The 288,358-nt window shown below is 42.2% G+C and overlaps 1 protein-coding gene across 1 annotated transcript; it reads right to left on the reverse strand.

Annotated features, from left to right (window-relative positions):
• Nucleotides 1-15,461: 15,461 nt before the first annotated feature.
• Nucleotides 15,462-152,740, reverse strand: KLF7 (KLF transcription factor 7). Its single transcript, XM_075829877.1, has 4 exons — nt 152,153-152,740; nt 65,336-65,942; nt 33,402-33,525; nt 15,462-24,588 (listed from the first exon to the last, which is right to left on the reverse strand). The coding sequence occupies exons 1-4, from the start codon at nt 152,252-152,254 to the stop codon at nt 24,537-24,539; spliced, it is 885 nt and encodes a 294-aa protein (XP_075685992.1). The 5' UTR covers nt 152,255-152,740; the 3' UTR covers nt 15,462-24,536.
• Between the last annotated feature and the right edge of the window lie 135,618 nt (nt 152,741-288,358).

Below are 288,358 nucleotides of genomic sequence, written 5' to 3' on the forward strand. Positions count from 1 at the left end.
CATTATTATCCCGGCACCCACTGCCACCAGGAAGGGTCAGGTGTGATCCAGTACCCGATCATCTGTAATGATGGTCGGGCACTGGTGCAGCCGCACGCTGGTATTATTAGGCTGGGAAAGGCCAAACACAGTGACCCTTCCCACCCTGGTAATGCTAGCCTGCTGCTGCTATGTTGTATCTGGCTGGTTATGAAAAATGGGGGAAGCCCACATCGTTCTTTCCAATCATTATTATTATTTTTTTTAAATGACGTGGTTTTATGTTAAGATGCTTAGATACAGGGCTCCAGCAGACAGTAATCTTATATAGTATAAGATTACTGTCTGCTGGGGCCCTGTATCTAAGCCTACCACGTGGTAGGCTTAGATAAAGGATCACACATTGACCATGTATCTAAGCTTACCATGTTGTTGGCTTAGATACAGGGCCCAGCAGACAGGATCACACATGGGCCATGTATCTAAGCCTACCATGTGGTTGGCTTACATACAGGGCCCAGCAAGCAGGATCACACAATGTGTGATCCTGTCTCATGGGCCCTGTATCTAAGCCTACCACACAGTAGGCTTAAATGGGTTGTCCAGTCCCTAAACATTGATGGCCTATCCTCAGGATAGGCCATCACTGGCTGTTGGGTCGGAGTCCAACTCACGGGACCCCCGCCAATCAGCTGTTTTGAAGCTGGTGCAGCACTTGTATGAGCACTGCTTCCCCTTCATTTCCCTTACTTGCTCACACTGTGAGCAAGTGACCGGAACAAAGGGGAAGTAGCGTTCGTACGAGCGCAGCGGCCCCTTCAAAACAGCTGATTGGCGGGGGTCCCGGAAGTTGTACCCCGACCTATCAGCTCTAGCAGACAGTGATATTAAACTTACCCTCCTCTTCGGCTGCAACGGAGGCCCTGGCTCCATCCAGCGTCAGGATGTTGTGCGCAGTGCACAGCATTGTGATGTCATGCATTGCGCACAGCGTTGTGATGTCAATACCTCCGCTGCGCTCCAGAACGAGGAGGGTAATTATTGTCAGTTACTATAGTAACAGGGGCCCGTGTAGTTTATTACATAGGCCCCAGTTACTATAGTAACTTTTTATAGATGAGGTGCGTGGGGCCGCGGGCCCTCCTGGCTTTGGACCTGGTCGCAATTGCGACCGCTGCTACCCCTAAAGTTATGCTATGACTGACAGGGAGTGGGCATTAGTCTTGGAATGCTATTTATATGTCATTTAAATCAAGCAATGGGTTTGGTAATCCTGACTCAAGGTAAGCCTATAGGAGCCATTCTTACCAATGTTCAATATATATTCCGTAGACAAAACACGTTTATTCGTTATCTGTGGCATTTTGTATGGTGAGAAAACAAATCGTATAGTAGTCAATGCACAGTCATAATGAGCGTAAAATATTTAAAGATTAAAAGGAGTAGCAAAATGTTATTCAAGCAAGGAAAGTCTACTGAAATTGCTAAATAATGGGGGTGAGCAAACAAGGTGGTCCCAGTTTCTACTCTATTCTCTCTAGTGAGTCGGTCCTGAAAAGCAGATCTTGCTGTGGATACAGGCCCTACTATATAAGTTTTTATAGAGTGCATATATGAGCATAGAATAGGTAAATAGCAGTCTCTATTAAGTTTCCATAACCATGGATACACTTCACGAAAACTAACAACAGAACAATTATTTTACGCAAAAGAGCAACAGGGGGCACAATAACAAGTATGTAACAGCAACATCTAGACACAGGAGCATTTTTTTATTATTATTCCAATAGAAAAAAACAATTATGTTTAGCAGTATCTAATATTAAAATGTAACATTTAATTGTGAGACAATCCCTTTAACCTATCAGTATGTTTTGTGGAAGGACGGAAAGCAGAATACCTGGCGGAAAACCCACACAAGCACAGGGAGAACATACAAGTTCCATGCAGATGTTATCCTTGATTGTATTTGAGCCCAGGACCCCAGTGCGGCAAGCAAAAGTGCTAACCTCTGACCACAGAGCTTTAATAGGCTGTTTTGGGGTCATAACAAACTTAAACAGATGTCAGTTGACTGGACTGTTCTGGCCCGCAGGGGCGTAGCTAAAGGCTCATGGGCCCTGGTGCAAGAATTCAGCTTGGGCCCCCCTACCCCTCCCCAACACTACCAGACTCCTGCACAGACTCCTATGCCCAGCTGCCTTGCCCGACAGACCCCATGAATGCCCCACAGTATAATGCTCCCCATAGCTGACCCCACAGTATAATGAAACCACCACACAGTATAATGCCCCCCATAGCTGCCCACACTGTATAATGCCCCCATAGCTGACCCCACAGTATAATGCCCCCATAGCTGCCCCCCGCAGTCTAATGCGCCCCATAGCTGTACCACAGTATATTGCCACCCATAGCTGCCACATACAGTATAATGCCCCCATACAGTATAATGCCCCCATAGCTGACCCATACACTATATTGCCCCATACAGTATAATGCCCCCCATAGCTGACCCATACAGTATAATGCCCCGATAGAGTATAATGCCCCCATAGCTGCCCCATACAGTATAATGCCCACCCATAGCTGCCCCATACAGTATAATGCCGCCATAGCTGCCCCATACAGTATAATGCCCCATACAGTATAATGCCCCCCACAGCTGCCCAATACAGTATAATGCGCCCATAGCTGCCCATACAGTATAATGCCCCCCAGAGTTGCCCCATACAGTATAATGCCCCCATACTGTATAATGCTCTCCATAGCTGCCACTTACAGTATAATGCCCCCATAGCTGCTTAACACAGAATAATGCCCCACACAGTATAATGCCCCCCTTAGCTGTCCCATACCCAGTATAATGTCCCCCATACAGTATAATGCCCCCTCACAGCTACCATAAGAGTCCCCCTCCCATACCCAGTATAATGCTCCCATATGTATGTACCTAATAAAAAAATAATAACATAATTACTTACCTATCCCCATTCACACGATGGGTGGAGGATGCTTCTCCTCCTCTGCACTGTGCTTTGAGTGACTCGGCGCAGACAGGCGCAATGATGTAACTACATCGTGCCTGCCTGTGCCGAGCCTCTTGCTCCAGCATTGAAGCCAACGGAATGTGCGTCCTGCGGAGGCATATTCAGTTGAAAGCGGGACCCGCGCGGTCAGCGCTGTGTGGCAACAGGGGCCCTGAGGACACTTCCCACCCCTGGTATACATCATCCTCAGGACTTGTATGTTACACCCTCCCCCCCCCCCCCCCCCCAGAGATTATAAACCAAAAAAAAGAGAAACATCAGACATTAAATTCCCTGGAAAACTTTTTCCTGCAGCAAGAAAAACAAAGCATAGTTAACACTTTTATAGAGAGCTCAACTTGTATTTTGGCTTTAGCTGACCATAGGACTGCAAGAAGATAATTGAGTCCTTTACTGTTACAATATGTTTTCAAATTGCAAATAAAATAAAATACTGCCTTTGAACAACCCATTACCAAACATTCAATTATGTTCTACTTACTGAGCATTCAAAAGTAGAAAATAAATCCTGCTGCTAAAATGGATTTTCAGTTAAGTTACTGAAAGTCGTTCTAAATTATTTTTCCACGTATAATGCATCTTACTATAACGCGGAAGACTAAGTTGTATATAATGAAACTATTTAAGTATATAGCATTTCTGTGGGATATTTACACACTAGGTTACTGCCAGCTGGGAGAAAGGAGAAAATGTACGCTCCTTATCTGTTTCCACCCACATGCTGCTCTTCCTGTTCATTCTTCCTGACCAGCTGTCCAAGAAAGGCAGGAACTGGAGGTCCTGAGTCAGGAGAAAAAGAGGTATGTAAACATTCCCCTCTCTGAGGACTAGCAAAGAAAATACAAACTCTACAGGAAGAAAGAAGGGCTTGATGTATATTGAAACTTTCAACACGGAAAAGGCAGCCAGAACATCTGCTAACAGGTTCCAGGCTTTACATTTAAAACCATCATATCATGTTAGTCTATAAGTCACAATCTCACAAGGTATCCTGGGATTTTTTTTTCTGTATAAATAAAGCATGAAAGAAATTTATTTTAACAGAGAAGCCAGAAAGTTACATCACGGTTGGTTGAATGGGCTTTATTTATTCTCCTCGATTCACCTGAAGGTCCATCCTGTCCCTCAGCATTTTGTCTCAATATAATTTGAAGAATGTACCACACGAAGTGTCCATGTTCACTGCATGGCTTGTATAGACCCCCAATTCCGTATTACAGACCATTAGACACACAGGGCACCGTATTTTACCCTAGAAGCAATAATTATAGGGGTGAATACCTCTATATTAAAGCATACTTTAGAACTTGCCACATATAAAATCGGAGACATAGCGTTGGCCCATAGAAGTCTTGGAGTGCCATACCACAGAGGGATCCGAGATCAGAGGGATCTGTAATACGGTATTGTGTATGAGCATCTAGTAGCGTTATATTCTCTCAGATTGTGGCAAGACTGAATAGCTATATATAATGGAAACCCTCTGTGACAATGAGTGTCAGTGACAATGGACTTCATAGTAATTCATATATGCATAACTGTAAATGATACCTCAAGGATGGAAATGTGTAATTTGCCATATTTAGAAACATAAGCACAGTGTTACATTTTTTTAATTTTACGTATATGTGATTTTTTTTAAGGTGTTACATCCCGGCAACTTAAAAAATATCACGCAATAATATTATCAATGTTCCCAAACCTTATGTGAAAAAGCAGATATCCAGAATTATTACATTTTCCATTTTAGCTTTAAACTTTGGAAACCAGTGACATTTGAAGCACTTTCCAAGACAGAATTTAATCAAAGCACATCATTATGAATATTTAAATACAATAAAACTACACCGGGCAACATTCTTGGAAATGATTTAAATTGATCACATCATTCCAGGAATATGAGCATCTTAATGTGAGAGATGCTATTATGTGTAATAATAACGATAAATATAAATCTGCCAGGTTTGGCAATAATATTTTTCAATAAGTAAGTTTACAGCAGCATTATAAGATAAAACACTTTTGGTTCTGCATAATTTTATAGGAAAACCCAATAAGTACAAATACTTAATAATGTCTTTCAAGACAAAAGCAAAACATAGTAGAAAATATAATTTTTCTCATGCTGAATAATGTAAAATGCGTTTGCACTGACTGTATATTAGGCTTCGTTCACATCTGCATCGGGGCTCCGTTCATGGGTTCCGTTGGAGCTTTCCGTCAGGGGAACCCATGAACGGAAACCATTTCCGTTGCAAATGATTTCTGTTTGTCACCGTTGTGTAAGGGTTCCGTCGTTTTGACAGAATGAATAGCGCAGTCGACTACGGTATTGATTCTGTCAAAACAGCAGAACCCTTACACAGCGGTGACAAACAGAAACCATTTCCAACGGATCTGTCACCATTGAAATCAATGGTGATGCAAACGGAAATCTATGGTTTCCGTTTGTTTCGTTTTGGTTTCCGTTCATGGGTTCCCCTGACGGAAAGCTCAAACAGAACCCATGAACGGAGCCCCGACGCAGATGTGAACGAATTCTAATATACAGTCAGTGCAAACCTATTTTACATTATTCAGCATTAGGGAAAATTGTGAAAAACAACAAAATGTAGCTAAAAATTGCAAAAATTAGCATTTTTAGCAATTTAAATCCATCTGCTTTGTAAGACAGCTAGTAATACCACACAAAATAGTTGCTAATTAACATCCCCCATATGTCTACTTTGGATTGGCATCGGTTTTTTTTAACATCCTTTTATTTTTCTAGGACGTTATATTATTAATTTAGAAGAATTTTTCACATTTTCAATAAAATTTCAAAAGGCTATTTTTTCAGGGACCAGTTGAGTTGTGAAGTGGCTTTAAGGGACCCATACTTTGCAAACCCCCATAAATCACCCCATTTTAAAAACCACCCCTTAAAGTATTCAAAATAATATGTAGAAAGTCTCTTAACCCTTTAGGTGTTTCACAGGAATTAAAGCAGTGTAGAGGTGAAATTTACAAATTCCATTTTTTTTTTTGCAGAAATTAATTTGTAATAAAAAAAATTCTGTAACACAGAAAATTTTACCAGAGAAATACAACAAACAATGTAATACCCTAGTTTGCTAATGGACTGAAGCACCGGCCTTAGAAGCAATGGAGCACCTAGTGGATATTGGGGCCTTCTTTTTATTAGATTATATTTTAGGCACCATGTCAGGTTTAAAGATATCGTGGTACCAAAAAAAAAAGGAAACACCCCAAAAAATACCCCATTTTGGAAACTACACACCACAGGGAATTTATCTTTTGTATGTAGTGAGCATATTGACCCCACAGGTGTTTCATAGATTTTATTAGAATTGGGCTGTGAAAATGAAAAATATTTTTTTCTCCAATAAAACATAGAATTTTTTCATTTCCACAAGGACTAAAGGAGAAAAAGCACACCTAGATTTGTAAAACAATTTCTCCAGCGTACAGCAATACCCCAAATGTAGTCATAAATGGCTGTTTGGACAGACGGCAGGGTTTAGAAGGGAAGAAGCACCATTTGGAGCTCATATTTGACAGGAATGGTTTGCAGATGTCATGTCAGAATTTCAAAGCACCTGAGGGGCTCGGACAGTGGAAACCCCCCACAAGTGTCCCCATTTGGGAAACTACAACCCTCAAGGAAATTATCTAGGAGTACAGTGGCCATTTTGACCACAAAGGTTTTTTGCAGAAATTATTGTAACTAGGCCGTGAAAATAAAAATATAATTTTTTCCAATAAAATGTAGGTTTAACTAATTTATTTTTCATTTCCACAAGAACTAAAAGAGAAATAGCACCCCAACATTTGCAAAACAATTTCGTCCGAGTACGGCAATACCCCATATGTGGTCATAAACGGTTGTTTGGACACATGGCAGGGCTCATAAGGGAAGGAGCGCCATTTGACTTTTGGAGCTTAAATTTAGCTGGAATGGTTTGCAGAGGCCATGGTGCATTTGCAAAGCCCCTGATGGGCCAAAACACTGCAAACCCCACACAAGTGACCCCCTTTGGGAAATTACACCCCTAAAGGAAATTATCTAGGGGTATAGAGAGCATTTTGACCCCCACAGGTTTTTTGCAGAAATTATTGGATGTAGGACCTGAAAATAAAAATAAAATTATTTTTTCCAATAAAATGTAGGTTTAACTAATTTTCACAAGAACTAAAGGAGAAAAAGCACCTTAAAGCGTAGCTAAATGTTCGACAAACTTCTGACATGTCAAAGTGACATGTCAAAAGTTTGTATTGGTGGGGGTCCCAGCACGGAGAACCCCACCAATCGCTAGAATGAAGCAGCTGAAGCACTCGTGTGAGTTCTCAGCTGCTTCGTGTCTGTTCGGCTTTTTCCGGAAATAAATGTATTGGTGTACGGACTCAATAGAAAGACTATGAGCCCGTATAAATCGGCTTTCCGGAAAAAGCCGAACAGAAACTAAGCAGCTGAGCGCTCACACGAATGCTTCAGCTGCTTTGTTCTAGCGATTGGGGGGGTCTCCGTGCTCGGACCCCCACCAATACAAACTTCTGACATGTCACTTTGACATGTCAGAAGTTTGTCAAACATTTAGCTACACTTTAACATTTGTAAAACAATTTCTCCCGAGTACAGCATTACCCCATATGCGGTCATAAACTGCAGTTTGGACACCCGGTAGGGCTCAGAATTGAAGGAGCGCCATTTGGCTTTTGAAATAGTTTCTGGGCACCATGTCACATTTTCTCACCCCCTGTACTTCTAGTACAGTGAAAACACCCCAAAAGTGACTCCATTTGGGAAACTACACCACTTGAGGAATCATCTAGGGCATGGGTGGAGAACGTCCAGCCCGCAGACCGTATGAGGCCCGTGGGAGTATTTGGTCCGGCCTGACCTCACTCACTGTCAGCCGTGAGTCCGCCCTACTCACTCACATTTAGGAGCAGGAGAAGGGCGGACGGGGCCAAGTATGGTGATGGCAGCGGCGGTGTGAGTGAGGTCGGTGCGTGCCGGCCCAAGAGTGGATAAGTCCGGTCACCTGACCTGAGTCAGTGACGTGAGGTCAGGTGACTGGACTGTGCCAGCCCAAGAGCCATCACATTAGGGGTGAGTTAATTAAATGTTTGACCAAATATAGCAGGCTTATTTTTAAGTTGATCATTTTGTATGCCCCGCGAATGATGTGATAAATTTCCAAATGGCCCTTGGCAGAAATTTGACCCCAAATATTTTTTACTGAATTAATTAGAATTAAGCCATGAAACTGAAAAATTTTATATTTTTCCAATAAGATGTAGTTTTAGATCTGCATTATTCATTTTCAGAAGGAATAAAGAAGAAAAAGCACCCCAACATTTGTAAAGCAATGTCTCCCGAGCATGGTAATACCCCATATGTGATTGTAAACAGCTGTTTGGACATATGGGAGGTTTCGGAAGAAAAGGAGTGGTATTTGACTTTTGGAGTGTAGATTTGGCTGGAATGGTATGTGGACGCCATGTCGTATTTTCAAAACCCCTGATGTACAAAAAAAATAAAGTGACCCCATTATAGAAACTACACCCCTAAAGGCATTTATCAAGGGGTGTAGTGAGAATTTAGACCCCACATGTGTTTTTAAGATATGAATATGCAGTGGATGATGCAAAGTGAAAATTAAATTAAATCTTTTCACTGATATGCCATTTTATCGCTCAATATGTTGTGCCCAGCTTGTGCCACTGGAGAATCTTACCCTATAAGTGTTAAGCGGGTTCTCCCGCTGTTTGAGCACACTATAGGGCTTAGAAGGAAAGGAGTGCCATTTGGACCGTGGATTTTGCTTGGTAGTAGTTTTGTTTGGAGTTTTACTGGTATTTAAGTTTATAATGTGGGGGCACATGTAATCTGGGCAGAGTATATCAGGGCATAATAGGAGGGTATAATAATGAGGTAAATAATACAACTATCCATAGATGTGTGTTACGCTGTGAAGCAAACTGATATGCTCAGGCCAGTGTCGCACTGATAAACGGTATTCTTTCTTATCCCCCTTTTGTAATACTCTGCACCTTTTAGGGACTTTTCCTCCTTTGTAGTTTGGGAAATTTTGCTGAGAAAGTGTTGCCCTGGTACCAGCACACTCGCTTCCAGCAGATGTGCCATGTCCCTTCCCTTCCTAGTTCCTAAATGCGCCATATGGGATTTTTTTTTTTTGCAGGACAGGCTGTCGTTTTCATTGGTACTATTTTGGGGTAAATGTAACTTTTTGATCACTTTTTATTCAATTTTTTTGTGAGGAGATGGGACCTAAAAACAGAGATTCTGGCGTTGTTTTTCATATTTTTTTTATGGTGTTCACCATGCGGGATAAATGACATAATAGTTTTATAGTTTGGGTCGTTACGGACGTGGCAATTCCAATTATGTATAGTTTTTTTTTACTTTTTTTGTTTTTTTCCAATCATAAAAGACTTATTATGGGACAAAAGACAATTTTGGGTTTTTTAACTTGAAACTTATTTTTTTATTAACTATATTTTTTTGGCCCACTTGGGGACTTAAAGGCCTGTAAGATTGATCGCTATTCTAATACACTGCACTACATACCTAGTGCAGTGTATTAGAGCTGTCAGTTACACACTGACTGCAAGTCTATGAGGACCCGCTGGGGGCAGATCCTCATAGGCTTCTGTACAAGGCATACACAGAGGCCATTCTTAGGCCTCTGGTTGCCATACCAAACCATCGACATCCCAGCAATCACGTCACTGGGGTGCCGGTGGCTAAAAACCCCTCAGATGCTGCGATCTCTATTGAGCGCAGCATCTGAGGGGTTAATCGGCCAGATCGGAGACTAGCACCATTACAGCATAGTGTCAGCGGTAAGATATGGCGGACACCTGGCTGTGATGGTGCGGGCTCAGCTTCTGAGCCCGTAGTATCACCATGACGTAATAGTACAGCGGTTTGCGGGAACCCCTTCCCGACAGCGGATGTCGGGAAGGGGTTAAAGGATATACACACAAGTTCATAACTTAAATGTGATTGTTATTAGCTGGATTTTGCATGTCAGAAACAAGCAGGACCCGCTTTTAGCCGCTTTTAGCTGTACTGACGGAATTGGCTTAGACAGAACGATACAATTTCTATGTATACAGGATACATAAAAGGTGTATCTTAAAAAGTAAAAAAAAAAAAAATGATAAGTGTTTTTAAAAGTTGCATAAAAACACTAAATACAATCATGTAATTAAAAAAAAACTGCTTACAAAGGTGTACATATCCTTAATAGGCTAATGCCACTTGAAACCTGAAAGACCTACCGTCGTAAGCCCCATGCACACAATTGTATTTTTGTCCACCCGTAAATACTGGTGTAAATACGGGTCCTTGGTCACACGTATTCGACCCGTATTGCACCCGTATTTACTGGCACGTTTTCGCTGCAAAATTACACTGCAGTAATCGGAAGCCCTTCTCTCTATCAGTGCAGGATAGAGAGAAGGGACAGCCCTTTCCGTAATGAAAGTAAAATAAATTCATACTCACCCGGCCGTTGTCTTGGTGACGCGTCCCTCTCTTGACATCCAGTCCGACCTTCCTGGATGACGCGCAGTGATTGGCCTGTGATTGGCTGCAGCGGTCACATGGGCTGTAACGTTATCCCAGGAGGCCGGACTTGGGGAAGAAGCAGGGAGTTCTGGGTAAGTATGAACGTCTTTTTTTTTTTTACAGCTTTATTTATATTGGGATTGGCAGTCACTGTCCCTGGTGCTGAAAGAGTTACTGCTGATCGTTTAAAGAGGCTCTGTCACCAGATTTTGCAACCCCTATCTGCTATTGCAGCAGATAGGCGCTGCAATGTAGATTACAGTAACGTTTTTATTTAAAAAAAACGAGCATTTTTGGCCAAGTTATGGCCATTTTTGTATTTATGCAAATGAGGCTTGCAAAAGTACAACTGGGCGTGTTGAAAAGTAAAAGTACAAATGGGCGTGTATTATGTGCGTACATCGGGGCGTTTTTAATACTTTTACTAGCTGGCCGTTCTGACGAGAAGTATCATCCACTTCTCTTCAGAACGCCCAGCTTCTGGCAGTGCAGACACAGCCGTGTTCTCGAGAGATCACGCTGTGACGTCACTTCCCCAGGTCCTGCATCGTGTCAGACGAGCGAGGACACATCGGCACCAGAGGCTACAGATGATTCTGCAGCAGCATCGGCGTTTGCAGGTAAGTCGATGTAGCTACTTACCTGCAAATGCTGATGCTGCTGCAGAATCAACTGTAGCCTCTGGTGCCGACACGATGCAGGACCTGTGAGTGACGTCACAGATCTGCACTGCCAGAAGCTGGGCGTTCTGAAGAGAAGTGGATGATACTTCTCATCAGAGCGCCCAGCTAGTAAAAGTAGTAAACACGCCCCGATGTACGCACATAATACACGCCCAGTTGTACTTTTACTTTTCAACACGCCCAGTTGTACTTTTGCAAGCCTCATTTGCATAAATACGAAAATGGTCATAACTTGGCCAAAAATGCTCGTTTTTAAAAAATAAAAACGTTACTGTAATCTACATTGCAGCGCCTATCTGCTGCAATAGCAGATAGGGGTTGCAAAATCTGGTGACAGAGCCTCTTTAACTCTTTCAGCATCCTGGAGAGTGACTATACACAGACGTCGCCTAGCAACGCTCCCATAATTACAGGTGCACACACATAGTCACCCGTAATTACGAGAGCCCCATAGACTTCTATGGCCCTGCCCGTGGCGTAATTACGGCCTGAAATAGGACATGTTCTATATTTTTCAACGGCACGTGCACCTTCCCGTAAGCATACGGGGAGGTACCCGTGGCCAATAGAAGTCTATGGGCCCGTAATTACAGCCCGTGATTACGGGCGTTATTACATTCGTGTGCATGGGGCCTAAATCTTCATGTCATACAGCTGAGATATGGGCAGTTGTTTGGTGGTTTGTTGTTTTACTGGAAATGTGGTAGTGACTTATCTTCCTTTTCTTGACAAAAAAAATATTTATTTAAATCTGCAGAACTTTTGTTATTTTGTAATTCAAGAAAAAATAAATCACTAGTGACTACCAACTGTCTAGTAAGAAGAACTATACAATTCTCCATGTCTTCGCTTACTGTGAGTATAATAAGGGGGGATTGTGATACTAGTGTAAACTTACTGTAAGTGATATCTGCCTTTTTAGGGTTTCGTAGGAGTTAGGGTATGTTCACACGGCTTATTTACGGACGTTTTACGCCTTGAATTACGTCCGAAAATGCGCCTCGATAGCGTTGGCAAACATCTGCCCATTGAAAGCAATGGGCTGACGTTTGTCTGTTCGCACGAGGCGTATATTTACGCGTCGCTGTCAAAAGACGGCTCGTAAATAGACGCCCACGCCAAAGAAGTGTCATGTCACTTCTTCAGACGTAAATGGAGCCGTTTTCCATGAACTCCATGGAAAAATAGCTCCAGTTACGTCCGTAATGGACGCGGCGTTCAAGCGCCTGCACATGCCGTTACGGCTGAAATGACGGGGCTGTTTTCTCCTGGAAACAGCCCCGTAAGTTCGGCCGTTACGGACGCTGCCGTGTGAACATACCCTTAGGCTTTAGGGGTTCATATTACATTAACAAATAGCTATTACTACGGAACCATATACCAGTATTTAGCGGTGAGTAAGAATAAAAAAATATATATAGGTTCCAATTTTAAACAACAATTTTAATAGTTCCATTCAAATAAAAAAAATCATAGGAGTGGAGTCGGATGATCTCAATATATATGGCAAAAATAAGCAATTTTTTATTGCAATTACACCAGAAAACTGGTGTAATTGCATTCATAAATCACCCCCAAGGTGATTATACAATCACACACATGTAGATACAAGATGTTTGCTAGAATTGGTAAATACTACTGTATATCAACATAGAAAAGTTGCTAAGTAGGTGCTATATAAGTAGGTCTAGGGCCAAAAAGGGACTACTTGCACCAGAACAGATATTAGTAGGACTACAGTAATTTACTTCTTATGAATGGATAACACAATGTGATAATGTTATAGTTTGTGAGTCATATTTTGTGAGTCTACCTCACAGAAACATCTTTCTGCTTGAAGTCATTGCAATAAGGTTTTATTGGCAAAGGTACCACATTTTGGGCAGAGTCAAGGAGTTGTACATGCCCTTAAGGCCTTATTTACACAAACGCTGTTCAGTGTGGCATCTGTATATGGTGCGCGGCTGCGTGATTTTCGCGCAGCCGGCATCATTATGATACTCAGTTTTTATATTACGAAACAGTAAAGAAGGAGGGGCTTTTATGTTTCCCTTCACTTCACTTCTTTAAGAAATGTAACGCGAATCACGCGCGTCACCCGGAAGTGCTTCCATGTGCCGCACGCGATTTGCACTCACCCATTGACTTCGATGGGTGCGCGCTGCGCAAAACACTGGCAAGTATAGGACATCTCGTGAGTTTTATGCAGCGGACATACGCTGTGTGAAAATCACGACCTGTCAGAACGGCCCCATTGAATTACATAAGTCCGTGCGACGCGCGTGATTTCCATGCGCGTAGCAAGGACGTAATACACGCTTGTGTGAATCAGGCCTAAGTTTTACTTAAAGGGATTGTCAAAGATAAGAAAAAAAAGGTCTATTTTTTTTCCAGGAACTGCCCCACGACTGTCCATAGGTTGGGCCTGATAATGCAGTTCAGTCTCATTTAGGCTCTGTTCATATCACACCAGATCTCTGTGTTTGGCGTTTCCAGCGTGTACGCTTAACATATCCATAGGGTCTCATTCAATCAATGTGTCCTATTGGTATATACCGGGCCGGTATGTCTTAGCATATGTTGTTTTTTGATGTACGGAATAGCGTAATAGACTACACATTTCAATGTGGAGGCATACAGTAGAAATACGTATACTTTGTGGTATACATTTTTCTACTATGTCCGATGGGCGACGTACGCTACTGTATGCCTATACACTTGGACTTTTCCGTCAGTGGTTTATGGCAGGAAATACTCCAGATGTATACCTCCGTCAGAAAGCACAAATGTGATGTGAACAGAGCCTTTCTTGAACACAAAGTACAGATGAGCGCGCTGCTGGAGTAGAAAATCAGACACAAACAAATGGTATAGTTTATTTTATAATTTAATATACTACACATTTTGATACCGGACTGGTATCTTCATCAGGCCACTCTCGAAACACGTAGCCTATTAAGTTATGAAGTAAACTATCACAACTATACCATTTGGGGGCGGAGGATTTTCCACTCCAGCAGCACCCATACCTTTTACAAGCACCTATCCAGCGGTGGTAACAAGCCTCACTAGTTGCTCTTTATGAGAGTAGTAGAAGCTGGATCCCAAATTTAACCTATGCCATCTACAGAGTTGTGCCTGCCTGCTGTAAAACCAATTACAATCATTCAAGCGTATCTACACTATGAGGTGCCGTATTTCATTTCTTTTATCTTAGAATTTCTACTTGAACACAAACACAGTTCATGGACACACATGGCACTATTTCTGGGGAAAAAGCAGATCCTTTTCCTTGAAACTGGACAGCCCATTTCATCATTCTGGAGATCCCCGTTGTCCTCTTGTAGGCCGCAGATGAAGCCTGTACTGGCCACGACAACATAAAAAGCACGCAGGACTGTCATGAGCCACTCCTGACATTGCATAAGTAAAACTCCAATTATTTCAAGAAGTACTACTTTTGAAGAGGTTTCTATGTTCACTTTTTAGTCCCTATCTTGTGTAAATGACATTTTAATTTTTTGTCAAGCCTTTGTATTAACCAAAAATGGTTGAACATGAAATTTGTGCCACTATTATAATTCTAAGGCCCAGTTCACACAGAGTTTTGTGACGCGGTTCGGAATCAGCGGAAAACGCTTCGGAAACAGCGGCAAATAAACGGCCGAAAACTTCCCCCCATTGATTTCAATGGGAGACGAAGGCGTTTTCTTCCACGGTGGTTTTTAGCCGCTCGTGGTAAAGAAAGCGACATGCTCATTCTTGCCGCAGTTCCGCCTTTGACCTCCCATTGAAATCAATGAGATTCGGAGAAAGCGTTTGTCGCTGCGTTTTTTTGCCGGCGGCGTTCAATGACCGCGGGCGAAAAATGCTGCGACAATCGCGGCAAGAATTTGCAGGCAGGTCAAAATCTGCCTCAAAATTCCTGAAGGATTTTCTGATACCTTAACCTTCATTATCAATATCTGTTGCACTGATTTTGAGCTGTTTATGTAACAGAAGGTTAAAATGATGCACAAGAGACATTTAATCATTTCCAGGCCAAACACATTCTACTGTTTATTACACATATTACATTCTTAAATAAAAATGCGTCACATAACATTTTTGCATAGATATCTTACAATATACCAATTTAAAAAAGAATTATGAAACAGACCAGTAACAAAAATAAATTTTTTCTTCATTAATAATTTTGTAACATTAACATACCACCATCATATAATACAAATAATATTTTATTTAAATCTTAAGACTTTTTGTACAGCAAAAAAAAGACAAAGTAATATTATTTATATATAAAAAAAGACAAAAAATAAAAAGGTAACAAAACCAATAAAAACACAAAAAATCATAATGGGAGAACGGAGAGCTATAAATTGGGTATTTCTGAGATATAGGAGAAATACCATAAAGGCCTGAGAGAATATAATTGAGGGTCTCTCCATAAGCACTTGTTCAACACACCTGGCCAAAATAAGACTGAAAATAAAAATCCTAAAATTATAGTGCAAAATTAAATTCCTTCAAGCAATTTTCTCAAGTTTGAAAAGCATTCAGAATTTTCTCATAGTTGCATTTTTCTATTTTAGCACAAACGTGCTTTTAAAATGTGCAATCCAAATTAGCAATACATCTCGGCAATGTAGCATCAAGGACCAGATTGCAGAAGCTATGCTGAGCCTTAAGGCAATTTATGGTCCACTTATCTAAATGGACAATAATTTGTCATATGTAAAATGATCGTCTGTGTACCAATAATTTCACAGGCCATTACATTACTTCTCTAGGTTTTTAGATTCAGTAACAAGCTTTTTGCATACACTTACTTGCCCAATCAACAATACTAAATGCAAAGCTATATCATATGGAGTGACAGCATTTGTCAATATGTCAAAATTGATGAATCTGTTCCTCTACTGCAAATATTTTGGTCCTGAATCAGTAATTTCAATGTGGATCAATCGCGAGCTGTGATACATTTTAGCAAACCAATAGACTTCAAATACAGATCACATGTTTTTTTGTCAACTAAACTGCAATGAAATATTTTAAGCATTTTTTTCTATTAAACTATAGTCAAAGGTGTACATACCATAGAGGCAGACCATGCGGCTGACATGGGGCCCATGGAGAGAGGGGGCTCAGTACTTTATATCCCTTTTGCTATTGAGTTGGGAGAACCTGTGTAGGACTCCCCTCTTCCGAGGAGTTGAATTGATAGCAAACAAGGGGTAGGGGAACTGGCCCAAGGGTCATGGAAAACCTGGAGGGGAAGAGAAACACCCTCTGTACTGGGTGTCAAAACTGTGCACAATGATATGGGGCATATTTTAATGTATGCTATGGGGCCCCCTGTCTTCTATGGTCACCCATGAACAAGGTCTGTAAATAAAACATGGTCTTTGATAGGTAACTAAGCAGTATCGCCAGCTATACAAATACAGCACAGTATACAAGGCTATTCTCACGTTATAAAATGGCATTTGCGAGTTTTGCACTGTTCCTTATTTCTCAGGAATAAACAATCCACTGAATTATATCACTTCTAAAATAGTTTTACATATTATTGTAAAAAAAGATGTCAGCTTTTAAAAGTGAATAAAAGAAACTCCTCAGAGTGTATACAGGACATTAAAGGAATACAAAAAACTGTTTTATGTGATACCATATTCCTCTCAAAGACACCATGGCAGAACAATGTTAGATTTTACAATAAATAAAACATAAATTGGGTGCCACGGTATAAGCAGATATTATAAACTAAAACTACTCACAAAACATCAGGTGTCACTATTAAAATGGTTCTAAGTAGCAACAGTAGTTACAGAAGAACAGTATAGTCAGTTGTATAGATAAAACAGTATATTCAAAAATTCTGAATGTTCTTCAAATATTTGCGCACACAAAACAGGCCTGAAAGGGAGTGATAAAAGGAGTCATAATGTGTTAACGTTCCAGTGCCATAAGATCTGCCAATGCATTGCATCGCTGGTCCTTCTCTTATGTTAGGGGATTAAAAAAACAACGCTTCAGGCTTCTAAATGTTCTATCTAACTACACAACTCCACTCTTGGGATTTGAAAATAAGGCAGCAGAAATATTACCTACTCACTGAATATCTGCTTACCAAGAGTTACCAATAGGTGAGTTTATAAAGCAAGCAATCACTCTTCCCTTTCATTCATGCGAGGAAGGCAGAGGAAGGATGTCTACCTTCTCAGCTTCTCTGGTCTCAATACAAGATTGAAAAAAGTGCAACATTTATGGAATACTACACTAGGCTTCTTGATAAAGTGATCATTTTAGGGTACACTTCAGAGGGATAAGAAAAATGAGCTAAGTCCCAGCAAGCAAATGGTAACCCCCCCCCCCATAAAAAAAAACAACCCAAAAAAACGCCCAAAACATTAACTAACAGGGAATGTGAAGTGTATTAAAACAAGATCAGTCAGATCTTATCCTTCTACCGATTTTAGGACTTTGTCAGCTGCTCTAAACCACAGCTACTTAGAATATACGGAATAGATATAACTAGGCTTCCTGAAGCTTTCCCTCGGTTCTTGTGAAGCACTCATAGGGATAAAACATATTATAAGGAATTACCAAATTCTAATTTTTTTAAATATATACCTTGTTCTACAACCATAGCCAAAATAAAAAACATGGTGGTCATAAAACAAGAAATGCATAATTCATTACTATGTTTAGTCACTAGATAGTAGTCAACTCTTGTAAAGTACACCGCTATCAATATCGTCTACATAATATGAACACTGAATTAGCAGAATAAACTCACACGCTTATAGAGGATTCTTAACTGCAGACACATCACAAACCAAGGAGTCCCCTTTTATATTGATTATTCTTCCAAGAACAAACCACATCATAAGGCATTTCCAATCATTTAAGAAAAACAATACAATGGGTTTGTTGTAAAAACACGCTACTTTCATGTTTGTAATTTACTTAATATTGGCAATCTACGCTGTATATAAGGTCTGAGAAACCAAAACGTATCTCCCCAGGACTGCCTTTGGCACATACCCAAATAAAAATTGAGCAACTATAGCAAAAGATACAATAAAGATTTACAATTAAAGTTGAATTACCATCTAAGAAGTTCTGACAAAGTTGACCTAAATGAATGGTTCAATAAACATTACTTTATATTCGTGTTGTTTTGCCATATATGATTTTACCAACTACAGTAGTTGCCAAATTTTCGCCTGGTCTTCAATCCCTAATTCAGCCAGGTAACTCGTGCTGTGAATTTATGCTGGCATGCAGAATAATGTGGTTTTGTAGATATGCTTGTGTGGCTGGTAGGATTACCTGCTTCCATAAAGGATGGTCACGACCGTTGGGAATGAAAACACGTCTGTTCTAATTCTCTATAACTATCACTGTAGGAAATGCATCATTAGCGCCTATTTTTATACTTCAGGCTTAATGGGAGAGATTTATTAAGACTGGCGTCTCATTTTCCTTTTTCCTCAAAAGCCATAACTTTTTTATTTTTTCGTCGATATAGCCATATAAGGGTTGGTATTTTGGGCAACGAGTTTTAGTTTCTCATGGCACCATTTAACGTACCACATAATGTACTGGGAAACTGAAAAAATATATATTTGTGGATTGAAATGGGCAAATAATAGCGATTATTCCATTTTTGGGGAGGTTTTGATTTAGGGCAGCCATCAGGCGGTAAAGACTACATTTTCACTTTGTTGTATGGGTTGATACAATTACGGAGATACCAAATGTATATTTTTTTTATGTTTTACCACATTTAGGGTATATTCCTACGTTATAAAGAAGTGGCTGAAAATTACGGAGCTGTTTCAAGGGAAAACAGTTTTTGATTTCAAGCGTTTTTTGAAGATGAAAATGAAGCTTTTTTCATTTGAAGCTTCTTTTTTTAAGCATTTTCAGTGTCAGGGCATGTCCACACACTGAATCGAAAACGGCTGATTATGACAGAGCTGTTTTCAAGGCTGTTTTTGAAGCTGAAATTTTTTTTTGAGGCGTTCTTTGGAGCTTTTTTCCTATTGACACAATAAAAAACAGCTCCAAAAATGGCTCAAGAAGTGACATGCTCCTTCTTTTTACATGGAGTTTTTTTTACACTGTTTTTAAAACAGCGGCGGAAAAAAACGCCCCGTCTGAGCTAAACACCGTTTTTCCCATTGATTACATTGAGGAAGTGTTTGTTAGGGTATGTGCACACGAGAAGTGGCTTTTACGTCTGAAAAGACAGACTGTTTTCAGGAGAAAACAGCTGCGTCGTTTCAGACGTAAAAGCTCCTCCTCGCATTATGCGAGGCGTCTTTGACGCTCGTAAATCTTGAGCTGCTCTTCATTGACTTCAATGAAGAACGGCTCAAATTACGTTGCAAAGAAGTGTCCTGCACTTCTTTGCCGAGGCAGGCAATTTACGCGTCGTTGTTTAACAGCTGTCAAACGACGGCGCGTAAATGACAGGTCGTCGGCACAGTACGTCGGCAAACCCATTCAAATGAATGGGCAGATGTTTGCTGACGTACTGTAACCCTATTTTCAGACGTAAAACGAGGCATAATACGCCTCGTTTACATCTGAAAATAGGTCGTGTGAACCCAGCCTTAACGTTTCAGTAGTGTTTTTCCAGGCGTATTTCGAGGTGTTTATATTGTGTGTGAACATACCCTTACTGCTTCATTGATAAATTCAATACATATTCTTCAAATATGGCTGAAAATTAATGTAGCAGCTAAATTATTGGGGTCATTCCAATTATTTTGAGATATTTAAAAAGATCATGGATTTCAAACAAAAAAATAAGAATATTGTATGTGTTAAAAAAAAAAGGCTACACAGATGAGAAGAGAATCAGATATCCCACGCTTCATGAAACATTTCCCATGGATACTATTTCACATTCAAGGGATGAAGCTTTTTGCAATCTGCTGCAGAAATCCATGAAGCAGCCAAGAAAACACATAATAAATATTAAAGATGATATTGAGGTGTTTGAACTATGTAATAATGAACCAATCGTTCTGTTCAAATTCATTTCACTCTAGCTATAACGTAATTCATGAAGCCCAACACAGTATAAACTAGGCGTAGTCAAAAAGGCCTTGATGTACTGACACAGTCATTTCCAATATAGCTCACAGATAGCGTATCATTGTGACATGACAGAACTGTCTATAAAATTTAAGTAAATCAAAAGCTGAGACTTTTGTTACAGAATGCCTAACAGTGATAGCAAGGATAGTACTCTCTAGGTAAGAGACAAAATATAGGTAATTAATGAGGATCTTAAAAAAAAGCTTCCATGTTTTTCTCATTAACAATTTAATTAAAAATATTTATTAGTGAAATACACCAATTTTAGGCTGTAGCTCCAAAAATTCAATTCACTAGAGGGGACTCTGTTATGTACGGTCTAGGAAAATACAACTCAGAAGACAGAATTATGCTTAACTGTGGGAAAACAAGTTCAACATTTGTCCATACCATTGGGAAAAAAAAACCTCCCCCAAATTACCTGTATATAATGGGAACCCTTGGAGTAATTAATCTAGTTTTCAAGCATTGATGGAAAACTGGAAAATAAGAAAACACAATGAAGGAGTTGAAACTATTACATGATAGAAAAAAAAAGGTCTGCTTTTTTTCCTCACAAACTGGACCATTCTTTTCTATGTGTCCAGTTTAGCAGCTAAGTGCCATTCACATGAAGAGGAACGAGCTGCAATACCAGATACAGCCAATGGACAATAGTAGCACCCTATCTGGGGAAAAAAACAGACCTTTTGTCTAAATCAAGACAATCCCTTTAAAATAACAAGACTATCTATAATAGGAAAATGCAAATATCCCTTCTTGACCACAGATAAATACAGACAGCAGTAACTTAGGGCCTGTTTACATCACCGTTGCCCTTCTGTTGAGGGGTTCCGTCGGGTTAACCCCTCAATGGAAAGGCAAACGGAAACCTCAGCTTCCATTTCCCTCACCATTGATATCAATAGTGACGGAAACCTATTTAACGGTTTCCCTCTGTCACCGTTGTGACAGGGTTCAGTTGTTCGACTGCGCTATTGATTCCGTCAAAACTACGGAACTACTTGAGGGAAATGGAAGCTGAGTTTTCCGTTTGCCGTTCCGAAACCTCCGACGGAACCCCTCAGCGGAAAGCGAAGGTGATGTGAACACAGCCTTACATGTTTTTTTACAGGATTCTGCTACGATGTATGCAGCGATTGTGTTGAATTTAAACATTATATGCCAGAATTCATAATGACTAAACTAACTTGAAGTTTTAAACTGTCGTTTCAAATTGGTAAACATATATGGCAAAATAACAGTTAGAAGCTGTCCACACATACGGTAATTTTGTATGGTGAACTAGTAAGACCAATTAGAGCATAGAATGGCATCAAACTGGGGTATCATCAGTTTATATGACTGCACTATTACCTAGATGTCAGTTGTCTTAGTAAACATAGAAATGTATTTCTAAAATATCTGATGGCCTAAAGCAGTTGAAGTGCTACATCGAATTTGCACATTCTGCCGTTACTAACATTGAACAAAGAATCCTCAACAATTTTGTGTTATAAAAACCTACTCAAACATTGGGGTCAATACTGATCTGTATAATCTTACCCTGAAAAAGAGCTTGATACAGTGCTAAATAAGACCCCAAAACAATTTGTAGTAATGTCATTAAAGGATAAATTAGTTCCACATTCCTAAAATTTGCATACCCAAAGGTATACTGAGCTGGTGGGAAGTGTTTTCAACGGAGTGAGTTATTTCCCCTACTTTACATGCTCCTCAGTCAACCATCTGTGTTACAAATATGTACAATGAAGGTGCCTCCTGAAATGCACTATACAGTAATAATGTAATGTTTTATGTTACACTGTGTGTGTCAATGTTCCTTGGTTTTTACTACAACATTAAAAATCCATCAGAATGGTCACAACATTAAAATATGTATATCTAGTATGCAGAAGCAGAGGACTACAAGGATTGTCGACAAGCAGTGCTTCAGGTATAGTAAGTATTTTTGATTTTTAAATCTTTGGAATCAAACTTTTTTATTCTCTTTCTTCCTCCATCAGATTCTTAGTACACCTATAATGTTCTTATGTTTTGGTCTCAAGTCATATTAACCATCCTACCCCTTTTCTAAAACCAATGAAATAATAAAAACTCATATGTATTTGTGGGCGAAAGGATTATTTTTATGCAGGGTCCACATCTCATTTTTAAGAGAAGTTTAAAAATTCTTTAGAAACCAGAGGGGTTGATCAACGGAAATTCTCGACCCACTGGCATCTTTAGGTTCAAGCCTTAAGTGCCATGGATAATCTTTCATTTATTAATCTATTCCTTTCGGTTTTAAGATTGAGATATTTAAGGTGTTTTTCTATTGATTTTTTTGAAGTTTTTTTATATATTTTGCTTTTTATTTTTTATTTTTTTTTAGTTATTTTTTTTCTTTAACAGTCAAGGAGTCAAAACAAGTTAAAAAGATGCCAGCCGGCTGGGGTAAAAGAGCTGCGTTTATGTGGACAAATTGGGACCAAATGTGCAATTTTACTAGCTGCTTAGGGGTGGTCCCAGAATATACAAAATATACAACCTGTTCCCCACCACACCTACTTGAATTGACCACTCGATATGGTTTGATTGGCAGTCTTTGGAGCAAAGACCAGTGACAACTGACTTGAGTAGTATGTACTTAGATACTTTGTTGACTATGCACTTATGGGCATAGTTTAAGGTTTCTATGACTTTTAAAAACAAAAGGTCATAACAGACCTGCACTCGAATATTTGAAATAACCCTGTGGAAAAATGACCAATAACCTGGCTAAATGCAATCAATATTTACCCTTTTGAACACACTCAATTATAGTTGAGTGTCCAATCAATGACCTCCGTAAACAAGAATGTGTCTGTTTTATGAGTCAGTAGGGCAAAATCAACTTGCTTAAAGTGTCCTCCATTACCCAATCTTGTATGATTTAATATATTTGGCTTTTCGTTGTTGACACACAAAAGGTAATATTCAGTACAAAAATGCAGCTGCTCTGGAAATAACATCAAGTTTCTAACTAGTTATATTGTTAGGAGAAGAAGTCAATGATCAAGCACAAAGTTTGGAAAGTTCAATGGGAGAAGGCTTGCCGCTCATTAGATGATAGGAGCCAAGTCTAGTTCGCTGGTCCAATTCAAGCTAAAAGTGTCCAGATGGGGATTCAAAAGTTTACCAAGATATTTGTCCATGTAGCGCATATAATAAAAGCTTACGAAAAAGCTTCTCAAACAAAAAGCAATAGAGAAATCTCAACTGAAAAATTAATAATGGAAAGGTTGTTTAACCTTGGAAGTGCGCACACTGGTGGTGGGGTGCTCCAATGCAACAGCTAAGCTCCATTTTTAGTCAATATCAGCGGCTTATACAAGTTCCTAGTGCATAAAATGTGCTACAGCCAACAGAAGTAAAAATAAATAGTTGGGAATTCTATGAGTGCTCCTCCATCCATATGTCCTTCTGAAAAATAGATTTAAGAATCGCATAAATGGTTTAGTTGTTCAAACCCCACCAGTCCAGTGCCAGTAAGGCCTATGGCAATGAGCTAAAATGATTTTAAAAGCTCTATAATGAGGCCAAACCAGTAGAGAACACTTAGAATAGGATCCAAGTAGGTCTAGAACTTTTCCTTATCAGGAGTCTTCAGATATGAACCAAAAGGCTCGAATTTGGTTTCCTAGATCGAAATCCATTTTTCGTTTTCTCTTAATTTACATACAATAAGAAAAATAATATTAGTGCTACAACAATGCAACTCGAAGGTGGCTTCTTAGCAGCTTCTGAGTTTCAATCAGCTGAGTTCATCAGAGCCCCTTAAGATGACTGTTCTCCTGCTCTTCATTTTCACAGCGAGGCTTCAAAGCACATGGTACGCAGTTGTTTCCAAATCATCCAACTCCCCACTACTGTGCACCTCTTTCAATCAGGCTGGGGGTAAGGCATAACAGACAGACAAATATATTGGAGCATGTGACTGTGCATGAAGATCTGATATGGATACTTGTGTACAGGGTTTTACATGTAAAAATGTTCTCTATGTCCTGCCAATTCCATGGACAAAATGACAAATGTCCACTGCAACCCTTGGTCCTCCCAAGGCAGAAGAGCCATTACTGCTTCAAAATGTCCTTAGACATGCCTCTTCATATGCAGAGCAAGGTGGTCAGACCTGGAAAAGCACCTGGAAAAGAGCAGATTATTAACATATTTATTAAGGACATCTCTGCATAAACATATGCCCATCCATTTAGCATCATTCTCTACATTACATTACAAAAGTGCAACCATCTACATTCACATTAACCACAATATCTCTTTTGCAGTATTGCTGTTTTCATTCAAAAATAGAATGTTAAAAAATGTCAAGACAAGCATTTTGTGAACTTTTCAGACATGATACAATAGAAATCTTACTTTGCGACATTGATATTTTTGGGCTAAGCAGCAGACATTAAAAAGTCGTAAACAGTCAGTCCGGTAACATTGCAAATATGTTGTCATTGCCCAAGACATAATAAATAATAATAAAATATTAATTCAAAATCTGTCAGTCAATCATATTCATTTCTTGAGTATTCATAAGGGTTTGACGTGTGCTGAGTCCCACCATCTTCATTTCAGTCAACAGCCTCACTCAAACACTCTTCTCTCTACCTCAGAACCCGTTGAGAAAGCTTAAGGCGAAACGCGTGTCAGTGTCCTGAGGTGGTGGTCTTTGGTGGTGCAATGGTACTTATAATATGGGTCAGTAGTATACTTTAGGCATAGTTTTGGATTGTTTGTGACTTATGTATCTATTAAGTTACGCTAATTGACTTTTTCTGCTGTTTATTTAATAGTGTAAAGGATCTGCCAGGCACAGCTTCGGGGTTAACTCCCATAATTAATCAGTCAGCACCTGAATCTACATCCCTGAGACTGACTCCAGCTTCCACCACTCAGGCTGGCAGGCTTAGGAGTGGGAGAGCCTATCGCAACCTGGCCAGACTCAGCTAGCTCCCGCCCTTGGTCTATTTAAGCCTGCCCTTCCTGTCCCTCGGTGCTTGTGATTCTTTTCGTGTGGTTTCCTGGCCCAGCTACAGCTCCTTCTATTTTGATCCTGCTCCATACAGACCCTGGCTTACTGACTACTCTTCTGCTCTTCGTTTGGTACCTCGCACACTCCTGGCTTGACTCGGCTCGTTCACCACTCTGGTTGCTCACGGTGTTGCTGTGGGCAACTGCCCCTTTCCCTTGCTTGTATTCCCTTGTATGTTCGTCGTGTTTGTCGTGCACTTACTGAGCGCAGGGACCGCCGCCCAGTTGTACCCCGTCGCCTAGGGCGGGTCGTTGCAAGTAGGCAGGGACAAAGTGGCGGGTAGACTAGGGCTCACTTGTCCGTTTCCCTACCCCCCGTCATTACAATAGCCTGTATTAATGTGTTTGCGGATGTGATATTTTTTGTGCCCTATACTGGGTTTGAGTCTCAGCCCATATATTGTCCCAATTGGGAGCACTGGTACTTTATTGGTTTCCTATTCTTACAGCATATAAATTTGTGATGTGATTGCACCTTATATCTATATACTTGATACTGTACTTGTGACCACCACCTCAGTCTGTTTTATGTGATTTCAATTGATTTGATGAGAAAGCTATTAATATATATTTTGCTATTTGATCTAATAAAGATATATTGTATCAATGTTTTGGCTTACTGCAAAGGATTGAGGTATATATTTATAGGTGTTGATTCTATGTGATATACCACTTTTTTCACTAAGAGGGATATCAGTGTTTTGGATAGGTCTCAAACAGGCCGCCCCCCTGGTGCTGTTTAATTGCAGGGAGTGTTATGGGGGTTAAAGGATTTACAGAAGGCCTGGAACTTATACCATATGTGCTTTTTAGCAGATGTGGTGAGCTGCACTGAAGCAACTCAAGGGAATATTTTGGGAGCTTATGTGCAAATATTGCACTAATGCAATGTAAAACTTATTGATTGAAATTATATGTGGACCTAACATTAATAGTAATAATATTTAACTGTGTGTTTTACTTCTCCAACCAAGCGCACAGACAATATTAATCAGCCATGTATGAACGTGTCATCGCTAATAATTGGTCCAGTGATGTAAACAAAATATAAATAATTAGGCCCATCACGTTGACCATCACTAGACTATAATGGTATCCATTTAACATATAAGTCATGAAAAGCTATTGAAAAGCCCATGACCTATACGTTAAACATATACCTCTGATGTATGCCATATGTCAGCCATAGACTCTCATGTTGAAAAAAGCATACTGCACGGTATACGTTTTTACGTGATCCCTTGGATGGAAAAGCGTAGACTACTTCGCTACTCCATCCACCCGAAAAAAAAAAGGTACACTGACGTATACCAGCTCAACGTAGGCCAAAACGGCTCACTTTTGGCCCTATGAACATATTTAGCGTGTATGTCAATAGATTTCCCGAAGTAAACGCTACATGTAGGGCCAGAACGTAGTGTCCACAGAGCCTTACATTCACTTAATATCTGAAACTCTCCTCTTTTTTTAAAAAGGAGCCATGCTAAAAAAGAAAATCATTCATAGGACACTTTTAGATTGATATTTATAACCTTTAAGTTGCGGTAATGGACTCCTCTGCAGGGATGTTACGGAGTACCTCCAAGACGGCTTTAAATAAATGTTTATATTATATAAAATTTAATGTGTAAAAATATAGTCCCCAAATGGAGATCTGATAAACCGTGTTTACCGGGACCGAACTGATGTTGTTCAGTAACTCCTTAGAACAATCTTAAACTTTAAAAGGTACATAAGGCCTTCATCCAGCTTTATGAAAGCTCCATGAATGTTTCATTATGTATTTACCTTTCCTCTCCCCCCACCCCAGAGCCTTCTGCTCCTTCAGAACCATCTGTTGAGGATCCATTAGTCTCAGTCTGAAAGCTTCCATATCCTTAATGTCCTCCCAGATAGACTGAGTTCCTCAGGCATTGCTTTAAGGCCTCTGGGTTTTCTTTTTCCTCTCCCAACTAATGCACTTTATTTCATTAGGACAACAATTAACAGGGTGTCGACTTTTATGTCAGCTGGACAATGCTGACAATACAGAGTATGTGCTTAGAATTTCAACGCTGCTCACTACAGTTCTTAGCTGCAGCCGACACAAGTCTATACAGTATTATGCCGTTTAAACTATTAAGCATTTACAAAATTAATCAAAAACCAATGTGGATATAAATGATTACATTTTTCGAGGATGTTTAAAATGTGAATTTCTCCATATTATCAGCGTAGTAGCAACACAACTCATTTTTTAAAATTCTGACTCTTAAGAAACCTAAAGGACAATGAGCCTTCTCTGTGTGTAAGTAGAATGTTTCAAGTAAATAATTGGTCTGGCAGGGAATAAAACTTTTTAACCAAACTGTTGTATTGTTGCTATTTCAGACATTTTCATCCATTTGATTTACTTCCCTTTATTTTATGAAAAAACATCTTTTTTTAAAGCTGGAAAAAATCTAAATGACAGCAGGTCAAGAAGAGAATGAAATGTATTCAACTTTGCCCTTTTATAATGTATTTGACCTATAAGAAATGTTTAACCAAAGCTGGAGCATTCCGTATAGAAGTTAAGCCGTGATGTGCTCACTGTGTGAAAGATTTCTGCACAAGGGATCCACACGTAGGGGTAATTTAGTAAGCAATCTATGCCAGTTTTTGGGCTTTAACCGCTACTTTAAAAAAAAAAAAAAAAGGGAGGGGATTAGCAGAAGGAGAAGGCCACACGCGGGCCAACACGTTTACTATAATTAAAGGGGTTTTCCACGTTCTGACAACAGATGACCTATCCACTGGATAGGTCATCAGTACATGATCGGTGCATGTCCAACACCAGACCCTGCACCGATCCGCCACTCCGGTTGCCTCCGTGCACTGGATGTTTGGAATGGTATGCAGTAGTTGGAGCCGGAAGCAGATGGCGCCGACCACTGCATAGCGGCCATTCGGTAGAACTGCAGCTCGGCCGCTATTCTTTGACCGGAGCCATCTGCTTCCGGAAATATCGTCCGGTGCCCAGACAACTGATGACCACTGACGATCAGATAGGTCATCAGTATATGATCAGTGCAGGTGTCGGGCACGCACCTATCATATACTGATGACCTATTTGGAGGATAGGTCATCAGTTGTCAGAAAGTGGAAAACCCCTTTAACACCAGAAGCTGGCGTAAATTACAGTGGAAATCTACACAAGCTTGCAGTTGGTGTAGATTTATTTTTCTGGCACACGAACAGCTAAAGATGCAACAAATTTATTAAGAGGTGTGTATCTTACTCAAGCGTCGTTCATTCTTAGACTGGAATATGAAAATGCCAGTCTAAGTAAATCTCCCTCGTAATGTCTTCTAGTACTAGACACACGCAAGACGGTTTTGTACTGCAGAACCGTACTGCATTTCATGTGCCTTAGTGCACTATACATGAGGCCTGAGGATGAAGTGGACATTTCGATAAATACATTTACGAATATATTATGAGGGAGAAAGCAGAGTTAAAACTGAGGTCTTCCTCTGTCCTTCATGTTCTTCCTTCTCATCTGCATTATGTATACATAGTATATAATTTTAGGCAGCTTTTCTGAGCATTCATCTGAGGCTAGCTTACTCTCAACTTAAGGGTACGAACACACAGGACGGATACGCTGCGTAAAAGTACACAGTGTATTCAACCTGGAAGCCGCAGGGAATTCGCCCGATAAACCGCACCAAATTGTGGTACCATGTCTGCTGCAGAAATACTACAGTAATATATATATTTTTTTATAGTTACCACCCACGCGTTGTCATGGCCACGCATGTCTCTCTTATGAGTGTAGCCCGGACTCCTGGGAGGACAAACTTCTGACAAGTTATAGTGACATCTCAGAAGTTTTGATTGGTGGGGGTCATAGCACTGAGACCCCTCCAATCGCTCAAACGAAGTGGCAGAGGCGCTCACCCGCTTCGTGTCTGTTCGGCTTTTTCCCGAAATCAAAGTATCGTAGTACGGACTCAATAGAAAGTTTATGAGCCCGTACTCCGATACATCGGATTTCCAGAGAAAGCTGAACAGACACGAAGCGGGTGAGTGCTCACACGAGCATTTCTGCCGCTTCGTTTGAGCAATTGGTGAGGGTTTCAGTGCTCGGACCCCCCACCAATGAGAACTTCTGACATGTCACTATGACATGTCAGAAGTTTGTCAAACGTTTAATTACACTTTAACTGCTTAACTGGCTACTCAAAAGAATAGTTTGATCACAACTAGAACCCTGTTTGTTTTAGCTGCTGCAAAGGATGTGATACAGGGTTCAGACACCCTGGTAAAGAGCCAAAGGCTGAAAATGAAACCAGCAGAAACATTTATTTGAATGGGTCGCTGCATCTGTCACTTATGTCGCAGAAGGATGCTTATCCATATCAACGTGTCTCATTTGAAAGGCAAGAAAAAATTTAAAAGGAAAAGGAAAACTGCAATCTCAGATGAAGGGGGAGCTACATTTTTTGGAATTCAGACAGCGGGCACTATCCAGGTCAAACTGCAGCAGCTTAACACTAAAGATTATAGTAGGGTTGGTAAGACTCCCTCCTATAAGTGCATCCTGGTGCCATGTCTTCCCTGGGAAAACAACGCACATTCATTAGACCAGGTCACCTTCTTACATTTCTCCATAGTCCAGTTCTGATACTAACATTGTAGGCGCTATAGGCATTGTACAGGGGTTAGCATGGGCTTTCTAACCGGTCTGTGGTTACACAGCCCCAAACGCAGCAAGCTGTGATGCATTGTGTGTTTCTGACACTTTTCTATTATAGCCAGCATTACGTTTTTCAGCAATTTGTGCTGCAGTAGCTCTTCTGTGGGATTGAACCAGATGGGCTAGCCTTTACTCCCCACAAGCATCAATGAGTCTTGGGTGCACATGACCCTGTGGCCTCTTCATCGGTTGTCCTTTCTTATACAATTTTTGGTAGGTATTAACCACTTCATACCAGGAACACCCAAAAGACCTGCCATTTTAAAGGTGCTCTGACCCAGTCGTCAAGCTATCACAATTTGGCCCGTGCCCAAGTCCCTCAGATTCGTTACACTTGCTCATATTTCTTGCTTCGAACACATAAACTTCAAGGACTGACTGTTCACTTGCTGCCTAATATATCCCTAATATTGACAGGTGCAATTTTAACAGGATAATCAATACCATTCACTTTATACACACACACACACACACACACACACACACACACACACACACACACACACACACACACACACACTGGATTTAAAACATATAACAGCAGAATCAACCGTTGCAGAAAATAATATGCAAAGCCTAATATATAGTGTGCACATAGATGGTACAGTGCATGCACCCACATCACATACTGATATATTTTTTGCAGGGCTTTTGCTTATCTGCATCATTTGCTGAATTTTAAACATCATTTTGTGGCTGGTACAATTTATTTTGGCACACACCGGTAAATAAATATAGGCTACAATGAAATATGTAGGCAGGGAAATAAAGTAGTTCAGCATAAAAGGCTGCAAGAGCATACTATGTTCTGTGTAATAACTGAGTAGTAAGTTCTCATAGTCAATGTGGTAAATGTGAATCTAAAAAAGTAAAAAAAAAAAAAATCTGTCATACACAAAAGGATGACATAAAAATGATCACCATAATTCACAATAATGCTAATTATTTCATGATGTCAATCACCGAATCAAGGTATATGTAATAGAGGGTCTGTAATTTATTCAGAAGTGTGTCACTTAAGAATATGATGACACAGGAGGGGAGGCCAAGTCGTTGGAAGGCAGGATGTTCATGAAAACACATTTCCTTGCAATCAAAGGCAAAAACGGTCTTCCTGTTTCCTGACCTGTTATTTGGCCAGTAGCTAAATATATAACGGTGATTCTATTACAGACATTTCCTTGTCTTTTCTTCTAATGCTGCTCCAGGGTTCTTTGGCCTGATAACTCATCTTCCTAAGCCCTTTTCTAATACGATTAAAAGCACATCTTTATTCAATAACGTTGACAATAGCCTGACCGAGGCTTCGCCTAGCCTGCTAGGCCTCAAATATCCAGCTTTCATAAGATGATAATGTCAGGGCTGTCACTTGTAATTATTATAGCACTCTATTCCTTTCACCTTTCCTCTTCATATCCCCACACAAGAATACTTCTACCTTCTGGAAGATTTCTTGCCATTTAGATACTTCATAGGGAAGCAGGCATTTTACGTCGGTGATTGAGCTTAAAAATGTCTGTTAGTGCCATCTAAAGGAGTTTTACATAATATAAACCATGTATAATGACTAATGTTAAATGAAAATCTATAGTGTCAGTACTGATAGATGGAAGCTTTGTTGTAAAGAATATTAAATAATATTCCATGGTAACAAAGGTAAATCAGGTACAGGCATCGATGGGTGTAAGTAAAAAGGAACTCCTGTTCCAATTTTATCGATGTAACAAAAATAAAATGAACTATATAGAAATAGTAGTATAGTTGAGCAGAGTACAGAGATGAGAGATGGGTAAAGGATCAGAATGAACCCCGTTAAATGGTGCCTACGCGTTTCTGACACGTCTTGTGTCCTTATTCTGCTCAACTATACTACTATTTTTATATAGTTCATTTTATTTTTATTATATCAATAAAATTGGAACAGGAGTTCCTTTTTACTTACACTCAGCGCTGGATTTTGGCTCTACTTTTTTCCCTGTTGTTCGACCGCTGGCCGTGAGGGAATCCGGGCGCTGTCTGTTCTCGGACCCAACCTATGGTGAGCTGGAGGATTACCTCCCCCCTCTTCCCTACTTGTAATTTTTGTACAGGCATCGATGGTATTGGTTACAGTGTGCCTTTCACTACAGTGATATATTGATATAATACGGAGTCTAGCTACCTGCATATTTTCCTCATATACTAGATACCAAGAAATGTTTTGCCTTTAGAATAAATAGCATCAGGGACTACGTGGGCTCTGTCTCCTAGGCTCCCATATTAACGTATGGAGGCTTCTGTCACAAAGCCTTTCCTTTATCCATGGAAATAAGAGCCTCACAATGAGTCTGCTGTGAAGGTAGATAAGGCCTGAATTACTGTATATCTACTTATCACTTTAGCAGGAGTAAGGCCTAGTTCACACAGAGTTTTTTTGCAGTCAGAAAATTCTGCCTGGAAAAATAATTTCAGTTTATTTTGCACCACACGCATTTTTTGCCACAATTTTTTGAGGCGTTTTTATAAAGGAAAAAAACCACAAGTGTCTTTTGCTGAAGAAACGTGTCAAAAAACGCAGAGGCCGTTCGCGGCGGTTTATTCCGTCTCCCATTGATTTCAATCGGGTTTTTGAGGTGGAAAACGCATCAAGATAGGTCATGTTGCTTTTTTTTTACCGCAGTCGTTTTTTTCCGCTTGCGGGAAAAAAACACCTCCATCTCCCATTGAAATCAATGGGAGTTTTTTTCGTCCGTTTTTTTGGCACGGTTTTCGAAGTGGTTTCTGCGTCAAAAAGCGCGCCAAAAAACTCTGTGTGAACAGGGCCGTACAGTTTTATATGCACCAGAACCCTCCACATAATACCACACGCCACTATACATACGTATATGATGATGTACTGTTAGATATGAGCTACGATGCTATAAAAATAAAGTATTTATCCAAGAAGAAAGCTCCATCCAGATGATTGTGATTAAATAATTCTGCAATCCATGTTCCAATCATTGATAAGACACTGTGCAGTCTTTAGATTAGTATATACAAAGCATATAGTTATGAGTTACCAATGTCATTTACATTTTACACTTTTCCTAAGCAATCCCTAATATCACATGATTAACAATTAATGCAGCTGTTATATTCGACAAAGTCAATATTCAGAAGAATATTAGTGTCAACATTTTCAATGCCGTTTACAGTATCACAGCCTTATACCTTACCTGTCACAGTGGTTGCATTTAAATGGCTTTGCCCCTGTGTGTTTCCTGTAGTGCCTTGTAAGTTCATCACTCCGGGCAAAACGCCATTCACACCCTTCCCAGGAGCACTTATATGGCTTTTCACCTAAAAGACAGAACACACATATATATATTAGAAATGTAACATATGGTGTAAAGGACCCTGATTGTCAACAGTAATTTTGCACACACTTACAATATCTAGAAGGAAACAGGAAAACATAGTAGAAATTAATAAGAACAATAATCCACCAAGCATAATAAATAGTTGATGTCGACCTGGTATTGAAAACAGGGCTACCAAGAGAACAGAGGCTTTATCGGGTACAATGAAAGAGAATATTTTTCAAACACTCCCTGGTGACCAACAGGAAGCTGGCAAGTTTATTATAGTGCTTGAGGCCATATTTTGGGTCACCTTTGCATGGTTAATAGCTTCCAATGGTAGATTAACCAGCCTGAAAGAGAATTTTGTGTACTTATGGGGGAAGAAAATGTGACAAGTGCCAATTATTGTAGGTACTGACTTTTTTGTGTTATGCGCATCTTCCCTCTGAGCGCCACTTATATTTTATGTCCAGAAGAAGAGAACATTTTTGGTGATTTTTTTCAATGTGATGGAAATGCTTGTATGTAATTAGACATTTATGGGTGAACAAGTATTAATAGGCAGTCAGTGCACCATTACCGTAACAAGCGACACAAATTTTTGCCAACTTCAAGAACAGATCATTAGGCAGAGAAAGCTGATCTGTTCTGGATGTAGCAAACCATAGTCCAAGCTGCCTCAACAAGAACATTTTTAATTGTTAGTGTTTCCTGAAATTGCACTGGTTCTGTAATCCTTTTCTTGGTAATTAGTTTATTTTCGAAGCCAAAGTAAGGTTTTCCAGTTATCGCCTCCCAGTTCATAATAACACAGAAGACTATAAAAATCACCTTTTTTAACGCTAAATTTTTAGAAGCCGCTTGCTAGCTTCACACAATTGCAGTGACTTCTGCAAACATGCTAAATAAAAGAGAAAAAAAGTACGATTTAAAGTAACTTTAGATTATTTGCCAGGTTCAACACCATTATCTTTTCATTAGCAATTCTGAGCTTCAAACTTCTACTCCGCTACTGTATATCAATTCTCTGATGTCTCCTTCATTGCCTCAAAATCCCCCCACTCAATTTATCTATACATATTAAAAGGGTTTTCCCACTATTGGAAGTGATAGCATGTTACTAGGCTATGCCTTTACAGTCTTCTATTTGCTGTGCAGAAGAACTACTAAAGGTACCCTTAAGTTTTGGGTTCTCAGAGGTTGAAGCCACAATGATCCGTATGTTATAGCCTATCGTAGTCTTATCATTAACTATTTTAAACCGCCATTAATTCCAGGGTGCAGTACATAGTAAATACAGAAGGGTTTAGATATATAACACAAGACAATAAAAACAACATGTACAATAAAGATGGGTTTGCAGGGTAACAGACTGTTACAGAAGTAGTGAATGCCCTGTCTGCAAAAGCTTAGATTATACGAGGGAAGGGGAAGGAGACAGAAGCTGAATTAGAAAGCAGGGTAAAAGTTGTTCATCTGGTAGTGTAGCGGTGGCAAGGTTAATACAGGTTGTAAACTTTTGTAAAGATGGCGTTTTTCAGGTTGCTTTTGAGGGTTTGGATGGTGGGAGAGAGTCTGGTGTGTTGGGGAAGTGAGTTCCAGAATATGGGTGATGGACGAGAGAAATCTTGAAGGCAATGACGTGAGGAGCAGACAAAAGGAGAGCAGTCTTGTGAGGCCCAGAGAGATTTTGTGTGGTGAGGTATCGGGAGATTAGGGCAGAGATATATGGAGGAGATATGTTGTGGACTGTCTTCTATGTCATGGTTAGTGTTTTGAAATGAATTCGCTGAGCAATGGGTAGCCAGTAAAGGCACTGGCAGAGGTTGGAGGAAGTAGAGGTAGAGCAGAGAGATATCAGGCCAGAGAGGTAAATTTGCATTGTGTCAGCATAAAAGTAGTATTGGAAGTGATAGGATTTTATTAAATGTCCTAGGCCATGGGTATAGAAGGGGAATAGAAAGGGTACCAAGACAGAGTCTTGAGGAGCACCAACAGAGAGAGGGCAGGGTTTGCGAGTGGGATACACTATCTATATGGTTGGTGAGGCACCCTTAGGTTCTCACATTAAAAACACATACTGAGTGGTAAACATTTTTTTTTACAGGATCCCTCAGGATGTGATAACGTAGTCTACTACCCTATTCCATCCTTAAAATATAGGTATATTGACACCATCTTGATGGAGGCCAAAAGGACACTTTTGGTCTCCGTTAGGCTAATGGAGCCTTATGGACACGTTTAGCGTGTATGTTGGGAGTTTTTCTGACATACACGCTAAACATAGGGCCAAAACGTTATGTGAACTATGTCTTAATGCAAGAAAAGGTAAAGGTGGACACATCTGTATGTCACATTAAGTGAGGATAAGTAGGGAGGGACACAAGATTTGGGAATGATCTTAAACATTTTTTTGCTAGGTGTATGGGGACGGGGGATATAAAAGAGCTTCAGGAGGAGCAATAATTGTGATAGTAAAAATGAACATTTTAGGCTTCGTTCACATCTGCGCTTGGGCTCCATTCCGACGTGCCGTCTGAGCATTCCGTCAGAACGGAGCTCTGACAGACCATAGGTTTCCGTTTCTATCACCATTGATTTCAATGGTCACGGATCCTGTGCCAATGGTTTCCGTTTGTCTCCGTTGTGCAAGGGTTCCGTTGTTTTCATGGAATCAATAGCGTAGTCGACTACGCTATTGATTCAGTCAAAACGACGGAAATCTTGCACAACCGAGACAAATGGAAACCATTGGCACTGGATCTGTCACCATTGAAATAAATGGTTTAAACCAATGGTGATGTCAGGGCTCCGTTCCGACTGAAATCTCAAACGGAACGTTGGTACGGAGCCCTAGCGCAGATGTGAATGAAGCCTTAGCTGTAGTCATGTGGTAGTCAAGTTGAATTTGTTAGAAAGAGAATTGGGAAGAGAGTGAATTTAGTCTACAGCCATAACATTCTTACAACGTAATACGCCTTTATAGCAGTTGACATCTTGAAGACTTGGAATCCTTAAACAATACTATGTTATCACTAATGGTCTACGTGGAGACCAGTCAAAACAACAGTCTTTCATCTCGCGGGTGGTTGTAGATCTGCCTACTTTACATTAGTCTGTGTTTACTTCACAAGATCTCAATGACAAATTGTAATTGCCATATTTCTATCTTTACTTTATTCAATGAACAAAACTGAAATAAAACCCCTAATAAATGGCATTAGGAGCATCAGGCTTTATCTCCAGGACTAACTTTTTATCTTATATAGCACCCAAAAAATGGTACCTAATTTACCTTTTGTTGAAACTTCCCAGTCTTCCTCATCAAATAATGGCCCCCAACAAGGACAGCAGTTTCACCAAAGTCACAGAGAGAATTACATGGCTTTTGTTCTTCTGTAAATCCCAATAGTAAATAGTGGCAGTAAACATGTGAGCGACTACCTACTACTCTCAGCAGCTATTGAAACCTGTGCACTATTTTTTAGGGTCTTGAATGCCAAGAATTGTGAGTGGATGTACATCGATCTTCACAGCAGTACATTTTGTTGACCAGCCTATGGGCCACTTTTCTGCTAATGGAGAGTCTAGATGATTTCTGGAAGATCCTTTAATCAAAGCAATTGCTTGTAATTGTATTTAGGACACCAATACTTCAAGCTTTATAGCTGCTTATGCTGTATTGTGTCTAATGTCATGTTCAAATAATCCACAAAATTCAAGACTAATTCCTTCTCCATTTTTCTAGTAATTTATAATCAATCTTTACATATTACCAAATAAATAATTCTAGGTGATAGCTGTAATAAAACACAAGTTGTGGCATTGCTGGAAGAGTTGAACAGGTATGCCTGTTATAGTTACTTGCATTTAGCTTGTGGCCTCTTAGGCTGGGTTCACACGAGCATGTTACGTCCGTAATGGACGGAACGTATTTCGGCCGCAAGTCCCGGACCGAACACAGTGCAGGGTGCCGGGCTCCTAGCATCATAGTTATGTACGATGCTAGGAGTCCCTGCCTCGCTGCAGGACAACTGTCCCATACTTTAATCATGTTTTCAGTACGGGACAGTAGTTCCACGGAGAGGCAGGGACTCCTAGCATCGTACATAACTATGATGCTAGGAGCCCGGCTCCCTGCACTGTGTTCGGTGCCGGGACTTGCGGCCGAAATACGTTCCGTCCATTACGGACGTAACATGGTCGTGTGAACCCAGCCTAAAAAGCACAATATCTGAGACGTGATGCACTATATTTTGTAAAAAGTATATATCAGCCATATTTTGAAGCTTTCTCTCTTATTCGGAGATTACATGCTTTGCTATGTTAAAATCAGCATTAAAAGAAAACGTCTTTCAATGTCCAAATTTAGTTGGTTTTTCATCATACAACAAAAATAGTAATTTCAGAAGAATGCTTATAAACTGAACGCTGTATCTCTGACTCCGTAAAAGGAATTATTTCTGCTAGGTAGTCATCATCTAGAAATATACTAGGGGTTTGATAAATTCTTCTCATTGTTATCCACCATTTATAAAGTAGCATCTGTCTTCTGGTAGACAGTGAGTCATTGCCCTGCCTGGGGCTGGAGTAGAAAGGTTAGAATCCAATCCTTCCAGTATTACTTAAAACTAAATGTGGAGGTGACCTATTAAACCCAGTCAAATGGGATTTTCGACCCTCAGAAGATTAGAGGTTGTTTTTGCCAATCAAGGTAGCTCACATGAACTTCTTTGGATTTTTTTTATAAAGCACAAGGCATTAAGGTGAAGTCGTGCACTCAATGCAATGAAATTAAAGCCGTTTATCAAGTAACATTTTGCAGTCTTCTTTCATATAGATCACTATTGGACTTTTGCTCCACTGCTGTAAGTAACCTACATTTTGTTCTAACTGTATTCATGAGTTATCGTTAAAGCATATCTTCACCTCTGAACACCCGTACAGATTTCTATATAGGGATCATCTACATAAAAGGTTGTGCAACTGTATATACTTTGCTTGTAAAGCTGGCCATAGACATAAGTAAGATAGTTGGTTCAGTTGACAGCTATCTTTCCTGATTCCCCCCAAAACATGACTGTTCGGTTTGAGCGAAGGTACATGTTATATCCATGGAGGAAGAAATGTATGTGATAGTCAGACACTTCTAAAATCGCTTATCTCAAGGACAACAATAGGACCAGATGGGGTGAAATCTAACCAGCCTGATCCTTGTTTATGGCAATGGAAGGCATTAGAACACTGTTGGAGAATTGTTGGCCTGCTCAAATGTGAAAATGAGATTTAAAAATGGATTGTCGTAGGACTAGGTTAGGAAACGGAATGCATCAGCTAGCATTTTATTTCTTACTGGACTAAACTTCAAATTGTTAGAATATCTATAGAACATATAAGTGGCTCCTTGAAATGACCTGCTATAACCACAGATCTGCTGGTACTGTATGTATAGTACACTTTTAGTTAATTTCACTATTTCTCTGTCTCATTGGATTTATTCTTTCTTGTTCCATGGTAGCATTTTGTCAGACATCTTTATTAATTTCCTTCTTTCTGTATTACCAAAAAATACACACACTTGGCCTGGGGACCAGCAACAATTTTCTTCTCTTACGTCTAAAAGTCCTGGGGGCATGTATCAATAAGCACCATCTAACATAGTGAGTGACTCTGCTGGAGATCTGAATGTGTCACCCGCTGTCTGCGGTGTCTGTTGCCAAGCAACAACCCAAATGTGTTCGACCCTTTGCTGTAAAAGTAGCTTCAACATTAGAGGGCATAAGGGACTCCTTACAGTGATAAAGTCTGTTCTTCATTTCCATGCAAAAATTTGATTATTTTTTTTTTTTTTAACCTAGGTTACAGTTGATCTCATATCACTAGGATGCCATAGAGATCTTGGGTGCCTTTGGCTTTCTTCCCATGAATACCTCAGACATAAATTGCCAGATCATCTGTATAAATAAATACTCCACCTGCTGTATTCTGAAATACATAGCAAAGGGAGAATGAATTTATAAAGAAGTCAGGGTGGATAACAACACTACTGCAGGTGTTGATGTTTTCATGCAATAAGGGAAGATCTACCCTTCGGTGAGTAAAGTAAGGGTGTATATTCAATATGACCCTTTAATTGAAATACTAAAAGGCAGGACGGAGGCCAGGTAACCACATTCTGAAGATAGGTGCAGGTCCAAGAGCTGGAAACTGCATCTATCAGACATTTATCTTATATCTTGTAGATATGCCATGAATGTCTAAAGTGGGAATAACCCTTTAATTTTACTAATTCACATTTTATATATATATATATATATATATATATATATATATATATTTATTTATTTATTTATTTTATTTATTAGCTGTGAGAAATTTAATCATAGCAACAGAATATGCATTGGAAAAATCCGCCTCCCAATTCTCTTCTGCATTTTGAAACCATACATAGGTCTTGTGCTTTAAAAGCATACTTAACCCTGAGGAATCTCAAATGTTGGTATTTTCTTTTTTTGTCCTTTATGCTTTAAGAGGTAACAGCTTTTTTTTTTTAACAAGACAGCTGATGGAGATGGACCTTGAATGTGAAATAGATTTCAAGCAGCAAAGACAGGGATTCTATCCCAGGCTATTCCCAGTAGGCAACAATATAACAACCACAAGAGGAGTTCCAAACAATGTGTATCATCATTTTTCATTTATATAAAGCCAAACTATTAGACAGTGCAGTCCATTCAGGAAATGTAGATCCAAAGTTAGAAAATGTACATATTATAAGAGTGAGCTTTTAATTCAATGAGAATATACAGTATCATGTTGAAAATAAAAGATAGTTATATAATAAGAAAAATACATTAACCAGTTCAGGACCGGGCTATTTTGAGCCTTCAGGACCAGACACCGTTTAGCCCTTTTTAGCACGTGTTAGTTAAATGGCTCTAACTTTTTTATTTGTTTGGCTAACGACGTGATTTTTGCGATGTTTTTTCCGTAGACAATGCAGGTTTCTTTTTTTATAGTTTTTTTACACATCCTTTTTGCTATTTTAGAATTTTTATTCATAAAGTTTGAAAATAATAGTAAAAAAATAAGCTTTTTTAAGTTTCAGCTATTTTTTTTGGTAATAACATACTTTTACCCTAAAATAGACCTTTTATTTGTGATCGTCATTGTCTACTGTAAATTTTTATATATTACATGTCTATATTAGGGTAATTGGATCAGCGCTAGCGTTACAACAATGATTGGCGGGGGGAACGTCTTTTTTTTGCGTGGGTATTTTATGTGTATTTATTATTAAAACATTTTTGAACTTTACTTTACTATTTTTTTATTACTATGGTCTGTCCCTCAAAGGTCAAAAAAGACCTTTGGGGAACTTTATATATTTTTTTTCTTTCTTTTACACCATGCTTTTCCCCTGTAACTGGGGCTGAATAGCAGCCCCAGTTACAGGGGAAATCAGCCCTCTCATAGTGACGATTGTCACTAATAGGGCTGTGCTGGGTCTAGTAAGACCCAGCAGCAGTCTGTCAGTAACGGCATCCGGCGATCATGTGACCAGTCACATGAACACCGGGAGGAATAGAGACAGCGGCGTGGCCGCTGCCTCTATTCCTATATACAGCATTCATTGAGCGCTGTGTAAAAGAGATCGGAGAAGATAGAAGCAACGAAAGCTGCTTCTATCTTCTCCTCAGCGTCCCCGGCAGTCACTGACAGCCGGAGACCCGACATTCAGCTGCCCGATCGCTCGGGCAACAAGTTAAAACCTGACTCGTAAAAAGTCTATGGCTTGGGTTTTAAGGACCCTGACTGCTTGCCGTAAAAACACAGCCAGCGGTCGGGAACCAGTTAAGTTCCTAAAGTATGTTCACATGTCCTGGTAGAAAAAAAAATAACGCTGGCTCATCAGTCCCTTTTTAAAATGAAATCACCTCAGCTGTTCAAGTCCTGCTTCTGAAAACTCAATCAGTTGATATCACCAGAGAGATATTTGCAGCTGCCACTACAGGAGAAATTTAGAGTTAAATTTTGCCCATACAAATGAATTGGTGACCATAAAATAAAATATATGGCCAGGCCAAGTCAACCAATATGGGAGCCATTCTTTTTTTTTTAAAGTTCTACGTTCTGGCTGATAGACGAGAGGATCTGAGCAGTGAACCCCTTTTATGATGTCCACATTCCCTAAAAGGTAGGGGTTGTCTTATTAATAAAAACCTTTTTTAAATATATTTAATAGACCTAATAAACTCATGGAGACATTATATATATATGTAACAGCCAAACTCTGCTGCAAAGGTGAGGTTGTGGAAGACAGTGTCATGTCACAGGTACACCATGGCAAGACTGAGCACAGCAAAAAGACACAATGTAGTTACGCTACATCTGCAAGGTCTTTCCTAGGCAAAGATTTTAAAGCAGACTTGGGTTTCAAGATGTACTGTTCAAGCTCTTTTGCAGCACAAAAAAAACAGGCAACGTTGAGAACCGTAGAAGCATTGCGGCCAACAAAACTTACTGCAGCAGATCAAAGACACATCATGCTTACTTCCTTTCGAAATCGGAAGATGTCCAGCAGTACCATCAGCTCAGAACTGGCATAAACCAGTGGGACCCGGGTAACCCAACTACTGTTCGGAGAAGTCTAGCCAGAAGTGGTCTTCATTAAAGAATTGCGCCCAAAAAGTCACACCTTCAATGTGGAAACTAGGCCAAGCGATTCAACGATTCATGAATGTATTGGAACTGGGGTGCAGAAAAATGGCAGCAGGTGTTCTGAACTGAGGAGTCAAAATTCTAAATATTTGTCTGTAACAGGAGGCAGTCTGTTCGCTAAAGGGCTGGAGAGCGGTACAATAATGAGTGTCTGCAGGCAACAGTGAAGCATGGGGGAGGTTCCTTGCAAGTTTGGAGCTGCATTTCAGCAAATGGAGTTGGGGATTTGGGCAGGATTAATTGTGTCTTCAATGCGGAGAAATACAGGCAGATACTTATCCATCATTCAATACCATCAGGGAGGCCTTTGATTGGCTTCAAATTTATTCTGCAGCAGGAAAACGACCCCAAACTTACAGCCAATGTCATTAAGAACTATCTTCATCGTAAAGAAGAACAAGGAGCCCTGGAAGTGATAATATGGCCACCACAGAGCCCTGATTTCAACATCATAGAATCTGTCTGGGATTATATGAAGAGACAGAAGGATTTGAGGAAGCTTACATCCACAGAAGATCTCTGGTTAGTTCTTCAAGATGAACCTCCCTGACGAGTTTCTCCAAAAAACTGTGTGCAAGTCTACCTAAAAGAAGTGATGCTGTTTTGAAAGCAAAGGGTGCTCACAACAAATATTTAATTTATTTAGATTTCTGTTCATTTACTTTGTATTTTGTTAATTGATAAAAAAAACTATCAATACTTCTATTTTTGGAAGCATTCATACTTTGCAGTATTTTTCCACAACTGCCTAAAATTTTTGCACAGTACTGTACATGCACAATTTACACATACTTTCTTACGCCAACATACCTATTTATTATAACACAGATTACGCCACAGATTCATAGAGTACCAAATACATGATCGGGGGCAAAATCTGCATGGAGTTTGTATGTTGTCCCCAAGCTTACATGTGCTTCATTAGGTTACAATAGTTTCCACAATTATACCTAACAAATTGACTATTAAAGTATTTTCCCGTGAGGACAACCCTTATTTATATGCTCTATTAGGGCTTATGGACATCATAGAGGAGGGTCCATCTCTCATGACACCCCTCTATGAGTTAGAGTGGAAAGCACTAGCTCTCATTCTGGCAGGATCGGGCATCTGAATGGCCACCATGTAGAACAAATTTTGATGCCAGGGGTCTCAGGAGCAGTCTTTTGAGGAGTATTCCCATCTCCTTAATCATACCTAAAATGGCAATGGCAGCTAACCAAAATTACTAATTACCTTTATTTTCCTAGATTCTAAATTTCTCAAGATATTTGTCCTTCTCAACACTGGGTCCTCCACTTTGTGTGTTGCCTGTTGTCTAGGGTTACTGCCATCGTTGTGGCCCTGCAGTGGTTGCCGCGCTTACGCTTACTTCTCACATGGAGTAGAGCATAATACCGTGCGGGTACATTCCAGCCAGCGGTGGGGTGACATCAGCACATCGGCACTAGCCCTGTCAATCAAGGTGCCGAAAACCGCCCCACCACTGAGAGCAGGGAACGCAGAAGTGCCAGGAGAAGGTAACGTTCCTATATAGGGTGTCTTTTTATGGGAATTCAATTACGGGAACTGGAAGCTCTTTTTTGTGAAATAGAAACGTTAAAATAAGAACAAAACTAAAAGTTATGTACAAGACTTGTAGTTACAATGTGTGTCGTTTATCGTGTTCACGAGTAAATGGTAAACAAATACAACTTTGCCTGACAGAGCAAGAAATGTTGATTGCTGTATTAATCCTGCTAGTGTTAAGGGATTGACTGGAAGTGAATTAGGAAAGTCTTTCCTTCATCAGAAGGATTAATTTCATATCCCACAGATGCTCATTAAGTATTCTGATTAGTCTAAAGGGCAAATTATGAGAGATAATGTAAAAATGGCTGCTGGATTTATACCATACTATAAGCCCTGAAGTTGTGTACTTGAAGAGTGGAGTGTCAGATAATTCTATTCTTTTAAGTCTCCACTGCAAAGTTTGGTTGTCCATGAGTTGTAGTAAACTACGGCTTGCGTGCAAAATGTTTTCATATGTGGTCGATATAATATTTTTGCAGTCACTGCAAGTAGCCTGCAAATTTTTCCCTCATAGGGAAAAATTTAGGCTGCGGTAATGCCATGATTTTACTGCAGCTCATAGGCAACCAAATGTCACTGTGGAGCCCTAGTCTTTTATAGTTCTATAGAATAACTTCATATGGGTTGTCACGGATAAAAATAAACTAGTGAAGAAAAAGTGGAACAGTTGCCCATGTCAATCAATCAAATCAATCAATCAATCAATCAATCAATCAATCAATCAAATCAATCCCGGTCTTTTATTTTTATTAAACAAATTAAAACTTCCAATAAAGCTAGATTATGATAGGTACTATAGGAAACAGCTCTTTCTATTTATCTGCATTAGTTTTTATACATTAAATCTACAGTGTTGTTATCATGGTTTTAACTACAGGTGATTATTGCATATTATATGTTTGTAAATAGGAAAGCTTTCAATCACTGGGTGTAGGGTGGGGAAGAAGGACTCACGGGCTTTCCCTTTGAGTCCTGGCAGTATTTAAACAGCTTTTTACATGAAAACACTTAAAGAGAACCTTTCACCTCCCCATACATGTGCAGCTGAGTGCAGCATGTAATGGGGAGGGCTGCACAAACCCTGGGGCACTTTACATTTTTTTTCTACCTCCCTCCTTTATTTAGATATTGGTGCCGTTATATTTGGCGCCCGATATTTAAATAACCCCCTGAATTGTCAACGGGGCGTGTGCTGGCAAGGGGCCATTACTATGGCTGTGACACTGTCCAATCAGATATGGACAGTTACAGCAAGAGCGAGGAGTGAGAGTGTGCGCACGCGCGCAAACGCTCTCATTCTTCAGCTTTCAAGATCAGTCTTCTGCCGAACTGGCAAGGGGGCGTGTCACTGCTACGGAATTTTTCCCCTAATGAGGCAATTCTCATCTGATTAAAGCCTCATGCACATGAACGTAAAAACGCCCGAAATTACGAGCCGTAATCACGGCCCATAATTACGGGCCCATAGACTTCTATTGGCCACGGGTACCTTCCCGTATGCTTACGGGAAGGTGCCCGTGCCGTTGAAAAATATGGAACATGTCCTATTTCAGGCCATAATAACGGCTTGGGCAGGCCCATAGAAGTCTATGGGGCTCCCGTAATTACACGTGGCTACGTGTGTGCACCCGTAATTACGGGAGCGTTGCTAGGCGACGTCAGGGGATAGTCACTGTCCTGGGTGCTGAAAGGGTTAACAGATCGGCACTGACTCTGTCAGCATCCGGGACAGTGACTACCGCTGGAGTTAATAGTATTAAAAGCTAACTTACCTGCTTCTTCCTCCAGTCCGGCCTCTCGGGATGACGTTTCATCCCATGTGACCTCTGCAGCCAATCACAGGTTGTATTGGTCACTTGGACTGCCGCGTCATCCAGGGAGGTCGGACTGGATGTCAAAAGAGGGACGCGTCACCAAGACAACGGTACGTATGAACTTCTTTTACTTTCAATCGCTGCAGAAACTCTGCCCGAAAAGGCTGCCCCTTCTCTCTTTTCAGCACTGATAGAGAGAAGGGGCTGCCGATTAGTGCAGAGAAAACAGGTCCGTAAATACGGGTGGAATACTGGTGACAAAGGACCCGTATTTACGCCAGTATTTACAGGAGGAAGAAAACACGTTCATGTGCATGAGGCCTTAGGGTATGTGCACACGTAGTGTTTTCAGGCATATTATGGGGCGTTTACGCCTTGAAAAACACCTGAAAAAACGGAAGCAGAACGCCTACAAACATCTGCCCATTGATTTCAATGGGAAATACAGCGGTTTGTTCCGACGGGGCATTTTTTTTACGCCTCATTTTGCGTAAAAAGACGCCTGCGAAAAAGTGCATGTCACTTCTTGAGCCGTTTTTGGAGCAGTTTTTCATTGACTCCTAGAAAAACAGCTCCAAAAACGGCCGTAAAAAACACAGCAAAAAACGCGTGTTGCTAAAAAAACTTCTGAAAATCAGGAGCTGTTTTCCCTGGAAAACAGCTCCGGATTTTCAGACGTTTTTTATTTTGTGTGTGCACATATCCTTATTTTTTTCTGATGTTTCCCAGTACATTATATGGTACAATAAATGCTGCCATTAAAAACTACAATTCGTCCCACAGAAAAAAAAAAAAAAGACCTCATATAGCTGTATTGACTGAAAAATAAAAAAAGTTATGGCATTTGGAAGGCGGGGAGGAAAACACGAAAATTAAAAACCAAAAAACGCCTGCGGTGCTAAGGGGTCAAGAGCTTTACGCCAGTTCTCAGGTGTGAAAAAAAATCACAAATTATGCACAATAATATGCAACTTTTTGCCATTTTCCACTGAATAAGTCACTTAAAAAAATAAGTGGGGCTCGGTAATTCATGCCAAAGCACAGCTGCCGTAGATTTCAGTTTGTAGTGTACTGGCAGATGAAAATACAACAAATTTAATAATAGGTGTGCTTGAGAAAGTCCCAGTTGTATGGGGCAAAAACATCGCAAAAGGCCCCATGCTCACGACCATAGTTTTCATCAAATTGCAGATCCATTCATTTCTATTGGTTACGTACACCTTTCAGTATATTTACGTATGTGTGTCCGTGCCGTAGTAATGATCCGCAAAATATAGCATATGTCCTATTTTCAGGTGGATCCGGAGCCGTCCGTAATTGCAGAAGCATTGCTATACAACGCCAGGGGATTCCCCAAGATTCCTCCCTGGTCTTTTTTGCGGATCAGTAAATACCTATGCACTAAGAACTATAATTACGGATACCGTCCTGTATTTGTGGATGACTTGCAGATGACTACGGATCCGTACTTGCGGACAGTAAAAACCCTTAGGGTATGTTCACACGGCGGGGGTCCGTAACGGCTGAAATTTCAGCCGTACCGGCATGTGCAGGCGCTTGAACGCCGCGTCAATTACGGCCGTAATTAGCGCTGCTATTCATTGGAGTCAATGAATAGCGGCTCCAATTACGGCCAAAGAAGTGACAGGTCACTTCTTCTACGCGGGCGTCTATTTACGCGCCGTCATTTGACAGCGGCGCGTAAATATACGCCTCGTGTGAACAGACAAACGTCTGCCCATTGCTTTCAATGGGCAGATGTTTGTCAGCGCTATTGAGGCGCTATTTTCGGGCGTAATTCGGGGCAAAAACGCCCGATTTACGTCCGTAAATAGGCCGTGTGAACATACCCTTACGTTCGCGTGCATGAGGCCTAAATCTGTATGCAAAAGTTTGTCAGGAAGAAATAATAGTTTTGATCTAAGAAGATGCTGTTGTCCACTCTGTAAGCCGTTTTAATAAATTTGTTGCATCTTATTCATGCAGGCTTTAGATTAATACTGGCATTTAAAACGCCAGCCTTAGCAAATCTGCCCTTTGTGTTTCAATATCTCACAATTATCAAGTTATCTGCTTGCTACCAGTGAATGAAACCATTTTTGTTCACATTGAGACTGAAAAGTTGTCCTTAGCTAGTTCTACTTCTACACAGCCTTAGGGCTTATTCAGACGAACGGGACATACGTCCGTGCAACGCGCGTGATTTTCACGCGCGTCGCTCGGACCTATATTAGTCTATGGGGCCGTGTAGACAGTTGCGTGATTTTCACGCAGCGTGAGTCCGCTGCGAAAAACTCACGACATGTCCATTCTTTGTGCGTATTTCGCGCATCACGCACAAAGAACGGGGACGCGCGAGATTCGCACAACAGCTGTAAAACTATGAATGTAAACAGAAAAGCACCACGTGCTTTTCTGTTTACATACATCCAAACGGAGCATCATAATGATGGCGGCTGCGCGAAAATCACGCAACTGCGCATCAGACGAGGCTGACACACGGAGCTGTTAAGTGCCTTTTGCGCACGCAAAACGTCACGTTTTTTGCGTGCGCAAAACGCACAGGCTCGTGTGATTCCAGCCTTAGTTTGTTACAATGTATCAATGTAGATAAAAACAACCACTGTGGTCACTGTGGCACTATGTGGCCGCTTTTGTACTATGTGGGCACTATCTACAGTGGCACTGTGGCACTATCTACAGGGACATTGCAGCACTATCTACATGGGCACTGTTGTGTTTTCAGGAGGTTGGTACAAAAAAAAAACTGACAAATGAAATCCATCCTTTTTTTTAACGGCCATGAAAAACGTATGGCAAACGGATGATAAACAGCCATTAAAAACAAACAGATGGACTGGAAATGGATGAAAATTGACAACATGTAATGGCTTTTAAGCTTAAAAGAGTAGAATTATGTTCAGGAATCATAAAAGGGGGTGCAATATAAAAGGATATTGTAATACTGTATAGCATGTTTCTTACTTATTTAATCCACTTTTTTTTTTAGTAGATTATAAATATAGAGAAATAAAAATGTCATTTTTCAACTAATGAAAGCTCAAAGAGGTACAGTAGGTAACAAAGCATTTAGGGTTATTTCAGTCAATGTTACAAAACTGGGAGCCTGGAAGCAATATTCAGAGGAAAGCAGAACTAAATTGTTAATCCATTTTGCATGATCGTATTATGTAATGCAGAAGACATGGAACTATCCATTTGGATGTGTCATCTATAATGTGCATTAGTCTTTTTAAAAAATTGTTGTTTTTTTTGTTGTTGCAATGTATAATAGGTTCAGTTCTCTCCTGGACCATTTAAGATGTCAAATTTGGCTTGCTATAGGCCCAGAAGAAAGAAAACAATGTAAAGTAGATGTAAATGACCTTCAAGTATGGCATCTGTGATCATACAATTTTAGCAATAAGAACATTTAGTACTTGGGACCTTATAGGTAGGTATAAAAGGCTTTAAAGGGTTTTTTTCCACGAGGGACATTTATGACACACCCACAGGATATGTCAGATAGAGGCGGGTCTCACCTCAGGGACCCGCACCTATCTCTAGAAAGGGGCCCCTAAACCCGTTCTACCTCTTTGTGTTCCGGCTGACATCCGACCATGAAGGAGAAAACAGCGTAGCTCGTTGAGCTACGCTGTTTTTGTAACTCCCATAGTAGTGAATGGAAGTTACGGAAGCAGCGTAGCATGAGAGCTACGCTGTTTCCATGACTACCATTCAGTTATATGGGGCTTACGCAAACAACGTAGCTCAGCGAGCTACGCTGTTTTCTCCTTCATGGTCAGATGTCAGTCGGAACACAAAGAGGTAGAACGGGTTTAGGGGTCCCGTTCTAGATATAGGTGCGGGTCCCTGAGGTGAGACCCGCCTCTATCTGACATATCCTGTGGATGTGTCATAAATGTCCCTCGTGGGAAAACCCCTTCAAGTTCTTACAGCAGGAACAGCCATGCAAGTATGGCAAAGAATTGCACATGGCAATACAGAAAAGCGAAGGTGGAAACCTATTGGGCCAGAATCACACACACAGTTGTGATGCAGTTTTTGGTGTAGGGTTTTTGCAGGCAGAAAAATCTGCCTTAAAATTCCATCTGGAATTTAGAGGTAGATTTTGACCTGCCTGCATGCCGTTTGCCGTGTTTTTCGGCCGTGTCTATTGAGCGCCACGGGCAAAAAACGCACCGAAAAATGCTTTCTCTGCCTCCCATTGAAACGTCCGAAGAAAGGGCATGTCGCTTCTTTATCCTGCGAGCACTTTTTTCAGTGTGAACAGGGCCTTAGGTGCAGTTTTTCGAGCCAAACACAGGAGTGGACACCAAGGAAAAGAAGATGCATTGGTCTTTTCTATATACCTTTTCTTCCTTTCGGATCCACTTCTGCCTTTGGCTCAAAAAAATGCATCAAAAACTGCATCAAAACCCTGTGTGTGATTTTACCCTAAGGCTATGTTTACACGCTCATGTAAAAACGGCTGTAACATATGGAGCTGTTTTCAAGGGAAAACAGCCTCCGATTTTCAGCCATTTTTAGGCTATGTTCACACAGAGTTTTTTTGCAAGAGGAAAATTCCTCCTGCAAAAACTGCTCCAGACGGTTTTTGCACAGTGGTTTGACAAAAAACTCGTCAAAACACTCGTCGAGGCGTTTTTTTCCTCTTTCTGACTAATTGAAATGTGGTTTTGGAGGCGGAAACCGTCAAAAGGTGGGTCATGACGCTTCTTTTTACCGCGACGCGTTTTTTTTACTCACAGTAAAAAAACTCGTCCAACTCCCATTGAAATCAATGGGAGGCATTTTCGGGCGGTTTTTGAGGAGTTTTGCGGCGCGGTTTCCACGTAAAAAAACTCGTAAAAAAACTCTGTGTGAACAGGGCCTTAAAGTATTAAACATATTTTGATGAATTTTTTTGAGCCGTTTTTGGAGCTGTTTTTCTATTGACACAATGACTTTGACATACACTTCTTTTTCAAACAGCCGCGTAAAAAAACGCCCCGCCTGAACGAAACGCTGTTTTTCAATGGGCAGATGTTTGGAGGCGTTCAGCTTCCGTTTTTTCAGGTGTTTTTCGAGGCGTTTACTCCGGAAAAATGCCAGAAAACACTGCGTGTGAACATACCCTTACTATCTCAAACATACATGGCTTAAAACTAGACCAGACAGGCAGATGATGTGCCAAATTTATCATTGTGGTGCATGGTGTATAATAAATGCAGCCCATCCTGACATGTTATACACTTTCTCTTCCTTACACCACCTCTTGTTTTGCTTACTTTAGACCAATAGTTTGCACACAAATTTTGGTGCTATTTTGGTGCGTTATAAGCCATGTTCTCTTTTCCTAGAGACTTTCAAAACTGTTGATTGGGGTGCAAAACTAGTTTAAAACACACAATAAATCTGGTGCAAGGCATATGCGTCAATTTTTTGGTGCAAATTGAGGCAGAATTCAGACGCATTTAGCTTAGAAAATCTTCCCCATAGCACAAGTATTTAATTTTAGTATATATATAGAATAGTATAAAAAGGTGGTCCTTCATCCTGTCATCAACTACTTTTTTTGTTACAATCCGGATGAGGCAGCGGTGTTAATAATGTTTAAAGGGAAATTCCAAAATTACTAGAGCAATGCTGCTTTTTATTTGACTCCTTATGTTTAAGATAACAGAGGTGTCAGGTTTTAACCTACTTTTATCCAAATCTACTATACTGTATCAGGAATATCAGAATATAATATTCTGTCCTCACCAATCATTATTATAGCTGGTTACAGTAATACAGATTACCTCCTGCAGAGGAACAGATATATCCACATACAGGATACAACAGTGTAAGTTGCACTCTGCTCCCCAGGAAGACATGGCTGTTTACTGTAGACCAGGGGCGGATTGTGCATAGGCTCTACCTGGAGAAATCCTGGTAGGCAGTCGGGTCCAGGACCGTTTTTTCTTTTCAAAATTAGGGGGTGGCATTATAAGTGTTTAAACAATGAATCCGCCGCTGCAAGCTTACCCTCGTTGGTTAGGCACTGCAGGGTCACGGCAGGAGTGACCGGTCCCGGGGAGAGGCGGTAATCAACGCCAGCGATGCAGGTGAATGGAGAAGTGGTAGGGCCACCATGGTGGGGGAGGAAGCATGTGCGTTGCAAGCAGGGGCAGGCTGGAGCACGCTGAGAAGGTAGTGGGCGGCTGATCACGGCCAGGACAGCAAGGAAAGAAGCACTGCAGCCAGAGTCTAAAAAAAGGTGCAGAAGGCTGGCAATACAACAGGGCATAGGGCCTACCGAGGAAGCCAGGCTGAGTGCAGAGGCCTGCTCTAATCAGCCTGGCATAATGTAGAGCGCTATATGTGGCAGTCAAGTGTTTCCCCTACTCTACTCCTTTGCCACTTTTGGTAAAATGTCCCAAGAGTTGTCTGTAAATATTGGGGGGTTCTGTAAACGAGGGTGGGGATCTGGGGTCTGTAAACAGGGAGTCTTAGGTATGTATAAAGGGGAGTTTGATCTGTGATTTGTATACGGGGGTTTGTAAACAGGCGAGTTCTAGCCTGGGGTCTCTATACAGGAAGGTTCTGGTATAAAGGACTGGGGTCTGCATAAACGGCTTGGCTTGGGGTCTATATCTTTATTAGCAGGTCTGGTGTGTGTGTTCTGTATTAGTTTAGGATCTGGAAAGAAGTTCAAATGTATTATTTGAGATTCAAATTCAGTAGTTTGGGGGTGTTTTCAAAATGAATGGCCAGGGAATATGGGAAAAAATATGCAGAACCCCTTGCTTTCCAGTTTTGGAGTTTCCCGGATGTCCCTTCTCAAAAGTTAGCTGTTATGCGTATTTCACTGAATGCCTATATAGTGGGAAACGTTAGAGGTCAGCCACATCTTCTCGATTCTAAAGATCAGTAGGGGACCCTTAGGTTTGAATCCTACTGATCCTAGCGATATGCCATAACTTTATATATTGGGAATAACTCTTTAATTATTATCTGTCATGTTTCCAATGTTCCTCCTTTGACATCATATTGTAGCTTGCTGCTCTATTCTATCCAGTAAAAACCTGACAGACCCATTATAAGACAATGGGATCCATTACTATAAAGGCTCCACCTACCATTGTATTTTTGCATTGGCCCCAGCTACCACCAATGTGGCTAAGGCTAACGGTTTCCTGACCCCGCCTACTTGTATTGGCCCCGCCTGTTGCCAAATTGGACCCACCTAGTACATGAGGCCACTTTTACATTTTCTTCCAACTTTAAGTTTAATTCACCCCTGCTGTAGGCACACGAGCAAGAAATTGTTAGAAATTAGTTAGAAATGTGATTGTATGCATTGGGTCACTCAGTGTAGTACCTTTTTATAGTCTGCAGATGTCATAGTTGCAGTTGGAGATTGCACATCTGGTATTTTCATTTGTACAAATAGTCATCCAGTTAGGCCTCATGCACACGAACGTGTTTTTGAGGCTGCAATTCACACGCAAATCTGCAGGTGAATTGCGGACCCATTCATTTCTATGGGCCCATGCACACGACCGGGACCGGACCGTAAGAAGATAGGCCACATTTGCGATCTGGGCTTATTGAAATCAATGTGTGCACGGTCTATGAATTGCGGGCGGCCCGTGGATGACACTCCGTGGCCGTCCGTGACGCAATCACAGGCCGTGCACATGGCTACAGTCATGTGCATGAGACCTTATAGTTTGATACAGACCAATGATAAGTTTTTTTAAATTCTAGACTTTGACATTGATAATGATGTTTCAGCATGTTGGGAAAACACTCAAGATGAGGTATCGGCTACTAAAAAAAAATAAAAAAAATTGAAGACAAATAAGGACACAGAACTTTAAATTCAACACCAGAAAAAAGCGCAAGGAATCTTGCAATATTACACCTTATGCGAGGGAAGCTGAAAGCAGTGAGCAATAGCGGAGGAGGTGAGAACACTTTTCACACTTGTCTTACAGATCCTGAAATACCTCAGGTTACATAAACATTCACACAAAGTGGAGAATATCATATTTAATCTGAGCCATGTACACACTGGAAATAAAGAAAAGCATTTACTTACAAAGAGTCAAACCGAGTCATGATGTTTTACACAATGAAGCCTTGAACTTCCGAGTAACTTTATCAATGTTTCATCACTTAAAGTGTAGCTAAACGTTTGACAAACTTCTGACGTGATAGTGACATGTCAGAAGTTCGGATTGGTGGGGGTCCGAGCACGGACACCTCCACCAATATCTAGAACGAAGCAGCTGAAGTTCTCGTGTGAGCGCTCAGCTGCTTCGTTTCTGTTCGGCTTTTTCCGTAAAGCCGATGTATCGGAGTACGGGCTCATAGACTTTCTATTGAGTTCGTACACCGATACATTCATTTCCGGAAAAAGCCGAACAGAAATGAAGCAGCTGAGCGCTCACACGAGAACTTCAGCTGCTTCGTTCTAGCGATTGATGGGGGTCTCAGTGCTCGGACCCCCACCAATCCAAACTTCTGACATGTCACTATGACATGTCAGAAGTTTGTCGAACGTTTAGCTACACTTTAAGCCCTATTCATATCCCGTTTATGGCCTTCATTTAACATATATGCTGGGAAAAGTTCTGTCACCCATAGGGTCCCACTGTAAAAAACGTATACCGCGCAGTAAATATATTTTTTACTGTATACTACTGTATGGAATAGCGTAGTCTACTACGTTAGAATTTTTTTTTTACTGACGTAAACCAACCAAAAGTGCGCTCTTTTTGCCTCCATTGAGCTAATGTAACCCTATGATCATGTTTAGCGTTTATGTCGGGAGCTTTCGGGCGTACATGCTAAACGTGCAGTACATCACAAACATGATGTGAAAAGGGTCTTAACTTTTACTGATCCTGAATTACTGTCCACAGTTGTGCAGATTTAAATTCTGAAACACAGAGATTACATTGGTGATTTGCATTCTGGGAAGTGGCGTATTAGATATTTTTACTTGGCACTGTACAGTAAAAAAAATGACCATAAATCCTCAGTTACACTATAGGGTTGAGTTTGTCAGCAAACTTGTTGACTGTTTCCAAAATGGTGAATGTTGCTATGGACTTTAAGGGTATGTTTACATGTGGTGTTTTCAATGCGCTTTCATAATATTTTTTGTAAATGAGAGGAAAATATTTTTCTATTACAAAAACAACAATAAAAAACACAGTTAACAGCTAAAATGCATCAAAAACGCCCCATGTAAACATCATGTGAATGCATACGGAATACAGGCTGCAACTCAGAATCAGTACAAGACAAGCACTGCAACAAAGCTAATCTCCCTATATACTGTAAATGTTATAGTCCAAAGGTGAACATGCACATTAAACTCTTATGCCCGTTGCACACGACCGATTGCCACTCGGGCCCATTTTCACGGCATCCGAGTGGCACCCGATAGTTTTCATGGACCCATACACTTTAGCGAGTGCATCGGGTCCGTGAAAACGGACCCCACATTTCGTTCTGTGGAACGATAGGACATGCCCTATCTTTCCACCGATCACTGACGGGACCCGGTCAGAACACACGGTCGTGTGCATGAGGCATTAACTGATTTGTAAGTACACATACCAATAAATATATTTAGGAAATTGTATAATAAACATCTAAAAAAAAAAACAGACCACATAAAATGTACGGTAATTACTATTATACTATAATAAAACGCCAAATACATCTGCCAGAACATTTTGATCCCTTATCCATCCACTGTAAGTCATGTTCTTCACAGAAGGAGATATAGATGACAACAGACGGGAGAACGCTTAGACCATGTTCACACACACAGAAAATTTGTTATTCTGCTGTGGATTTGACCATAGATTTTGCAATGCAGTATGCACTATGTGATTATTTGATTTCTGCATTTCTTTTCTCTGACATGTCTGTTTATAAAGCTGCAAGTTCGGAGCCAAGTGGGTGTTCTCTGTGAATCATGCCCCAGCTCTATCCTACTTCCTACTCAGCGTTCGGTGTCTCTTTCCCCTTTCATCTCCCACACTGACATGACTGTGATTTCTGGGAGAAAATGCAACCCGGAAGTTTCTAAAGGTATATATAACATGCTATGTGTGAATAATACTAACTTGACCAGAGTTGACTGCCTCTACAGTGCTCAGAAGTAGGTTAGCATGAAGCAGGGGAGTAATACATGGCTGCAGAATCAGACTCCACATAGGCCCACATTTATGAAAAGTGGCCTCACTTTAGCCAATGTCTAGGGCTACATGGCGACTTTGTCCGTAACATTGGTCGCATATCCGAAGATCTATAGTATGTGCAGTAATGTAAGTGAATGTTGTCTCAGGCTTCTGTTTAAGACTGGCGTATGAAATGCTAGTCTAAGTGAATATCCCCCATTTTTATTTTATTTTTCATTTTCAGCTATATCCTTGACCAAATTGAAGAGAAGAAAGAAAAATGTAGCAGCACTTTTTAAATCCGTTTTATCCCAATACAATAGCACAGCCGGCTAAATACAGACTAAAGAGAGACACCACTTGTTTACACTAAATAACACGAAAAATACATCTTCCTATTACAAGAAAATAGACAATTTCATGTTTGCCTTTTACAAGAACCGGGAATATTGTTCAGTGTTGACAGGTTTTTGACAACAGTAAAAATACATAAATAAACCGTATATTTTGTGTCCCTTTTTATATTTCATTAGATGCTTTATATTAACAAAAAAAATTACTTCATTTTAAACAGCCAGGTTTTGTAAACCCTGTAGTTGCAGGCAGCCAGTTTTTTTCACATGGCCCTAGAAATGCGGATGGCTGCACCATTTTTTTTCTCATCAGTGTCAATGGACGACTACAGCACAAAATGTCATCAGTCAACGTCTTCTTTGCAGTTGGATTATCAATTGGTTTCTATATACATAGGGAGGAAAAAATATATGCGTGACAGATCTTTCCTCCCCCAGAAACGTTAGACCCTGTTCACACTAGCCACAAAGCTTATATTTATAGCCGAGCCAAGATCGCTGTGACAGATCCGTTTTCAGAAAGATAAAGTAAGGACACTGATGGACTGCGTTGACTATGATAGAGTCAGTCGGGGGGGGGGGGGGGGGGGTTCCAGTGGCAAAACTAGTGCTGCAGACCACGCTATAGAAGAAATATCGGACAGAACCCCCAAATGGAAGTGTGAACAGAGCATTGATCTAAACTATTTTTTGGGGAGGGGCTGGGAGGGGGATTTGTACTGGTTTTATGCAACAAATGTCCAACAAAATAAAAAGAACAGATCCCCCCCCCCCCCACAAAAAACACTTTGATCATCATTTTTTTTTTTACTATATTACTTTATTAATATTTTCTTTGCTGTAGAATCTGAGAACTGCAGCTATAACATAATTGATCTACATTAATAATAATATAAAAAAAAACTGCATCCATCTTTTAACAAAGTCACAAAGCTAATCCGGGAAAGACAGGCTTGTGATGAGCTCAAGGCCAGAAAGGTTTTTTTTTTTTAGGCTGATTCAGGGGGGCCGCAGGTGGCAGACATTGTGTAGAATTTACACTTGTGCTCCATTAATTGCTGACATATCCTTCTCACTCCATCTCTCCCGCCCTCCCCCTCCTGCCTCCAGGGATAACAGCCGAGATGCAGGCTCAGACTGGTACCCGGCAGAAACACAAACCACCCGGCCAGCCAATTAGCTGTCAGGATGTAGAGCGAGCACGAGAAGAGATGCAGTAGTCTAGCAACAGAAGAAACAGCTGAGTAGCAAGCTAGGGTTCTAACAGGCCGGCCAATCACCAGACTGCATCTACGGCTGAGGGGTTACTTAGCAACAGTCACCATCATGGCGCCCCCTCCTCCTCCTCCTCGGCCCCAACACCTTTCTCTAGCTCTCTGTATAGCTCTAATTATAGTTTATTCACCTCGTCTTGTTGTTATTAAAGTCTCTCGAGGGTAAAGGGAAACCTAAATGTACAAATTAACCCTATCACTATTTCATGGAAAATATTGCAAACAAATCAATTAAATCCTGTGCGTCTGGAAACAAAACACGTATTGTACGTATAACGCACCACAACGCATTCATTACAGTCACATGGCAACAAATGTCTTCGGGCACATGTCACGTGAATATGTTTACTGCACACAGAAGCAGCAGAGATGAGTTTACCATTTAACGCAGCCCAATGTGCTTCAGGCTCAGACTGGTCATCTGCCTTAGGCCCAGTTCACATGGCGTTTTTTTTGGCGCGCTAAATTTTGCGCTTCTGAATCGGTGAGAGGCGGGGGGAAAAAAGCACTGTTCGCTTGGAGCGGTTGTTTTAAACATTTCTTGACCAAAAACCACGTTTTTTTTCCCCACTTTTTTCCACTTGCTAAACAAATAAAAAAAACGCAGCAAAAACTGCATCAAAAACCGCTTGCATTTCAAGAACTGCCTCAGAAATCCATAAGGAATTTTCAGGCAATTTTTTTCTGCTTGACAAAAAAAAACCACCATGTGCACATACCCTTACTGGGCAGATTTACGGTGGGCCGACACTGTGGGCAGGCCAGTGGGCTACCCGCTAGGGGCGGCTTTAGCTCCACACAGGCGTCTTGTGAGTAGTACCAGTTAAGCCAATGTACGCTTGTCCCTGTCTCTATGATGAGGTGTTTCTATGGTCCACATTTATTTTCTCCTTATGTTGACAATATCTCATAATGTACAAATGATATCAATGACAAATCAGCTCTGCTACATATGTAACAATCTAATAAAAATGAATGTATTCATGATACGTAAGGCACACAACGTTCCACACATGTGATCCGGCTCTGCCAAATCGAATTAGCCATTTTTAACCATCCATTTTAACTTGCCGATCCTGGGAACTCTTTCTGGTATGTGCCTGCATAATGCTTACCATTCTCCGTCTAAACCAGGGATCTTATAGTCCAGGAGCATCAGGTTCAACATGGATTAGGATCAATATAATATTTATAATGTACGGCTCCACTTTTAGTGGAGTCACTGCGAAGTAACCTTGTCCCTACACCACTTATTTAATGTTGGAACTTGTGCTTTATTTCCCAGAAGACAAAGTGAGACCATCCCAAGTATCAACAGTGAACTGTGGATTTGTGGACTGATTCAGCCTTCCGGTTTGTGGACTGATTCAGCCTTCCGGTTTGTGGACTGATTCAGCCTCCCGGTTTGTGGACTGATTGTTTAGAAACACCACAATCCCTTTTTTTGTTAAATATTTCCCGTTATGATAAGCTAAACATATAAACATAGAGTGTCCTATTCCAGGGACCCCCAGCGATCAGCTGCAATCTGTCGGGGAATTCCCCTGTAGCGCCACCACAGGGCACATGAAGCATTACACAGTTCCCATTGAAATGCTATGTAATGCACACACAAACTGCTTCCTCCAGAGCAGAAGGAGCTCTTTTGTAGTTGTTCTTTTCGCTAGCTAATGGATGAATTCATTCAAAGTTCCCTTAAAAAGGTATCGAAAATAGTTTTCTTTACACCCGACAATCTCTATAAAGAGACCTCCTGACATATCTACTTTAGTTAATACTTGTATTCCACATTAAAAAAAAGTTCTGTAATAACTTTTGTTAGAACTCTGCATTGTGCCATTCCTCTGTTACTCCTCTCGGAAATGTATAAATAAATTTACATCGGATTGGATATCGTCAGACTTTGTAGGAACATGCCTTATTGACTAGGTGAATGGTAACGCCCTGCTCTCAATTTATTCATGCATTTCCAGGAGGAATAATAGAGGAACAGCACAGAGCAGAGTTCTAAGAAAAGGTAGATCCTCTTTTGTTTCTCGGTCATTATAAACCATCTATTTTTTGGCAGATTTTCCGGAGGATACATAACACTCTCACCGATTAAGCAGACCGTGGAAGGGCAGGATGACTGCATTGTGTTTACTGTAAATGCAGAGCATTTTCTTTGAAGAAGCCTTACAATTCTGCAACATTAATGCCCATTTTATGTACTGTTAAATATATATCTGTGGCTGCTCTGAAGATTTTATGATTTTCTAAAGATAATCCTTACTAATTGGCTTAAACTGTCAGCTGAAAAAAACAACACAGGAGAAGAGGAAAGAATCAATTTCTGGCTCATGTTCAATTTCCAAATGTATCTGCTGTCTGATCTTTCCATTTCTGCATTTTGTCAATGCCCTTCTGTGATCTCTTCATTGCATTACTTGCCTGCCCATTCTTGCTATGGTAACCGTCCTTATTTAGCATGGGTAAAGCAGAGTACCCATAATAAACAGACTGCTGACCAAACAGTTCGGGTATGTTCACACAGCAAACAAAAAACAGCTGTACAATATGGAGCTGTTTTCAAGGGAAAACAGCTCCTGATTTTCAGCCGGGTTTTATGCATCAAGCGGTTTTTGATGCGTTATTTACGGTCGATTTTGGAGCTGTTTTTCTATTGTGACAATGAAAAACAGCTCCAAAAACGGATCAGGAAGTGACATGCACTTCTTTTTACAGGCCGTTTTTTTACACGCCGTTTTTACAAATGGCCACGTAAAAAAACGCCCCGGTGGAACGAAACGCTGTTTTTCCAACTGAAATTTGGAGGCGTTCAGCCTCCGTATTTTTAGCCATTTTTCGGGGAGTTTACAACCCGAAAAACGGGTGAAAATAAACCTTTTGAACATACCCTGATGTAAAGTACCTCATATTACCAGGAGTAATGCTTATTACCAGGTATAATGCCTCTCTCACACAGTGCGGCTTTTGATGTATATTTTTTTAACCAAAACAAGGAGTGGGGAAAAAAAAAAGAGGCCAAGGATATGTTTATGTGCCCCCCCACCCCCCCCCTTTAGATCCACGCCTGGGCTTGGCTATCGAAAACGGAACTATACTGCCCTGTATGGTCCTGGCATGGTAGCACTGACACATTCACTGTAAGGGTATGTTCACACAGCCTATTTTCGGCCGTTTTTCTGTCGGGCCGTTTTTGGAGCCGTTTTCCATAGACTCTATTGAAAAAAGCTCCAAAAACGGCCGTACAAAACACAGCGAAAATCGCGAGTGGCGCAAAAAATGTCTGAAAATCAGGAGTTGTTTTCTCTTGAAAACAGCTCCGTATTGTGAGACGTTTTTGACTCTGCGTGTGAACATACCCTTAGGCCCCTTCCTCAAAGGGCTTTTGTACAGCGCTTTAAAGAGGACCTGTCCCCTCTCCTAATATGTCTATTTTAGTAAATAGTTGTATTCCCCATGAAATAACAATTCTGGAACATATTTTCTTAGAACTCTGCATTGTGCTGTTCCTCTAATATTCCTCCTAGAAATGTATAAATTAATTAACAACTAGTTGTTACCGTTCCTCTTGTCAAAAGGGTGCGTCCTTAGGGCAAGGCCCCACATGGCGGAATTGCTCTGGAATTCCGCTGCGGACACTCCGCAGCGTTAATCCGCAGCGGACCCGTTTCTCCATTGCCTTCCACTGCTTTTTAGTAGTGTTCGTTTAGACGATGTGGAAAATTCCGCGGCGGAGCATAGGCTGCGGAGCGGAATTTGGTGTCCGCAGCATACATTAATCTAATGCAAGGGACTGCAAGCAAGAAATGTTCAGAAACAAGCACCGCAATTTATTTCTGCCTCCCATTGATTTCAATGGGAGATCAGAGGCAGAACCCGCATGAAGAAAGAGTATGCCGCATTTTTTTCCCTCGGACAGCCAAAAGCCGCCCCGGAAAAAAAAAAGCGCCTTTGCCTCCAATTGAAATCAATGTGGGGCGATTTGGCTCTGATTCTGACATGGTTGCTGTGTCAAAATCAGCGCCCAAAAAAACGGTGTACACACTGACCATTAAAGGGAATCAGTCAGCAGTTTTGAGGACTCAACAGGCATATATGTGAGGGGGAGGACATTGCAAACATACTTTTTGCCTCGGTCATGCATCTTGCAGAAATCGATGTTTAATAAACCCCAGCGACGCGGTTGCAAGTGCCACTAAGGCAGGCCCCTGATGTGGAATGTGTCCCTGTTTTCTCCTCACTGCCAGCCCGCCCCTCTGTTCTGAGACAAAAGGTACGTTTACAATGCCATCCCCTCCCCTGTAGCGCTCTATTAGCAGTTTTGAAGCCTCAAAACTGCTGACAGATTCTCATTAAAGAAAAAGAGGATGGCCAAAAATAAGATAGACAGATAGATAGATAGATAGATAGATAGATAGATAGATAGATAGATAGATAGATAGATAGATAGATAGATAGATAGATAGATAGATAGATAGATAGATAGATAGATATGAGATAGATAGATAGATAGATAGATAGATAGATAGATAGATAGATAGATAGATAGATAGATAGATAGATAGATAGATAGATAGATAGAGAGAGAGAGAGAGAGAAAGAGAGAGAGAGAGATAGATAGATAGATGAATCTTGAACATGCCATTAAAGGGGTATTACAGCTTTCGGGAACCCTGACGATCAGCTATTTTGAAGGGGCTCGTACGAAATGGAAGTAGCGGCGATTTACAGGTATTGCAGCCTTTTCTCCCATTGAAGTGAATGGGAGAAAAGACTGGAATACATGTGAATCGCCACTAAATGCGTGTCGACGACTCACAGTGAGCAAGAAGAAATTAAGGGGAAGCAGAAGCCCGTACGAGTGCTGTTGCCCTTTCAAAACAGCTGATTGGTGGGTGTCCCGAAAGTCGGACCCTGACCCAACAGCTATTGATAGCCTATCCTGAGGATAGGCCATCAATTTTTAGTGGCTGGAAAACCCCTTTAATGCCCAGTTCACAGAGTTGTTTTTTACCACTTCGAAACCAGCGGGAAAAAAACGTCCGAAACCACCTCCCATTGATTTTCACAGCCTCAAAATTTCTGAAGGAATTTGTGAACAGGGCCTAAGAAGTGTGAAAACCCAAACAAGAAGCCTGGACATTTTGAAGAACCACTATTCATATGGTCATGATAAGTTGAAATGAAATTTGCAGCAAATAATGATCATATTTATCTGTGCCAGGCAAATGTGAAGACATACATACACACTTTAGAATAGACCATGTTGATGCCGTGAGCCAAACACAGGAGATGCATAAGTCTTTCCTTTATTCTTTCCCTTCATTTTGTATCCACTTGTGGCTTTGGCTAAAAAAACAGCAACAAAAACTGCATGTGTGATTTTAGCCTAACTGCGCCAAGTCCCATGGCTCCACTGCAGGAGAAGTTGCAAAATAGTAGTCATGCTCCTGTCCCCCTGTATGTATCAAAAATGTCTCAGAGCAAAAGTGTGCTTTTTGCCCATAGTATTGCCCATAGTTGATATGGGCAACAATTTAAGTTTTTATCTGAAACCGTTTTGAAACACAAGGCTCAAAAATGTCATAAAGTTGTCTGTGTGTCGAAAAAGGGGTTGTCCGGTTTCGGCAAATTGATGTGTTGTTTTTTTTTGTATACTTAAGCTATACAATTTTCCAATATACTTACTCTATTAATTCCTCATGGTTTCAAGATCTCTGTTTGTTGTTATTCAGGAGGAAGCTTCATGGTTTATTTCCAGTGGATACAATTTTGTACATGGTCATGTGATGGACACACAGGTGCTGGGAATGTCAAAAGACACAACTCTGATACACATACTGTAACGCGCCATGCACCTGTGTGTTCTACACATGACCATGAACAGAAATTTATCCACTGGAAGTAGACAATGAATGTTACTAATGAATAACAACAAGCAGAGATCTTGAAAACTGTGAAAAATGAATACAGAAAGTATAAGGCTACATTCACACGACAGTGAAAAACGTCAATTGGCCGTTTTCAGAACAATTAAGTTCTATGGTTGTATTCACATGGTCGTCTTTTTTAATAGCCTGTGAATATTGGCCGTCAAAAAATAGGACATGTCCTATTTTTGGCCGTTTTCACGGCCAGACGGCTCCCATAAAAGTCAATGGATCAGTTTTTACCGGACGTTTTTCAGGAAACAATCCTTGTAACGGCCGGTAAAAACTGATCCTGGCCGAGGACTCCCTGCACACAGCGCTACTTTGAGCGCTGAGCCCCGGGAAGCCCTTGACATTACTGTCCATATAAAGACAGTGAAGTTAGGGCTTTCAACAATGGAATCCCCGGCCAGAGCATCACAAGATCTTTGGCCGGGGACTCCAGTCTTGTAGATAGCACCCCTCCATGTAGATAGCACCCCCCTGCCTGAAGATGGCATCCCCCCCATCCCCCGTAGATAGCGCCACTGTAGCTCCGTGTAGGTGCGGAATCCCTGGCAGCCAGACTCTGCTCCTGGAGAAGCCCCCTGCGTCATATCCATGCATGGACAGTGATGTCAAGGGGTTACTCCTGGAGCGGAATCCCCAGCCCACTCTGGCAGAGGATTCCGCTTTTCTGACGTCACTGTCCATATATAGACAGAGAAGTCATGGGCTCAGTCTATGAGCGGAATCCCCAGCCAGATGGATTCTGCTCCTACAGTGACGCTATCTACAGGGGAGGGGGGTGGTATCTACAAAGGGGGTGCTATCTACAGGGGGGTGCTATATGGGGGGTGTGGCAGTATCTACAGGGGACACTGTGGCGCTATCTACATGGGCACTGTGGAACTATCTACAGGGGACACTGGCGTTATCTACATGGGCACTGTGGCACTATGTGAGGTCTGTGGCACTATCTACAATGGGTACTGTGGCACTATGTGGGTATGTGGGTACTGGAACGTTATATGTGGGCCCTGTGGTACTATGTGGGCACTGTGGCACTATGTGGGCACTGTTACTTTATATGTGGGCACTGTGACACTATCTACAGTGGCCACTGTGGCACTATGTGGGCATTATCTACAGTGGGCACTGTGGCACTATCTACAGGGACATTGTGGCAATATCTACATGGGCACTGTGTTTTTTTCAGGGGGCTGGGACAAAAAAAAACCTGACAAATGAAATCCATCCTTTTTTTTTTTAACGGCCATGAAAAACGGATGGCAAACGGCCATGAAAAACGGACAGAAGACTGGGAATGGATGAAAATTTGGACACACACTGATGCAAAATGGCCATGAAAAAGTTGAATAGTTTTTAATGGCCATTTTTTTTCACTGTCCTGTCAATGTAGCCTAACATTGATTTGCTGTAACCGGACGACCCTTTTTTAAGCAAAGTCTATTAGGTCTTTGTACTGTATATGGATATTAATGTAAGACAAATAAGGGTAACTATCTATATCAGGTTGTGTTGGATAGGCCCAGAGTTATGTTATTTTTGACAGTTTGACTCATCACTTGTATTTCGGGTTCAGTTGTATATGTCGGTGTCCCTGCTTTATTTTGAAAATCTTCTAAAGCTCTTTTCACACTGTAGTCATGGATCCGTTTTTACGGTAGCCATGATGGAAATGACAGATCCATTTTGTAATGGATCCTTAGGGATTGCATTGACTTGTAATGGGTCTGTCATGCCTCCCTTTTTTTTACTAGAGAGAATAGCGCTGCATGCTATGCTATTTTGGTCATCAAAATGTAAATCTGATGAAAAGAACTAGTGGAAGAAAAGAACGTAATGATAACAGAATCACAACTAAAAAAAAACTTACAAGACTAAAAAATACACAGTTTACAGCGGCTTTAGTAGAAACTTTCATAGAAAAGAAGGTAAAGTCCCTCACCTGTATGCGTTCTCTGGTGGGCCTTCAAATGTGAGCTCTTTGTGTAGACTTTCCTGCAGCCATTAAACTGGCATCTATGAACTCTTTTCTTATTTTCAGGCGAGGCTTCTCCTGCGTTGCCAGCCTGCTCACTGTCACTTAGCCCACATTTTGATGCTATGGCAGACGATTCTGTAGCCTTTCCAGAGCCAACAGAGGCTTTTTTTGCAACCAGTTTTAATGTTACGGTTCCATCCAAAGCAGACAGAGACTGTGGTGTTTTGACCAGATGCCGACTGAGTTCCGGAGAAGATGGCGGCGTTAGTGATGTCACGGCATTAAGCTGTGCCTGATTTACAGATGTATAACACTCCGTATAGGAACTGGCAGGCTGTAAGCTGACACATGTTTCTGACAGCAGTTTGTCTTGTGAAAGTAACAGGTCCATACTAGGACGCTTCTCATATGTACTGATGTCCACAGGAATTACAATGGGATCAAGCTTACGGCCGCATCCATCTGTACCTTGAGAAATGGAACTGTTCAAAAAAGAGTCTAACTCTTCCCCAAATGTCTCTGACATCTTCTTTGGTTCGGTCTGCAAATACCGTTCCAACTCCAGACATGTCTATGAAGTGACAGGAGAAAGATTTTATCAGCAAAGCATGTTTGACATAAAATGTTAACACAATATTCAAATAATTCAGCCACACAGGTGAAAAATTAAAGGGGTTATCCAGTTTCAGCAAATTTATGTTTTTTTTTAATATAATGAAAAGTTATACAATTTTCCAATATACTTTCTGTATTAGATTCTCATGGTTTTCAAGATCTCTGCTTGTTGTTATTCAGTAGGAACATTCATTGTTTACTTCCAGTGGTAAGATTCTGTCCATGATCATGTGAAGGACACACAGGTGCTGGGATCGTTAGAAGACACAGCTCTGATACACATACTGTAACGAGCCGTGCACCTGTGTGTTCATCACATGATCATGAGAAGAATATAATCCACAGGAAGTAAACAGTGAATGTTCCAACTGAATAGCAACAAGCAGAGATGTTTAAAACTGTAAGGAATTAATACAGAAAGAATATTGGAAAATTCTATAACTGTTCATTATATAAAAATGAACATCCATTTGCTAAAAAATGGACAACCCCTTTAAGGATAATGTTTGTGTGACTTACCGCTAGCCAAGCCACGATATCTATGGGTCTAAATTAAGATGTAGAAGATTTAGGCTTTGTTCACATCTGCGTCAGGACTCTGTTCATGGGTTCCGTTGGACCTATCCGTCAGGGGAACCAATGAACAGAATCCAAACTGAAACAAACGGAAACCTTAGGTTTCCGTTTGCATCACCATTGATTGTAATGGAGATGGATCCGGTGCAAATGGTTTATACCATCAGGAATCAATACCAAAGTCGACTGCGCTATTCATTCAGTCAAAAACCACGGATCCCTTACACGACGGTGACAAACGGAAACCATTTGCATCGGATCCGCCACCATTGAAATCAATGGAGATGCAAACGGAAACCTATGGTTTCCGTTTGGATCCCGTTCATGGGTTCCCCTGACGGAAAGGTCCGATGGAACCCATGAACGGAGTCCTGACACAGATGTGAGCAAAGCCTTACCTGCAGTCCTATGTAAACACACATTTGCTATATGATACAGCTGAGCTTAATAATAAACTAATCTCTGTTACACTGACTTGTATTATCACGGGCAGTCCTCTGCCATACTCTCTACCAATTGTACATAAGACGTCTCCTGTTTTTAACTGAATCTTAGTTAAAGTTGCCATGTTACATTAAAAACAATAAAGACAACTGCAATGTTTCATTTTCCCTTCATAAAGTCAGTATGCTTCATCATTGTGCAATAGATGGTGCCAGTCAAATAGTACCGGGACATGACATTGCTCATCTTTCTCTCTATAACTGTTAACACATTTAGGCTACATTCAGACGAGCGTGTCCGATTTGCACCTGTAAATAATACAGCATTTTTCCTACATTTCTTGTCCATGTGGGTTGCATATTGGCATCAGTTTGCTTTGCATGTGGCATGCGTTTTTCACGTCCATGCAAGCACTTGATTTAAAAAAAATATATTTCTCTGCTTTTCAATGTATTTGATCTGTGAAACACGAACAGCACACGTGTTCTGTCCGTGGTTTTCACGCCCCAGTAGACTTCGATGGGCAACTCGGTGGGTGAAAACGCACCAATATGGGATGACTAGTGAGTTTCATGCAACGGACACTCGCTGTGTGAAAAACAACACATGTGAATGGCCTCATTGAATTGCATGGGTCCGTGTACTTTGAGTGATTTGAACGCACAGCACACGGACGAGTATTACGCTCGTCTGAATGAGCCCTTACTGATTAACTGAATAGTTGTTGTGAAAAGTTTCTTTACAGTGAGACCCCGAAAAGGTTTAAGAGTTGTATGAGTTTTTTAAAGGGTTTATTTTTTTTTACCCAGAAACAGCGCCACTCTTGTCCATGAGCTGTGTCTGGTATTGCAGTTCAACCCCATATACTTGAACAGCACTGACCTGTAATGCCAGACACTGGAAAACAAAAAAGCAGTTCTTTTTATGTGATCTCATATAACCACTGTACGATAAACCTACACTAAGGGCCGGTTCACATCAGCGTTCGGTTTCCGTTCAGGGGTTCCGTCTGAGGTTTCCGTCGGGTTAACCCCTCAACGGAAAGTGAAACGGAAACCTTAGCTTCCGTTTGCATCACCATTGATATCAATGGTGACGAAAACATTGCTAATGGTTTCAGTTTGTCACCATTCCGGCAGGTTTACGTTTATTCAACGGAATCAATAGCGCAGTCGACTGCGCTATTGATTCCGGAAAAAAACCTGAAACCTGCCGGAATGGTGACAAACGGAAACCATTAGCAATGTTTCCGTCACCATTGATATCAATGGTGATGCAAACGGAAGCTAAGGTTTCCGTTTCACTTTCCGTTGAGGGGTTAACCCGACGGAAACCTCTGATGGAACCCCTGAACGGAAAGCCAACGCTGATGTGAACCGGCCCTAATGAACATTGTAAGGGAATCACATAAACAACCATCCAAGGCTGAACAATGCAGGAACCAGACACCGATGGCTTTATGGCAACTGGAGTGTGCAGGTCTCATGAAAGAATACAGACTACCATAAACTACAGACTGCATTTTACTTACGGACTCAAAGGGTAACCACAAGGAATTAGAACTTCCAGCGCCATAGTACCCTACCAGCAGAACATATTTGCATAGGGAGCTATTTTATCAAATCAGACTTTGTATGGAATTGTCTATAAAACCTATATCTTACAGATTTGAGAACAATGTATAGCATTTCATATTATGAAGCAGTATCATGTAAATTAATAATGCATCACATTATTGTCACAGATCATGGACCCATCAGTGCTAGCAGTTGTGCCATGTTATCTGGTGCCAGTTATGCAATTACAAAGAGTTCAGAAGGACCATCAAATGGATCCTCCATGTGAACATCTGATCATGAAACGGAGAACATGTGCTGTTGGCTTTTTTATCATACGGTATAAAGTAAGGGATGCGTAAAACGCGTTTTGCACCACTCGTTCTAGGTTTATGAGATCTGCTACTTTTTTAAGCAGAAGGTCATTTTGTCCTGGATAACATTGCAAGTACACTGGTAAATAAGTTTCATAAGATTTAGAATTCCGCTGTCATTCTCTCTTTAGCACCAAGATGTAAAGGGCTTACAGCATCTGTTTGCTAGTGCACAATAAACGATGATAAAAAAAACAAAAAAACGCTGCAAAGCATTCCAGGAATATCTGAAAGGCTGCGATAACATTCATTCGACTCCCATTTCTTTTTACTAGCCTGTAACAACTTCTCGGTGGAATTCAGGAAACGGCACCATGAATACCAATTTATCTAAAACACTTTCTAAATATGCCATATAAAAAAAAAAAAAGCTACTTTACGTTACTTTCATTGACAAACGGAGCAGGATTAGGGGTTATACCGTGAGAAATTAACATGTTATTAACTTTAGGTAATGGTTAGCAGACGGACAATAACAGCTTTTATAAAACATAATGGATGCCTAGAGACAATGAGGAACATAATGTAGATATATTTCTTCTGAGTTTAAGCGCTTTGGAAAAAAAGCTATTTGCTGGTTATTAAAATGGTAGCCCAGGGCCAGCTAATATGATGGAGATTTAGAAGCTGACATAGCGAGAGAGCTGAAATTTTAATGAATTGCTATGAGAAACCTACTCCATAATATTTCATGTAACTGAAATTCAGGCTGAAAAAAGGTGTCAGGATAGATTATTTTGACACACATACCATTACAAAAAGCACAGCAAATAGAAAAAAAAAAAAGCCGCCTCACAATAGCAAATCCAGTCATAAAGCACAGTCTGCCATTAACTTTCTTCAAAGCTATTTTATTGATGTCTGAACCCTGCATTATTACCAATAGTACTTATTTTAGGAGAAATAGCTTCAGCTGCTCAAATGGATTATCTACAGCTATTGTAGTAAAGATAGTGTAACACAAATATTGGCCATTTTCTTCAGAGGCGAGGAGGGAAGATTATGAAACTATACCCCTCAACATATTGCGTAATGTTTTGTATTGATTAGAATACAAGTCACCTTTCTATTTCAAAGTCGATGTGCACCTTTAAATATCTTCGGACATGAGAGAAGCGGAGCGGTAGTTACAGGCCCATTGAAATATAGGGGAATATAATGCCCCGTCAGCTTCTCAGTGACATATCGTAAGATGTTTATATACATACTCATTAAAAATGACCTCTCACCTCTCCTCACATGTCGGATTTAGTAAATAATGGTATTACCCATTAAATAATTCTAGAGCATCTTTTCTTAGGACTCAACATTGTGCCATTCCTCTGTTATTCCTCCTAGAAATGAGTGGATAAATTGACAACTGGGTGTTACCAGTTGGGGGGTGTTGCTACATAGAATGACAATGTCCAATCAGTGCTGACAGACTAAGACTGTGTAGGGACACGCCCATTTTGACAAGGGGAATGGCCCAGTTGTCAATTTATTCAAACATTTCTAGGAGGAATAACAGAGGAATGGCACAATGCAGAGTTGTAGGAAAAGATGCTCTAGAATTGTTATTTCAGGTTGAGCACAATTATTTACTAGATGAAATAATACAGACGGAAGCCACAGGAGATACCTATTTCACTCAACATTATTGGTTCTTTAATTCTAAGGTCCAGAAATATTTATTTTTGTAAATTCGTTTAATGTCTGAGATTTTTGATGTAATGAAGTCCAAGATACTGCCCCTCAACACCTACACTGGTTCTCATACAGGAGCCAGCAATTTTAGGAGTGAAATATATTACGAATAGCCAGCTTTATCATTGGACACGTCTGTTGTAACATGTGTTCACTAGCTTGAGAAAGGCTCCTCTATGGTAGAGCTGAAACGTTGCTGTTTTGACTGATGGAATAAAGCACATTTTTCTATTGTTGCTACATCTCTGGAGTGCTGCCTGATTCTTGGAATATATAGATAGATAGTGACACACATATATATATATACACACAGTTGAGTCACATTATTATGACCACCAGCTAATATCCAGAGCAACCCCCGTGTGCAGCACGGACAGCAGTTAGGCGGCCTGGGCGTGACTCAATAAGGTGCTGGTAGGTTATCTCAGATATCTGGGCCATGCGGACTGCAGTGCATCCCACATTTGCTGGAGGGTGCGTGGGGGAAGATCCATTGAGCGAACAAGACGATCGAGGTGGTCCAACAGGTGCTCAACTGGGTTAAAGTCTGGCGAATTAGGGGGCCAGGAGAGCACTTGGAAGTCTTGGTTGTGCTCTTCCAACCACTGTCAGACATTTGTAGCCGTGTGACATGTCTCAATGTCTTGCTGAAAGATTCCATCTGCCCCAGGGAAGACAAACAGCATGTATGGGTGGACGTGATCTGCAACAATGTATTCATACCCAAATCGGTTCAGAGTGCCTTCCACATTAATGAGTGGGCCCAAAGAATGGCATGAAAAAATTCCCCAGACCATAACGCTGCCGCCACCAGCTTGTGTTCTATAAGGAATGTTTGCAGGGTGTTTGTTCTAGAATGACACGCCAACTCCATCCATTAGATGAAGCAGAAAATGTGACTCATCGGAGAAGGCAACCCTTTGCTAATCATCGGTGGTCCAATTCCGATACTGCCATGCAAATTGAAGCCTTTTTTTCCAATGCACCTTTGTTAGCATAGGAGCAGTAACCATCCGTCTGCTTCAGAGCCCCCTGGTAGCCCCCCTGGTTGATTTTCACGGTGAGCTGCTCCACTGTAGCGAGTCGTTCGTCCCTCTCGCACCTTCGTAGCCGACGTTCACCTCTCACATCAATGGCACATGGTGCTCCGCAGTTTCCACGTTGGTTATTCCCAATGGTGCCATTTGTCCACTCACGATACACTTTCACCACAGCAGCACGCAAACAGTTCACAAACTGCGCTGTTTGAGAAATACTGCCACCCTTGGCCTGAAAGCCAATGATCATCCCTTTTTTACAACTCTGATAAATCGTCCCTTTTACCCATGGCAACAATGAGTGATAGACAGCCTATCGCACACCTTATATACCCACTAAGCCAGCCCACGACATATCACTTCCTTCATAGACTACGCCCTGCCAACGTCAAAAGTAGGAGGTGGTCATAATACTCCCTCGACTGTGTATATATATATATATATATACATTGTGGTGTATTTTCAAAGAAACGGGGGAGGGGGTCGACAAGGAACTTGCTTTCCCCAGCTACAGTTTTTAACTTTAAATAAGATATCTCCATGTATTTTTGCTGCGTAATGTGCGGGATGACAAGTTGAAGCTGAATGTAAATGACATATTTCGGAGCCTTAGTTTAGCACCAACGCTCCCTCTGGCACTATGGTATATATGTTGTCCCTTAAATGAACTTTTAAGCTGGTCAGTGCCCTAGCGAAGTGAAGCAAGGAAAATAATCATAAAACAGCAGATCACACAAGTGTCCTATTGCACTGTATATAAATATGGCATGCTGGCTTCCTTAATTCTTCTTTTTCTCTCTAATCCATTATGAATGGCTACTATTATGTTCATGGTGAACGTTTGCAGCAGATCAACAGTAACCTAAGTGCAATTAGATTCTGAATTGATGCTACTTGAGGAGAACAGCAGGCTGTTAAGCTCCTGTGTTTAATGGCGTTTCCTGTAAGTGCTATTCATGTGATGATGCCGATTGCCTATGAATATCACCAACAATTAATAAAATAATAATGCCGGATCCTGTCAATCAGGTCAGTGGTGACATTCAAAGCAAATACACACCGTCAATTATGACCTACGCATTGAAAAGTCCCACAAGCTGCAGATGGGCGAGATTCAAGAAACAAGGCATTTCCCAAAAGATATGGCCTGATATATAGAGAAATAGAGTTACAGATTACTGGAAGAAGCACTCAGGAGACATTACAATATAAAGTGCTTGTAATATAAAGCTATAAAATGCAGGTAGTGGTCAAACTCTGTAAATCGCGTAGTAAATGAGACATCAACACAGAACTATATTTAAAGCCATGTGCCCTGTAAGTGACTACAACATCAATTAGTAAGTGCGCACCCCATTTACTTATGCCCATTTATGCATCATTCCTTACTCCATTAATTTTACTACAGAACAGATCTCTGCTTGAAGTCATTGAATGGGTACTGTCAGAGTCCTTTCTGTCCAGGTCATGTGATGAGCAAACAGTTGCTTTGATCTGGTAACTGTACCTGTAATCAGCTATGTACCCGGGCGTCCAAGACAGATTTAATTCTCTTGAATTAAAAAAAATGAAGCTTTCCATTCAATGACTACATGCAGAGATCTTAAACATTTCAAATAACGGTTACACAAAGCATATTATAAAACTACAAGAATATCCCCTTGGGTATGCATTATTAATGAAAACAACATCTGCATTGCATCTGACCTAATCACGGGGAATGAACTCTGTCCTCCTCCTTCTAATAGTATATATAGATATATATATTCCACTTCTGAATTTTATGCTATCATCTAAAATATCTATGAGAGATATCAAAGAAGGTTTTTCACCGCAGATGGCTGCATGGTGACATATAAATGACAATGTGCATATGTACAGTATCTTCTATAAGAGAGGTCATAAAGGGCCAGATGTCTCACTGACACCATTGATCAATGAGACATCTGTTGGTCTTCAGCTCTGAGGAAAGGAAAAGATTGGTCATCATCCATTGTCAGAAATTCTTTGCTTATGGTATTAAGTAATTCCGATTATTGGCACTCAGTATGTCGACTGGCTGTTTCGCAATCATGAGATAATGAATGCAACAATGAAGGAAGAATATTTTGTAGAATCAAGAAGCAATATATTCTAGTCTATTTTTAACAATGCACATAGTATTATGTTGAGACCTAATGTACGGGAAGACACAGGCTCCTATTAAGAAGTCCATCTCCCTAAGTCCCTTCCAGACTGGTCTGGCGCTCCAGCAACCTGTAATTATCTTCAGCTTTCCTAGACTCTTCCCACTGTCTTTGCACCTGTGCCAGTTTAAAAAGGCAGCTGGTAAAGCGTCCAGCAGTACTGCTGTCTGTACAGTGCCTGTTATGATACCCGTTGGTGGCAGCAGGGTGCACATATTAGACAGTATGAATACTTAACAATATGTCCTAAAAAGAACCCGGTCTTAGATATAGACCGACTGCAGAGCATAAGAAACAATATATTTAAAATACAGATAGATAGATTAGATAGATAGATAGATAGATAGATAGATAGATAGATAGATAGATAGATAGATAGATAGATAGATAGATAATAGAGATATAGATAGATAGATAGATAGATAGATAGATAGATAGATAGATAGATAGATAGATAGATAGATAGATAAACAGGTCAGTCAGTGTGATTAGTGTAACGTTGTAATGAGTCTTTATTTAAAAATTGTTTTACTTTTGGAGATACAGCTGTTCTGTATTCTCTATACAGAGCAGCTGTATCGCTCGTTTTACACTGAATCCGTCAGTCCTGCGGTCCTGACAGGTTCAATGTTGGCGGTTCCTCACCTGTAATCGATCACATCTAAGTTCATAATTTCGATGTGATAGATCACAGGTGGATCCTGCGTGTCAGAGACAAGAGGGACCCACCGACACTGAGCCCGTCAGGGACTGACGAATTCAGTGTAAAACGAGCGATACAGCTGCTCTGCATAGAGAATACAGAACAGCTGTATCTCCAAAAGTATTTTTTTTTAAATAAACACTCATTACAAAGTTACACACTAACACACTAAACACACTGACTAATCTATTTATTAAAAAAAAAAAAAAGGTGTTCATGGCTTAGGGTTTCAGCAAATTAATGTTGTTGTATAATTAAAAGTTATACAATTTTCCAATATACATTCTGTATTAATTCCTTGCGGTTTTCAAGATCTCTGCTTGTTGTCATTCAGTAGGAAAATTCATAGTTTACTTACAGTGGATAAAATTCAATACGCGGTCATGTGATGGACACACAGGTGAAGGTTCGTTACAGTATGTGTATCAGAGCTGTGTCTTCTAACGATCCATGCACCTGTGTGTCCATCACATAACCATGGACAGAATTTCATCCACTGGAAGTAAACAATAAATGTTCCTACTGAATGACAACAAGCAGAGATCTTGAAAACCGTGAGAAATTAATACATAAGTATATTGGAAAATTGTATAACTTAAAAATAAAATTAATAATGGAATTACGTAAATGGCAATATGGGTAACTCAAATTCCAAGTTGTTAGAAGATCCTAAAGGAAAGCCAATAGTATAGAGTCCATCCATGGATTGTAAACTACTGAAAACAGCAGCCAATAATCTGACTAAATAGGAGAATTTGGGATTTCATAAATTACTATTTATTGCGATATTATTGCAGCTTTATCTGCTAGAGGTTCAATTTCTAGAATAACATAAAAAAAATAATTGTTACTTATGTTACTTTTTTTTTTTTTTTTTTTTTCAGAAAAAGCACAAGGCAGAACAGTCAAAAAGAAGAATGTGGACTTCCACAAACTGTAATGTCTAATGGAAACCTTTTAGGCAAATAAACGAATAAAAAAACCTAGGCTATGATTAATGTATATTTGGCATGAAAAAAACGTATCAAGCCTATCTCAGCGTATACCAGCAAAGTCTACTATCACTGTAAGATTATACTGAGAGTAACTAGATGAGAGGACATAAAAGGAGAAGCGTATGCAAATGTTGATTATACTCCGATTGTATCATGAACACAATTAATTTCCCGTTTAGGATAAAAATTGGCTCCTGGTTGATGTCAGAAATAGACCCTTTGAAAGGATACATCAACAGAGCATGATTCTTGGAGCCTGTTCAAGGTTGTCATATCTGTGGCATGACTATGGAGAAAGGTTTAATGTCCCTGTAGGATTTTCTTTCTACCGTTACATGTGATTCTAGTCTTGCTTTAAAAAAAAAAAAAAAAAAAACTTATTTGGTCTTCAGGGCATTTCCATAAAATAATCTTATAATACATACTGCAGTAAAGTTTCAGATCCACTGGAAGAAACGATCAACGATAGTGTGGAATACAGAGATTATGGGCACAAGCGGCATATTATGGAATTTTGTTTAACTGCGCCAATTGCCAGCTGAATGAGCAGCTCAATATATTAAAAGTTTCTATTTGTTTACTGCAGCCCCAATGCCTTTAAAATGTTGCCATGTCCCGGTTCTACATACGAAGGAATATACATCAATAGTCTAAACAAGAGAAATCAGGTCAACTCTATAGATCTAATGCATTTGGATCATTTTAAGGGGTCCAGGCTTGGCTAATCTGCTTGCATGGACACGGTCAGGTTCTCTTGGGACACTCTTCCCTCATTAATTATAATCAGCTAACCCTGCCTACATCTCGGAAATGCACTACCAAGGTAACGCGTCTAACACATCGAGCTAGCGCCAGTCTACAGAGACTTATTTCTAAGCCTTCTGTACCACTTCTGTTTATTTGTTCACCACTGATAGAACTGGAATCCCATGAAAATTGTAAGGATGTTTAATTCTTCCTGTTAAAAAAGAAAGCAGTCGGCTAAAGTGTTTCACCACGGTTTTGGGACACCATAGCAATCTCCATACACAGTGAATGCTAATTTATGTAAAGCAGAGGTTTCTTACTATATGTTACAATGCTACACTTAGACTTTCTGCTCAGCTTCATATCACAGAAAATGAGCTGTTTAATACAAGCTTTATTTACTGAACATTCGTCATCTCGCTTAAAGAGGCTCTGTCACCAGATTTTGCAACCCCTATCTACTATTGCAGCAGATAGGCGCTGCAATGTAGATTACAGTAACGTTTTTATTTTTAAAAAACGAGCATTTTTGGCCAAGTTATGACCATTTTTGTAGTTATGCAAATGAGGCTTGCAAAAGTCCAAGTGGGTGTGTTTAAAAGTAAAAGTCCAACTGGGCGTGTATTATGTGCGTACATCGGGGCGTTTTTAATACTTTTACTAGCTGGGCACTCTGATGAGAAGTATCATCCACTTCTCTTCAGAACGCCCAGCTTCTGGCAGTGCAGACACAGCCGTGTTCTCGAGAGATCACGCTGTGACGTCACTCACAGGTCCTGCATCGTGTCAGACGAGCGAGGACACCGGCACCAGAGGCTACAGTTGATTCTGCAGCAGCATCGGCGTTTGCAGGTAAGTCGATGTAGCTACTTACCTGCAAACGCTGATGCTGCTGCAGAATCATCTGTAGCCTCTGGTGTCGATGTGTCCTCGCTCGTCTGACACGATGCAGGACCTGTGAGTGACGTCACAGCGTGATCTCTCGAGATCACGGCTGTGTCTGCACTGCCAGAAGCTGGGCGTTCTGAAGAGAAGTGGATGATACTTCTCATCAGAGCGCCCAGCTAGAAAAAGTAGTAAACACGCCCCGATGTACGCACCTAATACACGCCCACTTGGACTTTTACTTTTAAACACACCCACTTGGACTTTTGCAAGCCTCATTTGCATAACTACAAAAATGGTCATAACTTGGCCAAAAATGCTCGTTTTTAAAAAATAAAAACGTTACTGTAATCTACATTGCAGCGCCGATCTGCTGCAATAGCAGATAGGGGTTGCAAAATCTGGTGACAGAGCCTCTTTAATACTATCCTTAAAGGGTTTGTCCGGTTTCAGCAAATGAATGGTATTTTTTGTATAATTAAAAGTTATAACATTTTCAAATATACTTTCTGTATTAATTCTTCACAGATTTTAAGATTTCTGCTTGTAGTTATTTAGTAGGGACATTTATTGTTTACTTCCAGTGGATAAAATTCTGTCCATGGTCATGTGATGGAGTGATGGACACACAGGTGCTGGGATCGTTAGAAGACAGAACTCTGATACACATACTGTAACGAGCAGTGCACCTGTGTGTCCATCACATGACCATGAAAGGAACTTTTCCACTGCAAGTAAACAATCAATGTCCCTACTGAATTTCAACAAGCAGAGATTTTGAAAACTGTCAGGAATTAATACAGAAAGTCTATCAAAATTGGATGACTTTTAGTTATACAAAAAAATAACAACATTAATTTGCTGAAACCCGACCCACCCCTTTAATTGTCTTTATTACTGCGAAACCTTACCTGTTGACAACCAGCATGATTTATTAATTATCATGAAATTACGTTTTTTGTTTTTGTTTAAACCATGCTCTTTGCTGGTAGCAATACTTGGCATGGAGAAGACTGACAAATCACGTCAATTGTGTAGTGTATGGTCTCTAGCCAAAAGATAAGGATTTGTTTTCTCAGGACCAAAACTGGTGGTTGCATCATGGTAAAACATTCTTTAATATATAATGATACTCTCCCATGACAGATCTTCTTTAGGCAGAAAGTGTATGAATGATATCCGAAAGGATTGAGTGTGGTAGTTAATTGGGCGTATAGGGCGGAATTTACCAACTGGTAAAGTGGCATAAAAAAACTAATTGTGGAATATGCCATATTAGCGCTAAAATTTTTGACGTTTTCAGGCTCGTACCACTATTCAAAAGTGGTGCAAAAGTGGACTGCAAGGGGGCAGGGACCACCAATGAACCAGCATATTTATTATTAAAGGGGTTTTCCAATCAGAGCCATTTATGACATAACCACAGGATATGTTATAAATGTCAGATAGATGTGGGTCCCCTCTCTGGGACCCGCACCTATCTCTAGAACAGAGCCCCCTAAACACCGTTCTACTGCTCAGTGTTGTGGCTGAATTGTGTGATTTCCGACTATGAATAACGAAAACAGCATAGCTCGCTGAGCTATACTGTTTCTGCAAGTCCCATAAAACCGAATGGTACAGAAACAGCGTAGCTCGCATACTATGCAGTTTCTGTAACTGCCAATCACTACTATGGGAGTTACGGAAACAGCATGGCTCAGCAAGCTACTCTGTTTCCACAATTCATGGTTGGGAATCCCACGATTCAGCCACAACACAGAGAAGTAAAACAGGGTTTAGGGTACGGGTCCCAGAGGTGGAATAACCAGAAATTAGGACTAATTATAGCGCAAATCAACATCGGCTCATTGCAGGCGTAGAACTCAATTTCTAACGTTGGGACTGGCCAAGATGCACCAAATTTATTAGGAGACATGTATCTTAATGAATTTGGGGCATTTCACTTCTACGTACTTTAGTTTAAGACTGGTGTATAAAAAACACCAGTCTTCATAAATTCCCCACAAAGTTTTCTCTTCATTGCAATGGTTGCCCAATGTCTCGAAAAAATATGGTCAATAATAATAATGCAGACGACCATTACTGATGGAAACCAACTGTATTCTGTCTGCCAAAACACTAAACTACATGCGGAAATGTAAATAAAGTAACAAGGGTTTCTATACTTAAAGGGGCTGTCTGGGCATAGGACAGGATATGTCATCAGTATATGATTGGTGGGGGTCCGACACCCAGACCCTGCACGATCAGCTGCTCTGGCTGCCTTTTAGATAGGAGCAGAGCTGCAGTACTGAAGCACGGCCGCTATACAATGGTCTGAGCCATCTGCTTCTGGCACCAACCACTGCAAAACTTCCGGTGCCAGAGGCAGCCGGAACTGCTGATCAGTGCGGGGTCCGGGTGTTGGACTCTCACTGATCATATGCTGATGACCTATACACAGGAAAGTCCATCAGTATGTAAAATCGTCCAATGCACAGACAACCCTTTTACTCCACAATGTTCCTACACTGTCAAAGCAATGAAACTGAGTAACCTTCACTTACCAGAAGAATTGAAGTCTACGGTTACCTGTAACAAACATAGTTCAATCATTTTGGATTGTGGCTCCTGATCTGTCGTCAAGAAAAAAAAGCCTGAGTTGTCGCTGTCATTCAAGCACACGTGAAATAAACCAATGTGGCATCATTAAATCCCCAATCACGCATAAGCCAAAGGTCCACTAAAAGCTAGGTGCCTGGCCTCCCTGACCTCAACAAATCCAAGTAGAATGAAAGCGAGAGCCTGCCAAGAAAATGTTACACAAGCTTTCAGCAAAATATGCTTTAAGATTTCCCCGAGCGTTGAAGCGTTCAGTTTTTCTATTGTGGATGATTTGTTCGCGTAATAAACTTTTCTTAGTGCTGTCGAAAGCCAGCGTTGGTTTCTGAAAAGGCTCTTTCATGGTATGAAAAGGTAGTGAATTGTGCCCTAGGGTCGTAACCAGAGCTGTGTAAACAGATGAAAGCGACAAATCGTATATATTACAAACATTTTGCTTAGAACAGCCATAAGTAGTGGAGCACAAACCGTTGCAGGCGAAGATAGAAAATTTAGTTACTGCAGCTTCGGAAAGGCAAACATTGCATAGAGAAATGTACTTGTGCTATCACAGATGTAAATTAAAATATTAATTTAATGTTTACAGCTTGATTGAACTGCTGCTTACCAAATTACCTTGATGAACAATGCCTTGCTATCAGGGGAAATATGCCTTACACGTAAAGCTTATTTCCAGAAAGTTCTTTATTAAACATAGTGCACTAATTCTGCAAGTGACCATCAATCCTCATAGCAGAACATGTGGAAACTGCTAATAAGTACCAGATAGTACGCAGTCGACGGCTTTATTGATTCCGTAAAAGCAACGGAACCCTTTCACAACGGTGGCAAACTGAAACCATTAGCAAAGTTTCCGTCACCATTGAGATCAATGGTGATGCAAACGGAAGCTAAGGTTTCCGTCTGGCTTTCCGTTGAGGGGTTCCCCCGATGGAAAGCTCAGACGGAACCCCTCAACGGAAAGCAACGCTGATGTGAACACAGCCTAAAGGAGATGTCCAGGATTAGAAAAACATGGCTGCTTCCTTCCAAAAACAGTGGCACACCTGTCCACAGGTTGTGTGTAGTATTGCTGCTAAGCCCCATTCACTTCAATAGAGCAGAGCTACAATACGCACACAACCTATGAACAGGTGTGGCATTGTTTCTGGAAGAATGCAGCCATGTTTTTCTAGTCCTTTAAAACCCTTTTAAGCAATGACGTTCATATTCACATAACCAGGAGAAAACAGAGCCAGGTAAATTACGAAGCCAATAGTTAAGATAATATGTTAAAAGGAACTTATTAGCAGTTTTGAGCCCTCAAAACTTCTGACAGCTCTATATTCAGGATGGAGGAGAGCATCGTAACAATACCTGAGTTGTGAGTGTCATGAGCGAGAAATCTACGTTTTAATGTCCCCAGCGCTGCGGTCACGAGTGCCACAAAGGCGGCCTCTTCACGTGCAGCGCTCTGGGTTTCTGTACGGACAGCTCCCCCCCACACTGAACACCACTATAGCCATCACTCAGAGCAGAGAGTGGCACTTGAGATCTCGGCGCCTGAACATCAAAACATAGATTTCTCAGTCATGCAACTTACATGACCGACAGCACCGATATTGTTACGCTGATCTCCCAATCTTTTGAGCGCTCAAAACTGCTGACAGATTCCCTTTAAAGAGTAAAGACAGAAGTGGTTACTATGTGCGGTCTGTCTATACTGAATTCAGCTACATGGACTTGTATAGAAAGCACCTTTTCCAATGTTTTGATGAGAGGGTTCTTAAAGGGGTGTTTAATGAAGAACACCTCTGTTCCAAATAAGGCTGGAGTAATCTGGTCATCGTGGATCTGGTTTCAGGGAGCCCCCCAAGATAAGCTCTTATTACTAGGGGAAAGTGCGACCAGCCAGGCTTGAGGTTGGTGCAGTTGAAATGTACAGTAGTATTACATGGCAGCTATTCACATGAATGGATGTATATGTAATATATAGACGAGTCGGGTCTGACAGAGTTCTCTACTCTAGTGCATATGGAAATTATAGAAGAGGTCCCCCTCTATGATGTCCATATGCTCTAATAGGACATATGGAAAAAAGTAGTCCTATTGATACAACCACTTTAGCCCTTTTGATGAGAACAGGGAAAACACACAAGAAACAACAGTAAGGGTATGTGCACACACACTAATTACGTCCGTAATTGACGGACGTATTTCGGCCGCAAGTACCGGACCGAACACAGTGCAGGGAGCCGGGCTCCTAGCATCATACTTATGTACGATGCTAGGAGTCCCTGCCTCTCCGTGGAACTACTGTCCCGTACTGAAAACATGATTACAGTACGGGACAGTTGTCCGGCAGCGAGGCAGGGACTCCTAGCGTCGTACATAACTATGATGCTAGGAGCCCGGCTCCCTGCAGTGTGTTCGGTCCGGTACTTGCGGCCGAAATACGTCCGTCAATTACGGACGTAATTAGTGTGTGTGCACATACCCTAACAGAAACCCTAAAGGGAAAATGAACCCTACCTGGCTACTCATCAGGAATTCTTCTTGGTTCATATAAGGCTTCGTTCACATCTGCGTTGGGGTCCCGTTCTGACGTTCCGTCGGAGGTTTCCGTCAGAACGGGACCCTGAGCAGACACAAACTGACACCGACGGAAACCAGAGGTTTCCGTTTCCATCACCATTGATTTCAATGGTGACGGATCCGGTGCCCATGGTTTCCGTTTGTCTCTGTTGTGAACCGGACCCGTCGTTTTTGCCAGAAGCTGTAGCGTAGTCTGGTGCACAACAGACACAAGCGGAAACCATGGGCACCGGATCCGTCACCATTGAAATCATCGGTGATGGAAATGAAAACCCCTGGTTTCCGTCTGTGTCAGTTTGTGTCTGCTCAGGGTCCCGTTCTGATGGAAACCTCCAAAGGAACGTCAGAACTGGACCCAAACGCAGATGTGAACGAAGCTTTAGAAATGTATGAGCAGTGATAAATATAACATTTTGCAGACAATCTTTCCTAGGGCCGGTTCACATCAGCGTTCGCTTTCCGTTCAGGGGCTCCATCGGAGGTTTCCGTCGGATGAACCCCTCAACGGAAAGTCAAACGGAAACCTTAGCTTCCGCTTACATCACCATTGATATGTCGACTGTGCTATTGATTCCGTCGAATAAACGGAACACTGCCGGAATGGTGACAAACGGAAACCATTAGCAATATTTCCATCACCATTGATATCAATGGTGATACAAACGGAAGCTAAGGTTTCCGTTTGACTTTCCGTTGAGGGGTTCACCCGACAGAAACCTCCGACAGAACCCCTGAACAGAAAGCGAACGCTGATGTGAACTGGCCCTAAACCACTTAAACGGCTTTTTTATTTTCCCACCAATGTTGTGTATATTATCAAAATCAAGTATGCATGTCAGTGTCACAGGTACAATGTCCTAGTTGTCACTTGTCCGAAAGGTCATATATTGATATTGGGAAAATAATTTTTTTTAAAATAGCATGATAGAAATGCCAAAAGTATTGGATGGACATTAGAATTCAAGCCCATGATCTATTTTGTTGTTGTTTTTTTGTAGCAGGAGTAGCGACATCTATTTTCTGTATTCATACATTTCACAGTGATAAATGCATATGATTTAGATACAGCAAAGACATTTTTCATGTATTTGCTTAGACTCACAATCAACAAGAATTACAGCACCGCAGGCAGTTATCAAAACAAGCCGACGCAGGAACAGTTTAGCTTTCTATGCAAATATTAACAGCTAAGAAAAATATCTTTATTATAGTTCTTATTGTTACAGCAATTTTCTCTGATCCAAATTTTACTTTCCTGGGACCCAGTGTGGCTGAAATGTTCAAGGATCTGCTGACCTGATTCCTTTGAATCATGATAACCAATTGGCCTGTATGGAGTGACATCACGGTTTTTCCGGTCAACGGTATAAATAAATAATCCCTGTAGCAGAGGTAGTTGCTGTTAACCTAGAGAATAGGGAGGGCTATGACATCACTCTGTAGACACTTAGGCCCCATGCACACGACCGTATATGTCATCCGTAATGACGGACCCATTCATTTCTATTGGCCACCGACACCTGTCAGCATTTTTACGGATGGGTGTCAGTGCTGTAAAAATTATAGTCCTATTCCTGTTCGTAATTACGGCACAGACTCTCCCATAGAAGCCTATGGGCGCTTCCGTTAATACAGACAGCTACGGATGTGCATCCATAAACCATCCATATTTACGTTAACATTGCTATGCAACATGTTGGTGACATCATTAGCAGTCTCCATATACGTATCAAATACGGATGCAATGCGATCCGTATTTGCGGATACCATTCTGTAAATACGGATAAGCTACGGATGACTATGGATCCGTATTTGTCGACAGTATTTCGGGATAGATGAAAATACGGTCGTGTGCACGGGGCCTTAGAGTGTCATACTTCAGAGATAGAAAGCCGGGGGAACCCAGATAAGATTTTTGGGGAACAAGGTAAAAAGTTAGTAGCATAGATTTAGTTTTTGTTGACCAGATTTCTATATACAGACGTGTAACTTGAAGGTTCTGGGCTCCACTGCCAAATCTATACCAGGTCTCTCTTATCTACTGTGTGCCATTTATAATACTGGTGTCTTCTTATGTGGCAGAGGGGCTATTGGACTCCCTGAAGCACTGGGGTCAGGGTGTAACTGCTACCTTGGCACCATTTTATAGCTAAGTTCCTGCCTATATATTTGTTAGGAAATCACTAACAATGGCACTAAAGTCTGTTTTCTAGTTATGTACAGTAGTATGAATTGAAAAATTTGCCGTTTTCTTCTTTACTATGCCTATAATATTCATTGTTCATGTGGAATGCTCACTCCTCGGAGCTCCCTTCCGTGAGAATGTGTCTATTGGGATACTCATTGACGATATAGTAAACTCACTGCGGATACACACGTGCATAGAGGAAGAGGATGGGCTTCCTGCTTACTCAAGATGTTGCAGAAGAAGGTTTTTTTGGGGATCATGCTCTTTACTGGTACCAATGCTGATTCAGATCTCTGGAGTCTTTTGTACTTAGCATTGGGGGAAGATGGACAAATCATGTACATTGTGTATGGTTGTCAAAATATCTGTATGTTACTCCAATTTACGCCAGATAATTGGAACCATGACAAATACATGTCAATAGGCGCTCAAGTTACAATAAATATCATTAACCTTTTTATACAGCGTCAACATCGCTGGGAACAAACCAGAAAACAGGAAGCCATAAGGAAAAAGTACCTCATTCTAGTAAAATGCTGATCATGCCGTAAACATCATTTTTAGGATATTTCAATTAAACCCCTGACAATGACCATTGAACTGCAGCGGTCTTCAGGGATAGTGTTCATTCTTATAAGAACTCTATGCATAACAACTTGAATGAGTACAATGAACAAAGAGAAATATAAAGAAAGCTGAATAGTCAGTGATCTGATCAGTGTTCTCGTAATACATTCCCAACCAATGCATTAGTGACCGGCCATAGAAAACTGTAAGTGGACACAGGAACAATGTCAGAGGAACCGCTAAGATTCAGCATAAAGGCCTGAAAGTTTAAAGGGATTCTCTAGGAATGTATAAAGTTTTTTGAAGATGTACTCAAATGAGTATTATATAATAAATTCATTGGTCTAGCTCTTATCTTGGGGACCATGACTGCACTGTATGTACTGTGCTTACAGTATGACATAATGGGGCAGATTTACTATTCAAAATGTGCCTAAATCATACTGTGTGTCATATTTACTAACAGTTTCAGGCAGTTTTTTTTTGACAGCACATCAAGGGGGCGTGGTCTAGCAGAAAGGGTGTGGCTTAAAATGTAACATTGTGCATCAAAAATGCGTTCAAATTTCAGCGCAATAGAGTGGCGTAAACTAAGGCAACCAAGAGGTGGTTTAAGGAAGAAAAAAGTGTCTAGCATGTACAGCAAGATGCACAAAATTGATCTTACAACTAACCACTTTGATAAGTTTGGCGCATTTTCTGACTGCACTTTTAAGTTTACTCTTTATAAAATTATTATAATTATAGTATTAGTAAATCTTCCCCAATATGTAAAAAAATAGGGCAGTTCCTATATACGTGGGATATAAAAAAAAAGAGACTATCAAAAGGAAGACTGAGACGAGTGTATGAGCTTTTAGATGTGAATATACAACATGGAGTAGATTTATGATAGGCTGGAGTTCACAATGAACAAAGAAAACATCAAAAAGGATGCAACAACTTTATACATTGTTGGTGTAATACCAACAGGGATGCTAATCCCTTGTTAGAAGATCTTAGACAAGTATGACAGGTTTCTTTGTACAGTGAAAATAGTCGGTGTACACTTTAATCTCAGAGAAAGTCAAATAAAATGCAGTGCTGACAAAAAACATTTGGACAAGAATCCATATGAACTTGGTGAATACAAGGCCACCTGTGCAATAAAATAGAAATGAATCTGTTCGCTTTAACCCTTGTTATATGGCCTCTGTTAGTAAACGCCTGTACTAAGAACCCTCAATCTACGATGGGGTAATCCAGACTGTACTGGCAACAGACTTTTACGATTTATTAATTAGATATTTTGATAGGATCTTAAAATGTGGCAGTCCATCAGCTAGAATACCCACTGATGTTACGAATGAATGGTACCGATTCCACTGTGCTGCCACCTATCTACTCAAATGCGAGCAGTGTCCAAGATTTCAGCAGGTGTGACCAGTTTGACCTTTATGGCATTGATTGTGAGGTCATAAAAATCTATTGACAATTATTGTCTAATATGTCTCTCTCTCATATATATATATATATATATATATATATATATATATATATATATATAGATATAGATATAGCTCATCTTCCAAAATTGTCTAACAGAAAAAATGGCCTTGCTGCCCATAGCAACCAATCTCACTGCTGCTTTAATTTTTTTAACTGCATCGGATAAAAGGCCAGTTTATCTGACAGTTTTGATAAATAAGGCCCAATGATTTTAATGCGTAACGTATTATGTGCAGACTAAAAGCCAAGCAGAACTCACGTACAATCATGTGAAAAAGTAAGAGCTTCCCTTTTAAAAGTTTTTTTTTTACTTGTTAGCATATGTGAACATTTCAATATTTCTTCTTAATTCAAACAGTATAGAAAGATAAAATTGATATTATTGAACAAAAACAAGTTGACAACCTCAAATACGCGTTTCTTAGATCTGTCTACCAGCCTCTGACACCCACACAATGAGAGACACGGAGGAAGTGAGGGATGTACAAATAAGTCTCTGTTCATATCCCCATTGTTGCTTCCGTTTATAACAGAAGCCACAAGACTGTGACGGATCTGTCGCACAGCAGTGGAACTGCCAGACTCCACTGACTTATAAGGAGGAGCGTCGGGTTCCGCCAAGGTGTTCGTAGTTTTGACAGAAAAAAAGCGCTACAAGCAGCGCTGTTATTTCTGTCAACTGTAATGGAATCTGCGAAGGATCGGTGACACAGATGTGAACGCAGCCTAACAGAATTTGTGCGACATTTCTGAGGCAAGGGCGCAAAGCAGTGTATTATAAGTAATAGGTTTATCTCTGTTTATCTTGGGCAAGTACACTTACATAACAAAAAGAAGTATAGCAAGGTAAACTGGGTGGTTGTTGTTGTTGTTGTTGTTGTGTTGTAGCCTCTTTCCTGTGTTATTAACATATTTATTCAATAACACATTTTATATATATATATATATATATATATATATATATATATATATACACATACACACACACATACATACATACTGTACATACATACATGATCTTATCAACATTTTCCATATGAAGAAAGAACTATACTATTTCACATGTCATGCCCTTCCAGTATCCACCACTCCCTATGTAACAGTTGGAGGCCTGTGATGTCATTGTGTCATCATGGGTTTCCATAATAAGGAAGGTTCCTGCATTAAGGTTCAAAGCGCGGTGTTAGAGAGTTTATAATTTTCGCTCTCTGTCACCAAAGGAAAGTCAGGCGGACACAGCTTGATTTTTCATTAAATTCCAGACTGTAGAAGTACACCCTAGCAGCACGGGGCTTAGGCAGCTAGGATGTATATCTATAGATTGGCGGCGGGAAGGCGATAACCTGACTATATCCATTTTATTTGTATCTATAAACAACATTCGGCACTATCTGTTTTTTTGTTAAACATATAGCCCGTCTGCAATGATGAGATACTCATGAGCGGAAAAAGTTTTGCGATACAGCTCTACATGAACCGCTTTACAAACTTACACTGGACTAAACTTACACTGGACCTGCTACCCTTCCCTCATGGGACAATCCCCGGTGATCTCCAACAGAGTTTCTGCTGCGTGAGAATATTTTGTAAGATATAACTTTTAACAATTTATGTCCCTATCGCCACAGATATTTCCTCACATTGGGTCCGTGCACCACACATGGCAGATTTGTTGCAGAAATTTCTGCCACTGTTCCATTCCATCTAAGTGGGGCCTGTAGAAATTCACGTGCTTGCTGCAGAAACAATGATGACTGGAACCAAATTTCAGTTGCCGAAATTTCTGCAACAGAGTCTGCCAATATAAAATATACCCTAAAAGATAATTGTAAAGGATCTGCCAGACACAACTTCTGTGTCGACGCCCATAGGTAATCAGTCTGCACCTGCTTCTATGTCTGTGAGACTGACTCCATCTTCCACCACCCAGGATGGCAGGCTTAGGAGTGGGAGAGCCTATCACAGCCTGGCCAGACGGAGCTAGCTCCCGCCCTCTGTCTATTTATACCTGCCTTTCCTGTTCCTCCTTTGCTTGTGATTCTTCTCTGTTTGTTTCCTGGCCCTGCTGCAGCTTCTTGAACTACTGATCCTCTGCTTGTGATTGACCTTGGATTTTCTGACCACTCTTCTGCTCTGCGTTTTTGTACCTCGCTCATCTCCTGGTTTGACTCGGCTCGTTCACCTCGCTTGTTGCTCACGGTGTTCCGATGGGCAACTTCCCCATTTCCCTGGCTTCTTTGTACCCTTGTCTGTTTGTCTGTCGTGCACCTATTGAGTGTAGGGACCGTCGCCCAGTTGTACCCCGTCGCCTAGGGCGGGTCGTTGCAAGTAGGCAGGGACTGAGTGGCGGGTAGATTAGGGCTCACTTGTCTGTTTCCCTACCCCGACATTACAATAATGCTGACTATTTCACAGGTTTCTATCAGCTCTTTATCATGTGCTTCAAAACTTACAGTGAGGACCTGCTCACACAGAGTTTTTTGGCGCTGATTTTGACGTGGAAACCATGTTGGAATCACCGCCTAAAATCTGCCAAAATCACCCCCCATTGATTTGGTCGGAGGCAAAGGCGTTTTTTTTCTCCCGGGTGACTTCTAGCCGAAAAAAAAAAAAGCAGCTGTTCTGTCTCTGACCCCCCATTGAAATCAATGTGAGGCAGAAAAAAACAGTGACACTCGGTTCAGAGCGTTTTTCACAGCGTTTTTTTGCCTGTGGTCCTTGCATTAGTTTTAATGGCTGTAGATGAAAAACGCTGCGAAAAACTTGGCAAAAAAAGCCCAGGCAGGTCAAAACTCATTGCATAAAACTCAGTGTGAACTGAGCTGGTTCATACACACAAAGTTTTGACATGTTTTCGGTTGCATTTTCACTGGGGTTTTTTGGGGGCAAAAACTCTGCGGGTAGATGTTAGTCTAAAGTCTCTAGTAAAATTTGAGAATTCTTACATACATAGCGTTTGGGTTTTTAGTATTTTTCTCAAAACACAGCATGCTTTCCTATAGAACTTCAAAATGCGAGGAACGACACCTGTACAAAATAACACTAAATGCCACCAAAAACACATGTAAAAACGCCCCAGAAATAAATGCAAGTTTTATTATTTCATTCAATAATCATTAATTATTTTCAAGTGCTAGAGTAAACAGACCAGAACCTACCCACAGTACTGCCACCCCAGTAGACCTATTGTAGGTAACAAAAGGACCTTACCTACTAGACCTTCTCAATGAATTAGAATATCATCAAAAGTTTATTTATTTCAGTAATTCAATTCAAAAAGTGAAACTCCTATATTATATAGATGCATTACACACAGAGTGAACTAGTTCCAGCATTTTTTTCTTTTAATGTTGATGATTATGGCTAACAGTTAATGAAAACCCAAAATTTAGTGTCTCAGAAAACTAGAATATTATATAAGCCATATTTAAAAAATAATTTTTAATACCGAAATATTGACCTACTGGAAAGTGTGTACAGTATATGCCCTCAATACTTGGTCGGGGCTCCTTTTGCATGAATTACTGCATCAATGCGGCAAGGCATGGTGGCGATGAGCCTGTGGCACTGCTGAGCTGTTATGGAAGCCCAGGTTGCTTTGATAGCGGCCTTCAGCTCGTCTGCATTGTTGGGTCTGGTGTCTCTCATCTTCCTCTTGACAATACCCCATAGATTCTCTATGGGGTTTAGGTCAGGTCGAGTTTGCTGGCCAATCAAGCACAGTGATACTGTGGTTATTAAACCAGGTATTGGTACTTTTGGCAGTGTGGGCAGGTGCCAAGTCCTGCTGGAAAATGAAATCAGCATCTCCATAAAGCTTGTCAGCAGAGGGAAGCATGAAGTGCTCTAAAATTTCCTGGTAGACGGCTGCGCTGATGCTGGACTTGATATAACACAGTGGACCAACCCCAGCAGATGACATGGCCCCCAAACCATCACTGACTGTGGAAACTCCACACTGGACTGCAAGCAACTTGGAATGATGCCTCTCCACTCTTCCTCCAGACTCGTGGGGCCTTCATTTCCAAATGAAATGCAAAATTAACTTTCATCTGAAAACAGGACTTTGGACTATTGAGCAACAGTGTTGGTCCACTGTGTTATTGTGTAAATTTTGGGTTTTCTTTAACTCTTAGCCATAATGTAATGTCGGGGTAGGGAGAAAGACAAGTGAGCCCTAATCTACCCGCCACTCAGTCCCTGCCTACTTGCAACGACCCGCCCTAGGCGACGGGGTACAACTGGGCGACGGTCCCTACACTCAATAGGTGCACGACAGACAAACAGACAAGGGTACAAAGAAGCCAGGGAAATGGGGAAGTTGCCCACGGGAACACCGTGAGCAACAAGCGAAGTGAACGAGCCGAGTCAAACCAGGAGATGAGCGAGGTACAAAAACGCAGAGCAGCAGAGTGGTCAGTAAAGCCAAGGTCAATCACAAGCAGAGGATCAGTAGTTCAAGAAGCTGCAGCAGGGCCAGGAAACCAGCAGAGAAGAATCACAAGCAAAGGAGGAACAGGAAAGGCAGGTATAAATAGACAGAGGGCGGGGGCTAGCTCCGTCTGGCCAGGCTGTGATAGGCTCTCCCACTCCTAAGCCTGCCATCCTGGGTGGTGGAAGATGGAGTCAGTCTCACAGACATAGAAGCAGGTGCAGACTGATTACCTATGGGCGTCGACACAGAAGTTGTGTCTGGCAGATCCTTTACACATATTTATCAACATTAAAATAAAAAAATGCTGGAAATAGATCACACTGTGTGTAAAGGATCTGCCAGGCACAGCTTCGGGGTTAACTTCCTTAGGTAATCAGTCTTCACCTGAGTCTATCTCTCTGAGACTGACTCCAGCTTCCACCACTCAGGCTAGCAGGCTTAGGAGTGGGAGAGCCTATCGCAGCCTGGCCAGACTCAGCTAGCTCCCGCCCTCTGTCTATTTATACCTGCCTTTCCTGTTCCTCCTTGCTTGTGACTCTTTCCGTGTGGTTTCCTGGCCCAGCTACAGCTCCTAGCAATTTGATCCTGCTCCATTCTGACCCTGGCTTTCTGACTACTCTTCTGCTCTGCGTTTGGTACCTCGTGCTCTCCTGGTTTGACTTGGCTCATTCACCACTCTGTTGCTCACGGTGTTGCCGTGGGCAACTGCCCCTTTCCCTTTGCTTTATATTCCCTTGTATGTTTTGTCTCGTGCACTTACTGAGCGTAGGGACCGCCGCCCAGTTGTACCCCGTCGCCTAGGGCGGGTCGTTGCAAGTAGGCAGGGACAAAGTGGCGGGTAGATTATGGCTCACTTGTCCGTTTCCCTACACCTATCATTACACTGTGTGTAATGAATCTATATAATATATGAGTTTCACTTTTTTAATTGAATTACTGAAATTAATTAACTTTTTGATGATATTCTAATTAATTGAGAAGGACTAGTAGTGGCTTTACCAAATGGGGCCCTGCAGACATTCAGGTTCCAATCAGTCCAATACTTTAGTGTTCCCGGGTTTTGGGACAAAATGATATAGATCCAGAACCCATTTGGAGATTAGTTTACTTATATCAGCACTGCACAGTGAAACTAGGCAATGCTTACATGTCTTATAAAATAAAAAAAGATAACGGAATATGTCCCAAGTTAAGGCAGCAGGTACCCTGGTACGGGCCCCACAGAAATAAATTGGAAGTTAGCAAACAGTATCTGAAGAATGCAGCCTTGAAAGAAACATCCCGTAGTGCCATGATATCAGGATAGAAAATAAACTTCATATAGATAAACATCCATCTGGCATAACGGAAACTAACAGCTTCTTCATTTTGTATCATTACAGTTCTCCATTTTGTAGTTTTAGTATTATAGGAAAAAGTATATTTCATTCAGAAAGCTCTTTGCATCTGGGCATGGTGATACCACACATTTCAACATCAAAGTATTGGAACATGGAAAGGTTTTTTCTCACCCTAAATAAGGCTTCGTTCACGTCTGCGTCGGGGTTCCTTTCACGGGTTCCTTCGGACCTTTCCGTCAGGGGAACACATGAACGGAAACCAAAAGAAAGCCGTAGCTTTCCGTTTGCATTACCATTGATCTCAATGGTAATGATTACGTTGCTAATGGTTTCCGTTTATCTCCGTTCCCTAAGGTTTTGTTTTTTTTGGCAGAATCAAAAGCGTAGTCGCCATCCGACGGAACCCATGAACGGAACCCCCGACACAGATATGAACGAAGCCTAAACCTGAAGAAGGGGAATTATGTTTGAAACGTTGCTAAGGTGGAACCTGTCATTTGACCAATAAATAAACTGCAAAGGATACAAGTCTGAAGTGAGGTTCATCGTATTTTTTTCTATAACATTTATACCAGATGTGGTGCACCTGATTCAAATTTTAATTTGCGCTTTAAGGTTGCGTCCAGACGTGGCAGATTTACTGCGGATTCTCCGCAGGTTTTCCCCTCCGCTGCTTCTCCACAAAAGAATGAGCATGCAGCGGAATTGAAAGCTAAATCTGGATGCGGTTTTGAAAATGCCCAAAACCGTGAGAATTCACTCTAAACCCGCTGGTGGTTTCGAAGTGATTCTTGGCCATGTGCCACACTTCGGCTGCACAGCCACTATGTGTATGGGCAGCCTTAGGGTTTAAATCTCAATTGGAAAAAATTGCAATAAAAAAAACACATAAATGCAAAACAAAATACACATATAAACACACCCTTATTTTTGCCTCAGAAGGAAATTGCATATCTATCAATTTTTTTGTTTAATAAAGTAAATTTCAAATAGTTTTTTTTTGTCAAATCCCATCAACCTTATCTTTACTGTTTAAATAATCATCAAATATTGATATTCTTACATAAACATATTCATATAACTGTTCGTAAGCCAGAGGTTTCCTAGAATTTTAGGCTTTTAAACCACATACATGCTAGTTCATCTCACAAAAATAAATAAATCACTTACCAATATAATTCTTTTAAAAATTGCACACCAGGCCCCCTACCCAGAAAACTCCATGGTGACGTGTCGCTCATAGTGACATGTTGTCCCTAGGTCAGGGACATAGTTATGTGACTGTAGTACTTAATGTAACCTGTAATACTCTTCTAGTGTTTCACGTGACTCTGTGAAGTGATCGAGAGACGTGATGTCATTATAGATGGCATGACAAATACAGAAAACCCCTTTAAGTAATTAAAAACGATTGCGCAAACACTTGCATTTACCCAATATGTCGTTTGTTCTAATTCAGACCATAAAGTTGCAGCTGGCTATGACTTTTACTCAGCCTCAGATGACTCTGTTCAGCCCCCTGGCCCTGACCACAAGTTCTCTGAATTAGCATTTATTATGAATGGACTAAAAACGCTGAAGAAGCAACACAGATGGAAGTGCGAATACGGCAAATGAGTAATGTGCATTTCAACACATCTCACCGATGTCATGTGGGATTAACCTGTATTGCTTGACAACTTTTTATGGCACCAGGAAACCTGCTGTAGACATATGGTAAATATGCTGACCTTATGCCTGTTACTGATAAAAGGAAACTTTATAATCTTAGGCAAACAATATTTATAACAGGTCTTTAGCCTTGAGGAATCCACGGAGCTGGGTATGGATTTTTAATGTGAAAACATTACACTAAATACAGAACCCGAATTGAAAGTTTGCTTAAAGTGGTTACCTCAACTACTAGGACCTGTGGACATCACAGAGAGAGATGACCCTTCTTGGACCCTAATAGGGTTGAGAGCAGCTGTTCATGCAATGTATCTATTTATTCATTCAATGTAATACTACAATTCCCCTGCATGTGTGGCTTCACCACAGTTTTCCCAAAAGCTAGAAAAATGTTGTAAAATTACCGTCAGGACAGCTTGCTTAGAGAATGTGTTGACCGATTGAATCTGATCTACATGTAAATGATGACCATTACTTCACGAATAAATGGTGGTAATATTCTGTTGTGCACATTAGCCATCTGGCTTCTTGAATTAGATGTATTAAAATAAGTCTAGACCAAGACATTTTCCCTTTCTCTTAAACCAATATACAGGGGGTCACTTTACTTCCAATGTCTTGAGTGTTCTGATCCAACAACCATTACATGACCTGTCACACATGCTATAGCATTAAAGAGACACCAAATGTGATAAAAAAAATCATGTTCTCCCATGTGCCACTTCTCATACACCTCAGAACAGACCAGTTTCTTGCCGAGAGACAGCCTGCTGCAACAGAAACCTACCCCCCGAGATCTGTCTGCAAAGGCAAGCTAAGCCCCACCTCTTAGACTAAGTCACACCTATCAGTCTAGCCCAAGCCAAACATGACGAGGAATAGGAAATAGGGGGACATAGACCCCAGATTTATCTGCTGCTAGATTTCTGCGATCCTGTCTCAAAGAATTGTAGAAAGTATTGAAGACTGACACATAGGTAAGTGCTTTCTGGCTTGTTTTTTTTCCCCATCGCTTATTTCTAGGTCTAGCATTCCTTTAAACCTGTAGGCTAGGAACACTCTTTGTTTCTGAGATGAAAAAAAAAAAGCACCTGTAAAAGACATGAGAGTCATCAAATCATCTAAGTCTAAACGTGTAGTGAATAAATATCGACATGCAAGCCAATTACAATCTTAATTTCAATAACACTATGTAGTTTCTTCTATAAAACGAACACATAACATTATATAGTGTTAAAAGCAAAAGTCTACTGTTATACTGTGACTCCTGAAGCAAGATGGTCTTTTCCAAGATGCGCTTTTACAAATGTGTTCTAAGATAGCTCTTCAAAAAGATACTTGCTTCTTTTTGTATCTTCAGTTCTAGACTTTAGTGAAGAGGTAAGTAATGGTAGTTCCAGGCTCAAGTGAACAAGTAGGAACTAGTAGTTTAAGGCTTCAGTAAAGAAGTACAGTAGGTCCTAGCAGTTCTAGTCTCCAAAGAAGCAGGTTCCGATAGTTCCAGGCTCCAATTAAGTACGGGTAGTTCCAGGTTCAAGTAAAGAAAAAGGTTCTGGCAGTTCCAAGCTCCAGTGAAGAAGAAGTTACTAGTATTTCCAAACTCCTTTGAGGAAGCAGGTTCTGGTAGTTACAGGCTCCAGTGCAGAAGTGGTCACTGGTATTTCCAAGCCCCATTGAAGAAGTGCTAGTAGTTCCAGGTCCCAGTGAAGATGTAGGTACCGGTAGTTCAAGGCATGTCCAGGCTCCAGTGAAGAAGTAAGTACTGGTATTTCCAGACTCCAGTGACGAAGAAGGTTCTAGAAGTTCCAGGTGCCAGTGAAGAAGTAGTCACTGGGAGTTCCAGTTTCAAGCAGATACTGGTAGTTTTAAGCAACAGTGAAGAAGTAGGTTTTTGAAAATTTAGGAGGTGGTACTGTCAGTTGAAGACTCAAATGAAAAAGCAGGGATATGACAGCTTATTGCTCTGTGAAGGAGAACGAGCTGGTAGTTCTAAAGTAAATTTCAAGTTAATGACCAACACAAGAACACTTGAGAAGATTAAAATAAATGTTGGGAAATGTGTTGTTTACAGCTACCAGTTAGAATTTCTATTTTCGCAGAGACCCGTAGGAATAGGAGAGCAGTTTTTCCCTTTCACTAGTTTCCCCCAGTACTTCTCCAGAATGCTAAATCTTCTGCCCAAAGCTTCAGATGTCTCAGTGCCGTCTTCCTGATGTCTGTGTTTGTTACAGTATGATATATGAGAAATATATTAAAGTATATGATATATGATAAATAATATCAGTGCCGGGACATTTACCGGCCGCAGTATCATGCACTGTACCAATTGTGTGTGTATATGGTATTTTATGTTTGTCCAGATGATTATCTACAGAAGATAATTAGGAATGACAAGCAATAATTACTGAGCCTGTGAATTCGATTGATTAAGATAATCCTATCAGCAGACATGTTCTTTGTATCATGATAGAAATGATGAGTACTTACCGTTCACCAGTTGATACAGCTAAATTCAGGAAATTTTTAATAAAATGTTATAAAAACTAAATGTATTATCAGAATATGATACCTAAAACACGTAGATCAGACCAAACTCATTCAAAATTCTGATCATAAATATGTAATACACCAATCAGCCATAACATTAAAACCACCTGCCTAATATTGTAGGTCCCTCCTAGTGCTGCCAAAACAGCTCCGGCCTGTCAAGGCATAGACTCCGCAACACCTCTAAAGGTGTCCTGTAGCATCTGAAACTAACCAGTTAGACCAAATCCTTTTTCTGTAGGTTGTGAGGTGGGGCCTCCACAGAATGGACTTATTTTTCCTGCAGATCCCATGGATGCTCAATCGGATAACAATCTAGGGAATTTGGAGGTCAAGTCAATCTGATTGAACTATTTGTCATATTCCACAAAGCATTCCTGAACAATTTTTGCAGTGTGGCAGAATGCATTATCCTACACAACGAGGCAACTGACATTGCCAAAAAGGGGTGTACTTGGCCTGCAACAATGTTTAGGTAAGTGGTACATGTTAAAGCAACATCCACATTAATACCAGGCCCCAAGATTTTCCAGCAGAACATTGCCCAGAGCATCACACTGCCTCGGCTGGCTTGCCGTATTCTCAGTCTGCATCCTGATGCTATTCCTTTTACAGGTAAGAGACGACCACCACCCGGCTATCCACATTATGTAAAACCAGATTTATCACACCATGCCACCTTCTACAATTGCTCCATGGTCCAGTTCAGATGACCATGTGCTCATTGTAGACACTTTTGGTGGAGTACAGGGGTCAGCATGGGCTATGCAACACCAAACACAGCAAGCTGCGATGCACTGTGTGTTTTGACGCATTGTTACATAGTTAGTACGGTTGAAAAAAGACACATGTCCATCAAGTTCAACCAAGGGATGGGTAAAGGGATGGGAAAAATTTCTACACATTGACATAGGAGCTGATATTTTTTCGTTCTAGGAAATTATCTAAGCCTTTTTTAAAGCCATCTACTGTAGCTACTGTGACCAGCTCCTGCGGTAGGCTATTCCATAGATTCATAGTTCTCACGTTAAAGAAGGCTTGTCGCCTTTGCAGGTTGAACCTTTTTTTCTCCAGACGGAGGGAGTGCCCCCTTGTTTTTTGAGGGGGTTTTACATGAAACAGGATTTTACCATATTTTTTTGTATGTGCTATTCATATATTTATATATGTTAATCATGTCCCCCCTTAGTCGTCTCTTTGCAAGACTAAATAGGTTTAATTCTATTAATCTTTCCTCATAACTTAGATTCTCCATGCCCCTTATTAGTTTTGTTGCTCTTTGTATTTTTTCGAACTCCAGGGCATCCTTTCTATGAACTGGAGCCCAGAACTGAACTGCATATTCTAGATGAGGCCGCACTAATGCTTTGTAAAGTCCCTGTCCCGCGAGTCAATGCCTCTTTTAATACACGACAAAATCTTGCTGGCCTTTGAAGCAGCTGATGACATTGCATGCTGTTATTTAGTTTATGATCTACAAGTACACCCAGATCCTTCTCAACAAGTGACTCCCCCAGTGTAGCTCCCCCTAGGACATATGATGCTTATAGATTGTTGGTACCCAGATGCATAACATTTATCTACATTAAACCTCATTTGCCAAGTGGATGCCCAAACACTTAGTGTGTTCATATCAGCTTGCAATTTATGAACATCTTCTATAGACTGGACAATACTACATAGCTTGGTGTCATCTGCAAAAATAGAAATAGTGCTATTAATCCCATCCTCTATATCATTAATAAATAAATTGAATAATAGTGGTCCCAGCACTGAACCCTGGGGTACACCACTTATAACCGGGGACCATTCAGAGTAGGAATCATTGACCACAACCCTCTGGATATGGTTCTTGAGCCAATTCTCAATCCACTTACAAACTATACTATCTAAACCTATAGACCTTAATTTACCCATTGGACATGTATGAGGGACAGTGTCAAATGCCTTTGCAAAGTCCAAAAACACTATATCCACAGCGGTCCCTCTGTCTAGGCTTCCGCTTACCTCTTCATAAAAACAAAATCGGGTTGGTTTGACAACTTCTGTCCTTAGTAAAACCATGCTGGCTGTCACTTATAATACTATTTTTTGTCACATAATTCTGTATATAATCCCTCAATAGCCCCTCAAACATTTTTCTCACGATTGATGTTAAGCTAAGTGGTCTATAATTACCCAGGGAAGCCCTTTTTGAAAATAGGCACCACATTTGCCCTGCGCCAGTCCCTTGGCACTATACCAGTCACTAGAGAATCCCTAAATATTATGAAGAGGGGGACAGAAATAACTGAACTAAGCTCTTTAAGAACTCTGGGGTGTAACCCATCTGGTCCCGGGGCCTTGTGCACATTTATTTTATTTATTTAATGTAGCTTGGACCATATCTACGTTCAGCCAATTCAGTATATTAATTGATGTATTAAGAGCACAGGCATCGGCTACTTCAGCTTTTCTTTCTTCTGTTGTATATACAGAGCTAAAGAACCTATTGTCACGTAGGGTACGTGGACCCACTGGGCCGTACCGCCTTGTCGGTATGGCAGCTGACCAACAGGGCGCAGGTCACAGTCTATAGTTCGTATAGTGTACCTGTGGCAGCTCGGACAGTAGTGAGACAGACTCGGCTGGGACTAGGCAACAAGCAGACGTCAGGCGTGGTGTAGCAGGACAAGCGTGGTATACAGCACAGCACGACTTCAGCTCAGCACGGCACTAAATCAGGATAGCACGGGATACAGGAACAGGAACGGGGAACACTGGGAAACACTAGGAGTCTATTTGCTTAGACAAACTTTGGGTACGACAACAACAACGCTCAGGCATGGGAGCAAGGGGCTGAGCCCTTCTTATAGTCCAGGGTACTCATGGGCTAATTTTGACATTAACTTCAGGTGCGCGCGCTGGCCAGGAGAAGCGGAAGTGAGAGCTGGCGTCTCCCGAGGAGCCATGGCTGCGGGCGTAAGGAGGAGAGTGAACCTGATGGCCCACGGCCATGACACCTATTTAGTAACTCTGCCTTCTCTTGATCCCCTGTGACCATCTCCCCACTACCAATATTTAGGGGTCCTACATGTTCAGACCTTGGCTTCTTTGCATTTATATACTTGAAGAATTGTGATTTGTTTTACTATCCTTGGTCACCTGCCTTTCATTTTGTATTTTTGCTTCTTTTATTACTTTTTTGCAGATTTTATAATTTACAAAGCCCTCAGATTTGTAGTTTTCAAATGCCCTTTTTTTGTCATATATTTCCCTTTTTACAGAAGGTGTAAACCATGTGGGGTTTAATTTTAGTCGTTTATACTTGTTACCTATAGGAATAAATTTTGCACTATAATTATACAAACTGGAATTTAAGATTTCCCATTTATCATTTGTATCATTATTTAACATTAGTTCTTTCCAGTCTATGTCCTGAATTGCAGCCCTCATCCTGGGGAAATTGGCCTTCTTAGGCTATGTTCAAAAGCTCAGCCTCGAAGCTGTAAGACACGCAAACTCACAGAGCGGGGCCTTAGAGTGTTGAACCGCCTGGCGCGTAAAAAAATATCACCTATCACTCACTACAAAGTTCTTGCCTCTGGAAGTGACATCAGCACAAGCACTGTACGTCGAGAGCTTCATGAAATATTTTTCCATGGTCAAAATCCCCATGCGCAATGGCAAGCGTCGGCTGTAGTGGTGTAAAGCAGGTGGCCACTGGACTCTGGACCAGAGAAATCTTGTTCTCTGCAGTAATGAATCACGTTTCACTATCTGGAAGTCTGATGGACAAATCTGGGTTTGGCAGATCCCAGAGAAACACTAACTTTCGGAATGCATAGTGCCTAAAGTAAGATTTGGTAGAGGAGGGATAATCGTCTGGGGACATTTTTCAGGGTCTGGACGAGACCCTTTATTTCTGAAGACATTTTAGACAATCATATGCGTCCAACTGTTCCAGCATGCCTGTTCATCTGTGCAGAGAGCGAGGTCCATAAATACATGGTTGGGTGAGTTTGGTGTGGAGGAACTTGACTGGCCCGCACAGAGCCCTGACCTCAACCCCATCAAACATCTTAGGGATGAATTGGAACGCCATTTGTGAGCCAGGCCCTTTCATCCAACATCAGTGTCTGACCTCACAAATGCTCTTTTGTCTGAATGGGCACAAATTGCCACAAACACACTCCAAAATCTTGTGAAAGGCCTTCCCAAGAACGGAGGCTGTTATAGCCGCAAAAGAATTCCCAACTTCATATTAACATCCATGGTTTTGGAATTGTTTGTCTAACAAGCTCATATAAGTGTGATGGTCAGGTGTCCACATACTTTTGAGCTGGATAGTGTATACATCGAGCCCCAAAATGTTTAATATTTGAAACAATGGTATGTACTATATTACCCAAACTGCCATACATATCATCAGAGAGTAACATGAAGGACTATACTTGTTTCACTTACATGTTTGCTACATAAAACGGACGAAACAAAGTCCCTTTTTTTCCTTGACAAAGGAAATAAAATCCGTAAAAGAACTTGCATTGTCCTAAATAACCTTTCACTGACTACTGGAAGAGGGACGACTGTTATGAATCAAGAGCAGCAAAAATTCTGGTGGTTTTGCAAAGCCAACATATTTTTTTGACACAGGAAAGAGATCAAGAATTAGGAGTCTATTAGCACTCCACCTGCATTTCTGCAGTCCTGGCAGAGTGCCATGCACAGCTGGATTCTAGCAGTCTTTAAAGACGGGAAAGGTAAAAAAATATGTTTTGTTTGTAATATAAAAGGTTAAGTAGTACACAAGGATTTTTCACGGAACGACGTAGGAGTCACCTGATATATTTTTATATGCACAATTAACCATTTAACTGCCAGAGGTAAGGCAAAGATTACTTTTAAATTAGCCATGAAAGAGTTACAAGAAAAGGTCTTCGTTTGGCTAACACAAGATTATATGCATTGCCATCAAGGTGAAATTGACTTGTCATGTCTGCATTAGCTATAAAGACAGGGGGAGGGGGTGATGGAACTCAGCGACAGATGGATAGGATGCCAGGTGTCCGAATGGAGCAGCTTATGGTTAAGGGCGGGTTCACACATAGCGGAATTTCACTTAAATTCCGCTGCGGACACTCCGCAGCGTTAATCCGCAGCGGAGCCGTTTCTCCATTGACTTTCACTTTAATTTAGCAGTGTTCGTTTACACGATGCGTACAATTCCGCTGCGGAGCATAGGCTGCGGAGCGGAATTTGGTGTCCGCAGCATGCTCTGTCTGTTGCGGAGCAGTGGCGGACTCATGGCGGAATTTCTCCATTGACTTCAATGGAGATTCAAAGTTCCGCAATGAAGTCCGCAGCTGTCATGCACATGTCATGTGTGCTGCGGATGCGTCTTGCTTTTTTAACTTGACATTTCTTCATTCTGGCTGGACCTATGTATTTCTAGGTCTACAGCCAGACTGAGGAAGTCAATGGGGCTCCCGTAATGACGGGAGCGTTGCTAGGAGACGTCAGTAAATAGTCACTGTCCAGGGTGCTGAAAGAGTTAAGCGATCGGCAGTAACTGTTTCTGCACCCGGGACAGTGACTACCGATCTCAATATACATGTATCTGTAAAAAAAAATATAAGTTCATACTTACCGAGAACTCCCTGGGTCTGTCTCCAGTCCGGCCTCCCAGGATGACGATTCAGTGTAAGTGACGGCTGCAGCCAATCACAGGCCAAGCACAGGCTGCAGCGGTCACATGGACTGGCGCGTCATCCAGGGAGGTCGGGCTGGATGCCGAAAGAGGGACGCGTCACCAAGACAACGGCCGGTAAGTATGAATTTCTTTTACTTTCACTAGGGAAAGTGCTGTCCCTTCTCTCTATCCTGCACTGATAGGGAGAAGGGAAGCACTTTTCCCGCAGTCCGCAGCAGCTAGTCCGCATCAATGTACTGCACATTTTGTGCAGATCCGCAGCAGAATCTGCAACGCAGATTCTGTGCGGCATGGATGCGGACAGTTGCGGAGGAATTCCGCCATGTGTGGTCATGCCCTAATTGGTAAGTAAGCAGCACAGTCAGTATCCTGAATCCCACTCCACTTTCCAGCAAATGATGCATGGCAGATAACCCTAGAATGGGCACATCTGCACAAATTAAATGCACTCACGTACCTGCTGAAATTAAGGGCAAATTGAGTGATTTAATAGTTGGCAGCAGCCAATACCAATAGTAGGAAAATACACAGAATAAACAAAAACCACACTCGATAATCGACTCTCTACATTATATAATGTATTCTACTGGATAATTTGTTGCATCTAGGCAAAACACAGAAACAAGAAAAAACAAATAAAAATGGTGGAAAATTTACAGAACGTATGCCAAATTCACTAAACTGGTGCAGACTGGCATGCCAATATAAGTACTAGATCTTGGAGACCCAACATTATTCTTGTGCATTATGCATAGAGATGATCTAATTTTTCACTTAAGTCGCCTAATTTCATCGATTCACAAATGATTTGTAATGCATTTAAAATTAGCTTTTTGTGAATTTAAGAAAATAATAGGTAAATTTAATTTCCTGTTGTATTCTATGGACCGGCAAAATTGCGAATCAGGGGAAAAAATTTGCTCATCTGTACTGATATGTAGTCTGTGGTAAGACACAGAATGAATACTGGAAAGAATAGTGCAACATGCTGCATTATACCCTTTTTACATCAATTTCAATGAGGAACAAAATGCACATGCAAAGATTTGATAAAACTGTCTCAATAGAATATTGCATGTTCAGATAAAGCCGTGTGAATGAGAGGTTAGGGTCGTATTCACAGCAAAAAATCCTACCATATGTAATTTATCAAGCCTGACAATGAAAACATGAGTAAAGCCTTCTTAATGATGTACTGTATTATGGTGGGGGATGAATTATATTCTGAAAACCCTAATATACACCTCTTTCTGATGGGTAGTGGGGGAGGGTTCACTAAAGCTTCAGTTGCAAAAGAACTATATATATATATATATATATAGGCATTATAATATAGTATAATGCCCCTATAGTGCCTTCCTACACAGTAGGATGCCACTATAGTGCCTCATTGCAGAGTATAATGCCCCTATAGTGCCTCCCCACACAGTATAATGTCTCTTAGTGGCCACTACACAAAATAATGTCCCCAAGGCTGCCCCCACACAGAATAATGCCCCCAAGGCTGCCCCCACACAGAATAATGCCCCCAAGGCTGCCACCACACAGAATAATTCCCCCATAGTTGCCCCACACTGTATAATGCCCCTATAGTGGCCTTCACACAGTACAATGACCTCTTAGTGTTTCCCACACAATATAATGCCCCTATAGCTTCCCACACACAGAATAATGCACCCACGCAGAATAATTTACCTATAGATGCCTGTACACAGTAAAATGCCCCTATAGCTGAACCCAAACAGTATAATGCCCTATGGCTACCCCATGCAGTATAATTCCCCCATAGCTGCCCCCACACAGTATAACGCCTTTGAAGCTGCCCCCCCCACAGAATAATGCTCCTAAAGCTGCCCACACAGTATAATGCCCCTATAGTTCCCCACATACAGTATAATGCCATCATAGCTGCCCCACACAGGGTAATAACCATATAGTGCCCCCCACAGTATAATTCCCCGTCCCCCTTATCCAGTACTAATGCACCCACAGACAGTATAATACCCCTACAGCCAGTATAATGCCCCCACAGCTAGTACAATTCCCACACAGCCAGTATAAGGCCCCAAACCTGACCCCATATAGTATAATGCCCCCATAGTGCCTAATAAAAATAAAATAAATACTCGACTAACCCCGACGAGTGGAGGAGATCCCTCTGCTCCTCCAGTCTGTGCAGTGGGTGGTTTGGTGCGTGTTGACGTCACTGCATCATGCCTTTCTGCGCTGAGATGCTTACCGCCGGCATTACACAGTGAATGCTAGAGCAAGGCGCTGATGGCTCCGTGCTTCAGCATTGGATTCAACTGTATCTGCGTCCTGAGGTCTAACTGAAATCTATGTATATTTTTAGCAGCAAAACAGGAGACTAAAAAGACTATAAGGGGAATTTATAAACCCTTTACGCCAGTTTTCTGGAAATATTTTCTGAAATAATTTGCGACTTTTTGTTGTTTTCGCTGCTTTAAAAAAAAATTACAAATTGGTCAGTTCTTAGCGAGTGACGCGGGAACACCCCTGGCCGGACAGAGTTACTATATTTCACCAGAAACTGTCTGAAATTATAGCGTAAAGCTGCACCAACTCGTATATGGCATAGATTTCACTCTGACAGCCAAAGATGCAACAAATTCACAGACAGCCAAAGATGCAACAAATTTATTATGCCTCTTAATCAATTTGTAGCATTTTACTCCAGGGGACTTTAAGCTAAGACTGGCGTATGAAACGCAAGTCTCAGTACATCTTTCCCTACAAGCTGTGGTAAAATGACTAGTATAAGGGAATTGAAGAACACAAGTATAAGGGAACATTTATTACACATATACTAAGGTCTCATATTGTTCCATCCATCTTCAATTCACAGGATACTCTGTATGATTCAGTTTCAATTTTGCATTTAAGCAAATCAGAGAACAAATTCAAATGATCTTACACACGATCGCTTGTTGGGTTATGTCTCCATGACACTGGAATTACCTTCTGCTTGAATAGTAATGTCTGTGTCTCTATCCATTATCATTAGTATCTAAGGGGGTGGGTGTCACGGTTAAGTGTGCCAATGTAAGGGGATTTTCCCTTATAATTCCTTCAGTAGTTGTGTGTGTGTATATATATATATATATATATATATATATATATATATATATATATATATGGACAAAAGCCTCTTAATCATTGAATTCAAAGGGGTTTAATTCAGTCCCATTGCCACAGGTTAATAAAATGAAGCACCTAGCCATGTAGTCTGCCTTTACAGACATTTGTAATTGTAATACTGAATTTGAGTGCAGTATGGTAATAGGATGCCAACAAGTCACTATGCAATAAGTCAGTTTGTGAAATTTCTTTCTGCCTAAATATTCCACGATAAACTGTGTGCGATATTATTGCAAGTGTAAGCATTTAGGAACCACAGCAACTCAGCCACAAAGTGGCAGACCAATTAAAGTTACAGAGTGAGGATGCCGAGTGCTGAGGCGCATAGTACATAAAAGTCTCCAATGCCCTGCTGGATCAATAACTGCGCTGGCATTAAAATCCCCCCCCACCCCCAGTGGCGTAACTACCACTATAGCAGCCATAGCGGCTGCTACGGGGCCCGCGGCATGAGGGGGCCCGTGTCGCCCGCAGGCACGGGCCCCCACCATGGCAAGATGCTCCGCTAGCAGCCGCTATGGCTGCTACAGCGGGACGCCACTGAGCACTACGGCAGAGCAGGGAGGTATCTCCCCGCTCTGCCATTAAACAAAAGACATGTATCCCCTATCCACAGGATAGGGGATACATGTGTGATCACTGGCATTGATAGGGAGAACGGGGGACTGAAAGTCCTCTGAGGTTCTCCATCACAAACCTCGGACTTCCGGGGTCTGTGTCGGCAGCTCCGTAGAAATGAATGGAGCGCCGGTCGCGCTTGTGCGCATGCGTGACCAGCGCTCCTTTCATTTTTATTGAGCTGTGCAGACGCCGGAAGTCAGAGGTAAGTCATGGAGAACTTGGGGGACTTTCGGTCCCCCGTTCTTCCTATCGCTGCCAGCGATCACACATGTATCCCTTATCCTGTGGATAGGGGATACATGTCTTTTGTCTTCTCACACTGTAGGTTGCATTTTTTTGGGGGGTTGGGGACTCTGTATGGCGTTCCCTATAGGGGGGGCTGTATAGCATTCCCTACAGGGGGGCTGTATGGCGTTCCCTACAGGGGGGTCTGTATGGCGTTCCCTACAGGGGGGCTGTATAGCGTTCCCTACAGGGGGGCTGTATGGCGCTATCCACAGGGGGGGCTGTATGTCATTCTCTACAGGGGGGGCTGTAAGGCGGTCCCTACAGGGGGGCTGTATGGTGTTCCCTACAGGGGGGCTGTATGGCGTTCCCTACAGACCCCCCCTGTAGGGAATGCCATACAGACCCCCTGTAGATAATGCCATACAGACCCCCTGTAGATAACGCCATACAGTCCCCCCTGTAGATAACGCCATAAGTCCCCCCTGTAGATAACGCCATACAGTCCCCCCTGTAGATAACGCCATACAGCCCCCTCTGTAGATAACGCCATACAGCCCTCCTGTAGATAGCGCCATACAGCCCCCCTGTAGATAACGCCATACAGCCCCTCTGTAGATAGCGCCATACAGCCCCCTCTGTAGATAGCGCCATACAGCCCCCACTGTAGAGAACGCCATACAGCCCCCCTGTAGATAGCGCCATACAGCCCCCTCTGCAGATGGCGCCATACAGCCCCCCTGTAGATAACGCCATACAGCCCCCTTTGTAGATATCTACAGAAGGGGCTTTATGGCGTTATCTACAGGGGGGGCTGTATGGCGCCATCTACAGAGGGGGTTGTATGGCGCTATCTACAGAGGGGCTGTATGGCGTTATCTACAGAGGGGGCTGTATGGCGCTATCTACAGGGGGGACTGTATGGCGCTATCTACAGAGGGGGCTGTATGGCGCTATCTACAGAGGGGGCTGTATGGCGCTATCTACAGGGGGGACTGTATGGCGCTATCTACAGAGGGGGCTGTATGGCGCTATCTACAGTGGGGGCTGTATGGCGCTATCTACAGGGGGACTCTATGGCGCTATCTACAGGGGGGACTGTATGGCGCTATCTACAGAGGGGGCTGTATGGCGCTATCTACAGAGGGGCTGTGTGGCGTTATCTACAGGGGGGGGCTGTAAAAAAGGCACTATCTACAAGGGGGGGGTTGTGTGACACCCAGGGGAGGGGGGCCCCAGTCAAAAGTTTGCTATGGGGCCCAGTCTTTCCTAGTTACGCCCCTGCCCCCACTCCCCCCAAAAAAACATGCCTCGAGGGCTTTATGGCATGGGTTTCCATGGCCAAGCAACTGCACGCAAGCCTTACAACACCAAGCACAATGCCAAGCGTCGGATGAAGTGGTGTAAAGCACGCCACCACTGGACTCTGGAGTGGTGGAAATGTGTTCTGTGGAGTGACGAAACACACTTCTCTATCTGGCAGTCTGATGGATGAGTCTGGGTTTGGTGAATTCCAGGAGAATGTTACCTGCCTGACTACATTGTGCCAACTGTAAAGTTTGCTGGGGGAGGGATAATATTATAGGGTTGTTTTTCAGGGGTTGGCTTAGACCTGTTAGTTCCAGTGAAGGGAAATCTTAATGCTTCAGCATACAAAGATATTTTGGATAATTGTAGCTTCCAACTTTGTAGGAACAGTTTGGGGTTCTGTCCTTTTCTGTTCCAGCATGACTGTGCCCCAGTGCACAAAGCAAGATCCATAAAGACACGGTTGGGTGAGTTTGGTGTGGAAGAACTTGACTGGCCCACACAGAGCCCGGACCTCAACCCTATTAAACACCTTTTGGTATGGACTAGAATGGAGATTGCGAGCCAGACCCTCTCATCCAGCATAAGTATCTGATCTCACAAATGTTCTTCTGGATGAATGGGCAAAAATTCCCATAGACACACTCCAAAATCTTGTAGAAAGCCTTCCAAGAAGAGTGGAAGCTGTTTTAGAAGTAAAGGGGAGACCAGACCCTTATTAATGCCTATGGATTTGGAATGGGATGTCCTAAAAGCTCCTGTAGGTGTAATGTGTAGGTGTCCCAATACTTTTGGCAATATAGTGTATATATTTATTACATATACACAATCAATTCCTTTAAATATCATGTATCTGTGGTATTTATCACAGGTGTCATTTTGCTGTTACATACATGAAGTACAGCAGCTTTCAGTAGAGAGTACAGTGGGTAATGGTGGGCTGGCGTCTTTGTACACTGCCTGCTGCATAACAAGGCATTAGCAGATAATCACCTTCCCATAACTCATTACACAAGCCCAGGGGCACATTGGATTGTTACAACAGAACTGCACATTTCCAGAGCGCCTTTGTGCAGCTTTGTAATGCAGTTTTATCAAAAATGGATTACAATTGATTAACAGTCTGTTAAAAATGCATAGTAAATTGCTATGCTAATGAAAGCAATTAGACTATTAAAACCATGAAAGGATATGCAAGCTACTGTACAAGAGGAGAAGGAAATCTCTACATATGAGCTTCGTATAAAAGGTACAGTCTATATAGCGATGGAAATTAAAGTGCAATTAAATGAGAACTGGATAATGCAGGCATTTGATTCATCTGCCCACTTTAGCTTCAATTCACTATAGGTCTTCAACAATATTCATGAACCATATTTCCAATCAGCAAAGTACATTTTTCCCTTCATAAGCAATGTTCTTATTAATTCGACATCCTCACATATTGTATATATCAGTTTATAATAATATAATTCTTGATGATACAAAATAGCCGGCATGCTAGAGATGCCAGAGTCTAGAACTGGCCAAGCAGCGGCAGGTCAAATCTTCCTAGTACCGAACCTTTAAACTTAGAATTAAGTAATTTAGATTTCAGAACAGCACAACCACATTTTGGAGGTAAATTTAAAGTACCCTGTACATAACGGGAAATGTACGTATAGAAGTAAGAAGGATAAACTGTTACAAGAAGATAACAGGATTAATGGAAAAACTATCCAGTTAAACTAAGCCAGATAAACAGATAGGACTAGTGCTCTGTGCTGAAGTGATCATTCACGAACATGTCTACAGCTTCATATTGTTAAATGCTATGACATTACATTACTATTCTTAGCCAATTTTTGGATAATTTGGAACCTTCTTTTATATGCTTGTGCACTTGATATCATCAATCATTCTGCAGAAATCTGACATGTGGCTTCAACCATGAGTTTCTCACTTGCATTCATTTTCCTCTGTATTATCCTGACATAGCCAGTGATCCGTGCTCGTACTCAGTAAGGTAATTGCACATAAATTAAAGCTGCGCTTTTGTGAATCCTCATGAAATTATTCTGTAAATCGCTCTCGTGCGATCCACAGTATAAACAACAGTGAGCAACGTCTGCATGGAGCTAGAATATAGAACTCTGATGCGGTAGCCATCGATCTCTCTCCTCTTCCTGGCATCAGCAGGCGTTCAGCTGCCGATGACTGGACTCCTGATGGTGTCCACTAGTGTAGTTTCTGCTTTCAGGAATAGAAACAGTGTGGCAGGATAGAAACAAAGGGATTATGTAACATTATGCGAAAATTTCGGCATTTTGATCAAATGTTGGCCTAATGTGGAGCTTCAATTTAAGGAGTTGTCTGTTTTAGAAAGACCCTTTTCAAATACCCTGTTAAAGCATTCTGGGTTAGTACAGTGGGGTCCCTCATTTTGTACCTCCATCAATTTCCAAAATAGAGAGCCGCTACCAAGAGGTCGTCTCTGGAGGAGCCGTGCTTTTCACGGAGAGTCATCAATGAAAACCATGTAATGTTTAAAAGGCAATCTATCAGTAGGTTTGGAGCCACTAAACCACCAGCATGCCGTTAAGCAGCCGGGGTTAAGTGTTTCAAACATGCCAACCCTGAAACCGGACATTTTCTGGAATAGTTAGTAAAGTAAATTACAATTTACCAAAAGGAGTCCGGGTAGGGAGTCTGGCGGCATTGGGAGCATGTGCAGAGTACTGTCCTCTGCTTCATTTACGCAATGCGCATGAGCCTGATGCTATTCTCATCCAGATAAATTGTAATTTACTTTATTAACTATTTTTGGCAAATTTGGAACAATAAACCCCGTCTACATAACAGCATGCTGGTGGTTTAGTGGTTCCAAACCTACATACAGGTGCCCTTTAATTTTCCCTACAGTGTTGCTGCAGGGGAAATGAACACTTGTTGCCAGGTTACTCTACATATTACAAATGATCGCTGGGGGTCCCAAAAGAAGGACACCCTGTGATCAGCTTTTCTACTGCAGATCCTTCAAACAAAGGGATTATCCAATAAGGAGAACACTTTGAAGCGATCTACAAACTGTCTCTTACAAGATGGCATTATTGGATTTACCAAGCCTAAATGTAGAAGGCCTGTGTACCTTTTGACATCTTAGGCTCAAGAAAACGTAAGAATTAGCCATGAAGTGGTCACATGCGTATTACGAGATGAAACAGCAAAACATAAGACTATTGATGAACTGTTGAGAATTTATATTAACATGTAGGTATTGCAGGTCTGCCAAGATATACAATTTTTCATCTGTCTCATGGACTGGTGTTTAGTACTTTTTTAAATAAGAGTTGAAATAGATATCGAAATATCCTTTTCACCGTATCTGAAATATTTCCTTTTTGGATATATTGTTCATTTGAGACTTCAATAAAAGACCTGCATTGTTAAATAGGTGTGCCACTTATATAGGCAAATGTGGAAACTAGCTGAAATTAGGTCTCTAATGTAATGTGACATGGTCTATTTCCTAGTGAAGTACAAAAAGTGCAAAGTGCAGCTGTTGAGCTAGAGTCAGGATGTCTCTGATACAATATAAAGCCTACTGAATAGGATCACAGACAGAACGGGGAATAAGTCACAACAGTGCTAATATGGTTATCAGACGTAGCTGCTCCATTCAATAGCAATTTTGTCTTGAATGATATGTGCAGCCAACTAAAAACTTGTTTGCACTGATTTTCCACTCCTAAGTAAATTAGTGGTGAGGTCAGAGGGTCCTGTATTCATGCCTCAGGAATTATGCTGCCAAAGCTACTTGCAGATGATTCATGCAGGAACGATTGTGTAGTTTTACCACATCAGATGTAGAGGACCTTAAACAGCTGACACATAGGGAAAGACATACAGTAAAATAAATACACAAAAGATATTCTTGATGTCGTAATGGGAAATTTATTGAGAAATCAAAAAGAACATCTTCAAGTGAGGAAAAATCCTAAAAATAAGCACACAAAGAGATAGGTTAAAGAAATACACAGGTCCATCAAGTCCAACCTTTCTCAATGAATTACATGTCATTCATTGTTAGATTAGTTATAACCCTCAATTAAATTCTTCAGTAAATAATCATCTAGTCATTTTTAAGTTCTGACATAGAATCTGCCCTTACTACAACTTGGTTTAGGGCATTCCATAGTTTGACTACTCTAACTGTAAAGAACCCTTTCCTATATTGATGTCTGAAATATCTTTCTTCCATACACAATGAATGTCTCCTGGTCCGTTGTAGAGTCCTTGGAAGGAACAGATTATGTGCTAGCGCTCTATATTAATCACACATATACATATTAATAAGATCGCAACTAAGGCGTCTTTTTTCCAAGCTGAACAAGCCCAATTTCTTTAGCCTTTCATTGTAAGCGACACCTTCCATCCCATTTAATAATCTAGTTGGCTACCTTTGAACCCACTCCAGCTCTCCTATATACTTTTTACAATTTGGAGCCCAAAACTGACGTCCACATTCAAGATGTGGCCTTACAAGGGCTTTATAGAGGGGTCAAATTACATTGAATCAAGGGTCTTTAGCTTTCTTTTTATACACCCTAAAATCCTATTTGCTTTTGCAGCTGCTGCTTGACATTGAGTACTGCTGTTAGCTTATTTGTAACCAGAATTCCCAGGTTCTTCTCTTGTTCTCAGTTTTATTCTGTTTAATGTATATCCATTAATACTATTATTGCATCCTAGGTGCATTACTTCACATGTTTTTGCCCATGCTGCCAGCTTAGCTAGATCTTTTTGTAATATTTCATAATCAAGCTGAGTTTTAAGTACCCTACAAAGTTTTGTATCATCAGCAAAAACTGACACCTTACTATCAATCTGTTCATGATTGAGATCTCATATTTATGGTCACTGTAATCTATTCATGGTTCAGTAGTGCTAATACCCTCAAAAGAAGACAGACAGTGTAAAAAGTGGCCCTAGTAAACTCATTCACCTGCATGACCGGACAAATCCCAAGCATCTAATTAGTCTATACATTTGGGTTGCTGTCTATTAACTTTTATGGAAGTTCTTATTGTCTGGCTACTAAAAATAAATTAAAAGGTTTCCTGGAGTGGTGTTACAGGCTACTAAAGTCTACAATAATGTATCTACCCCTATACTCCTGATTAGAATTCCATATACTCACATGGGCTTGGTTAGGATCATGCAGTAGAAATTTTACGTTGTTAAAGGTATTGTTCAGTTTTGATGCAATCTTCTAATTCAAACTGTGTTTCAATTCCTCACTGTTCAAAGATCTTGGCTTGCAGTCACTGAAAGAAAGTATTCTTGCTTATACCCAGAGGCTAATAACTGCTATAGATCTAGTCCTACTTTCACTACAGGTTGTTACTGTAATGGCCGCGGTCACCACCCGCCGGCATCACTTACCCTCCAGCGGCCGCGACCAGTGAACTCCAGCCAGCGTCTCCCTCCTCAGAGATGCCAGCATGCGCTGCTCACTCCTCCTGTTGTAAACCTAGGGTGCAACTTAGTCCCTGTGCAATTCCTACACACCTGGGACTCTGCCCACTTTCGCCTTGCCTGAGCGTTGTTGTGTCTTCCCATGTTCGTTTGCAAATGGTTCCTTAGTTGTATCCTGTATCCTGTGTTCCCGTATCCCATATTCGTATCCAGTAATTGTGTTTGTTCCAGTGTTAAGTCTAGGGTCGGAGTCAAGTTGATCCTCTGTGCCAAGTATCATCTGTGCCAAGTGTCATCTGTGCCAAGTGCCTTCCATGCCAAGTGTCTGGCACTCCAAGTGTCTGGCATGCCAAGTGTCTGCCACACCAAGTGTCTGCCACACCAAGTGTCTGCCAAATCTTCTATCCAGGTACTCTTGTCCTAAAGACTTTCATTGACTCTTGTCTGGCCAGCAGCTACTACGCTACGGCGGAACGGCCTAGTGGGTCCACATACCCCACAGCCTTGACAGTTACAGTTTATCCATCTAGGCCCCTGTGAGCTAAACACAGCACCAGTACAAATCTCTTTCTTGTCCTGACTGATAGATCTTTCATAGACATATACATTGGAATAAACCCTCAGTTACGATTTTTGCCTTTGAATGTAAACTAGAATGTTTGCACTCATTCACTAACAAAAGGCAGAGATCTTGAAAATAGCAAGAAATTGAAACACAAAGTTTACTAGAAAGTTGCAAAACTTTATTTTGTATTTGCAAAGCTTTATTTACTAAACAGTGGGTAACCCTTTTAATTTTATGGAGGGTGCCAAAAATTGTAAATTGAGGATTACCACTTTGCAGTATTAAAGCTATTTTTACCCCCACGTGCGAGGACTTTGTTATATTTTTAAGTCAAAACACACTGTAATTAAGGTTTTTTAAAACAGCCAGTAAACTTCCATAAGATACATATTAAAGTCATTCGGATGGTTCTCGAAATGTGAAAAGTTCTTTCAAATTGCTTCCTCTGTAACAGAAAAATCTAGAAGATCCAGACTCTTCTCCATGGGCGGGTTTTCTCTTGATCACTATGACATTTGTTTCCATTCCATAGGTCCCACAAGTCAATGTAAAAAGATTAATGTAAATCCCACTCAACCGTCATTAGTCAGTTCGGACAGGGACACTAATTGGAATCATGATTTTGATCCATCTGATTGGTGGGAGATGAGGAATAGAAGACTTTTCATCAGGAAAGCACTTGTAGAAAGATCTCGGATCTTCAAGTAAGAATATCAAGGTAACAACCAAAGCAATTGTAAAATATTTTTATTTTATTTTATAAAAGAGCACAGGCTTCAGTATATGTCACTATCTGTAAACATTCAGAACAATGGAAACTGAGAAGAGTCCATATTAAAGCAGCCAGTCTCATTTGCAGATTTTCTTAAAAGCAAATAAACATTACAAATGGTTTTACAGATCTATACACAGCACCAACAAATATTTGTCATGTAATTGCACATGACTGTTAAATACATTTATTCCATTAATTGGCTAAACATAATTGTCCTTCTTGTATCTGTTCTGTAGTAACAAAATTAATCCATTGAGCTTAAAATACTGATTAAAAGAACAAACAGTAGACTAAACTCTCGACAGCTGAGGAATAACTCACCTGACCGCCATGAATGAACAGCATTTTCCGTCTATGCGTTATAAAAACAATGTGATACCCAAGGTGAATATGCCGACAGTTAATGCACAAATCATTATGAGTGAAAAATGTTGTCTAGAACTTCACCTCCCTTATATGACTCCAAAAGGGTCTCAAACAACCAAAGAGTTCCAGAAACAGAGCAGCATGAATGAAAAAATCTCATCTATCATCCTAGTGCCCTTTTAATAACCTCTCTATACTACCCGGGGGTCCAATCTACCGATGAGTAACATTAGTTCTTGTCCTACTTATACAGTGGGAGAAAGGACGTGTATTAAATCACCCTAATCAGACATTGTGAGCCCATAGCTACCAGATATAGCTTTTTTTTTTTCCCCTTTCCGGAAAAAAAGCATCCCGGATTGTGCCATTATTCGCCATATTACCGTACCATACTATCTATCTACTATATCATACAATTTTTATTTATATTTTTATTTCTTTTTTACCGTTGTGTACCTCAGTGCTGGCAATAACATTTAAAGTGCAATTGCCTGAAAAAATGCATGCTTGTAAAAGGCATTTATACTATATTACAATTGTACAAGTAGATATCAACGGAATAATACATTAGAATTAAGCAAATATTTTAATGCATAATTTTCAATGCATAAATCCATCAAGTTCAACCTATTATCCAGCAAATATTAAAGGCGTTGTCCAGTCCCTGAAAATTGATAGCCTATCCTCAGGATAGGCCATCAATATCTGATTGGTCAGGGTCCGACTCTTGGGACCCCCGCTGATCAGCTATTTTGAAGGGGCCGCAGCGCTCGTACTAGCATTTCTTACTCTTCATTCCTTATGTGGGCGTACTGTGAATCGCCGACACACTTGTAGTGGTGGTTCACAGTACTACAGCCTTCTCCCATTGAAGTGAATGGGAGAAGTCGGTAACACTGTGAACTGCCGCACATTACAAACAGATAAGGAATGAAGGGGAAGGAGCGCTCGTACAAGCGTTGCGGCCCCTTCAAAACACCTGGTCGGTGGAGGTCGCGGGAGTCGGATCCCGACCAATCAGGTATTGATGGCCTTTTCTGAGGATAAAGCATACATTTTTAGGGACTGGACAACCCCTTTAACCAGAGGATGAGAAAATCACTTTGAGACAGGAGTCAATTGTCCTCATCTTCTACGGGAAAGAAATCCTACCTGACTTCAAATATGGCAATCAGGATAAATCTGTGGATAAACTATTAAAATATATATATATATATATATATATATATATATATATATAGACAAACACACACACACACACACACACACACACACATATATATATATATATATATATATATATATATATATATATATATAATAGTGTACAAATAATAATAATAATAATAATAATAATATTAATTCATATAAACTATTCCCAGGAATGTACAATGTGAAGGCCCTATAGCAAAATGAAGAGGAGCACCTTCACTGGCTGCATCCTTGGAAGCAAAGATATTGTCTGCAGCATCCCTGAATGGTCTCCCCCTTCCCCTTACCACTGAACCCCCCCCCCCTGCCACCACCACATACGCACACCCTTGCTACGTGGTGTGCCCTGCCTCATTGTTTGTACCTAAGTAGAACAATTAAGAAATCGGAAAAAAGAAAAAAAATTATAAATTTAAAAATGATTATTTTATAGAAAGATTTACAGATACTCACAAAAGCACGTGAAACCACAGTAACAAGACATACAACTTGATATTTTATTTGCTATACCGACTAGAACATATAGCTTGAAGTGATATTCTTCCATTACATGCTCCATTTGCATTATAGTGACTTCAGTGTATTGTTACTCTCATCCCAAGACTTAGTTGCCTGGAGCTCTTATTTCAATGCATTATCGTTCCCTTGCATTTTCAATGAGATACATACATTTATGCAGAAGTGAGTGTATATGATACAAAAATACTAATAGCCGAGTCTCCTAGATTTTCTCAAGCTGTCACTTAGAAACCTATATTCCTTCAAAATGTGAAAAGAAATGTGCGTGAAGATGCTGGGATATAGTAGCAATGAAATGCCTTCTGATGGATAAGTCAACCAATTCAGCAAGGTCTGCAGTTTCCTGGAAGCTATTAAAGACAGGGTTTCTTCTTCCCATGCAGCAGTAATATATACACCACACTGTAGAGACCTATATTATATAGTGTGGAAAGAATTATACTGTGGAAAGCCGGCAGAGGTCATGATAAAGTTTTGGAAGGATAATGGAGATATCCACTGAATACTGAACATTGACACGGCCCTGGTACCAGAATGAATGTATACAACTGCGTCTTACAAATGGTAGTGGAAAAACATTATGGCATAAGGTTATGCAAGCATATCATGTATCCATTGCGAAAAAAATAAATGTAGACCAGGAATACAACATCCAATGCATTACAGAATTACAATGATCTCTGAATATGTCATGCTAGGACCAAGATATTATTATATGATCCCTCTAAGGGTTACTAACCTGCTACGAAATTACAATTATAATTTCGCATTATTTGTAATGTCCACAAGTCAAAGTGATCCTCTTATATAATACAGTATTCATACACTACTGTACGCTCCATGACCTGACTTATTCATGGTAAATATCATCATTGCAATTAATAACTGTGCTCTATTATTTCCATGGTCCTTTTAATATCTTGTGGAGGCCTTAAAGCTACGGTATATTTATAACTTGGAACTTTGACCTGCATTTCTAGTAACCATCCTGTGCTACCTGCAATACTCTTGGTCCACCAGTGTTTCCAGAACAGCCTCTAACTGTGCTCCTATTGGACAAAAGGGTGAAAAAAAACAATAGAATTTCCTATGTCCCCGCACCTTAAAATATTTTCCTTTTTTTTTTTTCGCTTCTTAGGCTTCGTTCACATCAGCGTTGTGTTTCCTTCATGGGTTCCTTTAGACCTTTCCGTCGGAGGAACCCATGAACAAATGGTTTCCATTTGTCTCCGTTCCGTAAGGTTTCAGTTTTTTGGCGGAATCAATAGCGTAGTCGACTACGCCATCGTTTCCACAAAAAAAATGGAAACCTTACAGAACGGGGACAAACGGAAACCATTTGCAACGGAAGCATTACCATTGAAATCAATGGTAATGCAAACGGAACCTATGGTTCATGGGTTCCGTTAGACCCTTTCGTCGGAGGAAACCATGAACGGAACCTCGACACTGATGTAAACAGACCTTAACCCCTTCCCGCACCTGGACGTAACTGTACGTCCAGGTGAGCAGTAACTTTGCGCACCTTGGCGTACAGTTACGTCCGCGCTTTAACAGTTAACCGCCGCGCGGCGCTACACCGCGGCGGCGGTTAACTGTGCAGGGTGTCAGCCCTGCTCTCCCCGTTGCCGATCAGCGGCCTGTCGCCGCTGAAATCGGCAATTAACCCCTTCGATGCGGTGGTCGATTGCGATCACCACATCGAAGAGGTTTACAGCGGATCGGCAGCCCCCCACATGTATTTGCGGGGGCTGGCGATCCTTATCATGGCAACCAGAGGCCAGACAATGACCTCCGGGTTGCCATGTACGGAAGCCTCGGAGGATCAGCCTCCGGCCGGTCCTCCGATGCTTCCTGTCAGTGTGACTGTCACGTCACAATGACAGTTAGAACACATTACACTGCGTGTGTAGTGTAATGTGTTCCAGCAGCGATCAGAGCTGCAAGTCTAAGTGTCCCCTAGTGGGACAAGTAAAAAAAGTAAAAAAAAGATAATAAAAATGTTTTTAAAAAGTGTAAAAATAAAAGTTATAAGTGACATAAACAAAGAATGCTTTTTTTCCTATAATAAGTCTTTTATTATAGGAAAAAAATTAACACGTTAAAAAAGTACACATATTTGGTATCGCCGCGTTCGTAACGACCCCAACTATAAAACTGTAATATTATTTTTCCCGCACGGTGAACACCGCAAAAAAAATAAACAAAAAACAGTGCCCGAATCACAATTTTTTGGTTACCAACCCTCCCAAAATATACAATAAAAAGTGATCAAAAAGTCGCACGTACGCCAAAATGGTACCAATACAAACTACATCCCGTCCCGCAAAAAACAAGCCCTTACATCGCTTTTTTGACTGAAAAATAAAAACGTTATGGCTCTCAGAATATGGTGACACAAAAATGTATTTATTTTATAAATAAGTGATTTTATTGCACAAACGCTGCAAAACATAACAAAATTATATACATCTGGTATCGCTGTAATCGTATCGACCCGCAGAATAAAGTATAATGGTCATTTATAGCCCAGGGTGAAGGCCATAAAAAAACGAATAAAAAACATTGTCAGAATTGATGGTTTTTGGTCACCTTGCTTGCCAAAAAATGGAATAAAAGGTGATCAAAAAAATTTCTGGTACCCCAAAATGGTACCAATGAAAACTACAGATTGTCCCGCAAAGAATAAACCCTCACACAGCTCCGGTGGAGAAAAAATAAAACCGTTCTGGCTCTCAGAATATGGCGATGCAAAATGTGCGGAGTGTTCCAAAAGCAGATAAGATTGGGCGCCATTTACCAGTGCGACACCGGTCACATATCTGCGGATTATTATTTATTTACTGCATTATTATACCCTCTTATTATACCCTGATGTACCCCGCACAGATAACATATACCCTGATGTACTCCGCACAGATAACATGTACCCTGATGTACCCCGCACAGATAACATGTACCCTGATGTACCCCGCACAGATTACATATGCCCCCACATTACAAACTGAAACACCAGTAAAACCCCAAACAGAACAACTACCAAGCTACATCTGCGCCCCAAAAGCCAAATGACGCTCCCTCCCTTCTGAGCTCTGCAGCGTGCCCAAACACCAGTTTACGTCCACAGATATGGCATCGCCATACCCGGGAGAACCCGGTTAATATTTTATGAGGTATTTGTCTTCAGTGGCACAAACTGGGCATAACATATAGTGCACTAAAGTGGCATATGAGTGGAAAATTGTCATTTTCACTCCGCACCATGCGCTGCGCATTAACCCCTTCGCGCACCACAACATAGCATGTCTTAGTGTGGGGGGTGATGTATCGAGCGTCTCACGTGAAAAATAAAGAATTTAAAACGGCAAAATCGCTGTTTTTTTGGTCACCTTCGCTCTAGCTAAAAATGTAATAAAAAGTGCTCAAACAGTTGTATGTACCAAAAAATGGTACCAATAAAAACGACCGCTCGTCCCTCAATAAATAAGCCCTCATACCGCTCTATTGACTGAAAAATAAAAAAGTTGTGGCTCTTGGAACGCAGGGAGGAAAAAACTAAAAAGGAAAAGAAAAAAATGGATCAGTCCAGAAAGGGTTAATTACTTTCTAATGAAAAACCATTTATGACCACACGTGGGGTATTGCCGTACTCGGGAGAAATTGCTTTACAAATGTTGGGGTGCTTTTACCCCCTTTATCCTTTGTAAAATTGAAAAAAATGCAACATTTTAGTGGAAGAAATGTCGATATTCATTTTCATGGCCCAATTCTAATAAATCCTGCAAAAGACTTGTGGGGTCTAAATGCCCACTATACCCCTAGATAGATTCTTTAAGTGGTGTAATTTCCACTTTTGGGGGGTTTCCCCTGTTTTGGCCTCTCGGGCTTTGCAAATGCGACATGGCACCCAAAAACCATTTCAGCTAAATTTGAGCTCCCAAAGCCAAATAGCGCTCCTTGCCTTCTAAGCCCCGCTGTGGGTCCAAACAGCACTTTATTACCACATATGGCGTATTTACGTAATCGGGAGAAATGGTTTTACAAATGTTTGGGTGCTTTTTCGCCTTTATTCCTTGTAAAAATTAAAAATGGCTACCTTTTTTCAGAAAATTTTTTTTACCTTTACAGAATAATTCCAATGAATTCAGCAAAACAACCGTGGGGTCAAAATGCTAACTTTACCCCTAGAAAAATTCCTTGATGAGTGTAGTTTCCAAAATGGGGTCACTTTCCGGGGGATTCCACTATTTTGTTCCCTCCAATGCAATTCAAACGCGACATGGCACTGAAAACTATACCAGCAAAATCAGAATTTCAAAATCCAAATGGTGCTCCTTCCCTTCTGAGTCCTGCTGTGGGTCCAAACAGCAGTTTATTACCACATATGGGGTATTGCTATAATCAGGAGAAATTGCTTTACATATGTTGGGGTGTTTTTTCTCTTTTATTCCTTGAAAAAATTACAAATTTCTACGTTTTTTCAGAAAAAAAGTAGATTTTCACCTTCACAAACTAATTCAAATAAATTTAGCAAAAAAAACTGTGGGTTCAAAATGCTAATTATACCCCTAGATAAATTCCCTGAGGGGTGTAGTTTCCAAAATGAGGTCACTATTGGGGGTCTTTATTGTTTTGGCCCCACAAGACCTCTTCAAACCTGACATGGTACCTAAAATATATGCTAAAAAAAAGGAGGCCCCAAAATCCACTAGGTGCTCCTTTGCTTCTGAGGCCGGTGTTTCAGTCCATGACCGCACTAGGGCCACATGTGGGGTATTTCTAAAAACTGCAGAATCTGGGCAATAAATAATAAGTTAAATTTCTCGGGTAAAACCTCCTGTGGTATAGAAAAAAATGTATTACAAATGAATTTTGTAAAAAAAAAATGAAATTTGTAACTTTCACCTCTACTTTGCTTTAATTCCTGTGAAACGCCTAAAGGGTTAATACACTTTCTGAATGCTGTTTTGAATACTTTGAGGGGTCCAGTTTTCAAAATGGGGTGATTTATGGGGACTTTCTAATATATAAGGTCCTCAAAGCCACTTCAGAACTGAACTGGTCCTTGTAAAAATCACCTTTTGAAATTTTCTTGAAAATATGAGAAATCGCTGCTAAAGTTCTAAGTCTTGTAACGTCCTAGAAAAATAAAAGAATGTTCAAAAAACAATGCAAATATGAAGTAGACATATGGGTGATGTTAACTAGTAACTATTTTGTGTGGTATTACTATCTGTTTCACAAGCAGATACATTTAAATTGAGAAAAATGCTAATTTTTGCAAATTTTCTCCAAATCTTGGTGTTTTTTACAAATAAATATTGAATTTATCAACCAAATTTTTTCACTAACATAAAGTACAATATGTCACGAGAAAACAATCTCAGAATCGCTTGGATAGGTAAAAGCATTCCGGAGTTATTACCACATAAAGTGACACATGTCAGATTTGAAAAATCGGCTTCGTCCTGAAGGCCAAAACAGGCTCAGTCCTGAAGGGGTTAAAGAGGTATTCCGGTTTCAGCAAGTAAACGTTATTGTTTGTATAATTAAATATTATACAATGTTCCATATATTTCCAGTATCAGTTTCTCATGGTTTTCAAGATCTCTTCTTGCTGTCTGTAAAGGGAAGTGTTTTCATTCAATAGGCGCCCTCAATGTTTACTTTTAGAGGATAAAAATCTGTCCTGCTCATGTAAGGCCCTGCTCACATAATGTTGATGGCCTCTGTTTAACATATATGCCAGGAAAAGCTCCCAACATATACGTTAGATGCCTCCAACAGATGCCATACAGTGGCATCCATCACACATAGGGTCCCATTTTATAGGAATGTATATACCGCACAGTTTATATAAGGTTTTTTTCATTGGGTACCGTACAGGACAAACTTTTGGCCTTTGCCGGGCTATTCCAAACCTATGGACACGTTTAGCATTTACGTCAGAAGTTTTCCTGATGTACAGGCTAAACTATGTGATGTGAACAGGATCTTATGCTTGCACAGGTGCACTGCTCGTTACAAGACAGAGCTCTGTCCTGTACTTTAATCAGTCCTGCACCTGGGTGTCCATCATGTGACCAGGACAGATTTCTATCCACAGAAAGTAAACAATGAAGGCTCCTATTGAACGACAGCAAGCAGAAATATTAAAAACTGTTTTGAAATAATACAGAATGTATATTGGATAATGTATTTGCTGAAACTGGAACTAGTACAAGGAAACTGACTGCAGTAAAATCCACGGTCAAAGAGAAATCTCCAAATCTCAGACCATATTTGTATGAAATAAAATAAAGAATTTCACATGTTTCAACATGTAGGTCATAAATGTGCATAAATCTGCTAACAGGGGTGCTAGCCCTAGACCAGTGCATTCATAACTCGCCAGAAAAAACCCTCAATGGTGTGCCAATCTATCAATTGTAAGGTGTGAGACAGAATAGTCTCTGACATGTGATCTAATCAACAGTACAGAGGGCCACTATTTTTTTTAAGGTAGCAGTGGGTCCCCCTTCCTGGCAGGGCCACTGTGCAGTACACAGGATCGCATATTGTACGTCCGCCACTGAGGAGCAGTTTTTCCCACCAGGTGTCTCGCCTTGCTGGTAAGATATGGCACATGCCATACTGTTCATTCTAACTACCAAACATGTTTACCAGTACGCTAGGGTTAGTAACTTCCTTAACGTATCTGTTAATCTGGCAAGATCGAAGGGGAAAATAGCAATTCAATTTAAGATGGTCCTTGCAAAGTTTTTTCTGAAATAATACTAAAACGGGAGACGCAACGGATTATTGCCTGTAGGGTTCCACTTAACTGAAGGATTAGCAATGCTGCAAAAGCACACAGACATCTCCAACTACAGGCCTATCAGACTACGAACGTGCAAACAATCTTACACGCGGCTTATCTATAGCCCTGGTTGTAATATTTTCATAAAACTTGACCATAGATACTAGATAGGCAGGCGACCACATGAAAAATAAATTGAAGAAGACTATGCTAGCAGACAATCTATTTCACTGCCTGGAGATATTCTTTTCTTCGCAGACTATAGCATTTTGCTTCCTTGTGCAAGAGCTTTTCATCTGTCTTCCTGGAATTGCTTTTTTCCAGTGGAGACATCAGCATTTTTGGCACAGACAGAGAGAAAAGATTACTCAGCAAACGACCATGTATGTTTCCAGTATCTACATCCAATGCTGTCGAAAACAGACAAAAAGGAGCTTCAAAGCCGCAAAATAATTGAAAACATAAAGACATCTAGCGTAGAAAAGCACTAATCTGTGCTTTATACGAAATATTCCATTCTAGTATACCGTTTGTGCAAAGATGCAGCGGACTATATGGCTACAGGACAAGTGATGCCCAGCTCAAGAATTCCATTTTTCCCATATATTAAACTGTGTGACATTTACTATTGATTTTATTTGAAGTGTGGCTGTATTGTACTATGGTTGTATTGAGTGGCATACATTTCTACCACGAACGTCATTCCATGGCTAAAGTAGTCTTCACCCCTGCCTTAGGCAACTTTTCTAGTATTTAAAGTATGGTTGCTTCCTGCTTATTATATTTTCAGTCCAATTACATTAAAACGTACTGAATTACCTATAGCCACAGATAGTAAAATGACAAATACAGCTCTGCTACATCTGTGGATCATTAGAATGTTTTTGGCAGCACAAATATACCTTAAGAAAATTTGTATGAGGTGAACGGTGGAGAAAAGTAAGAAACTACAGACTAGTCATGAGACAGGAGCAGAGTCACCAATAATACGGCATGGCGATTTATGTAAAGCAGGAACAGTAAGACTATTCCATCAAACGTGTATAAAGTTCACAAATGTAATTGGATCATAAAGAAAAGTGAAGAGACACAGCTTGTGTATTACAGTTCAGGATTTATGATACGATGTGCAGTAATGAACAGTTTAGCTGAATTAGTATGCATTCAAAGGCAAGTTATGAGTAAGGCTATGTTCACACTTGCGTACTAGGTACAGTCACCAATTCCATTATATTTGACTGGAGGAATAGTGCATAATGCAGCACTAGTATTGCTCTCAAAACAACGACCATCATGATGGAACCACAACGGACCCCATTGTAAGGCGCCATGCACACGAACGTATTTTCATTCATCAGTAAATACTGTCTGTAAATATGGATCCGTAGTCATCCGCAACTTATCCGCATATACGGAAAGGTATCCGCAAATACGGTACGTAGTGCATCTGTAGTGCATCCGTATATACGGATCCGCAAAAAGAAGAACAAAACCACAAATGATGTGCAACATCTGCAAACCTGGAGTTGCCTAGCAACGCTTCTGTAACGTCTGTTACGGACAGCTACGGGTGCACATCCGCAGCCGTCCGTAATTACGGAAGCGCCCATGGACTTCTATAGGGAGTCCGTGCTGTAATTAAAGACAAGAATAGGACAAAAATACGGAAAGGTGTCCGTAGCCCATCGAAATAAATGGGTCCGCAATTACAGTCCATAATTACGGTCCGTAATTACGGATGAAAAATACGGTCGTATGCATGAAGCCTTAGGCCTCATTTACACGAACGTAATATACGCGCGTGCGACGCGCGTGCTTTGCACGCATGTCGTACGCACCTATATTAGTCAATGGGGCAGTTTAGACGATGCGTGAATTGCGCTCAGCGCGTGTGCGCAGAAAAAAACTCACGACATGTTCTATAATCGTGCGTTTTTCGCGCACTCACGCACCCATTGAAGTCAATGGGTGCGTGAAAACCACGCATGCCGCACGGAAGCACTTCCGTGCGAACTGCGTGATTCGCGCAAGAGCTGTCAAACTCCTGAATGTAAACAGAAAAGCACCACGTGCTTTTCTGTTTACAAACATCCAAACGGAGTGTCAAATTCGAGATGAGCGCACCGAACTTCACCGGGTTCGGCCAAACTCGTTTTGACCGAAACCGGTAAAAAATGTTCTGGTACGCGACGTCAGGAGACAGTCACTGTCCACGGTGCTGAAAGCGTTAAACTGGTTCAGCACCATGGACAGTGACTTCCGCTCCGAAAATCCATGAACCTGTAAAAAAAAAAAGACGTTCTGACTTACCGATACCTCCGGTCCGACCTCCCGGGATGACAGTTCAGTCCAAGTGACAGCTGCAGCCAATCACAGGCCAAGCACAGGCTGCAGCCAATCACAGGCTGCAGCGGTCTCATGGACTGCGGCGTCATCCTGGGAGGTGGGGCCGGATGACAAGAGAGGGACGCGTCACCAAGGCAACGGCCGGGAGCCCGGACTGGGGGAAGCAGGAAGTTCTTGGTAAGTATGAAAGTCTTTTTTTATTCACAGGTTGGTGTATATTGTGTTCGGCATTCACTGTCGAGGGTGCTGAAAGAGTTACTGCCGATCAGTTAGCTCTTTCAGCACCTTGGATAGTGACGGGCGTCGACTAGCCTCATCTCTATGATGGCGGCTGCGCGAAAATCACGCAGCCGCGCATCATACACGGATGACACACGGAGCTGCCAAGTGCCTTTTGCGCGCGCAAAACGCAGCGTTTTTTGCGCGCGCAAAACGCACACGCTCGTGTAAATGAGGCCTTAGTCAGTCAATGGGGTTCATCAGGCACCGATAGTATCCGTTGTATGGCGGCTCGGCCACAGAAGTAATGACGCGGATTCTAAGGCATACAATACACATACCCGATCCTTCTTTCCCCTAATATCTGCCCCAGTGTTAGATTGTCAGCTGATCGGCAGGTTTGGCTTCCTTTTATCTAAAGTGTATGGCTAGCTTAAGAAACTAATTCAAGCCTAAACCATGGAGAAAAAAAAACCACAAAAAATCCCAGTAACAAAGTTTGGATTACTGTATATTCTGTAGTGAAGATCGCACAGGAGGATGAGCAGCTCGCAGTACTGTGTGCAGTCAAAAAATAAAATGCTAGAATTAAAAATGCTGTATTACAGTAAAAAAAAAAATCAATAACCATAGAGTCAGAGGTGCCCACTGTCCCTCTATTATATCGAACAGCACAACCGATGTGCCGCATCTTTACTAGGGCATATATATATATACATCAAAATGCAAGAAGTATGTCCACCTCTCAATGTATATTTAGAGTACGTCGTGGTGCTAGAAGGGGTTAATCTGCCAATGATCATATACCGCCAAACACAAATATAACATCCATTTCTCCTCAACCCCCTGCCCAGGGATAAACTGGCATTACATGATATCGTCATTGTCAGACAGGAAGATAAAGGAGGGGTTTAGGGCAGTGCAAAGGTGAAATAATAAAGACTGCAATAAACATGCAGTTTTATCACCAGTAATCAAAAGTAATGAAGAAGGGAATTGAAGACACAACGGCAAAGAATATTGCTTCAGAGCGGAAAGGGAAAGCAGAAAGGTCAATCGTAAAGGAAAATCATTTTGGTATTTGTAAACAGTCGATGTTTTGTAATCGTGATTCTCGTACATGCCATGCATTAAAGAATAAAGTTTATTTTCACAAAATATATACATAAAAAGCGAGAAGTAATAAAGACGCCAAAAAAGTACAGAGGGCTAAAAAAAAAAAAATATACGGTAGGAACGCAGTAGAACAAAGGAGTTAAGCAGTAAGAACGATGGAGAAGCCTCCTTCTAGATCACAGCACATTCCTTTCTAACAGCAACAATAACATAGAAAACAACAAAAACAAAATTGTAGTCATTCCCTAGAGCAGCCTCCTACACGCTTAACCCCTGAAGCAAAAATTAAAAAAAAGTGCACAGGACAAAGCGCATGAGAAAATCTCTACTGACTGCTACGAGGAAAGACTCAGGTGATTTTTACAAGACACAAGCAAAACGTAAAGCCAGACCTGGATACATTAAAAAAAAACAGATTAGGTATTATTATATAAATGCATTGCAGAAACTAAGCCATATCCTGCTACCTTCATAGAGTGTATAAAATATGGTACTCTGAATTGTAATTACTGATGATGACATGGAATGAAACACCTGATGTAAATTTGCAGGATTATTGCCATGTGGAGCCCGAAGCAAGAAACGGCAATGCCATTTAGTCTACTTCAACTAGTAGAATAATAAAAATAATTCTAATAATTTATAATAATTTATTTAGTTATAAAACCATTATTCAGCTTCATGTTATGGAAGAATAAAAACGTCTCAGAAACCATACTCCTGCTGCCTAAATTATTGTTTGGGAACACTGGAAGTATTAGTGTCTTTCCATCCAATGCCATTTCCTCTCTTCCCTCTAAAAGAAAAGAAAATAAGAAAAATAACAGGGACAGATCGAAGTAGAGACGCACAAAGAATAAGGGGTTATCTGGTCTCAATAAAATTTTAAAAAAATTACCTGTATATGGCATAATTTAGTGACTACTGCAGTGGTCATGTGCCGTACTTACTGAGAACACCGCTTGAGTCACTGATTGGCTAGAGTGGTCAAACAGAAACTGGTAAAGGACCGTACACTGGTGATGCTGGAGCAACAGGGGATTAGAAGGTGAGAATAACTTGATTTTCACTAATGTATGCCATATGGAGGTAAGTATTTTTTTATTTTATAAAGACCAGAAAACCTTTTTAGGGCTCAAGGCCAAGCCGTGTACACAGACCCTGTACAGTGTCACATGGTGTCCCTACTGGTCCATATAACAGACTCATATGGTGTCTCCATGAAGCGCCATATTCTCCCATCGAAGCAATGTTCTTCCTTAATACAGCATGTAATGGAACTTTTTTTTCTCAATAACTACGTAAGACATTGGAGGTACACTGAGGTACAGTATGGGCAGGCTGCATAACACCTCAATGGAATTATTCCCACAAGAATTTTCATATATATCTATATCTATATATATATATATATTAATGAAAATTCTTTAGTGTGTGTGTATGTATATATATATATATATATATATATATATAAACACACACATACACATACATAAACACACATATGTATATATAATTTTTTTTTACTTTTTTTTTTCAGGAAAAGCAAGATCACAGGTGAAGTACCAGGGAAAGCTTTCCCAATTCTACAATTTATTTCCCTTAAATTAACAAGAGTGATAACAGAAAACAATACATGCAACCCTAGCAGAAGACATACAATTTTGCTTATTTTGAGTGAAAAAAAAAATCAAACACATTTAACACAGTAAAAGTTACCGTTACTAAAGGCATTGTGGGTAATACATCCTAAAACATAATTTCTCCATATTACATGAGAAAGTCATTTTTGGATCTTTCTCCCCCAAATACTGTATATTCCATCATCTGTTTTTAAAAGATATAAGGCACTTGAGACTGATGGGGTTTTTAGTGAATTTTAGTAATTGCTGGAGACATGGTCTAATTCTGAGCTATTTCTTTCCAAATTGAATGTCAAATAGCAAGGAAAATAAGAATGGGCTTGAGGAGATGATGTTAATTGCGTTAAAACCCTTAGGGAAATGGCATTCTCAGCCAACAAGATAAGCCTTGGCAGCAACACTTATTGGAGCTTGAGGCCCTGGCAGAGCATCTAGGCCTCAGTCATGATGTCTTGTCTGGAACAAGTTGAACGTCATGTGTTTTTTGTATAAAAACATGAAGAACTCAGTTTAACGTATGAATGTTACGGAGATTATATTTAAATGTCACGTGCCTCTCGTAAACATTACCAAATTTGGTGACATTATTAAAAGCAGAATCTCCAGGACTTGTTCCTCAATGGTGTATTATATTCGTCGCAAAGTCTGTGAAGATTGCACAATAACAACGCGCAGTAGTTTTTTAAACTAAGACAGGGATCTCATGACTAAAAAGTGAAAATCTATATATGGAATTCTGTGAGAAATGAGAGGTCAAAGGCCATAAAAATAATATCACTAAAGGACATTTATTAGCTTATTTTAGCAGAAATACTACGTTCAACCTCCAAATTGTGCAGAGCCATAATACGGCACTCCATAGACTTGTACTGGACTTACTGGACCTCTGCATACTTCACATTTCATACAGAGGCATACAGGGGTGTTTTTTTCATATGGAATCTTGCAGAAAAAAAATTGTGTCATGTCCCATCTGACACAATACAGAGGTATCCCCCTCTGCCCCAAAGATTTGCTTCTATGGGAGGATAACTCTGGAATATGGCGCCATACATAGCACCATACAGCAGCACACGGAGTGTCTACCTCCTACATTAAGCCTAAAGGTTTAATTGAATACCAAAAGTGTCCTAGATATATCCAAAAACGGCTTTAACGTTTATGCATCATGCTGTCAAGATTATTTGAAAGAGCATAAAATAATTCCACAATCCACGCTTTGCATCCGGTTACCTCAAATAAACATAAAAAATGGGATAAATGTCAATCAGCAAATACTATAAATCTTATCAGCGAACGTCCTCTATCTGTTTTGATTGAGTATCTTGCCATATGCTAACTGGTCTAATAACAAGAGGGACCCTAAAATATTGGATGTCGGCATGGAGCACTAAGGAAATATCTAGGAAAATGTAAAATAAACAATAGAGATTATCATAATACTATAGAATACATACATCATAATCTGAGAGACTGGTCTGCTGTGAGCTGCAGCACATTGGAGTACTATGTGTTACAAGTTATGCTAATAAAACACATTATTCAGGGATAGCTAGAAGCTAAATAAATACATAATAAAGGAAATTCTAAAACCAATGTCATAAAACCACCATAGTATCCTCTGTTAAAGGGACATTTCTTCCTTTCTATTTCCTCTTTCCACTGAAATGCTTCTCATTTGGATCACTATTCCAATAATCTATTAGGCAGGCTGCAAATAAACTAAAATTGTACACTGGAATACACCATCTAAAAGTATGTGAGTAAAGAAAAATAGAGCCTCAAGTGGATACATATTTTATAACGCAGAAGCAGCTACAGCAATGATACATCATGTGTAATGTGTGAAGAATTCTTACATTTGCATGTTGTTCACAATGACATATGGATTAACATATGCACACATTAAACTGGAACACCTCCAAACTGACAATCACAATCCTCATTTCAGGTGTTTAAGCAGAAGAAAATACATCCCATTTAACAAATGAGATAAACATTTATTTCCTCTACGGAAACCCATTTGCATTTGTCCGATCATGCAGCAGCAAAAGTAAATGCTCCAGACAAATCACTTCCCCTTGGGTCAGTCACCAGAGTCACCTACAAACTATTCTAGCACTTGTGGTCTTTGGCTGTACAAAGTTTATTGCCACGTGGAGACGTCACAAGAATGTGGCCCACAAACTTATGTTGGGTGGCAAAAAATGTTTGATCTAAGGGAGAGCAAATGTTTTAAAACATTCTATGGGAAAGCCCTCTAATTCTTCATCAATAAGGGGGTTAGTTGAATAAAAAAAATGGAAAACTAGTTTAATCTCTATCTCTAGATATATCAAAATGAGTTTCTGCTGTCTGTTCTTTTTGCACGGCCAAACGACTGGACCAATCTGCACCAAATTTGGCAGATAAGTAAATCACGCGCTTAGACTGGGTTTCACCTCTCTAGGACCTACCATTCTCGACATATTCACAAAAGCAAATATGGACACCACTGGCTTCCATATCAAGGACCTTTCTCCATATCACATGACCCGTATTAGCCAATAGAAGCTCGCTGGTCCGTCATTCTTAGCCTCACTCACATACACACGGTTTTAGACCAGGTTTCCATAACAACCAAGCCATTTTTGTTTACTCGATGTGTTACTCGCCGTAAACGAACTGTACCTACACTGGATTTGAGAATTCTCATAAATGTAAAACCTTTCAGACCAGTCTTGCCTCCAAAAAGGAACCCTGCACTTGGACTTTATTGGGTATGTTGGCTTCATATCAGTAGGGAATTAAGTTTTTAACTGCACACGCAAACAACATGCATATAGACCAGTGTGAAGCTGGGGAACTCTGCTATTCTATATTATAAAAGTCAATGTCTGTCTGTCCTCTATAGGCATCGCACGGGTGATTAAAAAGCTGACATATGTTGGAAGTGCTGTCTCCTCGTCTTTTTTGTCTGTCTGTCCTCTATAGGCATCCAAATGCCTGAACCATTTGACCCTAAATTTGGCACATAGGTACATTGGGTGTCCCGGAAGGTTTTTGTAAATGTCCCAACCTTGTTCCCTGTTATCAGCCATTATAGCGAATGTCTGTTTGTCGTCCTCTATAGGCATCTAAACACTTGAACTATTTGACCCCCAAATTTAGCACATAAGTACATCGGGTGTTCAGGAAGGTTACTGTATCAGTCATTATCACATGATCACGATCCAATACTATAAAAGCAGTAGCAGGTAGTGCACTTTACAAGATAATCCTAGATGGGAAGGTACAGGGGAGCGGTTACCCATAGCAACCAATCAGATTACTGATGGCCAGGAGGAAAGCTGCATTACTAGCTGTAGAGACTCCTCTTGCCCAATTGCAAGCTGATCAAATGTGTCATACTGCTGCTCGAGCTGCTGAAACTCCTCAGCAAACTCTGGGTTTCTCAGCAACAGATCAGACTGGTGGCACTTAGAAGCACAGAGACTCCTGCCCAAACCCAGGCCAGCAAGCAAGCTGATATTAGCACGCTGAACATGATGTGCTCTGAGTGTGCTTTCATGCATGATGCTGTTTTTAATTGTGATCCAACCATAATTTATGGTCAACTGGTAATAAAACTGCCAATGTTGTTAATCAACAGGCTCTGTCACAGTCTTATGACTCCATTCCTACCAGTTTAGTTGTTAGGTATTTAGGAAGTTAAAATTGAAATAAACAGTGTGTGTGTATAGGGCTACTAGCGATTTTCCCGTAAACCAAGAAAATACGAGGGCATGGATTAGCCTCCTGGGCACCCTTGGAACAAATCCAATGAACACACAAACAGACAGACCGACACGTTATACCCAGGCAGCGCCGGGTACTTTTTCTAGTTGTCTATATATTGAGAAATGGAATCTGTTTTTTTAAATTGTGTAGTTTTGGTTACAAGCTAAAAAACATAAAATATATTGCAATCATGCACATTTCCCCAGAAAAGTTCAATAACAATACAGATATCTATAAACAGCCAAATGAGCTAATAACATAGCATATAACAGTAGTCACCATGCCAGATGTCAATCCCAAGTACCATACAGAATATTGTCACTTCCTACAACATATGATACACAGTTCATCATTGTCAAACAATTTATTATCCAAGAGAAACAAATTATTAATATTATTTGACCAGCAGCATTGCTTCTCATTTTGATACATCTCGCATAAACTTGCAGCAGTGCAGTATTTTTACCTATTAGCTTTTTTTGTTAAACGTTACACTTTTTTTGATAGCACATTATAGAAGTTATTATCTATTAATATTCTGATAATTGAAGAAGGAAATTAAAGTCCTCTAGGACCTCTTTTTCCTGCCCACCCCACAAAAAAAGTCTGCCTGTTGAACCTCCTGTACTATACTATATTGTATTATGACTCCGTACTATACTATATTGTATTATGACGCTGTACTATACTATATTGTATTATGACTCTGTACTATACTATATTGCATTATGACGCTGTACTATACTATATTGTATTATGACTCTGTACTATACAATATTGCATTATGACACTGTACTATACTATATTGTATTATGACTCTGTACTATACTATATTGTACTATGACTATGTACTATACTATATTGTACTATGACTCTGTACTATACTATATTGTATTATGACTCTGTACTATACTATATTGTATTATAACTCTGTACTATACTATATTGCATTATGACGCTGTACTATACTATATTGCACTATGACTCTGTACTATATTATATTGTACTATGACTCTGTACTATACTATATTGTACTATGACTGTAATATACTATATTGTATTATGACGCTGTACTATACTATATTATATTATGACTCTGTACTATACTATATTGAATTATGACGCCGTACTATACTATATTGTACTATGACTATGTACTATACTATATTGTACTATGAGTCTGTACTATACTATATTGTACTATGACTCTGTACTATACTATATTGTATTATGACTCTGTACTATACTATATTGTATTATGACTCTGTACTATACTATATTGTACTCTATGTACTATATTGTAGTATGACTACTATATTGTACTATGACTCCGTACTATACTATATGGTATTATGACTATGTACTATACTATATTGGACTATGACTATGTATTATACTATATTGAACTATGATTATGTACTATACTATACTGTACTATGACTCTGTACTATACTATATTGTATTATGACTCTGTACTATACTATATTTTACTATGATTATGTACTATACTATATTTTACTATGATTATGTACTATACTATGTTGTACTATGATTATGTATTATACTATATTGTATTATGACTCTGTACTATACTATATTGTACTATGACTATGTACTATACTATATTGTACTATGACTCTGTACTATACTATATTGTGCTACGACTTTGTACTATACAATATTGTACTCTATGTACTATACTATATTGTACTCTATGTACTATTCTATATTGTACTATGACTCTGTAATATACTATATTGTACTATGACTGTACTATACTATATTCTACTATGACTGTACTATACTATATTGTACTCTATGTACTATACTATATTGTACTATGACTATATACTATACTATATTGTACTATGACTATGTACTATACTATATTGTACTATGACTGTACTATACTATATTGTACTATGACTCTGTACTATACTATATTGTACTCTATGTATCATACTATATTGTACTATGACTGTACTATACTATATTGTATTATGACTATGTACTATACTATACTATATTGTATTATGACTCTGTACTATACTATATTGTACTATGACTCTGTACTATACTATATTGTACTCTATGTATCATACTATATTTTACTATGACTGTAATATACTATATTGTACTATGACTGTACTATACTATATTGTATTATGACTATGTACTATACTATACTATATTGTATTATGACTCTGTACTATACTATATTGTACTATGACTCTGTACTATACTATATTGTACTCTATGTACTATACTATATTATACTATGACTGTAATATACTATATTGTACTATGACTGTAATATACTATATTGTACTATGACTCTGTACTATGTTTGTAGCCCTTACTAGATCCTGGATGGTCCTCCTCCACACTGCACACTATGGATCTATTCAGACGGTGCGGCCAAATCGCAGTTTATTGACTGCGATTACTGCGAAGTATTGGCAAAATGCTGCAGTTTTGTCGCAATTTCACAAAAATGCTGCATTTTGCTGCAATCTTGCATTAATCGCAGCAATAAACTGCGATTTGACCGAACCATGTGAATAGACCTTAAAGAGGCTCTGTCACCAGATTATAAGTGCCCTATCTCCTACATAAGGAGATCGGCGCTATAATGTAGGTGACAGTAATGCTTTCTATTTAAAAAAACGATCTATTTTCACCACTTTATTAGTGATTTTAGATTTATGCTAATGAGTTGCTTAATCCCCAAGTGGGCATGTTTTTAGTTTAGACCAAGTGGGCGTTGTACAGAGGAGTGTATGACGCTGACCAATCAGCATCATGCACTCCTCTCCATTCATTTAGGCAGCACATAGGGATCCTTTTAGATCGCTATGTGCTGTCTTATACTAACACATTAACAATACTGAAGTGTTTAGACAGTGAATAGACATTCCACGGGATGTCTATTCACAATCCCTGCACTTCGTTACTCTGTCTGTGGTAGTTACAGCAGAGGACGAGTAATCTCGTTGTAACCTGTCATTTACCGCGTAATCTCGCGAGATTACGCTTCCTCTGCTGTAACTACCACAGACAGAGCAACGAAATGCAGAGATTGTGAATAGACATCCCGTGGAATGTCTATTCACTGTCTAAAGACTTCAGTATTGTTAATGTGTTAGTATAAGACAGCACATAGCGATCTAAAAGGATCCCTATGCGCTGCCTAAATGAATGGAGAGGAGTGCATGATGCTGATTGGTCAGCGTCATACACTCCCCTGTACAACGCCCACTTTGTCTAAAGTAAAAACACGCCCACTTGGGGATTAAGCAACTCATTAGCATAAATCTAAAATCACTAATAAAGTGGTGAAAATAGATTGTTTTTTTAAAATAAAAAGCATTACTGTCACCTACATTATAGCGCCGATCTCCTTATGTAGGAGACAGGACACTTATAATGTGGTGACAGAGCCTCTTTAAATGGAGGTGCTGATTTAAAATGTAATGAACTTGTGATGTAGAACTACAGCTGAGCATAGTAAACATGTGAAACTCATGGGGAAGGGAGCAATCAACCAATAAACCCCCACTCCTTGCTTGTATAAGGCTATAGTTACACACAGGCTTTTTGTAGTAAGGGTGCTGCCCATATATGCAGAAGTATGCTGTGGTAGTGAGCCACGACCACACACCTTGTACAGGTGAAGTGCATGATTTCAATGTACTTCATCTGTACCAGCTGCATGGCTGAAAACTGCAGAAATTCGCAGTAAAACCGTGTGGGGTTTTCCAGCGCGGTACTCGGCGGTGTGACACACTACCACAGCACGGCCGCTGCATGTACGGGCACCTTTAGTGTATGTTCACATCTGACGTATTAGCTGCGGATTTTCCGCAACAAATTGCAGTAGCAGCAGAGTGGATAAGATTTTAACAAATTTCATTCAGATGCTGCAGAAATAATTCATAAATTTACCTGCGGTGCAGTTTTTAAATCCGCAGCATGTCAATTTAAGCTGCAGAATCGCTGGTTCTCCATTGAATTTAGTGGGGAGTTAAAACCCGCAACAAATAGCAAATGCTGTAATTTTGGCGGCGGAAGAGTAAAAATGGCAAATCGGAGAAACAAACACCTTTTTTTTGTTTAAAATGAATTAAAAAAATGCTGATAGTAACCCTCGAGGTGTTGCCACCCCCCTGTTCTTTGTGCAGCCAGGCCTCCTGGGATGACGTTTCATCCCATGTGACTGTTGCAGCCGATCACAGGCTGCAGCGGTCACATGGGCTGCAGAGCTATCACAGGAGGCCAGGATGCACGGAGAACAAAACACCCGGGGTAAGTATTGGCTTTTTTTTTCCCAGCACTGTCTTCCGCAGCGAAGATTCCGCCCGAAAATCTACACCACCACAATTTGATGTGTTTTTTATTTTGCTGGAATTCCCTGCGGGTTCTGGGTCGGATATGCTGCTTACTTTTACGCAGCGTATCCGCCCTGTGTGAACATAACCTTAGACTTTTTTTTAAATAAAATAATCAAAAACCAAACCAAGTGATTTTCATGTTAGGGTATGTGCACACACACTAATTACGTCCGTAATTGACGGACGTATTTCGGCCGCAAGTCCCGGACTGAACACAGTGCAGGGAGCCGGGCTCCTAGTATCATACTTATGTACAATGCTAGGAGTCCCTGCCTCTCCGTGGAACTACTGTCCCGTACTGAAAACATGATTACAGTGCGGGACAGTTGTCCTGCAGCGAGGCAGGGACTCCTAGCGTCGTACATAAGTATGATGCTAGGAGCCCGGCTCCCTGCACTGTGTTCGGTCCGGGACTTGCGGCCGAAATACGTCCGTCAATTACGGACGTAATTAGTGTGTGTGCACATACCCTTACTCTATGGAAGAAAAAGCAGCTACGGCTTTTTTAATTTGCTGAGAATACCAAGAATGTAGCGATTACAAAAAGAAAATCGCTAGCAATTCGCTTGACTGGAGGGATATTGAAGAGATTTTCAAGCTACTCAATGTATTTTTTTAGAGAGAAGGATTTCAGAGCAATTTTTTGTAGTGCGCGATACAAAGTCTAGATGTAGCCCAAGCTTAGGCAAGAACTCATTTGTTTCTGCTGATGGATGGATCCATTATCGAGCACCTGCAGTTATGGTACAAGTCTATATTATAAAATGCCTTTGATGTGTTTTGCATTTTGTAGGTATAGTATATTTGTCTCTAATTGCCCTACTTTACTGTCGACTCCTGCCTGGTAAAGAACAAGAAAGAAGAATCTCTTCTATTCTAGTTCTGTATAAGGAAAGTGGGTTACTGCCAATGTAGGCCTTAGAAGAAAAATGAATCAGTTCTTTCTATTTATAACACACAGAGACATAGATACATTCTTACTTTAGGGTTTAAAACGCAATAAGACTTTACGTTGGATAGAAAAAAAAGCTTGAGAATTAAAACAAAAAACTGCTCGGCAAAAAATTAATAAAAACAAAAATCCCCATCACCGAGGCTTCAGAAGAGGGATTAGGCCACTTGAAAAAAAAATCTGATGAGTGACTAGACAGCCATCAGAGCTTGACATATAGCCTGACAGAAGAAAATACGTTGGATATCTTCCACGCTATTTGTGCCAGCACCTGACTTGCTTTATTAAACTATCTTTCTTGCTCGGTGGAATTTTAAGAGCTCTAGAAAGGCCACAATTGTATAATCCATTAGAATACGACATAGTAGATTTGACAATTTTTCCAGCAAATTAATGTGTGCAAGCCAAAGATTTCAAAATAAGAAATATTTCTTTTTCCATACCAGATGTTAATCTGCTAGTCAAACTGGTTTTCAAAGAAAACATATAGACTTTTTACTAAAAACGACAAGCATTAGGGTATGTGCACACGATAATGACAATTACGGCTGAAATTACGGAGCTGCTTTCAAGAGAAAACTGCTCTTGCATTTTAGACGTAATTTCTCGTACTCGCGTTTTGCGAGGCGTTAATTACGGCCGTAATTTGAAGCTGTTCTTCATTGAAGTCAATGAAAAACGGCTCAAATTACGTCCAAAGAAGTGTCCTGCACTTCTTTGACGACGTTGTTATTTTACGCGCCATCTTTTGACAGCGACGCGTAAAATTACAGGTCGTCGGCACAGTACGTCGGCAAACCCATTGAAATGAATGGCAAGATGTTTGCCGACGTATTTGAGCCATGTTTTCAGGCGTAATTCGAGGCGTAAAACGCCTCATTTACGCCTGAAAATAGGTTGTGTGAACCCAGCCTTAAAGTTGTACAGATATCATGAAGCAGCATCATAAAGGGAAAGAATAGATTCTTATTTCCTTTACGTATCGGGAAGCTGGAATATCAATAGAGCACAAACCCGTTCAGTCCATTTTCCACCTACAATTTTCATGATCATAACCACAGAGTGGAAAAGAACTGCAGCCCCCACCAGTAGTGGCTTGTGACAACTGCGCGTCATACACAGAAATGTCCTCAAAGCAGTTGTCACTTCCCTTTTCTCCTGGTTTAGTAGGAAGACCCGTAAAGACTAAGAAAAACTGAAATGGACCGGGGTTGTTTTTGTGAGATGACCGCTTTAACGGGAAATCTTCATCAGTCATGCTTTCTACGAATTCAACTGTAGTGTACAGGTGACACATTCTTTGGCACTCATATTTGGAACACTGCTACTGCCAGCTATAGACTAGAAGGTGTGAAAAACACGTGGATAATTGTTTGTGGACAAGTTGGTATTTTGTACCCGCTATTACGCCATGTTTACACAGCTGGATTCGCTATAGACCAGTCCGAAATTGGTTTAAAAAAAAAAACAACCCATATAAAACTCTGTTTTCTGCCGCAGATTGGCCAGCGGATTAGCCCCATTGTAATTCCATGGAGATAATCTGTGGCTTTACAGGTTTTTTTTGTAAAAATTGGGGCAAAAGAAATAAAATAAGAATAAAAGCTGAACCAAAACTGTACCGTGTAAGACTTCATGCACGCGGTCGTAGCCATGTGTACGTCCCGCGATTATGGGCACGGAAGGAACATGCCCTCTTTTTTGCGAGTCATTTCTACAGCCCGGACACCTTCCTGTAAATATATGGGAAGGTGTCCTTAGGCCATAGAGATGAATGGATCAGTATTTTTATCCGCAATTATGGATCCGTAATTGCGGATAAAAGTAACGGTCGTGTAAATGGGGCCTTAGCCTTAAACATGTTGTGGTCAGGGTTTTACAGCGGTCTTTGTTTTCTGTGACTCGATTGCAACATCTGAACACAGACATAACATTAGTATACTAGGTTATATGCAAGGTTTTGTTTTTTTACAGTATGTAGAATTGTATTGTACACAGCCTTCCCTTTAAATAAAAGAAAAAAAAATTAAGCATTTACACACCCAGATGTGCCATGTTGAGATGTATTACTTGCAGTCGCTGCATCACCATAATGTGATTGATCAACTTCTCAGAATGTAAATGAATTGCATGAAAATATCAATACATGTGCGGGAGCCAAAATAAAAAAGACTTTAAATAAAAACTGTACATAAAATGGACTGACCAGATTGTAAAATATCATCAGTTCTAAATGTGTTTGATACATTTTATGTGTGTTCATTTTGTAATTTTCCAGATTTTGATTATATTAAAAGGAAGACATTGTGAGGTCTTTATCTAGTAATTTATCATACGTAAAATCACAGTTGCGACACAACATCAGTTGTTCCCTATGGGGAAAAAAGTCCCGATAGTCAAACATGAAACATTATGAAATTATTGAATATTCTTTTTTTAAATAAACATTAAAAACATTTCCCCTCAAAATAAAGAAAGCCTTAGTAAATATTGGTGATATATGTGCTTCTTGGAAGACTGGGTGACAACCACAATGGTCAACATTAGAGTTGACACATGGGTTGTCACTGCTCATTTACTAATTGTAAATGTGCATAGTTACCAGGTTACAACACTTGGCAGATTTACTATTCTGGAGCTTGTGGAAACTGGGTGATGTGTGCGGTAATGCCAGCTTGCCAAACAGACATCCCAAAAACGGTTTCGACCCCAAAAATTGCTGAAAATAATTTTTTAACAACTTGACAGAAGAGGATAATGCAAGGACTTCAAAAGTGGATTGCTTTTTATTTTAGGGAAACTCTTTTAAGACGAGTGACCAAGTCTTTTTTCCTATGAAAAAAGAAGGAACATTTAGCAAACGAGGCATAACGAAAATGAGCAGGGTGATACATTATTCTATGTCACTGACTGTAAATAATTCACCTTTATCGTTATAGGTCTATTAAAAAACCTGGACAGGGCCATTCATACATAAAAAGGGGTATTTAGCAAATTTAAGGTTTAGATTTACTATAAAAATCTATGTTAATTAAATCAATGAAAGGACACATTCTTCGTGATCCATTTTACTTTCACAAGACCCAACCATAAAAAATGCATTTACTAATTGTCTCTGCAGCTTTACTAGATAATAAAAGTGAGGAGTAATAAGTAGCCCAGACTTGTGCGGCGGCGCTGGCTTCTGCTGATAAAACACAATTATTTGGAGCCAGCAAAGAGTCAAATGTAATAATGGCAGCAATTTCTTTACAAAACGAAGATCCCTTTTTTGACACAGAAAAACCATTTCAGTGATCCACTTGACATATGGGACTTTATAATGAGTCTTTGTGGGCTTCGTTTACTAAAGAGCAATTTGGGGGCAATTACCATAAATCTCTCCTTTTCACAATTCCACAAGATGGATAGAAAATCATACCAGCTATTTGCCAAAACTGCATTAAATTCAACTTATTTTCTGATGATTTAAAGGTGCACTTGCATAATTATACATCCTGCCCCACAATGCATCCTGGTAAATGTCGAATTACGCCTTCAACAGATAAATAGGGATGCTTCTGTTTAATGCATACAGGCACACGTCAGTGCACAGTCCTTCTCTATAGATGGCTGGACTAATGCAACATATACAGGGCTTACTTTTCAAAGACAAAGGTGGACTTTGGTTGTAATGGGGCACTGAAGTGGTAAGTTGTGTTAACACAAGGATATTCTAAGTTCAAGAAATGCACCGGATACCACATACATAAAAACTGCATTGACATCAGGTTTGTGAAAACATACTGGCGATTTATTGCCTAAACAGCTAAGCATTTGTTAAAGAAAAAAAACATGAAAAATGCTCCTAAAAATGTAATATCTTTTTGTATTTCATTCCATTTACAAGCAATTAGAAAAACCCAGACAAAATAGTAAAGATAGGGCATAAAGAATGGACAAATTCGGAATATAGAAGCTAAATGCTTCAATCATTTTAATAGTAATAGAACTATGGCTGTATTATAAGTGCTGTTTTAGCTGCCATTTTTAAATTAAATCTTTGTAAAATAATATATTGCAATAAAGAAAAAAATCACCGCAAAAAAGACACCTGTGAATGCAGCCTAAAGATAACTTACCCAATGGAAAAAAAGACTAAAATAGAGTGCATAAACCTTACATGTCATACTACTGTTTATTGTGCTTACATTTCTGTGTCCACATCATGTTCTGGTGTATTAGAAACTCTGTTTTTGTGTGAAGAACGACCGTCTTTTTGGTAAAGTTCCATTAATTCTAGTCATTTAGATGCAGGTTTAGTCTTGAATTGTTGTTTTTGATCAACAGCCAACCAATGCCCATTGTGGTGCTCTGTCAGAAACACCTGATTCGGCAGCGTGGTAAGCAAAGCAAATCAAATCGTTGAGCTCTATTAGTGCACCGGTGATGCCACTGCTTGACCTGGATGTGGAAGAAGAGTCGGTGATCAATTTCCCTTTCAATCTTATTCTTTGATCTTAATAGAAAAAGGCAGGTTTTATTTTCCTCGTTTTACCTAATTTCAATTTTACGCCTACAGGCAAGTGCAAGAGAACTTGAGACAAGATTTATAAGCTTTATCTTTCCTTATAGTGTGCTTATCACGCTCTATGGCCACAAACCTCGCTATAGAGAAAACTCAACTTCTCATTTAGAAAACCTATTAAAAAAAGATTAATGAGCTAGGCAAAAAGTTAGATTGAATGGCAGAAAAAGGGTGGGTGGATATAGCAAAATATATACAATAGCAAACAGCTTGTCAGACAAGGTTTTATTATTTTACTGCTTATTTAAATACCCACCTCTTATACATCTAATGGAGAAGGTTAGTCATTTATTCAAAAACAAAAAAAACATTGTTAGAAGAGTATTGTTTTATTAACAGAATCTTTTTTTAAATACATGTGCAAAATTTTTTTAGGAAAACTCTGGAAAGGGGTTGTCCGGTTTAATCGAATACATTTTTTTCTTTAATATAATTAGAAGTTACACAATTTTACGATATGCTTTTTGTATTAATTCCTCATGGTTATCAAGATCTCTGCTTGCTGTTATTCAGTATAAAGATTCATGCTTTACTTCCAGTGGATACAATTCTGTCAATGGGCATGTGATGGATTCATAAGCGCAGGGATCTTTACAGCTGATTCACATTACCGTAATGAGCCGGGGACCTGTGTGTTCGTCATGACCATGGACAGAATTTTATCCACTGGAAGTAAATGCATGTTTATACTGAATGACAACAAGCAGAGATCTTAAAAACTGTGAGGAATTAATAAATCAAGTAAATTGGAAAATTGTATAACTTAATCATACAAAAAAAAAATAAACAGTTATTTGATAAAAACCCGCCAATACCCTTAATGGTTTAAAATCAGAGCCGGTCAAATCTAAGAGAAAAGTCGCCAAAGCGCCTGGACATTGCTGCTGGTGACTTATTTTCTATTGATGTCTACTGTCGTTTTTATTTTCTGGCTGCTAATATTATGCTTATAATAATAATAATAGAAATAATAATAATAATAATAATAATAATAATAATAATACACGTTATATAGCGACAACGCTTTCCGCTACGTTTTATAATTAGGAAAGTAACATTCGTAAAATGAAAAGAAAAGAAAAATAAATTAACAAACAATAAGACACAAGAAAAGAGGATCTGCCCATAAGAGATTAGAATCTATATTAAATGTAAGTAGTGACACAATAGGTACAAGATGTTCATTTTGGCCAAGGGACCAGCTTCTTCTGACGGCAAGGTGAATATAAATAAAAGGTGCATGAACCATTCGCCCAGCTAGTATCTGATGAAACACGGATATAAAGGGCAGAGTGACGTGACAAGGGTAGGTAGTTGAAGAAAAGGTCGAGTGGAGATATCTGTGACCAAGTCAGGTTGTGTATTAGCTATGTACTATGGTTCTGTGACATAAGCCTGAGACCTACTTGAAGAAATTAGTTTGCAAGAAATGCTTAAAACTGATAATGGAATAAGCAAGGTTAATGGCCCAGGGTAGTGATTTTCACAGAATAGGTGCAGCACAGGAGAAGATAGAAGTGAAAGGATGAAAAGGTAGGGACGTCATTGGCTGAGCGACAACTGCTCAAATTGGTGCCTTGAGTGCTCTAACTGGCTCCTAATTTAGGCTTTGTTCACATCTGCGTCAGGGTTCCGTTCGTGGCTTCCGTAAGCTTTTCGTTAGTATTACCATTGATTTCAATGGTAATGCTTCCGTTGCTAATGGTTTCTGTTTGTCTCCGTTTCGTAAGGTTTCCGTTTGTTTGACGGAATCAATAGCACAGTCGACTGCGCTATTGATTCCGCCCAAAAAAAATGAAAACCTTACGGAACAGAGACAAAAGGAAACAATTGGCAACAGAAGAGTTAGCATTACCATTGATTTCAATGCCAACGGAAAGCTATGGTTTCCATCTGGTTTCCGTTCATGGGTTCCCGACGGAAAGGTCTGATGGAACCCACAGACAGAACCCCGCGGCAGATTTGAACGAAGCCTAACAGTAATTTGCCCATCCCAGTTTCACATATGTTTATGCCCTCCAAGTGGATCCGAAGTATTTGCATTCCTATCTCGTAATGAAATACAAAATTGGAGAAATCTGTAGATTTCTAGCAGTAACAAAATTTAGGTCCAGAATCACTCGGTTACCTCGTTCACCAAAAAATTAAAGGTCCATCCAGTTTATCTTGTTATTATAGGCGGATACTGGACATTACATCTAACAGTCCATTATCTAGCTACCCAGAAATTCTTATTTAAGAGGATTTGTAAGTAAAGGAATAAAGCCAGGGATTACAGAAGACTAGAAGGAATCCCTTTACAGATATTAGTGGAATATGCAGACCAAATCCTCTATTTCAGAGTCTCTGCACTGGAAATAGGATATAATGTTACTGTCGTTAAGCAGGGACTATGAAAAGTAATCTCTTCAAATATTATACAATGAAATCTGATAACAGTACACCCCCCAAAAAAAGAAATGAACAAGAGATCGAAAACAGGATGATGTACAAAATGCAAGTATAAGGTCAATAAATGCTATAGTGGTGAACTCTCCAAGTCCTCATACAACCTAAGAGTTGTACGGAGCCGTAATACAGAGCCCATAAACTTCTATGAAGCTTTACTGTACCTCCTTATATCTTCAAATTCATACGAATACTGATTTTTTTTGTCAGATTCTGTAGAAAATTGCACAATGTTGCCCTGTACGCCATTGTCTCCGCAGCTTCCATGTCCTTTTACAGTAAGGGAGTGGTATTTTAATGCCAAAAGAAACCGTGAAACATGTGGCCATCTCTTGTACAGTGCTGCACAATGGCTGAATATGAGCGCTGCCCTCTTTTTGCTCTCAAAAAGGGTGAGTTTACTGATGATCCATGTGCTCTTGTTATGAGGATGGCAGGAAAAAAAAACTTTTAAAAAAAGACAGCTCTTTCAAGCAGGTCAACAAGGCTCAGTAGACATTTTATCTGGAGCGGGGCTTCAACTCTCCTAATTCGGGGGGTTTCAATATTGGTAAGTACGTATGGACTAACCAACTGTAAGGCAGACCTACAAAGTTCTCAGTTGCCGACAACTATCTATTTTATGGAGTAACCACATCATGCAGGGTGACGATCGGGAAAAATTTAGTTCAGTAAAGACATTTTTTATTTTTAGGATGAATTCTATATTTAGAATACAGTATTCAAAACTTTAGTTAGAATTTTTTTTATATATATTTGTTCCCCAAGACTTCAGGAACAAAGATCTTTGTATAAACCACTTCCGTGTAGGAGAATGACATAATTTGCATAGTTGAGAAACTAATTTTACCTACCAATGTCTCACTGCAAAAGTAGATAAATATATAAGGAATAATGTAATCTCCTTCCATGTTACAAACGGACAAAACTAAAATTCCTTTATTTAAAATGTTATTTGATAAAAATGTAAAAAATACATAAAATAACATCTAATTTTCATATTTATGTCATACACATTAACATGATTACCAAGGGCTTCCTGTTATTTCCCGGGTAGAGCAATGCTAAGGAATCAGCAAGCGTCACATGCTGTAGAAAAGCAGCAGAAAACTGCAAGTAAGCTATACGTATGCCAGATAGAAATCCCCTGCCTTTAATATAGATAGGACAACCATCCTAGTATCTATGGTGGAAGGAACATACTGCTTAAATCCGTAAAGCAATTTGGAATAAATTACTTATCTGATAATTTCTGAGCCTTCTATCTATCAGGAAACTACAGACTGATTTACATAAACCTTGTTCCCTTTCACAGACTCCAGACTACTGCCATAACCTGGCATACTGGTGAAAATTATCAAGGAAAATTGGTAAATTTGACATTTTCTTTGCAGCCCTGCAAAGGTATATTGCACAGCTAATGGGAGTGAATCCTACAATAAAATTCTAGTTCTGGTATGGGAACCGCTTTTTAAGAAATAATCTAACATTTTAGACAAATAAAGTACAATTCAGCCTTATATTAGCAACATAAGTATCAATTCTTGCAGCAATATATTAGTGCAGTTACACACGACCGAGTGCCACTCGGGCCGATTTTTACGGTATCCGAGTGGCACCCGATAGTTTTCATGGACCCATTCACTTTAGCGGGTGAATCGGGTCTGTGAAAACGGACCCGATTCTCCGATCCGTGGAAACATAGGACATGCCCTATCTTTCAACGGATCACTGATGGGACCTGGCCGGCACACAACGGTCGTGTGCATGAGGCGTTATAGGTTCAATGTCCCCAGATATCCATCCCTGTCACCCCGCCCACCCAAAAAAATAATAATTTTACAGGACCACAGGGTGACATACTGTTGAAAAGGGACGGCATGAATTGTCCAATTGTCAAGAACCCTGCAAAGTAGAAGAAAGTCAAAATTTCATTGATGTCAGCTCATGGAAACCAATATTTTTATCATTTCCAGTAGGAGATAACTACTATTATTTACATGTTGCGAAAGAACTAAAAAGTGACTATTTACAGTGTGTCTCAATTAGACATGTCATATGGGTCACATTGTGGGTGTTGTTCCCGCTTCGATGTCCAGAACAAAACGTTCCGATGTTGATTTTAATTGAACATAACTACATAAGTACACTCGAGTTGCTACCTCTCCAATAAAATAACCGGCATCATGAAAACCTCACAGGATACAAATGGAAACAGAACTCTTCCCAAACTGCCCACAAAATGTAAGGGCTTTAAAAACAAATCCTTAAGTGGAGACCTCTAGATTAGGGTGACAATTTTTGAGCACCAGTTACGTAAGGTTCTGCTCACAATGGTGTCATAGCTTCCGTTATTACAGGAGACATATTGAATATAATGGATCCACTGTGTAGTGGATCCTGACAGATTCCATTAAATTATAAAAAGTCCATTAGGTTTCTGTTTTTTTCTTACAGTAAAGTATAGCACAGCAGACCCTTCTGTTCTGGCCATCAGAAGGCATGAGAAACTTGACAGAACGGACCTGAATGCCACTTTGAACACAGCCTTTTTTGGAAAAAAAATGCATAAAAAACACAAACGTTTTTAGTAAATTAGTACATGTGTTTTTGATGGTGTTTTTGTAGCTTTTTTTGCAAATAGTTTGTTTTACTACCTGCTTTTTTTTTAATCTGGGGTTTTCACATTGCAAATCATGTGATTTAAAGATCATGTGATGCAAAGATTCCTCTTTACAACATGATTTATTCTGAGCAAAACATTACAAAAAACTGCACATTGACACATGCGGTTTTTTTGAAGAGGAAAAAAACGCAAGGTATATGTGTGGTATATCGATATATGGGAGAAAATGGCACTAACTGGTGAATAAAACTTCAAATCAACCGCTGCTGTAATTTAAAAAAAAATAAAACGCCAGCAACGTTTGTAGTGTGTTCTATATTTTAGCATTGACTTCCAGTTAACATCAGACCGCAGAATTTTTCCCCCGCAAAAAACGCCAGAAAAAGCGCAGCAAAAAACGTGGCTGTTATGTAAAAACGCTTTGTGTGAAGAACCCTAAAAGGCATATTCATTCTTATAACATAAGTGATAAATTCAGGCAATATCTAGGATTTGATCACACAGGGATATTTTATTGCAACTTCTGTTTTTAAAAAAAAAATTGTTTTTATTTAGTCAAAACCAGGCGTTAATACAACAGAGGGGAGAAATAATTGTACAGTTTGACAGTCTTTGTTGCATTACTATTCAGTCAAAGTGGATCTTTTGCTATGCAAAGAGTGAAATCCACAACTATATCCTCACCAAAATCCGCAACGAAATCTGCATGTAACCCATGCAGATTTCATTGCAGATTTTAGTGTGGATTTTTAAGCAAGTTTCACAGCGTATTTTTTTACGCTGTGTATGAATCCAGCCTAATACTTTTTTTTTGTATCCGCTGCTTGTTTTGGCTAAAAAAAAAAATCATGGAAAGATGCATTAAAACACTGCACTGTATGAACTTGGCATTAACACTTTTTTATTTATTTTTTCCCAAAAAATCAGCAGAGCGTCTTAAACACAGGAAAAGAATAAAGGAAATATGTACACTCCACTTCTTTTAAATCCACTTTTTAGCTATTAAAAAAAGGCATCTTCAGCAAAACAGCACTGTGTGGACAAGGCCTAACACAACTGCAAAGTAAAAACATGTAAAAGCGCAAACATTTATTCACCAAACCATTATTATCAACATTTACAAGAAATCCGAAACTGCTAGAAGTCAAATCATATCCTCCAGGTAACACATCCAAACAAGCTGGTCCATAAATCTACATGTAATATCAAAAAGCTATACAGGGATGAATACTTTATATTGTAATGCTGATCTTCAGTAGATACTAGCTAGTCATTTTTCTAGCACACACTCTTCTGCAAACCTCAAATATCCAAAGATTGTCAACTCTGCTAAAATATTTTAAACAGGAAATATCAAGACGCTGAGTGTTCATGCACACGGAGGTTATACAGATTTGTAATATGGCACCCTTAGACGTCTATGGGGCTCTGCTGTACCTTCGTATGCCTCCAATTTCATATGGAGTTTTTTCTGTTAGATTCCATATGAATCCGACAGTAAAAAAATTGTGTTATACTCCATTAGATGCCATATTACAGAGCTGGTCTCCCTTAGAAGTAATGCTTCTATGGGGGAATAACCCTGTAATACAGCGCTGTATGGATCACGATACAGTGAGACACCTAGTACAGAGCCACAGGGGCTCTGAGTGCCAACATACAGCCTTCTGCATACAGCTCTCCTGTGTGCATGAGGCCTTACTATGCAAGTCTCCGATCATTGTGAACCATCAAAAGAGAGATTCTTACAATAATACATAGGCCATTACTCTAATTTCTAGTGCAAAAATCAAGATGGCCGGAATTAATACCTATCTAACTTTAGGAATAAGATTTGTATTCATTTATTATAACAGATAGATAATTGCCTTCATGATTTCTTAATTATGACATAAAAACTGGCATCCCTGGAGGCCTTAGGCTGAGACTACATAGGTGACTTTGCTGCAGAGACATGGACAGGGTCTCATGGTGAAGTGACTTGTACTCATTTCCCATTATTATATGAGTGAGCTTTACTCCCATCACTATGCATGTCACAATCCAATGGCACCAGATGTCATTTGCTGCATATTCGACCACCAACCCAGTTAGAACATCGCAGCAATTAATACATGCCACTCACCATGCTGAAAATGCAATAAAGTGTGCAGTGTAACCCTATTCTTATAGAAATACTATTGTCTAATCGAGTCCCCAATTTACTGCTCATTCTGTAAAATATAGATTGCTGTTGCAAGCTATTTAATGGATGCCTACATGCCAGTCCTTTCTTTATAAATCAGGTGTATTTTCTACTGTCCAACTGAAATGAGACCAGCGTCCTTTAGACAATGTCATTAGGTATTCATGCTGACCACCATGTGTCCCTTGTAGAAAATATCAGCAATCACTTCAAAGACGGAGCTAATGCTGATCCTACAAATACACCATGTGCTCATCCTAGCTCTCAGATCTAAGTCACCATTTCTTCAATGTTATTTTTTTCAATAGGTATTAAAAAATAAAAGAGGTTAATGATGAAACAACGCATCTCTCCAATCCATACACAGGTCTCAAAAACGAATGGTTCTGCAAGTGATTTTGTGTTGAATTATTAAACATTAGGGCAATGCACTTTGGGCCTTATTTTAATAATTCATATTAGTGTTCAGAGGCAGAATGGAAGGTTATCTTAACCAATAAAAAAATTTTTTAAGCAGAAATAACAGTGCATGGTGCGAAAAGATAAAAAGATACATAAATAATAATAATCATAATAAAAATAATGATACATTCCTTAGGCTGCTCAACTTTGCCTGCACTAAAACATCTAAGGCCTTGGAAAGAATCAAGAAAATGTATAATAAGCCTTATAGTTACACTGTAATAAAAATACATAAGTGAAAAACATCACAAGGCTATGGATGGAGGCAATAAAACTCATGAATCTGTGTTTTGTTCTGGAATTCCAGGAATTTCCTCTACTTAATGAGGACACAGTCAAACGTCAATGCAATTCTCCATGTAAAATATTCAAAGGCAGAAGATTCAGAGCCCGGTTTTATTGTAAAAGAGTTATTTATGACATACAACACATGGAAAAGTAACATCATATCTGCAAGAGAAACATGGCTCGCTCTAGTATGGCTGCGTGGCAACCATTAGCATGGAAAAGTCAATGGAAAGCAGCATCCATGAGGATGGCATCGCATTTATTTTCCAACACTACAACTAGAACATACTGGTTTGGCTTATTCTGTTATACTCATGAATATCATGCTAGGAACAAGGAGGCATCTCCCAAGCTTTCTTCTCTATGAAGAGCCAGCTGAGGCTGGAGCAGATGAGCTGACACCCATACCAGCATTTCCATTTATTATGACTCTCCAAACTTAAGTGGGGATTCTACTGTACTTTGATCTATTGTTCTAAAGTGCAAATGCTGTTATGGTTTCCTACTGGGGCAGGCAACAGCTGCAGCCAAAGTATCACATACAGCGTGCCTTGGGCATGCTGGCTATGTCAACAGATTATCTTGCATTGAGCTGTCTAGACTGTTATTAATATGCAACTGATTCAAAGTACTGACCTAGTAAGTTGTGGGTTTTTTACAAGGGAAAGTGAAAACCTGTAATAATTCCTATAATTAGCGGAGTTGACATGGCAGCACATGTCATCTGCATTGTGCCCACATAGGCAATATATGGGGCAGGAGGACAAACAATGAAAAGCTATGTTCTCCTTTATTCATTGTCATCACTACATTGGATCCACCACATAAAACTTCAGTATTGAGCACCGGAGATCAGTGTCATCCAACATATTATTATTCTATAGTCATAAACATGTCTGTTCAGAAGTTTTCTCCAGTGCACTTGTACCAGCTATTTACCAATAAAGACCATGTATATATATATATATATATATATATATATATAAAACGTATCAATCGGTAAACATAACAGAGCGGCCTGTTTGATTGCTATTCATTTCTATATATTTATATAAACGTTTTTAGAGCTGTCCAGCACCTGTGCCTGCTAAATATATAGAACATTTCATGAATCCATTGCCTTTTTACTGGAAAGCTTGAGCATAAGTAACATTAACTAGAACAGAGTACATTAGACATACATTCTAGGCAACTCTTTTGTCTATTACTGTAAGCGACTTCCCCAGCCCCCATTGTGCTACAGTATTACAGTGCAGCACATGGAAATAGACAATTGATACAAGCCAAATGCAACCATCTATGTATATATATATATATATATATATATATATATATATATATATATATATATATATATATATATATATGATGTGATTATACCTATATTCCAGCACTGTCAGAGATTTGATCATATGTGTAAATGAGATCATGCCATTGTAATGAAATAATATGATTAAGTGTCATGGGATTTGTGCTGATATAAGAAAGCAGCAGCATAGAAGTCACTAGCTTCTGCTGATAAAGCATGTATTAGAAGAAAAATCTGTGTTGTACTAAAGTCAGATCTGTGTCAAGGACATAAAAAAATAAATGACAATATTTGTAGATAAAGACACCGAGCCATTGCCAGCCTTTAACTTATGAAATGCATTTAGATCCACATGGTAAAGAATAAATAAATAATAATAATGATAATAATAGAAAAAAAAACTTGATGCTTTTAGGAAATGCCTGCTGCTGATCAGTGACATTTGAAAGGAGCTGGTTACTATGATGGTGCAAGATGCCAGGGAATTTCCAAAAATGAATGTGAAAGTGAATGCAGTGTGTTAAAGATTTACAGGATTAATTTAAATCATTCACCTGCTGCCAATTCTCCTCCAAAGATGGCATTGCTGAGAAGTAGCCCGTGTCGTGTACAATCTGCAGCTCCTGGAATATGCTATAACTAGCCAAAACATCCATGATTGCAAGGAAAGATCACAATGAAAGATTGCTCTATAATCCTGGATTGCTGTCCTCTTATGACAAAGATAGATCCAAAGTCCTGCTGTTAGAAGTGCTTCTTACAGTCAGTAAAAGCACCAGCAGCAACAGAAGAAGTGCTGATCAATCAAACCCAAGCATTGGAAAATCACAAGGGTGCTAAATACAGGTATAGAAAAACAGATAGAAAAAGTCAGGATCCAATAAATTAATGGGAAGCAAGGAATCCTTGGCAAGGCTGTGCAGACTCCAGAGCTTGGACCAGGAAGAAAGATGCAAACTCACTGACATGGAATTGTCATCTATTTGTTGTGTACTACTGCTGCCTGCTCATGGATGCAAGCTTTGCTCTCTATTTTAGGAGGAAGGGGGGAAAGAAGTGGTTCAATTTTTCCTCTTCTCTCTCCTAACCCCCCCTTGCTTCTTAAGAGACTTTCTACCTCCTCCTCCAGATCTGGCAGATGAGTAAACTCCTCCCCTCTTCCTTCTTCATCCTCCTCCCCTTTGCTAAGACAAATGCGCATGCGTGAATTTTTTCTTGGAAAAATCTGCCACTCAGGAGAGCCTGTTACCATATTAGGAGAACAGGGAGGGAGAGGGTGTGTTCACGCGCAGCAGAGGGATGTGACAGACCGCAAGACCAATTAGAAATCAGAATTTCTTTGGTGGGCGGGGAGCGATGAGAAATAAGTGCTTGGATTGGCTAATGGGAATCCTCTCTGCTGCCTTACAAGGCTGTGTAAGGCGAGCTATTTTTAGAAGGCTATATAAGCTGTGGCGTGTAGGAGCAGACCTGCTGTCTGACAGAAATGTGCGGTGTGACTGTCTCTGGAGTTTGCTGAGTACGGAGAATTCACCGAGCTCTGGCTTCAGCGTTTAGCCGAGTATGAATGCAGAGCCGGCGTCCAGAAACTACAGAGCCCGGTCCGTGTGGCGCTGGAACACGTTAGTCGGTGGCTGGTTCTCGTCCTCTGCGCCCTTTTCCTCACATTCTGCAAAAGAAGAGCAGCTGTACGGGTCTATAGACTGCAGCTGTGCGTTTCCATGGTGTCTGAAATATGTGCAAGGAAATGAGGCGTTACATAATAAAGGATAAACGTTCAGTTCCTTTATGTGAATTGTGATGTCCGCTCTGAGGTGAAGTACCGGGATCATTTCAGTGATGTGCAACATGTTTCTAAAATGTCGCACAGCTGATAACAAATGTCTCTACACCCAAGCACTGTGTCATGTCTGACCTGCTGTATAGGCTTAGGGTATGTGCACACACAAACTCAAAAACCTCTCAAAATACGGAGCTATTTTCGAGGACAGCTCCTGATTTTAAGAAGTTTTTTAAGCCACTCGTGATTTTCGCTGCGTTTTTTACGGCCGTTTTTTTCTATAGAGTATATGAAAATGGCTCCAAAAACGGCTGAAGAAGTGACCTGCACTTCTTTTTTGCAGCTTTTTTTTTACGTGGCCGTTTTTAAAAATGGTCGTTTGAAAAAATGGCCCGTCGGAACAGAACGCCGTTTTTCCCATTGAAATCGATGTTTGGAGGTGTTCTGCTTCCGATGTTTCTGCTGTTTACGCCCCGAAAAACGGCCAAAAATAAGCCGTGTGAACATACCCTTACACTGCAATACTTTTTTTTTTTTATGGCCCCACTGTTCCCGAAAGTAGCCAAACGTGTGCCCCACATCAGTGGCCCTGCCACACAGGTGCCCCCTTATCACGTGTGTCACCATAATATGTTGCAGCCCTACTTAAAGGGGTTGTCCAGGATCATTAAAAGGGGATAATTCTCTCAGGAATGCTCTGGCTATGGCGTTTTTTTCAGCCGTTTTTCCTATAGGCTTCTCTATAGGCCATTAACCCCTTCCTGACATTTGCCGTATGAATACGTCATGGAAAGCTAGTGCTTCCCACATTTTGCCGTATCAATACAACAAATGCATGGTACCGGCTAAGAAGCTGAGTCGGTGCCATCATCGCCGGATGTCAGCAGTGTATTACAGCTGACATCCGACTGTAATGGTGAGGACCGAAATTTGCTTCGATCCCCGCCATTAACCCCTTAATTGCAGCGGTCAAAAGCGATCGCTGCATTTAAAGAGGCTCTGTCACGACATAATAAGTGGCCTATCTTGTACATGATGTGATCTAAATATCACGTTTTTCTAAATATAAATATCTACGTTACAGCGCCGATCACATCATGTACAATATAGGGAACTTATAATGTGGTAATGTGGTGACAGAGCCTCTTTAAGTTGTTTGCAGCTTGTCGGTACCCCAGCAATGACATTGCAGGGGTTCCGGTGGCTGCAATGGCAATTGGAAGCCTAATGCTGGCCTCCAGGTCTGCCTAGCACGGCCTGAAAGGCTTTCGTAGCTGACGGCAAGATGGCGGCAGCTCAGAAGCTGAGCCGGCGTCATCAACCGTGGATGTTATCTGTATGTTACAGCTGACAACCACCTGTAACGGCAGGAATCGGAGCTAGCTCCGATTCCTGCCATTAACCCCTTAGATGCACCGATCGCTGCATCTTAGAGGTTGCTAGCAGATCGATAGCTCTGCCATGCAATCAGGGCTACCAACTGCTGCTATGGCAACAGGAGGCCTAACAATGGTCTCCTGCTCTGCCATAATGGAAGCCGCTTAGGCCCCGCCGGGAGGTTGAAGCCTGATCAGCTTGCTGTCAGTGAATGACTGACGGATCTAATAGAAAAAAACATCCTTCAAGTCCCCTAGTGGGACTGGAAAAAAAGTGTAAAAAAAAAAATAAGTTAAAAATGTTTTAAAACATATAATAAAAGTTTCAAGTAATAATATAAAACACAATCGTCCTGTTCACTTATCAAGTCCTTTATTATTGAAAAAAAACATACGTATTTGGTATCGCCGCGACCCTAACGGCCTGAGCTATAAAAAATATTATGTTATTTATTCCACACGGTGAACAGCGTAAAAAAAAAACTTAAAAACTATACAACGAATTTCTGTTTTTTGGTCACTTTGACCTACAAATATTGGAATAAAAAGTGATCAAAAAGTCGCATGTATCCAAAAATGGTACCTATAAAAACTATAACTCGTCTCGCAAAAAACAAGCCCTCATACAGCTCCGTTGACGAAAAAATTAAAACGTTATGGTTATCACAACTTGGCGACAGAAAAAATACAATCTCTTTACAAAAGTAATTTTATTGTGCAAAAAGTTGTAAAACATAAAAAAGTTCTATAAATTAGGTATCGCCGGAATCGTACAGACCCGCAGAATAAAGGTAACATGTAATTTATAACGCATGGTGAACGCTGTATAAAAAGAACTATGCCAGAATTGCTGTTTTTTGGTTACCTGGCCTCCCAAAAAATAGGATAAAAAGTGATCAAAAAGTTGCATATACCTCAAAATGGTACCAATAAAAACCTACAGCTCGTCCCACAAAAAAAAACAGCCCTCATACTACTGCGTCTATGAAAAAATTTAATTAGTTAAGGCTCCTATAAGTCAGGAAAGAAAAATATGCAGTTGTGCAGGGCCGAGGGGAACTTTTCTTCTGTTTCCAGAGGCGATTTATCAAGGCCCTGAAATTAGGGAACCAGGAAGGGCAGGGTTCAGACATATCTGCTAGAAGCGAGTGTGCCCGTATTATACCAGGACAACACTTCCCAGCAAGATTCCCCAAGCTGCAAGGGGGATAAGGAAGGACATTTAACAGTGCGCCTCCGGCCTGTGCAGAAAGGATTGCTTCACAGAGTAACAAATATCTATGGATTATTTTACAGTTTTTTTAACCCAATTATTATACCACCTGACTATGCCCCTGATGTGCTCTGCCCGTCTTACATGTACCCCCACATTATAAACGGAAACACCAGCAATACTCAAACAAAACTACTACCAAGCAAATCCACGCTCCAAAAGCCAAATGGTGCTCCCTCCCCTCTGAACCCTACAGCGTACCCAAACAGCTGTTTACTTCCACATATATTGCATCGCCATACCCGGGAGCACCCTGTTAACAATTTTTGGGATGTGTGTCTCCAGTGGCATAATCTGGGCACAACATATTTACCACTGAAATAGCATATCTAGGGAAAATTTTAAATTTTTACTTTGCACCATCCGCAGCGCAATCATTTATGGAAATGACCTGTGGGGTGAAAATGCTCACTACACCCCTTAATAAATGCCTTGAGGGGTGCAGTTTCCAAAATGAGGTAATTTCTCAGGGGTTTCTTTTATTATTTCACATCAGAGCCTCTGCAATTGCGAACCAATACTTTGTAAATCACCAAATTAGGCCTCAATTTCGCATGGTACTCTTTCACTCCTGAGCCCTGTCAAATGTCCAGGCAAAAGATTAGTGCCCCATGTAGGGTGATTCTAAAACCGGGAAACACAGCATAATAATTAGAGAGCGGTCTTGTTATGGTGGTACAAGCTGTGCACCACATATTGGCATATCTATGGGAAAAAATCCCATTTTCACTTTGCAACATCGCGTTCACACTAATTTCTACAAAACACCTGCGGGGTTAACATGCTCACTACACCCCTAGGTGAATACTTTGAGGGGTGTAGTTTCCAAAATGTGGTCACTTCTGGGGGGTTTCCACTGTTTTGGTCCCACAGGGGCTTTGCAAATGCGACATAGCGCCCAGAAACCAATCCAGCAAAATCTGCACTCCAAAAGCCAAATGCCGCTCCTTCCCTTCTGAGCCCTGCCGTGTGCCCAAACAGCAGTTTATGACCACATATAGTGGTGTATTGCCGTACTCGGGAGAAATTGCTTTACAAATGTTGGTGTTCCTTTTTTCCTTTATTTGTGGAGAAAATGAAAAATTTTGAGCTAAAGCTATGTCTTATTGAAGAAAACGGATTGTGTTTATTTTCACTGCACAAATTTGCAAATGTGACATGGCCTCCGCAAACCATTCCTTTCTAAATGGGATCGCCAAAAGCCAAAATATCACTCTTTCCCTTCTAAGGGTATGTTCAAAAACAGCTGAAAAATCGGAAGCAGAACGCCTACAAACATCTGCCCATTGATTTCAATGGGAAAAACTGTGTTCTGTTCTGACGGGGCATTTTTTTACGCAGCCGTTTTGAAAAACAGCCGCGTAAAAAACCACCTCTGAAAAAGAAATGCATGTCACTACTTGAGCCGCTTTTGGAGCCGTTTTTCATTGACTCTAGAAAAACAGCTCTAAAAACGCTGCAAAAAACACGAGCTGATAAAACGGCTGATAATCAGGAGCTGTTTTCCCTTGAAACCAGCTCCGTATTTTCAGAAGTTTTTTAGTAAGCGTGTGAACATACCCTAAGCTCTGCCGTGTGTCCAAACAGCCATTTAGGACCACATGTGGGGCATTTTTTTTACTCGGGAGAAATTGCTTTACTTTAATTTTGCAGTACTTTTCCCCCTTTAGTCCTTGTGGAAATAATTTTTTTTTTGCTAAACCTACATTTTCTATGAAAAAATTTAGATTTTAATTTTTACGGCCTACTTCCAATCATTTCTGCAATAAACCTGTTGGTTCAAAATGCTCACTATACCCCTAGATAATTTCCTTGAGGTGTGTAGTTTCCCGAGGGGGGTCACTTTTGGGGGGTTTCCACTGCTTTGGCATGGCAAGAGCCCTTTGAACCTGACATGGTGCCTAAAATATATTCTAATAAAAAGAAGGCCCCAAAATCCTCTAGGTACTCCTTTGCTTTTGAGGCCGGTGCTTCAGTACATTACTACATTAGGGCCACATGTGGGATATTTCCTAAATCTGCAGAAGCTGAGAAATAAATATTGAGTTGTATTTTTCTGGTAAAAAACACTTCTGTGTTACAAAAAAAATGGATTAAAAATGAATTTCTGCAAAAAAAATAATGACATTTGTAAATTTCACCTCTACTTTGCTTTAATTCCTGTAAAACGTCTAAAGGGTTAAGAAACTTTCTAAAAGCTGTTTTGAATACTTTGAGGGGTGAAGTTTTTAAAATGGGGTGACTTATTGGGGGTTTCTAATAGAAGGCCCTCAAAGCCACTTCACAACTGAACTGGCCCCTGTAAAAATAGCCTTTTGAAATTTTCTTGAAAATGTGAGAAATTGCTGCTAAAGTTCTAAGCCTTATAACGTCCTAGAAAAATAAAAGAATGTTTAAAAAACGATGCCAATCCAAAGTAGACATATGGGGGATGTTAATTAGCAACAATTTTGTGTGGTATAACTGCCTGTCTTACAAGCAGATACATTTACATTTAGAAAAATGCTTTTTTTTAATTTTTAAAAAAAATAATTGGTGTTTTTCACTATTAAATACTGACTGTATCAAGCAAATTTTGCCAGTAACATAAAGTTCAATGTGTCACGAGAAAAGAGTCTCAGAATTGCTTGGATAGGTAAAAGCATTCCGAAGTTATTACCACATAAAGTGAAACATGTCAGATTTGAAAAATGAGGCTCTGTCAGGAAGGTCAAAATTGGCCACAAAAATGTATTGCGATATTGCTGAACCGCTTGTGGACATCTTCAGGCTGGTCCGCATATGATGCATATATAGGTAATTTCTAATTTTCTTTGTATAGTTTTGAACAATAAGGGCATGACCAGACGTGGCGGAATTGCTCTGCAATTCCGCTGCGGACAGTCCGCAGCGGAAATCCGCAGCGTACACGTTTCTCCATTGCTTTCCACAGGTTTTTAGTTGGGTTCGTTTACATGTTGCGGACAATTCCGCTGCGGAGCATAGGCTGCGGTGCGGAATTTGGTGTCCGCAGCATACACTGGTTGTTACGGACGTTTAGCGGACTTGTTGCGGACTCATTGCGGAATTTCTCCATTGACTTCAATGGAGAGTCAAAATTCTGCAATGAAGTCCGCAGATGTTATGTGTGCTGCGTAGCGTATTGGTTTTACTAGCATGATATTTCTTCATTCTGGCTGGACCTATGTATTTCTAGGTCTACAGCCAGACTGAGGCCGCATGCACACTAACGTAAAAACGCCCGTAATCACGGGCCGTTATTACGGCACGGGCAGGCCCATAGAAGTCAATGGACTCCCGTAATTACGGATGACTACGTGTGTGCACCCGTAATTACGGGAGCGTTGCTAGGCGATGTCAGTAAATAGTCACTGTCCAGGGTGCTGAAAGAGTTAAACGATCGGCAGTAACTGTTTCATCACCCTGGACAGTGACTTCCGAATCACAATGTAGATCAACGTGTTAAAAAAATAGAAGTTCCTACTTACCGAGAACTCCCTGCTTCTTCCTCCAGCCCGGTTTCCCAGGATGATGTTTCAGTCCAAGTGACGGCTGCAGCCAATCACAGGCTGCAGCGGTCACATGGACTGCCGTGTCATCCAGGGAGGTCGGGCTGGATGTCAAGAGAGGGACGCGTCACCAAGACAACGGCCGGGTAAGTATGAATTTCTTTTACTTTTACTAGGGAAAGGGCTGTCCCTTCTCTCCTGCACTGATAGAGAGAAGGGAAGCCCTCTTCCCCTCAATACGCAACGGCTAGTCTGCATCAATTTAATGCCCATTTTAGGCAAAGCCGCAACAGAATCTGCAACGCAGATTCTGTGCGCCATTGATGCGGACAGTGTATGCATAACTCCGCCACAGCTGGTCATGCCCTTAATCTTATACTTACCCAGAATTCCGTGCTTCTTCGTCCAGGCCAGCCTCCAGGGATGACATTTCATCCCATGTGACAACTGCAGCCAATCACAGGCTGTAGCGGTCACATGGGATAAAACATCATTCCAGGGCTGCAGGACGTCTAAGGGGCACGTTGCCATGGTATGCACAACCGTTTTGTTTTTTTTTCATTGCAGGATTTCTGCAGCGGACATTCTGGATGAACAACTGCAACACAATTTGGTGCAGTTTTTCGTCCGGAATTCCCTGCGGGTAACAGGGTGAATATATATTGTGTGAACATACCCTAAGTGGGGCTAATATATTGGTTCCTGTTACAAAGGAAAACCGCAATGAAAAAAAGATAATAATGGAAAACCTAAATGCCCCCCCCAGGTCTCTTATAATCTTATGGTGGACACAAAGTAAAAAAACAAAACAAAAAAAAACAAAGAACCACAACCACTAGCCCAAAAAGAAGGGAAACAAGCTTAAAAAATGTATTTAGGTGGACAAATCCATGCTGAAATACACATGTGGATTTTGGCGCGAATTTCACTTTATGCAGGACAAAGGTTGAATTCCTCTGAAAATCCACGACAGATTTGACATGCTGCGGATTACGAAATCCATAGCGTTCCCTCAATTCTGCATGGATTTTTTCCACTACATGTGGATGGTTTTTTGTTTTTTTTTATAAAACCGCAACCACATGTTTTGTGCTGTAAATTTCTGCAGATTTTCAGTTTTTGAACACGGCACCCGAGGGATAAAATGTCTGGGATCTGAATCATGTCCGATCTCAGCTGTTGCAGCAAAGTGTCAGCTGTAGTATCCACAAGACAAAAGTATAAGCCTTTCTTTTATACTTTTCCTTCCTTTTGGATTTACTCATGGCTGCATCAAAAACTGCACGTGTTAATCCAGCCAGAGGCCTCTTTTGCGGTTTTTATATTCTGATGCGGAAATAGGTGCATTTTTATGCTGCAGAGTTTGGTGAGTTTTTTTTTAAACAGGTCAGATACAATTCACGGGCGGATTTTAAAATATGCACCGCTAGTCAATTTACATGCAGAAAAAATGTAGATGAGATTTCTTGGGATCTCATTTACTTTGCTAGTACTATATTACACTGCAGATTTACTGCATGAAAATCCCCACGCCAAATTCGCATGTACTTCGCATCGTGTGCATTTGGCCTCACACGGCAATATTTTGGTCAGTATTTTCCTTCAGTATTTCGAAGCTAATACCAGGAGTGGATCCAGAACACGGAAGAGGTAGAAATCTTTCCATTATACTTTTTCTCTGTGTAAGATGCAATCCTGCTTTTGGCTTACAAATGCTGATGATAAATACTGCCATGTGAAAGCGGCCTAAATGGAAGGTTGAGCCTAAGGGTATGTTCCCACACAAAGAATACGCTGCAGATTTTCACAACAGAAAATCTGCATCAGAATCTTTAGAAAAACACTGGTAAATCTGTCACAGAAATCCACACCAAATAGTGCGTTTTTCCTGCTCATATTGCTTCGGAAACGCAGATTTTTTTCCTGCAGCGGTTTTACCTGTGGATTTAGTGCTAAACATTGGTTAGAGCAAAATATATGTGCACCTGCAGATTTCCAGCAGTATTTACTGCGTTTCCGCTGCGTAAACGCTGTAAAAACCGCAACAACATAAATCTGATGAAGCACCAGCGAAACGCGCGTCGGGTCTGGCAGCGCTCTCCCCTCCCGGGCCTGATCTCCTGCTCATTTTCCACTACGTAGGTGTAGGTATACTGCTCATTAGTTTGCCTATGACTGCACTTTGCATGTATATTTTTTTAGGTATCTATCTGTGCAAATGTACTATGCTTAGCACCTGCCTAATAATATTGATTTATGCTCTTTGTGGGATCTTTTGACCATTTTAACATCTGGGGGACCAGGCTGCTTTCATGTTCGGATTCCATCTCTTTATGAGGGTTCATTCTTTTTATTGTGTATAGTTGTAATGTGTTTTCTGTGTATTTTTGACTGAAATAAAGATTGTTTGTAATTTTGCAAATACTTGGTCGTGACTTTTCTTCTCTTTCTGGTTTATTATATCAGTCACTGTGACCATTGCCACAATTTGGGGCATTGCTCGGTTTGCTAAACAACATAAATCTGTTGCAGAATTTCTGCTCCTCATTGAAGTCTATGGGCCAAACACGCAGCATCTCCGCACAGAACATGCAGCATAAATTGACATTCTGCGAAATTAAAAAACGCACCGCAGAACACTTTCCGCACGACTTTTGTACGTTTTTTTTCCACAGCAAGGGCGTGAGATTTTCTAAATCTCATTCACTTTGCTGCTACTGTAAATGCTGTGGAACCCGCCTTAAACACCTTCTGAGATATCATAGAGAAATCTGAAAAGGTGTCATCAGTGGAAGTCTGTGCGCTGTGACCCCCACTAATTGGTAGAATATACGTTGCGCCCCTTAGTTTTCCAACTCATCATGTCTGTCATCTGAATCTCCCATTCAATACAATGGGTGTGCATTGCAAAGTACAGTCCCAATGCATTAAAATAGAGATTGTGACAACGGACTTGGAGATCTGAAGACCTTTGAGTCATTAAACGAAGGGGCACTGTGCTCAGAAGAGTGCCACTGCCCTTTTGTTATAGGAATTGGTGAGTGTCACAGGGCACAGACCCCTGCCAATGACATCTTCTGACATGTCTCAGTGACATGTCAAATATTTAAAGGTGAACCTTCCCTTTAATATATTAGGGAACTGCATGATGATGAGAAATTCTAATTCCTGAACCACTTTCTTGATTTCTCGATGTACTGGAGCAATTCAGGTAATTGGGGAAAGCAGCTGTGGGGACATTGTGACAGCCCATCTGCTCTCGTGAATGGTCCCTGTATTCTACAGATGGCAAAGACAAAGCTGTATTTCCCTATATAAATTTGGAATCTTTGACCCAACACCAGCAGTTTTTATTTATAAGCCTCTGGTGTAGTTTCCCCTTGGAGATAATTCCTTAGGAATTCCTGCAAAATTCCTGATAAATAAACTATACAAGAGGTGAGCAAACAAAATGGCACGAGCAATTGCTCATTTATACTGAGTCTATATATTATAATGAAACCTGCTTGTCTGAAACGTCAATTGTTCGGAACGTGGCTATAAGCGATGTTATGTTGCGCCAAATGCAGAAGGAGAATTCTGTTCAGATATCATACAGATGGGGGTTTATTAAGAGCAGCACTGGTGACAAATTTTACATGCAAAATTTTTGTGAATTTGCAGTACATAATATTTTCTGATTTAGTGGCAAATTTACACTTTTTCTGAATATGTGTTCCTAAGCCCCTGCTCATAAAATGAAGAAAAGGAGACATAGTACTGGCTGTATTGAGTATGGGAGCCTTGCTTTGTGACTGCTATAATAATTAATAGGAACTTTGCAGCAGACGTTGCTCATAGCACAGGCATGAATAGATCTTTACTGCAATTTCACAGGAAGCTATAGACATATATTATGAAATGATGACTCTTAGAAATTCCCACTAAACATTAATATTATTGGACATTTATGAATTATCAGATGGATATGTTATTTACGTCTAACTACTGGTGATCCAACCACTGGGATCTCTACGGTCATAAGAACAGGGGTACTGGGTTCCCCTGCTGCTCGCTTAATTCTATTTTTGTATCTTCCATAAACTTCATATTATCTAGATATATTTAGAAACTGTCATCTAATTTTAAATACAGGATAAAAGACAAAATGGACAAGTTAAGGAATATGGTCTTAAAGAAGACCTGTCAGCTCTCCTGACAATTTGTGCTCATTGTGTCAGAATTGTGGCAATGTCTCTTTAAAGTGAAACTGAGTAACGTGCAAATGTGAGTCAATGAGCCATGATATTTGTCCCTGTGAACGGCGATTAAAATTCCATATTTAGCCGTCTTATCATTAGATCAGAGGAGACATTTTTAATCCGTTCATGTCACCTCCTCTACCATTGTGATACAGCAGTTGTAAAGTAATAATTACATCAGAATTTAGTGTCAGCCATCAAAGTAGAATTACAACTATAAGTTACAGCCAGTAACAATTTTTTTTTAGTAGTTCAAATAGGTTGTTGAATGTAAATATTTCTCGACATAACTATTTCATTTATAATTTTTTGATTACACATTTTCTTATTTGCTTAACAGATGAATAGATAAAAATATATAAATGAAGTAATAACTGTAATAAGTTCTTTAAAAAGGCTTTGCTTGTGTATTAATAATTGTAAGAATAGTGATAATAATGGATATGTTGACATGCAGCAAATTGGTCGCAGACATTTTTGTGAAAAAAGCCTTCCATACATCTGAATTGGGATGTTTCTGCTGCGTACGCATGCATTACAGCAAACAGCATTTAGGGGGGATCGTCACAGACAGTTCTACACTACGCGTGTGAATAGACCCTATGTGTGCCTTCCACCATGCCACTGTAATTTCAGATATAAAATAAATGATCAATATGTATAAAAATGCTGCAGGCAATTTTTGGATGTAAATCTGGATTGGACTACACCAAAGATAATATTAGCAAAATGTTCCAGATAAGACATTTGAAGGGGCATATATTAGGGCAAAACAACATAAGCAGAGAAAATCCACGGTACTCACCATTCAGTAAGATCTTCTATTATTGAGGCAAAAAATAAAGGCAGCATGGATGTGGAGCACAAGCCTACTGCCGTTTTGCGTGTATCCAAACTTTGTCAAGGCCTCCATATATTAGGGCATATGGATGTCATAGAGGGGGTCATTCGCTCGGTAATTTGCGCTCACAACAACTTGGCATATACAGCTGCAATTTTAGGTAACTTTTTCTCAACTGTAATCTGCGGTGAAACGTTGCAGTAAGGCCACCTGCACATGGCTGTGCCAATAATTACAGTCCGTGATTACGGGCACGGATGGCCATGGAGAGTCATCCGCATTTGTGGGCTGTACTCCCATTGTAAAGTGTTGGAGCACGGTCCGTAAAATAAAAAAATAGGACATGTCCTATTTTTTGCGGATCATTTCTACGGCCCGGACACCTTCCCGTAAATATACGGGAAGGTGTCCGTGGGCCATAGAAATGAGTAGATCAGTTTTTTGATCCGCAATTCTGATCCGTAATTGCGGGTCAAAATTATGGTCGTGTGTATGTTTCCTAGGTATTCACATCCCCTGTAGAGCCACCACTGGGGATCTTGCATTACACAGTGTCTATTTAAATCAATAGCTTATGTGTGGTTTGCAGAACAGGTCAGTTCCTCCACAGTGAGAACTCTGTAACCGCTCTCCACTATGGCCAAGAGATGGGGCTTATGAACAGAACTTCCCTCTATACCCTGAAGGGTATATAAAAATGGGCTTTCTAAACTAGACAACCCCTTTAAAGACGACCTGTCATCTCTACTGACATGTCTATTTTAGTAATTACTTGCATTCCCCTTAAAATGATTCTGCGTTGTGTTGTTCCGCTATTTTTCCTCCTAAAAATGTATACATAAATTTACAACTGGGTGTTACCATTCCTCTTCTTAATAGAGTGTGTCTCTGCACAGTCTCACTCAGCACTGATTGGACATTGCCAGTCTGTAGGGACACCCCCCCAATTGGTAACACCCAGTTGTCATTTATTCATACCTTTCTAGGAGGAATAACAGAGTAACCGCACATCTTAGAGTTCTAAGAAAAGGTTCTCCAGAATTGTTATTTCATAGGGAATACAATTATTACTGAAACAGACCTGTTAGGAGAGGTGAATGGTTCTTTTTAAGGTAGTAGTATAATATCTTGCATTATTAACATTACAAACAAGAGCATTCTTCTTTCAATGCAATGTTGATAGAAGCTGTCGTGATGACATGTCAACCATCATCATGACATTGACAATTAACAGATATATATGGCAAACAGTCTAAAGGGTTGATAGGACAAATAGCACAAAAAATATTGTACCATTTATCTAATAAGACTCAACAGGGAATAAAACTGACTTATTTATATGAGTATGGCATATTATTGGGGAGAGCTGCTCCTGCCTCTTTCGGCATCTTCACGCCTTGAGTGAACCCTGCAATCACGTAAAAGTAAGAGGGACAGGAGGAGTTGGGATTGCGCAAGGGCAGTGATCCCCCCATAAAGATACTAGATTCATAGGTGTTGCGAAACTCATCAGACGAGTGGAATCTCTGTGCCTCAGTTGGTCTGATGCCAACTAAAGAACAGAGACCAATGAAATCTCCTAATCTTCATCTTTACTACACTCATGGGGGTATGGACTTTCCTGATCAGATCCCCAGATTACAGCCCCCCAGAGTAGTCACTGAACTACGGTGGAAGTGCTGCAGAAGTCACAGAGGAAATGGCAGTAGATACAGAGGTGTAGTCACAGGATAGCCAGATCAGAAATACAGGCAAAAGGAAAGCAGAGGAACGAGGCAGGAGCAAAGTCAGATCGTGCACAGAATAAAACCCAGGATTTAGAATCACATGCCGCCATTTGCCATACAAAGGACCATAGAAGAGGACTAGAGTCATGGCTTTGGATAGAGGCGAGGTGAGTAACAGTAAGTATGACTTTGGTGTATTCTTTCTAACAGGTTATTATAAATACAGTATAGCGCAATATTTTTATTACGTTTGGCCATTTATAACCCATATCCTATCCTTAACTAGGAAAGCATATTATACTGACAGATCCATTTAGATCTACCTCATGCCTTTATACAAATGATATGCTATAGTTTATTAGTCACATCATAGAATCTATTCTACTTATTAGGCTTTGATTGTGGTTTTATTCATAATGACATGCTATGAATTTGTATTGTCAGAACCTAGTTATAGGTGGCATAATACTAGGAATGTCAAAATGAGGTTAGTCTTTTGACCCCTTTTAGCAGCAGCAGCAGATAGCAGTATATGATGAAGGCAGAATGCTACCTTTCAAGTTCATTAGAGGCATCGGTGCCCATCTGGAATGGACTACACAGTCTTAAATATATTTGGGGTTTTCAGCTGGTATCGAAATCATACCATATTCATACTGTATGTATTCAGTATATGTCTGTGTTTGACTAGCTATATAGCATGGAGCTCTTGCATATCTACATTATTGATGATACTGCACTAACTATGGGGGTAATTCCTTTATCAAAAAATTAATATTTGGCCAATGATCCCTTCTATGGCATATTAATGTTTTGCTGTCCACTGAAGTTACTTCTCAATCATCTGGCTTTTATTGCAACATTTTTAGTTCTTACTGTGAAGTTGAGTGTTGCCGTCTTACCTAATGTATGTAACTAACGTAATTCTCACCGAGCAATTTCCTGTTCCTTATATGTGAGTACATTTTGCTCAATGATTGGAATGTTTCAAAATTTTCAGTGAAACGCTCATTCAGTTCATAAGTTATAGCCTTGTCCTCCATCCAGGAGCTTGTAAAGAAATATAGAAATGTATAATATGGCAGTTATAACAGGTTCTTCTTGTTGGTAATATTTAAGTAATTGCAAAATGAATTCTTGGAAGATGAGAGTTGTCAATATAGCAGTAAAATAAGGGAATCTGGTGATACCTTAGGTGCAGAGGGATTTGTTCTTGAGCTTTCATTATTGACATTATACATCGATCAGCCATAACATTAAAACCACCTGCCTAGTATTCTGAGGGTCTACCTCTTGCCGCCTAAGGATCTCTGGCCTGTTGAGGCATAGACTTCACAAGACCTCTAAAGGTGTCCTATGGTATCTGGCACTAAGAATTTAGCAGCAAATCCTTTAAGGTCCTGTAAATTGCAAGGTGGAGCCTCCATGAATTGGACTTGTTTTCCCTAAACATCCCACAGATGTTCGATTGAATTGAGGTCTGGGGAATTTGGAGGCCAAGTGAACGCTTGGAACTCTTTTTTAATGTTCCTCAAACTATTCCTGAACAGTTTTTGCACTGTGGCAGGGCGCATTATCCTGCTGAAAGAGGCCACTGCCATTAGGAAATATTATCGCCATAAAAGGGGTGTACCTGATCTGAAACAATGTTTAGGTAGCGGTGGTAAGTGTCAAAGTAACATCCTTATAAATGCCAGGACCCGACGCGATGAAGTTCCTGTGGGAGGAAGTGAGTGACGTCACAGCGTGATCTCGCGAGGACACGCTGTGTGTCTGTGCACTGCCAGAAGCTGGGTGGTAACGAAGAGAAGTGGATGATGCTGATTCGTCAGCATCATACACTTCTATTCACAACGCCCAGCTAGTAAAACAAGTAAAAATGCCCAGATGTTACAAACACAATACACGCCCAGTTGGACATAACTTTAAACACGCCCAGTTGTACATAAGAAAGGCTCATTTGCATAAATATAAAAAAGGTCATAACTTGGCCAAAAATGCTCGTTTAAAAAAACAAAACACGTTACTGTTATCTACATTGCAGCGCCGATCTGCTGCAATAGGAGATAGGGGTTTGAAAATCTGGTGACAGAGCCTCTTTAAGTATCTCTTCTGTGGGATCAGACCAGACAGCTAGCGCTCCACAATGAGCCTTGAGCACCCATGACTCTGTTGCCGGTAAACTGGTTGGCCCTCTTTCCTTGGCCCACTCTTGGTAGGTACTGCACCGTACAAGACCTGCTATTTTGGAGATTTTCTGACAAAGTTGCAGCGATCCTTACAATTGCCCATTTATCCTGCTTCCAACACATAAACTTTAAGGACCAACTGTTAACTTGCTACCTTATATATTCCACCCGAATGTGCCATTGTAACAAGATAATCAATGTTATTCACTTTACCTGTCAGTGATTTTACGTTTACGATTGAATGGTTTATAATTGTTACTTAATTTTACAAAACCTTCTTCAGCACTGTATTGAAGGTAAGGACATGTACTATGCATAAAAGTGACCAAGCTACTGTATAATAGGAAGTTGTATTTATTATCACTAGAGATGAGCGAACCGGGACAACCGAACCCGGTTTCGGTCCGAACTTCCGGAAAAGTTCGGTTCGCAGCGAATCCGAACCTGGTCAAAAACATTATACAAATCGGCAGCCACTTATCTCTATCAATCACTGATAGAGAAAAGAGGCTGCTGATTAAAAATAAAATAAAAAGCATTTCATACGTACCCGGTCGTTGTCTTGGTGACGAGTCCCTCTTCTTCCTCCAGTCCGACCTTTTCTGACGCGGCAGCCTGTGATTGGCTGCAGAGGCCTCTGCAGCCTGTGATTGGCTGCAGAGGCCGCGGCAGCCTGTGATTGGCTGCAGCGCTCACATGGGCTGCATCGTCATCAAGGAATGTCGGGCCGGATGTCGAGAGGGACGCGTCACCAAGGCAACGGCCAGGAGACCGGACTGGAGGAAGCAGGGAGTTCCCGGTAAGTATGTGTTAGGGATCTGCCAGGTACTTCATCTAGGTATACTCCTGGGATTAATCAATCCACACCTGAGGCCAGACCTGTTCGACTGACACCATCTCCCACCAACCAGGGTGGCAGGCTCAGGAGTGGGAGAGCCTATCGCGGCCTGGTCTGTCGGAGTTAGCTCCGCCCCCTGTCCTTTATTACCTGCCCTGTTCTCTCCCTCAGTGCTTGTAATTCTTTTGGATTCCTGGCCCCACTGCTGCTTGCTCCAGCCTGCTTCTGCCGTGCTTCTGCCTTGCTGCAGTTCTGCTTGACCTGCTTTGCTTTGCCCCTGGCTTGCTTCTGTCTCCTTGCCCGCTTGGGTGTACTCACCTCGTCCTGGTCCTGACTGTCCGTTCGCCGCTCCGTTTCCTCGTGGCGTTCCGTGGCTACTGCCCTTCCCTTGCATGTTCCCTGTTTGTTTTCCTGTGCACTTAGACAGCGTAGGGACCGCCGCCCAGTTGTACCTCGTCGCCTAGGGCGAGTCGTTGCAAGTAGGCAGGGACAGGGCGGTGGGTAGATTAGGGCTCACTTTCCCTTCACCTCCTTCCGGCCATTACATAATTACAAGCCCTTACCTAGTCTACCATTTCTCCTACGCTGACGCTATCATGGACCCCCTTGAGACCCTGGCCCAGCAGATGCAGGGCCTCTCCCTACAGGTCCAGGCCCTGGCCCAAAGGGTCAATCAGGGTGACGCTGCTTTAGTAGTACCCCTCACCTCACCTCTAGAACCCGACCTCAAGTTACCTGACCGGTTCTCAGGGGACCGTAAGACGTTTCTCTCCTTCCGGGAGAGTTGCAGACTGTATTTCCGCCTAAAGCCCCACTCCTCAGGTTCCGAGAACCAGCGGGTGGGTATCATCATATCCCGACTCCAGGAAGGGCCCCAAGAGTGGGCCTTCTCCTTGGCTCCTGACGCCCCTGAACTTTCCTCTGTTGATCGTTTTTTCTCTGCCCTCGGACTCATTTACGACGAGACTGACAGGACTGCCTTAGCCGAGAGTCAGCTGGTGACCTTACGTCAGGGTAGGAGACCGGTTGAGGAATACTGTTCTGATTTTAGGAAGTGGTGCGTAGCTTCTCAGTGGAACGATCCGGCCCTAAGGTGCCAGTTTAGGTTAGGATTATCTGACGCCCTGAAGGATCTGCTGGTTAGCTACCCCTCGTCTGACTCCCTTGACCAGGTTATGGCCCTAGCAGTACGACTTGACCGACGTCTCAGGGAACGTCAGCTAGAACGCTTCAGTGTGCTCCCCTCTGACTTTTCTGCGATCCCCCCCGAGGTCCCGTCTCCTCGCCCCTCCACGCAGGACTCGGAGGTACCTATGCAACTCGGGGCCTCCATGTCCCCTCGACAACGTAGGGCGTTTCGCAGAATGAATGGTCTCTGCTTCTACTGTGGGGACGACAAGCATCTACTGAACACCTGTCCCAGGCGCAAGAATAAGAAGCCGGAAAACTTCCGCGCCTAAGTGATCATCGGGGAGGTCACTTGGGCGCACAGGTATTTCCCGTTAATGTGAAACGCAATAAAATTTTGCTTCCCTTTCAGGTCTCGTTTGCTGGCCGGGCTGCCACGGGCAGTGCTTTCGTGGATTCAGGGTCATCTGCTAATATCATGTCTGCGGAATTTGCTATGTCTCTAAAGATGCCTTGTATTGATTTACCTTATCCTATCCCTGTAGTAGGAATCGACTCAACTCCCCTTGCTAATGGTTATTTTACTCAGCATACTCCTGTTTTTGAACTCCTTGTTGGCTCCATGCATTTGGAGCAGTGCTCTGTACTGGTGATGCAGGGATTATCGTCTGATCTGGTATTAGGTCTTCCCTGGTTGCAGTTGCATAATCCCACGTTTGATTGGAATACTGGGGATCTCACCAAATGGGGTAATGAATGTCTTATGTCATGTCTTTCTGTTAACTCTATTTCTCCCCGGGAGGAGGTAAACACGCTTCCTGAGTTTGTTCAGGACTTCGCCGATGTGTTTTCTAAGGAGGCCTCCGAGGTGTTGCCCCCCCATAGAGATTACGATTGCGCTATCGATTTGGTGCCTGGTGCCAAGCTTCCTAAGGGTAGGATATTTAATCTTTCATGTCCTGAACGTGAAGCCATGAGGGTGTATATTCAAGAATGCCTGGCCAAGGGTTTCATTCGCCCCTCGACTTCTCCTGTAGGTGCTGGCTTCTTCTTCGTGGGGAAGAAGGATGGTGGTCTTAGGCCGTGCATTGATTATCGTAACCTGAATAAGGTCACCGTAAGGAACCAGTACCCACTTCCTTTGATTCCGGATCTTTTTAATCAGGTTCAGGGAGCCCAATGGTTTTCTAAGTTCGATCTACGGGGGGCATATAACCTTATCCGCATCAAAGAGGGGGATGAGTGGAAAACTGCGTTCAACACACCCGAGGGTCATTTCGAATACCTGGTCATGCCCTTTGGGTTGTGTAATGCCCCTGCTGTCTTCCAGAATTTTATTAATGAAATCCTGAGAGAGTACCTGGGTAATTTTCTTGTTGTGTACCTTGATGACATACTGGTGTTTTCCAAGGACTGGTCCTCCCACGTGGAGCATGTCAGGAAGGTGCTCCAGGTCCTTCGGGAGAATAATCTGTTTGCTAAGACTGAAAAATGTGTCTTTGGGGTACAGGAGATACCATTTTTGGGTCAAATCCTCACTCCTCATGAATTCCGCATGGACCCTGCCAAGGTTCAGGCTGTAGCGGAATGGGTCCAACCTGCCTCCCTTAAGGCGTTACAGTGTTTTTTAGGGTTCGCCAACTATTACAGGAGATTTATTGCCAACTTCTCGGTCGTCGCTAAGCCTCTTACGGACCTTACCCGCAAGGGTGCTGATGTCCTCCATTGGCCCCCTGAGGCCGTCCAGGCCTTTGAGACCCTCAAGAAGTGCTTTATCTCGGCCCCCGTGCTGATTCAGCCCAACCAAGAGGAGCCATTTATTGTGGAGGTTGATGCTTCCGAGGTGGGAGTGGGGGCCGTCTTGTCCCACGGTACCAGCTCCCTCACCCATCTCCGCCCCTGTGCTTACTTCTCTAGGAAGTTTTCGCCCACGGAGAGTAACTATGATATTGGCAACCGCGAACTTCTAGCCATTAAATGGGCTTTTGAGGAGTGGCGGCACTTCCTGGAGGGGGCCAGACACCAGGTAACGGTCCTTACGGATCACAAGAATCTGGTTTTCCTAGAATCGGCCCGGAGGCTTAATCCTAGACAAGCTCGGTGGGCACTATTCTTTACCAGATTTAATTTCTTGGTTACCTATAGGGCTGGGTCCAAGAATATTAAGGCTGATGCTCTGTCACGTAGTTTCATGGCCAATCCTCCTTCTGAGAAGGATCCTGCTTGTATTTTACCCCCTGGTATAATCGTCTCTGCCACGGATTCTGATTTAGCTTCTGATATCGTGGCTGATCAGGGTGCAGCTCCCGGGAACGTCCCTGGGGACAAACTGTTTGTTCCCCTGCAATACCGGCTGAGGGTACTCAGGGAAAACCATGACTCCGCTCTATCTGGTCATCCTGGCATCTTGGGCACCAAACACCTCATTACCAGAAACTATTGGTGGCTTGGGTTGCCTAAAGACGTTAGGGCTTACGTCGCCGCTTGTGAGGTTTGCGCTAGGTCCAAAACCCCTAGGTCCCGACCTGCGGGCCTACTACGTTCCTTGCCCATTCCCCAGAGACCTTGGACCCATATCTCCATGGATTTTATCACCGATTTGCCTCCATCTCAGGGCAAGTCGGTGGTGTGGGTGGTTGTCGACCGCTTCAGCAAGATGTGCCACTTTGTGCCCCTTAAGAAGCTACCTAACGCCAAGACGTTAGCTTCTTTGTTTGTGAAACACATCCTGCGTCTCCATGGGGCCCCAGTCAATATCGTTTCTGACAGAGGGGTACAATTTGTTTCCTTATTTTGGAGAGCTTTTTGTAAAAAGTTGGAGATTGATCTGTCCTTCTCCTCCGCCTTCCATCCCGAAACTAATGGCCAAACGGAAAGGACCAACCAATCCCTGGAACAATATTTAAGGTGTTTCATCTCTGACTGTCAATTCGATTGGGTCTCATTCCTTCCCCTTGCTGAATTTTCCTTGAATAACCGGGTCAGTAACTCGTCAGGGGTCTCCCCGTTTTTCTGTAATTTCGGGTTTAACCCAAGATTCTCCTCCGTCTCCCCTGGTTGTTCCAATAATCCTGAGGTAGAGGATGTTCATCGGGAACTGTGCACTGTCTGGGCCCAGGTTCAGAAGAACCTAGAGGCGTCCCAGAGCGCACAAAAGATTCAGGCGGATAGTAGACGTTCTGCTAACCCCCGGTTTGTCGTCGGGGATTTGGTCTGGTTGTCGTCCAGGAACTTGCGCCTTAAGGTCCCGTCCAGGAAGTTTGCTCCCCGATTTATTGGACCTTATAAGATCATTGAAGTCCTCAACCCTGTATCCTTCCGTCTGGAGCTCCCCCCATCATTTCGCATACATGACGTCTTCCATGCCTCCCTCCTTAAACGCTGCTCCCCGTCCTGGTCCCCCTCGAGGATACCTCCTGTTCCCGTTCTCACCCCTGAGGGGGTGGAATTCGAGGTGGCCAAGATTATGGACAGTAGGATGGTCCAGGGCTCCCTCCAGTACCTGGTCCATTGGAGAGGATACGGGCCGGAGGAGAGGACTTGGGTACCTGCCCGTGATGTTCACGCTGGGGTATTGATCAGGAGGTTCCACCTTCTCTTCCCCACTAAACCGGGTCCCCTTAGTAAGGGTCCGGTGGCCCCTCATAAAAGGGGGAGTACTGTTAGGGATCTGCCAGGTACTTCATCTAGGTATACTCCTGGGATTAATCAATCCACACCTGAGGCCAGACCTGTTCGACTGACACCATCTCCCACCAACCAGGGTGGCAGGCTCAGGAGTGGGAGAGCCTATCGCGGCCTGGTCTGTCGGAGTTAGCTCCGCCCCCTGTCCTTTATTACCTGCCCTGTTCTCTCCCTCAGTGCTTGTAATTCTTTTGGATTCCTGGCCCCACTGCTGCTTGCTCCAGCCTGCTTCTGCCGTGCTTCTGCCTTGCTGCAGTTCTGCTTGACCTGCTTTGCTTTGCCCCTGGCTTGCTTCTGTCTCCTTGCCCGCTTGGGTGTACTCACCTCGTCCTGGTCCTGACTGTCCGTTCGCCGCTCCGTTTCCTCGTGGCGTTCCGTGGCTACTGCCCCTTCCCTTGCATGTTCCCTGTTTGTTTTCCTGTGCACTTAGACAGCGTAGGGACCGCCGCCCAGTTGTACCTCGTCGCCTAGGGCGAGTCGTTGCAAGTAGGCAGGGACAGGGCGGTGGGTAGATTAGGGCTCACTTTCCCTTCACCTCCTTCCGGCCATTACAGTATGAACGTCTTTTTTTTTTACAGGTACTGTGATCGGTAGTCACTGTCCAGGGTACTGAAACAGTTACTGCCGATCAGTTAACTCTTTCAGCACCCTGGACAGTGACTATTTAGGGTATGTGCACACACACTAATTACGTCCGTAATTGACGGACGTATTTCGGCCGCAAGTACCGGACCGAACACAGTGCAGGGAGCCGGGCTCCTAGCATCATAGTTATGTACGATGCTAGGAGTCCCTGCCTCTCTGCAGGACAACTGTCCCATACTGTAATCATGTTTTCAGTACGGGACAGTAGTTCCACGGAGAGGCAGGGACTCCTAGCATCGTACATAAATATGATGCTAGGAGCCCGGCTCCCTGCAGTGTGTTCGGTCCGGTACTTGCGGCCGAAATACGTCCGTCAATTACGGACGTAATTAGTGTGTGTGCACATACCCTTACTGACGTCGCCTAGCAACGCTGCCGTAATGACGGGTGCACACATGTAGCCACCCGTCATTACGGGGCCTCATGCACACGACCATAAAAACACCCGTTATCACGGGTCGTAATTACGACCCGAAATAGCGGGCCCATAGACTTCTGTTAGCCACGGGTACCTTCCCGTTTTCTCACGGGAAGGTGCCCGTGCCGTTAAAAAGATAGAACATGTTCTATTTTTTTATTTTACGGGCCGTGCTCGTAATTACGACTCGTAACTACGAGCACGGCCGGCCGGCCACGGGCAGCCGGCCGCTTTTGTGAACCGTGCTGTCATTATAATTATAGCAGCACGGCCCGTAAAATAGAAAAATAGAACATGTTCTATTTTTTTAACGCCACGGGCACCTTCCCGTGAGAAAACGGAAAGGTACCCGTGGGTAACAGAAGTCTATGAGCCCGTTATTGCGGGTCGTAATTACGACCCGCAATAAAGGGTGTTTTTACGGTCGTGTGCATAATCGGAGCACGGCTCGTAAAAACGAACGGCTGCCCGTGCTCATCTCCTGAAATACTCTGTGCTGCCTTAAACTCTGTGGACAGGTCAGGATCCTGTTTCTTTTAAATGCTGCTAGGGAACCCGCTCGATCCACTATATAAGGCTACGCTACAGTGCAGCATTTAAAAGAAACAGGATCCTGACCTGTCCACAGAGTTTAAGGCAGCACAGAGTATTTCAGGAGATGAGCGTGCAGATTCAGTGCTGCTGTGAACTCTGCTCTTACCATTGCGTAGCTCTCAGTCTGTTACCTCTCCTCCACTCCTGTCCTCAAGAACACCTTCACATGATTGGCAAGTCACCACGTAATGGTAAGAGCAGAGTTCACAGCAGCACAGAGTATTTCAGGAGATGAGCGTGCGGATCTTGTGCGTGGTGGTGACTTGCCAATCATGTGAACGTGTTATAGAGGACAGGAGTGGAGGAGATGTAACAGACTGAGCTACGTAATGGTAAGAACAGAGTTCACAGCAGCACAGAGTATTTCAGGAGAGGAGCGTGCAGATTCAGTGCTGCTGTGAACTCTGCTCTTACCATTACGTAGCTCAGTCTGTTACCTCTCCTCCACTCCTGTCCTCAATAACACCTTCACATGATTGGCAAGTCACCACCCCGCACAAGATCCGCACGCTCATCTCCTGAAATACTCTGTGCTGCTGTGAACTCTGCTCTTACCATTACGTGGTGACTTGCCAATCATGTGAAGGTGTTCTGGAGGACAGGAGTGGAGGAGAGGTAACAGACTGAGAGCTACGTAATGGTAAGAGCAGAGTTCACAGCAGCACTGAATCTGCACGCTCATCTCCTGAAATACTCTGTGCTGCCTTAAACTCTATGGACAGGTCAGGATCCTGTTTCTTTTAAATGCTGCACTGTAGCGCAGCCTTATATAGTGGATCGAGCGGGTTCCCCAGCAGCATTTAAAAGAAACCGTGTTTGTGTATGTGTGTGTTTGTGTATATATGTGTGTTTGGGTATGTGACTTTGTCTGTTTTTGTTTTTATATGTGTGTTTGTGTATATGTGTGTGTATATATGGGTGTGTTTGTGTATATGTTTGTGTATATATGGGTGTATTTGTGTATATGTTTGTGTGTAGATGTTTGTGTGTGTTTTTGTATATGTGTGTGTTTGTGTATATGTGTGTATATGGGTGTGTGTTTGTGTGTATATATGGGTGTGTTTGTGTATATGTGTGTTTGGGTATGTGTGTTTTTGTTTGTATATGTGTTTGTGTATATGTGTTCGTGTATGTGTGTGTATAACTGTGTGTGTGTGTGTGTGTGTGTTTGGATATGTGTGTTTTTGTTTGTATATGTGTGAGTTCGTGTATATGTGTGTGTGTTTGTCTGTTTATGTGTGTGTGTGTGTATATCTTGTTGTGTTTGTGTATATATGTGTGTGTCTGTGTATGGTTGTTTGTTTGTGTGTGCGTGTATATATGTGTGTAGGTGAGTAGAAGTATTGGTATTGTTCACATTGATAACTGTTTTTTTATGTTGTTGCAGATTTTGATGTACCGATTGGACTACATCTTCGATTCGTTGGACTACTGCGTAGATCTACGTTTTTTCAAATTTTAATAAAATGGTTAACGAGGGTTTTGTTGGGGATTTCTTATTTCAATAAAAAAGAATTGTCTTTGTGTTTTTTTTTAAACTTTATTAGTGCCTAGATAATGGCAGTTGGCTGATTGACAGCGTCCATTATTAAGGCGATACTTAGTGTTAGCCGGTGCAGAGGCTAGCACTAACCACCCATTATTACCCCGGTACCCACCACCACCAGGGGTGCCGGGAAGAGCTTGGTACGATCCAGTTCCCGACCATCTGTTGTGATGGTCGGGTACTGGGGCGGCCGTAGGCTGGTATTATGAGGCTGGGAAGGGCCAAAATCAGTGGACCTTCCCACCCTTGTAATGCTAGGCTGCTGCTGCTGTGTTGTAGCGGGCTGGTTATAAAAATGGGGGGGACCCCCACGTCGTTTTTTTTTTTAATTTAACAAATTTAGCAATAGACGGGTCCCCCACATTTTTAATAACCAGCCATATACAAGGCCGCAGCAGTCTGGCATTACATTGGTGGGAAGGGCCACTGGTTTTGTCCATTCCCAGGCTAATAACACTGTGTTGTATGTGGCTGGTTATGATAAATTGGGTGGAACCCCATGTCTTTTTAAAAAAAAATATGTAAATAAATAAATAATTTAAAAAAATGACGTGGGGTCCCCCCCACTTTTATAACCAGCCAGATACAACACAGCAGCAGCAGCCTAGAATTACAAGGGTGGGAAGGTCCACTGTTTTTGGCCCTTCCCAGCCTCATGATACCAGCCTGCGGCCGCCCCAGAGCCCGACCATCACAACAGATGGTCGGGTACTGGATCGTACCTGGCTCTTCCCGGCACCCCTGGTGGTGGTGGGTACCGGGGTAATGGTGGTTAGTGTTAGCCTCTGCACCGGCTAACACTAAGCCTCGCCTTAGTAAGGGATGTTGTCACTCAGACAGCGGCCATTACTAAAGTGGTAGTAATAAAATTTGAAAAGAAAAAGACAAAGATATAGATAAAATATTTTATTGAAATAAAGCACCCCCAACACAACCCTCATTAACCATTTTATTGTAGAAAAAAAAACGTCATCTAAGTAGTCCTCGAAACCGACGTAGTCCAAACACCAAACCTGTAAAAAAAAAATGAAATAAAACATGTCGTAGGCTTAGATTCAGTTTAATGTGTGATACTGACTGTTATACCATGTATAGAAGCCTGCCGTGAAGTTGACTTAGATACAGGGCGCCAGCAGACAGTATCATACATGGCCATACATACATATATACAAACATACATACAAGCATGCACATATATACATGCAAATATACATACATGCAAACATACACACATATATACATGAAAACTATCATACATACATGCATACACACACACATGAAAACATACATACATACAAACAAACAAACATGCAAAGATACATACATACATATATACAAGCATGCACAAATATACATGCAAACATAAATACATGCAAACATAATTACATACATGCACATATATATAAACATACATGCAAACATACATGCAAAAATAAAAACATGCAAACATACATACATGCACATATATACATACATACATGACAACATACATACAAACATACATGACAACATACATACATGCAAACATACATACATGCAAACATACACACATGCAAACATATATACATGCAAATATACATACAAACATGCACATGTATACATACATGCCAACATACATGCAAACATACATGCACATATATACATGGCAACATACATACATGCAAATATACATACATACACACATGCACATATATACATACATGCCAACATACATACATACATGACAACATACATATATATATATATATATATATATATATATATACACACATGCAAATATACATACAAACATGCATACATACATACATGCAAACATACATTCATGCAAACACACATACATGCAAACATACATACATACATACATTCATGCAAACATACATACATACATACAAATATACATACACACATGCACATATATACATACATACATGACAACATACATACATACATGACAACATACATGCAAAAATACATACATGCAAACATACACACATGCAAACATACATACATACATGCAAATATATACATGCAAATATACATACAAACATGCACATATATACATACATGCCAACATACATGCACAGATATACATACATACATACATGACAACATACATACATACATACATACATACATACATGCCAACATACATACATGCCAAAAAATAATAATAATACGTTCATACTTACTTTCCTCCTGTCCGGCCTCCAGCGATGACGTTTCATCCATGTCGCCGCTGCAGCCTGTGATTGGCTGCAGAGGCGGTCACGTGGGATGAAGCGTCATCCTGACGTGCGTGACCGCCACTACAGCCTGTGATTGGCTGCAGCGGCGAAAGGGATGAAACGTCATCGCTGGAGGCCAGACAGGAGGAAAGTAAGTACGAACGTATAATTTTTATTTTTTTATTACATTTAAATTGTATTTTCCGCGCGCCGAGCATGTACTGTGAAGGTTGCTGAAAGAGTTAGTGCAGCCCATTAACTCTATCAGCACCCCGGACAGTAGCATGCTCGGCGCACGGAAGTGACAGGTTCGGTCAGAACTAGTTCGGTCCGAACCGAACTTTTTTGTGAAATTCGGCGAACTAGCCGAACCGAACTTTTGATAAGTTCGCTCATCTCTAATTATCACTGTACACAGTAAAGTAAGGCTTTCTTGGAGTCGTACCCAGTTACTATGGGGCTATTGACGTTGCTATTGTTGGTTTATAGGGAAACCTGAGTGACATTTTTTGAGGCTTTGGACCACAAAATGTGTTCATTACTGAGCTGCAATGTGCCAATTGTTTGTCCTTGCTTCAGAATGATTTGGGCAACTCTTATGGGATCATAGTAAAATGACTTATCAAGTAAATGTTCCTAGATTTTACAAATATGTTTCCTCTCATCAGCATATAACACTCACTTTAAAGTCTCAATTATTATGTTTGTCTCTGGTTGTGTAGAGATATCTAGTTATTTTATTACACTCTGCACTCTTTTCTCTACTAAAATATTCAGCACATATTTATGCATCAGCCATGTTTTCAATATTTAATTATGTTTTTAGTTTGGACAACCTGTATTCATAATGTCAGTCGCCAATGATAGGAAACCCACCATCAACTGATCTTCTCATCTGGTCAACTCATATGATCCTGCCAAAGGGAAAACAAAGACTTGCTTTGAACAGACAAACCATGATTTTTAATGGGCACCGGCAGGCTTCCAGTGCTGATAGCCCCACTTGGCACTATATAATAGAGGGATTCTAAGCAGGAGGATCGCCCTCTGTCTGCTTACCACTGACTGGTAGGTCATATGCAAAGCTATATCCAAACTAGATAACCTTTTTACTATACATAAAGACTATACCTATATTTGCAATATAGATCTTTAGTAATGGTTAAAAAGTGAAATAATTAGGGAGATTAAGAGTATTGCAAAGGATGGAATTGGAGGGGTTATAACCAATCAACTTGTTACATTGATTTTATTGTTGTCTACACTAGTTTTTGTGAATTTCACCCCAAACAATCACAGATCAATTTTAACGAGTCACTGCGCATGCCTGTGAAACCAACATCCCTCTACTTGTCTTACTGCCGCTGCTGACAGACTCTCCATAGTGGTTAATCACTTCTAATTATATAATCCTGCTTAGAACTGCCACACTTTGCCTGAGCAACAAGGTTCCTTAATTCCAGTTAATTTTCAAGGGTTTTTGTTTGGCCGCTGTGGTACCGCCCTATATTCAGAAGCAACGCCCTCTTTCTACAAAAGTGGCGAGGGTGGTGCAAAAAGCCCATAGTCGCAATTTGTACTGCAAATTCCAAATTTTGGGCCCTTTTGTAACTTTTCTATGCTGTAGAATGGTTGATAAATTAGCCCCTTTATCTGTACCTATATAAGCACTTGTAGTAGCTGCAAAAACTAGAATTCAGGTGAGCTGGACTCAAAGGAAAACACAACTCGGCTTACTCCAGGATGGCAAAAATTTTCAAAATCTCATTTGAATACACCATATAATCTGAAAATAGGTTGTCTACATATTAACCTATCCAGACACTCTAAATTTTGCCTTTGCTCATTAACTTAACACTATTATTACTATTAGATCTCTACTATTAGATCTCTGTGCTAACGGTAGGCCATTCCTTCAAAGTAGTGCATATACAGTATACCAGATGGCCACTTTACAACTTTGCACAAGAACTCAAATGTTTCACATAATATCCTGAGCATGTTTATATTCAGCCCAGTAGTCAAATACGCTCCCTTTATACATACAGGATTTTTTTTGTGATACATATCTTCTGTATTTTGCTGTAAAGGTTTTTGGTCTGACCTTCTAAATGTCTTCAACATTTCAAATTCACTGAAGGGTTAATACGGTAAAGGTTGCATTCAGTTGAAAGTGGAAGGAAAGAACAGAAAGTGGAAGAACAGGCTTAAAGTCTCTGATGCTCCATAGAAACCAACCTTTAACCCCTTAGTGACCAGACCTGAAAGTGCCTTAATGACCAAGCCAGATTTCGGAATTCTGGCATGTGTAAACTTATCAGAGAATAACTCTGTAATAGTTTTACATATCCAACTAATTCTGACGTTGTTTTTCCATCACATATTGTACTTTATTTGGGTGGTAAAAGTAGACCTATAGAATTTGCGTATATTTATAAAAAAACATAAAAACGAATGAAAATTTGTAAAAATTGTCTTTTCTTCCAATTTTCAACTGCAATATGTCACATATGTACATACAAACTGTAGAAATATTTTATCAAATATATATTTCCAGCTCTTTACTTTATTTTGGCAGCACTTTTGATTTTTTTTTTACATTTTTAAGCGATATAGGACACTTACAAATCTAACAATACTTTTTAACATTTTGACGTACATTTTTCTTTCCTGCACCAAGCCAAGTTTGAAGAGGCTCATAGGTGTCAGAATAATAAAAACACCCCGTAAATGACCCCATTTTGAAAACTAGACCCCTAAAGGTATTCATCTAGGGGTGTAATTAGTATTTTGCCCCCTACAGTTTTTCCAGGAACTAATGCAAATCAGGTAAAAAAAATAAAAATATTCACTTTTTTTCACAAATGTGTCATTTTAAGGACAGATTTCTTGTACAGCAGACATGAGAATAAAGAGATGCACCACAAAATGTATCACCCTGTTTCTCCTGTGTTCAAAAATATCCCCATTGTGGCCCTAATGTGTTTCCTGGACACATGGCAGGACCCAAAACGAAGGGAGCACCCGGAGGCTTTCAGGACACACATTTTGCTTGAAAATATTTCAGACCCCATTACACATTTATAGAGGCACTGAGCTGCCAAAACGATAGGAACGCCCCATAAATGACCCCATTTTGAAAACTAGGCCCCTTAAGGTATTCATCTAGGTGTGTACTAGGTGTATTTTGACCCCACAGTTTTTGCAGGAATTAATGCAAAGCAGGTGGAAAGAAAATTTAATTTCACTTTTTTTCACAAATGTGTCATTTTAAGGACAGATTTCTTGTACAGCAGACATGACAATAAGGAAATGCACCAGAAAATGTATCACCCTGTTTCTCCTGTGTTCAAAAATATCCCCATTGTGGCCCTAATGTGTTTCCTGGACACACGGCAGGACCCAAAAGGAAGGGAGCACCCGGAGGCTTTCAGGACACACATTTTGCTTGAAAATGTTTCAGGCCCCATTACACATTTATTTTTTTCCTCAAATAGTTCATTTTTATCACATATTTATCACAAAGTGCATGAAACTGGTGAAGTACGCCTTAAAGGTATTACATAGTATGCCTTAGTATAGAAATATGCCGAATACTCATCATTGGGGGACAAACAGAAGGAGAAGTGAAGTGGATTTCATGTTTTTATAACTTTATGTTGAAAAGGAGAGGATTTTTACTTTTAGAAATATATGTCCCTAACAGTTTCTACACCCTATTACTATGTCGTGCTAAGAAAGTAGCTGTCCTGAAATCATGTCAGTCCATAGACATTATGTATATCAACCGCTCTGATACATAGTAAGTTAGAGTGGGAAAAATAATTAAACTGTTTGCGGAAAAAGGTAATTTATCCAAAAAAAGGAGGAAGAATTTATCCAGCTATGTGGAAAACTAGAGCATGTTCACAGGATGAAAGAAAACTTGTAGGGCTGTATTGACTTTATTATTCAAAGTGACTGGTCATACAACGTCTCTTTAGCTCCATAAATTTCTATATAAGGGACGAATGTGCCAAGTGACGCGGTACACCATAACAGGCACCTGCCCAGCAAGGTAGGAACCCGCCATGTGCACAAAACAACCAATCACCTGTAGAATATATAAAGGGGCAGTGTCCCACACCGTATGTATAGATACAGTAAAGGACCACTACTCCCCAAATTAATGTCGCTATTTCTAGAAGTATTGTCGGGTGTAAGAGGTCCACCAAAAACCCGAACAAAACTGTAATAAAGCCCATAGTGTTTTGATAAGGAAAAGCTCGCTTATTAGAAATCCTCAGAATAAAAAGAAAAAATTATGCCGTATCCCCAGTCAGTAACAGCTATTTCTGGCAGGACATAGTCATAGCGGAAAAGGAAATAAAAAGCTTTCAGGGCACAATTTTATCTTGAATAAATTTCAGGCCCTTATTGCACTTTCTATAACTTTGGGTTATATCCCAAAATGACTCAATCTAGAAAAGTATATTTCCCTCCTTCCCTCCCAAAAAAAGTGATAAAAAAAGAAATCTCTAAAAGAACACTAAATTTTGGCCTCTCATAAATATACAGCGAAGCTGCTTCCCTAAGAAAAAAAAAAAAGAAGAGGTGTACAGAAAAATAAAATCCTAAATAAATCCTGCATTTTAGCTTTTAGAGCTCACCAAAAAAAAATTTGTAATGTGCGACGGTATGGTAAATTTCAAAACAGGGACTTATGCACAGACCAGGGTTGGAAGGACAAGCGGAACAATAATATCGTGACTCACTTCGCTGTCCTCGTTTGCTGCAGACCCGGCACCGTTTTTAGGGATATTTTTGGTTAGGTGTTGAAGGGATGGAGTGTAAAAAATGTTTTTCAACAATTCGGCGTACATCCTCTGACTCATGGATTACTCTCTGGTCTGCAGATTGAAATAGGAGATCTTCAATCACTTTCTCCTGAAATTCAAAGAATGTCACACTGCCCGCTGATTTTTTTGTACAGGACAAATGCATTGTGCATCGCAACCTGGATGAGGTATATTGCCACTTTCTTATACCATGTTCTGGTTTTCCTTTTAACCAGATAAGGTTGTAACATCTGGTCGCACAAATCTACCCCACCCATGAATTTGTTATAGCCGATGACACACAGGCTTTTGTCTATCTGCAGAGGCCCCACGTTCTCTAACAGTTTCTGCTGCACTTGAATGGATAGTGCTGATCATGTAGACGCCCTTGCGGTCGCAAAATTTTAAAGCCAGCAGAAAAGTGCATGACTCCCCCTTTGGTAGTTTTTTATCCACAAGTTGACGTGGGAAACCTTTGCGATTCCTGCGTATTGTGCCACAGGCTCCGGTGTTGGCACTATGAAGGGCGCTAAACAATGGCACACTGGTATAAAAGCTGTCAGTGTATACATGATACCCCTTGTGTAGGAAAGGGCCAATTAAATATCACACAATCTTACCAGTGGTACCAATATTTGGAGGGCACCCTGGTGGATTAAATTCACTTTCTTTACCCTCATAGATCTTAAACGCACACGTGTACCCATTAGTGCTTTCACATAACTTGTAGATCTTTACCCCGTACTTTGCACTTTTTGAGGGTATGAATTGGCGGAATGAGAGACGCCCTTTGAAATTCATTAGCGATTCATCCACTGCTAAATTTTGTTCAGGGGTATATGCTCCTAAAAAGGAGGAATTAAGAAAATTTAGCAAAGGCCTTAATTTATACAGCCGGTCACGGCTTCTGTCGCTGGAAGGGGGTGCCTGTAGGTTGTCACTAAAGTGGAGAAATCGCATAAGTATTTCATACCTGCTGCGTGACATAATGCCAGAAAAAATGGGGGTGGCATGTATACGGCTTGATGCCCAATATGACCTAATAGAGTTTTTTTTTATAATTCCCATGTTAAGGGCGGATTCACACGAGCGTGATTTGCGTCCGTGCAGGGCGCGTTGTTTTTGCGCGCCACGCACAGCCCAATAGAAGTCAATGGGGCAGTACAGACAGTCCGTGGTTTTTGCCCAGCGTTTGTTCGCTGCGTAAAAGGCGCGACAAGTTCAATATCTCTGCGTATTTCGCGCATCACGCACCCATTGAAGTCAATGGGTGCGTGAAAATCATGCATGTCACACGGAGGCACCTGCGTGGAACGCGCGTTTTTCACGCAGGACACGTCTCTATGCTAATGAGTTTGACCTAACTAGTCCAAAACAGCAGAAAAGCAGGAAGTAGCTTAGAGACCAGGTTTTAAAAGAGGCCACACCGTATACTCCTGCACCACAATCAGCTTGCAGCCATGCCACGCCACATGGATGTAGCTAAGCTGATCGCTTTAGTTCAGGAGCGCCCGGAGGTATGGAACACCCGTGCGGAGTCATACCATGACCGCACACTCAAGGAGGTTGCATGGGAGCATATTGCCGAGGCACTGTTTGAGCAGGATTGGGCCGTCAGCCGCACCCGCGACCGCCAACGCATTGGTGAGTGTATATATGTGTGTCTAGATATACGTGTATAATGCCATCCATATTGACTATTGTGTGCCTGTGGAAACAATGCCTCTCATGGGCAACGTTTCGGTTCAGTGGCATCTTTAGTAGCTGAAAGTAATGTCTGTTCTTGTGTGTAGGTGTCGTACTGTCGTTTCTATGCAGTGCCTGTGTGCGCAGTAACATCTTGTGTGTTGCTTGAATGATGTGTTCTTTATTATTTATACAGTGGAGGATGTAAAGAGACAGTGGAGAAGTACCAGGGACCAGTTCCGGCGAGAATATGGTTCCAGCGGCCGCAGCGGAGAAGGTGGCACCAGGAAGCGCCGCTATATCTATTATGAGCAGCTGTTGTTCTTGCGGGAAATAATGGACATGCGACCGTAAGTACTCGTGGTTGGCCCTTTTAGCAAACGTGACCTAGCAAAAATGTAATATACGGCAAAGATGCTTTGTTTTTGAACAGTAAAATGTGTTCCTCAACTGACGTCTCCCCTATATTCTAGAACTAGCGACAATCTGGACGCGTCGGAAGAGGAGGCACGGGCCGAGTCGTCCCAGGCGTCCGAAGCCGCCGCTCCCCTGGTCACCCTAACCCCGGACCCCACCAGAGAGGAGCCTGTCCCAGTCACCGCAGCACCCCGCCGCAGACGCCCTGTGAACCCGTCCGCAGGTGCACAGGTGGACGCGCGTGTTCTGGAGTACCTGCGGCTACAGTCGAACATGCTCGCTCCTCAACAGTGCTACACCCCCGCTTAGTCCAGGGCGGTGCTTCACTGCTATAGAGCAGTGGCGTAGTGTCGTTATGCCCTCTGCGGGGGTCCATTTGCCAGGGCCCTCACAACCTGCCCCTGCCATATCGCAGATGCCGCAATATGCTCCAGTGCCAAGACACCTCTCCCTTGGGCCGATGGCTGGCCCTGTCCGTCACTTCCCTCCCTACTCCCTACCTGCCCCAAGCTTTCAGGCTCCCATCCAGCCTCATGGCTAACAGCCACAGTATCAGCACCACTATGCTGCTCAGGAACATGCTCATCAGGCCCGGGGACAGCATAGTGCTGCTGATATGTCCGCATACACATCGCCGCCCCATGCATATCATAATCTGTAGGGGCGCGTGAGCAAGCCCGTGTATACTAAGGCCAAATGTCCGAAAGCCATGACAGCCTTGTAATCATTCCTGGTTACTATGTTAAATGCATCATGTTGGTGCAAAATTTTGTTGGGGTATGACATCCCAGTATGTTTTTTTGTGTTATGTAGTTTATGTGAAAATAACATAAACGCCCAAGTTATATATTTCACTCCCGTGTGGACAATCCTTCTGTTACATATCTCACAGATTTCGATAGCCTTTACCGCTATGAGGTGCCATGGCGTAAGAGGTTTGGACGGTATGACATTTCTCCACCACATCGTTGAGGTCTTCGTTGATCGGAAGGGGTTTGGAATACCAGGAACTGAGGTATTATTATAGTTATTAGTTGCCCATACCTAGCTTCACTCACGCAGAAAGGGGCGCTGACATAGGGCAGGAAATCCTTTGGCTACACAAGAGGATGTTATGTCAAGGAATTGGTGGCTTAAAAAAAGGGAATTCCAAACCCCTCCCGAGGTTTAAGCACGCAACCCACGTCAAGGGGCCTCAAGTTTTGCGAGTCCCTAACCCTACTCCCCCCAAAATAAAAATGGACTAGAGGGATAAACAGACGTTCTACGAAAAGAATTCTAACTTCACCACACCTCAAATGGTTACGTTCTGCCAGGGTACATCTCCAGGCTGGCTGTCAAAATACTCTGCAAATTGCTGCCGCACTCGCAGGCCAGATGTCGGTGGCCGCCGTGGGCCGACCAGGCTGAGCGATGCTGGTGGTGGGTGCAGTTGTTAACATATATTCCCCATCATGAGCAGCATCATGGATGCGGGTAAAGTTGTGGAGCACAACACAGGCTTTGATCACAGATGTCACATTGGCTGGCGACATTTGCATTGCTGTCATCAGGACCCTCCACTTGCTGCACATGATGCCAAAGGCGCATTCCACAACTTTCCGTGCTCTGCCAAGCCGGTTATTGAAAATGCGCCTACGGTTATCCAAGCCCCTCCGCGCATATGGACGCATGACTTGTCTGCTGATGGCAAAACCCTCATCTGCAACCATAACATAAGGAACTGGTGGACCGCTGGTGCCAGGGATGATGTTAGGCTCGGGAACATCAAGTTGGTTAGACATTAGACGCTGGCCCATTCTGGACGAGCGAAATATGCGGGCATCCGCAGAGCTTCCATAGGACCCGATGTCGACGATGGTAAAGCAGAAATTACAGTCCGACAAGGCCAGCAAGACTATGGAAAAAAACTGCTTGTAGTTGAAGTATCGAGACCCAGAGTTTCTGGACACGGATGTGCTTCCCATCGAGTGCACCAATACAGTGGGGAAATTGGGTGTCGGTTTCAAACTGCTGGGCTTTACGAAGCCAGTGTTGGGCCGTTGGCTGAAGCATCACGCTGCTCTTCAATCTCAGCCACAGGACCACACAGGTTGCTGGGACAATGCCGGAAATAGTGGACACCCCAAGAAGGAATTTGAAATGAAGGGAATGGTAGCTATTGCCTGTCGCCAAAAATCTACATGAAATCAGGAACACAAACAACAAAGCCAACATGTTAGGTAGGACATGAAGCACATAAACCAATGTGTAACCTGGATTAAGAAACCGCACATACCGCAAGGTGACAAGGAGACACTCCTCTGGGGAAATACAGCGCCGCATGTTGGTGTCCTGATAGGTTATTCCTGGGCGAACCAGCTCAAGCAGCATATCAAAGGCGGGCACAGACAGGCAGGAAAAGGTGCGAAATTTATCTGGGTGACGACAGAGGTCAGCATACAGGGTATGAAAATGGCCTTTTGAGGTGCGTTGGGCCACTATTGGGTGAACCCACATCCTACCTCTTCTCCGCCGGTGTGGCAGTAGCATAGTACGCCGTTGCCCAAACCTCCGGGAAACCATCCATGCTAAGAGAACACGGGCCAGCGAGCTAGGTGGCATCAATGCAGTGGGGCATGCAAAGTAACTGCTAATAGTGGTTCGAACACTCTGTTGCACCAAAAGCTCAAAAATGCTGCATCACAGGTGCGCACATCAAGCAGGGGTGTTGCATTGTTGGGCTTTTTGTAGGCTGGTGAAAACATAACACCTCCTTGCGTTTTTTACACGTGCTGGAAAAACGCATGTCGTACGCGCGTAATACACGCACACACGCCCCAAATACGCATGCCACATGCTGCTGACACGCGCGCAAAATGCAGCGTTTTTTGCACGCGCAAAAACGTCACGTTCGTCTGAATCAGCCCTAAGGGTGAGGCCCAGAATTTTTTTTATTTCCATTTCATTTGTGGGATTCCACAACCTGGCATGAGGTGACGAAGGCTTATTTGCAATGTACTGCCTGGCATACAAATTTGTTTCCTGCACAAAATGTTCCAAAACTTGGTCCGTAATAAAAATATTAAAATAATTTAGTGGTGAAAAATTACTGACATTGGGATTCATGCCAGGAGTAGCAATAAAGTCATTTATGGTGGGAGAAAATAAACTTGTGGGTACCCACAATAAATCGATTTGGTGGGGTTGTGCAATTTTAGGGGCTGCACTTTGAACGGGTCTTGTGGCAACTGCACCTTCTCCCATATCACTGGTACTGGGTCTCATATCCATAGAATCCCTTGAAGCGACACTTTCGCTGTCGCTTTCAAGTAAAAGATCAACTTCAGATGCAGAATCGGTATCTGAACATAGCATCTGATAGGCTTCCTCAATGCTGTATCTTCTGGCAGCCATAATTATTATACAGTCTAAACCGCAAATAATAAATGTAACTAGCGGTTGAATTTTTTTTTTTTATCAACTAATCAACTAAGAACACTAAGGGCATGTTCACACGTGGCGGATTTCCTCCGCAACTGTCCGCACCAATGCCGCACAGAATCTGCGTTGCAGATTCTGCTGCGGATCTGCACAAAATGTGCAGTAAATTGATGCGGACTAGCTGCTGCGGACTGCGGTAAAAGTACTTCCCTTCTCCCTATCAGTGCAGGATAGAGAGAAGGGACAGCACTTTCCCTTGTGAAAGTCAAAGAAATTCATACTTACCGGCCGTTGTCTTGGTGACGCGTCCCTCCTTCGGCATCCAGCCCGACCTCCCTGGATGACGCGGCAGTCCATGTGACCGCTGCAGCCTGTTATTGGCCTGTGATTGGCTGCAGCCGTCACTTAGACTGAAACGTCATCCTGGGAGGCCGGACTGGAGACAGAAGCAGGGAGTTCTCGGTAAGTATGAACTTCTATTTTTTTTGACAGGTTGCTGTATATTGGGATCGGTAGTCACTGTCCAGGGTGCAGTAACAGTTACTGCCGATCGCTTAACTCTTTCAGCACCCTGCACAGTGACTATTTACTGACGTCTCCTAGCAACGCTCCCGTCATTACGGGAGCCCCATTGACTTCCTCAGTCTGGCTGTAGACCTAGAAATACATAGGTCCAGCCAGAATGAAGAAATGTCATGTTAAAAAAGCAAGACGCATCCGCAGCACACATAACATGTGCATGACAGCTGCGGACTTCATTGCGGAATTTAGAATCTCCATTGAAGTCAATGGAGAAATTGCGCCATGAGTCCGCCACTGCTCCGCAACAGACAGAGCATGCTGCGGACACCAAATTCCGCTCCGCAGCCTATGCTCCGCAGCGGAATTTTATGCATCGTCTAAACGAACACTGCTAAATTAAAGTGGAAGTCAATGGAGAAACGGCTCCGCTGCGGATTAACGCTGCGGAGTGTCCGCAGCGGAATTTAAGTGAAATTCCGCCACGTGTGAACCCAGCCTAAAGGAATCAAACTTTTTTTTTTGGAATATTTTTTTACATTTTTTTTTTTTTCAAACCTAAACCTAAGCCCTATGCCTAACACAAACCGTAAACCCAAGCCCAGAACAGCACCCAACACCGTCTAAAAGTGTACACGCCGTCTAACAGAGTACCCTAAAAAGAAAGTAGTTTATAGTACGATTCTTAGTATATACAGTAAATATACTTATATATATATATATATATATATATATATATATATATATATATGTATATACTATGTACTAGAAAATACTGAAAAAATTTTGTTTTTCTGAAACAGTGTGTGAGGAACAAGTGATTTTGTGAGGGGACACTGATACACTTGTATCTGTTTCTCTCCACAGCTAGAACAGAGTGAGGAGAAACAGATACATGTTTTTACTTTTACTTTACTGTAGTGATCACTATGATTGGATCTCATAGTGAACACAAAAGATCAGGAACCAATACTATTGGCTCCTGATCACTGCTCTAAGAACAGAGCTGGTAGCAACAGCTCGTTCTTAGAGCAGGAGCTGTCATTTAGACACTCCCCGCTGGCTCTGTACACAGTAACAGTATGTGACCGCTGTGATTGGCTGTCACAGCGGTCACATGATGTTACGAGGAAATCGGCCGGTCCTGATGGCTGCACTAAGAACCGGACCTGATACTTACAGCCGGTGCAGACTTAATCAGGGTGCCGCTAAACCCCCTCTACTACAGCGACGCCAAAAGGCATCGCTGTTGACTGAGTACCTGCACCGCCTGACGTCAAAAGACGGTGGGCGGTCGTTAAGTGGTTAAAACAACATTCCATTTATAGGTAAAAGTCAGTCCTCACATATACACAATATGGACAAAAGTATTAGGACTTCTACACATTACACCAACAGGAAATTTTATGACATTCCATTCTAAATTCATAGGCATTAATATGGAGTTGATACCCCTTCGCAGATAAAACAGCTTCCACTCTTCTGGGAAGGCTTTCTAAAAGATTTTGGAGTGTGTCTGTGGGAATTTTTGCTCATTTATTCAGAAGAGTATTTGGGAGGTCAGACACTTATGTTGGATGAGAAGACTAAAGGTGTTCGATGGGGTTGAGGTCAGGGCACTGTATGGGCCAGTCAAGTTTTTCCACACCAAACTCACCCAACCATGTTTTTATGGATCTTGCTTTGTACACTGGGGCACAGTCATGCTGGAACAGAAAAAAGCCTTCCCCAAACTGTTCCCACAAAGTTTAAAGCATACAATTGTCCAAAATGTCTTGGAATGATGAAGCATTTAGATTCCCCTTAACTGGAACTAAGGGGCCAAGGCCAACTCTTAAGAAACAACCCTATAATATTATCCCTCCTCCACCAAACTTCACCCAGTCCATCAGTCTGCCAGAAAGAGAAGCCTGATTTGTCACTCCACAGAACATGTTTCCACTGCTCTAGAGTCCTGTGGCGGCATGCTTTACCTCAAATCATTTGACTCTTGGCATTGTGCTTGATGATAAAACGCTTGCATGCTGCTGCTCTGCCATGGAAACCAATGCCTTAAAGCTACAGGCGTTAAGTTTTTGTGCAGATGTTCACGCCATAGGAGGTTTGGAACTCTGCAGTCAGCGGACCGTTGATGACTTTTATGTACTAAGCCCCTCCGCACCTGGCGACGCCGCTCTGTAACTTTAGGTGGTGCAGTTGTTGTGGTTCCTAAACACTTCCAATTTGCAATAAAATTACTCACAGATGATCGTGGAAAATATCTAGGAGGCAAGACATTTTACAAACAGACTTGTTGCAATCAGTCCCACGCTAAAAGTCATTCAGTGATCTCTTTACAAGTGTTTAGCTAGGTGTCTGATTTTATACACTTGTGGAAATGGGACTGAATGATATATCAGAATTCAATGATTAATAGCTGTGTCCCAATACTTTTGTCCATATAATAAATGTGTTCCTTACATTTACAATGTACAAGATTTTTGTTCCCTGCTGTTTTTGGGATTGCAACATATTTTCTGCATTGTGGAACCAGATGACTGCTATTTTCATGACACCAATTTTCCAGGCCCGTAACTAAAGTTGGTTTTATACCATTTCTGCTGCTAAAAAAAGTGCTGATTGACGATATAGCATGTCAATTGGAGCTTGTTTAGCTCCATTTTCTTCATCCGTCCCCATACAGATTGCACTATTTTAGGCAGCCCATCCCCTGTGCACCCGGGGAGATGTACTGCTGACAACAATGATTTTTACTGCCCCATATAGCATGTGATCAGCCGACAAATGAGCTTTGGCTCATTTGTCTGCTGATCGCTGGGCCCTCTCACTTGGGCCAATGATCGGGAATGAGCATTCCAATTTCCCAATAATCGGCCAGTGTAGAAGGGCCTCAAGTCAGTCATATGTCAAATGACAGTACACACCACTAGACTTCCCCCAGGATGGCAAAATTTTTTAAATCTGAGTTAAAAACTCTACACCACAGGCCTAACTCAACTCAACCCTTTTATACATATTAATGATTTCAGCAACAGTAATTTATGCTGTATCTCTGGGATATACCATAATTGTATGATAGTTGGGGATCCCAGCACTTGAACCCTTTCCTATCAGGAGTCCTGTGTACCTTATTGTGCCTTTGAGATTGGCAAAACTGGCTGCAAAGTGGAGGAGAAACAGAGGAGACGTAACCCTTTATTTGCATAGTACTCTCCATTGTAGTCTACAGGGTAGGATATGCCACAAAATGTATCGTCAGATTACCCCTTTAACTATCATGAGTGAGGTCATTATTATCCAGCATGAAGGGAAGCTATTATTGTAGAATTATGTGATGCAGTTGGTAGCTGAAGTATTCCCTAAGTAGCTTACGCTTCATGTGCAGCCTAGTGGAGGACAGCAGAGGTGCTGTTCAGGTAAGTAAAACTTTAAATAGTTCTCCAGTTTTCACTATTTGCTAACGTTCCATTTTAACTTACATTTAATTCAGTCAGCCTTACGTTGGTGGTACCTGTGTGGTACCTTCTGTGAATGCTCTCCCACCATATGGTGTATAGTGAAAATAATATACTGTACATTACATGCAGGTAGTAGTTTCCACACAGCGCCGTAAATGTGGTGATGGCACGGGCTCAGCAGTGGGTGTCAGCTCTAACATACCGCTGACACCCTGCTGCAATGGCTGGTATCAGAACTAAGTCTGATCCTGGCAGTTTACCCTGTTAGATGGTGCTGTCAATAGCAACCGCGGCACTTGAGTAGTTTTGAGGAACGCACGGTCTACTTCTGTAAGCCCATCGGTGCCCCCCCGCAACACGATCACAGTTTGCTGATGTATTGCTATGGCAGCCATGTGGCCTAGCAAATGCCCCCGGGTCTGCCATGGATTAGAGCCTATTAAGACATGCCGAAGGCAGGGCATAATAGGCTGCCTGTCAGTTTTAGGGTATGTTCACACGTGCATGTCCGTTACGGCTGAAACTACGGAGCTGTTTTCAGGAGAAAACAGCTCCAGAATTTCAGACGTAATGGCAAGTGCAGGCGTTTTTCGCAGTGTCCATAACGGACGTAATTGGAGCTGTTTTTCTATGGAGTCAATGGAAAACGGCTCCAATTATGTCCCAAGAAGTGACAGGCACTTCTTTGACGCGGGCGTCTTTTTTACGTGCCGTCTTTTGACAGCGGCACGTAAAAAAATGACCATCGGCACAGTACATCGTAAAACCATTCAAATGAATGGGCAGATGATTGCCGACGCTTTCAAGCAGTATTTTCGGCCGTAATTCCAGCAAAAAACGCCTGAATTACGTCCGTAAATAGTGCGTGTGAACATACCCTAACACTGACAGGCATATTACATTGCATTGCAAAAGTATTGCAGTGTGATATTGAAGCGATACCATAGTTATACTAAAAAAATCCTAAAATATAACAAACATTTCATCAGCAAAATGGTTAATTAGGGAAATAATAAATAAATAAATGAATATGCATAATTGGTAACACTGCGTCTGTGAAAACTCGAACTAAACTTATCAAAGTATTTATCCAACATCGTAAAAAGAAAAACTTAAAGCTCATTGCCAGTTTTGCTGTTTTTTGTTTATCCTGCCTCCCAAAAATTTTTAGGAATCTTGGAATGCTGCGAGACATAAATCATAGGGATGAGCGAATTTCCCTTAATTCGTTTTGGGTCTAATTCAGTTGTACCGGCCATCAGTTTAGATTAGGTCCAAATTTATTTGTTGCGAATGGAAAGCGCCCCGATAGCCCTGAAAAGTCGTGTATGACACTCAGAGCTCTTCTAGATCTGTATCCAACCCCTATAAAACTCTTTAACGCCAAAATGAGAGCATCATAAATGGTGATGGGTAAACAATGGATGGTAGCCTATGGTAAAAAACAGCCTGTTTAAAAACACACTGCAGTGTCAGTTTTTTTATTTATTATCCACCACTTCCACTTCCACCACCATGACTACATGTGCCAGTGATTAGAGTGCCTGATCGTCCTAGAAAGTGAAGAAGCATTGGCTTTTTACTCTATTTATTTGAAAAAAAAAACCTGTCATTTGGACACAGACTAAAGTATTATGGTGCTGCATAAATACTATTTTTGTTGCACTATTAGATATTGAGGGCAATAAACAGGGATGTTGAGGGTAATAGACAGGGATGTTGAGGGTAATAGACAGTGATGTTGAGCCCTTAGATGGCACCCACCCCGTAGATGGCACCCTCCCATAGATGGCACCCCCTCATAGATTGAACCCCCCCCTTTCCTGTAGATAGCGCCACTGTAGGGGACCGCTCCCGGAGAAGTCCCTGACTTCACTGTCGACATCAGGGACTTTTCCTGGAGCGGTCCCCTACTCCTGAAGTGGAATCCTCTGTGACCGGGGATTAAGGATTCCACTCCTACAGGGAGCAAAAAAATCTCCTCTTTCTCACATGCACTTTGCATTGTGAGGAGAAGAGAGCGAGCTAGCGAGCGGCAGAAAGCATTTTACACGGCCTAATAGACTTCTATAGGAGCCGGGCGGCCAAGAGAACAGCCCAAAATAGGGCATGTTCCATTTTTTGATGGCCCCTCAAAAAATCAGCCGTGTGAATAGCCCCATTTGGGGTTCATTGTTCCTACTGCGGCCATGAGACTGCCATACAAAAAATGTCCGTCACACGGCCAAGAATCTCGGTCGTATGGATAGGGCATAACAGGCAGTGAGGGAGCTCCAAGAGTGAAGAAGAAGGAGGAGGCGTGCTCAGCCAGCACTTTCGACTGAAGGACCAAAGGCGGAGCTCTGAAGAGCTCATGAAACAACCGCCCGGCCCACTGCCTGTAAATGTAGTTGATGACGCGCCGTGCCTTTGCTCAGCTGGAAGTGCTGGCTGAGCAAAGACACGGAACGTCACCGGAATTTTTTTTTTTACTCTGGGTGCAGTCACGTGACCGCTAATTATAAGTAGGTAACGCTGCCATATATAAACAAACATTATATTAGAAAAGTAATTGTACATGTCACATTAGGTTAAACTAAAAATACAATTTATTCTTGGCCATCCCCTTTAATGTAAGAATTGTATAGATGCAGCAGCACTCACTCACAGCAATGGCTGCCTGTGCCTGCCTAACTAACACACTGACTCACTCCTATCTTTCTCTAAAATCTCTCTATTGAATTATTGTGAAACTATATATTCTCTTCTCACTAACATTGACACTATCTATCTGTATTCTGTGTTTCTCTCACTTTCTGTCTGACGTCCTTTCTTTCCTCTCTCTTTCCTCACAAAGCAGTGGCATTTCCTGGTTGGGCTGTTTATAGTGTCTGATTCATATGAGTGTCATCTACAGAGTCATAAGTGATGCACACCAATAGCCCTTATGATAAACTGTGCTAGAGTCAGGGCTGCCTGCAAGGCATGATGAGGAAACCCATCGGGCTGCCGCACGAGGTCATGCGATCCTTCTTCTTTGTCTTCTTGTTTACTTCTGATCTGTAAAATGGTGGCCACTATTTTGAGCAATTCATTTAGGACAAATCCCAAAAGTTTCAGATTTACTAATATCCGATTCCTTTGGGAAACTCGTAACAAATTCGATAAATGTAAAATTGATTCACTCATCTCTAATAAAAATTATTTTTATTTTTTTCTAAAAAAAGTGTTTTATTGTGCAAAAGACATTTAAAAAAAAACTATAAAAATTTGTTATTGTCGTATACTCAGTAAAATTATCATGGTATTTATATCATGGTGAAGGCCGTAAATGCAAATCCCAAAAAACAATTGCTGTTTCTTTTCCACCCCCCAAAAAAATAAATCAATAAAAGTTGTAAAGTACAATGTATGTACCCCAAAATGGTTCCCGCAAAAAAATAAGCCCACATACGGCTACGTTGATAGAAAACAGTTATAACTTTTGGAATGCAGAAATGAAAACAAAATCGCTGTCTCCTTAAGGCCCAAAATAGTTTCATCCTTAAGGGATTAAAGGGGTTATCCAGGGACCAAAAATTGCATTGCAATAATATATTTATGTGAAATGAAGTAACTTACTAATATACTTTAATTTAAAATTCTGTACTAAATGGTGAAGTTCAAAACTCGTGAATTGTTCCCGGAAGTGTTGGAGCTTCCCCACGGGGGCTGGCTTCATGTGCTGTTCGTGAACATGACCGCAAGGGGCTGTCACATCGCCTATTGCTTGAGTCCCGAGCAGAGTATCAGCTAGCGCTTTGTTCAGAACTCCAGCACTGCTCCCGATGTACATATTTGGTCAATTCAGGGGTTTAGTATCGCTGGAGTTCCTAAGCAGAGCATCAGCTGATGCTCTGCCTGGGGACTACAACACTTCTGCTAACGACACTGTCACTGTCCATATATGGACAATAACGTCAGCAACAGTACTGTAGTCCCCGAGCAGAGCATCAGCTGATGCTCTGCCTGGGGACTTCAGTACTTCTGCCCACATCACTGTCATGTCTACAGTGACAGTGAGGTGGGCAGACGGCTGGAGTCCCCAGGCAGAGCATCAGCTGATGCTTTGCTCAGGGACTCCAGTGCTGCTGCCGACGTCATTGTCCATATATGGACAGTGACAGTGACATTGGCAGAAGTGTTGTAGTCCCCAGGCAGAGCATCAGATGATGCTCTGCTCGGGAACTCCAGCGATAGGAAACCCCTGAATTGACCAAATATGGACGTCGGGAGCAGTGCTGGAGTTCTGAACAAAGCGCTAGCTGATACTCTGCTCGGGACTCAAGCAATAGGCAATGTGACAGCCCCTTGCAGTCATGTTCAGGAATAGCACATGAAGCCAGCCCTCAGTCACGTGGGGCCGTGTCGGAGCGTCATCATTTCTGGAAAAGCTCCAGCGCTCTCGGGAACAATTCACGAGGTTTGAACTGCACCATTTAGTACAGAATTTTTAATTAAAGTATATTAGTAAGTTACTTTGTTTCACATAAATATATTACTGCAATGCAATTCTTGGTCCCTGAATAACCCCTTTAATAATAAAGGGGCTGTTCCAGAATCTACATTTATCACCTATCTACAGAATAGGTGATAATTATCGGATCGCTGGGGGCCCCACCGCTGGGACTCCCACAGATCACAAGAACGGGGGGTCCAAACCCACAGATTCTCCTCAATGAATCCCCCACAGTGAGGAGGAGCTTGAATGAAGTGTCAGTCGAGCATGTGGACACTGTTTTAGTCAATGTCTATGGGACTGACGGAAACAGCAGAAAACGCTGTACTCAGCCATTTCCGACATTCCCATAGACTTTGAATGGAGAGGCAGCGTGTATGCTTGACCGTCACTCCATTCAGTGTCCTCCTCACTGCGGTCAAGCAGTGAGAGGAGAAACAGGCAGTTTGGGACCCTCATTCTCACGATCGGTTGGGGTCCCAGTGGTGGGGCCACCAGCGACCAGACATTTATAGATGATAATTGTTGATTCTGGGAATAGCCCTTTAAATCTGGCCATACACATTAGATGTATGTTAGCTTAAGCGGACAATTATATAATGTGTATGCCGGAATCCTAAGAACGAGAGGTCGGGCATGTTGTATTTCAACATCCCTTTGTTCATTTCGAGATAATCCATTGCCAGGGGAGTCTGGCAGCAGCTTTCTCCCTTCTCCCTAATGAAAACACATGCACGCTCAGCCAAGCTGAGTGTGCATGCGTATGGGGGAGTTGTTAGGAATAGATGTCGGAAAAACCATTGTCCAGCCGACAGCTATCTAAAGTGTATGCCAGCTTAAGATTCATGGTGGTCACAAACCTCAAATACCATATCTTCTGTAGCACCACTATAGCAGGGGAAGCTGATGTTCCTTGTGCGATGACACGGGTCGCACACCCCTAATGCCGACCCTGATTTAATTTTTTTTTAAGAGTTTAAACTAACTGCGTATTATTTTAAGCTTATTATTGTATTTTACTACCATTTTTATTAGAAAGCGTAGATCTCGTAGCCTGGAAACCTCATTGTGGCCTCCACTTGATCAGTGATAAAGACACAAGGCTTACACTAGAAAAACACCCATGATTAATAATGCCTCTGAATAATTTATTAGTTTATGTTGATTATTTCCCACCCAATGCACATTATCTAATAAAATTAGGACCCAAGTAAGCATTTGAGTAAATGAAGATAAGCGACCGTGAGGAGGAGTCTAGCGAAGAAATTCAATTCTCTGTGTGTAGAAAGCTCCTTCATTTGAGGAGAGTAAAAGACATAACCTTCAGATTCCTGTAAATCCAATGTGCTTTTTCATCAAGAAACGTATCCAATTTCAGCTGATATTCCCTTACTGAATCTGCAGTCATTACTTACAAAATGACATTTATTGTTAACAATATAAACCTTTTCGTGACCATCGGGTCACATCCTATACTGCTTGCACCCTGAGCCATTTAACCCTTTGCCCTCCAAAGTAGCACGTAATATAAAGCAAAACATCTCTCATTTTGATGAGCTGGCAATATAATGAGCTGAAGGTGTCCCCATCTTTATTGTGGCAGGAACTAAGAGACACTTTCACATATGGCCTTTATACTGGCAAATAGTGTTTATGCATTAAAAACCAATGCATGAAAAAGGGAATTTCCCGAATTATATATAAGTGAAAGTCATAAAAAATGGCTTCCTATTCATATGTATGCATCGCTTGTAGCTGGATATAAATGCAATGTCACGTTCTTTGATATTTTGTTACTAGATGACAGAAACATCTAAACTCCCCAGCCGTGATACAACCAGTTACAAAGACTGTGAGTGAACAAAATAAATTTCCGATCTGTAAATCGTTTATTGTGGGCAAAATGGTGCCATGAATTTAGTTATAGCTGACTAATAGTGTAATATAAGAACAAAGAAGTAGGTGCACTTCCATGTCAACAGGTCATGTTCAATAAATGAAAGTAATTTCTATACTAATTCAAACTCATAAAGAGGAAGAAGCAGTATAGGTGTAGTACTGTGCCACGACATTGTGTAGAGACACATCTCTGAATGCACAGCACAGAACCTTGAAGAGGATGCGCTACAGCAGCAGAGCACAAAACCAGGTTCCATTCTCATAAAGACAGGAAATGAGGCTACCGTGAGAACAGGCCCATCAAAGCTGGACAGAGATATTGTAATTTTTCAGGTTTTTTTGTGGTGGCCATTTTTGTAAAAATGACAACAGGAAGTGCAGCCATTTTAATGGTCACTTTTGAATTAGCTTTTTAGGAAGTGAAGGTAAATCTATCACTTTATAATGCTGACAAAATAAAACTTTATTGTCTATTTCTGAGAAGCAAATTTAGAAGTGAGATGCATTTCCTATATGGACAGTGATATCAGGAGCAGAGCTGGAGTCCCAGGCAGAGCACTACTGATTCCGGCTCTGAGTATGGACAGTGATGTCAGGGGCTTCCCCAGAGTTCCAGAGCAAAGCCTATACTAGTGCTCTGTTCTGCTCTGGGACTCCGGCTCTGGGGTTGCCCCTGACATCACATTCCGGTCCGAGAGGATTCCCTGACGTCACTGTCTATGAACAGTGACATCAGGGGCTCCTCCAGGAGAGGAATCCCTGGCCTAAGCGTTCGCAACGCTCTGGCTGGGGATTCCACTCCTAGAGGGAGCCCCAACGCAGCTATCTACAGGGAGAGGGGGGTGTGTGTCACTATCTATAGGGTGTGTGTGTGTGTGGCATTATCTACAGAGGGCACTGTGGCATTATCTACAGAGGGCACTGTGGCATTCTCTACAGAGGGCACTGTAGCATTATCTACAGAGGGCACTGTGGCATTATCTACAGAGGGCACTGTGGCATTATCTACAGGGGGCACTGTGGTATTATCTAGCACTTGTAAAGGATCTGCCAGGCACACCTTCTGTGTCAACGCCCATAGGTAATCAGTCTGCACCTGCTTCTATGTCTGTGAGACTGACTCCATCTTCCACCACTCAGGATGGCAGGCTTAGGAGTGGGAGAGCCTATCACAGCCTGGCCAGACGGAGCTAGCTCCCGCCCTCTGTCTATTTATACCTGCCTTTCCTGTTCCTCCTTGCTTGTGATTCTTCTCGTTTGGTTTCCTGGCCCTGCTGCAGCTTCTGAACTATTTGACCCTGCTTCATATTGACCCTGGCTTACTGACTACTCTCCTGCTCTGCGTTTGGTACCTCGTACACTCCTGGTTTGACTCGGCTCGTTCACCACTCTTGTTGCTCACGGTGTTGCCGTGGGCAACTGCCCCATTTCCCTTAGCTTCTGTGTACCCTTGTCTGTTTGTCTGTCGTGCACGTATTGAGCGTAGGGACCGTCGCTCAGTTGTACCCCGTCGCCTAGGGCGGGTCGTTGCAAGTAGGCAGGGACTGAGTGGCGGGTAGATTAGGGCTCACTTGTCTGTTTCCCTACCCCCATCATTACATAATCACAAGCCCATATACCTAGTCTACCCTGGTCCCTCACACTACTATGGACCCCCTTGAGACCCTGGCTCAGCAAATGCAGGGTCTCTCCCTACAGGTCTAGGCCCTGGCTCAGAGGGTCAACCAGCCTGATGCTACCATGGTAGTGCCCCTCACCTCACCTCTTGAACCCCACCTCAAGTTGCCTGACCGGTTCTCAGGGGACCGGAAGACTTTTCTCTCCTTTCGGGAGAGTTGTAGGCTCTATTTTCGCTTAAAGCCCCACTCCTCAGGTTCTGAGAGCCAGCGGGTGGGTATAATTATGTCCCCGCTCCAGGAAGGGCCCCAAGAATGGGCCTTCTCCTTGGCTCCTGACGCCCCTGAACTTTCCTCCGTTGATCTTTTCTTTTCTGCTCTCGGACTCATTTATGACGAGACTGACAGGACTGCCTTTGCCGAGAGTCAGCTGGTGACCTTACGTCAGGGTAAGAGACCTGTTGAGGAGTATTGTTCTGACTTTAGGAAGTGGTGCGTAGCTTCTCGGTGGAATGCCCCTGCCTTAAGATGCCAGTTTAGGTTGGGTCTGTCGAACGCCCTGAAAGATCTGCTAGTTAGCTATCCCTCTTCTGACTCCTTAGACCAGGTTATGGCTTTAGCGGTACGACTTGACCGACGTCTCAGGGAACGACAACTTGAACGTTTTTGTGTTTTCCCCTCTGACTCCCCCATGATGCCTCCCGAGGTTCCGTTGCTTCGCTCTTCCACGGAAGACTCGGAGGTACCTATGCAACTCGGGGCCTCCGTGTCCCCCCGACAACGTAGAGAGTTCTGCAGGAAGAATGGTCTCTGCTTCTATTGTGGGGATGACAAGCATCAAGTGAACACCTGTCCTAGGCGTAAGAATAAGCAGCCGGAAAACTTCCGCGCCTAAGTGATCATCGGGGAGGTCACTTGGGCACACAGGTATTTCCCGTAAATATGAAACTTAATAAAATCTTGCTTCCCTTTCAGGTCTCTTTTGGTGGTAGGTCTGCTACCGGCAGTGCCTTCGTGGATTCAGGGTCTTCTGCTACTATCATGTCTGTGGAATTTGCTATGTCTTTAGCTATGCCTTTGATTGATTTGCCTAAACCTGTCCCGGTAGTGGGTATCGACTCCACTCCTCTTGCTAATGGTTATTTTACACAGCATACCCCTGTTTTTGAACTCCTTGTTGGCTCCATGCATTTGGAGCAGTGCTCTGTACTGTTGATGCAGGGATTATCGTCCGATTTGGTTTTAGGCCTTCCCTGGTTGCAGTTGCATAATCCCACGTTTGACTGGAATACTGGGGAGCTTACCAAATGGGGTAATGAATGCTTGACGTCATGTTTTTCTGTTAATTATATTTCTCCCCCTGAGGAGGTGAACACGCTACCTGAGTTTGTTCAGGACTTCGCTGATGTTTTCTCTAAGGAGGCCTCCGAAGTGTTACCTCCTCATAGAGAATACGATTGCGCTACCGATTTGGTACCAGGAGCTAAGCTCCCTAAGGGTAGGATATTTAATCTCTCTTGTCCCGAACGTGAAGCCATGAGAGAGTATATCCAGGAATGCCTGGCCAAGGGTTACATTCGCCCCTCTACTTCTCCGGTAGGTGCTGGCTTCTTCTTCGTAGGGAAGAAGGATGGTGGTCTTAGGCCATGCATTGACTACCGTAACTTGAATAAGGTCACTGTAAGGAACCAGTATCCCCTTCCTTTGATTCCTGATCTCTTTAATCAGGTTCAGGGGGCCCAATGGTTCTCTAAGTTTGATCTACGGGGGGCGTATAACCTTATCCGCATCAAAGAGTGGGATGAGTGGAAGACTGCGTTTAACACGCCCGAAGGTCATTTCAAATACCTCGTCATGCCCTTTGGGTTGTGTAATGCTCCCACGGTCTTCCAGAATTTCATAAATGAGATTTTAAGAGATTACCTGGGTGTATTTCTTGTAGTGTACCTTGATGACATACTTGTGTTTTCCAAGGACTGGTCCTCCCACATTGAGCATGTCAGGAAGGTGCTCCAGGTCCTCCGGGAAAACAAACTGTTTGCGAAGACCGAAAAATGTGTGTTTGGGGTGCAGGAGATACCATTTTTGGGTCAAATCCTCACTCCTCATGAATTCCGCATGGACCCCGCCAAGGTCCAGGCTATGGCGGAGTGGGTCCAACCTGCCTCCCTGAAGGCGTTACAGTGCTTCTTGGGGTTCGCTAATTATTACAGGAAATTTATTGCTAACTTCTCGGTCATCGCTAAGCCTCTTACGGACCTCACTCGCAAAGGTGCTGATCTCCTCCACTGGCCTCCTGAGGCTGCCCAGGCTTTTGAGGTCCTTAAGAAGTGCTTTATCTCGGCCCCGGTGCTGGTTCAGCCCAACCAAATGGAGCCATTTATCATGGAAGTTGACGCATCCGAGGTGGGAGTGGGGGCTGTCTTGTCCCAGGGTACCAGGTCCCTCACCCATCTCCGTCCCTGTGCCTAGTTCTCCAGGAAGTTTTCGCCCACTGAGAGTAACTATGATATTGGCAACCGCGAACTCTTAGCCATTAAATGGGCATTTGAAGAGTGGTGACACTTCCTGGAGGGGGCTAGGCACCAGGTAACGGTCCTTACCGACCACAAGAATCTGGTTTTCCTAGAATCTGCCCGGAGGCTAAACCCGAGACAAGCTCGATGGGCGTTATTTTTTACCAGATTCAACTTTTTGGTTACCTATAGGGCTGGGTCTAAAAATATTAAGGCTTATGCACTGTCGCGTAGCTTCATGGCCAGTCCTCCTTCGGAGGAAGTTCCTGCTTGTATTTTGCCTCCAGGTATAATAATTTCCTCTATTGATTCTGATTTAGTCTCTGAACTTGCAGCTGATCAAGGTTCAGCTCCCGGGAACCTTCCTGAGAACAAGCTGTTTGTTCCCCTGCAATTCCGGCTAAGGGTACTTAGGGAAAATCATGACTCCGCACTATCTGGTCATCCAGGCATCCTGGGTACCAAGCACCTCATTGCCAGAAACTATTGGTGGCCTGGGTTGCCTAAAGACGTTAAGGCCTACGTCGCCACTTGTGAGGTTTGTGCTAGGTCCAAGACTCCCAGGTCCCGACCAGCGGGCTTACTACGTTCTTTGCCCATTCCCCAGAGACCTTGGACCCATATATCCATGGATTTTATCACCGATTTGCCTCCATCTCAAGGCAAGTCGGTGGTGTGGGTTGTAGTAGACTGCTTCAGTAAGATGTGCCACTTTGTGCCCCTCAAGAAACTACCCAATGCTAAGACGTTAGCTACCTTGTTTGTCAAACACATCCTGCGTCTCCATGGAGTCCCTGTCAATATTGTTTCTGACAGCGCCTCTAGCCTTCTGTAAAAGTTGGAGATTGATCTGTCCTTCTCCTCTGCCTTCCATCCTGAAACTAATGGCCAAACTGAGAGGACTAATCAGTCTCTAGAACAATATTTAAGGTGTTTTATCTCTGACTGTCAAAATGATTGGGTCTCATTCATTCCCCTCGCCGAATTTTCCCTTAATAACCGGGTCAGTAACTCGTCAGGGGTCTCCCCCTTTTTCTGTAATTTTGGGTTTAATCCACGGTTCTCCTCCGTTTTACCTGGTAGTTCCAACAATCCCGAGGTAGAATGTCAGGGGAAATAGCCCCAATACATATGTGTCCCCCCCCCCCAAAAAAAAGATGTGTGTATAGGAGACAGTATAGCATATCTATAGCACTACGACCCTATAAACTATGGATAGGATTAGATACATTGGCTCAGCAGACAGTATCACACATGATAGGATTAGATACAGTGGCTGAGCAGACAGTATCACACATGATAGGATTAGATACAGTGGCTGAGCAGACAGTATCACACATGATAGGATTAGAGTTATAGTTCCCCATGCAGGGGAAGGGCATAACAGACAGTAGTTTCTTTGCAAAGTACTGGGGACACACTTTTTTCTTATAAGCTGCTGCAGTGCTGCCTGGCTCTTACCTTTGAGTCTGACTATGTCTCTGCTCAGCTCTGTGAGCCATGATGTAGCCGGCACTCTGTCCCCCGAGGATGAATGTGGGCGGGTGGCTGGACATACCTACTTATGCAGAGCAGGTACAAGATGTAATATGATCGGGCCGGGGGAGGGGGAGTGGAAGTGGAAAAGGTCAGTCGACGACTCATGAGGCACCTCCCGCTGCTAGGACCACGACAATTCCCCCCTATGCAGTGCACAGTCTACATGCTGGCTTCTGTAGTACACAGCCTAGTGCAGCCCAGCCAATCAGTATGACCCACACTAATTGGCTGGACTGCAGCAGGCTGCGTAGTATAGCGTCCAGCAAGTGGGCTGTGCGCTGTGCGCTGCTCAGGGAGGGGAAATGTGTCAGACTACAGGGCAGGGCCCGCCGCTGGGGATAAAGAGGTGGGCGGGCAGCAGCAGCCCACTACATACACCGGCATCTGGCATTTGCCAGATAGGCTGCCCGGCCCTGCAGTCAGCGTTAGTGTGGCGAGGGGGGCCTACGGGCCCCCCTGGCTTACGGGCCCGGTCGCAACTGCGACCGCTGCGACCCCTATAGCTACGCCACTGGCCACTGACATCAATATCCATATCATCGGCAAGGGGAATTCAGTTTATGGAGTAGCCACTAATTCTGAAGCAGGGAACCATCAGCTCCCTGCTTCAGAATTAGTTACGAGCGTAGGAGCTCCCTCTTGTCCGCCGCTATGAATTAATTCTGAAGCAGGGAGCTGATGATTCCCTGCTTCAGAATTAATTTGACAGCGGGACTTACCCACGGCCGACCGGGACGTTGGGACACCGCCTGGAATCAAGGACTGTCCTGCCATTTTTTAACACAACTGGGTTTTACTATACCCCCCTCCAATGTAGAATGTTTAGTATTTTTGAGCTTGCTTGGTCATGAACATTAACTTTACAAGCTGTGTGCTTTATCCCAGTCAGATCTAATCTCTTATATCTTTCCAGATTGCATCTCCTTCTTCAGGAAACACAAACTGATGGAAAGAAAATTCAGGCATAATTGATGGTTAGAGATGATTCTTTTGTGGCTTTTAGCTACTTTTAAAACAGTGGTAAAAATCAATGACCAGTCAATGAAAAAATATCAATAAGACGGCTTTACATTGACAAGCAGGAGTACAAGGAAACACAAAATCTAGTGATTATTGTATAGTCTGTGAGGCAGGAGGGATTCTGCTGCATTTTCCTAATTCTAAAATCATACTTTACAGCCGTCTACTGAATGAACTAAGAACAGTCAAACATTCCTTTACTGTAACCGTAAATTATAATGACTATATCGTAATTATTTTATATAATACATGTCTGTAAATAATAATTGTATAAACAGAGCCTGACAATACAGAGATGAATGGCGCTACATAAAGCGCTACGCTTTTCTTCCTGTTGCAGATCACTTTTGTAGGGTGATCCTTCTTCTGCTCCAACCACTGACTAGCACATAGTACTCCCTCTCTATTTAAAAAAGAGGTTCTGCAGCAGCTGAGGTGTGATATAAGGAATAATGTGCACTTTACTGTAAATTATAAGAAAATAGTCACCTCGGATTTTGGTGCTCTGTGTAAATGCATTTCTATGGCCAAGTAACTCAGTGGTGACTTCTAATATTCTTATAGATATGTCTTACCTGCTTACATTTCCTTTTAAAACCACATTTCCCAATTCAAAATAGTGTCTTGGTTGCAGAGTTACTGCTTTGAATCTCCTCCAGACATTTTCAAAACTTGAAAGGCTATTGGGAGCAAAGTACTTTACACTGGCATTTTGTTAGCTTTTTGCACAGCTGACAGATATGCCTTGCATGCGTAGGTTAGGAAATGTTTGTTGACCTATATATCCGACTTTTTTTTTTTACTTCAATGCATGTATTTCTTCAGGGTAAGTACAGTAACAGATTAACTGGGCACCTTCTGCAGAGTTCATACCCTCTGCCATGTTATCTAGATAAACAGAGGCTGCTTGAGAAATCTACATGGACAGATCACCCTTAGCCTCCCATAAGTGTGCATAATTATAGTTATCCTGTCCTGAAACCACTCAGAGCAAGAATCGTATTATATTGTCATCCACCATCAAAATTCACAAGAATCAGTACCGGCGGGGTTAATAGGATTTAGAATTGAACTGTAATTCAATATCAAACTGCACAACTGTGGGTTTCACATTTAGGCGAGAAAATATTCCTTATCCATTAAAATGTATATATATGTATATATATATATATATATATATATATATATATATATATATATATTAGAAACATTAGCATTTTATTGCAGTGTTCTATCTCTAAGGCCTCATGCACACCTCCGTTGCACGTCGTATGGCCGCTAATGACGGATCCGTAAAATACGGACCACACACGGATGACTTCCGTGTTCAGTCCGTTGTTTCAACAGACCAAATGAATGAAATGGCAGAGACTGTTCCTTCAAAAAGGGAGAGGAGTAGGACCTGTTCTATTTTTGTCGGTACGGCCACACGGTTCTGTTAAAACAATGGAAGTGTGCATGGACCCATAGAAATGAATGTGTCAGTGTGCTATCCGTTAAAAAAATGGATAGCACCCTGAAGAAAATATCTGAAGTGGGCATGAGGCCTTAAAGTGCCCAAATAGCATAAACTGGACATACAAAAATTACTATATAAATGTAATATTTAGTAAACGGAACATCCAAGAACAAGAGACCCAAAGAGCTGATTGGTTACTGTTTGCATCCAGGATTCAGCTTTCAGATTAGGCAGTCTCAATGGTTTTCTGAATTAAAGAGGAATGTGCTAAAGGGGTCCAACAACTTGATTCCAGTTGTTTTACATTTAATAGGGTAGTTAAAAAATAGAATAAAAAGATCGGATTCACTTGAATGGGGGTGAGCTGTAATGCCAGATGGCCAATGGACAAGAGTGACGCTGTTTCTGATTAAAAAAAGAGTAGACTCTCTTTAACAATATTGTACAATTTATTACTTTAGCAAATGCTGGGGTCTCAATTTGACATTTTTTGCAAAGACAAGTGAATCCACTTAATATACAATTTCCCTATATCTGATTATATGGATACTGGATGTTACTAAGGAGAGATCAAGTAGCTTCATAGTGTTCAGTAAGAGTATTTAAAGAATACCTGTTGTTTCAGGTGACTTTTCAGCATAAGTCGCGTGTGTACACAGGGAGTATCACTATTTCTGACCATTATGTGACATGTATCTGCATTTTTTTGTTTTCCCCTCTGCATACTCCATCTCTAAATGTCAGTTTTCCATGAACTTCGCTCCTAAAGGGGTGGAGACTAGCTGCTATGATGTCTGTGATACACAGCACACAGAGAGGAGGGAATCTCTCTCTCTCACACACACACACACACACACACACACACACACACACACACACACACACACACACACACACACACATAGAAGCAGCAGGAACATTGAAGACATTATACAGGAGTAATGAGCAGTGTTAGTGTGAATCCAGCACTGGGGTGAGATAGTAGGAGACTTACTAGAGGTAGCAGCTGTATGTCTCTCTGCCTCTCCCTTTGCTGCAGCTCCCTCTCCTTATTCCCCCTCCCCTCTCCATAGACATCTATGGGCAGCAGCTGTAACCTGATCTCTCAGTGACGCTCATAATTGTAACATGCATGGCCGTGGACCATCGGGATTACTCACCCTTCGACGGCTGCAGCCATGGTCTGGTGAGCGCTGGCCCGCATCTCCTCCCCAGGAGATGCCAGCGCTCACTTACTAAAGGGCCAGTGCGCGCACATGTAAAACATCAGTAATTAGGCCATGATCACCCTTGATTATAAGAAGGGCCATGCCCCTTTGCTTATTGCCTGAGCATTGTTAGCATTCTCATTTGAAGCCCTTGCAAATGGTCCCTTAGTGTTTACCCGTGCCCTTCTACCTGTATCCTGTATCCCGTGCTGTGTTATTGTTCCTGAGGCTGTTAGTGATTGGAGTTGTGTCCTGCTGCACCTGTTGTCGTCCGCCACGTCTGGCGCATCCTACTGCACCTGCTGTCATCTGCCATGTCTGGCGCAACCTGCTGCACATGCTGACATCCGCCACGTCTGGCGCAGGTTGCAGGTTGCTGCATCTGCTGTCATCCGCCACATCTGGCGCAACCTGCTGCACCCACCTCCCTCCATGCTAAAGCCTCTGCCACTGTCTGGACTATTTAGGTACCCTTGTGTATTGATTGGGTGCCCTGTTGTTTGGCCAGATTCCTCCCCGCTACGGTGGTGCGGCCTAGTGGGTCCACATACCCACAGACCGTGACAATAATCCATCTGATCAATGCATAACTGAAGACGGACTTTACCAGTGAATTAACAGTGATCAGTGCAAGAGGCAGTAGGAAAGGGTGTAGAAGTCTATGCAGAAACAGATCTTTTGTTTCTGTAATAAGATATATTACAAAGTTTCTTATATAGCATTATACTATTGATTTATTGAAAGTTAGTTGAAATGACAGTGACTCTTTAAATATACTAGAAATATTATACTATAAAAAGTTGCATATATTTATCGCGATCTACATAGCCATGGGTAAAAGATTTGTGAACTGGATTTCACTTGTTTTATGAGATGGCCTGTATTGACAAATTGACTGAGCTGTGTGCACTGAAGCTGACAGGGTCTGACAGGAGCAAGAGAGCTTGTCAGATATTGCTGCACTATCATAGCTTCAACAGACATAGTGAACCTTTGATGACCAAATATCCTAAATTGTCTAAGCTTGTAGGGAGAAGGAATAGGCAATTGGGGGAACACTTTAAACCCTTGAATCTCTGTCACAATCAGCATTAAACATATTTAATCAAATGTTAGACTGAATTATCTTTTCTGCGTTGTTTTGTTTATGTATTATTTTATTTATTTCCTGTTTCTTATCAAGCACCAACATATTCCACAGTGCTGTACAAAGATTGTTGTGACATTAGTCCCTGAAAAAGGTAAAAAAGCATCAACATACACTACCATTCAAAAGTTTAGGGTCACTTAGAAATTTCCTTATTTTTGCAAGAAAAGCACAGTTTTTTTTCAATTAAGATAACATTAAATTAATCAACACTCTATACATTGTTAATGTGGTAAATGACTATTCTAGCTGCAAACGTCTGGTTTTTAATGCAATATCTATATAAGTGTATAGAGGCCCATTTCCAGCAACCATCACTCTAGTGTTCTAATGGTACATTGTGTTTGCTAACTGTGTTAGAAGGCTAATGGATGATTAGAAAACACTTGAAAACCCTTGTGCAATTATGTTAGCACCGCTGTAACCAGTTTTGCTGTTTAGAGGAGCTATAAAACTGACCTTCCTTTGAGCTAGTTGAGAATCTGGAGCATTACATTTGTGGGTTCGATTTAACTCTCAAAATGGCTAGAAAAAGAGAGCTTTCATGTGAAACTCGACAGTCTATTCTTGTTCTTAGAAATGAAGGCTATTCCATGCGAGAAATTGCCAAGAAACTGAAGATTTCCTACAACGGTGTGTAATACTCCCTTGAGAGGACAGCACAAACAGGCTCTAACCAGAGTAGAAAGAGAAGTGGGAGGCCCCGCTGCACAACTGAGCAACAAGACAAGTACATTAGAGTCTCTAGTTTGAGAAATAGACGCCTCACAGGTCCTCAACTGGCAGCTTCATTAAATAGTACCCGCAAAACGCCAGTGTCAAGGTCTACAGTGAAGAGGCGACTCCGGGATGCTGGCCTTCAGGGCAGAGAAAAAGCCATATCTGAGACTGGCTAATAAAAGGAAAAGATTAATATGGGCAAAAGCACACAGACATTGGACAGAGGAAGATTGGAAAAAAGTGTTATGGACAGACGAATCGAAGTTTGAGGTGTTTGGATCACACAGAAGAACATTTGTGAGACGCAGAACAACTGAAAAGATGCTGGAAGAGTACCTGACGCCATCTGTCAAGCATGGTGGAGGTAATGTGATGGTCTGGGGTTGCTTTGGTGCTGGTAAAGTGGGAGATTTGTACAAGGTAAAAGGGATTTTAAATAAGGAAGGCTCACTCCATTTTGCAACGCCATCCCATACCCTGTGGACAGCGTTTGATTGGAGCCAATTTCATCCTACAACAGGACAATGACCCAAAGCACACCTCCAAATTATGCAAGAACTATTTAGGGAAGGAGCAGGCAGCTGGTATTCTATCTGTAATGGAGTGGCCAGCACAGTCACCAGATCTCAACCCCATAGAGCTATTGTGGGAGCAGCTTAACCGTATGGTACGCAAGAAGTGCCCATCAAGCCAATCCAACTTGTGGGAGGGCCTTCTGGAAGCATGGGGTGAAATTTCTCCCGATTACCTCAGCAAATTAACAACTAAGCTAAGCTACTCCCAAGTAGTGCCAGACAGCCCACCTCCCTGGTAGTGCCACACAGCTCCCCTCCCTGGTAGTGCCACACAGCCACCCTCCCTGGTAGTACCACACAGCCTCCCTTCCTATATGTAGCGCCTTTGAGGTTCCCTCTAGGAGTGGAATCCCCAGCCAGAGCATTGCCGATGCTCTAGCTGGGGATTCTGCTTCAGGAGAAACCCCTGACTTCACTGTCCATATATGGACAGTATTGTCAGGGGAAGCAGAGCTGAAGTCCGAGGCAGAGCGCCAGTAAAGGCTCTGCTCCGGTACTCCAGCTCTGGGGAAGCCCATGACATCACTGGTCATATACAGCTAGTGATGTCAGGGTCAACCCCTGAGCCAAAGTCTCGGGAAGAGCGCTACTAGCACTCTGCCTTGGACACTGCTCTGCTCCTGACAACCCTGTCCATATATGGACAGTGATGTCAGGGGCATCCCCAGAGACGGAGTCCAGGAACAGAGCAGCTAGCGCTCTGCCTGGGACTCCTTCTCTCCTCCTGACATCACTGTCCATATATGGACAGTGATGTCAGGGGCTTCCCCAGAGACGGAGTCCCAGACCAGAGACGCTTGTAGCGCTCATCCTTGGACTCCTTGTCTCCCTCTGCCCGGGTTCGGCGGGTGCAGATGCCAGCCCTGCAGACAGGTAATGTTCTCCTGGCATTCACCAAAACCAGACTTGTCCATCACTCTGCCAGATAGAGAAGCATAATTTGTCACTCCACAGAACACGTTTCCACCACTCCAGAGTCCAGTGGTGGCGTGCTTTACACCACTCCAAACATCGCTTCGCATTGTGCTTAGCATGCAGCTGCTTGGCCTCCATGCCATGAAGCTCCTGGCACACAGTTTTTGTGCAGGTGTTAATGCCAGAGGAGGTTTGGAACTCTGCGGTTATTGAGTCAGCGGAGCGTTGGCCACTTTTAAGCATTATGCGCCTCAGCACTCGGTGATCCCACTCTGTAACTTTGTGTTTCTGTGGTCTCTACACGCTTCCATTTTGTAATAATACCACTCACAGTTGATCGTGGTATATCTAGAAGGGAAGAAATTTCACGGGCTAACTTGTTACAACGGTGACATCCTATTAAAGTCCCACGCTGGAATTCAGTGATCTCTTTAGACTGACCCATTCTTCCATAAATGTTTTGAAAGGCAGACTGCATGGCTAGGTGCTGGATTTTATTTATCTGTGGCAATGGGACTGAATGAATTCAATCATTAAGAGGTGTGTCCCAATACTTTTGTCCATATATTGTACTTGGCTGATATGTTAGGTATTTGCATTAGCTACAATTCTCTAATATACCTTCACAGCAGAAATACCCCTGCATGTACCTGAGTCCTCTAAATCAAGGTTGTGACAGAGAATTATATTTATTTACAGCTGTCCAATGTTACCTTCCTTGTTTTGCAATGGCAGTGATTCTGCTAGTGAAAGTATATTAGGGAATTATAGATATCATACCTTTCCATAGCAAGCACATAGCCCAGGGCAATGTTATAAATTCCCATCTAATAGGCATCTGTTTCTTCATATATATATACAGTGAAGGAAATAAGTATTTGATCCCTTGCTGATTTTGTAAGTTTGCCCACTGTCAAAGTCATGAACAGTCTAGAATTTTTAGGCTAGGTTAATTTTACCAGTGAAAGATAGATTATATTTAAAAAAAAAACAGAAAATCACATAGTCAAAATTATATATATTTATTTGCATTTTGCACAGAGAAATAAGTATTTGATCCCCTATCAACCATTAAGAGTTCAGCCTCCTCCAGACCAGTTACACGCTCCAAATCAACTTGGTGCCTGCATTAAAGACAGCTGTCTTACATGGTCACCTGTATAAAAGACTCCTGTCCACAGACTCAATTAATCAATCTGACTCTAACCTCTACAACATGGGCAAGACCAAAGAGCTTTCTAAGGATGTCAGGGACAAGATCATAGACCTGCACAAGGCTGGAATGGGCTACAAAACCATAAGTAAGACGCTGGGTGAGAAGGAGACAACTGTTGGTGCAATAGTAATAAAATGGAAGACATACAAAATGACTGTCAATCGACATCGATCTGGGGCTCCATGCAAAATCTCACCTCGTGGGGTATCCTTGATCCTGAGGAAGGTGAGAGCTCAGCCGAAAACTACACGGGGGGGAACTTGTTAATGATCTCAAGGCAGCTGGGACCACAGTCACCAAGAAAACCATTGGTAACACATTGCGCCGTAATGGATTAAAATCCTGCAGTGCCCGCAAGGTCCCCCTGCTCAAGAAGGCACATGTACAGGCCCGTCTGAAGTTTGCAAATGAACATCTGGATGATTCTGAGAGTGATTGGGAGAAGGTGCTGTGGTCAGATGAGACTAAAATTTAGCTCTTTGGCATTAACTCAACTCGCCGTGTTTGGAGGAAGAGAAATGCTGCCTATGACCCAAAGAACACCGTCCCCACTGTCAAGCATGGAGGTGGAAACATTATGTTTTGGGGGTGTTTCTCTGCTAAGGGCACAGGACTACTTCACCGCATCAATGGGAGAATGGATGGAGCCATGTACCGTCAAATCCTGAGTGACAACCTCCTTCCCTCCACCAGGACGTTAAAAATAGCTCGTGGCTGGGTCTTCCAGCACGACAATGACCCGAAACATACAGCCAAGGCATCAAAGGAGTGGCTCAAAAAGAAGCACATTAAGGTCATGGAGTGGCCTAGCCAGTCTCCAGACCTTAATCCCATCGAAAACTTATGGAGGGAGCTGAAGATCCGATTTGCCAAGCGACAGCCTCGAAATCTTAATGATTTACAGATGATCTGCAAAGAGGAGTGGGCCAAAATTCCATCTAACATGTGTGCAAACCTCATCATCAACTACAAAAATCGTCTGACTGCTCTGCTTGCCAACAAGGGTTTTGCCACCAAGTATTAAGTCTTGTTTGCGAAAGGGATCAAATACTTATTTCTCTGTGCAAAATGCAAATAAATATATAGAATTTTGACAATGTGATTTTCAGTTTTTTTTTAATATAATCTATCTCTCACTGGTAAAATTAACCTAGCCTAAAAATTCTAGACTGTTCATGTCTTTGACAGTGGGCAAACTTACAAAATCAGCAAGGGATCAAATACTTATTTCCTCCACTGTATATATATATATATATATATATATATATATATATATATATATATATATATATACATGCACAGTCCAAATTCAGATGAACACAGCACTCCAACAGATCCAGAAAATCAGGCCATGTGCTCGTCACCAGGGCATGAATCAATTCCCCACTTTAGATAGAGAAAAACATAGAACGCAGTAACGGTACCAGGACTTCAAGGTAGATGAAAACAGGTTGTATTTATTCACCTGAAGACAGCGACGTTTCGGTTCAACAGGAACCTTTCTCAAGCTATCACAAACTGAACATAGTGTCTTTTTTCCTTTTCTTTTTTTTACACTTTTCAGATACACAATTGTATGTCAAGCAATATGAGGGATATTGGAAAGCAGCAGAGGCCTATTTATTGGGATTATAAAGTCCCATTTGAAATATATATGTGTCATTGTCGTGCTGGAAGACCCAGCCACGAGCCATTTTTAATGTCCTGGTGGAGGGAAGGAGGTTGTCACTCAGGATTTGACGGTACATGGCTCCATCCATTCTCCCATTGATGCGGTGAAGTAGTCCTGTGCCCTTAGCAGAGAAAAAACCCCCAAAACATAATGTTTCCACCTCCATGCTTGACAGTGGGGACGGTGTTCTTTGCGTCATAGGCAGCATTTCTCTTCCTCTAAACACGGCGAGTAGAGTTAATGCCAAAGAGCTAAATTTTAGTCTCATCTGACCACAGCACCTTCTCCCAATCACTCTCAGAATCATCCAGATGTTAATTTGCAAACTTCAGACGGGCCTGTACATGTGCCTTCTTGAGCAGGGGGACCTTGCGGGCACTGCAGGATTTTAATCCATTACGGCGTAATGTGTTACCAATGATTTTCTTGGTGACTGTGGTCCCAGCTGCCTTGAGATCATTAACAGGTTCCCCCCGTGTAGTTATCGGCTGAGCTCTCACCTTCCTCAGGATCAAGGATACCCCACGAGGTGAGATTTTGCATGGAGCCCCAGATCGATGTCGATTGACAGTCATTTTGTATGTCTTCCATTTTCTTACTATTGCACCAACAGTTGTCTCCTTCTCACCCAGCGTCTTACTTATGGTTTTGTATCCCATTCCAGCCTTGTGCAGGTCTATGATCTTGTCCCTGACATCCTTAGAAAGCTCTTTGGTCTTGCCCATGTTGTAGAGGTTAGAGTCAGACTTAAAATTAACCTAGACTAAAAATTCTAGACTGTTCATGTGTTTGACAGTGGCCAAATTTACAAAATCAGCAAGGGATCAAATACTTATTTCCTTCACTGTAGCTTGAGAAAGGTTCCTGTTGAACTGAAACGTCACTGTCTTGAGGTGAATAAATCCACCCTGTTTTCATCTACCTTGAAGTCCTGGTGCCGTTATTGCGTTCTATGTTTTTCTCTCTCTCTCTTTATATATATATATATATATATATATATATATATATATATATATATACACATATATGTACACTGTATATATTAATATAAGTATTGTATCCAACACCTAACTCCTTTTATGCTACCACTGAAAATTGACATTTCTGTATAATAGCTATCTATCTTACTGTGTTAATACAATGGCAGAAAGAATCAGACATAATACTAAATTAATAATGTTAGAAAAATCCCTTCTACTTATTCGGGACTTTCCATATTGTTAACAAAGTTTACATGTATTTATTCGATATTTAACCCCTTCCCGACATTTGACGTACATGTACGTCATGGAAAGTACTGACTTCCCGCATCTTGCCGTACATGTACGTCAAACGTTTGGCACCGGCTCAGAAGCTGAGCCGGTCCCATCATCACCGGATCTCAGCTGTATCTTACAGCTGACATCCGACTGTAACGGCGGGGACCGAAATTAGCTTCGATCCCCGCCATTAACCCCTTAAGTGCAGCGCTCAAACGCGATCGCTGCACTTAAGGTGTTTGCAGCTCATCGGAACCCCAGTAATGAAATTGCCGGGGTTCCGGTGGCTGCAATGGCAACCGGAGGCCTAATACTGGCCTCCCGGTCTGCCTAGCACCGAAGCCGGTCAAGATCCGCCCGGCGGCGGAGCCTGATCGGCTTCCGTAGCTGCCGGCAAGATGGCGCCGGGTCAGGAGCTGATCCGGCGTCATCAGCGGTGGAAGTCAGCTGTACTGTACAGCTGACATCCACCTGTAACGGCAGGAACCGGAGCTAGCTCCGATCCCTGCCATTAACCCCTTCGATGCAGCAATCGAAAGCGATTGCTGCATCGTAGCGGTTACAAGCAGATCGCCAGCCCTGACAGGCAATCGGGACTGGCGACTGCTGTTATGGCAACAGGAGACACAATGGTCTCCTGCTCTGCCATTACGGAAGCCGATTTAGGCCCCGCCGGGAGGCGAAGCCTAAACGGCTTGCTGTCAGTGAATGACTGACAGATCTAATACATTGCACTACATAGGTAGTGCAATGTATTAGAAAAAAAAAAATCTGACCGTTGGACCTTCAAGTCCCCTAGTGGGACTTGAGAAAAAGTGTAAAAAAAGTATAAAAAAGTGTAAAAAAAAGTGCAAAAAATAAAAGTTTGAAAACAATAAAAGTTTCAAGTAATCAAATAACACACAATCCCCCTTTTACTCTTATCAAGTCCTTTATTATTGAAAAATAATAATAAACCATATGTATTTGGTATCGCCACGACCGTAACGACCGGAGGTATCAAAATATTATATTATTTATTGCACGCGGTGAACAGCGTAAAAAAAACCCGTAAAAAACGTTACCAGAGTTTCTGTTTTTTAGTCACTTTGCCCTACAAATATTACAATAAAAAGTGATCAAAAAGTCGCACGTATCCAAAAATGGTACCTATAAAAACTATAGCTCGTCCCGCAAAAAACAAGCCCTCATACAACTCCGTCGACAAAAAAATTAAAACGTTATGGTTCTCACAACTTGGCGACAGAAAAAATACATTCTTTTTACAAAAGTAATTTTATTGTGCAAAATGTTGTAAAACATAAAAAAGTTCTATAAATGAGGTATCGCCGGAATCGTACTGACCCGCAGAATAAAGGTAACATGTAGTTTATAATGCGTGGTGAACTCTGTATAAAAAAAAACCAAAAAAAGCTGTGCCAGAATTGCGTTTTTTGGTTTACCTGGCATCCCAAAAAATAGGATAAAAGGTGATCAAAAAGTCACATGTACCCCAAAATGGTACCATAACTACAGCTCGTCCCGCAACAAACCAGCCCTCATACCGCTACGTCTATGAAAAATAAAATTAGTTATGGCTCCAATAAGTCAGGAAATAAAAAAATATGCAGTTGTGCCCGAGGAGAACATTTCTTCTGTTTCAAGAGGCGATTTATCAAGGACCTAAAATTAGGGAACCAGGAAGGGAGGGCCCAATCATATCCGATGGAAGCGACGGTGCCCGTATTATACCAGGATAATACTTTCCCAGCAAAATTCCCCAAACTACAAAGGCGCGGAGTGTGGACCAAAAGGGGGATAAGAAATGACACCATTTATCAGTGCGACACCGGCCTGTGCAGAAAGGATTGCTTCACAGCGTAACACACATCTATGGATTATTTTTATTTTTTTATACCACCTGACTATGCCCCTTATATACTCCGCCCCGCTTACATGTACCCCCACATTATAAAACACCAGCAATACTCAAACAAATATAGTACCAAGCAAAATCCGCTCTCCAAAAGCCAAATGGTGCTCCCTCGGCCCTGAACCCTACAGCGTGCCCAAACAGCAGTTTCCTTCAACATATATGGCACCGTCATACCCGTGAGAACCCTTTTAACAATTTTTGTGGTGTGTGTCTCCAGCGTCATAAGCTGGGCATGACATATTTGCCACTGAATGGCATATCTAGGGAAAAATATAAATTTTTAATTTGCACCATCCGCAGCGCATTCATTTATGGAAAAGACCTGTGGGGTGAAAATGCTCACTACACCCCTTAATAAATGCCTTGAGGGGTGCAGTTCCATAATGGGGTCACTTATCAGGGGTTTCTTTTTATTATTTCACATCTGAGCCTCTGCAGTTGTGAACCAATACTTTGTAAATCGCCAAATTAGGCCTCCACTCCGCATGGTACTCTTCACTTCTGAGCCCTGTCATATGTCCAGACAAAAGATTAGGGCCACATGTAGGGTGTTTCTAAAACCGGGAAACACCGCATAATAATTAGAGAGCTGTCTTGTTATGGTGGCACAAGCCGGGCACCACATATTGGCATATCTATGGAAAAAAATCCCATTTTCACTCTGCAACATTGAGCGCACACTAATTTCTACAAAACACCTGCAGGGTTAAAATGCTTACTACACCCCTTGGTAAATGCATTGAGGGGTGTAGTTTACAAAATGGGGTCACTTCTGGGGGGTTTCCACTGTTTTGGGCCCACAGGTGCCCAGAAACCAATCCAGCAACATCTGCACTCCAAATGGCGGTCCTTCCCTTCTGAGCCCTGCCGTTTGCCCAAACAGCAGTTTATGACCACATATGGGGTATTGCCGTACTCGGGAGAAATAGCTTTACAAATGTTGGGTTCTTTTTTTCCTTTATTTGTTGAGAAAATGAAAAAATTTGCGCTAAAGCTACGTCTTATTGAAGAAAAAGGACTGTTTTTATTTTCACTGCCTAATTCTAATAAATTCTATGAAACATCTGTGGGGTCAAAATGCTCACTACACCCCTAGATGCATTCTTCAAGAGGTGTAGTTTCCTAAATGGAGTCCCTTTTTGGGCGTTTTCATTGTTTTGTCCCCTCAGGGGCTTTGCAAATGTGACCTGGCCTCCGCAAATCATTCCTGCTAAATGTGATCTCAAAAAGTCAAATAGTGCTCTTTCCCTTCTAAGCCCTGCCGTGTGTCCAAACAGCCGTTTATTACCACATGTGGGGTATTGTTTTACTCGGGAGAAATTGCTTTACAAATTTTGTGGTGCTTTTTCTCCTTTAGTCCTTCTGGAAATGAGAAAAAATTAGCTAAACCTACATTTTCTTTGAAAAAATGTAGATTATTATTTTCAGGGCCTACTTCCAATAATTTCTGCAAAAAAACTGTGGTGTCAAATCGCTCACTATACCCCTAGATAATTTCCTCAATGGGTGTTGTTTCCAAAATGGGGTCACTTGTGGGGGGTTTCCACTGTTTTGTCCCCTCAGGGGCTTTGTAAATGTAACATGGCCTCCGCAAACCATTCCTGCTAAATTTGAGTTCCAAAAGCCAAATGGCGCTCTTTCCCTTCTCAGCCTCGCCGTGTGTCCAAACAGCCGTTTATTACCACATGTGGGGTACTGTTTTACTCGGGAGAAATTTCTTTACAAATTTTATGGTGATTTTTCTCCTTTAGTCCTTGTGGAAATGAAAAAAAATTAGCTAAACCTACATTTTATTTGAAAAAATGTAGATTTTCATTTTCACAGCCTACTTGCAAAAATTTCTGCAAAAAACCTGTGGGGTCAAAATGCTCACTATACCCCTAGATAATTTCCTCAAGGGGTATAGTTTCCAAAATGGGGTCACTTGTTTGGGGTTTTCACTGTTTTGTCCCCTCAGGGGCTTTGTAAATGTGACATGGCCTCCGCAAACCATTCCTGCTAAATGTGAACTCCAAAAGCCAAATGGCGCTCTTTCCCTTCTCAGCCACGCCGTGTCTCCAAACAACCGTTTATTACCACATGTGAGGTATTGTTTTACTCGGGAGAAATTGCTTTACAAATTTTGCGGTGCTTTTTCTCCTTTAGTCCTTGTGGAAATGAGAAAAAAAATCGCTAAACCTACATTTTCTTTGAAGAAATGTTGATTTTAATTTTCACGGCCTACTTCCAATAATTTCTGTAAAAAACCTGTGCGGTGAAAATGCTCACTACACCCCTAGATAATTTCCTTGAGGTGTCTAGTTTCCCAGATGGGGTCACTTTTGGGGGATTTTGACTGTTTTGGCACCGCAAGAGCCCTTCAAACCTGACATGGTGCCTAAAATATATTCTAACAAAAATAAGGCCCCAAAATCCACTAGGTGCTCCTTTGCTTCTGAGGCCGGTGTTTCAGTCCAGTAGCACGCTACGGCCACATGTGGGATATTTCCTAAAACTGCAAAAACTGGGCAACAAATATTGAGTTGCATTTCTCTGGTAAAACCTTCTGTGTTATAAAAAAAATTGTATTAAAAATGTATTTCTGCAGAAAAATATGAAATTTGTAAATTTCACCTCTACTTTGCTTTAATTCCTGTGAAATGTTTAAAGGGTTAAGACATTTTCTAAATGCTGTTTTGAATACTTTGAGGGGTGAAGTTTTTAAAATGGGGTGACTTTTTTGGGGTTTCTAATATATACGGCCCTCAAAACCACTTCACAACTGAACTGGCCCCTGTAAAAATAGCCTTTTGAAATTTTCTTGAAAATGTGAGAAATTGCTGCTAAAGTTCTAAGCCTTGTGAGGTCATAGAAAAATAAAAGGATGTTCAAAAAACGATGCCAATCTAAAGTAGACATATGGGGGATGTTAATTAGCAACAATTTTGTGTATTATAACTGCCTGTCTTACAAGCAGATACATTTAAATTGAGAAAAATGCTAATTTTTGCAATTTTTCGCTAAATTTTGGTGTTTTTCACAATTAAATACTGAACATATCGAGCAAATTTTGCCAGTAACATAAAGTCCAATGTGTCACGAGAAAACAATCTCAGAATCGCTTGGATAGGTGAAAGCATTCCGGAGTTATTACCACATAAAGTGACACATGTCAGATTTGAAAAATGAGGCTCTGTCAGGAAGGTCAAAAGTGGCTAAAGAGGGAAGGGGTTAAGAATAGGTTCCTAGCATTTTGGAGAAACCATTTAATGATAATTCTCATACACGGAAGTAAAAGGAGATCAAGAACTTTGTGTACCACACACACTACAGCAGTCCACCTCATACGAGTAGGGTGTATGTAAGTGCAAGTGTCGGAGGGATTCAGGAGAATTCTGTGGAAATCTGATATACTCAGATCTCTAAATCAGGACTTTTTGTTTTGTAGAACATATCACAGAGCATTAGCCGCTGCATAAAAAACACCTCATATAAAGTGATGCATATTTGTTATATATCATTTACAATTACCTTTCCCCGATTCATCATTGTCCTAGTCCTTTGTTGTTATTAGTCCCAGGAGCAAAAGGGCAGGACATTATCATTGCAGTTTATAAATCCTTGGATGTGTTCCATTTCAGACAGGATCAACAGTCTTCTTTCACTATATATCTCAGTATACATCTCAGTTCTCCTACAGATTTGAAAACCTTGTTTCTCCCTGGGATGATCATTTTTGCTACATTTTATGTTGCTCCTAGTTCAGCTTGGTTGACTTTTTTGACTTTGATATAATCTTTTGCCTTGTGCATATGTGAACTCTTGGCTTTTCTGACTATGCTGTAGTTTTCCATATTGTCTGAAGGTTTTAATTGCTACGTTCACTTTTGCAACAAATTTTTTTGGTTGCAATGCATCAAAAGAAAAAATGTCAAATATCCTATCATTTTGTGTAAACAGAACCAATGCAAAAGGAGACAGATAGAAAAGAGTAACACGCAAGGTATTATTTGTGACCATGCAGACACATATATTTATATACGCTACCGTTCAAAAGTTTGGGGTCACCCAGACAATTTTGTGTTTTCCATGAAAACTCACACTTATATTTATCAAATGAGTTGCAAAATGACTAGAAAATATAGTCAAGACATTGACAAGGTTAGAAATAATGATTTTTATTTGAAATAATAATTTTCTCCTTCAAACTTTGCTTTAGGCCTCATTTACACGAGCGTGTGCGTTTTGCGCGCGCAAAAAACGCTGCGTTTTGCGCGCGCAAAAGGCACTTGGCAGCTCCGTGTGTCATCCGTGTATGATGCGCGGCTGCGTGATTTTCGCGCAGCCGCCATCATAGAGATGAGGCTAGTCGACGCCCGTCACTGTCCAAGGTGCTGAAAGAGCTAACTGATCGGCAGTAACTCTTTCAGCACCCTCGACAGTGAATGCCGATCACAATATACACCAACCTGTGAATAAAAAAAGATGTTCAAACTTACCATGAACTGCCTGCTTCCTCCAGTCCGGTCTCCCGGCCGTTGCCTTGGTGACGCGTCCCTCTCTCGTCATCCGGCCCCACCTCCCAGGATGACGCCGCAGTCCATGAGACCGCTGCAGCCTGTGATTGGCTGCAGCCTGTGCTTGGCCTGTGATTGGCTGCAGCTGTCACTTGGACTTAACTGTCATCCCGGGAGGTCGGACCGGAGTTATCGGTAAGTCAGAACGTCTTTTTTTTTTTACAGGTTCATGGATTTTCGGAGCGGAAGTCACTGTCCATGGTGCTGAACCAGTTTAACGCTTTCAGCACCGTGGACAGAGACTGTCTCCTGACGTCGCGTACCCGAACATTTTTTACCGGTTTCGGTCAAAACGAGTTTTGCCGAACCCGGTGAAGTTCGGTGCGCTCATCTCGAATTTGACACTCCGTTTGGATGTTTGTAAACAGAAAAGCACGTGGTGCTTTTCTGTTTACATTCAGGAGTTTGACAGCTCTTGCGCGAATCATGCAGTTCGCACGGAAGTGCTTCCGTGCGGCATGCGTGGTTTTCACGCACCCATTGACTTCAATGGGTGCGTGATGCGCGAAAAACGCACGATTTTAGAACATGTCGTGAGTTTTACGCAACGCACGCGCACTGCGCAAAATTCACGCATCGTCTAAACAGCCCCATAGACTATTATAGGTGCGTACGACACGCGTGAAAAGCACGCGCGTCGCACGCGCGTATAATACGCTCGTGTAAATGAGGCCTAAGTCAAAGAATGCTCCATGTGCAGCAATTACAGCATTTCAGACCTTTGGCATTCTAGCTGTTAATTTGCTGAGGTAATCGGGAGAAATTTCACCCCATGCTTCCAGAAGGCCCTCCCACAAGTTGGATTGGCTTGATGGGCACTTCTTGCATACCATACGGTCAAGCTGCTCCCACAACAGCTCTATGGGGTTGAGATCTGGTGACTGCGCTGGCCACTCCATTACAGATAGAATACCAGCTGCCTGCTTCTTCCCTAAATAGTTCTTACATAATTTGGAGGTGTGCTTTGGGTCATTGTCCTGTTGTAGGATGAAGTTGGCTCCAGTCAAGCACTGTCCACAGGGTATGACATGGCGTTGCAAAATGGAGTGATAGCCTTCCTTATTCAAAATCCCTTTTACCTTGTAAAAATCTCCCACTTTACCAGCACAAAAGCAACCCCAGACCATCACATTACCTCCACCATGCTTGACAGATGGCGTCAAGCACTCTTCCAGCATCTTTTCAGTTGTTCTGCGTCTCACAAATGGTCTTCGGTGTGATCCAAACACCTCAAACTTCGATTCGTCTGTCCATAACTTTTTTCCAATCTTCCTCTGTCCAATGTCTGTGTGCTTTTGCCCATATTAATCTTTTCCTTTTATTAGTCAGTCTCAGATATGGCTTTTTCTTTGCCACTCTGCGATGAAGGCCAGCATCCCGGAGTCGCCTCTTCACTGTAGACATTGACACTGGCGTTTTGCGGGTACTATTTAATGAAGCTGCCAGTTGAGGACCTGTAAGGCGTCTATTTCTCAAACTAGAGACTCTAATGTACTTGTCTTGTTGCTCAGTTGTGCAGCGAGGCCTACCACTTCTCTTTCTACTCTGGTTAGAGCCTCTGTGTGCTGTCCTCTGAAGGGAGTAATACACACCGTTGTAGGAAATCTTCAGTTTCTTGGCAATTTCTCACATAGAATAGCTGTTAAGGATCTGCCAGGCACAGCTTCTGTATCCACACCCATAGGTAATCAGTCTGCACCTGCTTCTATGTCTGTGAGACTGACTCCATCTTCCACCACTCAGGATGGCAGGCTTAGGAGTGGGAGAGCCTATCACAGACTGGCCAGACGGAGCTAGCTCCCGCCCTCTGTCTATTTATACCTGCCTTTCCTGTTCCTCCTTGCTTGTGATTCTTCTCTGTTGGTTTCCTGGCCCTGCTGCAGCTTCTTGAACTACTTGTCCCTGCTTCGTATTGACCCTGGCTTACTGACTACTCTTATGCTCTGCGTTTGGTACCTCGTACACTCCTGGTTTGACTCGGCTTGTTCACTACTCTTCTGCTCTGCGTTTGGCACCTCGTACTCTCCTGGTTTGACTCGGCTCGTTTACTATTCTTGTTGCTCACGGTGTTGCCGTGGGCAACTGCCCCGTTTCCCTTTGTTCTGTGTTTCCTTGTCTGGTTGTCTGTCGTGCACTTACTGAGTGTAGGGACCGTCGCCCAGTTGTACCCCGTCGCCTAGGGCGGGTCGTTGCAAGTAGGCAGGGACTGAGTGGCGGGTAGATTAGGGCTCACTTGTCTGTTTCCCTATCCCTGTCATTACATAATCACAAGCCCATATACCTACTCTACCCTGGTCCCTCACACCACTATGGACCCCCTTGAGACCCTGGTTCAGCAAATGCAGGGTCTCTCCCTACAGGTCCAGGCCCTGGCTCAGAGGGTCAACCAGCCTGATGCTACCATGGTAGTGCCCCTCACCTCACCTCTTGAACCCCACCTCAAGTTGCCTGACCGGTTCTCAGGGAACCGGAAGACTTTTCTCTCCTTTCGGGAGAGTTGTAGGCTCTATTTTCGTTTAAAGCCCCACTCCTCAGGTTCTGAGAGCCAGCGGGTGGGTATAATTATGTCCCGGCTCCAGGAAGGGCCCCAAGAATGGGCCTTCTCCTTGGCTCCCGACGCCCCTGAACTTTCCTCCGTTGATCTTTTCTTTTCTGCTCCCGGACTCATTTATGACGAGACTGACAGGACTGCCTTTGCCGAGAGTCAGCTGGTGACCTTACGTCAGGGTAAGAGACCTGTTGAGGAGTATTGCTCTGACTTTAGGAAGTGGTGCGTAGCTTCTCGGTGGAATGACCCTTCCTTAAGGTGTCAGTTTTGGTTGGGTCTGTCGAACGCCCTGAAAGACCTGCTAGCTAGCTATCCCTCTTCTGACTCCCTAGACCAGGTTATGGCTTTAGCAGTACGACTTGACCGACGTCTCAGGGAACGACAACGTGAACGTTTATGTTTTTTCTCCTCTGACTCCCTCATGATGCCTCCCGAGGTTCCGTTGCTTCGTTCTTCCACGGAAGACTCGGAGGTACCTATGCAACTCGGGGCCTCCGTGTCCCCCCGACAACGTAGAGAGTTCCGCAGGAAGAATGGTGTAGCGCCCATGGCCGCGGGCCGTCGGGTTTACTCACCTCCCGACGCCCGCGGCCATGGATCTGTTAGCGCTGGCCTCCGTCTCCCTCCTAGGAGATGCCAGCGCTCACTTCAGCTCCGTCCGGCTGGGTCCCGTAGGGTGCGCGCGCACGCTCGCGCCTGGCCTTAAAGGGCCAGCGCGCGCAATTAGGAAATCATCATCATCAACTGCCACGATTTCCTTGGCTATGAGAAGGCCCCTGGCCTTCTAATCCTTGCCTGAGCTTTGTTAGTCTTTCCCAGTCTGTCTCGCAAATGGTCCCTTAGTGTCTCCCGTTCCAGCTGTTACCCGTGCCCTGTTACCGTTCCTGTATTCCGTATTGTTCCTGTGCCTACCCGCGTTCAAGTGTCTTCTGCCACGTCAAGTGCCATCTGCCACGTCAAGTGTCTTCTGCCACGTCAAATGTCTACTGCCACGTCAAGTGCCATCTGCCACGTCAAGTGCCATCTGCCACGTCAAGTGTCTTCTGCCACGTCAAGTGCCATCTGCCACGTCAAGTGTCATCTGCCACATCAAGTGTCTTCTGCCACGCCAAGTGCCATCTGCCACGTCAAGTGCCATCTGCCACACCAAGTGTCATCTGCCACGTCAAGTGTCATCTGCCACGTCAAGTGTCTACCGCTCATCGGATACTGCCCGCCACGTCTGGCGCCACTTGCCGCACCTGCCTCCATACGTGCTGAAGCCACAGCCACCGCCCGGACTATTTCAGGTACCCAAGCATTACTGTCTGCCATTTTACTTTCGCATAGACTGTGACCTGGTCAGCTGCCTCCCCGCTACGGCGGAGCGGCCTAGTGGGTCCACAAACCCAGTGTCCGTGACAGTACGCTCAGGCCATGGAACCCGCTGGCCAGCCCAAGACCCCAGTACAGAAGATTCAGACAGAGATGCATGACCTACGCACACGTCAGGGTCAACTCCTTGAGGCGGTGAATTCTACTCTGGTCCGCCTGGATCTACTCGCGGTTCCACCCCCGGTTCTTCCTCCTGAAGCTGTTGCCGTGCCACTGCCTGTTGCTCCCCCTGTTTGTTCCGGATCCTCAGTTCCTCTGCCTCTTCCTCCTCGCTACGACGGTGACCCCGGAGCATGCAGAGGATTTCTCAATCAATGCACGGTGCATTTTAGGCTACGGCCTCATCTCTTCCCCTCCGAGGAGGCCAAAGTAGCGTTTATTATCTCCCTTCTCGCTGGCAAGGCCCTTGCATGGGCGAACCCAATCTTGGAGCAACAAGGACCTGTATCCTCGGACCTAGCCTTGTTCCTGCAGTCCTTTCGTGCCGTGTTCGAGGAGCCGGGTCGAACATCCTCTGCCGCAGCCACTCTGCTGACCCTCAAGCAAGAAGGCTCCACAGTAGGGGAGTATGCGATCTCCTTCCGTACCCTAGCAGCTGAGCTGGCATGGAACAATGAGGCACTGGTGGCGATCTTCTGGCAGGGACTGTCCTCTCACATCAAGGACGAACTGGCAGCCCGCGACCTTCCTTCTAGCTTGGATGCCCTCATCCTGTTAGCCACCCGGGTTGATATGAGAATCCGGGAGCGCTCTCAAGAGGTTTGTCAGGAGAGCCGGGCCCACAGACCAGCAACCTCTGCCCAGAGACCACTATTGCCCACTCCTAGTGCGCTACCTGAGGAACCCATGCAGGTAGACAGAGTCCGGTTATCTGAACAGGAGAAGCAGCGCAGACGCTCCTCTGGACTTTGTATGTATTGCGGCCTCAAGGGTCATTTTGTGCGCCAATGCCCACAGAAACCGGGAAACTCCAGTACCTAGGTTTGGTCGGAGAGGCAACTTTAGGTGGAACGTCTCCAAACGTTAAAACCTCTTCCAAAGTATCGATACCTGTGGCCGTCGTCACTGGACAGGCATCACATCCTTCCTCCGCCTATCTTGACTCTGGAGCGGCTGCTAATTTTATCCACCAAGATCTAGTGGATCGGTTTCAACTACCCACAGTCCGTCTGGAGAGACCCCTGGCAGTTGCCTCTGTGAATGGTCTACCGTTGCCTGATCCAATCATGCTCATCACTGAGCCATTGACATTACGGGTCGGAGCTCTTCACTCAGAACAGATCTCCTTCCTGGTACTACCCAAGGCTATCAATCCTATCCTGCTGGGTCTGCCATGGCTCCGTCTACAAGCCCCGACACTCGACTGGAGTTCTGGAGAAGTTCTTCAATGGGGTTCCAGATGCCATAGCCATTGCCTGTCACAAGTCCGTCCTGTTGTGCCCCCTCTGCCTCAGTCACTCTCCGATCTACCTCCTCAGTATGCCAGTTTTGCGGATGTCTTCTGCAAACGAGAGGCTGAGACGTTGCCTCCACATCGGAATTATGACTGTCCCATTGAACTGGTTCCCAATGCTTCTCTTCCCCGTGGACGAGTATATCCTCTCTCCTTGCCAGAGACTTTATCGATGTCAGCCTATATCAAGGAGAACTTGGAGAGGGGTTTTATTAGAAAATCTTCCTCCCCGGCCGGGGCAGGATTCTTCTTCGTTAAAAAGAGAGATGGATCTCTCCGACCCTGCATTGACTACCGTGGTCTCAATCAGATCACGGTCAAGAACAAATACCCGTTGCCACTCATTTTCGAGCTGTTTGATCGCATACGAGGAGCCAAAATTTTTTCCAAGCTAGATCTGCGGGGGGCCTATAATCTAATCCGGATTCGCCGGGGTGACGAATGGAACACGGCATTTAACACCCGCGATGGGCACTACGAATACCTAGTGATGCCCTTCGGACTGTGTAACGCTCCCGCAGTGTTTCAGGAGTTCGTTAATGGCATCTTCCGCTTGCATGGCTTGCCTCTTCACATTGTGTCCGATCGGGGGGTTCAGTTTACCTCCAAGTTCTGGAGAGCCCTCTGTAAACTCCTGGATGTGAGTTTGGACTTTTCCTCTGCCTATCACCCCCAGTCCAATGGGCAAGTTGAGAGGATCAACCAGATCATGGAAAATTATCTCCGCCACTTCATCTCTTCACAGCACGATAACTGGGTACAGCTTCTTCCATGGGCCGAGTTTTCATATAATAACCACACGAGTGAGTCCACCACCTCCACTTCGTTTCACATCGTGTACAGTCAACATCCCAGAGTCCCTCTTCCAGTGTCGACTTCATCTCAGATACCCGCTGCTGACTCTGCATATGGGGACTTCTTGCAAATCTGGCAACAGACCCGGTCCTCTATTTTGCTGGCGGTAGATCGCATGAAGCGTAAGGCAGATACCAAGAGAAGAGAGCCGCCTCAGTATCTTCCTGGGACTAAAGTCTGGCTGTCCTCTCGGAACATTCGCTTGAGGGTGCCTTCATACAAGTTTGCTCCCAGGTTCCTTGGTCCTTTCGAGATCCTGCAACAAATTAACCCTGTTTCCTATAAGCTGCGGCTGCCTCCTACCCTCAGAATCCCTAACTCCTTCCATGTGTCCCTCCTGAAACCAGTGGTCCTGAACCGCTACAGCAAGACCTCTAGTTCCACAGTTGGTCCCAGCGGCCCTTCTGATGTATTCGAAGTAAAGGAGATCCTGGACCGCAAGAGGGTAGGAGGAAGGACTTTCTATTTGGGGGACTGGAGAGGGTTTGGTCCTGAGGAGAGGTCCTGGGAGCCAGAAGAGAACATCAGCGCCCCTACTCTTATTAAAAAGTTCCTCTCTCACTCTGGCCCCAAGAAGAGGGGGCGTAAGAGGGGGGATACTGTAGCACCCATGGCCGCTGGCCGTCAGGTTTACTCACCTCCCGACGCCCGCGGCCATGGATCTGTGAGCGCTGGCCTCCGTCTCCCTCCTAGGAGATGCCAGCGCTCACTTCCGCTCCGTCCGGCTGGGTCCCGTAGGGTGCGCGCGCACGCTCGCGCCTGGCGTTAAAGGGCCAGCGTGCGCAATTAGGAAATCATCATCATCAACTGCCACGATTTCTTGGTCTATAAGAAGGCCCCTGGCCTTCTAATCCTTGCCTGAGCGTTGTTAGTATTTCCCAGTCTGTCTCGCAAATGGTCCCTTAGTGTCTCCCGTTCCAGCTGTTACCCGTGCCCTGTTACCGCTCCTGTATTCCGTATTGTTCCTGTGCCTACCCGCGTTCAAGTATCTTCTGCCACGTCAAGTGCCATCTGCCACGTCAAGTGTCTTCTGCCACGTCAAGTGTCTTCTGCCATGTCAAGTGCCATCTGCCATGTCAAGTGCCATCTGCCACGTCAAGTGTCTTCTGCCACGTCAAGTGCCATCTGCCACATCAAGTGTCTTCTGCCACGCCAAGTGCCATCTTCCACGTCAAGTGCCATCTGTCACGTCAAGTGCCATCTGCCACGCCAAGTGTCATCTGCCACGTCAAGTGTCTACCGCTCATCGGATACTGCCCGCCACGTCTGGCGCCACTTGCCGCACCTGCCTCCATCCGTGCTAAAGCCACAGCCACCGCCCGGACTATTTCAGGTACCCAAGCATTACTGTCTGCCATTTTACTTTCGCATAGACTGTGACCTGATCAGCTGCCTCCCCGCTACGGCGGAGCGGCCTAGTGGGTCCACAAACCAAGTGTCCGTGACAAATGGTCTCTGCTTCTATTGTGGGGATGACAAGCATCAAGTGAACAAATGTCCTAGGCGTAAGAATAAGCAGCCGGAAAACTTCCGCGCCTAAGTGATCATCGGGGAGGTCACTTGGGCGCACAGGTATTTCCTGTAAATATGAAACGTAATAAAATCTTGCTTCCCTTTCAGGTCTATTTTGGTGGTAGGTCTGCTACCGGCAGTGCCTTCGTGGATTCAGGGTCGTCTGCTAATATCATGTCTGTGGAATTTGCTATGTCTCTAGCTATGCCTTTGATTGATTTGCCTAAACCAGTCCCGGTAGTGGGTATCGACTCCACTCCTCTTGCTAATGGTTATTTTACACAGCATACCCCTGTTTTTGAACTCCTTGTTGGCTCCATGCATTTGGAGCAGTGCTCTGTACTGTTGATGCAGGGATTATTGTCCAATTTGGTTTTAGGCCTTCCCTGGTTGCAGTTGCATAATCCCACGTTTGACTGGAATACTGGGGATCTTACCAAATGGGGTAATGAATGCTTGACGTCATGTGTTTCTGTTAATTCTATTTCTCCCCCTGAGGAGGTGAACACGCTACCTGAGTTTGTTCAGGACTTCGCTGATATTTTCTCTAAGGAGGCCTCCGAAGTGTTACCTCCTCATAGAGAATACGATTGCGCTATCGATTTGGTACCAGGAGCAAAGCTCCCTAAGGGTAGGATATTTAATATTTCTTGTCCCGAACGTGAAGCCATGAGAGAGTATATCCAGGAATGCCTGGTCAAGGTTTACATTCGCCCCTCTACTTCTCCGGTAGGTGCTGGCTTCTTCTTCATAGGGAAGAAGGATGGTGGTCTTAGGCCATGCATTGACTACCGTAACTTGAATAAGGTCACTGTAAGGAACCAGTATCCCCTTCCTTTGATTCCTGATCTCTTTAATCAGGTTCAGGGGGCCCAATGGTTCTCTAAGTTTGATCTACGGGGGGCGTATAACCTTATCCGCATCAAAGAGGGGGATGAGTGGAAGACTGCGTTTAACACGCCTGAAGGTCATTTCGAATACCTCGTCATGCCCTTTGGGTTGTGTAATGCTCCCGCGGTATTCCAGAATTTCATAAATTAGATTTTAAGAGATTACCTGGGGGTATTTCTTGTAGTGTACCTTGATGACATACTTATGTTTTCCAAGGAATGGTCCTCCCACATTGAGCATGTCAGGAAGGTGCTCCAGGTCCTTCGGGAAACAAACTGTTTGCGAAGACCGAAAAATGTGTGTTTGGGGTGCAGGAGATACAATTTTTGGGTCAAATCCTCACTCCTCATGAATTCCACATGGACCCCGCCAAGGTCCAGGCTGTGGTGGAATGGGTCCAACCTGCCTCCCTGAAGGCGTTACAGTGCTTCTTGGGGTTCGCTAATTATTACAGGAGATTTATTGCTAACTTCTCGGTCATCGCTAAGCCTCTTACGCACCTCACTCGCAAGGGTGGAGGTTGACGCGTCCGAGGTGGGAGTGGGGGCTGTCTTGTCCCAGGGTACCAGGTCCCTCACCCATCTCCGTCCCTGTGCCTACTTCTCCAGGAAGTTTTCGCCCACTGAGAGTAACTATAATATTGGCAACCGCAAACTCTTAGCCATTAAATGGGCATTTGAAGAGTGGCGCCACTTCCTGGAGGGGGCTAGGCACCAGGTAACGGTCCTTACCGACCACAAGAATCTGGTTTTCCTAGAATCGGCCCGGAGGCTAAACCCGAGACAAGCTCGATGGGCGTTATTTTTTACCAGATTCAACTTTTTGGTTACCTATAGGGCTGGGTCTAAAAATATTAAGGCTGATGCACTGTTGCGTAGCTTCATGGCCAGCCCTCCTTCGGAGGAAGATCCTGCTTGTATTTTGCCTCCAGGTATAATAATTTCCTCTATTGATTCTGATTTAGTCTCTGAAATTGCTGCTGATCAAGGTTCAGCTCCCGGGAACCTTCCTCAGAACAAGCTGTTTGTTCCCCTGCAATTCCGGCTAAGGGTACTTAGGGAAAATCATGACTCCGCACTATCTGGTCATCCAGGCATCCTGGGTACCAAGCACCTCATTGCCAGAAACTATTGGTGGCCTGGGTTGCCTAAAGACGTTAAGGCCTACGTCGCCGCTTGTGAGGTTTGTGCTAGGTCCAAGACTCCCAGGTCCCGACCAGCGGGCTTACTACGTTCTTTGCCCATTCCCCAGAGACCTTGGACCCATATCTCCATGTATTTTATCACCGATTTGCCTCCATCTCAAGGCAAGTCGGTGGTGTGGGTTGTAGTAGACCGCTTCAGTAAGATGTGCCACTTTGTGCCCCTCAAAAAACTACCCAATGCTAAGACGTTAGCTACCTTGTTTGTCAAACACATTCTGCGTCTCCATGGGGTCCCTGTCAATATTGTTTCTGACAGAGGGGTACAATTTGTTTCTTTGTTTTGGAGAGCCTTCTGTAAAAAGTTGGAGATTGATCTGTCCTTCTCCTCTGCCTTCCATCCTGAAACTAATGGCCAAACAGAGAGGACTAATCAGTCTCTAGAACAATATTTAAGGTGTTTTATGTTAGGGATCTGCCAGGTACTACGTCTAGGTATACTCCTGGGATTAATCAATCCACACCTGAGGCCAGACCTGTTCATCTGACACCATCTCCCACCAACCAGGGTGGCAGGCTCAGGAGTGGGAGAGCCTATCGCGGCCTGGTCAGTCGGAGTTAACTCCGCCCCCTGTCCTTTATTACCTGCTGTGTTCTCCTCCTCAGTGCTTGTAATTCTTTTGGATTCCTGGCCCCACTGCTGCTTGCTCCAGCCTGCTCCTGCCGTGCTTCTGCCTTGCTGCTGTTCTGCTTTACCTGCTTTGCTTTGCCTCCGGCTTGCTTCCTCCTCCGTGCTCACTTGGGTATACTCCACCTTATCCTGGTCCTGACTACTCATTCACCGCTCCGTTTCCTCGTGGCGTTCCGTGGGCTACTGCCCCTTCCCTTGCGTGTTCCCTGTTTGTTTTCCCGTGCACTTAGACAGCGTAGGGACCGCCGCCCAGTTGTACCCCGTCGCCTAGGGCGGGTCGTTGCAAGTAGGCAGGGACAGGGCGGTGGGTAGATTAGGGCTCACTTTCCCATCACCTCCTTCCTGCGATTACATAATTACAAGCCCCTTACCTAGTCTACCATTTCCCCTACGCTGACGCTATCATGGACCCCCTTGAGACCCTGACCCAGCAGATGCAGGGCCTCTCCCTACAGGTCCAGGCCCTGGCCCAGAGCGTCAACCAGGGTGACGCTGCCGTAGTAGTTCCCCTCACCTCACCTCTAGAACCCGACCTCAAGTTACCTGACCGGTTCTCAGGGGACCGTAAGACGTTTCTCTCCTTCCGGGAGAGTTGCAGACTGTATTTCCGCCTTAAACCCCACTCCTCAGGTTCCGAGAACCAGCGGGTGGGTATCATCATATCCCGACTCCAGGAAGGGCCCCAAGAGTGGGCCTTCTCCTTGGCTCCTGACGCCCCTGAACTTTCCTCTGTTGATCGCTTTTTCTCTGCCCTCGGACTCATTTACGACGAGACTGACAGGACTGCTTTAGCCGAGAGTCAGCTGGTGACCTTACGTCAGGGTAGGAGACCGGTTGAGGAGTACTGTTCTGATTTTAGAAAGTGGTGCGTAGCTTCTCGGTGGAACGATCCGGCCCTAAGGTGCCAGTTTAGGTTAGGATTATCTGACGCCCTGAAGGATCTGCTGGTTAGCTACCCCTCTTCTGACTCCCTTGACCAGGTTATGGCCCTAGCAGTACGACTTGACCGACGTCTCAGGGAACGTCAGCTTGAACGCTTCAATGTGCTCCCCTCTGACTTTTCTGCGATCCCCCCCGAGGTCCCGTCTCCTCGCCCCTCCACGGAGGACTCGGAGGTACCTATGCAACTCGGGGCCTCCATGTCCCCTCGACAACGTAGGGAGTTTCGCAGAATGAAGGGTCTCTGCTTCTACTGTGGGGACGACAAGCATCTTCTGAACACCTGTCCCAGGCGCAAGAATAAAAAGCCGGAAAACTTCCGCGCCTAAGTGATCATCGGGGAGGTCACTTGGGCGCACAGGTATTTCCCGTTAATGTGAAACGCAATAAAATTTTGCTTCCCTTTCAGGTCTCGTTTGCTGGCCGGTCTGCCACTGGCAGTGCCTTCGTGGATTCTGGCTCATCTGCTAATATCATGTCTGTGGAATTTGCTATGTCTCTAAAAATGCCTTTTATTGATTTACCTTATCCTATCCCTGTAGTAGGTATCGACTCAACTCCCCTTGCTAATGGTTATTTTACTCAGCATACTCCTGTTTTTGAACTCCGTGTTGGCTCCATGCATTTGGAGCAGTGCTCTGTATTGGTGATGCAGGGATTATCGTCTGATCTGGTATTAGGTCTTCCCTGGTTGCAGTTGCATAATCCCACGTTTGATTGGAATACTGGGGAGCTTACCAAATGGGGTAGTGAATGTCTTATGTCATGTCTTTCTGTTAATTCTATTTCTCCCCGGGAGGAGGTAAACACGCTTCCTGAGTTTGTTCAGGACTTCGCCGATGTGTTTTCTAAGGAGGCCTCCGAGGTGTTGCCCCCCCATAGAGATTACGATTGCGCCATCGATTTGGTGCCTGGTGCCAAGCATCCTAAGGGTAGGATATTTAATCTTTCATGTCCTGAACGTGAAGCTATGAGGGTGTATATCCAAGAATGCCTGGCCAAGGGTTTCATTCGCCCCTCGACTTCTCCTGTAGGTGCTGGCTTCTTCTTTGTGGGGAAGAAGGATGGTGGTCTTAGGCCGTGCATTGATTATCGTAACCTGAATAAGGTCACCGTAAGGAACCAGTACCCACTTCCTTTGATTCCGGATCTTTTTAATCAGGTTCAGGGAGCCCAATGGTTTTCTAAGTTCGATCTACGGGGGGCATATAACCTTATCCGCATCAAAGAGGGGGATGACTGGAAAACTGCGTTCAACACACCCGAGGGTCATTTCGAATACCTGGTCATGCCCTTTGGGTTGTGTAATGCCCCTGCTGTCTTCCAGAATTTTATTAATGAAATCCTGAGAGATTACCTGGGTAATTTTCTTGTTGTGTACCTTGATGACATACTGGTGTTTTCCAAGGACTGGTCCTCCCACGTGGAGCATGTCAGGAAGGTGCTCCAGGTCCTTCGGGAGAATAATCTGTTTGCTAAGACTGAAAAATGTGTCTTTGGGGTACAGGAGATACCATTTTTAGGGCAAATCCTCACTCCTCATGAATTCCGCATGGACCCTGCCAAGGTTCAGGCTGTGGCGGAATGGGTCCAACCTGCCTCCCTTAAGGCGTTACTGTGTTTTTTAGGGTTCGCCAACTATTACAGGAGATTTATTGCCAACTTCTCAGTCGTCGCTAAGCCTCTTACGGACCTTACTCGCAAGGGTGCTGATGTCCTCCATTGGGCCCCTGAGGCCGTCCAGGCCTTTGAGACCCTCAAGAAGTGCTTTATCTCGGCCCCCGTGCTGATTCAGCCCAAACAAGAGGAGCCATTTATTGTGGAGGTTGACGCATCCGAGGTGGGAGTGGGGGCCGTCTTGTCCCAGGGTACCAGCTCCCTCACCCATCTCCGCCCCTGTGCTTACTTCTCTAGGAAGTTTTCGCCCACGGAGAGTAACTATGATATTGGCAACCGCGAACTCTTAGCCATTAAATGGGCTTTTGAAGAGTGGCGGCACTTCCTGGAGGGGGCCAGACACCAGGTAACGGTCCTTACGGATCACAAGAATCTGGTTTTCCTAGAATCGGCCCGGAGGCTTAATCCTAGACAAGCTCGGTGGGCACTATTCTTTACCAGATTTAATTTCTTGGTTACCTATAGGGCTGGGTCCAAGAATATAAAGGCTGATGCCCTGTCACGTAGTTTCATGGCCAATCCTCCTTCCGAAAAAAATCCTGCTTGTATTTTACCCCCTGGTATAATCATTTCTGCCACGGATTCTGATTTAGCTTCTGATATCGCGGCTGATCAGGGTGCAGCTCCCGGGAACGTCCCTGGGGACAAACTGTTTGTTCCCCTGCAATACCGGCTAAGGGTACTCAGGGAAAACCATGACTTTGCTCTATCTGGTCATCCTGGCATCTTGGGCACCAAACACCTCATTACCAGAAACTATTGGTGGCCTGGGTTGCCTAAAGACGTTAGGGCTTACGTCGCCGCTTGTGAGGTTTGCGCTAGGTCCAAAACCCCTAGGTCCCGACCTGCGGGCCTACTACGTTCCTTGCCCATTCCCCAGAGACCTTGGACCCATATCTCCATGGATTTTATCACCGATTTGCCTCCATCTCAGGGCAAGTCGGTGGTGTGGGTGGTAGTAGACCGCTTCAGCAAGATGTGCCACTTTGTGCCCCTTAAGAAGCTACCTAACGCCAAGACGTTAGCTTCTTTGTTTGTGAAACACATCCTGCGTCTCCATGGGGCCCCAGTCAATATCGTTTCTGACAGAGGGGTACCATTTTTTTTCCTTATTTTGGAGAGCCTTTTGTAAAAAGTTGGAGATTGATCTGTCCTTCTCCTCCGCCTTCCATCCCGAAACTAATGGCCAAACGGAGAGGACTAACCAGTCCCTGGAACAATATTTAAGGTGTTTCATCTCTGACTGTCAATTCGATTGGGTCTCATTCCTTCCCCTTGCTGAATTTTCCCTGAATAACCGGGTCAGTAACTCGTCAGGGGTCTCCCCGTTTTTCTGTAATTTTGGGTTTAACCCAAGGTTCTCCTCCGTTTCCCCTGGTTGTTCCAATAATCCTGAGGTAGAGGATGTTAATCGGGAACTGTGCACTGTCTGGGTCCAGGTTCAGAAGAACCTAGAGGCGTCCCAGAGCGCACAAAAGATTCAGGCGGATAGTAGACCCAAAGCACACCTCCAAATTATGCAAGAACTATTTAGGGAAGAAGCAGGCAGCTGGTATTCTATCTGTAATGGAGTGGCCAGCGCAGTCACCAGATCTCAACCCCATAGAGCTGTTGTGGGAGCAGCTTGACCGTATGGTACGCAAGAAGTGCCCATCAAGCCAATCCAACTTGTGGGAGGGGCTTCTGGAAGCATGGGGTGAAATTTCTCCCGATTACCTCAGCAAATTAACAGCTAGAATGCCAAAGGTCTGCAATGCTGTAATTGCGGCAAATGGAGCATTCTTTGACGAAAGCAAAGTTTGAAGGAGAAAATTATTATTTGAAATAAAAATCATTATTCCTAACCTTGTCAATGTCTTGACTCTATTTTCTAGTCATTTTGCAACTCATTTGATAAATAGAAGTGTGAGTTTTCATGGAAAACACAAAATTGTCTGGGTGACTGGGTGACCCCAAACTTTTGAACGGCAGTGTGTGTATATATATATATATATATATATATATATATATATATATATATATATATATATATGTATATATATATATAAATATATATAGATGTATATACAAACAGGAAGAATATATTTTATCAAGATGATTTCCAAAGTTGCTACCTTAAAGGGGTTGTCCCACCACAACAACTGATGTACTCGGCTATCTCCGGCAGTCTCATAGAGAATGAATGGAGTGGAAGAGCGCATCCGTGAACTGGCACTTCGTTCATAAGGGAATTTGGGACCTCGTTCTCTTGATTTGGGACCCCCAGCAATGAAATACTTATCACCTGTTCTGTGGATAGGTGATAAGTTGTTGTGGTACGGCAACCCCTTTTAGGGAAAATGGTTACAAACATATTTATAGTTTAACTTTGTCTGTCAATGCAGATCACTTCCCTTAAATGTGGCTTGCAGGCAGTGGCGTAACTGTAGGGGTCGCAGCGGTCGCAATTGTGACCGGGCCCTGAAGCCAGGGGGGCCTGAGGCTCCCTGCACCACATAAATGAAAAGTTACTATAGTATCCGGGGCCTATGTAATAAATTAGACGGGCTCCCATTACTATAGTAACTGACAATACTTACATTCCTCATTCCGGAACGCAGTGGCGGTCCTAACGTAACAGCGCTGTGGGCAGCGCTTGATGCCACCACGCTATAAGCTGTGCACAGCATCCCGACCTTGGATGGAGTCCGGACCTCCGCTGCGGCCGAAGAGGAGGGTAAGTTTAATACCACTTTCCGCTGGAGCTGATGGGTCGGGGTCCGACTCCCGGGACCCCGGGCAATCAGCTGTTTTGAAGGGGGTGCAGCACTCGTATGAGCGCTACTTCCGCTTCATTCGGGTCACTTTCTCACACTGAATCGCCGACACGGACGTGTCAGCGATTCACAGTGTGAGCAAGTAAGGGAAATGAAGGGGAAGCAGCGCTTGTACGAGCGCTGCACCCCCTTCAAAACAGCTGATTGGCCGGGTCCCGGGAGTCTGACTCCGACCCATCAGCTATTAATGGCCTATCCTGAGGATAGGCCATCAATGTTTAGGGACTGGACAACCCCTTTTAAGCCCACCATGTGGTAGGCTTAGATACAGGGTCCCAGTAGACAGTAATCTTATAATATATGAGATTACTGTCTGCTGGACCCTGTATCTAAGCCTACCTTAGGCTTAGATACAGGGTCCAACAAACATTATTACACATGCACTTGGGCCCTCTATCTGCGCCTAACATATGTGTTAGGCTGTGTTCATATCAGCGTTGCCCTTCCGTCACAGGTTTTTGTCGGGTAACCCCTCAACGGAACGGCAATCTGAAACCTCAGCTTTCTTTTCCCTCACCATTGATCTCCATGGGACGGATACATTGCTAAAGGTTTCTGTTTGTCACCATTGTGACAGGGTTCCGTTGTTCTTGACGCAACCAATAGCGCAGTCGACTGAAGGGCAGCGGTGATGTGAACAGGCCCTTACTAATATTTTTTTTGTGTTTGTGTTTTCTTAAAGGTTCGGTCGTAGGACTATGTCAGATTCGAGGACTACTTCTATGAAGGCTTTTTTTTATTATCAATAAAATGCTTGGTGTGTTTTTTTTTTAATTTCAATAAACCTCTATTTTCTATGTCTTTGTATTTTTTTGAAACTTTATTACTACTGTCTTATTAATAGCTGCTGGCTGATTAACAGCATCCATTGCTTAGGCGGAGCTTAGTGTTAGCACTAACCCCCATTGTTACCTCGGTACCCACCACCACCAGGGGTGCCAGGAAGAGCCGGGTATGTTCCAGTACCCGACCATCTGTAGAGACGGTCGGGCACTGGGGCGGCTGCAGGCTGGTATTAATAGGCCGGGAAAGGACAAAAACAGTGTCCCTCCCCACCCTGGTAATGCTAGGCCGCTGCTGCTGTGTTGTAACTGGTTGGTTATGAAAATTGGGGGGGGACCCCCACGTCATTTAAATAAATAAATAAATAAATAAATTGAAAGAACGATGTGGGGTCCCCCATTTTTATAACCAGCCAGATACAACACAGCAGCAGCAGGCTAGCCTAAGATTGACTTTAGTAGGAGACGTGGTCTGCAAAAACGGACCAAAATAAGACATGCAGTGAGTTTCATGCAACAAACACATGCTGCATGAAAAAACACGGACGTGTGAATGGCCCCTTTGAATTGCCTTTGGTTGGTCTGTGTACTGTTGGTTTTCTTAATGGACATCATGCGTATAATATGGTTGTCTGCATAAGGCCTTAGTTTTGCAAAACCGCCTGTATTTTTACCGCGGCTTTGCAGTTAGCACAGAAACTGCTGCAAATCGTGGTAAATACACCCTTAGGCCTTGTTGTCACAGTACAGATTTGCTAGAGATTTTGCATGCATATTTTATTCAATAACAGAATTGGATCCAGGAGAGCAGACGACTTATAACACCTTTCTATTTATATTTCTTCGGCTTAGGTTCTGTTCCAAGTTTTGGCCTGAAAAATGCTTGCAAATTCTGCACTGTGTGAACAAGGCCTTAGGGCGTGTTCAGACGTGGCGGAATTGCTGTGGAATTCCGCTGTGGACAGTCCGCAGTAGAATTCTCCAGCGGCCGTTTTTTACATTTGTTTCAATACATTTTCAGGCAAGTTAGTTCAGACGTTGCAGAAAACTCAGCTGCGGACCATAGGCTGCAGTGCGGAATTTTCCCTCCGCAGCATGCACTGTCTGTTGCGGAGAAGAAGCGGAATTTCACTGCGTATTTCAGCCTTTGCAATGCAAAAACTGAAATCTGTGGCAAGTCTGCTATCTTTTCTGCAACATCTGAATTACCTGTCAAATATGCAAATGTTGGTGCAAATTAGTTGCGTAATTACCCAAAATCTGCACCAACATTTGCAGCGGAAAAATTCTGCCACGTCTGATCGTATATTCCCACAGGCAGGAGGCGATGCAGATTTTCTGCAACAGAAAAGCTATAGCGGAATCTCAAAAAAACTGAGGTCATTTAGTCACTGAAATACACAGCTCCTGATTTTCAGATGTTTTTTATTCAAATGTTTTTAACAGCCGTTTTTGGAGCTGTTTTTCTATAGAGTCTATGAGAAACGGCTCCAAAAACGGCTCAAGAAGTGACATGCACTTCTTTTTCGCGGCCGTTTTAAAAAATGGCTGCGTAAAAAACGCCACGTCGCAACAGAACGCTATTTTTCCTATTGAAATCAATGGGCAGATGTTTGGGGGTGTTCTTCTTTACGTTTACGGCCCGACAAATGGCTGAAAACACTCCGTGTGAACATACCCTAAGGGTTTTGCTTTTCAGAAGGGGTGTTTCAGGACTGAAGACAAGATGTGTGTTTTTGTTGAATCTCTTAGGCTGGGTTCACACGACCTATTTTCAGGCGTAAACGAGGCGTATTATGCCTCGTTTTACGCCTGAAAATAGGGCTACAATACATCGGCAAACATCTGCCCATTCATTTGAATGGGTTTTGCCGACGTACTGTGCAGACGACCTGTAATTTACGCGTCGTCGTTTGACAGCTGTCAAACGACGACGCGTGAAATGACTGCCTCGCAAAGAACTGCAGGGCACTTCTTTGCAACGTAATTTGAGCCGTTCTTCATTGAAGTCAATGAAGAGCAGCTCAAGATTACAAACGTCAAAGACGCCTCGCATATTACGAGGAGGAGCTTTTACGTCTGAAACGAGGCAGCTGTTTTCTCCTAAAAACAGTCTGTCTTTTCAGACGTAAAAGCCTCTTATCGTGTGCACATACCCTAAGGGTATGTGCACACGGTGAGAGGCTTTTACGGCTGAAATGACAGACTGTTTTCAGGAGAAAACAGCTGCCTCGTTTCAGCCATAAAAGCTCCTCCTCGTATTCAAATGAATGGGCAGATGTTTGCCGACGTATTGTAGCCCTATTTTCAGACGTAAAACGAGGCATAATACGCCTCGTTTACGTCTGAAAATAGGTCGTGTGAACCCAGCCTTACTCATGCAGAGATTTTAACAAAGTTGAATGGTTCAAACACATGGCCATTTTCTGTCATGACCCAATTTTTTATGGCTTCTGTGTTTTTCATAAAGCTGACATTGAAGAAGAAAAAACTGACAAGTGTGAAACTCTAATATAAAAATCTCATACAGTAAAGTCTTAATTTAGATCACATAATTTTAAGATGACTATAGCAAGTTGTTTCCAGTTTGTATTCTTGCTTGAACAGGTATTTCCTAGTGATAAAAAAATAAAAAGTCACAGTTATATCTATAGTGAGGGAAGCAATTATTTTAAAAATTAAAACCGTACTAAATAACTGGATACCCGGGACTGGGGCACCAAACAAATGGAGACATAGAACTGGGGCATTAAACCTTGGAGTAGCCTGAGGAACTGCAGCGATGTACATCATTAGATGAAGTTAGTCTACACTTAGACGTGATCTTGATCGGGGCAAAGATCTACATAAGTTAAAGGAGTTGTACAAAAATAGAAAACTGTGTCTGCTTTCCCCCAAAAACAGGGCCACTTCTGTCCACAGGTTGTGTGCGATATTGCAGCTCAACGCCATTCAATACCAGTCACAACCCATGGACAGGTGTGGTGCTGTTCATGGAAGAAAACACCCATGTTTTTCTAATTTGATACAATCCCTTTAGGCCTTCTGCACATGGGACGGAAATGCTGCGGAATTTCCGGCAAATATTTCTGTTTGGAAATTCTGCAGCCTTTACGCAAGATAAATTGGGAACCTGCAATGCAGGTCAATTTCCGCATGCGTTTTCTGCAGATTTTTTCCGCAGCATGTGGATGAGATTTGTTCAGATCTTATCCACTCTGCAGCTACTGTAATACTCAATTTTCGCAACATTTTCTTGGAGCCTAATGAATTAGCCATTGAAAAAGAAATCGGATAATACAAGTGTAAGGATTCGATACTGTCCCTTTAGAATGATATTGTCCCCTATTGCTGATTATGTTCTTTTCTCCTGCTGTACCGACCTCTTGTATTATTCTTGTCTATCCTCTGTTCGTCTGCTGCTGTGTCCCATCTTAGTATTTTACCTCTGGAGTGGTTATGTTGTTTCTGTCTGTTTCCCCCGCTGATTGTCTGTGTTGTGCAGGGGCACTGGGGTTGTCAGACGCTCTGAGAGCATGGAGATGAAAGGAGAAGGTGTTCAGTTAGTTAAATAAATAAAGGGGCTAGGAGGTCCCGGGAGAATTGCTATGTGGACTGTATGTTTTTCAGCAGGGTCTGATGTGGGCATTGCAGCTGTATAGGCCAAATTTAGACACGTGGGTGAACTAGGGAAACATAAATAAAGAGTAAGCGGCAACAAGTATGAGTTATTGCCCAGAGGTCCTATAGTAGCCGAGTGAGATTGGCAAAATGTCCACACTTTGCTGGGTACCAGTGAGAGGGTGCGCAAGAGTACGGGACAGCTGCACCACATGTACAGTCAGTGAGCAACAAAAAGGGATTCCAGAGAAAGATGTTTAAAATGGATAGTACAGCTGAGAATAGGCTGGGAGAATGCAGCGCTATAGTGTGGGGCCAAAGGGACAAATTGAAAAGTGGAGTCAAGTGTGAAAGTTCTACTCCTCTCCAAAGGGGAACAAGAGTCCAGCCGCCATTGTAAGAAAGCCTGCGAGGTAGAGTTGTAGAGACTGTTATGGCTGTTTCTGATGTTCAAAGATATGGTAACCCATTACCATAAGAAATTGGACTGAGACTGTGTTGTTCACGACATGGCATGGGACCATGCTAGAGTGTGAAGAGAAGACGGCCTAAGAGAAGGAGTATCAGGGTGTGGTGAACTTCCTAATGCCCCTTCTCTTTGGCTGTTGCTTTCAGCCTGGCCATACATTCTATGGTATTACATTATACTACATTATTTTGGATGAACAGGGTTATATCCATTTATTCTGTACTTTTAGTACTTTACAGCTGCCTTCTTACCATACTTATTGTTAACTATCAGGGCTCAATTCAGTATGTAGCGTGTCCACCTGGTTTTCATGCATCTGTTCTCATGTCTGTGTGTCTCATGACAATTTTTTTGCATTTGTGTTGTCGATGAACACTTTTTTAACAAGTATTCAATAAAGATTGATTTTATTCTTGTTAATATAGTCATGTCCTGCATGGCTCTTTCGAGTTGGCTATATATTAGCTTTTCATGATTTTGGCACCTGTATTGTATGGAAATAATAAATTAGCGTTGCAAATTTTATTTAATATATATGGCCATCCTTACACTCGCAAACTGACCAGTATCTTTCCTTTAATAAAGCCTGATAATATGGTACTTGTTTACAGCACGGAACTGATATATAATGTGGAATTTTACAAGATTAACAATTTAAGATAAAGCAGGGACAATTAACTAGGAGCTTCCCCTGATTAAAAACAACATTAGACTACCAGATTTTATTTTCATGAATACTACAAGTGAGTTTTTTTTTATACTTTTCTATGACTCCCTTCAATCCAAGTACAATTGATTTTGGAATAAAATCAGGACAGTATTCTATTTAACTATATATGCTGGAAACAAATGGCAGGCAATTGAAACTTCCCTTCTTCTAGACCCTTTCAGGCCCCATGCACACGACCGTAAAATTGCCCATTAATTTCTATGGCTGACGGACACCTTCCCATATGTCTACGGGGGGGTGTCCGTGCCGTAGAAACCTGCCGAAAAAAATAGGACATGTCCTATTTTTTCATTTTACGTACTGTGCTCCTATACTTTATAATGGGAGCACGGCTCGTAAAAATGTCCGGCCGTCCCCGCCCGTAATTACGGGTTGTAATTACGGGCACGGTCGTGTGCATGAAGCCTCACACTAGCATCATGGCTTCTGGATACTATTAACTTATAACAGAATCGGCCCGAACGCTGGTGTGTACAGTTCCTTAGTTGGTAGGTTACAAGAATTCTACTGTATGAGTTTCATCCTAAAAACAAACAGAAATGGTGTTTCATTAAATTGGTACATAAAAAATATAGCTCAATAAAATTATTATTTTGAACATAATGACATTTACTGATATACACCTTTTTTGTTTTTCTCTTTCTCCAGACTTTATATCTTCACAAAGTACAATAAATAACCCCTACCTTTAATTAATGTTATGTTACATTTTCTTACCCTGATCCTCTGTTTTGAAGAATTCTCTAGTCGAACGATTTTGTAAACCAGGTGAATCTTGGGTGGAATCATACTATTACAGATGATGACGTTACTAATTGGGATTACTAATAAAAGGATATGGTTTGGACACTCCTAATTCAGGCCATGGTAACTAACCTTTTAATATAGCAGATATCTCTATTAAAATAAGAAAGAAAAATGGTACTGCTAGTATTTGCAATGAACTTTGCAATTCTGGTGGTGTGTTGAGCATGCCTTCTCATACATCTGCTGGATCTGGCCTTAATATGATATTATAGCTTACAGGTATACTTTAATGCTAAAGTCTTATTTTAATTGACAAATGTGTTTTCATTTACAAAAATCTTGTCACAAATCATTTGAGAGCAATGGATTATTTATCAAGAAAAGTGTTACTCTTTAATATTGCTACATTTTGCTGTGTTTAGCTTTTCCCCAGTTGTAGGTATAACTATTTAGAAATAGAATGAAAAATCTAAGGAAAGTACAATCTATAAATAATCCACATCATATAATGCAAATGCAAATTTATGTCTTCCTTGAGGTTCAAGAATACATTTACCACGACCAGGACTAGTATCTATCCAGGAAACTGCTGTTGTTTTCAGAATAGACAGAGTACTTTATATGGATATAATGCCATCAATTTATTTTTTCATGAATATGTGTATTTAAGCATTCCCTCTGTAATAGTGGTCTGACTGCCCAGGCACAAGCTGCGTGCACTGTGGGCTGAGCGCATGAACAGAATCCTAACTACCACTATTTCATGAATACATAGTGTGCTTATAGCTTTTATTGCTAGCTGAGGTAACATTATATGTGTGTATAAACATATATATATATATATATATATATATATATATATATATATATAGTCTCGTTTTCTTGCATCATCTATGCAGATACAACATTAGTCATAATTCATTATATGTCATATATTTATTTTACACATAGTATATGTATCAATTTATGCACTGTATGTGTACTGCACATGTTATACTGCACCTCTGCTCTTAAAATCGTAGGATACAGTTACATTTGTTCAATTCTTAATAGTAAAAAGAATGTGAATCAATTGTGCTCATGCCACATTTTTCATTTTTTTAAAGGGGACCTGTCACTCTGAATATGTCTTATCTGCGGGCATCATGTAATGGAGCAGGAGGAGATGAGCAGATTGATAAATACACTATATGGACAAAATGTGTTGGGACATCTACACATAGGCGTACTTCTGGATCTTTTATGACATCCCATTCTTAATCCATAGGGATTAATATGGAGTTGGTCCCCCTTTGTAGCTAAAACAGCTTCCACTCTTCTGGGAAGGATTTCTACAAGATTTTGGAGTGTGACTAGGAATTTTTGCCCATTCATCCAGAAGAGCATTTATGCAGTCAGGCACTGATGTCAGACAAGAGGGTCTGGCTGGCAATCCCATTCTAGTCCTTCCAAAATGTGTTAGATGGGATTGAGGTCAGGGCTCAGTCAAGTTCTTTCACTACAAACCCCCCAACCATGTCTTCATGGATCTTGCTTTGTGCACTGGGGCACAGTCATGCTGGAACAAAAAATGGCCTTCCCCAAACTGTTCCCATTAAGTTGGAAGCTACAATTGTCCAAAATGTTTTAGTATGCTGAAGCATTAAGATTTCCCTTCACTGGAACTAATGGGACTAAGTCAACCCCTGAAAAACAACCCCATAGCATTATCCCTCCTCCACCAAATTTTATAGTTGGCACAATGCAGTCAGGCAGGTAAAATTCTCTTGGCATATGCCAAACCCAGACTCATCCATTAGACTGCCAGATAGAGAAGCGTGATTTGACACTCCACAGAACACATTTCCACTGCTCCAGGGTCCAGTGGTAAGGCTGACAATCATTGAGTCACTCCACCAATTGGACTCCTAAACTCAGAATGAGTAGATTTACATAACCAAATTAGGAATTATGATTTCTAAGGTTATTATACAGTTATTGCAATATGAATAATACCTACACCTATTAGGAGTGCCTTCGTGCTTCAAATGCATTGACAGTGTGTCCCCCATTCCTTTCCCTCACTGATCAGGTGAAGGGATCAAATCCTGACCAACCATTTTAGGTCTGAAATAACTATGGACCTTCTAGAAATAGAGGTTACATATTCACTCAGTGGTCCCTTTATTAGGTATACAGTTTTATTAAATGGTAGGATCCTCCCCTCACTCAACACACACTCACAGCAGCTTGAATTGTTTTTGGTATGGGTCCAACATTCCTTAAAGGGAACCTGTCACCAGCATTTCACCTATTAAACCAGCAATACCTGGTGGAAGTGGGTGAAAATACATTTCTTTGTAACCTATAATTATCTTCTAAGTCAGCTTTGTAACTTTATTATTCCATTTTTAGTGCCCCTGTGCCGTATGCTAATGAGGATAAAAGAGTCATATCTTTGCTTGAAAAGAGTCATATCTTCATTCCTCAAGCCTTTCCGAGTTTATCCAGCCTCCTTATTTTTTATTGATAGCTCCTCGCCTCCCCCCAGTACACACGAAATTTCTGCGCTTGCGCATCAATGTCCTGTTCTGGTGAAAGCGCACAACGGGATACCATAGCGGTGCATGCACAGTAACTAGATTTGAGACCCGGACGAAGCAGGAAAGGGTATCGGACCATACATGATAGGCACATCCGCGCTATCTCAGATGAGATTTTGACATTCAGGGCGGGCCAGTTTTCGGCGGTCGGCGGGCATAAGAAGAGGAACGAATGAGACTGCCGGATTATTACCATAAAAGGTGCAAAATGTTTGCAGACCGTTATTTACGGTCGGAGGAGGAGTTTAGGAGAGGGGATAACAGCAATGAACTTTTGACAGCAGCGGCCAGCGAGGGGTGAGTAGAGTTCAATAGGTGACAGTTCTCTTTAAATATTCTGGTCCACGTCAATAGAACAGCATCATAACGTCACTGCAAATGTCAGTTGCACATTCATACCACATCTCCTGTCCCACCACATACCAAAAAAGGTGAACTATTGAATTGTGATCTGATGACTGTGCAGGCAATTGGTGCACACTAATCTCATTGGGGAAAATTTATTAATACTGGGATCCATATGAAAGCCATGCACTTTCCTCAGTGCAGTGAGCACCGGCTTGTATAAAAGGGAGCATGCTTTGTTTATGGATCTGCCGTTAGCTAAAAGCAACACCGGGTCGGATATGGCTTTTTTTTCACAGTAAAAATGACACAGGGACTTTATGAGTTTTAAATGTATTTATGCCAGAAAACTGAGGTACATACATTGATAAATCTACCCCATGGTAATGTTCTACATGAGTGACATGACATGCTTTGTGTCTCAGATGAGTAAACTGTGGACATAAAGGACAGCACATAATCAGCTACAACAAGAGCGCTGTTACTTTAATGATTCCGGAGGAGAATTCTTATTGTGTATAATACAATGCATTTCGAGATTGAACTAGACTTTCATGAGATATGTACTGTATGTCTGAATTACTACCTGTTGAAGAGGCTCGCTTGTGCTTAAAAAATAGCCTCTACCATCTACTTAAGGTATCAATGCTCCAGTTGTAACCTGGGTTTTTGCAGGCTTATTAAGTATATTTATGGTATAAACCATCAGTTCACATAAGATGGACCTAGCTGAACATGGACCATGGTAAAATGATGGTTTACAAGGACTATGGACATGTTATCATTTGTTTCCAGTTTCTATTTTATTGTAAACTTGGAAACGTGGATTATGTACACATTTTATAAATAGTATTTTTTGTGTGTTTCTGCATTTCTGTCCTAAGAGATACTGCTCAAAATTCTGTTGTAGAAAAGCCCTTTGTGTATGACTTTTGTGATTCAGATCACCAGCCTGTCAAATGACCTACCTTGTCAATCAGAAATAGAAGCAAACAAAGCAAATCATGTGATGCTGTAGCCAGTTCCATTTATCGGTGCAGTGCTAAAAGCATAAAGCCCTATAGGACACAAGAGATTTTCTTTATATCAGAGTTTGTTCCTCATTTTTTCCCTCATGAAACACATGGTCAAATAGTTCATGCAAAGAACTCCCAGCAAAATGGACCTTTTGCTAACAAGCAATCTCTATTGAATGCTTTCCAAACTTCTGTTTCCTTGTTTCGTAACAAAAATTTGTTGGTTCTTGATATATTAGATAGATAGATAGATAGATAGATAGATAGATAGATAGATAGATAGATAGATAGATAGATAGATAGATGATAGATAGATAGATAGATAGATAGATAGATAGATAGATAGATAGATAGATAGATAGATAGATAGATGATAGGTAGATAGATAGATAGATAGATAGATAGATAGATAGATAGATAGATAGATAGATAGATAGATAGATAGATAGATAGATAGATAGATAAATGATAAATAGATAGATAGATAGATAGATAGATAGATAGATAGATAGATAGATAGATAGATAGATAGATAGATAGATAGATAGATAATAGATAGATAGATAGATAGATAGATAGATAGATAGATAGATATTAGATAGATAGATGATAAATACATAGATAGACAGACAGATAGATAGATAGATAGATAGATAGATAGATAGATAGATAGATAGATAGATAGATAGATAGATAGATAGATAGATAGATAGATAGATAGATAATATATATATATATATATATGTATATATATATATATATATATATATATATATATGAGATAGTTAGATGGCTTAGTTAGATTTAGTTTATGTCTTTAGAAGAGAACTACTGTGTTTAATATTTTTTTTATGTTGCAACTATTTATTTTTTTATTTTCAAAAACTTCCCTGCGGGCTGCCATAATTGGAGACAAACATTTCCTTCCTGTATTGTTTGTATAGACTGTTCAGCAGAGTGTACATGCTTTATGGCAGCTAACATGAATGTCAGTCAATGTCAGAAATTGTGAGTCTCCAGGAAATTATAATTACAGTCCTCTCACCCCGAGACCAGGGGGAGATGAATACACAGCCTTATCTGGGTATATATTGTGTACATCTGTTTGTATCCTGCCTTATTTAGACCTCCAAGAGAGCTGTCATTAACATGCCCACCCTCTAATGAGTATGAGATTACCCATCTCATTCTGTCCCAATCCATACAAGTGAGCTACATAAAACAGGACGTGTCAGCCTATTGTGACTGCCCTAGTGGACAGTGTGAGAACTGGAAAATTATAAGATATGTTTTATGTGAATAGTCCCATTGAAAAAACAAACATTAGAATTGTTTTCAAAATATATACTAATAATTGTTTTTTTTTAAAGAATATGTATTTTATATTTAATATGTCATTTTCTTTTTTTTTTTTCATTTTATTTCTTTTAATTCATAAAAAATGCCATATTTTACATAGAAAGAAAAAATAAGAAAAATAGTCTCCCCCTCTCTCCCTCCCCCATGAGTATCAGAGCACACTAAGGCTATGTTCACACGGGGTATTTTGCCGAGTTTTTTTACGCGGAAACCGCGTCGCAAAACTCGGCAAAAACGGCCCGAGAACGCCTCCCATTGATTTCAATGGGAGGCGTCGGCGTCTTTTTCCCGCGAGCAGTAAAACTGCCTCGCGGGAAAAAGAAGCGACATGCCCTATCTTCGGGCGCTTCTGCCTCTGACCTCCCATTGACTTCAATGGGAGGCAGAGAAAGCGTATTTCACGCTGTTTTATGCCCGCGGCGCTCAATGGCCGCAGGCGAAAAACGGCGCGAAAATCGCCGCGAAAATCGGCGTGCAGGGAGAGGAAAATCTGCCTCAAAGTTCCAAACGGAATTTTGAGGCAGATATTCCTCCCCCAAAATACCCTGTGTGAACATAGCCTAAGGCTGGGTTCTAAGACACAGAGTTTTTTGCAGGAGGAAAATCTGCCTCAAAACTCAGTTTGGAATTTTGAGGCAGATTTTCCTCTGCCTGCACGCCGTTTTTTACGGCGTTTTGTGCGGCGTCATTCGCCCGTGGCCATTGAGCGCCGAGGGCATAAAACGGCGTGAAATACGCGTTCTCTGCCTCCCATTGATGTCAATGGGAGGTCAGAGGCATAAACGCTGAAGATAGGTTTCCGCGTCAAAAAACTAGTCAAAAAACTCAGTGTGAACTCCCCCTAACAAAGTTACCCTCCATAAAATGATTCCTTATCAGTTCAATTCTTTCAGCATACTATCCTGTTTTTAGGTTTCAAAATTTTGTCTATAAGGCTGGATTCACACGACCATGTTACGTCCGTAATAGACGGATCGTATTTCGGCCGCTAATCCCGGACCGAACACACTGCAGGGAGCCGGGCTCCTAGCATCATAGTTATGTACGATGCTAGGAGTCCCTGCCTCGCTGCAGGACAACTGTCCCGTACTGTAATCATGTTTTCAGTACGGAACAGTTGTCCTGCAGCGAGGCAGGGACTCCTAGCATCGTACATAACTATGATGCTAGGAGCCCGGCTCCCTGCACTGTGTTCAGTCCGGGACTGCTGGCCGAAATACGTTCCGTCCATTACGGACGTAACATGGTCGTGTGAATCCAGCCTAAAACTCTCCCCCTTCTTTTATCAAATAAAAAGGTCCTCAAGTCTGCACAGAGGAAGTCCCTTTTAAATTTTCACCACTTTCTTTAAATCTCTGTTTATGTCCTTAACGTGGTAGTTCAGATTCAAATATTTTTATTTTTCTGCCAGTAGTACCAGATGGACAATATGCGGTATCCTTTCTACTCTTAACTCGTCCCCCTTCTCTTTTTAGTGGAACAAACCATGGATCTAGCTTGTATTTGGGCATCCTCATCTGAATCATTAACTTTTGTATCTTAATTTAAGTTTGTTACAATTTCAAAGGCAATGCATAACATTTCCCCAATAAGATTCACATTTAGGGAAGAATGTAGTCTGTTTATAGTCCCGAAAGTAGCTCTCAGCAAATGATATGCAATATAGGCATGGTTATATATCATAAATGGAGACTCCCTCTGTTTCACTGATGTAGAAATTTGCTTAATCTTTTCTAACCCTTTTAATAATCTACTTTTAGCCAATTTTTTGGGGACGGTAAATTCATAAATTCATCTTTCATCCCAGGATTACTTACCTCCGTAAAAATTGTCAACCTCTCCAACTTGAAAAGATTATCATACTTTGAAATTCTGTTGATACATACCCTTTAATACCTTGGAATGCTATAGTCTAAAGCAGGGGTCTCAAGCTCGTGGCCCGCGAGACGCATGCGGCCCCTGGGGCTGTCATCTGCGGCACGCGGGACAAAGAGCCACTAGAATCGACTCTGCTCCGAGACTCTGTATTTCCCTGACATCGCTGTCCACATATGAACAGCGATGTCTGGGGCTTCCCCAGAGCCGGAGTCCCGTGCAGAGCGCTAGCATAGACTCTGCTCCAGGACTCTGTGGAATTCCCTGACATTTCTGTCCATATATGGACAGTGTGTCAGGATCTTCCGCAGAGCGGAGTCCTGGGCAGAGCGCTAGTATCGGCTCTGCTCTGGGACTCTGTGGAATTCCCTGACATCGGTGTCCATGTTTTGACACACGATGTCTGGGGCTTCCCCAGAGCCGAAGTCCCGGGAAGAGCGCTAGTATAGGCTCTGCTCTGGGACTCTGGGGAAGCCTCTGACATCGCTGTCCATACTTCGAAAATAATGCTAGGGGCTTCCCCAGGAGCACATCTGGAGTCCCAGGAAGAGCTTACTAGCGCTCTGCTTGGGACTCCAGCTCTGGGATTGCCCCTGACATCTCTGTCCATATATGGACAGTGATGTCAGGAGCAGAGTTGGAATCCAAGGCAGGGTGCTAGAAGCGGCTCTGCTCTGGGACTCCAGCTCTGGGCAAGCCCCTGACATCACTGTGGCAGCATCTGCTGAGGGCACGGTGACAGCATCTGCGATGGGCACTGTGGCAGCATCTACGGTGGGCACTGTGGCAGCATCTGCGGAGGGCACTGTGGCAGCATCTACGCAGGGCACTGTGGCAGCATCTACGGAGGGCACTGTGGTAGCATCTGTGGAGGGCACTGTGGCAGCATCTACGGAGGGCACTGTGGCAGCATCTACAGAGGGCACTGTGGCAGCATCCACAGAGGGCACAGTGGCAGCATCTACAGAGGGCACGGTGGCAGCATCTACAGAGGGCACGGTGGCAGCATCTACAGAGGGCACTGTGGCAGCATCTACAGAGGGCACTGTGGCAGCATCTACAGAGGGCACTGTGGCAGCATGTACAAAGGACACTGTGGCATTATCTAGGGGTGTGTTGCATTATCTACAGTGGGCACTGTGGCATTATCTACAGAGGGCACTTTGGCATTATCTAGGGGTTTGTTGCATTATCTACAGAGGGCACTGTGGCAGCATCCACAGAGGGCACTGCAGCAGTATCCACAGAGGGAACTGCGGCAGCACCCACAGAGGGCACTGTGGCTGTTTCTACAGAGGGCACTGAGGCATTATCTACAGAGGGCACTGTGGCACTATCTAAAAAGGGGCTGCCCAATCTTGACATGTGTGTCTGCCAAACGCTGCTAATTGAGCCGTCAGACTGCATTTAGCGACACTTGAACTGGAAAACTGGATTGTTGAAATAAGCACGTGGAGAAATATCTCAAATTTAAAACCTAGCTGTATTATTATAGTAATGTAGTGTTGTTATTATTATAGTAATATAGTGTTATAGTAGTTCAAATAACTAATTGATTAACAATAATTTTGTATTGTCTCAAATTTGAAAGTAATGCGGCCCGACCACTTCACATTTTTTCTATATGCGGCCCACTTACCTGGCCGAGTTTGAGACCCCTGGTCTAAAGGATTGGGGACTAGTCCTTTGTTTTGGTGCTGAGGTTATTTTACTAGGTTTTTATAGATAGATAGATAGATAGATAGATAGATAGATAGATAGATAGATAGATAGAGACAAAAAATAGGCAGTTCTGTAATCTATGGAGTGCTGCCTATTTTTTGTCTATACCTATATGGGACAACGGTCTGTTCCCCAGGGCTTGTACCCACACGGTGCCTGTGCTGCTGGGTGTAATGGCCGGGGTAATGAGACAGACAGGTGAGCCCTAATCTACCCACCACTCAGTCCTTGCCTACTTGCACGGTCCGTCCTAGGCGACGGTGTACAACTGGGCGACGGTCCCTATGCTCAATAAGTGCACGACAGACAAACAGATGACGGTACGCAGAAGCTAAGGGAAATTGGGCAGTTGCCCACGGCAACACGGTGAGCAACAAGAGTAGTGAACGTGCCGAGTCAAACCAGGATTGTACGAGGTACCAAACGCAGAGCAGGAGAGTAGTCAGTAAAGCCAGGGTCAATTAGAGGCAGAGGTCAATAGTACAAGCAGCAACAGCAGAGCCAGGAAACAGGACAGAATCACAGGCAAAGGAAAAGCAGGAAATGAAGGTATATATAGACCGAGGGCGGGAGCTAGCTCCGTCTGGCCAGGCTGTGATAGGTTCTCCCACTCTTCAGCCTACCAGCCTGATTGGTAGCAGATCGAGTTACTCTATCAGACCTAGGAGCAAATGCTGACTGATTAATCACGGGCGTCGACACAGAAGCTGTGTCTGGTAAATCCTTTACACTGGGCTTTGGATTACATAGATAGATAGATAGATAAATATTTCCAAAAGTAGACAGCACTCCAATTCAAAAGTGAAAAATGGGTCTTTTTATTAGCCCTCGTGCAACGTTTCGTCCCTACAAACTGAGCCTTTTTCAAGCAAGATAGATAGATAGATAGATAGATAGGTAGATAGATAGATAGATAGATAGATAGATAGATAGATAGATAGATAGATAGATAGATAGGTAGGTAGATAGATAGATAGATAGAGAAAGTCCACATTCCAGCAGCACCAGTCAAAATTGTGGATGGGTGCACGCCCTGGGAGCTTGATCACTGCTCCAAATCCAAGTATAGTCGTCCAAAGACAGGCAGCACTCCAAGTTTTAGTGAAAAAATGGCTTTTATTTAGCCCTTGTGCAACGTTTCGGCTCAGCGTATGGAGCCTTTTTCAAGCATGCTTGAAAAAGGCTCCATACGCTTAGCCGAAACGTTGCACAAGGGCTAAATAAAAGACATTTTTTCACTAAAACTTGGAGTGCTGCCTGTCTTTGGACGACTATACCTAGATAGATAGATGATAGATAGATAGATAGATAGATAGATAGATAGATAGATAGATAGATAGATAGATAGATGATAGATAGATAGATAGATAGATAGATAGATAGATAGATAGATAGATAGATAGATAGATAGATAGATAGATAGATAGATAGATAGATAGATAGATGGTAGATGTGTGTATGATTCATAGACATTTTCTGAATTTGTTATAACTTTTGTCTTGTTTGGAGTAAAAGAAGAACAGGTCATGGTGGAAGTTTTTGCTTTTCAAAGATAGAATTGCTACATGTCACTTGCATTACAGTAGTACTGGAATAAGTATGTCAGAGGTCATAAAATGTTGTGGTACTGCTTTTCTCCCTCAGGGGGACAGATCAGAGTATTCTTTATCTGGACATGATACTCCAAAATGTCATCGCTGTCTATGATGTAAAACATGGGTTTGGGTCATGAAACCAGACAGTGGTCATGACACCTAAAATATACCCATAAAGTTTTGTATAGAGGATGGGGCAAAAATATTGTATAGGTCAAATAAGACATTTATACCAATAAAGATGGTTCCCAAAGTAATAGAATATATAAAAGTCCATGATTCTTTGCCTAGTTACATTTAATTTAACCTAATAACTGTTTATTGGTCTCACACATTCAAACTATATATGCATTTTTGGTATTTGTTTTTTTTTAGTGTTTTTTTGGGTAGCAAAAATGCTGCCGCCAAATGTTAGTTTATATTATATATGAAAGCAAATAATTGTATTAACAACATTTTTTCAATTTAAAAAAACAGAATTAATACGGATCCATAATCACATAGACTTTTTGTACTGAGGCTAGAGTCACACACAGAGTTTACTCACATTTTCACAGTTTTTTCCCTAAAAAATACTGAGGCCAGATGTTACTTTAAAGGCTATGTATAGCTTTGTAAGCAAAAAAAATTTTGTTAAATAAACTTATTTTGTGTGTTTAAGCCACTTTCAAAATCACTTTTATTTAAAAATGTTTTTACTTTTTAGGAAACAGCTTCTATGTATCCTGTATACATAGAAGCTGTATCGTTATTTCTCAGCCGATTCCGTCAGTTCAGATGAGCTGACGGCTCGGCAAAGAGCAGGCCCTGTTTTTTTATGACACACAGGATCCAGCTAATATTGGTCACATTTAATTTATGAACTTGTGAAATCTATACACCTGCTGCAGATAAAAACCCTTTGTGATTACTGGAATGGATTTTCTTTTGCAGACAGTTTCTGTAACAGAATTTGCTGCGTGTGACTGCGCCCTAAATCTAATTCTCGATCATTGATTTCCTGCTACTTTATTTCATTTTAGGCTGCTTTTTTTCTGAATTATCCAACATTTCTCATTAGCAACATCTTTTGTAACAGCTTCTTAATACAGCCAACCATTATGGAGCTGAAGCGTGGATTTATATAAAGGAGATTACTCCCCTTAAGTAGACTCATTTTTGAAGAAAATAACTGCAATCAGCATGCAGGACGTAAATGTCAATTATTTATGGGATGTGCTAAACTTATGTTGTACCATACATTATTGGAGGTCAATAAAACATCTTTAATGTGTAAATAGCTTCCTGAAAGTTATTGCTTCGAGATGATTGAGCAGTAAATGAAATACAATATTTTGCTACTGAATGCTTAAAGAGATGCATAGACCGATGTGGGCTGAAAGTCCACGCAGAATGTAGAGTCATTGTACTTCATGAACCGTTTCCAAAGACCTCCTTATGATAATTGTATTCTTTCTAAACTCTAATATAATGCATATACACAATGCTGTATAGTCTTTAAAAGGAGCACAGTCATTACATGTGGATATGCTTCCTTTCCATCATTCCATGAGGCAGCAGCAGTTATTTTGGAGACATTCCATATGAACAGAAGTAGCTCATTATAGAACTCCTACCCATTTATTATTATTTTTTTTTCATGAGATGGTTCATCTATTTTTATGGTAGACGGCTGCGTTGACTCTGGACTTGATATAACACAGTGGACCAACATTGTTGCTCAGTGGTTCAAAGTCCTTTTTTCAGATGACAGTAAATTTTGCATTTAATTTGGAAATCAAGGCCACAGAGTCTGGAGGAAGAGTGGAGAGGCATCAATCCAAGTTGCTTGCGGTCCAGTGGGAAGTTTCCACAGTCAGTGATGGTTTGGAAGCCATGTCATCTGCTGGTGTTGGTCCACTGTGTTATATCAAGTCCAGAGTCAACGCAGCCGTCTACCAGGACATTTTAGAGCACTTCATGCGTCCCTCTGCTGACAAGCTTTATGGAGATGCTGATTTCATTTTCCAACAGGACTTGGCACCTGCCCACACTGCCAAAAGTACCAATACCTGGTTTAATAACCACAGTATCACTGTGCTTGATTGGCCAAGAAACTCGCCTGACCTAAACTCCATAGAGAATCTATGGGGTATCATCAAGAGGAAGATGAGACATTAAACCCAAGAAGCAGATGAGCTGAAGGCCGCTATCAAAGCAACCTGGGCTTCCATAACACCTCAGCAGTGCCACAGGCTGATCGCCACCATGCCACGCCGCATTGATGCAGTAATTCATGCAAAAGGAGCCCCGACCAAGTATTGAGCGCATATACTGTACATACTTTTCAGTAGGCCAACATTTCGGTATTAAAAATAATTTTTTTAAATTGGGCTTATATAATATTCTAATTTTCAGAGACTAACGTGTGGGTTTTCATTAACTGTTAGCCATAACCATCGACATTAAAAGAAAAAATGCTGGAAATAGATCACTCTGTGTATAATGAATCTATATAGTATATGAGATTCACTTTTTGAATTGAATTACTGAAATAAATAAACTTTTTGATGATATTCTAATTCATTGAGAAGGATCAGTTTGTATATACAGCATATATACAAACTGATCCTTCTCAATGAATTAGAATATCATAAAAAAGTTAATTTATTTCAGTAATTCAATTCAAAAAGTGAATCTCATATACTATATAGATTCACTATATAGAAAAACAAGAAAATGTTAACCGCACAGTCAGAAGATCATAAAGATGAGGGTGCAAGCCCGCCAGGGACACGACCAAGGTCACCCAAAATGTATATATTTCCAAAAATCAGGCAGCACTCCAAAGGTTTAGCAAAAATAGAAAATGTGTTTTATTTCATCTGTCAAAACATGCAACGTTTCAGCTCTTCAATGGAGCTTGAGAAAGGCTCTACTGAAGAGCTGAAACGTCGCATTTTTTGACGGATGGAATAAAACACATTTTCTACTTTTGCTAAACCTTTGGAGTGCTGCCTGATTTTTGGAAATATATGTATATATATATATATATATATATATATATATATACACCGTGTTCCAAATTATTATGCACATTGGATTTAAGTGTCATAAACATTTAATTATTAGTTTTTCAATTAAACTCATGGATGGTATTGTGTCTTAGGGCTCTTTGGATCATTGTAATCCATCTCAGACACCTGTGATAATTAGTTTGCCAGGTGTGCCCAATCCAAGGAAAACTACTTAAGAAGGACGTTCCACATTATTAAGCAGGCCACAGGTTTTAAGCAATATGGGAAAGAAAAAGGATCTCTCTGCTGCCGAAAAGCGTGAAATAATGCAATACCTTTGACAAGGTATGAAAACATTGGATATTTCAAGAAAACTTAAGCGTGATCATCGTACTGTGAAAAGATTTGTTGCTGATTCAGAGCACAGACGGGTTTGTTCAGATAAAGGCATAATGAGGAAGATTTCTGCCAGACAAATGAATAGGATTAGGAGAGCAGCTGCTAAAATGCCATTGCAAAGTAGCAAACAGGTATTTGAAGCCGCTGGTGCCTCTGGAGTCCCGCGAACCTCAAGGTGTAGGATCCTACAGAGGTTTGCAAGTGTGCATAAAGCTATTATTCGGCCACCCCTAAACAATGCTCAAAATCAGAAACGGTTGCAGTGGGCTCAGAAATACATGAAGACTAATTTTCAAACCGTGTTATTTACTGATGAGTGCCATGCAACCCCGGATGGTCCAGATGGATGGAGTAGTGGATGGTTGGTGAATGGCCACCATGTCCCAACAAGGCTGCGACGTTAGCAAGGAGGTGGCGGAGTCATGTTTTGGGCTGGAATCATGGGGAGAGAGCTGGTAGGCCCCTTTAGGGTCCCTGACGATGTGAAAATGACCTCTGCAAAGTACGTAGAGTTTATGACTGACCACTTTCTTCCGTGGTACAAAAAGAACCATGCCTTCCATAGCAAAATTATCTTCATGCATGACAATGCACCATCTCATGCTGCAAAGAATACCTCTGAGTCATTGGCTGCTATGGGCATAAAAGGAGAGAAACTCATGGTGTGGCCCCCATGTTCCCCTGACCTCAACCCTATTGAGAACCTTTGGAGCATCCTCAAGCAAAATATCTATGAGGGTGGGAGGCAGTTCATATCAAAATAGAAGCTCTGGGAGGTTATTCTGACATCCTGCAAAGATATTCAAGCAGAAACTGTCCAAATACTCACAAATTCAATGGATGCAAGAATTGTGAAGGTGATATCAAAGAAGGGGTCCTATGTTAACATGTAACTTGGCCTGTTAAGTTTTTTTTGATTGAAAGAGCTTTTGATTTCTGTAAATATGACCTCCTGATGCTGCAAATTCAACAAATTACCATTTTAGTTCTCTCCTTCACCCTTTAAAATGTTTTGATCTCTGTTGTGCATAATAATTAGAAACAGTGCATTTTGAGTTTTTTACTTCTAAAAAAAAAATCTGTTATCATTAGGAGATTTGTGCAATAAAATATGCATTATACTCCAACGGTTGATGGCTTGAAGATTATACTGACTCATTTGCATCGACTACTTAGGAAAATCAGCGAAAAATAACATTTGCATAATAATTTGGAACACGGTGTATATATTAAAAAAAAAATAAAAAAAAAAAAATAAAATATATATATATATATATATATATATATACTACCGTTCAAAAGTTTAGGGTCACTTAGAAATTTCCTTATTTTTGAAAGAAAAGCACAGTTTTTTCAATGAAGATAACATTAAATTAATCAGAAATACACTCTATACATTGTTAATGTGCTAAATGACTATTCTAGCTGCAAACGTCTGGTTTTTAATGCAATATCTACATAGGTGTATAGAGGCCCGTTTCCAGCAACCATCACTCCAGTGTTCTTTTTTTCATAATATAGATTTTTATTGCAAAGTTTATAAACACATAAGAACAAAGTGCATGAATACTTTCAACATAACAAGTCATAACATATCATATAGATAAGAGCAATCGCTTATATACATCAATATTCTTGTTACTCAGGGGCAGTTGTCACATACATTTGAAAACTGTACAGTCAGGCACATGGCATATGAGGTAGAGAACGCCCCTCTATGTTTGCAAGGAACAGAATTCCTGACTGGAAACACATTTTGAAAAGTGACTAACCCCCTCCTTAGCAGGAAAAAAGAGAAGTAGAGACTAACCAGAAGAAGGCAAAAAGAAAGAACGGACAAGACGAACAAGGGAAGAGAGGGGGACGAAAGTGAGGGGTATAGGGAGTACTAGGAGCAGAGACATTACCACAGAAGGAATATCGAACCGCCTCTATTTCTGATGAAAGCCCACTCGGGATTAGGCTATATACACCACCATGTGGGATTCTCTAGCTCAGCCAATCAGTGAAATGAGGACCAGATTTGAAGGATGACCATGCGTTCCACAGAGAAATAACCGTATCATAGCATCCCTTGTCCTCTGCAAGCAGAGACTCCATTCTACACAGTAGAACCATTTCCGCAACCCATTCAACAATCGTAGGTACAGCAGCGGTCTTCCAGTACCTAGGAATGACTGTCTGCGCTGCCGTCAGAAAATGCCTAAGTAGGCCCTTTTTTATGCCTTGCAGGGGACCCGGAATCAAGGATAAAAGAGCCATCTGAGGAGTAGGTATGATAGGAGCACTCTCCATCAATGCATAGATGTCAAATACCGCTTTCTAAAAAGTCTGCAATACCGGGCATGACCACCAAATATGCAGCATCATGCCAGTCTCATTGCCACATCGCCAACAGACATCTGGCACTTCTGGGTACATTTTATGCAAGATCTGTGGGCAACGGTACCACCTGGTCAAGATTTTAAAAATTTTCTCCTGGGCATGGCATGCCATAGGCATTTTATGGGTCAGAAGGAAAACCCTGTCCCAATCAAGCAAAGATATGGAGAAACCTAGGTCTTCTTCCCAAGCGCTAACATATGCAGGCGGCTGAGTTACAGAAGTCTCCAAAAGAATGGCATACATCTTGGAAATCACGCGAGTAGGTGACTCCTGTAAAAGCAGTAGCGACTCAAAGGAGGTGATCGTGGAGATACACATTCCATCCGGCAGAGCCGAGTGCAGGAAAGTAGACAATTGTGCATATTCCAACCATGATAGAGTCCTCTCCGGGCAGGTCTCTCCCAACACATGTAACGGAGGGAGGCGACCGCCATCCGACATCACCTGACACAGCCTAGTATCTGCCGAAGCAGTCCAGCTCAGAAAAGTAGGTTTGTTCACAGCTGGTGGAAACTCGGGATTATCAAACAGAGGGCTAAGAAGTCCCGGTCTATGGGACAGCCCCTTTCCGACCATCAATCTGTCCCATACAGTGAGAAAATGATGGGTAAGCATAGGAAGGGTCTGAAGGGTCGGGCGATGGTCCGGCAAGATCCATGGCAGCGATCTCAGAGAGAGCGCCAAGAAGTACCTCTCAATCCCCACCCATTGTTTGTTGGTGCCATTATGAAACCAATCAATCGCTCTAGAAAGAACAACAGCTTGGTGATACAACCCCAAATCCGGGAGTCCCGCTCCACCCTTCAGTTTAGGGCGAGGCAGCGAGCTCAAACTAATGCGAGGCCTCAAGGTGCCCCAGACAAACCTCCGAAATGCTGCCTCCAGAGTCTTGAAGTAAGCCTGAGGAACCAGAACAGGGATTGCCTGAAAGAGATACAAGAACCGCGGGAGGATATCAATTTTGGAGATTTACGGATAGCTGAGGGAGAAAAGCCTTGTAAAAGGACGTCGGGAAACCATCCGGGCCCGGACTTTTACCCGACGGGGCAGACTTGATGATGCCATGGATTTTAGTTTCGGTAAAATCGTCGCCCAACTCCTCAGTCTCAGCCCCCTCCATTTCTGGCAACGCCATTTTAGCCACATATTGGTCAATTTTCCCTCGTAGAGCAGCAGGAGACATATCTTGTAACGGGCCTTTTAGATTATACAAGGAGTGGTAGTACTCCCTGAAGGTTTGCACCATCTCTTCTGGCTTATGTTTAATGTCCCCCAAGCACGACTTAATCATTGGAATATAAGAGGTGGGCACCCGTGGCTTAAGTGCTCTAGCTAGGGTTCTGCCGCATTTATTAGAGTGTTGATAAAAGAAACTCTTAGCACGGTCTCTGAAAGAGGCATGAGCCTGATCCAACAACCCTCTCAAAGAGTTCCTGGCCTCTGATAACTCCGCTAACATGTGGGGCTGTCGGGACTGTTTATGGGCGGACTCCAGGGACTGAATACGAGCCAGCAACTCCTTCATTTTAAAGGCCCTCTCCTTTTTTAGTCTGGAGCCTTGTTGGATAAAGATGCCTCTCACCACACTCTTCAGCGCTTCCCACTGCGTCGGTAGGGGGGTGGAGTCTGAGGCGTGATGATCTAGGAACTCGGAGATCGAACGGGTAACAGCCGTTTGACATACCGAATCCTTCAAAAGCAGAGGATTGAGCTTCCAATGCCATTCCTTCACCCCCCCACCCGGGAACTGCAGCGAGAAGAACACTGGGGCATGGTCTGCCCAGATCATAGGCCCAATCCGAGACATCGGGGACCAGGACAATAAGTGATGACACACAAAGAACATGTCTATCCTGCTGTACATATCATGGACCGGAGAGTAAAATGTGTAGTCCTTTGTTTGAGGGTTAAGTCAGGGGCGGACATACCGCATGTGCAGCCGGTGCAGCTGCACAAGGGCCCCGCGTGGGAAGGGGGCCCGTTCCTCTGCTGGCCGACTCAGTTCTCAGCTGCGCGATGCTGAGGACTGAGACAGAGGCCCGTGGACCACTGGCGTAGCTATAGGGGTCGCAGCGGTCGCAATTGCGACCGGGCCCCGAAGCCAGGGGGGCCCACGGCCCCCCGCACCACATCAATAAAAAGTTACTATAGTAACTCGGGCCGCGGGCCCCTGTTACTATAGTAACATACTTTACTTACCTTCCTGGTTCCGGATCGCAGCGGAGGTCCTGACGTCAGGCGCTGTGCGCAGCGCATGACGTCACAGCGCTATGCCGCCGCGCACAGCATCGAGACTACAGAACTCCCGCCGCGGCCGAAGAGGAAGGTAAGATAGCCCTGACTGGCGGGGTCCGACTCCTGGGACCCGCCAATCAGCTGTTTTGAAGGGGCCGCAGCACTCGTACGAGAGCTGCTCCCCTTCATTCCTGTCACTTCATTCCGGTCACACTGTGAATCGGTTTCGGCGATTCACAGTGTGGGCGAGTAGTGAAATGAAGGGGAAGCAGCTCTCGTACGAGTGCTGCGGCCCCTTCAAAACAGCTGATTTGCGGGTCCCGGGCGACACATCAGCTATTGATGGCCTATCCTGAGGATAGGCCATCAATGTTTAGGGACTGCACAACCCCTAAGCCTACGATGTAGCAGGCTTAGGGGGCCCATGAGACAGGATCACAGATTGTGTGATGCTGTCTGCTGGGCCCTGTATCTAAGCCAATCACATGGTAGGCTTAGATACATGGCCCATGCGTGATCCTGTCTGCTGGGCCCTGTATCTAAGCCTACCACACTGTAGGTTTAGATACAGGGCCCCAGCACACAGTAATCTTATACTGTATAAGATTACTGTCTGCTGGACCCTGTATCTAAGCCTACCTTGTGGTAGGCTTAGATACAGGGTCCCACAGACAGTATCACACATGGGCCCTGTATCTAAGCCTTAGGGTATGTGCACAGACACTAATTACGTCCGTAAGTGACGGATGTATTTCGGCCGCAAGTACCGGACCGAACACACTGCAGGGAGCCGGGCTCCTAGCGTCGTACTTATGTACGACGCTAGGAGTCCCTGCCTCGCTGTGGGACAACTGTCCCGTACTGTAATCATGTTTTCAGTACCGGACAGTTGTCCGGCAGCGAGGCAGGGACTCCTAGCGTCGTACATAACTATGATGCTAGGAGCCCGGCTCCCTGCAGTGTGTTCGGTCCGGTACTTGCGGCCGAAATACGTCCGTCAATTCCGGACGTAATTAGTGTGTGTGCACATACCCTAACACATGTGTTACTAATCATTTTTTGTGTGTTTTCTTACAGGTTCGGTCGTTGGACTACGGCGGATTCCAGGACTACTTCGATGACAGCTTTTTTTTTTATTAATAAAATGGTTAATGAGGGTTGTGTTTTTTTTTTTTATTTCAATAAAATATTTTTTCTATGTCTTTGTGGTTTTTTTTAAACTATATTACTACCGCCTTAGTAATGGCCGCCGGCTGATTGACAGCATCCATTGCTAAGGCAGGGCTTAGTGTTAGCCGGTGCAGAGGCTAACACTAACCCCCTTTATTACCCCGGTACCCACCGCCACCAGGGGTGCTGGGAAGAGCCGGGTACGATCCAGTACCTGACCATCTGTAGTGATGGTCGGCCACTGGGGTGGCCGCAGGCTGGTATTATCAGGAGGGGAAAGGCCAGATACAGTGGCCCTTCCTACCCTGGTGATGCTAGGCTGCTGCTGCTTTATTGTATCTGGCTGGTTATGAAAATGGGGGGGACGCCACGTCATTTAAAAAATAATTGGAAAGAACGATGTCGGGTCCCCCCCAATTTTCATAACCAGCCAGATACAACACAGCAGCAGCAGGCAGCATTACAAGGGTGGGAAGGGCCACTGTTTTTGGCCTTCCCCAGCCTAATACTACCAGCCTGCGGCCACCCCGGTGCCTGCCCGTCACTACAGCTGGTCGGGTACTGGTTTGTACCCGGCTCTTCCCAGTACCCCTGGTGGCGGTGGGTACCGGGGTAATAATGGGGGTTAGTGTAGACTCTGCACCGGCTAACATTAAGCCTCGCCTTAGTAATGGAGGTTGTCAATCAGCCAGCGGCCATTACTAAGGCGGTGATAATAAAGTTTAAAAAGATACAAGCACATAGAAATTTTTTTTATTGAAATAAAAACACAACCCTCATTAACCATTTTATTGAGAATAAAAAAAACGCCGTCATTGAAGTCCTCGTATCCGAAGTCCAACAACCGAACCTGTAAAAAAAACACAAACACACAAAAATAATCAGTAACACATAAAGAAGCAAAATTATTATTCTTACCTTTCCTGGGTCCAGCGCTGGAGCCGCAATGTCAGCGAGCTGGGCCCTGTATCTAATCCTATCATGTGTGATACAGTCTGCTGAGCTGTGTATCTAATCCAATCATGTATGATACTGTGCTGGGCCCTATATCTAATCCGATCATGTGTGATACTGTCTGCTGAGCCACTGTATCTAATCCTATCATGTGTGATACTGTCTGCTGAGCCACTGTATCTAATCCTATAATGTGTGGTACTGTCTGCTGAGCCACTGTATCTAATCCTATCATGTGTGATACTGTCTGCTGAGCCACTGTATCTAATCCTATCATGTGTGGTACTGTCTGCTGAGCCACTGTATCTAATCCTATCATGTGTGGTACTGTCTGCTGAGCCACTGTATCTAATCCTATCATGTGTGATACTGTCTGCTGGGCCACTGTATCTAATCCTATCATGTGTGATACTGTCTGCTGAGCTGTGTATCTAATCCTATCATGTGTGATACTGCCTTCTGAGCCACTGTATCTAATCCTATCATGTGTGATACTGTCTGCTCAGCCACTGTATCTAATCCTATCCATAGTTTATAGGGTCGTAGTGCTATAGATATGCTATGCTGTCTCCTATACACACACTTTTTTTTGGGGCGGACACATATGTATTGGGGCTATTTCCCGGACATTTTAAGCCCTGAGGGTATGTTCACACGGCAGCGTCTGTTACGGCTGAAATTACTGTGCTGTTTTCAGGAGAAAACAGCACCGTAATTTCAGCCGTAATGGCATGTGCAGGCGTCTTTTGCTGCGTCCACTACGGAAGTAATTGAAGCTGGTTTTCCATGGAGTCCATGGAAAACGGCTCCATTTACATCTGAAGAAGTGACAGGCAGTTTTTTACGCGCCGCCTTTCGACAGCGGCGCGTAAAAAAAAATGACCATCGGCACAGAACATCGTAAGACCCATTCAAATGAATGGGCAGATGTTTTCCGACGCTTTTGAGCCGCATTTTCGGATGTAATTCAATGCTAAAACGCCCAAATTACGTCCGTAAATAGTGTGTGTGTGAACCCAGCCTTAGTGACGCCCCGGCTGCTAGTGCTGCATTGTTGGGTCACTTAGGAGACCCAGCGATGCAGCTGAAAGCGGACCGTCGGCCATGAGAAGTTTGCGGGGTGGGGGGGGGGGGGGGGCCCTGGCACATTATCTGCACAGGGGCCTTTTGCAGTCTGTGTCCGCCACTGGGTTAAGTATCATCCAAACGTCCACCAGCTGCATGGCAAAAAGTTTAGCCTTAATGGCAGATAGCTGTGTAGCTGCTACCGAGGACCTGCCCGAAGACGAGTCCATAACTCGGTCCAATACGAAGTTAAAATCACCACCTGCTATCAAGAGGCCCTCTGCAAAGTTAGAGAGTTCTGTCAAATAGCTCCTGCAAATGCGCACCTGATCCTGATTAGGGAGGTAGAAATTAGCCACCGTGAACAGTCTCCCACAGACCTGCAGTTTCACAAACAAAAAGCGCCCTTGAGCATCAGCTCGGGTCTCTACAATAGAAACCGGAAGAGATCTATGTATCACAATACTCACTCCTCTTGACTTAGCCTCCGGGTTGGTACTGGGGAACCACTGTGTATAGTACCTGTGATTCAGAGCAGGCACATGGTCGCTCCTGAAATGTGTCTCCTGTAGAAACAAAATCTGGACACGCTGCTTATGCATGTGATACATAATCTGAGAGCGTTTTTGTGGCGTATTGAATCCACGTATATTTAACGAGCAGCATTTTAGGGACTCCATCAGGAAAGAGGATGGCAACAAGTGGGGGAGGAAGTAGAGTGGGGAGGGAGGGAAGAAGAGCAACAAAAAACAAAGAGAGATAGAAAACACTTATGACACTATGGAAATCACCACAGATGGTGTTCCAGCCCCAAAACTGCTAAGTTGAGGGGAAAGAAGTATTATTTGTAAAGTGTTCAATGCGTAGCAGAACACCACCTACGTACTGAGTTGACTGGACTATGGAAGAAGGATGATCCCAACCAACTTCCATAAGCCCGAGAACATTAATATAAACATCTACCATAATAGAATGAAACCAGAGAAACTGCGGCGGGTCAATAATAAGTTAAGCCCTTAAAGGGCACCTGCACCAGAACCACACCAATATATGACATTATCACTTTCGAGAGAAGAAACCATAACATATTGCAATATAACGAGCCCTATCCTGAAGGTGGAGGGAGTAGCACTGGATAGACTCAATCCATACTTCAGCTATCAAAAAAGAATAGTGGGTAAGTATTTAAAGATGAATAATCCGCTCGCTATCTTTCCCCTGCCAATACTAAGGGGACTTCGTCTTGAGAAACTCATAAACCTATCAAAAAGGGGGGGGAGGGGCCTTGCCCATATCCTAGGCTATCTCCCGCACCATTCATAGGAACTATCAAGACCGTGCTAGGGGCGTATGATGTCAGAGGGATTAGTAAAGGTAAGGCTGTAAGCCATTACATCTCGAGCTCCCCCCACCTACGGTGTCATCTATATAGCACGGCAATCTATAAAAGAGAATCATGTTCGCGCCCAAACTGCAACTACCTACTCCCACGTAGGGCCTAGAAAACCATAATGTAGCATGACAAATAATCTATAAGTAACATAAGATCTGGGGAAAAAAGAGAAACAGCAACATAATAAATCCCATGTATAGGACAAGCCCATTTCAACACATTACCCCTAGCCTCAAAAAACAGCATCACGCTCAAGGAAGTCCTAAGAGGCTATGGGAGAAGCTTGTTTCACATCATGGTTCCAAACGAGTTGATTCTGGGACCATCGGAGCCTGAAGTCGTCTGCGGCGAGTCGGGCCGAGTAGTTCTTCACCCTGGAGTTACGCCGTGGCAGGCGTTGTGGCAATGGCGGAAAAAACGGCCAATCTGGAATAACAAAAGGAGGCAAGTCCAAGGCCACAAGAAACTCAGGGAATTCATCTGGGGAGTACACCGAATAGGTAGTCGATCCTCGTCGAACTTGCAATTGGAACGGGTAGCCCCACGAATACGGAATATCTTTCTCCCGAAGTGCCAATAGTATCGGCCTCAAGGCTCTCCTCTTTGCCAATGTAGAGCGGGAAAGATCTGCCAGCAATTGCACCGGAGCACCGTCAAAGTCCAAAACACCCTTGTTACGCGCTTGACGCATAATGGACTCTTTAATTTGGAAGAAGTGTATCCTGCACACTACATCACGTGGCCTCGCAAGGTCTGTGCTTTTCGGACCCAGGGTGCGATGCGCTCTATCAATTTCCAACCGGGAGTCAACCGGTTTTTCCAATAACGTATTAAATATCCCAGCCAATGTCGGAATGAGATCCTGGGGTCCTGTGGCTTCGGGGATACCTCTAACTCTGATGTTATTTCTTCTATTGCGATTTTCAGCGTCGTCCGCCATGTCAAATAATAATTGAATGTGCGCAGAATGCTGATCCAATAAACTTTGTTGGGACACCAGTTGCTGTTGAAGTGTCTGCGTGGTTACTTCAATGGCCGCCACAGCAGTATTAATATGATAAATGTCCTCTTTCAGAGAACGTATCTCTGTTTTGCACACCGCTTCCAGGTGGGAAATATACCCCTCCATATCCGTTTTAGTGGGAATGGCTGCCATCTGGGACATCTGGGACGTTAGTGCCAGCATATCGGGACCCCGCTCAGTGCCCTGTGAAGGGACCATGGGAGACTCACCCCGGACCAGACGGCCTCGCTCCTGAAGGCGCTGCAGACGCGGCCGCACCCCGGACGGCCATATTCATTTGCTGAGGCGAGGAAGCCGGTGACCCAGGATCCGCAAAATAGTGGGGAATGCCGCTTCTCGTTCTCCCTTGGTCGCTTCTTGCCAGTGTAGTAGCTTTACTGCGTGTTCCCTTTCGCATTAGTGCTATGTTACTTGCTATTAGACGCTGTTAATCGGGCTGGAAGTCAGTCAGGACGCCGGAGCTCTCACACCACGCGTCTCACCAGCGCCATGTCCAGGCCACGCCCCATCACTCCAGTGTTCTAATGGTACATTGTGTTTGCTAACTGTGTTAGAAGGCTAATGGATGATTAGAAAACACTTGAAAACCCTTGTGCAATTATGTTAGCAACGCTGTAAACAGTTTTGATGTTTAGTGGAGCTATAAAACTGACCTTCCTTTGAGCTAGTTGAGAATCTGGAGCATTACATTTGTGGGTTCGATTAAACTCTCAAAATGGCTAGAAAAAGAGAGCTTTCATGTGAAACTTGACAGTCTATTCTTGTTCTTAGAAATGAAGGCTATGCCATGCAAGAAATTGCCAAGAAACTGAAGATTTCCTACAACGGTGTGTACTACTCCCTTGAGAGGACAGCACAAACAGGCTCTAACCAGAGTAGAAAGAGAAGTGGGAGGCCCCGCTGCACAACTGAGCAACAAGACAAGTACATTAGAGTCTCTAGTTTGAGAAATAAACGCCTCACAGGTCCTCAACTGGCAGCTTCATTAAGTAGTACCCGCAAAACGCCAGTGTCAACGTCTACAGTGAAGAGGCGACTCCGGGATGCTGGCCTTCAGAGCAGAGTGGCAAAGAAAAATCCATATCTGAGACTGGCTAACAAAAGGAAAAGATTAATATGGGCAAAAGCACACAGACATTGGACAGAGGAAGATTGGAAAAAAGTGTTATGGACAGACGAATCGAAGTTTGAGGTGTTTGGATCACACAGAAGAACATTTGTGAGACGCAGAACAACTGAAAAGATGCTGGAAGAGTGCCATCTGTCAAGCATGGTGGAGGTAATGTGATGGTCTGGGGTTGCTTTGGTGCTGGTAAAGTGGAAGATTTGTACAAGGTAAAAGGGATTTTGAATAAGGAAGGCTATCACTCCATTTTGCAACGCCATGCCATACCCTGTGGACAGCGCTTGATTGGAGCCAATTTCATCCTACAACAGGACAACGACCCAAAGCACACCTCCAAATTATGCAAGAACTATTTAGGGAAGAAGCAGGCAGCTGGTATTCTATCTGTAATGGAGTGGCCAGCGCAGTCACCAGATCTCAACCCCATAGAGCTGTTGTGGGAGCAGCTTGACCGTATGGTACGCAAGAAGTGCCCATCAAGCCAATCCAACTTGTGGGAGGGCCTTCTAGAAGCATGGGGTGAAATTTCTCCCGATTACCTCAGCAAATTAACAGCTAGAATGCCAAAGGTCTGCAATGCTGTAATTGCTGCAAATGGAGCATTCTTTGACGAAAGCAAAGTTTGAAGGAGAAAATTATTATTTGAAATAAAAATCATTATTTCTAACCTTGTCAATGTCTTGACTATATTTTCTAGTCATTTTGCAACTCATTTGATAAATATAAGTGTGAGTTTTCATGGAAAACACAAAATTGTCTGGGTGACCCCAAACTTTTGAACGGTAGTGTATATATATATATATATATATATATATATATATATATATGTATATTTTAGGGGCCTCAATGGGATTGCTGTCTCCTGGCACTTCAAGTACTTCAGGTACACCAGGTATGTTACAACAGGCACTCTGATTTGTTACTAGAAGTGGTGGAAAAAAAATAGATAGATGATAGATAGATAGATAGATAGATAGATAGATAGATATAGGAATGCCGCAATCAGTGTTGAACACAGTATACAAAGGTTAAATTGCTGAGCTTTCTATGATCTGTGCCGTAACAACAGGGCTGCAGCTGTGTGTTACAGTCATGGCCCAGCTTCTGATTACATGGGCACAATAGCAATGCCCGTGCGATCAGCATGATGAGCATGATCATCAGCATGATCATCATAATTCATTTACTTCCTGCCATTTATGAGCAGAATACGTGTCATGTATCATCAAGCGGTTAACCACTAGATTCTATTACAGTCAATGAACAACCATGCAGCCCCTGGAAAAATCCAAGCAGAGCCAAAAGTAGATGAACTTCTAGTGATAAGGGGGATCAAAGCTGTTGAACACTGACCAATCAGACATTGATGGCATATCTTAGTCATATGCCATCAATGTCTGTTATGAGACAAACCCTTTAAAGCTGAGTAGATTGTAATCTAATATCTACATTTTAAACATTACATGTTTATTACAAGGTCCAAGAAATCTCAAAGTGCGCTAGACAATTAGATATTGAGTCATTAAAGGGGTTGTCCCAGAATGGACAATTATCACTTATCCAGAGGGTAGGAGACAATTGTCTGATCGCTGGGGACCGCACTGCTAGGACCCCCACCGATCACGAGAATCGGGTTCCCGAACCCCTGATTCTCCTCACTGCACCCCCGCATTGAGGAAGAGCTAGAATATATGTATTGGACTGACATAAACGGCCGAATGCTGTACTCAGCTGCTTCTGTAATTCCTATAGATTTTGAATGGAGCGGTAGCGTGCATGCTCAACTGCCGCTCCATTCAAAGTCCTTACTGTGGAGGGGCCCTCAATGGATCAGAAAATTTTCACCTATTCTGTGGATAGGTGATAATTGTCCATTCAGGGAATACCCCTTTAAGGCCTTATTCACACGAACGTGTGCGTATTGCTCGTGCAAAAAAACGCTGCATTTTGCGCGCGTTGCAGTTCAGTGTGGCATCAGTATATGCTGCGTGTTAGCGATTTTTACGCGCGTATGGCATGCGTTTTTATCGTCCGTGAAAAAAACGGAAGCCCGTGTTATGGAGAGCCAACCCTTCAAAAAGACACATGCTTGCTCTGTGTACATGTTATCAGCCTTTTGCAGCTTGGTAATAGTTTGTGGAGTTGACAGAGTTTCCTGCCTTCTTGTATTATAAGGCAAAACATGCCGTATACGCCGCTGGCCCGTGTGCTGTTAGCGTGGCTGCTTTCACAGAGATTTAGCGACCGCCGTCCCATGCTAGAGGACGAACTACGGAGAAGAAGGAGGCTTTGGGTTCATCCTCTTGTGTCCCAACGCACCTCCAAAGGGCACTTTCATACCCTCTATGATGACCTCCGGCGTCACCCTGAGAAATTTAGATCCTTTTGCCATATGTCTGTGGCCACCTTTGATCTGCTGCTTCAGAAGATTCGTACAGGAATCACCTACCAGGACACAAAAATGCGGCGCTGCATTTCCACAGAGGAGCGACTCATTGTGACCCTTAAGTATAATTTATTGTGCTTACAGGATGATTTGTGTGTGTCATGCCCTACATAACATGTGTTCTTTGTTTTTTGTGTTTTTGCCATAATGTAGATTTACCATTCGTTACATTTTGAATTTCTTCTGGGAGTGACCACCATTTCATACATTGTGACATCCACCTGTGTCGTGCCGTGGCAGAGATTAAAGGCCACGGTGATGCCTCAGCCCATGCCACAACAGTGGATTAGTATTTCTCAAGCATTTTTTAACGCAACCCAATTTCCTCATTGTATTAGTGCACTAGACGGGAAGCACATTCATGTGAAGAAGCCCCCCCACTCCGGCTCAAGATACTTTAATTACAAGCAATATTTTTCCATCGTCTTGTCGGCCTTGGCGGACAGTATTATTGTTTTAGAATAGTAGATATTGGGTCGTATGGAAGCTGTGCTGATGCACGCATATTTAGGGCATCCAGAATGGGACAACGGCTTATGACCAATCAACTTGCTATGCCTGAACCTACCATCCTCCCTGGCTCAAGCGGACCACCGGTTCCATATGTAATCGTGGCAGATGAGGGTTTTGGCCTGATAAGCCATGTAATGCGTCCATTTGCTAGAAGGGGCTATGGTTGTGCGAAGGCACATCTTCAATTACCGGCTAGGCAGAGCACGAGGATGTGTGGAATGTGCATTTGGCATTATGTCCAACAAGTGGAGGGCATTTCTCACAACCATGCAAATGACGCCGCATAATGTTACTCGTGTCATACAAGCCTGTGTAGTTTTGCATAATTTTACACGCATACATGATGCAAGTTTTGATGCTGAATATATCGAAACGAATGCAAGCACATCAGCCATTGTATGACCAACTCCACAAGGGAGGGCACAAACATCTGGACTCCGAGTGCGCAAAATATTTGCAGAATATTTTGAGAGCCCTGTTGGAGCAGTACCATGGCAGCACGATACGATTTAAGGGTGGCACAGTTATTTGTCGGGGGAAAATAGGTCATTTGTGATAAGACATTTTTTTTTTTGAGTGGGGTTGTAGTATAGGGACTCGCAATACATGGGGACCCTTGACGTGGGTTGCAAGTTTATATCTTTTGGTGTTTAGACATTGTATTTTGCAGCCAAACAGTCCATTGTATTTGTTAAACATTGGCGAAAGCAATGTTTTCAAATACAATGACAACTGTCCTTTGTGCTTGAAATATTATAGCACTGCACGGCCTGATTGAAATGTCTTTGGAATAAAGGCAAACACCAACAGATCAACTAATACCGCAATGATGTTGGCCAACAATGTTGTGCAGTGTAAACCGTGGTAAAACCTTAAACAATAACATGATTGCAAAACATTTTGAACCAGCAGGATTAAAAATAAGACACACACTCATTGGCAGCAACAAAACATAACTTTATATTATGGTACCAATAAACCAAAAGTAATAAAATGTATTACGCAAACAAAAACAGTAGCATCAATGTGATGCAAACAAAAAGGTCCCACACAGAAGGAGAAATTGCAAGGAACAAGGTGCACACAATTTCCAATTTACAAGTCCTGGTAGTGCTGTGGCGGGGATGCAGAGCTGTACATTTCAGCACCACTATGCTGTCCACGGGCCTGCTGAGTATGTTCATCAATAGCATAGTGGTGCTGATGCTGCGTGTGGTAGATCTGGCTTGCAGGGGGCGGATAGCTCTCAACTGGTCTGGTGTAGGCCTGGAATTGTCTGTCCCGAGACGCAACAGGACCAGGAGACATTCGGGAGGACATTGGCCTATAGGGATGGTGGCGTGCACTGGGGGTGCCAGGATGGGAAGGACCATGGGTTGGTGCACTGTACTCTATACTATTCTCCGGTAATCCACGCCACTGCTCGATAGCGTTTAAGCAGTGGCGTGGATTGTTGGGTAGAGTTGCACTCTCGATCAGAGTAATAATGGCCGCCTGGACCCGCATCAGCCGGTTCTCTGGTACCTTACGTAGTAAGGAGGTAATGGTGTGGCCAAATGTGTCGCAGCCATCCTCCTCTGCGCAGCGCCGCAAGTATTCCAGAACCCGGGAGTCGACTTGGCTACCTGCCGTAGGAATATCTCTCCACCTCCGCCTGGCTGTTGGTTGCCTAGGCTCATTTTCCTCCGGTGGCACATGTGGCTGTGATGACGAATGTGCGACCGGTTCGTCAGCTGTCGGCTCCGGGGTTAATAGCAGGCGGGTATTAGTGTTGTCAATTGCCTGCGGATCTTCCTGGGCAGGCTCCTCTTCCGAGTCCGCGAGATTGTCACTGGTTCTAGAATGGAAATGTATAATTATTTGCACGATTTCACCACGGGACAAACAACGTCATTTTACTGTATGACATGCAAAAACAGTCATTTGTCCAAGCTACACAATTATTACTTTCGGTCTCATCTCCAAGATGTCTTTTAAAGACATCAATTGTTTCGTATACATGTACTTTCTTTTTTTAAATGCCCCATCTCCGCTTTTGCCTCTGGCCCCATACTCGCGCCGAAATTGATCACGGATACTTCTCCAGCGTGTCTTCACATCATCTACTGAACGAGGTGAAACAAACAAATAGGTCAAGAATTACTTACCAACACACAAATATACCCTTCAAAACATTACCATACCGTTACACAGCGACATACCTTACACAAGCTAATTATACAGTGACACACACTATACGTTTGCCATTTGGGAATTGTTAGCACTGGGACACACTGTAGAAACATGGTTATATGACATCTATAAACAAATGTACTTACCAATTTTTTTCCTTTCTCGTGTGCTGCTTTTGTCCCATTGCTGGGTAAACAGCGTCTGTGCAATATGGTCCCACGCCACATCTTTTTGACTCCGGTCGTGGTACGCTTCACACCGAGTGTCCCACAATTTGGGCCTCTCCTGCACAAGCAGATCAACTTCTCAACATCAAATGCCCGAGGCATGGCTGCAATTGTCTCTGTGCAAGTCTCAAAGGCCCAAACAGCTTCAAAAGCACTTCCTGGTTTGTGCTTGTTTCTACAAGTTTTCTAACTGATTTACATGAAATTAGCAAGTGTTGCGTGAAAAACGCATGTCACACAGAAGTGGTTCCGTGTGCCGTGCGTGATTTTCACGCACCAATTGACTTCAATGGGTGCGTGATGCGCGAAAAACGCACAAGTATAGGACATGTCATGAGTTTTACGCAGCGCACATACGCTGCGTGAAAATCACGGACTGTCTGAACGGCCCCATTGACTAACATAGGTCCGTGAGACGCGCATGAAAATCACGCGCGTATCATGGACGTATAACACGTTCGTGTGAATAAGGCCTAAATGTGATGTAAGATAGATCGATAGATAGATAGATAGATAGATAGATAGATAGATAGATAGATAGATAGATAGATAGATAGATAGATAGATAGATAGATAGATAGATAGATAGATAGATAGATAGATAGATAGATAGATAGATAGATAGATGTCACATTCCCTCTTTGCCAGAGATGAACTTCATGCTGCTCATTTGTTCTTTGGCTAATGAGAGATCTGTTTGTTGTTACCTTGTTGTCCGACCCCTGCTCCCCTGACCATTCTCTTGTATTCCGATTTTGTACCTAATTTCGTTTAAAGTGTTTAAACCTCAGACTGCTTGACTTATCTTGTGTTTCATTGCATTGTACTACGTTACCTCTCTGTTAATACCTCTGCTTGTCTGACTACTCTACCTGTCCACTCCACCTGTCCGCTCCACCTACCAACAGCTGCCAGACGAAAGCAAGTTTTCCTTTCATCTGGAGCACTCAGGGTCTGTTAGCAGGTTCCAGATAGTGGAACCAGTCGCAGGGTTGTTCGCCACCACTTGTCTATTCAGTCTCTTTGCGCCTATTCTGGTTGTGGATGTGCCTTTTGCTTGACTGGTTTTCTGCCATTATCATTACAGAATTTCTAGCCAAATATATTGATGGATCAACTTCAGCAAGTGGTTGATCATATGCAATGCATCACTCAATTTGTTCAGGATCTTGCACTCCATGTTCAGGCGCAAGAAGCTCAGGCAGTTGTAGTCACTGCCGCTATGCAGGAACCTAAACTTAATCTCCCTGATAGGTTCCCAGGCATTCGCAAGAAATTTGCTACCTTTAGGGAGAGCTGTTAATACCTGTGAGCAAGATAATGTCCTTAAGACAGGGTAGATGTCCGGCTGAGGAATACTGCACTGAGTCTAGGAGGTGGGCGACTGATTGTAAATGGAATCATCCGGGCCTTCAATGTCAGTTTCATGTAGTGCTTACTGAAGCCATAAAGGATCCCATGGTGCATTATCCTCCTCCTTCTTCTCTTGAGTCAGCCATGTCCCTTGCTATTCGACTGGATAGACGGCTACGTGAGCATCATCTGGAACAGTCGTCCTCTATGCCTCCCTTGCCCAGGGTGGAATAAAGCACAACCCTGTTGTGGATTGGCGCTTGGGTGATATTGTCAAGTGGCATCCTGACTGCAAGTCTTCCCGTATTTCTCTACCCATTTATTTCATCTCCACCTCCCAACCTGTCCTGCCTCAATATCTTGAAGACTTCCCTGATGTTTTCTCTGTCTCTGAATGTGATAAATTGCCTCCTCATAGGGAATATGATTGCCCTATTGATTTGGTGCCTGGTTCCCGTCTGCCCAAGGGGCATATCGTTAATCTGTCTGTTCCCGAACGTCAGGCCTTGAAAGACTTCATTGCTGGCAGTTTGCATAAAGATTGCATAAAGGTTTTATTAGACCCTCCTCTTCTCTTGTAGTGGCAGGTTGGAAACGTAACAAAATTAGGGTATGTTCACACGCTTACTAAAAAACATCTGAAAATACGGAGCTGTTTTCAAGGGAAAACAGCCCCTGATTTTCAGCCATTTTTTAATCAAACTCACGTTTTTCATGGCATTTTTTATTGCCGTCTTTGGAGCTGTTTTTCTATAGAGTCAATGAAAAACGGCTCCAAAAACGGCTCAAGAAGTGAAATGCACTTCTTTTTACGGGGCGTCTTTTTACACACCGTTTTTTCAAAACGGGCGCGTAAAAAAATGCCCCGTCGGAACAGAACACCATTTTTCCCATTGAAATCAATGTGCAGATGTTTGGAGGTGTAATGCTTCCGCTTTTTCGGCCGTATTTCGGCCGTTTACGGCCCGAAAAATGGCCGAAAATAAGCAGAGTGAACATACCCTTCACTGTTAAAAATCAGTATCCACTACCTTTGATTTCTCACTTGTTTAATCAGCTACACATGGCTCGGGTTTTTTTTTTTATCCAAGCACGACCTCAGAAGAGCTTATAATTTGATCAAGATGAGGTCCGGGGATGAGTGGAAGACAGCATTCAATACCCCGGAAGACCATTATGAATACCTGGTGATGCCTTTCGGTCTTTGTAAAGCCCCTGCTGTTTTTCAGGGTTTTGTTAATGACTTAGTCAGGCATTTGATAGGCAGATTTGTTGTATATTTAGACGACATACTGATTTTTTTTCTCCTCATCAGAAGTCTCATGTCCCTCACGTTCGCGCTGCGTTGAAAAGATCACAGGAACATTTTCTGTTTGCCAAACTAGAGAAGTGTGTGTTTGAAGCTCAAGAAGTTAACTTTTTAGGCTATGTACTTTCAGCTAAAGGTTTTTGTATGGATCCTTTCAAGGTGCAGACCATTGTTGACTGGGTGCAGCCTAAAACCCTTAAGGCTCTCCAGAGCTTTCTAGGTTTTGCTAACTACTATAGAAAATGTATTTGTGGCTTTTCTAAACGGGCAAAACCTCTTACTGGTCTTACTAAGAAGGGGACTAATGTGGCTAACTGGAGTCCAGAGGCAGTGCTGGACTTTGACTCTTTAAAGAGGTGCCTTATTTCCGCACCTGTTCTGGTCCAGCTGGACATTCAACAACCTTTCATTGTTGAGGTTGATGCTTCCGAAGTGGGAGTGGGAGCTGTTATGTCCCAGAGCCCATTGAGTCTCACCAACATGCGACCTTGTGCCTTCTTTTCCCTTAAATTTTCACCTGCTGAAGCCAATTATGACATTGGTAACCGGGAATTGTTGGCAATAAAGTGGGCATTCTAGGAGTGGCATCATTTTCTCGAGGGGGCAGCTCATGTTGTTACAGTTGTCACAGACCATAAAAATCTTATGTATTTAGAATCTGCTAAAAGATTGAATCCTAGACAGGCTAGGTGGGCTCTGTTTTTTACCAGATTAAATGTTGTAGTTACTTTTCGACCTGGGTCCATGAATGTCAGAGTGGACTCTGTCCAGATGTTTTAGTCCTGTTCAGTTATCCGTTTCTGTTCCCGGGTCTATACTTCCCTCAGGTATTGTAATTTCTTCTGTCTCTCTGGCGTTAGCAGAGGAGTTTAGGGGTGCTCAGTCCTCATCTCCCGAAGCTCTGCCTCCGGGGAAGTTATTTGTACCACCTAAACTCAGGCTCAGGGTCCTAGAAGAGGTGCACGATTCTGTCTTGGCAGGACATCCAGGTGTTTCTAATACTGGACGTCTGGTTTCCCATAACTACTGGTGGCCCTCGTACATGAGTGATGTTAAAGCATATGTCCAAGACTGTGGGGTGTGTGCTCAAGCCAAAAGGCCCCGTTCTCAACCTGCCGGGGAACTTCTGCCCCTCCCTATACCGATCCGTCCCTGGACACCCGTGTCCCTGGATTTCATTATGGATCTCCGTCCCTCCGAGAATAAGACAGTCATTTGAGTGGTAGTGGATCGGTTTTCTAAACAGTGTCACCTCGTTCTATTTACTAAGTTACCTAACTCTGTGACCTTGTCTAGGTTGTTTATCCAACATATAGTGAGACTGCATGGTATTCCGAAGAATATTGTTTCAGATAAAAGTACGCATTTTGTGTCCAAATTTTGGAGAGCGTTCTGCGCCAAACTTAAGGTTGATTTGGTATTTTCGTCTGCTTATCGCCCTCAATCTAATGGGCAAACTGAACGTGTCAATCAGTCTTTAGAACAAATCTTCAGATGTTATTTCTCTGACTGTCAGACTGACTGGGTGTCATTCCTTCCTCTAGCTGAATTTGCACATAACAACCGGGTTCATGAATCCACCATGACTTCTCCATTCTTTTGTAATTTTGGTTTTAATCCGCATTTTGGTACTTGTTCTTCCAGTGATTCCAACATTCCTGAAGATGAGTCCTATGTTGATCAGTTGAGACAGGTGTGGGTTCAGGTTAAACGTAATATTGAGGGTTCTGTCAACAGACAGAAGAGGGCCGCTGATAGGAAATGCTGTTCTGGTCCAGATTTCTCTACTGGCGAGAAGGTTTGGCTTTCTACAAAAAACATCAAACTTAAGGTGCCTTCTGCCAAGTTTGGACCTAAGTTCATTGGCCCTTATGAAATTATTAGAGTCATTAACCCATCTGCTTACCGTCTTAAAATTCCTCTATCTTTCAAGATTCCTAATGTTTTTCATAAATCTCTGCTCAAACAATACCAATCTCCGGTCCATGTTGTGGAACCCCCCAACCCCACCTGTCATAGTTAGAGGTAACCTAGAGTACGGGGTACAGAAAATGTGGATTTCAGATGGGTTAGCAGTTCCCTCCAGTACTTAGTACACTGGAAGGGATATATTCCCGAAGAGAGGTCATGGGTAGCTGCCAATTCTGTGAGTGCTCCCAGGTTGGTCAAGAATTTCCACACTGACCCAGCCTCTCAAACCTCGTCCTGAGGGTCCAGTGGCCCCTCATAAAGGGGAGGTACTGTCACATTCCCTGTTCTCAGACCTAGTCTGAGGTAGGGGAGGATTAAAATCTTAGCTGTTACTCTCAATCATCAAATTAAGCCTCATGTGTTACACCCCTGGTGCTAGACCTCTTTGCCAGAGATTAACTTCCTGCAGTTCATTTGTTCTTTGGCTACTGTGAGATCAGTTTGTTGTTACCTTATTGTCTGACCCCGGCTACCCTGACCATTCCCTTGTATTCCCATTTTGTACCTCATTTCATTTATAGTGTTTTAACCTCGGACTGCCTGACTGACCTGTGTTTCATTGCATTGTACTACGTTACCTCCCTGTTATTACCTCTGCTTTTCTGACTACTCTTCCTTTCCACCCCACCTATCAACAGCTGCCAGACAAAAGCAAGTTTTCCTTTCACTTTCAGGAGGACTCAGGGTCTGTTAGCAGTTTCCAGATAGTGGGTTCTATCTGCTGCAGGCAGGGCCACAGTCTGCAGGGACATCGCAGGGTGTTTTCCACCACTTGCCTAGTCTGTCTCTTTGCGTCTATTCTGGTTGTGGGTGGCCTTTTGCTGGACTGGTATTCTGTTAGTATCATTACAATGGATAGATGGATGGATAGATAGATAGATAGATAGATAGATAGATAGATAGATAGATAGATAGATAGATAGATAGATAGATAGATAGATAGATAGATAGATAAACTGCATAACATGCTAAACATACCAAACATAAAACCTTTATACAGCCACTACCTATAATCAGGGTTGCCAATTGTCCCTAAATTCCAGACGGTCCATAAAAATATCAGAATTTTTTCCAATGTCCGTAATTTCAAAAAAATTATGGAGGACCTTTTACAGGTTATTGCGATTGTAATTTCCATCATTTTACAGTAAATGCGCTAATGTGGTCATATCAGTTTATTCATCTAAATACTTACCACCTTTAGCATTCATAAATGTTAATGTTAATTTATGTCTATAATGTCTATATGGCCAGTTTCACACAGCCGTGTTCGGCCCGTGAGATACGTACCGTATGTTGGCCATATTTCCGAGACCGAACACAGTTCAGGGAGCCAGACTACTAGCATCATAGTCATCTATGATGCTGTGAGTCACCGCCTCCCCGCCAGACTACTGTCCTGTACTGAAAACATGATTACATTACAGGACAGTATTCCTGCAGGGAGGCAGATGACTATGATACTAGGAATCCGGCTCCCTGAACTGTGTTCGGTCCGGGAAATACTGTCGACATACGGTTCATATCTCAAGGCCGTGTAAAATCAGCCTTGGGCCGCTTTCACACGACAGTATTTTGGTTAGTATTTGGTCAGTATATTGCATCAGTATTTGTAAGCCAAAACCAGGAGTAGGTTCGAAACACGGAAGAGGTGCAAATCTGTCCATTATCATTTTCCCTCTGTGTAGGCTCCAATCCTAGTTTTGGCTTCCAAATACTGATGCCAAATACTGACCAAAATACTCCCGTGTGAAAGCGGCTTTAAGGGTGAATTTATACGTGGCATAAAAATATGCCACAAAATCTTCGTATATTTTGTGACGTTTTCACTGTGAATTTGTGCTATGGATTTTGTGGCAGACTTTATGGGTTTTTGTTAGAATTTAAAATAGGTCACATAGTTTTCTTCCTGGGTAAAACCAAACACCCTTCCAGATTTTGCAGCAAATAAGCTGAGAATTAGGCCAATCCAGATCTCAGTGTGTAATTTGAAATAGCATTGAAGTCTATGAAGAAATTCTGCATCCAAAACCTGAAACACATTGGGCATGTTGAATAACTTTCTACAGTGGAGAATTACGCCATGTATGAATTGCGTTTTTTTGACAACAGAAAATTAACACCACAAAAAAATTCAGTATTTATGCCATTTGTGAATTCAACCCTTCATCATTGGAATCAATTCCTTTATAATCAAGAATGATCTAATAGGTTATAGCAGAGGCTGCCGTAAGGCTGCCATTCATGCGAACCATGTTGTATATATGGATAAGCTGCTGGGAAGCCAGCACCAATTTGAATTCCTAGCCACTATCTGCTACCGGAATCCATTAGATTTCTTATACTGAATGGACATGTGAATTCACATTTCCTAGTTTCTACCGCAAGTATCATGACAATATTTTAGGGTCAGTGTGACTAAAGGTAAGCACAATCTTACTTCCTTTTTTTTTAGGTGTTACTCTGCATATGTCAACTTGTATTCATAGATCCACTGGCTGAGTAATAAATAACTAATAAAGAACTAAACTCAGATTTTAGTATGACATACATTTTTATCACCTCAATGTAAATGGTAAAAGGGTTTGCTTAATTTGAAATTCAAGCCTCGGCATGCCCAGTACCCGGCTTGTGCAGACTTGTAGGTTAGGTTATTGGATTAGATGAGCATATTGCCTGCTATTTAGTTTGTAGATTATAATGTAGCGCCTAACGTGAAATTTTTGGCTTTATTTTGGTGGACCTTTATAAATATTATATTCACAATAAATATTTTTTTTTAAACAGCATTGTTATATTTACCCTTTCATGAATTTGACCTTTTGGAATGCTGAATTCTGAGGCTATGTTGACACTTGGTGGATTAGCTGCAGATTTTCCACAACGGATTTCATTACAGAAAATCTGCAGCGTATTACAGTAGCAGCAAAATGGATGAGATTTGTATAAATCTCATCCACACGCTGCAGAAAAAATCAGCCGAGAAAATGTTCATAGATTGACCTGCGGTTCAGTTTTTAAAACCTGCAACAAATATCAAATGTTGCAATTTCTGCAGAGGAAAAGCTGGGATTCTCCTGCAAAAATCGCAAATCAGAAAAAAACAAACTTTTTTTGGTCAATTTAATTAAGTCTATACTTACCCCTCTGGAGTTTCAATAGCAACGCTTCCCTCTTTTCTCCGTGAAGCCTGGCCTCCTGGAATGACGTTTCACCCCAAGTGACTGCTGCAGCCAATCACAGGCCTGAGGAGGTCACATGGGCTGCAGCGTTTTCACAAGAGGCCTGGCTGCGCGGAGAATAGAAGGACTCGACGCTATAGCAACGCCCAGGGGGTAAGTATTGTTTTTTTTTTTTTTTGCTAACTCTGTTTTCTACAGTGGAGATTCTGCCTGAATATCTGCACCACAGTTTGGTGCGGTTTTTCGGGCGGAATTCCCTGTGGGTCCTAGCTACAGGGCCGCCATCAGTGGAGTATTAGGGGTACTTCTGTAAGGGGCCCGGCCAGTGACGTAACTACCGCCGGGGGCCCGCGGCATGAGGGGGCCCGTGTCGCCCGCCGGCATGGGCCCCCACCATGGCCGGAGGCTCCTCTAGCTGCCGCTGTGGCTGCTACAGCGCGACGCCACTGAACACTACGGCAGAGCAGGGAGTTATCTCCCCGCTCTGCCATTAAACAAAAGACATGTATCCCCTATCCACAGGATAGGGGATACATGTGTGATCGCTGGCATTGATAGGGAGAACGGGGGACTGAAAGTCCCCTGAAGTTCTCCATCACAAAACTCGGACTTCCGGGGTCTGGGTTGCCAGCGCTCCTTTCATTTTTATTGAGCTGCGCAGACGTCGGTAGTCAGAGGTTAGTGATGGAGATCTTCGGGGGACCTTCATTCCCCCGTTCTCCCTATCGCTGCCAGCAATCACACATGTATCCACAGGATAGGGGATACATGTCTTTTGTAGGACACACTGTAGGTCAGATTTTTTTGGGGGGGTTGGGGCTGCATGGCATTACCTACAGGGGGGGCTGTATAGCGTTACCTACAGGAGGGGCTGTATAGCGTTACCTACAGGGGGGGCTGTATAGCGTTACCTACAGGGGGGGCTGTATGGCGTTAGCGCCATACAGCCCCCTCTGTAGATAACGCCATACAGCCCCCACTGTAGGTAACGCCATACAGAGTCCCCCCTGTAGATAACGCCATACAGCCCCCTTTGTAGATAACACTATACAGCCCCCTGTAGGTAACGCTATACAGCCCCCCTGTGGGTAACGCTATACAGCCCCCTGTAGATAACGCCATACACCCCCCACTCGTAGAGAACGCCATACAGCCCCCCCTCCTGTAGAGAACGCCATACAGCCCCCTCTGTAGATAACGCCATACAGCCCCCTCTGTAGAGAACGCCATACAGTAAATGACTGTCAATCGACATCGATCTGGGGCTCCATGCAAAATCTCACCTCGTGGGGTATCCTTGATCCTGAGGAAGGTGAGAGCTCAGCCGAAAACTACACGGAGGGAACTTGTTAATGGTCTCAGCTGGGACCACACTCACCAAGAAAACCATTGGTAACACATTACGCCGTAATGGATTAAAATCCTGCAGTGACCGCAATGTCCCCCTGCTCAAGAAGGCACATGTACAGGCCCATCTGAAGTTTGCAAATTAACATCTGGATGATTCTGAGAGTGATTGGGAGAAGGTGCTGTGGTCAGATGAGACTAAAATTGAGCTCTTTGGCATTAACTCAACTCGCCGTGTTTGGAGGAAGAGAAATGCTGCCTATGACCCAAAGAACACCGTCCCCACTGTCAAGCATGGAGGTGGAAACATTATGTTTTGGGGGTGTTTCTCTGCTAAGGGCACAGGACTACTTCACCGCATCAATGGGAGAATGGATGGAGCCATGTACCGTCAAATCCTGAGTGACAACCTCCTTCCCTCCACCAGGACATTAAAAATGGCTCGTGGCTGGGTCTTCCAGCACGACAATGACCCGAAACATACAGCCAAGGCAACAAAGGAGTGGCTCAAAAAGAAGCACATTAAGGTCATGGACTGGCCTAGCCAGTCTCCAGACCTTAATCCCATCGAAATAAAACTTATCGAGGGAGCTGAGGATCCGAGTTGCCAAGCGACAGCCTCGAAATCTTAATGATTTACAGATGATCTGCAAAGAGGAGCGGGCCAAAATTCCATCTAACATGTGTGCAAACCTCATCATCAACTACAAAAAACGTCTGACTGTTGTGCTTGCCAACAAGGGTTTTGCCATCAAGTATTAAGTCTTGTTTAGCAAAGGGATCAAATACTTAATTCTCTGTGCACAATGCAAATAAATATATATAATTTTGACTATGTGATTTTCTTTTTTTTTTTTTTTTTTTTATTATATAATCTATCTCTCACTGGTAAAATTAACCTAGCATAAAAATTCTAGACTGTTCATGTCTTTGACAGTGGGCAAACTTACAAAAACAGCAAGGGATCAAATACTTATTTCCTTCACTGTAGGTACCAAAAAACCACACTGCTACTGTGCCCACGCAATGAGGAGTTGGGCAACCTCTGATATCCATCGTTTAACCCTTTGTATGCCATGATCAACACTGATTGTGGCATATAAGGGGAGAGATGTCAGGGAACCACCCTATATTTGTGTCTCAGGTAGAGACCCCAGAGATGTCTGACCCTATTCCCTGTAGATTATAATTAAAATATCTAATTAAAAATCTTCCGTGGGATACAAAAAAAGGGATTAAATAATAAAAATGTATCAGTAAAAAAAAATACACTCAAACACACATTTTGTACAATATTAAAAAACACTAAATATATGTTCCAAGACATAGCATAAACATATTTGGTATCCTCACAGTTGTAACAAGCTGTACAATAAATGTATTGTGATTTGTGTAAAAAACAAAAACATAAAAACACTTTTCTGAATAGATTTTTTCTGCATTTTTATAAAAGATAAAATCTAATATAAATTATATGCTGATTATATGGAACATAAAATGGCACATAAATAAATTACAACTCGTCCTGCAATGAATAAAGCCCCATACAGCTATGTCAACCAAAAAATAAAAAAGTTATGACAACCAGAATATAAAGAAATAAAAAAAGGGAAATGTCATCAAGGCAAAAACTGGCCTGGTCCTCAAAGGGTAAGGCCTCATGCACACAACCGTAGTGGTGTACACGGGCCGTGACTTCTGGCTCGGACGGCCACGGAGTGTCACCCGCGGCCGTCCAGAGATCGTGGGCCGTGCACATGGCCGCGTGCATTCATTTCTATGAACCTGGACAATAGAACACGGCCGTAATAAGACAAGTCCATTCTTTTTGTGGTCCAGGCTCCAGTGCAATGCACGGACTGTGGAAACCATGGTTGCGTGCATGGAACTATTGAAATGAATGGGGCCGTAATTCACCTGCAGATTTGCGGGTTAATTGTGGCCGCAAAAATACGTTCGTGTGCATGGGGCCTTAACCCATTAGTGACCGCCAATACGCCTTTTCACGGTGGCCACTAATGGGCTTTATTCTGATGCATAAGCCTTTTTACGGTGCTGCATCAGAATAAATAAACAGAGCAGGGAGCTGTTAAATCTCGCTGCTCTCAGCTACCAGAGGTAGCTGAGGGCTTGGGGCATCCCTGTTCGAATGTGTGAGATCGATATCAGTATCGATCTTACCCGTTTAACCCCTCATATGCGGCGCTCAATAGCGAGCGCCGCATCTGAGTGGTTTTGGAGAGAGGGAGGGAGCTCTCATCCCACTGACACCCGGCGATAAGATCGCCAAGTGTCTGTGTCTCCGATGGCAGCTGGGGGCCTAATAAAGGCCCCCAGGTCTGCCTGTAGTGAATGCCTGCTAGGTTATGCCAGAGGCATGGCCTAGCAGATGCCTGTCCGTTTTAAACGGACAGGCAGTATTACACTGCAATACAAAAGTATTGCAGTGCATTATAAAAGCGATCGGATGATCGTATATTAAAGTCCCCTAGTGGGACTAGTAAAAAAGTAAAAAAAAAGTTTAATAAAGTTCATAAAAACAAAATGTGAAAAAAAAATGAAAAACCCACTTTTTCCCCTTACAAACTGCTTTACTATTAAAAAACTTAAAATAAAGTAAAACAGTTATACATATTTGGTATCGCCGCGTCCGAAATGACCCCGACTATAAAGCTATTAGATAATTTAACCCGTACGGTGAACGCCGTAA

This window comes from Rhinoderma darwinii, chromosome 6 (assembly GCF_050947455.1).
Source record: "Rhinoderma darwinii isolate aRhiDar2 chromosome 6, aRhiDar2.hap1, whole genome shotgun sequence".
In the NCBI taxonomy this organism is placed as follows: Eukaryota; Metazoa; Chordata; class Amphibia; order Anura; family Rhinodermatidae; genus Rhinoderma; species Rhinoderma darwinii.

Bases quoted from the DNA above. Each gene is read 5' to 3' on its own strand.
- KLF7 (XM_075829877.1), bottom strand. From the start codon at position 152,254: ATGGATGTTTTGGCTAGTTATAGCATATTCCAGGAGCTGCAGATTGTA. The intron at 65,943-152,152 runs GTGAATGATTTA...GTCACTTCATAG, and splicing joins TGGAGGAGAATTGGCAGCAG to ACATGTCTGGAGTTGGAACG. The intron at 24,589-33,401 runs GTAAGGTATAAG...GCTCTTTTCCAG, and splicing joins AAATGCAACCACTGTGACAG to GTGCTTTTCCAGGTCTGACC.